Source organism: Macrosteles quadrilineatus, unplaced genomic scaffold (genome assembly GCF_028750875.1).
Source record: "Macrosteles quadrilineatus isolate MER2022 unplaced genomic scaffold, UCM_ALF_1.0 Scaffold_3__2_contigs__length_128488019, whole genome shotgun sequence".
Lineage (NCBI taxonomy): Eukaryota > Metazoa > Arthropoda > Insecta > Hemiptera > Cicadellidae > Macrosteles > Macrosteles quadrilineatus.
Genome location: NW_026542596.1, coordinates 46,607,982 through 46,839,410, shown reverse-complemented (window position 1 = coordinate 46,839,410; position 231,429 = coordinate 46,607,982). Strand labels below are relative to the sequence as shown.

The window sequence follows — 231,429 nt, the reverse complement described above, 5'->3', positions numbered from 1 at the left end:
ACCCGCCAATCTTTTACAGACCATTGCGGCGTTTAGGTTATGTTAGCTTATAGGCCTACCACATAGAAAAAAACCACGCACCTGTTTGAGTCGTGCATGCAGGACAGCAGGAGAGTCAGAGTCGTGGGGAAAGACACCTCGACCAACGACTTATCCCCACCACTGCTCCAGGCCCTTCCCCACCATCACCCTTCACCCCTACGTGCGCAAGACAGCCATGGTTCTGCGCAGGTTCTTTTGAAAGTGGTAGGCCTATAGTTTATAAACAAACAAGGTATCATTAACAAAACGTTAAGCTTTTTTCTATAAGCTAAGTTACCCATGAAAAGACACAACTAGGTATAATTTGGCGCTTTTGACAATCGGTTTTGATAGAAAACTGTACAACACTAACCCAACCCAATGATGATGCTAATGGAACAATTTGTATTTATTTAGGTGTTACCTGGTTTTTATTAACATAAACTAAACCAAACTGAACTAACCTTGTTCTTGTTTAACCACCACAGCACAGTGTGAAAGTCTATTTGAAAAGAATCTATGGCTTTAAATATTCATATCACGATACAGCACCTTTAATACTCAAAACAAAAATCGGAATTTATATCACAGGGAATAATATACTATTTGTACTATTTGTATAACGAACTGATATTTCACCCAATATATATTGAAGGTATTGAAGGTAGGCCTACTGATATTGCAGGTTCTCTAAAGGACTTTACTGCAGTTCTTAATAGCCTACATTGTTTACAGTAAAACATTCTAGCATAAAATGAAGACTGTAAATGTATTGTTATTTGTTTCTTCAAAATTACCCCAACTAAAGAATAAATTGTAGGCCTAGTTATTTTGATCTTTATAATAATATGACCATAACAACCTGTACCTATAATGATTTTTACATCACTAAGTAGAGAACAGATTGTTTATTCCTAAAAGTAGGTAACGGGACAACAGTTTTTGGCCGCTACAAATAACTAGCCTACAATTTAATCGTTTATAAAACTTAACGTATATTTTCCTGTCGTTGGAGTTTCAAATAGCATGTTTCTCATGGCCATGTTACTCTAAATAATTTCAAACAAACCGATTAAAATTAAACAAACGATGTTTTAATAGCCTATTCTGACTATTACAACAGCGCGAGGAAATGCCTCTTTCAAAAGGTTACAGCATTCTTATTAAGTTAGACACTATATGTGTGTATGAGTAGCAAGTATAATCATAGACAAAAAGAATTATATATAGACTACCAGCCGTGCTGCGGTTGCCATGGTTAACAGGTTCCGGCGCACCCAGCTGTAGTTTACGTAGCGCTTACGCCGTAACCACCGTGGCGCTCCAAGCAGTGTGCGCCAGAACCTATGGTAACCGCAGCACAGCTGATGGTCTATATTTAATTCTTTTTGTCTATGGTATAATGTAAAGAATGGGTACTTTCCTGTTAAAGGGAACATTTATCATACATAATTTCTTTTCGAATATCAAAATTTTATTTTTCTGTCCGTTAAACAGCGTTAAACAGCCATTCCCCATTCCTTTTCTGTTAGGTATTAAACGGAATTTTGAAACGGTAACATAGCCTATACAGCAAGTTTGGTTAGTTATGTTATAACTTAGGTTAGATTAGCTTAGTTTGATTTTATAATCCAATAAAATAGGCTATTAAATGTTTGCCTAAACAAGGTTCGGCCTACTTCTAAATTAGTAGATAATTTAAATGTGTTTGAAGATAACAGAAGGAATAAGTTATGAATCGTGAAGTAAAACAAAAATATTGATAAGCTTATATCGAAAAGAAATCATCGATAATAATGAATGTCCCCTTTAACAGGAAACTGCCAAAGAGTGAGAGACCCAATATAATATAGTAACCTAATAGGGTACTATAGTGTAGGGCCTAGGCCTGTCTATCGATAGCGGAACCTAGCCTTGCCCTACGCCAGGGTAATGCAAAGCCTAGCCAAGGCCTAAGTTATTTAAATGTTAGTTAGTTAGCCTACACATTTAATTGGCTTAAGGACCATATTTAGTTTACGGCATAGACTTTTTTCCAGACAGTTAATGGTTTACAAGCTATAGGTTTAAATGTGTCAACCTAAAGATTAGGCCTTTATACAACTCACCCAAGGGTTTCTAACTTAATATGAAAGTTACACCGCTTGGTAACTTATTTTGTAAGTGCCTTTTACCACACAGCCTAGACAGCTCTTATATAATTATAAGATTCGTCCTTTTGCAATGTTTATGGGAAATGTCGGTAGTCCTAACCATGTCCTAACTGTGTGACCCTACAGGGGTACAACAGTTTCTTAACTGGGCTACGCTAACATCGATTGGAACTATCGAATTGAAATATTGATTAATAATCGATATTTTAAAATAGGATGTCTATAGTAAAATTAATCCATAACCTAACTAACCAAACTTGTTGATGGTGAAAAAATCGAAGTTTACTAATCGAATCGATAGTTTCAATCGATATTAGTGTAGCCCAGTTAAGAAACTGTATCCTTGTTTTATTTGGACAACACTTGGAACAAAACACAACAAACACTTTTAAAGACTAGGCCACAGGCCTACAGTATAAAAACTAACTTTAACTTACAAGGGTGCACGGGGATGGCACCGTAGGTAGAACGCATAACAATAAACACTCTTTTATACACTTAAATCCGACTTCAAAACATACGATACTTCAATAAAACCTCAAATTATTAAAAAAAAAAAAAAAAACAAAAAAAACACAGCTTAAAGACTTTGAAAACTACAATCGCTGGGGCACGGCAGGGGCACTGGGCAGACAGATGACAGAACGAGAACAGTAAACAACTCTTTTGCTTCAATTGTGTGAGAGTCGTTCATTTCAGATCAGCTCAATTTTACGGTTTGCGCATGCGCAGTAGACTAGTCCAATTCCTGCCCTGAAACGCTCGCCTAGTAACCAGTAAGTTCCCTCCTTTTCCTATTTCAGTTTCGTTTTCGTTCTGTTCTGTCCTTATGTCTGACTGAGTTCTATTTCTATTCTAGTCTAGTCCTTCTGAGTGCTGCTGAGCTGATTGCTGAATGTATAGATAGAATGGTAATGGTGTGGTGAATTCAAATTGTTGAGTTTGGCGTCTCTGTCTTGATGTTTTGAACGGGTGAGATTCTAACGATAAATTAATTTTAATCTCTCCTCAAACCCACCAAATCGATCTCCGCTTTTGTTGGACAGGTAAGAAAATATCTCACGTTTGACATTGATTGCAATATCATAGAAAATTACTATAGGGATAACATCAAGAAAATTACCTAATCTTTGATCAGGGAGGATATTAAGTTGTAATAGGCCTACTGTACTAAGAGACAATCATAGAATACCGTTTATCTAAATCCACCCCCAAGAGCCTTCATTGTCTGCCTAAGTTACACTAGGGTAGGCCTAGTCTTAAAGATACCTGGCTAGCCTGTCCTATCAGTGTTTTCAGATTTGCCAGAGTAAATTGAGTTAACGCACAAACAGTCCAAAATGATTGTAGGCCTATCTGGGTCAAAATTATGGTAAACTTAGGCCTAACATATTTTATATTACTTATCGTGTGTCATTATTGATGTAGGCCTTTAAAACAAGTGATGCAGAGAATAAACCGGTAATTATTTGATATTTCTACAATGCGATATCGTGTAGTTTTTACTTAAAATGGCTTACAATACCTGCATATAGTAATCCTTTGTTGCTGATTTTGGCAACTAGTTTCGGTTCATTAGTGAACCATCTTCAGGCCTCAAGGTGTCAAATAATCACTTCATTCGAAGGTCGTAAATAACAGATTTCAATAAATAAGACATATACAAAACACGATACACAGAACGGACACACATTACAAAAAACATAAAAAACACGAAGGGACATTGACAATCGATCGTGACCGGGCTGAGGTAAAGTCTAGACTAGCGGTCAAAGTGGTCTATGACGTTTGTCTCTGTCTTCTTATCACCAGTGCGTGTTCATTCATTCATTGTTCCCCTCCAGTATTCTAATAGCTGTATTGTAAATATAAGTAGTTGGATTGAAAGGAGAGTTTATCGTTCAAAACGTTTTGATGGTCAGCTTTAACCCTCCGAGTGTTATGTGTCGTAAAAGCGACTCATAACACACTTTGTGTAGTGTTTTGTGTTGCTTTTGCGACTCACAAACACTGTTTACGGCGAAGGCTCTATGACTGACTAAATCGGATTGAACTGGATCGAGTTAGGTATCTTTTTTTTGGCAGATTCTAAGCTTTCTCCCGAGGTCTGTCTCTTAAGCGCTTTTTTTTTCTCGAGCCGATCATAATTGTAGCAAACAGCTGACGTGCGTATTTGTAAACAGCTTGGTTAACCTCGCACCGATGACTGATGTGTTTTATTACGTTTATCATTGTTTTAGTGTTAAAAATCAAAAGTATTGATATATGTGGTGCATTATAAGAAGATTTAAGTGATTTTGAAGGGCTGGTTGATGATCCTGAAGAAGTAGGTAGTGATATTGATGTAAATTATCAGCCAGATTCCTAGCTATGGTTAGGCTATGCATTCTTAGCTAAACGCTTTGTACCGAAATCTGTTTTTTGCCCATAACTTATTTATTTACAAATCTACTTCCTTATATTATTATATTTTTGGAATCCTCATAAAATTCTGAACAAAGTGGCTATTTTAAAATATTTGTAGACCTAGGCCTATAAATTATAACAATTTATTGAGCGCAAACATAAATCTTTTTCATTTATTTTATAATTTTTGAGAAACGTTAATCCCACAAAAATTGTTGGACATTTTTTTTGTAATGTTTTATATGTTACATTGAAGCCCATAATTTTCCAAACAAAATGATATATAAAACAGTATAGCCTACTTTACTTTGTTTTTAAGTTTCTAAGTTTAATAAAACCCTGCAATTGCGCAATAAATGGGCGAACATTAAGACCAAAACTAGAGACACTTAGAGGGTTAACTGCTCTGTATATTTCAAACTCCTCCAATGTGTGGCTGCACTTTACTTTAGGTCCTGCACTCATTCGAATGAAAATATCGATTATTCGTATTCGATTGGTTCATTCGATATATCGTTTGGTTAGTTAGGTTACGTTAACCTTACCTAACTAACCAAACGATATATCGAATAATCGATATATCGATCGATATTTTCATTCGATATTTTCATTCGAATGAGTGTAGGACCTAAAGTAAAGTGCAGCCCAATGTGTTTCTGTTTAAACGGTCCTGCGAAAAATGTAACTTTCATATTACTGGTACTATTGATGTTTGAATGATTGTGGTTGTGTAATAGCAGATGTTCTGTGTAATTTGATGTTTGGGGAGCTGTTGTCTTTCTGGACATTTGTTCCTTAAACCTCTTCTTAAACGAGCGTGAAGTCTGGCCAATGTAGTATTTCGTGCAGTCATTACAATTTATTTTGTAGACTCCAGACTTATCCTATACTAATCTAATACGAGCAATGTTTGCTTGTATGCTTGCTTGCTTGCTTGAACAAAGATCTCGAAAACGGCTCCGACGATTTTCTTCAAATGTTGTAAATAGTTCATTTCTGGCCTAAAAACGAGTTTCATGCAGTTAGAAATGCCGACAAAAATCTAATTACCTAGAAAAATGAAACTGAAAATCACATTTTTTTAACATTAGTCTTATATGGGTTGAAGTTGTAGCATGTGTTCATAATAAGCCAACTACCCACAGTATACTAGCAAATTACAAATACAGTACAAAAGGAAAAACATCACTTGTTAATATTGAGCAAAGATTATACTTAAGATTACTCGATACATTGTAGTCAAGGGTAGCAGTGCGAAGTCTAGGATCTGTTTATGACGATTAGATTAAGGTAGGTATCTGCAATCCTAAAATGCTATGGGAAGGGAAGGAAACAGGCCCGTGACGTAGGAAGTGGTGAAGGAAGTAGTAAAGGCATCCATAAAATGCTATGGGAATAGAGGGAAACAGGTCCGTGACACTGGAAGTGATGAAGGAAGTAGTAAAGGCGAGCAGTCCGGAGTATGGGGACTGTTTATGACGATAAGATTAGGGTATCTGCAATCCTAAAATGCTATGGGAAGGGAGGGAAACAGGTCCGCGACGTAGGAAGTGGTGAAGGAAGTAGTCAAGGCGAGTAGTCCGGAGTGTGGGAACTGTTTATGACGATTAGATTAAGGTATATGCAATCCTCTATCCAAAATGCTATGGGAAGGAAGGAAAACAGGTCCGCGACGTAGGAATGTTGTGAAGGAAGTAGTCAAGGCGAGCTGTCCGGAGTGTTGGAACTGTTTATGACGATTAGATAAGGGTATGGTATGGGCAATCCTAAAATGCTATGGGAAGGGAGGAAAACAGGCCCGTGACGTAGGAAGTGGTGAAGGAAGTAGTCAAAGCGAGCTGTCCGGAGTGTGGGAACTGTTTATGTCGATTAGATAAGGGTATGGGCAATCCTAAAATGCTATGGGAAGGGAGGGAAACAGGTCCGTGACGTAGAAAGTGGTGAAGGAAGTAGTAAAGGCGAGCTGTCTGAAGCGTGGGAACTGTTTATGACGATTAGATAAGGGTATGGGTAATCTTTAAATGCAATGGGAAGAGAGGGAAATAGGTCCGCGACTAGGAAGTGGTGAAGGAAGTAGTCAAGGCGAGCTGTCCTGAGTGTGGAAACTGTTTATGACGATTAGATAAGGGTATGGGCTATCCTAAAATGCTATTAAAAGGGAGGGAAACAGGTCCGCGACGTAGGAAGTGGTGAAGGAAGTAGTCAAGGCGAGCTGTCCGGAGTGTTGGAACTGTTTATGACGATTAGATTAAGGTATCAACAATCTTTAAATGCAATGGGAAGGGAGGGAAACAGGTTTGCGACGTAGGAAGTGGTGAAGGAAGTAGTACCCTAAAGGCGATTAGTATGGAGCGTGGGAACTGTTTATGGCGATTAGATTAACGTATCTGCAATTCTGAAATGCTATGGGAAGGGAGAAAAACAGGTCCGTTACGTTGGAATTGGTGAAGGAAGTAGTCAAGGCGAGCTGTCCGGAGTTTGGGAACTGTTAATAACGATTAGATTAAGGTATCTACAATCCTAAAGTGCTATGGTAATGGAGGGAAACAGGTCCATGACGTAGGAAATGGTGTAGGACGTAGCAAAGGCGAGTCGTGTGGAGTTTGGGAACAGATTTATGTATCTCCGATACTAAGACTGCTTTCAGAGTGAACTAATGATTTCCTCCGAGCAAAGCTCGGTCCCCTGGTACTCGTACATGGTTGAATTAATTTCTGTTTTTTCTTTCAATAGAGATCCAAGTTTATTGTTAGTCTTGAACGATACGGTGAATTTATTGTCCATCATATTTTTAAATGTGCTACTGATATGTGAACCATAAATTGCTGAAATATACGTTTTCTTTTCTGTTGATTTAGTTTGAGGTTTATTTAAATGTTTAAAAATCAGTTTGTCTACTAGACTGGAGTGAAAGCCATTTGCGACTGCTGTATTTTATCGTGTTTATTTCTTCATTATAATCAGTCTGATTCATCGGTATTGATAACAATCTATGGATAAAACTGTTGTAGGCGGCGATTTTTTGAGAGTGTGGGTGGTGTGAATCAGCATTTATTGGCTGGTCGGTGCAAGTAGGTTTCCTGTAAATTTTAAATTCGAAATGATCGTTTTGTTTCTTAATTGTAAGGTCCAGAAAATTTAATACTTGGTTTTTTCCTCCTCTAACGTGAACTCAATAGGCTATTCCTGTGCATTTTGCACAAATAACTGTTTAATAAAGAAAGTTGTCTGCTATTACCATTAAATAGCATAATCGTGTCATCAACATATCTGTACAGAACAAAATCTTATCTCTGTAACGGTTAGCGTCTGTAAAGAGATTGTTGTTCTCTATATGGTTCAAGAATATTTCAGCTAAGATACTGGAGAGTGGGGACCCTATTGCCAAGCCTTCGTTTTGTATGTAAAAATTACATAAACAAGATATCGTCAAATGCAATCATGTTTTTTACAATTGAGTTATCAACAACATAAAAATTGAATTCACTGATGAAGAAATTAATCTTCACTATTACATTATCACTACCTATTGAGTTGCCCTTATCTGCTTTCGTTATCAGCGAGTTGTGTTCTGCAAGTTTACTCCTGACACTTTTCAATGCATGTCTCAAGGAGCTAAATTTTCCGTTGTTTCTGTTAGTTCCTTAAAAGTTTTTCCATGCTTTATTTGCTTTATTCCCTATCAAAACTCTGACATTTTCACGTATTTCGTCTGGTTTTATACATTTTATTGACACCTCTCTGTTTAAAAGCTCTGTAAAAATACTTGATTTTTTGTTGTTTGGGAAGTTAAAATTTAAACCTTTGTTCATCAGATTTCTTTTTTTTTTTTACCTTTGACATTAGTTCCTCAACGTCTGTTAATGAACGTGCCATAGTGCATAATCCCTTAGTACATAATCCCATTGTGTCTAAAAGTGAAAACGTGCCACAGTGCATAATTTAATGTATCAGAAACTAATAAATGACGTTACATAATTTAATCTAATCTAACCTAACCCAACCCAACCTTAATATTAATGTTTAAATCACATTTTATGTCAGAAAAGGCATGTGAGGAAGATAGGTCGGACTTTATGTGGATTCGTGACTGTATTAAGTCCTTTGAAGTGAGGTTAGATTAGGTAAGTTAAAGGTTAGGTTATAATGAACCGACTCATTAATTTAAAGCAAAGACTCTTGGCGTCGTGATTGACAGTCATCTGAATTTCTCCGATCATGTCACCTTTGTTTCCCAGCGAGCCTTAGGGAGACTAAGAGGTTTGTACAGGTTCAGAGGCCTGTTGCCAGAGGCTGCAAAACTTCAGCTCGTGCAGTCACTAATACTGTCAGTATTTTACTACTGCTTCCCTTCATATGGCAACAGCATTTCTCGGGAAGACATGCATCGCTTGCAACGTCTCCAATACTCCACAATCCGTTTCATTTTCTGTTTGAAAAATTTGATCATGTCTCTCCTTTTCGAGAAGTAGCTAGTCTGCTTCCCGTTGAAGCCATGTGCAGGTTGTTGACGTGCTGCATGACCCACAGAGTGTTGTCTCTTTGTAAGCCAGACTATTTACGCGAGAGGCTTTCTCTTCGGGACGAGGTTTCCCAGCGCAGGACACGTCAGGGTGGGAGGCTTCACCTCCCAAGAGTTTCTCTAGAGCTTGGGAGGAAGAGATTCTCATATTTTGGTCCCTGGTTGTACAATGGTCTACCCGACGGCCTGAAGGTTGTTGCATCTAACAAAACATTTAAAGAAAAACTTAAGGATATGTTTTTAAAAAATGTGTAATTATTGTATAGGTGTATAATGGCTAAATAGTAGAATAAGATATGTAGCATAGTGACAAAAGTTGTTCTGAAAAGCTGGTGTACCAGAGAAACGCTTAATAAAGACATTTTTATTTATTTATTTTATTTATTTATGCAACTTCCAGACTGTTTTTGCACAATTGAAATAGTGGGTGAAACACAATGGAATAACAATATCAAAAATGCTAACCTTTACCTTCCTAATCTAACCTCACTTCAAAACACTTAATACAGTCACGATTCCGCATAAAACCCGACCTACCTTCCTCTGATTATTTGGTTTCAAAACGAATTGATTTCATTCCGCATTAAGCCTAGCATAAACAGCTGTTTGCTCTCCTGCTCACTCAGTCCACAGTCCACATACCGACCCATCCAGACCACGCCATATTACCATCAGTATAGCTCAATGAACCATAGATTCGTAATTTTAACCTTCGTTTTACGGCCACTTATGAATCTCTCCGACAAAAACTGATTGCATTTTTGGATTCAGCGTGAAAAATACTGTAAGTAGACATCTAAAAATTACACGATATCGCATTGTAGATATATAAAATATTTGCCAATAAACCTTAAACTATCAAACAATTTAAGTTAAACTTTTTGGCGGCACTTAAGTATTTGTCCTACACTCATTTGAATGAAATATATTGATGTACAGATTATTCGATATATCGATTATTTCATTTGGTTAGTTGACTTAGGTTAGATTAACCTTACTACCAAACTTAATATATCGAATGAAATAATCAATATTCATTTGAATGAGTGTAGGACAGATAAGCTTACTAAAGTGCAGCCAATTCAGGTGAGTTAATTTTTATTGAGCTGCTAGGGAAGGGAAGGAACCTTTAAAATGACTTAGTTATCGTTGTAAAGTTGTGTTTGCCGTTCAATCACACTTATAACTGGTGTTAGGTTGCTAGAAACAACACACATTCACGTTATCGTAAAATCCCCGAAAGCTGCAGGTTCTGTTGGTAACCGCAGTTAAGAGCAGTGGATTTGGATATTTAATTTAGGTGGTTTGTAACTTATGCAAGATTAATTTGTTGGTTATAAAATAATCAATAACATGATCTGAATTCATAAACTGACTGTATGGGCTACAGGCCTACCTATAGGGCCTAAGTTAATGTTGAACAAAAAGGGCACTTAGTTTTTAGCAAATTTCCCGGTAATTATTGTGATGAGGGTGACCAAGAGTTCTATAGTAATTTATATATTATTAGAAACTAGATTTTTACCTGAAAATAATGGTGCAAAAACTTTATCTTTTTTGCTCCAGACCTTTTTAAAGAGCACAAAAAAATAATTTAGTAGGTTATATCAAAGTGTTTTTAAATACGGTTATTGGCTACAGAAAAAATTATTTTAAAATTCCTATGTTATTCTTATGGTGACTATTGTAAAATGTTGTAGGCCTAGATTTGTCTTGTTTATGGATATATTTTTATCAAATGTCGAAGCCATAATTTAAGTTTAGGGCTTCAGTTTTTTAGAAATTAAGTTTTAAATTTTAAAAAGTCTAGCAGCCGACGCTAACATTCTACTCTAGCTTTTGGTATAATAATAACATTTGCTTAACGTAACAGCTGTAAACATTCAGCGTTTTCGACACAAATTCAGCATTTGAATGAAAATGAAACGACATACGTAGTATAATTGACTTATTTAGCCTATACTAGGCTATGTGTAAAGCTATAATCATTGATACTTTCATTTATTTGGTAAGAAGAGGTTATGAGAGTTTATTTAAATATAAATAGTAAAATAGTAGACGTTCTAATTTAAGTTTTTTGAGCAATCTTTAAAATATTTTTTTGTTTTAGTGCAATATAATTTGTTATACCTAACAGCTGGTTGAATAAACAAATATTCTATAGAACTGAGGTTAGTTTATTTACTCTGTGATTTAGTCATTGATTAGGCCTATAGGAAATATGTAAGATTCTATAACCATTGCTGTATACGAATCGAAGCTCACAAATCTTTAAAAAGAAGCTTATGAAAATTATTTTACTGCTCGACTTTTTGAGGAAAGGCCGGGAAAATGACAATGAAAACATGTTTTAATTCATCTTGGCAGCTTTTTCTTTATTATAAATTTGGAATTGCTTAAACTATGCTTAAATTAGTAATAGACACGCTATATACAGTTTTAATAGACTACTCTATTCCCGTACTTAGGACGGGCCAACAGCTCGTTATTTATTAAAATAAAAACATAAACATAACTGTAAACAATCCTACTTTGACTGTTTAATTTTGTACCTATCACAGCTGCTTGGTTGAAATTAGCAACTTTTGTCATAAATTTAGACAATTAATAGTGCTGCACCCTGTTGGTACATTTTGTAACCTTTTGATGCTTTTGGTCATCACAGAATCAAATTGTTTGGTTGAAACAGCTGTTTAGATTCTTTAATTCCATTTAAATATGAGTACTCATAAGGTTAACATGGGAAACTCCAGAGCCACTGGGGCAGAGCCCTTTTGACGGATCTGCACCAAACTTCACACAAACAATCCTTGAATAATGCTTAATAATGCCTGACATTACAATCTGTCGAGCGGTTTTAGAGTCCATAACGTTCAAATATATATATAAAAACTTCCTCTTTTATAAATATAGATATGGATGCACTTTAGTTTACGTCCTACACACATTCGAATGAATATATCGATCTATATATCGATTATTTTATTCGATATATCAAGTTTGGTTAGTTAGGTTAAAACCTTAGAACCTAACTAACCGAATAAAATAATTGATGAATCGAATAATTTCGAATAATTTTGTGACGATTTGAGAAAAAATTATACGATTTTGATGAAATTTGGTAGGTACAACATGTGAACCTATGTTTATTCTCAGAACGAATTCGTGAACCAGCATAATCGGACTAGTGTAAGCCTATTTAGTTTAAACTATCATCAACTTGTGTTTATTTATTTTCAGAAAATGGATTCTGACTACTTTACACAGACCCAGGCTGGGACATCAGCGTCACAAAACGGACCTTCCAAATCAGTAAGTGAACTAATTATTCTCTTGTCTGTGGCATATTCATGATTATGTAACAACACTTTCAGAACTATATGACTTGATGTTGTTAACTTAGTAGCAAATGCCAATACTTTTTGCATACCCATAATCCTTATTTTATTTTCATTGACCTTATTTATCTTCTGCTCAGAATAAATAAGCTACTTCCACAGAAAATATCTGCATTAATGTATTAGATTAGGTAGGCACAGGCACACTGATCACACTGATGCTTCCTTTCATCAGGCTGTTATATTTTGTAGTTTGACTGATCACTGACGACACACATCTCAAAGCCCCATTGAGAGTAGCATGCTAAAAAGTTGATTATTATTCTAGGGAGTAGCTGGTACCATCCATAAAGTCCAAATGAAGAATTTTATGTGTCATGATAATTTGGAAGTACAATTGAATCCCCGCATAAACTTTGTGATTGGTAAGAATGGAAGTGGGAAATCTGCAATTCAAACTGCAGTAGCTGTTGGTCTTGGCGGCTCGGCACTAGCTACTAACAGAGGGTCTTCAATCAAAGGTACCTAGGTTTATATCTATAGAATTTGTAACAAGGAAATAAACTTGACCTTCTTGGCTTGTTATTAAAATAATTCGCTTGTTATTAAAATAATTCCAATCTTATTACCTCAAATAGTTTCAAAGTACAATCCTCCACTATGTCGCCTGTAAAATCCAACTGTTGTACATTTAAAATGTAAAATGACTCATTGACTCATTGAAAGTATTATGAAACCTCAGTTACTGGCTGGATTCAGTTAAAGATTTGTGACATTAAACCACTATTTGATATTCAACCCAATAAATTACAGCATAAACTGTCCAAACAGGAACAACTAAATCGCACGAAAAGAGTTTAAGCCTGGTTTGTTGCCTTAGTCACTAACAAGACTACAAGATCGCGCCACTCATCCTACACTCATCACCATTCATACTTGGCTTAAAATACCTACTTTGTTTGGTCGCCATTTCAATGAAATGTGTTTAAAGTTGTTCAGTTGGTTGAGGCAGGTTCAGGGTAAACAGCTGATTCTGATTGCAGCTGAGTGCGGTTATGAGTGACATAAATGTGACAGGCACGAGTGTACAACTTAAAGCCTTGAAATCACTTAACAATTATGTGGACCAATAGTTGTTAAAGGCTTGTTATGTAAGCTGTTAAAAACCTGAAGTTGTAATATTTCTAAATATTTTTCTAGATTTGATCAAACATGGGAAGAAGTCTTGCACAATAACAATCACAATCAACAACGAAGGAGGGACAGCTTATAACCCAAGTGTCTATGGACATTTTATCAAAGTGGAACGAATGTTTTCGGAATCTTCCAGCTGCTATAAAATCAAAGATGTTCATGGCAAGTAATATTTTTAGTAACTACACATATTGTGTTGAACTTAGCCTAGTGAAGCTTAGTGAATGGATATAATATAGTTAGAAGTTGGCCTAGGACTAGTTATTATTTAAAATGAATACTGTACACAATAAACTAAAAAATTCATTATTAACTTATCACGTGCTTAAAAGGGTAATGTACATAGATAGGAGTTTTGTCAAGATAGATTATAACTAGCAGCGTCACTTTGTGACTTCAAAATCCAAAAATATATTTGATATATAGTTGATAAAGGTGAAAAAGATTATTTCTCATCATATCCATATTATTTTCATTGTCTGCACGATCTTTTTTAGGCATCTTGGTAAAACTACAAATGCTTATAAAACATACTATGAAAACACAAAATCTCTTCTTTGAATTTTAAACAAATAACATTACAATATTTTACTTAAATTCCCTAAAACATCAATAAAACATAGGCTGCTATGAAAACACAAAATCCTATCACAACACAAAATTCAACGCAAGTCATTTTCTTCCTTACATTTTATACAAATAGCATTGCAATATTTTACATTTTGATTTAAACAAAAACTTGAAACAGTTCAGATAATTGACAACAGAATTCAGCACTGACTTTGAAATTTTAAAAGCCTGTAGGACGAAGGGCTTTTACGATATATAATCCAAACCCGCAAAAGGCACATCTAGAGGATAAGAGCTTTAAGTTGATACCCAATATGCATATACAAATAACAATTTTGGGGTCGATTTGCTGCACACAAAAATCCAACAAATTCTTTTAATCCTATACTCTAATACGAGCAATGTTTGCTTGTATGTATGTATGTATGTATGTATGCTTGCTTGCACAAAGATCTCGAAAACGGTTCCGACGATTTTCTTCAAATGTTGTAAATAGTTTAATTTTGGCCTAAAAACGAGTTTACTGCAGTTAGAACTGCCAACAAAAATCTAATTACGTAGAAAAATGAAACTGAAAATCACATTTTTTTAACATTAGTCTTATGGGTTGCTAGGTAACCTTGTTGGCTGAATTAAATAACAAGGAAAAAGTAAACAAATGACTTGAAGTTGTAGCATGTGTTCATAATAAGCCAACTACCCACAGTATACTAGCAAATTACAAATACAGTACAAAAGGAAAAACATCATTTAGCAAAGATTATACTGGAGATTACTCGATACATTGTAGTCAAGGGTAGCAGTGAGAAGTCTGGGATCTGTTTATGACGATTAGATAAGGGTATGGGCAATCCTAAAATGCTATGGGAAGGGAGGAAAACAGGTCCGTGACGTAGGAAGTGGTGAAGGAAGTAGTCAAGGCGAGCTGTCCGGAGTGTGGGAACTGTTTATGACGATTAGATAAGGGTATGGGCAATCCTAAAATGCTATGGGAAGGGAGGGAAACAGGTCCGTGACGTAGGAAGTGGTGAAGGAAGTAGTCAAGGCGAGTAGTCCGGAGCGTGGGAACTGTTCATGACGATTAGATAAGGGTATGGGCAATCCTAAAATGCTATGGGAAGGGAGGGAAACAGGTCCGTGACGAAGGAAGGTGTTAAGGGAGTAGTCAAGGCGAACTGTCCGGAGTGTGGGAACTGTTTATGATGATTGGATAGGGGAATGGGCAATCCTAAAATGCTATGGGAAGGGAGGGAAACAGGTCCGCGACGTAGGAAGTGATGAAGGAAGTAGTTAAGGCGAGCAGTCCGGAGTGTGGGGACTGTTTATTACGATAAGATCAGGGTATCTGCAATCCTAAAATGCTATGGGAAGGGAGGGAAACAGGTCCGCGACGTAGGAAGTGGTGAAGGAAGTAGTCAAGGCGAGTAGTCCGGAGTGTGGGGACTGTTTATGACGATTAGATTAAGGTATCTGCAATCCTAAAATGCTATGGGAAGGAAGGAAAACAGGTCCGCGACGTAGGAAGGTGTTAAGGAAGTAGTCAAGGCAAGCTGTCCGGAGTGTGGGAACTGTTTATGACGATTAGATAAAGGTATGGGCAATCCTAAAATGATATGGGAAGGGAGGGAAACAGGTCCGTGACGAAGGAAGTGGTGAAGGAAGTGGTGAAGGAAGTAGTCAAGGTGAGCTGTCTGGAGCATGGGAACTGTTTATGATGATTGGATAGGGGAATGGGCAATCCTAAAATGCTATGGGAAGGGAGGGAAACAGGTCCGCGACGTAGGAAGTGATGAGCGAAGTAGTTAAGGCGAGCATTCCGGAGTGTGGGGACTGTTTATTACGATTAGATCAGGGTATCTGCAATCCTAAAATGCTATGGGAAGGGAGGGAAACAGGTCCGCGACATAGGAAGTGGTGAAGGAAGTAGTCAAGGCGAGTAGTCCGGAGTGTGGGGACTGTTTATGACGATTAGATTAAGGTATCTGCAATCCTAAAATGCTATGGGAAGGAAGGAAAACAGGTCCGCGACGTAGGAAGGTGTTAAGGAAGTAGTCAAGGCGAGCTGTCCGGAGTGTGGGAACTGTTTATGACGATTAGATAAAGGTATGGGCAATCCTAAAATGATATGGGAAGGGAGGGAAACAGGTCCGTGACGAAGGAAGTGGTGAAGGAAGTGGTGAAGGAAGTAGTCAAGGTGAGCTGTCTGGAGCATGGGAACTGTTTATGATGATTGGATTAAGGTATTTGCAATCCAAAAATGCTATGGAAAGGGAGGAAAACTGGTCCGCGACGTAGGAAGTGGTGAAGGAAGTAGTCAAGGCGAGTAGCCGGAGTGTTGGAACTGTTTATGATGATTAGATTAAAGTATTTGCAATCCAAAAATGCTATGGAAAGGGAGGAAAACAGGTCCGCGACGTAGGAAGTGGTGAAGGAAGTAGTCATGGCGAGTAGTCCGGAGTGTGGGAACTGTTTATGACGATTAGATTAAGGTTTCTACAATCCTAAAATGCTATGGGAAGGGAGGAAAACAGGTCCGCGACGTAGGAAGTGGTGAAGGATGTAGTCAAAGGCGAGCTGTCCGGAGTGTGGGAACTGTTTATGACGATTAGATTAAGGTATCTATAATCCTAAAATGCTATGGGAAGGGAGGAAAACAGGTCCGCGACGTAGGAAGTGGCGAAGGAAGTAGCCTAGTCAAGGCGAGCTGTCCGTAGTGTGGGAACTGTTTATGACGATTAGATTAAGGTATCTGCAATTCTGATTATGCTATGGGAAGGGAGGGAAACAGGTCAATGACGTAGGAAATGGTGTAGGACGTAGTAAAGACGAGCTGTCCGGAGTGTGGGAACTGTTAATAACGATTAGATTAAGGTATCTACAATCCTAAAGTGCTATGGAAATGGAGGGAAACAGGTCCATGACGTAGGAAATGGTGTAGGACGTAGTAAAGGCGAGCCGTGTGGAGTTTGGGAATGGATCTATGTGTCTCCAATACAGTACTAAGACTGCTTTCAGAGTGGACTAATGATTTTCCCTGAGCAAAGCTCGGTCCCCAGGTACTAACATAGATAAATAGTAGATAGCTCATGTTTCCATTATTTTCAATTTTAGTATAACCAGCTGTTTCAAATTAGCCTAGTCTAAATTTCAAAGAATTCATCTGTTCAAATGTAAACTAAAATTTTCTCCCTAAGATAACATGGGAACTTTGAAGGCCACTGGGGCAGAGCCCTGATGGAATTTCAAATTTTTTTTATTTGATTGCAAATCTACATGCCACGACATATCCAATGACACATTAAACCTGGTCATTGGATGCATGGTAGCTTCAAAAAACTTATCACCAAATTCATGTTGGCCTACTATCTTATTATATATTAAAAAAATTTGGTTTTTCTTTTCCGAGTTCGTTTGGCTCTTCTACTCGACGGATTTTCATGATTGAGGTCTCAAATTGAAGGTATGGACGCACAGATTTGCCATCAAGCATCGGCATTTATTTATCTATAATCCCACTCGGTGTATACACAAACAAAATTTGCTCCCCATGTATTACTTATGGGAGTTAAATTCGGTTTCTCTTTATCGAGTTCCTTTGGCTCTTCTACCCGACCGATTTTCACGATTGAGGTCTCAAATTGAAGGTATGCACGCACAGATTTCACATCAAGCATTGGCATATATTTATTGATCATCCTACTTGGCTTACACGTTAACAAAATTTGCTCCCATGTATTTCTTATGGAAGTTAAATTTGGGTTTTCTTTTCCGAGTTCATTTGGCTGTTCTACCAGTTCTACCCGAACAATTTTCATGGATGAGGTCTCAAATTGAAGGCATGCGCGCCAAGTTTTCACATAAAGCATCGGCAATTATTTACCTATTGTATTACTCGACCAAAACACATAATTTGATTTATTTTCAATTTAAGATGTACCTTCACCAGTTATAATTTTATAGTCCTATATATTTTAGTCTAAGAACCTTCAGTGAAATACTGGTTTTCATCATTGACTATATATGCTTTCATTTAAGCTACTAGTTATTCAATTCGGACAAGTTTCAAGTAAACGCAAGGTGAACAACCAACATAAAAATTATTTTTTGTAAGGTTTTAATATTATTACAAATCAACAGCTCCAGTATTCATAATGTTTTTCTATATGTTTTAGACTCAAAATAATCAGTAAATTATAGGTGTCAATTTGAGCAATTAATCGTTTGGATCAGTTAAGCTCAAGATACCATATTACTCAATCAAAAATCATAAATTAGATTATTTCTCGGATATTATATTTATTTTAACGCTGCAGAGCAGCATGGGTCCTCTAGTATAGATTAAGCTACTTACTGTAAAATAAAGTTACAAAAATAAGGGAAACAAAAAGTAAAATAAATTTATCGATTTATCCATTATAGCATTATACGGTTTATATCCGCTTTAATTTTCAAAGAGTTGTTTGGCCTCTGGATACCGGTACCTGTATTATATTTAAAATGGTATAAGTACCTACTAAAGATTGCTATAAGCAGGTATCATAAACCACTTTAAATCTTTGATGGTGTTGTGGAAACTAGTTTCTGTTCTTTATTATATAGAACCATCAACAGCCCCACAAGGAGTCAACCATATTTTCTATTTGAAGGTAATCAGTAGATTTTGATTAAATAAACACATGAAAAAAACATCACATTCGAATAAATGAGATGCATACATTTGTTCATGTGTGTTTTTTTGTTTTTCTTGTGTTCATGTCATTAAAATCTACTACAATCTTCAAATGAAGCAATTCAATTGGTAGGCCTAATGATGGTTCTGCATATTAAGAACAGAAAATAGTTGCCACAACAGCAACAAAACTTGGATTAATGCAGGTATTTAAACCATTTTATATTTAACAAAATATTCTGGAGGATACAACACTTTTTTGTAAAACCATCCTTTTGACAATTCTTTAAAAATGAGCTTAAAAACTCAAGAAGAAATACTATTCTGGCCTGTATCAGGAAAATATAGGCCTACCATGAATGGTTTTGAACAACAATAAAAACCTTAATACAAAAATTAACAAAAGGCTCTTTTTGCATAATTTATCTTTTAAAATCACAGAGAAAAAATTATCAATTCCACCATAAGATTTCTTCTATAATAATTTATGTAAATATTTAACAATATTTTGGAAGACCTTTGCTCATGTTTTTTGTTAGCTTGTTTGAAAAATAATAAAAGTGTCAATGTATGAAGTGAAAAAAAGAAAGTAATAATGCCTTAGATAAATACTGCCTGTTTTTCATCTAACTAAATTTTGTTGAATTGAGGGACCAGCTACGATTAATTTAATCATAAACAACTATTGAATTGACAGATATGTGTGGGATCAAAGGCAAAGGTTACTAATTTATAAAGGTAAATGTTATTTATAAATAAACATTACATTAGGATAGAAATAATAAAAAAAAAATATAAAAAAATACAGTCCAACCTCAGTATAACGAATCTGAAGGGACCGAACTGAATATTCGATATATCAAGGATTTCGTTAAAATGAGGTTCGTTATATAGAGGTTAGGTTTGCAGGAATTTCGCTAAGTCGAGGTTCAGAACCAGCGTCCGTCAATATAGGCCGGGATTTGACCTCATTAAAACATAATTAAAGTAGCATAGGCTACAATACTTTACAGTACAGTGTTCATTGTACAGTAGAATCTTCTGTATCCAATAGTCAATGGTAGAAACTAAATTATCCGACATAATATTATAATAAAGGTGAAGGATCTTGAATAGGCCTATTGCGCAATCATGACAATGGCATTGACCTTGGTACAGGTTAAAAACTGTAAGTTTAAAATGACAGCTTGTTCTAACCCTCCTAAAACCTAGCTAAACACTACATTGCGTAGTCATAAACCATGTAAAAAACAAAACAAAACAGTAGAAAGTTTTGTAAGCTACTGACTGCTCCGTGATAGGCCGGTAGGCTACTTACAGTACAGTACTGATTTATCACAACAGAGGAATGCCAATAATAATCATTAACTATAGCATTGGTGTTGCTAGTTGAAACAAATCGTATTGAAAACAATAAATTATTAGATAAGTCATTATAAAAGTGCATATTCATAGCCAACTTAAAGATAATAAAACACTCGTAAATTAAGGAATGTTAAAATAACGATGTTGCTATTCTTTCTCTTTGCTTTTATTTTTATATTCTTTCTTAGATTTCTCTTTGTCCAAAAATTGTACAATTCACCATATTTACTTATCACCCAATCACAGCTTACTACAGATTACGTCACGTCGTCATCAATCGTCAGTGAATGAAATCAGTTCTCAGTTGCAACATTGCGTGCGCAGCGACAGCAGACAGAGAGATGTGTAAAACGGAGCAGACGAATGTTAGCGCAAGCGATGACGTCACCTTTCCATTTCATTTGATAAAGAAACAGATTTTCCAAAAACAATACTGGGGTGGGGGATTTGTTATATCAAGGGAAAGACGTAGACAATTCGTTATGCAGAGGTTAAATTCGCAATGTAGAGGTTCTGACAATGATGAATTTGTTATATTGAGGTGTCTTATTTTAGCCGAAATCACGAAAAATTCGTTAAATCAAGGTCGTTGTTATGGTTTGTTCGTTATGTAGAGGTAAAATATACATAGGCTCTTATGGAGAGTTCTAGGGGATTAAAAAAAATTCGTTATATCAAGGAATTCGTTATATTGAGGTTCGTTATATAAAGGTTAGACTGTACAAAAACAAAAAATACACTTAAATTAGTGATCTAGATTTAGTTTTGTTATTCACTTGTTTCTTAATACTCATTGTCAATGTTTTATATTTTTTTTAGACAAAGTCGTTTCCCATGAAAAAAGAGAGTTGGAGAGAATATGTGACCACTTTAACATCCAACCAGAAAATCCTCTGTGTATATTACAGCAAGACATGGCAAGAAGTTTTTTGAACTCGTCAGATCCTAAGAAAAAATATACATTCTTTTTGAAAGCGTCCAGACTTGGTGATATATCTAACATTATTGAAGAAAGTACTTTTAAAGCAGAAAAAATCAAAGACAATATCAAAAGGAAATTTCAGGTTGGTTATTAGGGTTATTAGGTCAATGATTTGATTTATCCTTAGAGAAGAATTGTTTGTAATAGTTACCTTACCGGGGTCTCCTGGGACTCTGGGAGGCATAGACGCCAGCTATAGAGGCAAGATGAGGCAATCAGCCCCATTATAGATGTAACTGATGCCTTAGTGTGGCGTGAGCCATGCAAAGTGTGGCAGGCACCACTGGCACTCCCCGTAGGATGACAAGTGAATTTGACCATGCCCAATTCAACACCCCATGATGACGTACCCTATGGTATCGCACATGCTCTCTTCCAGGCGGCCTATCTTCTCGTGGAAGTCACGGATAGTCTCGTTGGGGGTGAGCAAGGCCACACCAAAAAAAAACAGGCCGTAATGCTTGTCAAGCATGACGTCACGATAGAAGACGGCAATGATGTAATGTTTGCCGTTTGTGATCAGCTGCTTGTTTTAATCTTTCCTTGAAAAAAAAAAAAATACCTACGTCATTGCCATCTTCTATTGTGACGTCATGCTTGACGAGCATTACGGCCTGTTTTTTTAGTGTGGCCTTGGGGTGAGGTAGACACTATAGTAGGTCATATGACTCCATCAAACCCAAACGAATGATCTGCACTTGCACTTGAGCTGTATTATTCACCCAGAATGCAGCAATAGCAAGGCTCAGTGAACCAAGAAAATGGGCCTCTATCCTGGTACTTGTACTGTTTGATGACTAAGTGCGCCTCTACACCGTGTGCGAGGGCAAGCTGAGTGAGAAGCACGTCAGCTGTCCTGGATCGCTCAAGATTGCAATGGAGTATTCTTATCTTTGTGTGTGGGCTTTTGCTTTGCTGGAATGCAGTTTGAATTGCACTGCCCAGACCCAGCTATATGATAAATGTTTTTTTCAGCTAGCCCCTTTTCTTGACAAAACAAGGCTCAGCTTAGTAGTCTTTACCCCTCCCCCCCCACACACACACAGTGACGGCCTGGCATATTTGCCTCATTTTGTTGTAATTTGTTAACTTTGAGCTTAAGCTGATTGGGCTTACTCCCTAAACCTGTCCCGTTGGCTATAACCAAATATTTTCTAGGTTGATGTGTCAACCGTATTTAGCAATATTGAATTTTATTTAACTTCAAATCAGTCTCCAAGTAAACCTTATAACTCATACTCCAATTCATGTCATTACTTTGTAGCCCTACAATAATCCTAACCAGACGTCGTGGCTTGGCCGGATACACCTTGGAATGTGCTGACTTTGCAGTGCACGTGGATCGCGATAAACAATGTGACAATTCTAGCTTCATTCTCGCTTCAGTTAGTTTCATTAATGTCTGCTGTGATTGTTTGGGTGCAGCACCTGTCAAACAACTGTCCTTGCATTGAATTATGGGCTGAGCGACAGCGTGCACTGATTGGTTAACGATGGTCATGTGACCAAGCTGATGCTTCCGCTCGAACGATGCTGAAGTCTCAGATCGTGCCGGGATGTAGCGAACGACGGTAGGGTCCGCGCGGGCGGTCTCCCCTTTCATTTGATCTTACTCCTTTCTTCTATAAGTCCGTGTACGTTTTAAAATTCGTTACTCTAATTCGTAGTTTATTCGGTCAGTCGCGGTTTGATTTGTAAATTGTAATGTGTTATTTTTAATCGATGAAATTGTTGTGTTAGTTGATCCCTATTCGCTTGTTTTAATATTCGTTCTTCCTGCTCCCAACCGCTACGAAGACTACAAGAGAGGCCGCTGTGACAACACAACGAAGGCAATTCTTGCCTCAGTCGGGCACTTTTAAGTTTTGGCAGTAATCACCGAAACCGAGGCATCCAAAAAACCTTGTTAATTCCACTCAGCCGACTCTAAATGTTGGAGTGCCAAAACCTTACTGCCGTGTGCATCTTCCCTTTTAGTGACGACTATCTGCTGCTGGCTCGTATTTGGTTTGGTGAATCACAGCTTTCTTAAGAGCCCCAATTACGTCATCCAATTGATAATTTATAATTGATCCTCTGTCAACGCACAGTTTATGTACCTTCAGTTCAGCAGCAAAAGTGGCTATGTCTTCGGACCTACCCAGTTCCTGGGTCTGTCTAATTGACCACAAAACCATAGCTGTCTGCTCCGGCTTAGCCTTGGCCTTAAGGGTACCTCCATCCTGGGCTTCTTTGGCCACGACTTTTTGGGAGTGGTGGTCAATACGAGCTAAGACACAGGTCATCTGCACCTTCACTGGCATTCTTAAAGCCGACCTCTGCCCGCCTCAATTGCCACACAGCCCTAGATAATGTCTCTGCGACTGACCCCTTTCGGGAACGATGATGTGTATACATAGTATATATATAAAACACCAATACACACAGGCCCGGTTTAACCCTTACGCGAACTACGTGGTCGCATATGGCACCAACCATTTTTTTTCAGGAGACAAAATTGGAAACAAGTTTACTGAGACAAGTGAACAACTTAATTTTGTTTTTTCGCTCAGAGTTCATGTATTCAAAGCACCCCACCAAAGGCATTTATTCTGTTTGTACCAACAGCACTTGAAAAATGCGTATACTTATACAGCACTTCAACTCAAGGACTCAAGGCATTGATTTGCACTATTTGCAGTTTCGATTTGTAGTGAGCTGACGCTCGGCAGCATACAGCGCAGCGCCTTTGGGTTTCATTTCATGACTCATGCTAGAGATAAGCGTGAAACGCCACTTATCACAACAAGAAACTTCCCCCTCCCTTCTTCCCCTGATCACTCTCCCCTGTTTTTCATTGTAATAGTCTTTATAAAAACCTATATTGTATCCAAGTTATCCTGTGAAAATTGATTTCACATTTAGAAATAAATTGTTAACTTTGGGTTTTGCTAAAGTGTAAATGATGAGTTAAAGTGTAAATATGCTAAATTTCTGAGCATAATAAACAATAGTCGAAAAAGTCTTTAATTGCAAGTATTCTTCTAACCTAAACTCATACTGTTAATACTGTTCAATGAATTGGCGACCATACATAGTAGGTATTTTAAGCCAAGTATGAATGGAGATGAGTGTAGGATGAGTGGCGCGATCTTGTAGTCTTGTCATAAAAAAGTTCTTCCCCAAATTTTTGGGGAAAAAAAATTCACAAATAGGGTTAAGTTATGTTCATTGTGGGTGGGGGGGTGATTCTAGGTGGCGCCGATTCGGGTGTTCGCTTAACTCTGAAAATTCCTAGAACCGGCCCTGAATACGCTAGTTTTTAAAAACTAGTAAACAAAAATAGGCTTACTTACTGTAAAATCGTAAGGACACAAACCTATAATACTATTAACTGTGTTTAAAATTTAATCCAGGTCGTGGAGGAAGCATTCCATGATGTACTTGAAATCAAAGAAAAACTTAAAATATTTGAGGATGCCAGAGAGAACAGAGAAAAGTGTGCACAGCTGGAAAAAGAAGTATTGTGGGCAGAGGCAAGTATAACCTAGTAGTTTGGCTGAAGTCCTTTGAAATACATTTTATTTTGTTGAGAAATAATTAACTTCAGTTAAAACCTAATTTTACTCGTGTATTTTATGCATTGTATTTGCACTAACCAAAGACATTTCATGCATTAAAAAAAATTAAAATTTTTAATTTTTTTCTGCAAGAAAATGGTACTGGTAACTCAGGTATTGTTAAAATCTAACTTTGACCTCTTGCCAAAATAGGATAGGATAATTTATATTGTTAGCCCAATGACAAATGCCATTTGTGTATTCTGTATGTTCACTCTCACTTATGGATAAATCAACAAAAGTCTTATTCTTAAAACTGAAACGAATCAATAAATACCATCCTTGAAGTCTGGAAGATTGTTGTGTAACTAATCATCCTCAATTCTTTGAGGCTCTATTGGAAACTGATTGTAATGAACAAAGTCAACAATCATAAATCAATAAATTTTATAATTTTGGTACTTAAATCTTGTTTATTATCACTTTTTTGTTTCCAAATTATGGATAATTTCATAGAAAACTACAATTTTATAGGTAGTGTGTCTGTTTTAAAGCAGCCCAGACATGGAAAACCTGAGTTTTTGGATCTTATACCCAAAAACTGCCATTTAAGGATTTCATAATAATATTGAAAAATGTTATTTGGAAACCAAGAATATTAATATATCTTTATGGTAAAATTTGAACTGCAAATCATAGAAACCCGTTATTTTTTACAGGTTTATGAACACAATCTGGAGCTGAAAAAGTTACAAAGGTATTTAAGTAAAGAAACGCAGGATTTGAAAAATCTAGAGGACGAGTTAAAATACCTTCAGGACGACAGTACTAATGACAAAATGAGGTAGTTATTTTTACTTGTTTAAAAAACTGAACTATCTTTGGTAGCTAGGGGAATCAGCCAATTAAGCATTGACACACGTTATAGGATTTGTGCCTGTGACAAACCTTACAACTCTATTGTTGCATTAGAGGCAAGTGTCAAACTATTTCTATTAAAAAACTCCTGATATACAAAAAACTTTACTTCTAAGAACCATAAAACCTTAATTTTTCCACTTACAGCTATGAAATAACAATCAAAGTCTAGGAAATAATATCAAGTTTTTGTACATAATGAGGAGTTTATCTAACTTCAATGTCTTTGAATTTATTTGCACGCAAATAGTCAAGTCTAAATACCAGTTCGGACCAAACACTACCTAAAATGAAACAATTTATTTCAGCAAATTCTCTCCTGATTCTCAGAGTTTTTGTTTGGTGCTCACTTTACTGGCATATACGTGATCCTGCCCCACGGGGTAATATCTGGTGACCTAGTAGGCCAATTAATATGATATTAATACGAGCATCCATTACAATTCTAACTAGACTCATAAATTATTTGTTATTGTTTACAAAGCAACAATATAAACCAATCAGCTGATAAAACTGTTTCTGATTAAAACTTTTTCAGCCCCTCTTTCAAGTGGTGTTTTTAGAAAACTTTTATGTTATATGAAAAGGGGATAGGAGGATTGTTAAGTTGTAAAGTTTTTTTTTATAAACACCCAGTATATCCCTGAATTTAATTTTACAAGGGGTTTGTCTAAGTATTTAAACTAACAAAACAAGAATGTTTACTTTGTTAATAGGTAGCGTTAATTCAAAATGAAGTAGTAATACAATGTGACTCTTTTTTCAATAAGATATTGAGGTTTGTAAGTGATTTTTAGACTAGTGATTTTTAACCCTCGTGGCTCATAAATCTACATATTTTTATTGTAAACATTTAGATTTACTAGATGACTAGCTGTGATTGGTAGGCCGTAAGATATCCTATGCCTGATGATTAATACACAATAAAAAAAAAAATTGAAATGCACAATGTAAAATGGTTTTTAGCGTTAAATAAATAAATTAATCCATTTATGTATTATGTTAATTTAAGTGAAATGTATTCTTCGTAATGAGCTGTTTAAACAATCTTTTTCAGGGAGTTGGAATCAAAACTAAAGGAAATAGATAAGACAGTTGAAGATGCTCGTACAAGTGTGGAATCTGCTAGATCAAAGTATATGAAAGAAAAAGATTCATATAACGAATTAGCAAGAAAGTTTCAGGGTGCAAAAGAGAATATGAAATCCATGAAACACAAATATGATAGTTGTATGACTGAAATTGAAAAGCTTGTTAAGTAAGTTCATTAGTGCTTAAGGGTTTAATTTACACAAAAAATATCAATTAAGTTTGTAAAGGATTTTTAGTTTTAAGACTTTGACCCCGCATTGTTAACACAATAGCCTTTCTTTTACTTAACTACCTTTCAAGTGTACCTCGCTGTGATTGGTCGTTGTTTTCTAAATATTCTTGACAGCTTTTAAGCCATGTTTTACTCAATATCGTTTTAACTGGTTTTGGTTGACGGGAAATGAAAGTCTAAGACGGTTCTCTAAAATTTAACCTTTTAAATTCCTTATGCTTATTTCTACGGGTAACAACAATTAAATCTCCCATGATGGTTGAGACATCACCATTGTCACACGCGATTGTGGCTAAATCGCTGACAGTTAAAACAAATCCGGTTCCGAAAATAATCCCAAAGTCAAATGTGATTGCTTCAAGAAATCGGAAATATATTTTTCTCCAAAATATCCAAGTGTTGGGACCTGGCCATCCTTAGCTGAAAGCGAACTGATACATGCTGCAATATGCGTTTTAAGTTTAGAACTATGTTTGGGTTTTTTGTTGATTAGCGTTTTTAGTGTTGTACCCTACTGGTAGTTCTAATCACTGGCAAAGCAGTCTAAAGCATTTTCTCACTGGCTTAGAGGCAGCAACCTGACTGATAGGATACTGTCACGGCCAGGTTTCGTATTAACTCATGATGAGCTCGTATGAGCCTGTGTAAAAGAAAGTAGTTTTATCCAGGATTTTTAATCATTAAAAAAGTTGTTATGGTTGAAGTGTTACAGTTTATTTTGATTTCTAATCATGAGTTTTAATGTTTATTCATAAAGATCATATTGCATTTTTTGTTTGCAACAATTACAGAAGTGCACCCGAAATTCAGCAAAGACAAGAGAGTCTTAAAGAGGAGTTGAACATGAAAGAGAAGGAGTTGGATGCTCTTGGAGCTGCTGACGCCACTGCAGAACATGACAAAACACAACTCAACGATACAATTGATGCGTCTAGAAGAGAGTTGCAGACATGTGAACAGAACCTCATGAACCTGAAAAGGAAAAAAGGTGAGTAAATGAGATTTTCAAAGGTTTTCACATGGTTAACTGATCATTTTGAGGTTGGTTTTCTCTTTTTATGATGTTAACAAATCATACTGCCTCCTCATCTTTTGTTTTCCAAACCTGTGGCTGAGATTTGCCAAATTAATTAGATTTCATGTTTCTTAATGTCATCAGTTCATCGGCTTAGTTTTCTACGCAAGAGATACATCTGTTAAAAAATTACAATCAACAATTAATTCTTTTGCTGTGATAGTACATAAGAACGTCTTGTATCTGTTACTTTGGTACCGAACCGAGCCAAGACTAGATAATGATTTGATTTTTAAACCAACTAACCTCAAACCAATCCATCGAATGAGATAGGAGAAGACAATTGTTATTTTGGTATTCTTTTATTTCATAGCTTTTGTATTTGTTTGACTATAGTAGGCCTACACGTCTCTGTGTGATTTTAAATGTAAAAATTTTGAAATTGCTTGGATTGTGTATTAATCAAGTTATGATCTAGGTAATTAAACTACTCAACTGAGTTTGTGATGAGATTCTATATCCTGAATCGTTCTAAATTATTTTTTTAACTAATCGTTATGAATAATGTCTGTTACAATCTCCTAAATAACATTGAATAATTGTTCATTAAGACAAAATAAAAGTTGAATTGGAGCTCTTCTCAATACAGTAGAACTCCAATTAACCGAATCGCCGATTATCCGCATTACTTATTTCAACAATTTTAAAACGTAATGCTACAGTAATAATAAGTTTCGCAAAATATCAAAGAATTGTTACTAGAAAGATTTAGCCATTATATGTGTAATTTTGGACTTTGATGGAACACTATTAACTTAAGAACATGTATAGAACACTTGTGCTCCAAAATTGCATTGTAAACTGCAAAAATGTTCTGATTTCATTTCTTATTAATTAAAAGTTCATTTAGTACCGAAAATGAGGATTTTTCTTGGAAATTCCCGGAATTCACATTAAACTCTGACTATCCGAATTTTTTATTATCCGAATGTGGTCTGGTCCCACTGATTCGGATAATCGGAGTTCTACTGTACCTATTGACAAAATGAGTAAAATTGTATTAAATGGTTTCTGGGTTTTAACTCCAAATAAATAAATCTATTGGAAAATTAAACTAGGATACTGTAGCTGTTTATAAAAGCCATAAATGCTAGTTGTACATGCAGTAATACAGTAATGATCTATTCATCTCTAAATTTTCTAATCACTTAGAGAAGAACAACATTTAATAAATACGGCCAGGAAAATTAAGTAAATTGCCGATTTTTAGTCTGGTAATCAATTGCATATTTTTATGGATGTTGATTGTAGCTGTCATATAGAGAGTTATAGCTGTCATTGTTGTGCTGTATCAATCGACAGGCAAAGAGTTATCTGCTTATTCAAGCTTATACCTTTTGCTTTAAAAATCCAACAATCCGTAGTTTTGATTATCTGAATTGGGTCCAGTCCCGATAAATCTGCTGACAGTTCTACTGTGCTACATCAAATGCTGGTTAGAAAGTTGCACACTGAAAACATTGTTTTTTTTTGCATTTTCAGCCAAGGTATCTGATCAGCTAAAAGAGCTCAGTAAAAGTTCCAATGATCTGATTTTCTATGGGGAAGCAATCGTAAAAATTGTAGCAGAGATTGAGAGGGCAGCAAGATCAAATAAGTTCAGCAAGAAGCCGATCGGACCTATTGGTGAGTTTCATGCTGATTTAGAGAAATTGAGTTGTAAGAAGAATTGAATTGTTTGTAAGAAGTAAACTTAATAATTTTTTCAGGATTAATATTTCCAGCGTTCACTTATATCAGTTGTCATGTTAAGGTATAGAATTGGAACAGTTGTCATTTTAGCTGAAACTCTAGCTAAGCTAGAACCTATATGATGTTTAATTTGTACAGCATTATAAATCAAAGCATATTCAGGGTCACTACTCAACTGGGAAACCTTAAATAAAACGGCGAATTTCATCAACTGTGAAAAACCTAAACTTGATGTTGAGACGACGGATCAATTCTGTTTCTAAATTCCTGAAAACTGTCAATACCCATTGCAATCCCTATGGATTCAAAAGGCTAACTCTAGTACCATCTGCCATCAGAGCTACATTGAATTCCCTATCAAGCAAACTTAGAAACAAACTTAGTTGACGGCTTTTGCTTACACATTCAGATAACATGGCTTTATATGATATGTAAAGATTTTCCTCCTGAAAGAAATCAAAATTGTTAAATACATGCTAGAATAACAAAAATAAAATATTTGTTGAATGTTTGGGTCTCTAATCAACATCACTTTTAGTTTAATTTGGAAGCATAGCATTGTTGAAAATAATAAATACCAATAAATCAATAAACATTGGCTATTACTACTTATTCTGTGAATAGTGAAATAAACCTTCCTATTGTTCGTCTGTAATTTGTTTTTATTGTTTGTGTATCCTAACTTGCTCAAGAATCAGAATTTTTCTGATGGAGCTGGCGTGTTGACTGCATCCTGTACCATTGCTGCGGTGTTGATACGGGCACACACCATGTGCTATACTTTACTTGTCTCTTGGTGTCTTCTACAGCTTTATGCAATGCTGCTGCAATCCTGTCCCTGGAAAACGTTCCCTGACCCTTATTAATGTCACTAAAAATATGCAAATATGACTGTGAAAACCAAGAATAAACAGTGAAAATCCAATATTTAAGTTTGAGTGGGAAGCCTGGATTATGCACAAATTCAAAACTAAAAATACAAACTTAAACTTAAACCTTTATTTTCAGGCAGGCACATAAAAGTGCACGATCCCAAATGGGCACCTGCTGTTGAGAATTTTATGTCCAAAGGGTTCTTGTCATCCTTCTGTGTGGATAATGCCAGTGACTCTGCTACTCTTGCGAAAATAATCAAACCTATATGTGCTTCCTACAGAATAGCTCCTCCCCCTATTGTTTGCAGCAAGTTCCTATCTCGTGTAAGTAATTTTGGTTAAAACTTAGAGTATTGTTTTAATTTTTACTATTTTTGTGACCTTAGCAGGCTAATATTCATGGGACAGTCCAATCTGTCCCAAGAAACACAAAAACTTACACTGTACACAAAAATTGGAATATTTTCCTGTTACTGCCAATAATTATTTAAGAATTATTATTTAAGGAGTTTTTTGTGCCAGATTGCCCCTTTTTCCCATTCAGGTAAATCTGCTATTCTCACAAAAAATCCTATTAAGTTAGGCCCTTTTGCCTTAACCTCAATATTGTTACAGTGTGAAACAAGACGGTTTCATGTCCATTGTAATGATAGGGTGATCAAATTGCTGTTAGGTAAAAAAGTGGTTGCTCACTGCTATCATTGCTCAGGTGTAATAAATTTACACTTACTGTTCTCTACTGTAAAAATGTACAATACGGTAAATATACAGGGTGAGTTTTAAATGAGTTACCCCCCTACTTTTTTCTACATTTCTTAAGATATCAACTCCGTACTACGTCAGATCATTGTAGAGTAGTAAGTACTTCATTTTGACTGGGTATACATTTTTGGCCGCCGGATTGCGGCATTGAGTTCAGCATAAAACAGTTGTTCAAAATGATGCGTCACAACACTACCTTCATATTTAAAATAATTTATCACATTTCAAAATGGCCGATCCAAGATGGCGGCCGAAAAAAATACACCCGTCTTAACCAAATAAAAATAGGTCGACAATAAATGGTGGTGTATACTTATCTTTATCTAGCACTATTTTGAGATAATGGTCTCAGTTTGTAAATGCACAATGTTAAAATGGGATAAAAATTAAGTTATAAAAAGTTCTCATAACTTTAGAATGGATCAAGATTTTTAAAAACGAATTGTGGCATTGTAATCAGTGTAAAATTCTAGTTTGAAATAATGGGTCACAACCCTACCTTAACCCTCCAACTGCTAGTTATATTTGCCCTTGGTGCTAAGCATTTTTTAGGCAATTTGCGGCAATCAAAAAAAATTAATAATCAAGTTTAAAAATTAAACAAACCATAACATATTATATATTTTCTTGTTCAGTATAAAATTATCTACAAAAACATACCATATTATTGCATGGTTATGTTTCTATAAAAATATTTTTAAAGATGTAAACAAACAAAATATATAAATTTGTTTTCATTTTGTAACTTTGCACATCATAAAAATAAAATTATTTTGCTCTGAACTAAAATTGAAAATAGCCATTTTGTAGCGAATTTAATAAAGAACAAGAAAATATATACTTTTATGCACATAAAATAAAAATAAAATATTATATCTCACTTATATACAGAAACCCTCACCCAAGGATCAAGAGTAGGCATAGGCCTAGGCCTAGTATGCGTACGTTTTCATTACCAACACCAAACAAATCTTCGTCAGGATCACTAAGATCCTCACTAAAACACACATGTATACGGATGTCACTACTATCCATTATTTACGTAAAAACACTAAATAATTACATTATAAACCGCTTTGGATGACATAAACAAACAGACTTGGTAACTACGCAGGTTAGCACTGTTTGTAGACAGCAGACAGCTGGCACAAAATCGGTACGGTATGCGGCTACCCGTATTTTTGCGGTTTTCTTCTCAGAACTGTATTTAAACCATTATTTTTAATTTTATGACATTACTATGAAAATGGATAGTATCCTAAATTCATGATTTTCTAACAAAAATTACTGTACCACACATTATTAAAACCTTTTACTCCTACTAGGATTGTGTCAAGAAAAATCACAGTTAAGATAAAGGTTTTACCTATTTTACTCTGAGATACTTTGAATAGCCATTATTAAGTGATTTTTAAATCAGGATAAGAATGTTTAGGAATAAACATGTTTGAAGCAATAATTGACAAGATAATTTCACACAACTGGTAAATTATTTCCAACCAACACAATGTCTAGTTGTTTTTTAAACTTTTAAAAACATATAAAAGCATTCAGTACGAAAACAGTGTAGTTGCCAGCTGTTCACATTCAACAGTTGACAATGAAAAACAGGATGTTATGATGAAGTAATGGCAAAGAGCATCTTTTTTATCAGCTTAAAAACTAATTATAAGATGGATACATCTCTAGCAAAGTTTTTTTCTGAAACTAAAATTTGGATTACCACAGAGTAGGCCTAGCCTAATATTATTGTCCATTCATTTTCAAAGTTAGCATCCACACATATCAATCAATAGTTTATCTCAGACACAATCCAATTTTCTTAGTATATTTTAAAGCTCTTCCAAAGAGTCAAAAGACCCAGGCCTAGACCTAATTATTTAGGATGGCCTAAATAAATTGAGTAGGTTACAATGAGGGTAGCAAAATCACTACCATAATTCTAGTTCATAAGATTTAGATTGCATAAAGTACCTTCAACACAATAAAAAAATATAGGAAACAAAAAACACTACTACTACGGCTTGTGGTTTCATCAATATAAATAAAACATATCCATAACAAATATCTTAACTTATTAAATAAGAATGTACATTAGTTGTTACAAGTTTAATATGAAGCCATAGACAGTTTTATTGCATTAGGCAATGGCCAGCGGCAAATTGAATATTCACGAATATACTGACAGAGTTAAAGATAAAATTTACAGTCATCATAAAACCATTATTTTTATGATAAAATAGAATTGGGGAAAGTCGTAAAGGAATAAAAGTGATAAAACTCAACAATTCTTGGAAGTACTTGAATACAACAATTATTGTCGTGATAAAATGTTAATGGATTTGGGACTGCTAATGGTTTTTTATTGCATCATCGCCCTAGTAATAAATTATGTAAACAAACATCTGATAAGACTTTTATGTGCTCAGAACCAACTACCATTGACTAAGATAGTACATGATAAGTAATTTATTATTATAATAGGCTGTACCGAGCCGAATTTGTACCACGTAAATGATGTACTGAACCAATGACGGTAATTAAGCTTGTACCCACTTTTTCGGTGCACCGCAGACCCCTACATATTTTACATACATTTCAACTCTTGTAAACGTTTACAGTTAAAGTGAATATTCTAAACATATTGGAAGATCTGTTTAATAGTTTCTCCGCTAATCAATAAATTATCTTTGTTGTTTCTGAATCCCATATCACGTATTGTAGGCACACAACATCAGTGCCAATGAGACTGGCACAAGGGAACTGGTCAGTCTGGTCGGTGCTCTGGACATTGACACTCCAGTGGTGGCCAACTGTATCATTGACCAACTAGAGGCAGAGTCAGTGCTTCTCATACCTACCAACGCTATGGCTTACGACCTGCTGGATGAGGAACACAAGGTAATGATTATAGTCCATTCACAACATTTAGCAGGTTTAAGTGGAAGGTTTCCTGTGTTTCCACGCCACATTTTTGCTTGATCTACATTTCAGCTGATTCTGATCTGGCTGTTCTGATTCTGACCCGTTCTGATTGTGACCAAAATTGTAACTGCTAGTGCTATTATTGTAGTCAACCTTGTTGATTATCACAAAATGTTAGTCATTCACTGCTTATGTAGGCCTACAAGTAAATTAATTATTTCAACAGGTACCAGCTCACTGCAAGAAGGCTCTAACTATGACTGGCGACCAGTTCATCCCAGCTCCCAATTACAAATCTTATTCTGCCTCAAGTGCCAATCTGAGAGCCACACTACTACATGCCAAGCAGGAGGATCTAATCAAGTAATTATATTAATTCATGGGCATATTTTTATCTTTCAGTGTAATACTGTATCATAACTATTTAGACTAGTTTACACGTTGCTCGAAATCGAGCAATTGCAAAGAAGTAAAGTAGTTATTTAAAAACAAATAAAAGTCATCATAATTTCCGATGAGTTTAAAAGACTCAACTCATAGATTACGTACCTAACAGTTCCATATAATCAACATTTCTTGTAAATCTTTTATCATTTTTCAGGAGTTGATCTGGTTTTTTAAATGTTTCCCACTTATAGCCGTATTAGGTTGTCCGTGTTGATCTTCGTCAATAATAATGTAGTCTGCATGGTACCACCCATTTTTGCCAGTACGTTTGCAAATTTCAGTAAATTTTTTATAGCGATAACATTTTGTTTACATGACTAAGAACTATGTGATTTTCTGCATAACCTCTCTGTCGCAATTTTATTTGCATCAATTGGCATTCATTTGGCTAGTTACTGTTATATCGTAAATTATATTTACCTGAAAAAATGCAGAATTGAAAGGCCTAATGTCGTTCAGATGGGTTTTTGTTTCCCTTAATTGTGAATAATTTGAATCTTTCAATGAAAGATTTATCGAGGTTTCTTAGATGTAGTTACATTCTTTTAAAATCACTTGACTTTTATGAAAACATATATTTAATGATTAATGTTCTTGCCATACCAGTTTAATTCAGACTTAGAGGGGTTTCCTTTGCCAATCATCATAAAGTTAAGTCTATGTTTCCTACAAAATAGTAGCACTTCAACTTCAGCTAACATCCTTGTTCATTGTTTGTGGGAATATTCATATTGTAGCTATAGGTGTTCTTCATTATATAGGTTGATAACGATGGTAAATCTTTTTTAATCTCTATTTTTTCTACTTGGCCATTCTGCCATTCTATGACTTTGATATTTTTCCATGGTTAACAAATCGTTTCTTTCAATGATTTCTCAAAAAATACAGTACTATATCAATTCATTTTTCTTATTTGCTAAAACATATCAAATTGTCCAGGCTTACTCAATTTTTTACAATGAAATGTGTACGAATTTAAATTAAATTAAAATGGTTAATATTTAATTTCAACAAAATCAGTAAATGTAACCACAGCAAATTGATTTATATTTGATACTAGCAGAGTACCCGTCCTTCGTACGGGGTTGGAATATAAGTATAAAATGCATATTGCAGTTATACTCAAGCTTTGCGATTGCAATGGGTGGAGGACACAGTTTGATAAAATTTGCTTTTTTAAATTTACAGTATTCTATAGTATTACACATCTACCATAGCCATAATGTTCTACCATTTTACCTAAACAATAGAGAAAAATAAATTATCAATTCGCAAAATATCACAAATTATTCATGAAATGAAAAACATATACATACCTGTAAACAATCCTACTTTGACAGTTCTCATTGCGAATCACAGTTTTTTGTTGCTGCTTAGTTCAAATTAGCTGTTTTCATAAATGCAAAAAAAATATAGTGCTGCACCCTGTTGGTAAATCTTATAACTTTTTAATGCTTTTCCATATCATAGAACCAACTTTTTTAGTTGAAACAGCTGACTAAATTCTTTAATTCCCTTTAAATATGAATACTCATAAGGTTAACATGGGGAATTACAGAGCCACTGGGGCGGAGCCCGAAAGGATTTTTGAGATAAGAATATGCCTATATGTTAATCGGGAATGTAAGCTATCATCATGCCAAATTTCAGCCCAATCCGTCCAGTGGTTTATGCGTGATTGAACTTCAAACAAACAAACAAACAAACAAACAAACACACAAACTTTCACATTTATAATATTAGTAAGATAAATCACAGCAATTAAATTATACAGCTGATCAAAATGTAAACAATTATGTTCTTCATAAAGATAACATGGGAAATTTAAAAGCCACTGGGGCAGAGCCCAACGGCTTTTTTCAAAAATGTAAGGTCAGTTTGCAAATCTACGCGACACACTCTTTCCAATGAGACGTCAATGGAAAAAATCGGTTAAGAAATGGTGGAGGGGTTCAACCGACAAAGTTTCATGTAGCGTACTAATTATATAGATTAGTCGTTTTATTGTTTATAATTAAATTACCAATACATATTATATGGACTTTGTTAACAACATATTTTTAAAATTACCATTTTGGATAATGAAGTAGACATATCTATGTGAACTAGCTGTAACCAGTTTCTTACGGCTTATATAGCAAAGGCAACAAAAATAGAGCGGTTTAAAAATTTGTTGAAACTATGCATTATTGCACAACTCTGAAAATTTTTCAGTGGATGTTTAGGTTACTATTTTTAGGTGACAAGAAATTCCCTGGGGTTATGACATCTGTCGTAGGGGACAGACATTAGACTTATCCTTAGTTTACCTCAGGGGAACTTATTAATGTAAGAACTTTGAAAATTAAGAGGGCAAAAAAATGAGGTTGGGGGTTTTCCAATCCAAAGGAGATTCACTTAATATCAAATATATAAAGGTAATAATAATACTTTAATCGGTGTTTATAAGACTCAATCTCATAATCAAGCAATTTTTGTAGCAATAACTTTTTAATGCTTTTCCATATCATAGAACCAACTTTCATTTTAAATTTCTTACTTTATTTTCAATTATAAAAAAATTCAAATTGAATACAAAAACTGTATCACACAGTCAAATGTATTCCTTCAATTGTACATTATTCAGTTTTGTACATTTTCCAGTGAATGCTCCTTGAAATTAAATGATCTTACTCAAAATATCAACCTAGCTGAGAAAGAAAAACAAAAAATACAACACCACCTTGGGGAATTGAGTTCTTCAATGAGGAGGAGTGATCAAGAATTGAGGAATATCAAAAAGAAGATGTTTGACACTGAACAGCGGATTATGGGAATCAAAAATGAGTTGCAAGATTCAGGCGGCCAAACTAATGTTGCGTTTTTGGAAGAGGAATCCAGAGAGTTGAAAAGCAAGTATGAAGCTCAACATCAAAAGTGTGAGGTAACAGGAAAAAGAATTCTAAATATCTTACACATATTTATATACTAAATAAAATGTTGGAAATAATTCTAAAGTGGTATTGCTGATGAGACGGTGAAGCATTTACTACCTCTTAAGAATTTTCTATGTTAAAACTGAGTGTATCGTATTTAAAACTGAGTGTGTATGTTCGGATTTGTATCCTAGGATGGTTTTAGTTTCCGACTTACTCTTTTTCATGTTAAGATAAGGTGTAATATAAATGGGGACCGAAAAGACTAGACGTTTAAAAAATAAATATTACACATTTGTTTGTGTGTCAATTATAATGTCAGCCAGGTGGAGTCCACTTATATGCAGCTTTCAATCATCTTTAAATCTCCCATTACATGTACATGTACATGAAGGACATGGCATCATTAGACATTAATAGCGTTTAATTAAGCTACTTCCTTGTTTCTTTCTCTAGATCCATTGTGGTTGGGGGATTATATCCCAATTGATAATTGTATGGAATGGGGAACAAGTAGAAAGTGAACTGGAAAAAGGCCCTGCTCTGCCGTGATAGACTTGCCATTTCGCACATACGCACCAAAGGCAAACATATGCCGTTGTGCCTTCCACTGCTCCATGGCTTCTAAAATGGAATCATTAATCATATATACAAATTAGTGACCCCACTCCCCCTCGCAGAACTTGTAGCCACAGGTATACTAGCCATTTAAAAACATCCGGTTCATGTCAGTCACCCTTTTTGAATAATATGAGGTTATTTATAACAACTAAAACATATTTGGAAATCAAATTTTTACTAGTTTTGATTAGATGAATCTCAGATAATATTCAACTTAAGTAATGTGTTTGCATTTTTTAGGAGTTGAAAAATGAATGCGAGAGTGTAAAAGAGGTTTACGAAGAAAGTAAATCTCTTTACGAAAACTTAAAAAGCACAATTGATGAGTCAAACAGGCAGAAGGTTCCACTTCAGGTAAGCTAAGTATATTAAATAAGAGACATTTAATTTGTTTTGTGTACCTGTTGGTTTTGTTTGTGACACGCACACCTGTCAGTGATCAACCAAGCGCACGCCTAGGATATACCAACCATGCTTTAGATAATTTTAGGATTTTTTGGGAGCGGGTATCTCTTAATATTATTGTTGAGAGAGAAGAAGATACTTATGTCGGCTTTTCCATTAAATATTTTGATTTTCGTGCATATTAGGTTACATTTGGTACAGTAACAAATTATATTAATTAAAAAATTAATAACCCTTAAGGGTTGAAATAGCTTGTAGGGACAGTTCAAAAAACAAATTGTATACATAGTTGTGTTATATTTAGATTATTTCTGTCATTCAATGGAAAGACTATTTGGCAAAAGTACTGTGTTTGACGTTGTTAGTGAATTTTGCTAGGTAAATTAAACTGCAGTTTAATGCCACTAATGTTGTTTCAAATATGGTTCAAGTTCAAGAATAATTTAAAATATAAGACAATTTCAAAACCGACACAATTGCTGTATTGGGAGTTTTGTTTGTTATAGATTGAGATCCAGAAATTAACATCATTAATGCAAGAAACAGCATCAAAGGAAAGATCAATTAAGGACCAGATAAAAAGGTCAACAAACAGAATAGAGACGATGGAATCTAAAATAAAAGAAATTGAAGAGGTTTTGGCATCCACTAAGGAAAATGCTAGCCAAGCTTGTGGCGAAGAGATCAAAACCAGAAGGTAAACAATATTGCAGCAGTAATAGTATTAAACAATCTGTGAAGGAAACACATCTAGAATATGCTGTACTCTAAAATTTGCTTTTGCCGAATGATAATACTAGTAACTTCATATAGTTAATGAATACCCTATCTTAAATAAAACTATGTATATTATATTTATTTTATGATTCTTATTTATTTGTGATATTTCATAACTGAGTGTAACGATTAGTTTTGTTGCCGCTGAGGCAACCTGGGTGCGTTTTGTTTTGTGTGTTGTTTAACGTTGATATTATTAACTATTAAATCGTTACATTCCAGTATCGTTTTGTTTTGTGTTGTTCAACGTCTATAATTTAATTTTAATAACTCGTTTCCTCCCAGTATCATTTTGTTGCTGCTGAAGCAACCTGGGAGTATTTTGTTTTGTGTGTTGTTTAACGTTGATATTATTAACTATTAACTCGTTTCCAACCTGGGTGTATTTTATTGTGTGTTGTTTAACGTTGATTTTATTTATTAACTCGCTCAATCCCAGTATCGTTTTGTTGCTGGAAAAGTGGAAATTTGTATTTTCAAAAATTAAATTTCAAATCTAAACTAAGAATTATCTTTTTTTTCATTCGTGTGTTCTTTGTCAAGTGGTTTATGATATGATATCTTAATTGCTGACTTAGTTGACAATTAGTAGAATGCAAATTACAATTGTCTAAAGTTGATATACACAAAATTTTGAAAACAGTTGGGGACGTTTTTGCATCTAAAAACTAATACCAACTAATAAATGTTGTGTTTACAAAAAAAAAAAAAAAAAAAAAAACTAACTCTTATATACACTTACATGGAATGTGGAATGGTTATTGAATGGTGTGTGTAATGTCACTGCGTCACTGTGGTGTGTGTGTGTACGTTGAAATATGATGGTATATTCAGGATATGATTTATACAGTAGACCCCCTCTTAACCGACCCTAATGGGACCGGACCTAGGTCGGATGATTCAAAAGGTCGGATAAAACGGGCAATCCTTAAAATCATAACATAATAAAGTGCTATTCATTTGGAATTATATAATCATTATTTTGAAGTCATACTTGCATTATTTATAAAATAAACTACTCTTCTCCTTTTTCATATTGATAGAAATGTCACGAATAAACACAAAACACGGTTAAGTCAAATAGGCCTACTTTCAGTGAATATATTATAATACTAGGCAAGAGTCAATAAAATTCCTATTTTAATAACTTTACTACTGTAATGTATTAATTAATGCTTTCCAAATACATCGTAATACAGTAAAGAACCTTTTGTCGTCATTAAAGATACAAGCGACCATTTTGTTGTAAGACAGGACGTTTATTTATAGCCTCTCACTGGAGGCTCGAGGCACAAAAACTATCTTGACCTTGGAGTTGTTAACACCCCTTCCCTGCCCTCCCTACAAGTTGCGTTGTTTGTTTACTCCAGCGATAAGATAATCAGATCTCAAAATCGTAACGCACTTTATGATGTTATAAATTTGCCGCACAGATAACAAATCAGATCAGATGTGCTCGAGCTACGAACGATGATGACAAACTGACAATAGGCTATGCTATATTTTTTGTGATCATCACAAAATAACTTATTGTTAGTCATATCCTGTGGAGATAAGCGTATGGTTCAGTTCTCATCGCCCAGCGTGGGAGCGGAAATGCCGAGATTCCTAGAAAGCGGCGGTTAAACCGAGCTGCTCAAAGCAAGGTCGGTTAAAACAAACTATATTATTTTACGATCAAAGGCGGATAATCCGATTATCGGTTAATACGAGGTCGGTTAAGAGGGGGTCTACTGTAGTGTAATTTATATGGTTTTGCACCATGTTCATATTTTATATTTTTTTAAAGGTCTAAGGAAGAAGTTAAAACAGAGCTCAAAACAGTTAAAAGATTTTTAACCAGTCTTGAAAACCAGTTGGGTGGATCTGAAGAAGAGCTTCAAAACACTTTGAGGGAAAGACAAGCTTCGTTTGATTCCGTCACCAACCATTTGAATGAAGTTCGCAAGTTTGTTAAGGTATTCAAATAGATAAAATCTAGTTTTAACATTAAAAAGCTATTTAATTATTTCAGTGTTTATTCTAAAGTATATTTAAACTTTCAAGTGGGGGATGAAATATTGAAAATTCAGGCTACAAAATGGTAATATAAAATCAATTTGAAAAAAATATCTTTTTCATGGACTAAAAATATACAAAAGTCAAAGTGTCCTCTGCCCCAGCTGGAAAACAGCTGAAATACTCTTAAAAAATAATTTTGTATAATATTTAGGGTCAATAACTTACTTACTGTTGTATATCGTTGGAAACTCGAAATTTCAGGCTACAAAATGGCAGTATAAAATCATTTTAGGAAAACAATTTTTTTTTTCACACCAACCTCCTTAAATTATTATAGTCTGTATGATGAGACCTTTTTCCTAACCCTCCGTCTACTCGGGAATGGCCTGGGCCTTGAACCATTGGACATTTCTCAGGTTCAGAGGGTCAGGAGACAGGTTCCACCATACATACTATAACTTTTTAAAAGTTTAATTTCTATTTGAATCTAAACTACCATTTAAATCTATTCAAGACAACTTCCAATTATCATCCACAGACTTTAGACTTACTTCATTTTGAATTCTGCTGCAGAAATAGACAAACCCACAAGTAAATTCCGAAAAGTAAATTCCAACTAAATCAATGAATACTAACAGGTTAGTGTAGGAAATGATTGTTGTGTTCGGTCAACTATTATTTAATTGTTTCAGAAACAACTTGATACCTTACTTATGAGGAAACAGAGGCAATTAAAACTACAAAAGATAATGATGAGTACAGCCAAACATCATTTCCAAATGGCCCTGAAGGAACGGAACTTGGAGGTAGGTTCAGAAACTGTCTCTTCTTTTTAAATCATTTATTAATTTGGGTTGATGGAGTGTGGAACAGTCTGGATGGATTAAAAATAAAGTTTTTAAGTGCAAGGAGTTGCTTGTTAGTTACTGCACTCTTCTCTTAATGTTCAGATGTATACTTACAGTACTAGGATTGCTTTCACAGCAGTAAAAGCCGGTTGAGCGAAGTGATCAGGTTTCATAGTTTTTAATAAAGCTATAAATTGAAACAATGTTTAGATATAATACAAATTTCATCAATTTAACTTATCAGTTTGTCTCAGAACTATCAACATCTATAAAAGTTTTATCCTGTGTATCGGTATTTTTTCTATGTTTGCTTGCTAATGTCATTGGTGAACCCACAGTTCTGGTTGAACCTGAACAATTGAAATTTTCTCAATCTTGGCCAGATTTGGTAATTAGCTTGGCCATATGGGCAAGCTAAGGTCTGTTTTCTTAATTTTTTTACATTTTTTTTAACTTATTAAAAGCATTGCTTTCAAGCAAGTTTTCTACATTAAATGATCTTAAAACAATGCCAGAAGTATTTGTTTGTGCGTTTTGGGCGTCTATTGCTTGTCATCATTTTCTAGAAATATCAGGCAGTTTTTGAGAATGCATTCTGAAATTTTCCTTAATATGACACTCTTATGCGAATTAGGTATTTTCCCGTAAAACGAAAAATGGAGAACATAATACACACTGCAGCAAAAACAGTCGTTTTTAATGCATGCATTGCGGGTCTAAAGGAGTATAATTACTCTCTAGGCAGTAAAAATCAGCTGTTGTTAACAGTTGTAAATTTCGATTGAGACAATAGTATTGATCAAAATTATTTATCGATTGATTTATTAGGTAAGGTGGTTTTAGTCTATTAATGTCGATTGCTCGACATATTGATGGTATAATAACACAACCTTAACAGACGAAATAATTGAATCACTGACCAGCTGCTTATTTTCATTAGCAGAATTGAAAAGAAGCTGGAAGTTGTTTTGAGAGGTTTTCTTTACATAACAATTTTGTTGTTTTCTAGTTTTGTTTTTGTTCATTAATGATGCAATATGACAAAAAATATAGTTCACCACACGGGCAAAAAGTGACTTTTTATACCTCGCTCATTATCCAACCTCAGCTTCGCCTCGATCGTAAAACTTGACCTCTTGGTCAAAAAGAGTCACTTTAGGCCCTCTGATGAAATATACTATTCCGACTCATTTGCAAGAAGTTATGGAACTGTCTTTAAAAGGGCCTATTGGGGTATTGTAATGTACTTTTACTGGTTCCTTGGTATTATAATTAGTCTCACTGTACTTTTCAGCTCACACTGTCATATTCCACCTTCATTGCTCATCTTAACAAACTACATTTCTTTAGGGCAAGTTGCAGTTTGATGTTCCGAATAAAAGTTTGGAGATCAAAATATCTCGTCCGGAAAATGAAGAACAAGGAGGGAAAAATCGGGACACATTTTCTCTTTCTGGTGGAGAGAAGAGTTTTGCAACTGTGTGTTTCATCATGGCACTGTGGTTGGAGATAGAGTTGCCATTCCACTTCATGGACGAGTTTGACGTGTTCATGGTAAGTTGCGACAACACCAGTTTGAATGAATTTGTTGTCGTTTATGTTGATTTGATTTAGTTAATAGATTAACATTCAATGCCAAACCCTTCAACAGTAAACAGTGCAGTCTCACAAACTCGGCGTGATGTGAACTGTATGGATTATGAATTTAAAAAAGCCTCGTTATCTGGAAAATACCCCCGCCGCAGCAAACCTGCCGTCTAAGCGAATTTCCATTTGGCCGAATTGATTTTCAATTGATCTATTTAAATAACATTAGGTTTAACGAGTACCTAGGTTTGCTGCTACAAGGAAACTAATAAAGTAGTGTGTTTTTAGTAAAATATTGATAGCTTACTATAAAATAAATAAATTTGCCAAGTTTGATCAAAATATATCCATAAACAAGCAAACCACAACATTTTACAATATTCTCCATAAGAATAACATGGGAATTTTAAATTTACCATTTTTTTAGTTTTCTCCGTAACCAATAACCGTACAAAAACACTTTGATATACTGAATTGTTTGTTTTTTTAAGCTCTTTAAGAAGGTTTAGAGAAAAATTGGGAAATTTTGTGTTTTGAGGGTAAAAAGTGAGAAAAACCAATTTTTACCCCATAAAACCCCCCATAAAACCCTGTTCCCATGGTCCGATCATGCTGGATCGCGAACTCGTTCAAGTTTATCCCGCCTTACACCTTCAAACCAAATTTCATCAAAATCGGATAAAAATTACTCAAGTTATCGTGTTCACGGACACACATATATATATATATATAAATCTATATATATATATATACATATATAAAAATTTGAACGAATGGTGTTTTTGGCCTCTGGGGACATTAAAATGAAAAAGTAAATCGGTCCCGGGCCTAAGTCTTACCATGAGACCTACGGTAATAGCTACTTCCCTATAGGGAAATTCGCTAAAAGAGCCATAATATCAATTATCCTCTATTTATTTATTATGAATAGGCTAGACCTCTAAGAGAGGCTATGTTTTTGTTTATAACCACTCATTGCCACCCAAATACAGTATAATCAGCTAATTGGTGTCCGGTAAAACTCATTATAGTACAGTAGTCGCAATGAAACCCCCATTTGATTAAGCTGGCGGCAAACAGCTGTTTTATGGACTAAATCCTTGTATGGAAAATTTGTCAATATAGTGTAGTGTGGCATAAACATTATTTTGATGTATTGAGTTGGTTTTTCTGTGTCTCCAGGATGGTATCAATCGGAAAGTGGTGATCGACATGTTGCTTGATCACGCGAACAACAGTAACCAACAGTTTATCTTTTTAACTCCGCTTGATGCCAGTAGCATACCAACGTCGGACAACATAACCATACACAGGTGAGTCGGACCTTCTGAGAAGGACTAAACAGCACTGATTTGTGGAAATCACAGTTTATTCTGGTAATTCCATGCTTCACTAAATGATACAGCTCAGTGGCTGAAATGTACGTAAAACCAAAATATGAGTATTAAACAATGCAGTAGAGTCCCGATAGTCCGAAATGGTTGGGACCAGACCCTTTTCGGGTTAAAAGTTTTTTTGTTTTTTCTTATTTTTGAAAATTTTTTAAATTATTAAAAAAAATTTTAGTACTAGGCCGCTAGGCACGAGCCCGGGATTGTTTTTCACATTACTTTATGCTAGACCTAGGGGCTGCAGCATAACTTAAATAAAATCCATTGGTGATTTGGCGGGATTGGAACCCGGGATGAAAATGAAAAATGTTAATTTTAAAAATGGCGAAATATTTACTAAAATACCATAAAACAAGTCTATCTCGCCCGGCCGCTACATAATACTTTGATGAGGTACAGCCACCTGTGTTAAAAGTTAAATAACAGAAATAAAAAAAAATTTTATTTAATTTTTTTTTAATTCCAAAAAATAAAAAAATAAAAATTGTTTCGGATTAAGCAGTCTTTTGGATTACCGAAGTTCGGATTATCGGGACTCCAATGTATAATGTCTGTGGATTTAAGTCTCTCAAGAGCTCCCGTCACCACTGACTGATAAGTTGATAATTTTAATCTGAGGGGAGATATTCTTAAACTACTAGTACTAGTAGTTTCAAATATGCTGATCCGTAAGCAAAATTTCCTCTTCATTCCCCATTGATTCACCCGACATAATGCACTGCTGAGATTTAGCCACACATACATATTAAACTGGCAAGGGTTTCAATAGGAGGTCCCTTAAATTACAGAGGTGTAACAAGAAAAAGAAAATACAATTTTAAACATGGATGATGTGGTTTCCTTCCTGTCTTATACAGCTACCACAGCAAGATTGGAGGCGGGGACTAGCCTAGAACAGTTTTCAGACTTCAGCTCTGTCTTGACAGTAGCTTGGGAACCTAAATTTATAGACAACCTTTGTAAATAGTTATTGGTATTAAAGGACAATACAGTATATGTATACTGGTGATCTATTTTGTTGAGATTGTAAAAAAATAATATTCTATAATAATTTTTCAGAAACAAATTTGTTTAATGATTGAATTTTGTTATCGATAAGAACTCTTTTTTTTCTCACAAAAATTTACAAATTTTACCAAATATCTCAAAAAACATTGAAAAAGCTAGTGAACTGATAGTTATTTGCCACTACAGGAGTTCATGCATAACTTATTTCTTATTTTCTATGTATTTCTTGTGTTCCAAGCATGAATTATGTCATCCCAGGACATAAATTGCTAATTAACTATAAATTTAATATCCAACATAGATAAAACTACTTTGCAAATTAATTTTAATGTTTTGTTGTTTTTTCAGACTCAAACCACCAAGACAGTAACCCAGTATTCGGCAGTCTCTCTACCAATAAGAAAAGATGTGGTTCCTCTATTCTATATAGTTTTTTTTAAATATTCCTTCTTGTTATTTACCTTACGTTGGCTTGTAATCATGAGCAATTCAGGCTAAACCTAAAAGTTTCCATTTTAAAGCTGCTCATTAGATAAGTTATTTGTTATTGAAGTAAACAGATATTTTACTTTACCATTTGTATTTTGTTGTTTTTGTACACTTGTGATCAAACAGATTCTATGATGTTAATAAATGTGTCATTTGTCATTATTTCCATGGAGTACTCACTCTTTTGTTATAATATTAGTGTTAGTGACACAGAACTCCTTATATCCGGCCACCATAGGACTATGCTTCTGGCCCAATAATGATTTGGCTCCATCTATTATAAAAACAGTACTTTCAACTAATATAATGTGAACTCAATAAATACAGTAGAATCTCTACTAAGAGTCAGCAGGAGTCGATCATTTTATCTCCGTTGATTGCAGCGTCTTTAGTAACTCGGGGAAACACCAGTAGCCAGGCGAAACAGTGGTTGTCTGAGCGCCGATCAGCACTTGTACAGAAAGTTGATTTAAACGGAAGATATTAAACCCTGTACAAGTGAATAATGCTAATATGCTTATATTTAAATTACTAAAGCCTACATTCTAGAGTAATATAGCACTGTTATTTGGTTCGTACTTGTTTAATGTTCGTATAGCAAAAATAAAATTCCATCGAATATAATCTAAGTACTGTAGTAGGGTGACAGATAACAGAGTTATAAGGTGACAGGTTAATCAAAGACTTGAGGTTCTACAGCATAGCCAAAAGTAGTGTTTAGTATGTTTGTAAAGCCAATGGAGTATTTCTCTATTGGAAAAAGCGGTTAGGTAATGAACAAAAATAAATACTATACATTCAGATAAAAAAAAAAATTAGGTAATAGTATATTAAAATAAACGAGTGTACATGTTGCTCGAATTCGAGCAATTGCAAAGTATTACAGGAGTTATTTCAAAATGAATAACAGTCATATTTACAATGAGTTTAAAAGAGTCAACTCAAATATTACCGCGGTGTGTAACTCAGACCATGTTTATCTTCGTTATTGAAAAACCTAAAGCATTCCGTCCGGTTTTCTCCTTCTCAAAATGCCTCGCTGTACAGGCAACACAGGTCAATTGAGAACGAATAGTGGGCCAATTGAGAACGCAAAGTCGTTTTGGGGTAGTGTTAGGGCGCATTTGTAACCTAATAGTTGAGATTGTCCAGGGTCAGGTGCTGACTGTGATAAGTTAAGCCTATTTTACGCGCCACTATGTGTAGCTGCGGTCGTTATCACGATTACACCTCCTGTCAGTCCTGGCTATGTTTCGTTGTCGTCGCGTCGGAGGCATTTAAAAGAAAAAAACAACAAATAAACAAATTATAACTACACAAAACAACGATAAATGCACAAATTTAAGTTACAATCATGCCAACACGATCCGTCATAGCGACACAAAACAACGATAACTACACAAATTTAAGGTACAACCATACTAACGCGATCCGTCTTTAAGGTTATGTTTACACAAACTCAAATAGTAAATAAATATACTTAATGCGTTTCATTGAATTGAAAAATAAATAACAGCTATTAAATTATACAGCTGATCAAAATGTAAACAATTATGTTCTTCATAAGGATAACATGGGAACTTTCAAAGCCACTGGGGCAGAGCCCAAGGGACTTTTTCAAAAATGTAAGGCCAGTTTGCAAATCTACGCAACACGCTCTTTCCAATGAGAAGTCAATGGTTAAAATCGGTTAAGAAATGGCGGAGGAGTTCAACCGACAAAGTTTCATGTAGCGTATTAATTATATAGATTGACATGTACAATTATTAGGCCATAGTCTGTTGTAAGATCTGTAAGCACTAAATACTTGTTGATATTGGTTTCCTAGAAGTTTCCAGATAAACCAAGGCTGGATAGCAGGGGTTCTACTGTTGTCAAATACTCAAATTTAATGATTTTGAATCTTTAAAAATTTGTTGATCTCTTAATGATTTGAGATTTGGTTTTTGAATCCAGCTCATCAAATCTTGAATCCGATTTTATTCTTGGGATTCAAAATTAAGTGATTGACTGACACATCACTAATTATTGTATGAAACTTGAGCTTGTATAAAAAATGTGATTACTCTAATGTTTTTAACTTCATTATTACCCTTGTACTCTATTTCGTACAGCTTGTTGTTTTGTTTACACAGAATTTCCCTGCAAAGTACCCTGATAGTTACAAGTGTGTGATGACAAAAAGGTAAAGTAATAAAACAATAGGATAAATTTAATTTGAGGAAATTTAACAAACAAATTAATGCTTGGTAATCATCCCAGGCATCCTTGTTAATTTGTCAATCACTGAATAAACATTTACTTTAGTAAAATGTTGTAATAGGATTTTAAAGACTTTACTTAACGATGAGTTTCTTGACCAAACCTATTTGGTTCCATGTGAGAATTTCCAATCATTAGTAGCAAGACAAAGTTTTGTCAAACCATATCCACTCTCAAGGAATAAGGTTATAAAAAAAGACAAACTTACAAAGAGCAACAATTTATAATTAACAGATAACATCCTAATAGAAAAAGCCAATTCCGAAAAGAAGAATAACAATATTAATGGTCTGATATGGTACAAACTATTTACATTTACAAATATTGCTGTGATATGATGTTTATACAATAAATAAACTTTGTAAAATTATAAACAAAACAAAATGCCATTGAAGTGAAGGACAATCAACTAAGTTAACAGTGTATTTTCCTTTTGAAATGACACAACTAAAAAGGTAATGCAATTTGAGTTCCAAACAGTATTGGAAAAGTTATTGACAATTTAAATTCATTTTGTGATGTTGACTGATATAGTGGAATCACAATTTTAATCACAAAGATTATAAAACATACGTTATCAACATAATAGATAATAACACAGTATACATGTACAGAAATAAAGGAACATTTGTTTGTGTATTAAATGCAAAACCTTAAGTACTGTGAATTTGTGACAATATTTAACACAAGATTAAACTAGAGAGAAAAATAGGTATCTTAATTCAACATTTTAGAAGAGAAAAATGTTGATTGAAAATGAGTTTGCAAATTCAAGGGTGGTTGTAATTTCACTTTGCAGGATCAATAAAAACTTGTATTAACAGGACAAGTTAGGTCATTTTAATGAATGTTTGAATTGGATTTAAGGACAGAGGAGCAGCGGGAATTTGGAATAAACCAATGTTTTTAATAATGAAGGATTGCCGTCTATCTGCGATTGGCAAAACATGTTGTCCGCAATCAAAAGAGATGGTGACGATGTTGCAGGATGATTAAGGCCATGCCACAATCACAGGATACAATGACAATGTGGTTGTGTCATTTTAGTGTTTGTTCACGAGACATAACTAATTTTGCTAACGTTCGCGATTATGTTTCTACCTTTGCCGTTTTTGGTGGTATCGCTGAATTTGCCACCAGCTATGTAGATATCACTAGTTTTGTTGTTGTTTGGGACATCATCAAATTTCAAATTTTGTTGTTTGATTCTAGGAAACTTCAGGCAACATCGACAACATTCTTAGCAACAACATGGACTTTTTGACGTTTGCAAAATCATCGCTTAAATCTTCAACGTTCTTGGCATATTACTAACTTCAGCAACAGCACATCAATAACACTAATTTCAGCTAATTTGATAACTTTGTGGCGATATTGGCAGCTTCTTTTACATGAGCGGTGACATTGTGATAACATTGCTAACTTCAACAAGAATATTAAAGAATTTCCGAACTTAGGTTTACAATTGGTGGACATTGAAAATAGCAGGACTCTATAGTATTAATTTATATGCCACATAATATATTAAATATATGCTCTAATGGACTAACAGAACACAGTCTAGTGGTGTATGTAACTGAATTCTCGTATTTTTAAATCAGTAAAAAATTAACAAACCTAAAATAACCATCGGTTAGAGATAAGTTTATACATGTACAAAAGGTTGTTGCAAGAGTTATAAATTATATAGTAACGTTTATTTGTCTATACATCACATCTTCACAGATGATAAGTTAGTTTTGTTCATTTGTTGACTCTTGTCAGAATGTTATGATCCAAAATTGATGTAAACAATAAGGTTTTTGAGTCTACACATGTACAAGTTACTAGTAGGTCTTAGTTGTTAAAATAGAATAAAATAAATTGCACAATAAAAATACTAGTTTTACCGGTACTGAGCAAAGAGCAATAGCCATAATACTGATAAATACAATCAATCCTAGTAATTAAAGAAACGATTAAGCTTAAACTCATACAAAAAGAGAATATAAATTGAAAGACGGAAAGAAATGCTTGCATAAATGCAGAAGTTTGTAATCATTAGCACACTGTTGGAAGTTACAAAAACAAAACTTGTTACAAGGAAAAACTAAAAGGTTTTCTAAACATTGCTCTTAATATTGAAATGTTATTTGTTGTAATTATTGAAGGTTTAATTTCTGAGAGACTTTTCTACCCATGATAAAAAAAACATCTAACGAGGTTATACCTGCTCGTTAAGTGCCCAAATCGGAAAAGTAGAGTGTGACTTGTGAGTTATTATATTTTTAGGATACATTTTAATTTTGGAGCGTTGACAATCAAGAATATTTTGAAAGTCGTTCATGTTTCACTGTTATGAGCAATTGCAAATGTTAAGGGTACAAGTCAAAGTCAGTAAAAAATAGTCTATTTAAATCTGAACTATCTGAATGTTCACTTGCAACTCCCAACAATATAAACAATAACAATATAATGCACCATACTTATATATTATTGTAGTGTACATCTTCCTTCGTATTTACAAACTTGTTCCTAAATTTTATACAGCTATGTGTTACAAATAAATACAACAACCAAGACATGTTTTGTCACTAAAAATGAGTTAATAATACATCAAAATTATTATCATACACAAGCTACACTGGTAGTAACCGTCCAGTGTGAAATACTGTAGAAAAAACAACAACTTATTTGTATAGTTGTAGTAAAAAAAACCTATACACTTTCTAAACTACAAATAATATCAATAATATTCTGTTCTTATACACTACATTATGAGCACAATATGGCAAGCATATAGCAATTATGTCAACAGTTGTTTTTTTTACTTTACAGAAACCACTTATTTATCACTTTGAGGTGATGTTATTTAAAAATATAAATTTAAGCTATCAGGGTAAATGTTTAAAAAATAACGTATATGTCTTAACTTAACACTGTAATTCTAAACAATTACGACCAATTTTATATCAAGGTGTTGGCAGGGGCGGACTGGGTACTCTATTAGGGCGTAAACCTTGACCAGCCCGAAGGCGCCAACCGGGGGGTCTGGGGGGTATGGAACGGGACATTTTTTAAAAATTATACCTGTAAACTCACATTTTTACGCAATCTAGAGGCATTAACAGTGGAAAATCAGAAATCTGATAACTGACACTATTGATTAATGTTTGGTTTACCAAATTTAGACTATTTACCCACACGACTTGGTGCTATTCTGACAGTAAATATCCTAACAAAAATAAAAATACAAATGATTTTCTTAGGTTCTTTTGTATTATATTTGTGTATTTTCTTTGTTTTCCCTTGCATGGCTTGGCTGCATGCATACAATATAAATAATCATTTGCTTCCTGTTTACAGCCTGAACTTGCAACTGTTGTATTTTTTGGCACTGTAAATAGCAGAAGTTATATATTTTAGATTTCTATGAAATTATTGTAACACAAACAATACGCTTTCACTGTGAACAAAACCAACTTTTTAGCATTACATTAAGTCAAAACTGTAACCCTAAAGTAGGCCTACCTAACCTATTTCTACAAACGAAATAGCCTAGAGAGAACTACGAAGGTATTTTAGTCTGGGTAGAAGGTAAAATTAGTGCCATAGTGCATATTGAAATAATTAATTAATAGGCTGTAGCCACATATTAAAATACTGTTTACTGTTTAACCTTTACTGTGTAATGGTTAAGTTAACAAATACACTGTCACTAAATCTATTTAAATTTTCTAAAAGTAGTGATTCTACAATACTGCTTTCGTTCATGTTTCCTGTGTAGGTAAAGAATATAAAAATAAATTGAAGCTTTCGACACAGAGACACAAATTAGACACTCACTAAAGAGAGTCACATTTTAATTGGCACTGGCAGCTCATACTATTTATTTATTTATTACATGCACGGCAAACGCCATTTTACAAGAGAGTTGAGTTGATATTGATAAAAATTAAATGTGACTTAAAGTGAAATAGTTATAGTGTGAGCAATAATTAAATATTATAACAAATATGAATAATATTAAATTATCTTCACTAGTTGTTTACCACAGACCAGACGACATCGTGACACCGACCGATGTCTGATGCAGTCGCAGTCACGAATACTAGAAAAATACCGGTATGGATCACAAACATAAACAAATGATGTCGTTGGCCCGAATCCTATACTGAGCATTGAACATATGATTTGGCAGTTCCATTTAAGCAATGTTAAATAATGTTTATTTTCGGACCAAAAACGTCATTCGTTTATGTTTATGATCCATACCGGTATTTTTCTAGTACTCGTGGTCGCAGTGCAGTTTTTTCGGGTTGGGCGTAAAATAACGCGGGAAGAGGACAGCTGTTTTTAAGTAGCTCAGACCACAGAGTAAAGTAAGTGCCTTCCACTCGGAGTAGGCCTACACGTACGAGAGAGAAGAGCTGCTTTGCTCTTGCTTGTCGACAGTGTCTATTCAGGTCTCACACCCGACTTTATGTTTTGCTATTCACTGCTGAAACTTTTACTCTAAGTTTTTCCTCTTGCTTTCTAAAAAATACATCTCGTCTCATTTTTTTAAATTTTTTTATGAATTTTTCCTTTAACGAGGGCGCAAATATTGGAATGTTGAGAAGGCGCATCGGCCCACTGGCCGGTGGGCCGGCGGGCCAGTCCGCCCCTGGGTGTTGGACTAAGCTTTGTTATTCTTCAACAAGCATTAAAAATGTATAAAATATACTTAACAGAACAAATAATATAATATCAATATTTACCATTAGAATAACAAAATGATGTTTGGAAATTGGAAAATTATTCATTTCAGTATCAATGATTTGAAAAAAATATAGGTTATTTTAGGGGAACGGTTTTTGACATATTTTAAGGACATTTTAAAACAAACTTTACTGCATATAATAAATGTTTAAATTAGATTTCTTCCATCTTCATTAAATGTTAGTTGTGTTCCTTAACACCTGTCGAAAAAACTAACTAAAGTTACACAAAATGTCACAGTTTATGGCAAGTATTTTCTGATTATTGTTTTTCTCGAAGCACACAACAGACAAACAATATACAGGGTGATCCTACGTCATGGGAGGTGATGTACAAGGAACTATGTGAGAGTTGACTTTTGGCACATGAACATATGATTAGGCCAGGAACTGATGTAAGTTCTAATCTACTTCAATATTCACATCTGAAATAATCTCAAACTATATGGAAATTATTTTTATAATAAAGGGATATCAGATATCATACCATAAAGTGTATAGAACACACAGAAAACGTACAATATTTTATTATTGGGGAACTTTGTAGGACTGAGTTGTATATTGACATGTAGAAATGGAGAGATGGACAAAATGGTGGCTGGCTGTAAACTCGCAACAGCTAATTTTATGTCTTTGTCTACATTTGACAACGTCCTACAGAGGACATAAGGTACAATTGTATAATTTTGTGTTTTCAAAATTCTATGGCAAACCTAGATTACAAATATGTCTAAGGTAATCTAAGGAAATCTAAGGTAAGCTAGCTGAAATTCCTTTGTTCTAAAAATCACAATCCTGGCGTAGAGCTTTTCCTTGAACAAATTCAACTTCAGAGAGTTCACACTTTTTTTAACTTTATTGCCTAGCACCATAAGGGGTTAAATTAGAATATCAGCTCAGTGTGACGTTAATGTTAAGTTCTCCAAATAGCAATGCATATACTTGTTAAGGTGTGTTTGAAGTTTACAGTTTTACATAGATGGTGTCTGTTCCTGGCCTAATCACACAAACTACTTAGGCTTGGGCTGAGGACGAGTAGTATTGTTTCTCGCCTTGATCCTAGCCTGCAGTGTGAGAAGCAGTCCTGCCAACACGTCGTGGTTGTGCAGCTTCTTGCCGAACAACAGCCTCTTGACAGAGTCATCATAAGTCAACAGTGCAACCATATTCTGCAGCAAGAACCCCTGGCAGTATTCCATCAGCTGGGATGCGTTGTACACCTGAAGAAAATCACTTTTATGACATTTGTCAAATTTTCTCTTTTTATAAATACCATTAAGATTTTTAACACTTTTAAAGGAACAATACAACAATCCAAACCCGGTCATGTTACTACCTAATGTATACCTTCTAGCATCATTATTTGATAGCCCAACAACAGACGGCATCTAGGTCCAAAATCGATCTCACTTGCTTAGAACCAGCTACCTTCAGATTTGAAGACAAAGCACTAAAACCTCTCAGTGACACAGGAAACATAATAATAATACTAATAATAATAATAACTAGTGTACATGTTGCTCGAATTCGAGCAATTGCAAAGTATTACAGGAGTTATTTCAAAACGAATAACTGTCATATTTATAATGAATTTAAAAGAGTCAACTCAAAGATTACCGGTGTGTAACTCAGAATATGTTTATCTTCGTTATTGATAAACCTAAAGCACTCCGGCCGGTTTTTCCTTCTCAGAATGCCTCGCTGTACAGGCAACACAGGTTATTGATTGAGGGCCAATTGAAAACGAAAAGTCGTTTTGGGGTAGTGTTAGGGCATTTGTAACCTAATAGTTGAGATTGTCCAGGGTCAGGTGCTGACTGTGATGAGTTAAGCCTTTTACGCGCCACTGTTCTGTAGCTGCGGTCGTTATCACGATTACGCCTCCTGTCTTATGTTATGTTATCGTCGCGTCGGAGGCATAAAAAAAAAAAAAACAACAAATAAACAAATTATAGCTACATAAAACAACGATAAATGCACAAATTTAAGTTACCATCATGCTAACACGACCCGTCATAGCGACACAAAACAAGGATAAATACACAAATTTAAGATAAAACCATACTAACACGATCCGTCTTGGGGGTTATGTTTACACAAACTCAAATAGTAAATAAAGTACTCACAGGGTTGCCACCAAAGTGAGATAAAAAAATTCATGCATAATTCAAGGTTTTCATTGGTAGTTTTGAAAAATTCATGGGGTATATGCTCGCACAATTTCACCATAAAAGAGTGTTGCCTAGTTCAGAATTGTACATTAATTTATCGACAATATATAGTTTTATGTGCTACTATCAAATAAAACACATTTCATGCGTTTATTTTAGAGTTAAAATAAGAATTTAATATAATTTATCCAGTCTAAAAAAGTAAAATCACAGATGAAAAAGGATATTAATAAAAATCTTGTGTGTGATAATACGATGTAATTATTAAAAAAAATTGAAACATCTGATTTAACAACATCATAGGCCTAATGATAAATTCAAACGTTAGAAGAAATAATAAATAAAAAAATAAGTCGGATTGGTAGTTAGGTCTAGGCCTAACCTAAAAAACATTGCATCCAAACATAAAAGGTTTAACTTAGTTAATCCAGCAATGGCCTAGAACTTTACTGTCTAAACATCAAATTAAGATAGGCTACTTTAAAAACAAATGTTAAGAACATGATCAAGAAACGGTTAACTTAGTAATGGGCCATATCTAGGCCTACTAAAACGCACATGCACTTTATTACTTTATACTGTAACACAGTAGGCTAGCCTACATTGTAATCCAAAGCTGAATCTAGGCTAAGTTAGGCCTGAACCAACTTTTATTTATTGAAAGATTAAAGGTTACCGACCGACTGATAAAAACACTCTAAAAAGGTAAGATTATGTAAATAAATATTTAGTTAAAGCTAAGAACGAAACAAAAGTTATGGAATGTATGTAAGTTTAGACATAGGCTAACTTACATTAAGTAATAAAAAAATAATTAATTACATTACAGAAAAGGTTAAAATAAACTTAGTTAGGAGGATGTTTCTTCAGATTGGATCAGTTTATATATTATTATTTGCCTACACAGGTTTAAATCACAGTTAAAACAATTATTTAATTAAATTTACATCTCATTAGTTAGATTCGTATTGACTGAAAACACCTAGTTATATGCTTCAAAAAAACATTTACCACATTTAGGCTACCTTCCTCAGAACGAAATCACCATTTTTCAGCACAACATTGACTTCTTGCAACTTAGGCCTAAATAAATAAACTTAATCTCACGTTGTAACACATTTACTCAACACTGACAGTAGTTTGAAATGACGACATATTTGACCAAAAAAAACACAGAAGACGATTAAGTTCCAGCCGGCGCAAGCCATTTTGACCTTTATGGCAAGGCAAGGTACTTCTTATTTTAACGTTGTAAAGTATCGGAAGTATAATATATCAGTAATAAAAAAAATTAAACTGAACACTTGTTCCACTGTGTTGGGTAATCAATTATAAGAAGCACAAAACTGAATTGAATCACGAGTGCAACAAGTGATCTTAGTGTCCACCACTACTTCAAACGATTGACTCGTTTCTAAGTTTCAGATTCAGATCAGTTTAAAGTTTAAAACTTTTAGGTTATGGTTACTCTGTATTTCCTTCCACACGAACACTAGAGTAGAGACTAGAGAGTAGAGATTAGAGAATGAGAGCGAGCATCAATTCCGATTGTCGATGTTTTCGAAACATCGATGTCTTTTCTATGGATGTTCGAAGTTATTTGTTTACATCGATGGTAGATTACCGAACCGATGATTTGGTTTGTTACATCGGTCTTTTAGGCCAACAAAAGTAATGAAATATTGATGTTTTCCGTAACTGAATTGTATTGGTTTTAGGTTAATTGGCTGTGTTGGTTTATTTAGACCAGACGAGAAACACGGAACAAACATCGATGTGATCGATGTTTTAGCTCCGAAAGCATCGATTTTATCAGTAGATCGGTACTCGGTAGAGATGGGCGTTATAACATAACAGGATGAATAACAGTGTTGCGGCCACGGCAACGTTATCGCGGCAACACGTTGCGGAGAACTCCCTGTTATTATAATAACGTATCTATCTACACACTGAGCTATAATTCTAACTGGAGGTAGCACTGAATGTCAAAGATGCGTGTCGCCAGCCGCCATGTTTGCGTGAGGTGTGAGTTATAAAGAAGCCATGTTATTGGATGAAAAAACTCACTGCTATACCAACCTAACAAAATCAGCGACACGCTTTTGACAGACTTCTGCCATGGCAGTGCTACATCCAGTTATAATTTTAGCTCAGTGTATCTACACAATGTTGCAGGAAAGCCGCGCGACAACGAAAACGAAAACATGCATTGCCATTAGTGCCGTTGCCGCAACGCTACCAGAGCAACGCGCCGCAACACCGACCGACCGGCGGACAACGGTTTATAGCGGCAACGAGTTGGCAATCGTTATTGAAATAACAGGTTGCCGCAACACGTTATTGGGCAGCTGCATTATCGTTATAACCGTTGCCGGAAAACAACGATAATTCCCATCTCTAGACTACTCGGCTGACGTCGGTTACGATCGGATTTGACCTTGAATAAACTACGCAATCGTTTCTGTTCGTGGCATGGCAACAAAACTTTTTATCTCGACACTCCCACTTTGACGTTTTATCTCGGTGTTCATTTCGAGAATGGTTTTAATACGGAGTATTTGATTCAGCACATTTAGGGGTTTTGGCTGAATTGTTAATAATGATTTTGAGAATTCATGGTCCAATGACGAAATTCACGCATAATTCACGCACTTTTTCATGGTCACCTAAATTCACGCATAATTCACGCTTTTCAAGGTTTTCATGGCTGGTGGCAACCCTGACTCAAGACGTTTCATTGAATTGAAAAATAAATAACAGCAATTAAATTATACAGCTGATCAAAATGTAAACAATTATGTTCTTCATAAGGATAACATGGGAACTTTCAAAGCCACTGGGGCAGAGCCCAAGGGACTTTTTCAAAAATGTAATACCAGTTTGCAAATCTACGCGACACGCTCTTTCCAATGAGACGTCAATGGACAAAATCGGTTAAGAAATGGCGGAGGAGTTCAACCGACAAAGTTTCATGTAGCGTATTAATTATATAGATAATAAGAGTAATAATACATTTAGCTAGGGTAATAATTATGTTCTCATTTGATAAAAAAATTGGCTAAATCTGGTTATTGGATGTATACTTGTATAGAAAGTATTTGTTTAATCTACTCGGACACGCACCTTGGCATGAATGTACATGGAGACGATGTTGTCCAAATCGACCATGTCGGAGCATTGAGCCTCACAGAAGCGCAGCAGACCGTCCAGCTGGAAGAAGTTGGCCGCAGCCATCAGCTCCAACACATCGTTGTGATCAACCTCAAGAGTGTCACAGCCACCATTGTACAGATACTGCATCACCAGCTGTCAAACATACAGAATGATTGATATAAAAGCCAATGAGGGGAGTAAAATTTCTATCCAGAATACTAATCTGAGCTGTATAATTTTGTCAGCAGCTTCCATCAGTATTACTTATGATATACAATTTTTGCTCATTATTCAAACAACTGCCAGATGCTTTTCTCTGTCAGAAAGTTTTTATTGATTTAGTAGAAACACTTGTCACAATTATGATTACACAAGAAGGCCTAAAGGTAGATGAGACAAGGGAATAGGAATGTCCTACTCATTAGGCTCTAAAATGTTTTTCCCAAAAAGATTTGGGAGGATTACAAAACTACACAATCCTTACCTGAAATATATGGTAGCGTATGTCATTGATTTGGACAATAGGTGGGTTGCCTTCGCACAGTTTGGAGCTTAACATTCCTCGGAACCTCGGTGATGAAGTGACTAAAACAATCTTGTGTCCGTAGAACACTCGACCTGTAATCATTGGTTCAATTTCTGGATTAGAATAGTTTAAATTCATAGGGATGTTTTTATTAAAATTATTGACAAATATTGCACAGCAACTGCAAGATGTTGCCTACCCACTACCACTTATAAAAAATGTAACCCATTTATTTCTTTGCAAAATTCTTAAGAATAATTTTTTAAACTAAGCAAATTTGTGATAATACTGACCTTCGACCCTGAACTGGACGTCACTGAGTTCAGCATTGTTGACAAACTTGGGGTCGATGCGAGCGCCTCCACTCAGTGTAGAGTCTCGGATACGTTTGATCGGTTCCCAACCAAAGCAAGTGGAGAATATGTCTGCCAGTAGAAGCGTGGTACCCTCGTTCTACCAAGATAAAAGAAATTTATAAATTAATGTGAAAGATTATACCACTTTAGCATCTATATTTTAATTTTATGTCACGTTGAGCACATTAAGAATACATTTTACAGTACAAGTTTTTACAAATTAATTCAAAACAAATATGGCATTGTTACCTAATAGCGGACTATTTATATCTGACGTGACATACATATATGGCTAGCAAAATATTTAACAACATCAAAAGTTACTATGTGACTAGAGGTGTGCGGATAGTGAAATTTCATTTCGGATCGGATAGTTGAGGCTCGGTTCGGATCGGATCGGATATTGGGAGGTTCAGATTCGGATAGTTCGGCGCGGTTAATAATAAGCTGCATATGCATTTTTAACCTATAAAACACTGTAAAGCTGTGTAAATAAACTTAAATGACGATTTTGAATCATATAGAATTTCAAATTAGCCACGTCCACAGTTTTTTCTCTCTTAAAAAGCACAATTCACAACATCTATTTTCAAAAGTTGGTTGCTTGAATTAAGTACACTAGAAGCCAAAATCTCCACACAACACTTTAGCTCAGAGAACTGATGTCAAAACGTTTGGGCTTGTTTACTTGAGGTTATGTTTTATGTTGTTTCCTGGTTCTCACAAGACAAGGAGTTCTATCTCAAGTTTATTTTCACATTGTATTTCCTGACGTTTTTGGAACGGGTTATTGGCCTTATGTTGCATTCTGCGGTATTGCCAAGTTTAGAAAACATCACGCAACAAGCTGGGCTCTAGATTTGATGTTGGGGCAAGTTAATTAGGGCAATTAGGCTTTATAACTCTGTAAAAGGTGTGTATCCCAGAATTTATAAATTTCATTCTACACTTATTCACTGCCAAACATAATTCAGTAGAACCTTGATGAACCGAGAATTCACTAGTCTACATAACTTAATTACCCCAAGTAAAATAAAAATACCAAGATAATTTTAAAAATTGTATTCAAATAGTATAATCTTAGTTTGTTAAAAATGGATTGTATATTCAACAATTATCGCAGTCCATTATATTGTTATGCAGTATGGTCCCAAATTATTGTTTTTGATTTTGAAACATCACAGTTCATTTGAAAAAATCAAATTTGAAGCAGCCCAATGTCAAGTCACACTTGTGCAATAGTTAATTTACAAGCTTTCTCCAGACCACTGGGGAGGCTCGGGTCTGATAAGCCGTCTATTGTTCACCCCAAGGCGATTCAACCCTCATTAGTGCCGCTCGGCTGCACTCAGTGGGAAACCCAATACCAAAAATCAATCTTTTAAATGAATAAAAATATTTGGTTATAATTGTTTTATTGATATTCACCTTGAAATTTCAATAAATTTGGTGTAAAATTTGACAAAAATCGGCAAATTTATTAATACAGTACCAATAAAGTACATTGGTAATTAAATAATAGGTTAAAATTAACCGATTTTTGGCAAGTTTTACCCCCTGCTGTGCCCTATGTCACAAAAGCTGATGACGACATGGGTGATTAGTAACCATGGCAACTAGGCAACTTGCTGAATGCGTGATGAAGGGAAACCCAAGAAATAGAAGAACAAAGAGAAAGTATAATGACGTTGTTAGCTTTATACCCTTTTTACAATTGCTGTTATTGTTATTATCTTATGTAAGATTTTATGATTTTGTTTTATAGGTTTATAAAATAATTCTTTTTAACCACGGGAATATCAATTTATAATTTATCAACGTGCTTCTCTTCTGAAACAGCAATACCGGATGCATAATAAAGGTCAATGACCTAAAATATCATGATTGTGCAATATTGTATTTTGATGTTGAAATTCAAATCATGACAAAAGTTTGTATATTTCCCCTGGTCCCTATAATTTAATATACACAATCAATGCTAAATAATCGTGGTTAGTTCTAATTTAATTTTTGATTGTTCAAAGTTTCTACACAATAAGACAATCCAAAGTCAAACCGGGCAATGAATACCCCAAAAACAACGTATCTTGTCCTGTGATTGGAATACCACTCGCCAGTCCTTTAGATTTAGGGAAGTAGTGCAAGTCCATTTATAGCTTCAAGGTCGTACCCACCCCTTCCCCCCTCAAGGCCTACTCGACTCACTGTTGCTATTCGTTACCCGGGCTCCTTTCGAGGTCATTGCCCAACCCCTCACACCCTTCTCTTGTGTTGCCTTTCTATTGTTTCTATTCTGAATTTTTTCGGGAAACATTAAATCTATTGTTAACGTAACTGCACAGAAGTAGGCTAGATTTTTTACTTTAAAACAGTACTGTAAAAAAAAAAACTATTACGCAATGCGCCCCTAGTATCAGGAGACAAGCACGAGTTGACCATAATAACTTTTCTGCTTTTTGTCTGTTCGTTCCAGCACATCTAATCGTAAAGCAAAACAGCCGATAACGACTATAAACTAGACATCGGTATTGCATCATACGGCTTCTTTGTCCTTTGCTGTTATGTTGTCGTTGGAAACGTATTGCTGTAATTTTGTCCTGGGAAACTAATGATGGTTATGAAGATTTAGTTTTCTGTCCAAAACTTCAAATATGTTGTCTATCCGAAAAAGTTGGATATATAACTGATAGTGTCGGATATCAAATTTAGGCTCGGTTCAGATACGGATATCCGAACAGAACCGAATCCGACCCGATGTTTCGGATATCCGCACACCTCTATATGTGACTGCATAAAAAAGTAGTAATGATACTTATTTATTATCATTTTAAAAAGGGATAGAGTTCCTCAAGCTTACCTGAGAAAATTGTTGTCCAGGGTAACAGTACACAACAAAAAACAACAGTGAAATTTTTTTACTAATATAGATAGGACCTTTTCAGAGAGTAGATTGAATAATTATAGGCAGAAAATACCATCCATGTCAATTTTAAAATTTCCAATTGAAAAGGTGGAAATAAATTCTGAAATCCTCCCCCAGCCTTGTTGTAATCCCGATCCCGAATTTCCCTTTCAGCTAGCTTCCAAAATTATTTCCCATAAATCTTTTTGTGCTCCATAGTTGGCAACACTGAGGATTAGATTACTCCAGTTATGAATTTTAATTGCCATTTCTGTTTAATCTACTCTGTGAAGAAGCTCTCCATTTTGAATCAACTCAGTGTTTGTGATCTTTTATTTGGGAATCTTATAGCCTCTGGACTCAACTTTTTTTAAGATACGTTAGCTGAACGCTGTCCATTTCCAAAACAATCTTTAACCAGCTGCTATTCTTTAATTTAATTTGTAATATAATAGTTCACAAGTGTTGCAGTAAACTCTAACCTTGCTGTAACGGAAGATGTTGAACAGCAGAGGCAGACACTCGTCTACAAACTGTGTGGAACAGTCGTCCGGCCACACCTGCAGGAAGTCTTGTAGCAGCTGATCTATCATGTTCTCCAGATGATGGTCATGAGCCGTCTGCAAGGTGTACATCCAGCAGTGCAACGTCCACGCGATGCCCAGGTTACGTATGTACAATGTGATTTCTGTAACAAACCAAAAAAACATTGCTGACAGTCAAATCTAGAAACATTAAATTCTGCATCTATTACATTCTAAATAAACACACATGGCCTTGGTTTATCAGGGTTGGTACTTAATTTGGAAAATAAACCAATTCCTTCATTGACTTTTCCAGGTTTTCCAGACTAATATTATACTTTTCCCAGGTATACCATAAGTCGATATCGACAAATCAAAATCAAGAAATATTAGAAAAATGTAAATATTTAACTTATTTGATAACTACCAAATACAAAACTTTTGTATCAAAATATTAACTCTTGAGACTAATAAATCATTGAATGTCGGCCATTGATAGTTACCGACTGAAACGAGATTTGGAATTATTCATATTTCTTTGAGTTTTAGCTAAATTTACAGTTGAATCAAGTCTTCTCGGTTGCATCTTGAGCTATTTTCTTCCGGCAAACCCAATGAGTTAAAATTAATTAACTAAACTAGACTAGGGGTGTGCGAAGCAGCAAAAAATTTTCGATTCGAAGCAACGATTCGATTCAAAATATTTTCGATTCGATTCGATGCAACTCGATTCGAAGCAATACGGTATTTTTCTATTCATAATTGTCAATTGAGTGGATTAACAATAATTAAAATGTATCACATTTGTGTAATACAAATTTTTGTTGATGTGGTATTAGGCCTATTTCATACTTTACATATGAATTTTAGGTGAAAAAATATTTATTTTCAATCATATGTATTAGAATAACTGCTGGAAATACCAGTGAGCTGCTTTACTTGCCTATTTCATAATTTTTACTTGAATTGGCTCAACTGCAAGAAAGAAGAAAATATTTTTTTTATCAAGACATTCATTCTCATTTTAATAACTGTTTAAATAACTAAATAGGTGCCGGTAGCTAAATTACAACAAATTTGAATGGAACTTAATATAAAAAGACCATTAAGAAATAAATTTACATATCACAAGTTTAGGGCCTGTGGACCGGCTTCAGGACTGCAAGCAAGAAGAAAATAAAAATAATATGTTTCCACCATGCAATATGTATCATTCATTCCCTGCCTCCTAACCTCCTTAGTATAATAACCTCACACTTACATTATTTGTTACATCATCATAAATAAAGAATTATTATTGGCATCAGTAGGCCTACAGCTTTTTTTTTTTTTTTTTTTTTTTAACAGAGGGCCAGGCTTACAAGTTACCATGGGATTGCATCGCAGCTAGAACAGCTTATTGTGCACCCTCGTTCACAGGTCCTCATTCTCTGTCAAATCCCAGGTCCTTGGTGAACCGTGAGAGCCTCTTGACTATGGTGACCTGTTCTTCCCTTTGATCTCCCATCAATAGGCCAAGGGATCTCATACGCAGACCTTGTAGGGCTGGGCATCTAAATATACCTTCACAGCTTTCACAAGGTCTCTGGCTGGGGCAAGCCGTAGCGAGATTTCCCTGAAAGGACTCAGCTCCTGAACTTGCTTGACCAGCCAATCCTTTGTGGCTGCATCAGCACAGCCTCCACCTTTCTTCCTGGAGGCTTCATTAGAGTCAGCTTTGGGGGTACCACCCTTGCCCTGCTTTTTCCCAGCATCCTAGTTCCCGGAAGAACTGGCTTTGCAGGCAGCAGAGTTAGGGTGCTTGGCAGCCCACACCAGCCTCCTCTCACTTCTGGATAGCACCTTTTCGCCTTTGGCTAAAGCATCCGCTATCCTCCGTCTTTGCAACTCACCCCTGGAAAGTCGTTTTTCGTACGAGGGATCTCATACGCAGACCTTGTAGGGCTGGGCACCTAAATATACCTTCACAGCTTTCACAAGGTCTCTGGCTGGGGCAAGCCGTAGCGAGATTTCCCTGAAAGGTCTCAGCTCCTGAACTTGCTTGACCAGCTAATCCTTTGTGGCTGTGTCAGCACAGCCTCCACCTTTCTTCCTGGAGGCTTCATTAGAGTCAGCTTTGGGGGTACCACCCTTGCTCTGCTTTTTCCCACCATCCTAGTTCCTGGAGGAACTGGCTTTGCAGGCAGCAGAGTTAGGGTGCTTGGCAGCCCACACCAGCCTCCTCTCACTTCTGGATAGCACCTTTTCGCCTTTGGCTAAAGCATCCGCTATCCTCCATCTTTGCAACTCGCCCCTGGAAAGTCGTTTTTCGTTCCTTTCCGGTTTCTGCGAGCTTGTCGTCATCGTCAGATTTCAGTAGACCTTCCTCCTCCATTTTGGTCAGACTGTCTACATTGTTCTCACGAATACCGGGTATTTAAGTCCACCTCCCCAGTGACCCGATTAGAGAGGTAAGGGGTGTGTACGACTGGGTTACCCCTGGTTCCCAGAAGGCTCCGTTAAGACACTGAATATTAGGCCCCCAGTGCCACAAGACTCTTGGCACGGATCACATTACACCTTAGTCTAGGGCCCCCCTCACTTGGTTCTGTAGGTGGACCAACACCCAGTGGCAGAAGGTAGCTCTCCGCAGCTAACAAGTGAGAGTTGGGGTTTAGGTTGTGGCCAATCTGCCGAACCAACCCCGCATGTGAGGTTTGGCCGGAACGGCGCGAAATTTTCTCCCACTCACTAAACCCCCATACCTTCCGGCCTACAGCTTTACCTAGGCATTATTTTTATAGGGCCTAAAATAGTAATAGGCTAGAAGCAACATGTCAAGTGGAGAACTCATTGAAGAAAAGATATTGTGTAAACTAATTTCCTATAAAACTCAAAAACAGTAAATAACATACAAACATTGTTTATGGTATAATTAATAAGGACTAAAAAATGCATATCATGTCATACAGTAGTATAGACCTACTGCAAGAGATTAAAATCCTAAAACAACTGATTTTGATAGCTAATGAATGAAAAGAATTAAAAATCCATAAAATAAAGCCAAACAATATCACAACTAATTAGGTACCCGAAAAGTAACTCTTAAATAATATATAGAAGATTAAAATAATATTAAATCAAGAGACAAGAAAGTTAAATGCTATCCTCTAGCCTAGTGCCCTTGGCAACACAGGTCAATGTTTTTAAACTACCCTCAATGTTTTTGGAACAGCAGGGCCTTTTTCTCTTAAGGAAGGGTAGTAGTATGTCAACAAAAACAATGAATCAGTCTCACCAGCCAGGCCCGGGCAACGATGTGTGAATTCAAGGTCATAGACCCTCCCCCTCCCCTCTTACACCACCCGGTTGCTACCCAGTTGCTTCAATTGCTGACAAAATGCAAGTGATGAAACAAGGGAGTAGAGACAAAGAAATATATTTCTTTATTCAAAAACACAAAACTGTTAGAGATTATTTTCAAAGAAATTAATTCAATGTAATTTGTGAGTTGTAAATATTGTATTGGATCTTAGAAATATATTTTTTTAACCCCATCTAACCAAGATACAGATCTGTTCACTATATCAGATATTTCTTTTGTTTATAATTTATTATGTAAAATAATAAAATATATTTTTAATTAGGTATTGAATAAACAATAAATGATTATACTAGTATGTCTGGATAAATAGTCTTTCTATTCTTTTGACTTTGTTTTCTTTGCACTGTTAGTGTTGCGTCACGGCTTTTGTCTTGTTACTCTTATCAGTAGACGACTAGACCTGGCTCTGGCTAGTGGCAGTGCGGCAATTGCTCTGTTGTGTCTTTATTCTTAAAGGTCGTGAGCCAACTTAATTTTTAATTCTCATTTGAACATTTTAATTCCTCTGTAATAATAGATATAATAATATAAGAGTGTTTCTTTGGAAATAAATTATTCTTTTTTTTTTCTTTTGCCCCAACAAAAATTCGGGGACGGGGACCGGCAGACACCTAACAAAAATACCAAATGAATCAGTCTATAACATTAATTTTACTAGTTAAGTATTAAGTAACAATTTTTCAGACTTATTTTTAAAATGATTTTGGAGTAACCTACCTTGTTTTGGCTAGGTTCACAGTAGTAAAATATTTCACACACTGCTTACATCAAGACAAAAAACAAACCTCTAATCATTTGCAATGTCAAAACAAAAAAATATAAAACAATTAAAGCTATATTTAATGCAAAGAATGTATTAAATAAGAACGCCTTCGTAAAGGAAACGCAACAGCAACGCGCTCCTGTATTGCGGGTATTGCATTGACTTTCTGCAGGCGTTTTTCGTATATGGATACTGACTCCCTCGTGAATCGAATCGTTTTTTGACCACCACTGAATCGAATCGCGATTCGATGCATCGAATCGAATCGAATCGAAATTTCGATGCATTTTCGATGCATCGCACACCCCTAAACTAGACTAATACCATAACTGGTAACATTCTTTTAAGGTTTTTAAAAGCCCACTCAACAATTCTATTGATCAGATTATCAAACTGATTAGGAAGGTATACTTATCATTAAAACTTATGTTAACTTTTTTATGTTGACAAATTAGTCCTCTGGTACACATTTCTAAAACTGGACCACATCACGCTGAGTCTGAGTTTGACTACACTATACAGAGTGATATACTGACCTAGATGGTTGTTTTCTGTGCTGTGGTACATTGCCTCTTGTAAACATTTGATCTGTGGTTTGGACAACTTGAGCAATTGCTGTTGTGCCTGGCCTTCACTGCCCGACTGTTAAACAACAATCACACATTCATACAAGCTAAGCAGTAAACACAATGTATAGAATATACTAGGGATGGACGGGTCCCGAAATTTCGGGAATTTTTCGGGAAAAAAATATTCCCGATTATCGGGACGGGATTACATTTGACTCGGGAATTTTTCGGGACGGGATTTGGTTTGATCGTCGGCAATTTTTCAGCTTCGCGAGTGCCGATAACGCCGTTATTGCGAGCGATAGGTCCGCGAACGCAGGAGACGAAGTCATTTCGATGATTACGACGTGACCGCGGAGTCATAACGACGATCGCGCCGTGGCCGCGATTATTGGACCGACGATCGCACCATGACCACGAGTCATACCGACGATCACGCCGTAACCGCGAGTCATACCGACGATCGCCCTGTGACCGCGGAGTCCTACCGACGATCGCGCCGTTACCGCGGAGTTCTACCGACGTTTGCGCCGTTACCGCGGAGTCATACCGACGATCGCGCCGTGACCGTGGAGTCCTACCGACGATCGCGCCGTGACCGCGAGTCATACCGCCGATCGTGCCGTGACCGCGAGTCATACTGACAATCGCGCCGTGACCGCGAGTCATACCGACGATCGCGCCGTGACCGTGGAGTCATGCTGACGATCGAGCCGTGATCGCGAGTCACGACGATCATGCCGTGACCTCGAGTCATACCGACAATAATCCCGTGACCGCGGAGTCCTACCGACGATCGCGCCGTGACCGTGGAGTCATGCTGACGATCGAGCCGTGATCGCGAGTCACGACGATCATGCCGTGACCTCGAGTCATACCGACAATAATCCCGTGACCGCGGAGTCCTACCGACGATCGCGCCGTGACCGTGGAGTCATGCTGACGATCGAGCCGTGATCGCGAGTCACGACGATCATGCCGTGACCTCGAGTCATACCGACAATAATCCCGTGACCGCGGAGTCATACCGACGATCGCGCCGTGACCGCGAGTCATACCGACGATAACCCCGTGACCGCGAGTCATGACGACGATCGCGCCGTGACCGCGGAGTCATTCTGACGATCGAGCCGTGATCGCGAGTCATACCGACGATAACCCTGTGACCGCGGAGTCATACCGACGATCGCGCCGTGACCGCGAGTCATACCGACGATCGCGCCGTGACCGCGAGTCATACCGACGATCGCGCCGTGACCGCGAGTCATGACGACGATCGCGCCGTGACCGTGAGTCATACAGATGATCACCTCGTGACCCGCTAGTCACAAGTTTCTATAGGTACCTGTAAATTGTTACCCATTTTTTGGTTTTTATAGATCAGTGCCACAAATGGTAAAAATTGATTTTGTATGTCTTTTTTGGTAACTGCAATACAGTACTTTCTTTTTATGCACAGAAAAAAATCCCGTCCCGTCCCGAAAATTGGGAAGGAAATAAAAATCCCGTCCCGTCCCGAACTAAAAATTCAATCCCGTCCATCCCTAGAATATACTCATAAATACCTCATAACAATCAAGGCTCATTACTTCTCTTTTACTAAAACAACTCAAACACCCTTGGCTGAAAATGCTGCCAGTGACAGTGAAATATTCCAACTTTTGTGCATGGTCTCTTGTTAATTGTGCCAGTGCTCTGTCCTGTTCAGAAAAGCCTGCTTTCCTCACAAAAATCCTCTAATATTTGGATAACATATTAGGAATTTAAGATCAAACTTTAAGATCTTAATATAATAGTTGAAACTAAAATATCCGTAGCCACTTTTAAATAAAAACTTCACAACACTTCTAATTTCAAGTGGTTTATCTGTGACAACAAAAGAATAGCCTATATTGCAAAAACCTTTAATAAGCTTATTTTAATGATTCATGGTCTATCCCATAGTGAAATAAAATAATGACTGGTGGATTGGATTTTGAACGTATACGCTTCTACCAGTATCCAATGAAATTTATCAAACTATTAGGATTGTAGTGGGTACCTCTCTGAGGCGGTTGCCGGGGCGACGGTCAGCAGTCAGCTGGTTAGCTCCCTCTGCCAGTATCTCCTCCAGTGACAGCACTTCCTTGGTGTTGGGAGACAGAGGGTGAGACAGCAGCTTGTGTAGTACAGCTCTCTGTCCATGGGCTGCAGCCACGGCTATGGCACTGACACACAACACTATACGTCAATACTTAGCTCTCAACTGATAACGATTGTAAAAGATTGTATTCGATTCTTTAACACAGCGACACAAACTTTGGTGGTATTTCAAGCTGAATAAGAATGAACGGTGAGTGTAGAAAGGAGTGAGATGTCCTGTATCACGGTGTTGTAAGACCAGCTGGTTCTTAGCCAGGACCATTTGAAATAAGCCCAATGATCAAGGACAGCTGAGTACACTTGTACGAGGGATAAAGTAAAATAATTTTCATATTGCTGTTGTGAAGGGTCATCAAAACGCATATATAGACACAAAAATACAAGAAAAATTGGCCCAAAAAAATGTAGACACGTTGGGTGGTACAGAATCTGGACTGTAGCGTAGAAGAGGGGTTTTCTTGTGTTCAGATTAACAGTAAAATAATTTTAGGTAAAGGCACTGATCTTGCTTTAGAAAGACATGTCAGTACTATCACTGATGCCATTGACAAACGTAAATATACATTGTCTTTGTATTTAGATTTTCAAAAGCTTTCGATGTTTTGGATCACAATGTGCTGTTTTCAAAATTTAGAAAATATGGCAAAGGTGGTAGAGCTTGAGAGTGGTTGCAATCTTTTTGTAAAGGAAGAAAGCAGGCTCAGGGTTGCCACCAAAGTGAGATAAAAAAATTCATGCATAATTCAAGGTTTTCATTGGTAGTTTTGAAAAATTCATGGGGTATATGCTCGCACAATTTCACCATAAAAGAGTATTGCCTAGTTCAGAATTGTACATTAATTTATCGACAATATATAGTTTTGTGTGCTACTATAAAATAAAACACATTTCATGCGTTTATTTTAGAGTGAAAAATAAGAATTTAATAAAATTTATCCAGTCTAAAAAAAGTAAAATCACAGATGAAAAAGGATATTTAATAAAAATCTTGTGTGTGATAATACAACGTAATTCTAAAAAAAAAATGAAACATCTGATTTAACAACATCATAACTTAGGCCTAATGATAAATTCAAACGTTAGAAGAAATAATAAATAAATAATAAGTCGGATTGGTAGTTAGGTATAGGCCTAACCTAAAAATCATTGCATCCAAACATAAAAGGTTTAACTTAGTTAATCCAGCAATGGCCTAGAACTTTACTGTCTAAACATCAAATTAAGATAATAGGCATAACGCATAATTAAGATAATAGGCATAATAAAAACAAATGTTAAGAACATGATCAAGAAACGGTTAACTTAGTAATGGGCCATATCTAGGCCTACTAAAACGCACATGCAATCTATTACTTTATACTGTAACACAGTAGGCTAGCCTACATTGTAATCCAAAGCTGAATCTAGGCTAAGTTAGGCCTGAACCAACTTTTATTTATTGAGAAGGTTAAAGGTTACCGACTGACTGATAAAAACACTCTAAAAAGGTAATATTATGTAAATAAATATTTAGTTAAATAGTTAAATATTAGTGGATTAGTTAAATGTAAGTTTAAACATAGGCTAACTTTTAAGTAATAAAAAAATAATTAATTACATTACAGAAAAGGTTAAAATAAACTTAGTTTAGAAGGATGTTTCTTCCGATTGGATCAGTTTATATATTATCATTTGCCTACACAGGTTTAAATCACAGTTAAAACAATTATTTAATTAAATTTACATCTCATTAGTTAGATTCGTATTGACTGAAAACACCTATGCTTCTAACAAAACATTTACATTTACCTTCCTCAGAACGAAATCACCATTTTTCAGCACAACATTGACTTCTTGCAACTTAGGCCTAAATAAATAAACTCAAACTCACGTTGTAATAGCTATTTACCTTACAAGTGTAGTAAGAGCGTTTTTACATCACGCAGGTGAATGTTGACCCGACAATATACAGGAGGTTACGAACAATATTTTTCACTATCCATTTCACTCATCTTCTAACAGTAACGTTCATGTACAAACAAAAGCTAGGTTAGGAAAATTCTTCAAAACAAAACAATAAAATTCAAGAGCACAGCTGATTACTAGCGTTGAACGTCGTTGGCTCCATAGAAGTATATTTTTTAAGTTAAGCACTCAATGTTAATTAAATGGGTTTCATTACATCACCGAGTGAGTTTTTTTCAACTTTACATCACTCGAGAAGTAAGGAAGTTGTATACATCACACTTGGGATAGGGAAGTTTAACATGGCGGGTTAGGTAAACACATGTACTCAACACTGACAGTAGTTTGAAATACGACATATTTGACCAAACAAACACAGAAGACGATTAAGTTCCAGCCGGAGCAAGCCATTTTGACCTTTATGGCAAGGCAAGGTACTTAATAATAGGCATAACTATCGTAAGTATGATATATCAGTAATAAAAAATATTTAATCTAAACACTTGTTCCACTGAGTGTTGGGTAATCAATTATAAGAAGCACAAAACGGAATCACGAGTGCAAAAAGTGATCTTACTGTCCAGTGTCCACCACTACTTCAAACGTTTGACAAGTTTCAGATCAGTTTAAAACTTTTAGGTTATGGTTATTCTGTATTTCCTTCCACACGAACACTAGAGTAGAGAGTGGAGAATGAGTGAGAGCGAGCAGCGAGCATCAATTCCGATTGTCGATGTTTTCGAAACATCGATGTCTTTTCTATCGATGTTCGAAGTTGTTTGTTTACATCGATGGTAGATTACCGAACTGATGATTTGGTTTGTTACATCGGTCTTTTAGGCCAAAAAAAGTAATGAAATACAGTATTGATGTTTTCCGTAACTGAATTGTATTGGTTTTAGGTTAATTGGCTGTTACAGTGCAGAGAACAGACGAGAAACTCGGAACAAACATCGATGTGATCGATGTTTTGGCTCCGAAAGCATCGATTTTATCGGTAGATCGGTACTCGGTAGAGATGGGCGTTATAACATAACAGGATGAATAACAGTGTTGTGGCCACGGCAACGTTATCGCAGCAACACGTTGCGGAGAACTCCCTGTTATTATAATAACGTATCTATCTACACAATGTTGCAGAAAAGCCGCGCGGACAACGAAAACATGCATTGCCATTAGTGCCGTTGCCGTAACGCTACCAGAGCAACGATAACTTCTGAAACGAACTAGAATAACCAATGAGCTATAATTCTAACTGGAGGTAGCACTGAATGTCAAAGATGCGTGTCGCCAGCCGCCATGTTTGCGTGAGGTGTGAGTTATAAAGAAGCCATGTTATTGGATGAAAAAACTCACTGCCATACAAACCTAGTTATAGAAGCCATGTCATTGGATGAAAAAACTCACTGCTATACCAACCTAACAAAATTAGCGACACGCTTTTGACAGACTTCTGCCATGGCAGTGCTACCTCCAGTTATAATTTTAGCTCAGTGAGAATAACGCATCCTGTCTGGGCCACGCCCGATTCCCGACTACAACTGAAAACTGAACTGATCAACCGACAACGATAACTGAACGCCGCAACACCGACCGGCAGACAACGGTTTATAGCGGCAACGAGTTGGCAATCGTTATTGAAATAACAGGTTGCCGCAACACGTTATTGGGCAGCTGCGTTATCGTTATAACCGTTGCCGGAAAACAACGATAATTCTCATCTCTAGACTACTCGGCTGACGTCGGTTACGATCGGATTTGACCTTGAATAAACTACGCAATCGTTTCTGTTCGTGGCATGGCAACAAAACTTTTTATCTTGACACTCCCACTTTGACGTTTTATCTCGGTGTTCATTTCGAGAATGGTTTTAATACGGAGTATTTGATTCAGAACATTTAGGGGTTTTGGCTGAATTATTAATAATGATTTTGAGAATTCATGGTCCAATGGCGAAATTCACGCATAATTCACGCACTTTTTCATGGTCACCTAAATTCATGCATAATTCACGCTTTTCAAGGTTTTCATGGCTGGTGGCAACCCTGAGGCTGTTAAAGTTAATAATGTTTTGAGTGAAGTGCTTGATTTGCAATTTGGCACCCCTCAAGGAGGGGTTTTGGGCCCCATTATTTTTTGTATATATATATAAACGACTTGCTGGAGCTTGATTTATATTCAAAAATATTTGCCTATGCTGATGACACAGCTCTTGTGTGCTCAGCTTTCAATAAAGAGTCGCTGAAACTAAAAATAAGAAAAGATTTACACAAGATATCAAATTGGCTAGTTGAAAACAGATTGTTAATAAACTCCTTAAAGTCTAAATGTTTATTTTTCTTTGATTATAATCAATCACGAGAAAATTTACAAAATGAATTTAATTTATTGTGCCATAAACACTCTTGTTTGTATAATTGTTCTTGCAGTTGTATTGAAGTAGTAGAATATGTTAAATATCTAGGATTGTTTGTTGATCATCATTTAAAGTGGGAGCAGCATGTAAAACAACTTTCAATTAAATTAAGGAAAATAAATTATGCTTTATATCACTTAAGAGACAACATTAGGAGTGAGCATTTAAAAAAGGTATACATCTCCTGGTTTGAAAGTGTAATGAGATATGGAATAGTACATTATGGGGGTACTTATCCTACCATATTACAACCTGTCATCACAAACCAAAGACATGCACTCAGGACAGTTTTTGGATTAAAAAAATATGATAGAGTAAGTTATCTTTTTGAACAAGAAAAACTTTTAACCTTCAATCAATTGCACGTATACTGTTTGATTATGTTTGTTTTTAAATATCCGTACATGTTTAATATGAAACCTGTCAATAGAATATCTCGATCAGCACAATATTACTTGTTAGCAGAAAGCTTTTTGAAAAAGGAAACTAGTAGGCATCAGTTTTGTTGTCTTGGTCCAAAATTTTTTAATGCGTTTGTAAAAATGTTCGGTAATGAAGTTTATAATGATAATAGGTCTGTGATAAAGTCAAAAGCTTTGTTGTTTTCTATCAATCATAATATAGCATAAATAATCTGTAACTTATGTTTAGCTTTGTTTTAGATAAATAACTATTTATATTTGCATGTAGAATTTATTGTCTTTCTAAAAACCGTGTTCTTATTAAATTATTCTAATTTGTTTATTTATAACATAAGTGTTATTTATATGATTAAAACTGTTGCAATAGGAAATGTCTACTCACTGTTCTGTTAAAGTGACAAAGAAGGAAAAATGAACTGTTTGCTGCCAGAAACAAGAAAATGAAATGTATTAATAAAAATGTGTTTTTCATCCCGCGTGTGCTTTGCATGGCACATGGGATTATGTATTTGATTTAAAAATTGCATGAATAAAATTGTTTGAATTGAATTGAATAGTAAAACTAGTGGTCCCTTATTATAAAAACCCAATCATTTTTTTTACAAAAAGGAGGATAGCAGCTAGCTTACCTTGAAAGTGTGGGTAGGCCATAGAACAAGTAGAAAAACACTATGCACACTTCTTTTTCTACACTAATTTTTCTACTTGTTCTATGGCCTACCCACACTTTCAAGGTAAGCTAGCTGCTAACCTCCTTTTTCTACAATTTAAAATCCTAGCCTAGAGCCTTTCCTTAAACAAAACCAATCATTTTACAGTAGAGCAAATATTTTCTACATTTTTATTACTAAATATGATACAGAAACTGATTTACACATATAAATGAGCACCTATCTGTATTTCAAAGTCAATCGAAACAAAACTCAACATACCTATAACAGCCTCTCTGTGCTGAGCCGGAGTAGCAAAGAGAGTCTTTGAGCAGAGTAGAGAGGAAGGGATGGGCCCCATGAGACAACAATAGTGATACCATCTCTAGGTTGTCATAACTAGACGCCACCTGCAAACAACAAACAACATACAACATCAACGTACTGTACTCTCACTCTGTTTAGTATTTAATATTAATCCTATAGAATAACACACATGATTTTTGCTCCAAATACTATTAATTAAGGTTAAAGACTGCAAAAAAATCAATTTGTGAAGATCCTGGTTACGATTACTCAAGATTCTGGTCCACAGTCCATGCAATTGCAATCTTCATCAATAAACTGTAAACTTGTTGCAAGTGACAAACTGTTACACTCAACATTTCTGTTCTTGGACTTACTAAACCGCTACATCCCTCCATGTCATTGTCTCCCCCTCTGGCTCTGAGGATCCTGAATGTCCTCAGTTGTCAGTACCTAATTACCTGTTATTACTCTCCCTTACGTTTATCGTACGTATATATCAGCTAAGTTATATACACAGCGCAAAAGGCAAAGGATTTTTTTGGGTCAGTGACCACAATGTATATTATTATGTGCCCATTTAAGAACAGTTTAACCTACGACAATTAATTTTTCATATAGGCCTAAATTAATGTCAAACCAAAAACATAAAATATCCACTCTTGTCATAACAGTTGTGGTTGATCATAAAGAGGTTGGACAATTTCTACCACATTCCATAACTCTTGATTCTACAATGTCAACTCCTGATTACCCACAATAGATTGAAGGCTTCCATTACCTGCAAGGGTGTGATCGTGCACCGTTCCTCGCTCAGTCTTGCGCCACCCTCTACGTGAGCCCCGCGGTCTAGCAGCAGCTTAGCGATGGTCACGTTGCCTACCAGCGCCGCGTAAGTCAGCGCCGTCCAGTGTTGTGTCTCCGCCTGTACTGTGGGGCAACCCTACGAGAAAACACATCAGTAGAAATTATATTGAGATATGTCTTTAATCTGGCAAAAGTTAACTGTACTATCAAACACAAATACAGTGAACTCTCTTTAATCCGGCTGGTCCTTCATCATAACTAGGTGGTTCCCGGACAGGTGTAGGAGTCGATCAAGAGGATGGACAATAAGGGAAATGGAAAAATTAAATATACAAAGAGCATAAGACAGTATACAAATTTAATTCTCATTACATTATATTTTTGTCACTAAGAGATTATTTTAATTAGACAAAAAATAAAGATACTGGACTAAATAGTCGGAACTAGAGCATAACCGAAGTATGAAGATTAAACTTAACAAAAGGCTGGAGAAACAATTATATTTCATAAAAAAATACAACAAAGTTTTAGGGATGGACGAGATTGGATTTTAAGTTCGAGACGAGACGAGACAAGATTTTTTATTTCTCATAAAATTTCGAGACGAGATCGAGACGGGATTTCCCTTCTCATACACAACGGGAAATGCACGTTCGGAATTTTTACCTGATTTTGTAACATTGTTAGATGACTAATTAAACACAAAAATAATGATAATAGGCAAGAATATTTACAATCTTTTGTTAAAAAACATCAGCATAACATTTTTTTATTAATCACGCCTAAATTATTAAAAATGCCTACGATTAGGAAACATAGTGATATCAGTTAGGATAGAGTTCAACTTATCCTAAAATAAAATAAATCATAAAATAAAATATTAATTTTTATAAAATAGTTACTTGTTTTGACTTTTTTTATAGTAATAAAACATTCCTCACACTGCTAACACTTATAAAAACTTCTCAAATGTTATTAAAATAATTAAAGTAATTTTACATTATTTGAAGAATTAATTAAATAAGAACGCCTTCGCAAAGGAAACGCAACTACAACACGCTCCTGTATTGCGGGTATTGCATTGACTTTCTGCAGGCGTTTTTAATTTTTTTTAATTTTTTATTTTTTTTTATTTTCGTCTTGATAAAAATCTCTGCCAAAAAGAAATCTCGTCTCGTGTAACGAGATTTAAAATTTCCCGAAAATTTCCCGAAATTTCGAGACTTGACCATCCCTACAAAGTTTTAATTACTTGAAAGAGAACAACTAAACAATTTTCCATATAAATAGTTTCATGATTTTGTTCAGTAGTGGACTGTTAAATTATTTTGTATCATAACTGAAAATATATACATTTGTGGAAAAAATAAGCTACCACAAACAACGGAAAAATACCAAATGCATTAAACAAATAACAACATGACAATTAAAAATATTGAAAACTAATAAAACAAAAGATACAGAGTTTTCAGTCGATATTTCCGCTCAAGAACTATCAAGGTTTCTTAGAAAGTATTATCATAGATAAAATGTACTCCCTTAGTAGATTTCTTATCCTTATGGAACTTCTGAAGCCACTGTAGAGTGAGACCATGTTTTGTTTACAATTTGTTTCTTGTTATTTCAGTAATTTAAAACCTCATTTAACATAATTATACGATCTAATCATAAACAACAACTCGTCCCCTAGTTATATAACCAAACATTAAAGTTCAATTCATGAGATTAACCTTAAAATAATCCAAACGAAATTTCGTCTACACTAGCGCCCAGTGTCACCGTACCATGAACTAGACAGAAAAAACGAGCTTCAAAATTTACAATGGGATGAGAAGCCTACTTGTGTTGGTTAGTCTCAGGTTACTTACCGGAGAGCCCTGGGGTGGAGTCTCCACGTCCGGGTCACAGCCAAACTCCAGCAGACATCTGACTGTGGTCTCATCGTTAGACAACACTGCCAACATCAGTGGTGTCAGCCCACTGTCACACAGCGTGTTCAACTGTAACAAACTCTGCCTGGTGAGGATACAAACTATTAAAACATTCTTGGATACAACTAAAAGATAAAATCTTTTTTGGTCAAATCTCATGAACATCTTGGTGTTAGACAAAAATCTTATAATTTTACGCAAAGGAAAGCCAAAAGGCTAGCAAGGAGATGAGTTCAGCTAGCTAAACTGAGAAAACTAGAGTCTAAGGGCTAATAAATACACAATAAAAGATTTTTTTTTCAAAAGAGGTTGGCGGCCTCTTACTTTTAACCTTTGCATTTGCCCGTCCACATAAACCAAGCGCCCGTGCGTGGAACGTTTACAGCAAAGCAAGGAGTTAGCCGGTACAGTACAAAGGTGAACTGCACTGATAAATCTTTTAGTGGCAGTGACCAGGATCCGACTCCACGACATCGCTGCCTTGGGCCCGAAGTCCGCGACGCTACCGACTGAGCCACAGGCTCACAAAACATAACTGTGACGCAAAATTCTAGGGGGGGAATAAACTAGTATTCACCTAAGTCAGGCTAGGCCTACCCTTAGAACCGGCCACAATCAAATTTCTTCCCCGGAGTGCTCAGAAGGAGCCGAGAAAAATCCAGGGGTCGATACGAAGTTGTCACAGCTTCTGACTGATCAATTTATTAAAATTTAATCAAAGGCTCAGAGCTCTAGAAGCGCTCAGGAAATCCAGCGCCCAGTTGGAGCTATATCATCCCAGCCTTCGCTAACGTGTTGTAGAGAAATTTGCCTAACTTTTAGAATGACTCTGTAGGGCCGACGAGTATTCAATCTGGGCCAATGCAGTAAAATACTCATGTTGAACTTTAAAATAAATGGTTAAGGACGTTGGTAATTGATATAATATCGAATGTAAGGTAAAACAATTCCTACAGAGTCGTCGGGGCCTAATTAATACGATTGAATGTAGAATTTATCGTGATAAAGTTTAAAATGGATTTTATACTAATATTCGTAGCTGATTGTTTAACTCAGACAACTCCCAGACTTGATTATTTCACCCGCCACAGACGGGGTTTAGAACTCAATCTACAAGTCTCTGGGTATCAAAACGTCAAATTAACTCAAATAATCCAAGTAACAATTACTCGTTAAGCGAACGAAGAAATCGTAATTTCGAAACTAATTAACTAAAATAAAATAGACGATCGCCACCGCTAGTCACTGGCAGGTGGCAGGCAGGAACTGGCGGGTCAAAACTCGAGTTAAGATATTAAATTTAGATAATTCGAAACAGAATTTTAAGAAGACGAAAAGGTATAATAAGTTAAGTTTGCGTAAGATAAAACAGAAATAACGTAAAACGTAAAAAGGAGCCTAACTAGTATGGTAGCTAACCTTCGTAATAATATCGTAGCTTGTCGTTGTTGTATTCGTAACTCCTGTGAGCTGGTCGGTGGTCAAACAGCGAATAAATCTTGTCCGGCTCAAATCCCGATTTCCTCGGCCGCGGCTTAAGCGCTCCGGTGGTGATTTTGGAAACTAGCCAACAGCTGATCGGGGATTCGGTCTAGTTATCGTCTGTCATCGTCAATCAACAAACACCAGTTTGAGGTTATGTCGTCATCGTCAGTGATAAATACGGGTAAGTCGGTCGGTTATCTTTATTATGGGAAACGAAGTGCTATTATGAATAAATATGTAGTTGTGTGGGTGTGTTTGTGTACTTCACTGTTATTAAAAGTAGGCTTACGTTCTTTGGCCCATAGCCCAAGCTATGGCCAACACATAGGCCTAGGAGTAGGCTATTGTGGATGAAAACTGGTAAGTTATGGTGTTTGTTGATTAGCAGTACGTTTTTTTACCCCCCTTAAAATTTGGTACCTCACATAACACTGGTATTTTGTCCTGATTAGGACTTCCTCTGAGAGTAGGTGGAAGAGAAAATGTCAGTTTAAATTTAACCTGGAGTGATCATAAAAGTTGGCCACTGTGGTCATGAAAAACAAGCACACCATAGCAAATTACTTTTTCAAAATCTTCAAATTCCTACTGTTATTAACGTTTATTTTATTACTTAGTTTACATCTTGAACAATCAACATCTTATTTAGAAACAACATTTTTAATCATAATATCAGAAATAAGAACCATACCTCAATAGAATTCCATCGTTTAAGTAAAACTCTAAATAGGCACATAGTTTTGTCACTTAAAATGTATAACTTTCTTGAATCCATAGTTAAATCACACACTATAACGGATTTCAAGAATAATTTTTTTTGTTGGCTGACCAATAACCCGTTTTATAGTTTAGACAATTTTTATAACAATTAAGATTCTTCAGTTGTAATATTTAAAATAAGTATTGTAATATGTCTCATTTTGTTTAGTTAGCTTAAGTATTGTATTCATTAATTGACAAAGCTATAATTTTAGCTATATCACATTGTCGATAATTTGTAAAAATTAAAAAGACAATAAAGAATATTTAATTAAAAAAAAAATTTGTATAGGCTAGTATTATGGTGTCTAGCTTTTTTTTGTTTGTTGTTTAGGGAAAACAAACATTTATTTTGGTATACATCTATATGAAGTAACAAGAACAAGTCAAATCAATTTGGATAAAATTTAAATTTAAATATATATAAAAAAAAAGCTATAGCAATGATACAATACAAGTAGAATGATTTTGTAAAATAAGACTTCAAAAATGGTATAAAACTAAACAATTTACCCTGTGGTGGTTCAGTTGCAAAATAATTTTACATGGCAAATAAATAACCAGCCTATTTAACGTCCTTAAAAATTCAACATTTGGAAATGAAAATGGGAATGAAAATGACCATAATTTGTATCCTATAGAAACCTTTGTAGCTACTTTCATAAGCCTACCTTAGTGCTGGGTAGGAGCTGAAGAGCGTGCGGCACTATGTCTCGGTTTCCAGAGCTCAACATGCGGAACGCTACGGACACTTTCAGTCTCCGTACAGAATCTGCCTCCTCGCCTGGCCTCCGACTACACACACTTTCATCACACCTGCAAACAGACAGTTATAGCATTTCATCCTAGGACGCTAGGTTCTAGCCCTAATTTATTTTACACATAACTTCACGCTAGTCCTAGAGGGTTGCAGGTTGCGGCATTATCACTTAGATTAAATCCATTGGTGATTGGCAGGATTTGAACCAGGGATCTCGGGCTTTGAAGCCTAGAACTAGACCAGCTCGATCCCATTATTGTAGTAGACACTCCATAAATGGACCAGCAATAACCCAAGAATCAAGAATCAAGAATCAAGAATTTATTACAACAAATTACAAAAAAAAAACATTTTGTATAGTTGAGGTCAATATGAAATGTCCAGTGGTTAGCATTAGGGCCTATAACATTCAATAACTAGGCTACTTTAAATAATTTAAACAACAAAGTAAGTTACACAGATTTAAGGCCTACATCAGTCAGAAACTAAAAACTAATATCAATGTCAGACATGAAAAATTCACTTAAACTATAAAAAGGGTGATTTAATAACCAGCAAAAAAGTTTACTTTTAAATAACTTAAGATCAACACAGTGTGCCTCAGCTGGCAAACGATTAAACATCTTTAACCCTATATAAGAAAAAGATTCTTGTGACTTTGTTAGCCTGACTAAAGGTAACTCTAAATTATTCCTATGTCTAGTAAAATAACTATGTGAATGTGATCTCAAGGCTACAGCATTAATATTAACTTTTATATAAACAAGACACACATAAATAAATAAATTAAAAACAGTGAGTATTTTTTCCTGAATAAACAAGGGTTTGCAATGGGCTCTGTACTTTGATGAAATGCAAGTCACCCATTTTGATGAAATGCAACATATTTGGATGAGCCAATCATATATTGTTATAATGTTAAATTAATATACAGTAGACTGTATATTTCATGAATTAACATGAAAGCTGCCAGCCCAGCTGACAGTCCTTTGGGTTAATGCTGATATAGTGCAGTAAACAAAACAAAATGATAATAAGGTAAAAAACGCTAGAATAAATGTGATTCAAGGTTGTATGTAGATATTTTATTTGTATATGGAAGAGTTATTTATGAAAAAATCTTATTCTTTTGTAATGTATTTTTTAAATGAAAATAAAGCACTGGTTTCATTCATTCACAGTAGACTCCCTCTTATCCGGACTCCTCGGGACCGAAGCCAGTCCGGATAACGGGTTTTCCGGTCAAACCGACGTCCCCAAAAACTCATTAAAACGGACTGTTTACTGTGATATTCGACTTAAATTTAGGAGAGCATTGTATTTAGACACGTGGTCACTGGTCTCAAATCTTTCCCACGAGAACAGTCGTTTCAGTACTGCCCACTTCCTGCCGATCTAGTCCGGTTAAACCAATGTGCTGATAAAAATTGTCCGGTTAAACAAATGTCATTTCCGCCGAGTTTAGTACGGTTAATCCGATGTCCGGTTAAAAGGTATCCGGATAAGAGGGAGTCTACTGTGCTGTCAAACTCAAAATACTTTTTTTTATACTTTGATTGTTGTATACAACATGCTGGTGTTAACAATATGTTTTTAAAACAGGTTGTTCTTTTAGTTTTGCTTGGTTTAAAAGTTTGCTTATTCATTAGAAATTGGGAATTGATATCAGTGTACTCTGTTGGTGGCACATTTCAATTACGGTATAAACTTACTAAAACAAGGTCAGTTAGAATTTTTTATAGAGATGGACGGGTCCCAAAATTTTGGGAAAAAAATATTCTTGATTTTTGGGACGGGATTACATTTGATTCGGGAATTTTACGGGACGGGGTTTGATCCGATCGTTGCTGATATTGCCGCGAGTGAGAGAGATGATCACAATAGTTCCGCAAACGCAGGAGGCAAAGTCATTTCGATGATCGCGCCGTGACCGCGGAGTCATACCGACAATCACAACGTGACCGCAAGTTGTTTTGATGATCGCACCGTGACTGCGAGTCATTTTGACCGCGAGTCACAAGTTTCTTTATCTGTAAATATTTACCCATTTGGTTTTTATTGTGATTTTTATTGTGTTGATTTTAGTGCCACAAATGGTAAAAATTGATTTTGTTTGTCTCTTTTGGTAACTGCAATACTCAAGACTTTCTTTTTATGCACAGAAAAAATCCCGTCCCGAACTAAAAATTCAATCCCGTCCATCCCAAATTTTTTGCAAATAAAATACTGCATCGACCACCAAAGCGACTAAGCAACATGTGGCACAGCTTTAACCACCTTGTCTGAATGTGTGATTTACTTTGGTATTGTACTTTTACTGTTGCCGTCTTACATATTACAATAATTGAGTACTTCAATGTCAAAACTCAATATTTCAAGATAATGTAAACTATTCTAAAAAACATAAAATAAAATTCAATTTCATTTGTAAAACAATTGAAACATCTGTGAATTTAAATTAACTATTAATAAAATGTCTTTTGGCAAAACTTATTGAAACCTTAGAGACATTAAGGTTTTTAATTACACATTTTAAAATTACGACACCTGGGAGTAGATCTGATGATGAAATCTGAGTTTATAGTTGATCCTTGTCTAGTCTTGAACATGAATCTTGGTATGATAAGTGTGGCACAAGCTATCTAATATATTTACCCAGGCTGTCTTATCGGACAGTCCACACCGGGCAGCAGTAGCCGCGCTGCTTGCATCACATCGTCCTGGTCTATGACAGTGGCGTGCCTGTACTCGGTGTGAGCCGTCGTAGTACGTATCCACTCCACCAGAGGCGGCAACACCACGTAGGCTCTCTCATACACCAGTTCTTGTACAGGGCCAGAGTGTTCCAACTGAACAAAGCAACGAGGCAATTAGATATCACATGTCCAGCGGAAATATCAGTCAACAGCCTATGACGTTCTTTTGGGTTTTTTTTATAACACATTATTATATTGTGGAGAGTTACTAGAACATTAGTGCGGGGAGACATATCATATTATTTTGTTTGTAAGGACTACAGTTTTTATTTATAAATTAAGTAAAAATTTTAGTGACGCCAGCTGATTGATAAACTGAGAAAACTTCAGATGAACTGAGTTCAATGTGATGTTTGATGAGTTGAAAATTCTGTAAACTGTGTTAACTGTAAATTTTGTATAACTTCAGGAAATTTTAATTTTTGAACAATCTATGGCCAAGCCAGCATTTATTACTGGTGCATTTCAGTTATATTTTCCGACTACCCACATTTTAATGACAGTTCTCAATACTTGTGCTTTTTTAACAACCAGTGGTACCAAAAATAACTGTCTTCAGGCAACGCCACATCACTATTAAACAGTGTTAGGGAAATAAGTAAAAACAAGTCATTAGCCCACTAGAGAAATGAATATTTGGATGAGATCTATATTGTTGGGGATATGACTGGAATCAAAAATCCATCTTGGTACCAAAATCTGAAACACTAACTACACCGCGGGGTATCCACACCACACACTCCCAAATTTGTTCTTCTACGCTATACATTTTCAGATAATGTACTTAATATAAATATGTCATCACATCTGTAAATATTTTGCAGCAATAAATCATTTTCTTGTCACTGACCTGGGAGCAGCGCATAAAGTAGAAGAGCGCCTGGATGGCCTGGTTAGACCACGTCATGTGTCGAGTGTTGAGAGGTAGCGAGCTGGTGGTGCGAGCGAGCAGCTCGCTCAGCTCAGTGACTGAGCCGACACATGTAGTGAGCAGTGACTGGTCCTGGGTCTGACTGCTCTGCACTGTGGAGTCAGTCATCACACTGGACACAGAGGCCCACCGGGGCAATGCCAACGTACCTGCAGTCAGGACACACTGATGTAGGTTATATTTTAAAGTCTTTTGAGTCACTAAACCTTGCTTTGGCACACAGATTTTTAAACACAGCCAGGCAAATGCGGAGGTTACTTCTGTGTTAGGTAAAATAACACAAAACTTTTTAAAATGTGGGATATTGCAATACAAATTTAACAAGAGATGAAGAATTGGTCTAGCTGTTGTCATGCTGTAAAACAAAGAACAAATTAAAATTTTTTTTTTAGTTTTGAATTGTTTAAATTATGTAAACTTAGCATAAAAAAACATTAAATGGAAAATATAAATGCTGGATCATTTTAATTAGCTACGTTCTAGATGATTAATTGTGTAAAGCCTAGCATATGAATAGTAGTTTGTAAGCAAAAATAAAACCATTTCAATCAATCAATTGATTTATTTATTGAACATTTGAACAATAATAATGAATACATGTGTAGTAGAAGTCATTATAGTTTCATATATGAACAGTCATAATTATTAGTAACGGAAGAGTTATTATGTTTTGCGGGGTGGCTGCACTGTGCACTGAGCCCTGAAGTGGGATGATTCGTCACGGCTCCTTCTTCTATGTCCACCAACGAACGTAAGTGGTTCTCTTGCTGTTTTGTCCACTTTTCTAGCGTAACGTTAGGTTACGACATTTTGGCGCAGTCGGTAATAAACCTTTTTATCATAGTTAGGGTAGTACGCGATAACAGTTGTTGTTTTAGTGCGTATTATAGTTGAGATGATTAAAAATGGCGAGTATTAGTGTTGGCAGGATTTCTGAATTTAATCCAAGTGAGGAGGACATTGTGCCCTATTTGTTGCGCCTGAAACATTTTTTCAAAGCGAACAATGTCAAGAAGGAGAACGAGGTGTCGGTTTTAATTACAGTTATTGGTCCCAGGGTTTTATCGGTCCTATCCGATTTATTATCACCGGTAGAGGTAGATTCTAAGACCTATGATGAACTTGCAGCGTTGTTGAAATTACATTATGCGCCCAAGAAGTTGGTTGTGGCGGAGCGATATGTATTCTACTCTCGTGTGCAAAAGCCGGGCGAAAGCATAGCGGAGTTTGTGGTTTCAATAAAACATTTGGCTAGTTCGTGCAAATTTGGTACCTTTTTGAAAGACGCTTTGAGGGACAAAGTGATTTCCGGCATTTCTAATGAAACTATCCGGCAGAAATTGTTGTCGGAGGAATTGGACTTTGACGAAGCTTATGCGTCAGCGCTCAGGCTGGAACAGGCCGAATCGCAGTCAAGCCTATTTGTGCAACCTCGTGGGGACATTGCGAAAATCAATGTGAAAAGTCAAAATAGGCCTAAAACTTTCGTGAATAGGAGTAGTGAAAATCAAAATTCTAGAAACTCTTGCTGGAGGTGTGGTTCTGCGGGTCATTGGCCTAGTGCGTGTGCGTTCGCCAGTTACAAGTGTCACGGTTGTCAGAGAATAGGTCATCTCAAGAAAGTGTGTAAAGCCAAGAAATCTTCTAGTTTCCATGGTAAAAAGTCGACACCTAGGATGGGGGTCCATCAAGTGGAGGAAGAGGTAGGCCTAGGCCTAGAAGTTCCAATGGCAGAGATAGGTCTGTACAACCTTAAATCAGGATCAGACAACGGCTATAAGGTAGGCCTAGTGGCTAATGATGTATATTTAGAAATGATTCTAGATACAGGCAGTGCCTTGACTATATGTCCTTCTGAGATATTTTATGAAAAATTTTCTAACCTCAAACTTAGGCCAGCAAATGTGAAACTTACTACTTATTCAGGTCATGATGTACCTGTTCTGGGACAAGTGAATGTCAATGTTAAATATAATAATCAGCAGGCGAGTTTGCCTTTGACAGTAGTTAGTTTAGAAAGTAAGAGTCAGCCGATTCTGTTGGGGCGAAACTGGTTAGGCCAGTTGAGGTTAGATTGGCAAAATGTGTTTTCATGTAAAGCCACTGTGGATCACAGTTCTGATTTGGACATTGCTAAATTGAAGAGTAAATTTAAGTCAGTTTTTCAGCCTGGAACGGGCGAAATTAAGGGTGTTAAGGCTCATATTGTCTTAAAGGAGGGGACAGTCCCTAAGTTTTGTAAGGCGAGACCAGTGCCTTTTGCGTTAAGGGAGAAAGTTGAGAGTGAGTTGGACCGCATGGTTCAAGAGGATGTTGCGTACAGAGTTACTAATTCACAGTGGAGCACTCCACTTGTGGTTGTCCCTAAGCCTAATGGTGTTAGGCTTTGTGCCGATTATAAGATTACTCTTAATCAGTGTATTGAAATGGAACATTATCCGCTTCCACAGGCTCAAGATATTTTTGCAACTCTAGGCGGTTGCTCAGTTTTTAGCTGCCTTGATCTTTCAAATGCGTATCAGCAATTGGCGGTAGCGGATGAATCGCAACATCTGTTGACCCTAGCTACCCATAAGGGTCTGTATCGTTTAAAAAGGCTACCATATGGTTTGTCTTCAGCTCCTGCAATTTTTCAGTCAGCCATCGACCAAATTTTAACAGGTCTTCCAGGAACGGTGGCGTACTTAGATGACGTCTTAGTGGCGGCTCGCTCTAAGGAAGAGGGGCTTGCCCGTCTGGCGCAGGTGCTGCAACGCCTTGATGAGTTTGGTGTTCGAGTAAACCAACAAAAGTGTAAGTTTTTGCAATCTTCAATCGAGTATTTAGGACATGTGATTACTCAAGATGGTCTCCGTCCACAAGAAAGTTTGTTAACTGCGCTGCGTAAAGCGCCTGAGCCTAGTACTAAGGAAGAGTTACGAGCCTATATTGGTCTAATAAATTATTATCATGCATTTATACCTAACCTGTCTGCTAGAATAAGCTGTTTTTATGACTTATTACATAAGGATCATCCATGGGTGTGGTCGGAGGTGTGTTCTAAGACTTTTCAGGAGAGTAAATCATGGGTGTTGGACTCAAGTTTGTTAGTTCACTATGATGTGAAAAAGCCCATAGTTCTGACGTGTGATGCGAGTCCCAGAGGGGTGGCTGCTGTTCTATCTCATCTTATCAATGGTCAGGAAAGGCCAATTGCCTTCGCATCGAAAACGCTAAGTTCCAGTGAACGGAATTATTCTCAGTTACATCGGGAGGCTCTGGCTTTGATCTTTGGAGTCAAAAAGTTTCATAAGTATATATATGGAAGACACTGTATTCTACAGACTGATCATCAGCCGTTGACGGCTATTTTTGGCTCTAAAAAGGGCGTTCCTAGTATGGCGGCAGCTAGGCTGCAGAGATGGGCCTTGATTCTATCAGCATATGATTTGGAGGTTAGGTACCGGAAGGGAGTGGATGTCCCTCACGCTGATGCGTTGTCTAGGTTACCCTTAGCAGAAGCGGAACCTATAGAGCTGGATGCTAATTTTGTTTCACATGTAGATATGTGTACAGAAGTGATGAACAATTTCTGTGTTGTCAAGGACATTGCACCTATTACTGCCTTGCATATAGGTAAAATGACGGATAAGGATCCGATTCTTTCGAAGGTCCGAGATTTTGTGATGTACGGCTGGACGAGCTCGGTTGAGCCGGAACTAGCTATTTTTCTAAGGAAGAAGGACGAGTTGTCCGTGGAACAAGGTTGTTTGCTGTGGGGTTCTCGTGTAGTGATTCCAAAGAAACTGTATTCATCTGTGCTTCAAATGTTGCATGATCAACACCCGGGAGTTACACGCATGAAGATGCTGGCGAGAAGTTATGTCTGGTGGCCAGGCATGGAGAAGTCGATTGAAGACGTGGTGGCCTCTTGTTCTGCGTGTCAGTTAACTAGGAATTCGATACCTAAAGTACCGTTGCAGCAATGGCCTACAACATCAACCCGATGGCAGAGGATACACATTGACTTTGCGGAGGATCCAGAGTCGAGACAGCAACTTTTAGTTTTGATTGACACATACTCTAAATGGATAGAGGTATTTATCATGAGTTCCATGAATTCTTCCAAGGTTATTGAGAAACTCCGTACCTTGTTTTCATCGTATGGATTGCCTGTCGAACTGGTGTCGGACAACGGAAGATCTTTTACTAGTCAAGAGTTCAAAACCTTTTTGCATAACAACAATGTGAAGTTCATATTAACTCCCCCGTATCATGCGGCTTCAAATGGATCTGCGGAGAGAAGTGTTCAGGAGGTCAAGAAAAACCTTTTGCGTCAAGTGATTGAGGAACATCAGCGTTCTCAGCGTACCACTCTTCAAATGAAATTAGATAATTTCTTGTTTGCGTACCGCAACACTCCAAATACAGTTACTGGCTTAACCCCTGCAGAAATGTTCCTGTCTTGGAAGCCTCGTACTCAGTTGGTTATGTTAAAACCCAATCTCCAGTCATCCATTGATCAAAAACACAGGGAACAAAAAGAGGCAGCTGATAGGCTTAGGGGAAGAAGCAGATTTTTCTCAGAAGGTCAGGCAGTCTATGTCAAAACTGTCCGAAATGAAAAGATATCTTGGGTTCCTGGCAAAATAATTCTAAAGAGAAGTCCGGTCACCTATCTGGTGAGTGTTATTGGTGGAAAACCCCGATTTTGTCATGCGGATCACTTGAGAGCTCGGTATGCAGAAGAGGAGGAGATTTTTGTATCACCCAAGGATCCCGTTGTATCACCCCAAGTACCCAAGAATTCACCCCCGCCGGAGGATCGACCAACTAGTCCCATGATGATGTCACCTGTACCTAGGCCTACTACCAGTCCCAGGGAGAGCCTAGGGCAAGCCCAGCCTCAGCCAACGCCTGCGTTGCCGCTAGCACAGTGCAGCCCACCACCCTCGCTGAGGAAGTCTGCACGGACTGTGCGAAAGCCTCACAGGCTGGACTTGTAAAATTATTAATGAATAATGGGAAGAAGAAGTTTTGGTTGCATTTTATTGAAAGTGAATTTATTTTATTTTGAAAGTTGAATTAATTTTGAATTTATGATATTGACTTTTTTTTATGGGGAAGACGAGTGTAGTAGAAGTCATTATAGTTTCATATATGAACAGTCATAATTATTAGTAACGGAAGAGTTATTATGTTTTGCGGGGTGGCTGCACTGTGCACTGAGCCCTGAAGTGGGATGATTCGTCACGGCTCCTTCTTCTATGTCCACCAACGAACGTAAGTGGTTCTCTTGCTGTTTTGTCCACTTTTCTAGCGTAACGTTAGGTTACGACAACATGCATATTATACAATAGGTGCAAAAACCATACAAGGCTTGTCTGCACCAACATATTATGAAAAAAAAAAATTTAGTTGAAATCAAAAGCAATGCAGATCCTCAAACAGGTTGGATTACAGAACAAACACTTTACATTTCAATAAAACTTTGAAAGTGTGGAAGTAACCTCTACTATCCAGATGGACGCTATGGAGTCTTTTTGGAAACAGATACAGTTAAGCTATGTTAGAATAAGAGTTCATTAGCTAACTGTCACAAAGGTCACATTTGTCATTTGGTCTACACAGCTTGATAAATGTGTTAAATGAATACTCGGGGATAGTTTTCAGAATCACTATTATGAGTCATCATCAATGAATATTGAGGCCTAAGGACTTGAGCTGGAATCATTCTCTGATCTATCACAATGAATCAGCAGTGCAGGTGTTGACTACTGACAAGTAGAAAACTCGAGTCAAAAGAAGAATCTAGTAAATTTTACCTAAGTAGACTAAATACTCGATTTGTCACATCACTGTACCAAAATGACTTTTTAGAAGACTAAAAACTGTCTCATTGAAGTTTCAACAATGTGAATTACAAAGATAAATAAGTTCTATCACAGAGAAGTTAGGTACAGAAACACGATTCTGGGACAACCGTGCGCTTTCAGTTCTGGTTTGTCGTGTCGGAAATATACTTTTAACGAGCAAGGAAGAGCCCGAAGGGTGAGTACTGGGCAAAAATTCCTATCACACAAAGCACAAGGTCTTCCTCCACCGTGGATGGTGGTTGAACATAGTTTTAGTAATAAAAAGGTTAAATACCTGTAGTACTGTCAGTGATCCTGGAATTTAGGTCAGCGACCCAGGTTTCGAACCTAAAGGTTCATTTTCAAGCAGGTACCAGTTAAAAAAACATAATCCTCTTCATAATTGTGGAGAGTCGTTATAACTGTTTTTAACTGGTACCTGCTTGAAAATGAACCTTTAGGTTCAAAACCTGGGTCGCTGACCTAAATTCCAGGATCACTGACAGTACTACAGGTATTTAACCTTTTTATTAGTAAATTACGTGATCCAGAGGCTAAACATGCTAAAAATAGTTTTAGTGTTAGTCCATTTAAGTGTCCCATTGAATGTTTCCTCTGTACCTTGTCTGTTTGTGACAGTGAGATTACTACTCACCAGCTGCGGTGCGGCCGGTGTTGAGGTGAGCGTAGGGTTGCAACAGTCCCCACAGGTCTCCGTTGTTGGCTATGGAGTGTTCAAACATGCTGGCTGTCAACACAGTGTCAGGCTTGGATGGTAGGCACTGCAGAATGATCTCTTCCAACAAGTTCTCCAAACCTGCAGCTAGATATACTGCTGCGTACCTAGCAAAAAATCATACATATATAATGTGTACCATGCATGTATACCAGGGGTCTGTGGGAATTCCAAAAATCAAGACGAGACGGAGCAAAAATCACTCCTTTACTAATTTCAAGGTGGAAATCAGGAAATGACAGGATAAGAGGGTAGGCTATTTGTTGTAGTGGGATAAACACCAAGACATAATGATAAATGTTGGAATTTATTTATAATCTTGTTCCTCATTGCCTTCTTGGTACTAAGTTAGAAGCAGCTGTCATGTGTTAATTATATGCCATGTGATTGCTATGTTTATTAATTTGTTGTAAATAAACATCACTTCCACTATGGACTTTAGAAACCATACTGTGTAGTCATTTTACTCCTATTATTATAAAGGAAAATCAATTATAAACAAGTGGTTATGGGCCCAGTTTCACTTTTACTGTAACATGTTCTCTGTGGCCTATTTTGAACAGTTTAATTTTTGAAGAGAAGTGTTTAAGAAATATTATAGTAAATTTCATTGGATGAACACTTATTAATTACTATGATGGGAGACAAAGTTATATACTCCACATCAGCCCCTGGAATTTCTAAGTTGAAAGGGTCAGCCAACTATGCCAGTTGGAAATTTGACATGAAGATGGCTCTAAAGTATGAGGGATTGTGGAATTGCATTGAACCACGAATGACTACTACTGAGACGACACCGCTAACTGTGGATCCAGACAAAGATGAGAGGACACTCGCCAAGATTGCCATGCACCTGGAGGCAGCTCCAAAACTACATATCAGGACGGCCACATCAGCGAAGGAGGCTTGGGACATTTTAGCAAAGCAGTATGAAGTCAAGAGCACAAACAGGAGAATATTCCTGCTGGACCAGCTTTTAGATTTGAAGTTGGAAGTATGCAACAGCATGAGTGAGTATATTTCTAAATTTCTTGACCTCAATGCTCAACTCGCTGACATAGAGAAACCCGTGGATGATGAAATGAAGGCGTGTTTACTTCTAAGAGGTTTGCCTGAGTCTTACAGGGCATTTAGGATGGCAGTCGAGAGTACAGATAAAGTAGAATATAGTAAAGTACTAGAAAAATTAAATAGCATGGCTGAAAAAGATACCACTGAGTCCTCTGTAGTATTTTCAACTTTTAAAAGCAGTACTGGGAAGCCTTTTTTATCAAAATCAAATACTAATCAAGCTAATTCTAATAAAAGCTCAAAGATGAGGAAGCCTTTTATTCCTACTTGTTACAAATGTAGAAAGGCAGGCCATATGATAAGGGATTGTCCTGAAAATAATCAAGCTAACATTAGTAATAGCTCAAAGATAGGGTCAATTTCCAAAATTGGTAAGTCAGATGGTGAAAACCAAAATAAAAATGTGAGTTGGATAACTGCTCTGACTGTAAAGGTAGAACCTGAAAGCTGGTACTTAGACTCGTGTTGTTCTGACAATCTTTCTAAAAGTAAAGAAAGTTTTCAAACGTTTAACTCGAATGAGGGAGTTGAAGAGGTCACTGTCGCTAATAATACCAAAATTTACTCTGCGGGTTCTGGGAAAGTTTCTGTCAACCTTAAAAACTTTGGTGAGAGAGTGATATCGAATGTGACGTATGTACCAGATTTGTCTACAAATTTGCTATCTGTGAGCAAAATAGCTAGTAAAGGGCAAGTTTTAGTTTTTGATGACAAAGGGTGTAATATTTACATAAAAGATGGGTTTTCAGTAAGAGGTGAAATTTGTGGAACTGGAACAAATGTAAATGGACTGTATCGGTTGGATACAGAGAGTAAATGCAACATTGATCCAAATGATGGAAATTTAGCTATGTCTACTCAAGTTGACCAGTCAGTTAGTGTAAACCTTCACAATTTATGGCACAGAAGGTTGGGTCACTTGAATCATGTTAGCATGGGTATTTTGAAAAAGGAAGTGGCTTTGGGTGTTGATTTTCCTAGTCAAAGGCCAGAACCATGCATTCCCTGTGTGGAGGGGAAACACTCCAGAGAATATTTTCCAACCACTCCAAGTAAGAGAGCTGAGGCAAAACTAGAGTTAATCCATACGAATGTCTGTGGGCCTATGAATGTTCAGTCTCTTCAAGGTAATCGCTTAATGCTAATATTTATTGATGACTTCACTAGAATGACCTTTGGTTATTTCTTGAAATCAAAGGATGAAGTAGTTGATTGTTTTCTTAAGTTTAAGACTTTAGTTGAAAATCAGACCAACCAGACTATAAAAACTATTAGGTCAGATGAAGGCGGGGAGTACATGAATGCGAGACTAGAAGGAGTGTGTAATAGATTTGGAATAAGGCATCAGGTCACTACTCGATACAGTCCTGAGCAGAATGGGGTAGCAGAGCGTGCAAATAGAACTATTATTGAAAAGGCTAGAAGCATGCTAAGTGACTCAAATTTGAGCAAGGGTTACTGGCAGTATGCTGTGGAGGCAGCTATTTATCTTAAGAACCGAAGTCCTACAAAAGCTGTTTTTGGAGTCACGCCACAGGAGAAATGGACTGGATCGAAAGTGGACCTCAGTCACCTTAGAGTTTTCGGGTGCATAGGCTATGTGCATGTGCCTAAGGAGAGAAGGACCAAATTGGACTATAAGAGTGTTCCTCACATTTTTGTAGGCTACAGCGAGGATGTCAAAGGTTACAAATTGGTCGATCCTAAGTCTCCCCATAGATTGATTTATTCTAGAGATGTCAAGTTTTTTGAAAACTTATTTTATAATGGGCGTGAAGAAAATAATGGTGATGAAACTATACAACCAGTCGAGACCATAGTAAGCATCCAGACCGCCAAACTCGATGAACCTTGCAGGAATCCTGAGGCAGAAGAGGAGAGCTTCATTCTTGATAATATCAACATTGAGCAAGATGATGACGATGTTGGAACTGGAGGATCCACTGAAGGGGATTCGGGAAATGATGAGGAAGGTATTGAAATTAATGTTGGGAGTAGGTACCCTCTAAGAGTAAGAAAACCTAAAATGTTTCCTGATTTTGTTACCTACATGGTTACCTGTGAGGATCTAGAGCCAAGTAGTTATCAAGAAGCAATAGAAGATCCGAATAAGAATTTGTGGATGCATGCTGTGGAGGAGCAAACTGATGAAGAACCTCTACATGGTTTTGTTGATGCCAGTCATAGAAACTACTTTGATGGGAAAAGTTGTACGGGATATGTTTTTAAACTGAGTGAAGGACCTGTGTCTTGGGGAAGTAAGAAACAGAGATGTATGCCTGATTCCTCAACAGAGTCAGAGTTTGTAGCAATGGTTCAGGCATGCAAGCAAGCAATGTTTCTGAAAAACTTGTTGGAAGAGCTGGGAATATTTCTTGAGCATGTAAATTTGCATTGTGACAACATGCCAGCAATGAAGATTTTGCAGAAGAGAACCGTGAATGACAAGACTAAACATATAATTCGTAAACAGTTATTTGTCAGAGACATAATCAAGAGAAAAACTAGTTGTGCTGATTTACGTTCCAACTTCCTGGATGGTAGCGGACATTTTGACAAAATCACTTGGCAAAATCAAGCATGATGGTTTCATGACCGACCTTGGTCTTACCCCAATGAAGGATCAAGATTAAGGAGGGGTGTTGGAATTTATTTATAATCTTGTTCCTCATTGCCTTCTTGGTACTAAGTTAGAAGCAGCTGTCATGTGTTAATTATATGCCATGTGATTGCTATGTTTATTAATTTGTTGTAAATAAACATCACTTCCACTATGGACTTTAGAAACCATACTGTGTAGTCATTTTACTCCTATTATTATAAAGGAAAATCAATTATAAACAAGTATAAATACAATCAAATTTGTACAACAATAATTACTTTTATTAATCTGGACAGTTTTCTTCCCAAAAATTAGAAGACAAGTCTTAAAATGAGAAAAATATAGCCTAAAGCTGATGTCCTTGACTTTAAAGTTCCTGACTGTTTTGTCCTAGGAATGAAAAGAGTTATTTCAGCCCTGCAACACAAGTAGGACTATTAAAAACAGATTTTGGGTGCAGTTTAGCAAACATTTATTGTTTATGTGTGAAAATTACAGTATTAATGATAAAAATAGCAAGAAATATATTGAATGAAGTAATTAAGATATTTAAAACTAAAACAAGTGATTCAGGCCAAATCTTATACAGCTGGAAAGTTAGTGGAAACTCTTAGCGGATACTTTGAGTCAATTATCAGTTGGGTTCTAATAGTGCCAGTTGGACATTTTAATCTCAAGAGATGTAGTATTTTGATAATATAAAAACTCCATCAACTTACTCATGCACAAATTTACCCAGCCTGACATCAATCATCCAGCGATGAAAGCGGCCGACGGAGAGTTGTAGTCCTGCACGCGCAGACTTGCTCTGGCGCAACTGATCACCTGACACAGCAAACATGGCTGCCGACCTCAGACATGCCTATAATACAAGACTAAGTTGTAACTGCCGTACAAAAGGAACTCAATCCAACATAAATTAAAGTTGAATTCACTAATAATGATTGTGTCCCTCCCTCTAATCACAACACCAACAGACAAAACTCTGGTCTGAACAAAAAAATGTTGGGAAATCCGGTGTTTTAAGTACATATAACCTGTAAAAGTGTTTCTATAGTTATAAATCACCTTTAGAAGTGTTTTACCATCAAATGTTAGCTGTACTTTTACCTACAACATCAAACTCTCTTAAAATTGAATTCACCCCACCCTTACCTAAAGAGTATAAAATATTGAGTTTGTCTTGAATTTCACGATGCTGTGCTCCTGTTTTCCACTCTATCAAAATTGCAGTAACTAAAATTTTGTTTAACAGATAAACTCGCAAAAAAGATATAGATTACACTTTAAAATAACAAATACATGCAAGAATAAGACCAGTAGAAAACAGTTACACAGTACAAATAGCTCCAAAGCATAGGAAATCATGGAATGAATTGAGGTTATTTGTTTCAATTATCTACATAGCTCTCCAAACTCTCTTAAAGCACGGATCTTAATCCCATCAACAGACGTTATTCACTCTTGAACTATCCCAGCACTAGGTGTTAAAATTGACGGAAAAGAATAAATACTTGGATTAAAATACATTTTGTTGTAGTTCCCATCATATAATAACTTGTATACCTTGATACAAGAATCGGTGAGGACGGGACACAGTATGATCCGGAGAGCACTGGCTACTTGTTGTTTGCCGCACATCCCCACACACTTGCTGAGCCGCTGGGCCTCTCGCGCGATACGGACCAATGCTCGCTGCAGCAGGTATGACAACCGCGGCACCGTTTCCATTGCTACTCGCTCCATCGCCTCCTTCACCCGGCCGTTCTGTATCACCTTCAGCACGTCGTGGTTGGACCAGGGGAGGTGCTGCAGCTCCACCAGCCTGGACATGACAGTGTCTCATTTGTTAAGATGAGGTATAATTTGTTACAACCGTGTCTTGTTTATTATAAAAGGGTTTCATTTGTTACAAGAAGGTCTCATTTGTTGCGTTTTTCTACGCCAGTGCGATTTTTACCTTTTTACGGTCCAAACCCTGATCTTTTTACTATCTAACGTCAAACTTTTTGTTAGGTGGCATCATTAATTCATAGCCCAATAAAAAAAGCCATATCTGGGTCTGGAAATGATCTCGCATGGATTTGAACCAGCGACCTTCAGATTTGAAGGCGAACACTATGTGACACTATCTTCCAAGAACATTGAAATGAGAGAGAGAATAAAATCATTTAATCAGCATACTACTCCATTCAATAACTTTGTATGTGAAAATCACATTACAAAAACATGTACCTCCATCAACCATGCTATGGTTATATTTTACATTATTTAATTATAATTTTTTTTTAATTTTATTACAATTTTTATGATTAATTTTACATTATGCAATGTTTAACTAATTGAATAATTCCCTGACAAAAAATCAATTTCAATAAAAGTCATATTGTACTATTTTTTTTTATATTCAAGTGGACTTAATAGATTACTTCATAACTTTGTTTTACCACATTTAAAAATGTTTATTTTTTTCAGACCAATTAGGCTTCAGTGACTCTACTTGATGTACCAAACTGTACACTTAAAATAAATGTGATTTTAGTGAACGTACCTGTTGTGAGAGTCGACCCAGACAAACTCGTCTGCGCTAGTGACGTTGGTGTTAATTGTCTCCAGACTGGAGTGACGCATGAGTCTTCTCACCACGGGCTCCCCACTCTCACTGCCGCTGAGACTGCTGTACGTGGAGGTGGAAGTGTGTGAACGCATTGTCAGCTGTTGTATGGCCAACTTGATGTCTTCTATGCCCGACCCACATGGCACCAGCTGTTGGCAACAGGTTGGGATTGTTAAAGGAAAAATATAATATTTTTGGTTTTATCAATAGTAGTTTACGCAACGATTGCGTTAAGTGAGTCTTTACGACACGAGTAGAAAATTTAAGGCACGAGCCTTGGCGAGTGCCTTAAAAACTTCTACGAGTGTCGTAAAGACTATTAACGCGAGTTGCGTACACTACTTTACCTACGACCGTTTTTTAATTACTATCAATCTGGATTTAATTACTAACAATCACTAATGATAACTTTTTAGAGAGGTTATGTTTTTGTGTATTGTCATTGCCACTGAAAGAGATGCAACGACTTGTTGTATAATCAGCTGATTTCCTGTAATTACGTGTTTGTTAAACTTCGTTAAATATTACATTGCTAGCAGCATTCTTACCATAAATAATATTGTATCAGGTACAATTCGGCAAATATTTCATTTATTTTTGGACTTCCACCAACTTAATTAAGAATACGCGAGTATCAACATGAACAAGTCGGATCAACAATTAAATTGGTCAACTGATCAGCTGATCAGCTGATTAGTTGACGTTCGAAGCATTACAATTTTAATTCTTTTCTCTCAATACTTGAACCTCATTGGTCCGTTACCTGTGTGGATATGAGAAAACTATGTGGATATGAAATGAAACTATGCGGATATGAAAGTAAACAGCTGTAAAGTGAAACTTTTCAATTCTAGGAACTGGACTGATATGGCTACTTTAAAAAACGGTCGTAGGTAAAATAGTTTTTGCCACACTACAGAGTAAGCAGCTGGTTTCTGTACTCTTTTCAGACCGGAAAGACATTGTTTACAGAAACGGTTCGGTAATCAATGTCGTAAATTTACTGTTTACTTTAAAAAAAGATATGCCTAATATGGATTTTGTCAGTAGTTAAGTTAGTTTGTTAAGTTGCTCTTAACGAAGCCATACAATAAATATATGACAGGTTAGGACAGGACATACAAATTGCACTTCCACATTAAATATTGCAGTGTTATGATTGTGTGCAAGTTATTTGTTGTGTTAAACTTACCAAGTATATTTCTTGTAGTTTGAGTGGCTAAAAGTATTGTACATGACCCACCCAGGAAGGGTGACCCATCCTGTGCAAGCCTCGCACGAGAACTATCATGCTTAAACTGTAAACACCCACTTCCTGGCCAAATACTACTGTATTTTATGTAAAGAAGTGTTTTTTACCCCTGAGAGAATTTTTGAGGTTAAAGATACAAAGGTACTCGGAGACATCGAAATGACTCCAATGGAGGGGAGAGATGCTCCGATGGGGGTGGTAAGGTACTCACCCCCACCTCTTGGGTACCATTCGGCGGGTACTTAACCAGGGTGTTTGGCACCGAGAAGTCAGTTGGGCCTTCGGGCCCGACCCCGCCGGATGGGCGTGCTGAGCCACCGGTGTGGGGCCTGATGGGCGTGTTGAGCCCCGGGCACCGTCGGACGGGCGTGTTGAGCCCCCGACACCCTCGCATGGGCGTGTTGAGCCCGCGAGACACCTGATGGGCGTGCTGAGCCCCGGGTACGCTGGACGGGCGTGTTGAGCCCCCGGCACCGTCGGACGGGCGTGTTGAGCCCCCGACACCCTCGCATGGGCGTGTTGAGCCCCGGCACCGTCGGACGGGCGTGTTGAGCCCCCGACACCCTCGCATGGGCGTGTTGAGCCCGCGAGTTACCTGACGGGCGTGTTGAGCCACAGGTACGCTGGACGGGCGTGTTGAGCCCCCGACACACTCGCATGGGCGTGTTGAGCCCGCGAGTCACCTGACGGGCGTGTTGAGCCACAGGTACGCTGGACGGGCGTGTTGAGCCACCGGCACCGTCGGACGGGCGTGTTGAGCCCCCGGCACCCTCGCATGGGCGTGTTGAGCCCGCGAGGTTCCTGATGGGCGTGTTGAGCCACGGGTACGGCTGGATGGGCGTGTTGAGCCACCAGCCTCGCTGGACGGGCGTGTTGAGCCACCAGCACCGTCGGATGGGCGTGCTGAGCCCCCGACACCCCCGCATGGGCGTGTTGAGCCCGCGGGTCCGTAGTCGTAGGTGGAGGGGAGGACTCATGTAGTCCCCCACCACTTTATGATAGTATATGTATAGGTATACGTCGAGTATTGACGACAGTTTACGTCGGACTGCAGACCGAGTAGATTGTCTAGAGAGAGTGCTTACTTCTGAGCAAGTGACGCCAGAATCGTCTCCCGAGGAGAGCATTAGCACATTGAACCGGCCCAGCTTGACTTCTGTGCAGGAAAGCCAGAACCGTCTCCAGTGGAGAGCAGCAGCTAGGGGACCGAGGATTCCGGGGTGAAGGTGCCAAAGGATCTAGACCGCGGACCCACACGGATATCTGTTAGGAGTGTCATAGACCACCGGGCCAGTAAGGGAATAAGCAAGACCTGATCCAACCTCTGCCCAACCCCCGAATACGAGCCCGGAGACACTGCCTGGTAGTAGGACTACGGACCCAGGATCAGAGTGTATATAATATTGTACATAGAAACAAATGTGTTAGGATAAGGATATCAGGAAATAAAACAGAAGTTTGAGATACTCAGTCTGTTCACTTATCGACCCTTACCACCCTTGAGAAGGCCTAGGGTTCTGGAGGAAACTTCCTCACAAGATTTTGGCGCCCGAACAGGGACTAAAGTGAAGACTTTAGTGGAACTTTTGGAAAAGGGTAAAGGAGACCCGGAAACTGTAAATATTGTAAATAATACTCCGTTATTGAAGAATAGAAAAATGCCGTCTGACAGTGAATCGGACAACGGAAGCATAGTCGAGGAAGAAAAGAGGAACCCGAGGACAGGTTGGATATATACCCTTAAGAAGGCGGAATTAGTCGAGGAGTTGAGGAAATTTGGACTTCAGTCTTCAGGAACAGTGAGAGCTGATCGTCGTATGTTTAGCAGTTTCATCAGAGGAGAATACAGACCTGCGTTAGCCACCCCACCACCAGGATCGTCTGGAGAGACTACAGAAATGAAATCACCAACCAAAGATGATTCCAAGATGGTGAGTCACAAATATTTAGAAAATATTAATGTGTGCAATACAGTCCGAAAGTGGAACCTTTTCTTCGATGGGGATAAGGATGTAGTTCTCTTTTTGGAACGAGTTAACGAAATGAGGGAAGCCTACAATATCGAGGAAGACGAATTGTTACCTGCTCTCCCTGAGTTACTCAAAGGAAAAGCGCTTCTCTGGTACCGGAACTACAAAACATATTGGAAAACGTGGGGTGAATTTTTAGTCCATCTAGAAAATCAATTCCTGCCAAAGCGCTATAGGGAAAAATTGGATTCCGAAATAAGAGCTCGTACACAAGGTCAAAACGAACTATTTAATGACTACGCAATCAGTGTACAGACCCTGATGCGGCGACATGGAAAGTATTCTTCTGAACAACAATTTAATCAGATTTACGAAAACATGCTCCCGGAGTATAAATTATATGGTCTCAGAGGGAATATAAAATCAATCAATGAGCTAATGGTCGCTGCAAAAGAGTATGAATCCATTAAACAATCGGCAAATAACTTCCGCCCTCCCGTGAATGCTGCACAATCCATGTATCCGGACATTGCGTATAAAGGTAGAGACGACCTCCCGAGGCCTCAACAACGTCCTGTAAGACAGAGTAATCAGTATCGTCCTCAAAATTTTGATCGGAGAAATAATAACTATGGTCAAAGGGATTCAAGGCCCAAATGTTGGAACTGCGATCAACCAGGCCACATATTTAGAGATTGCCGTCTGCCAAAGAAACCTTCCCCGTGTAGGTTCTGTGGAGCAGAAGGAAAGTCAGGAAACTGTACCTGTCCAAGAGCGGTAAACTACAGAGGGGGCCGGGAGAGAAGGGGTCCACCCAGTCCTCGACAATAAACCAAATGAGACCCGTTACGGAAAGTAAGGTCAGTGAAACGGCAGAACAAAATAATATGGATAATAGAATGTATATAGTTGTAAATATTTTAGAGAATAAGATAAACGCTCTAGTAGACACGGGGGCAAGTAAGAGTTATATCAGCCAGAAGATAGCTGATGTTCTGGAGAAAAGGGGAATTAAGGCAAAAAGCGTTGAGTCCCAATTTGCAAGAGTTGCTAATGGAACCAGAGTAGTAATTGAAAAATGTTATACTTTCCGAGTTGTTTCAAACGAACAAAAGTATTCGGCAAAAATGTATTTGTTGCCAGGACTTGTAGCAGACATTATACTAGGTATGGAAACTCTACAGGAGTGGGGAATAATTATTAACGTCCCTAAAAAGGAGTTATACTGGAACAACAAGGACGCTAGCGTCCCGGCTCTATTTCTGGATCAGGAATCCATTTATGACATTAAAAGTCTAACAACGGAAGAGGAAATGAAAGTGAAAGAGTTTTTGGATTTTGAACTTAGGAAGTTCGAAGGGATATGTGGCCCTACCCATCTTGTGGAACACAAGCTACGATTAAAACCGGGAGTACAACCGATAAAACATCGGTACCAACCTAGAAACCCAGCAATGCAGCAGGTTATCAATGAAGAGGTTGATAAGATGTTGAAAGAAGGTGTAATAGAACCATCAGTAAGCCCGTGGAGCTCGGCAGTAGTCCTTGTGAAAAAGCCCTCCGGGAAATATCGGTTTTGTGTTAATTTAAAATCGGTGAATGATGCCACGGTAAAGGATGCATATCCATTGCCACAAGTACAGGCTATCCTGGATCGGCTAAAAGAGGCTAAATACATATCGACCATAGATTTAAAAGATGGCTATTGGCAAATTCCCCTGGAAGAAAAGAGCCGACCACTGACAGCTTTTACGGCCCCGTCGAGAGGACTTTACCAATTTAAGGTAATGCCATTTGGATTGCATTCGGCACCCGCTACTTTCCAACGACTATTGGATACAGTCTTAGGCCCGGACCTCGAGCAAATTGCCTTCGCCTACTTAGACGACATAATAGTGCTGGGCAAAACACTGTCGGAACATCTTCAGAATTTGTCAAAAATATTCAACAGACTAAGAGACGCAAAGCTACAGTTAAACCTCGACAAATGTAAATTTTGCCAAACAGAATTAAGATATCTTGGCCATATGGTTAACGCCGAGGGAATTGCAACTGACCCGGATAAAATCGAAGCAGTGGTACGCTATCCAGCACCTCGGACGGTCAGAGAGCTTCGCAGCTTCTTAGGGATGGCAGGATGGTATAAGCGATTCATCCCCGAATATTCTAAAGTAACAGCACCGATGAATAAACTTCTGAGGAAAACGGTTAAGTGGAATTGGACCGAGAAGGAAAATCTAGCCTTCGAAAAAGTTAAATCACTACTAACCCAGGCACCAATTTTAGCCTGTCCGGATTTTTCGGAACAATTCTACATACAGACAGATGCATCGGACTTAGGCTTAGGAGCTACCTTGTTCCAAAAGTTAGACGGACAAGAAAGAGTAATAGCATTTTTGAGTAGAAGCTTGCATGACAACGAGAAACGGTATTCGACCACAGAGAAAGAATGTTTAGCCGTTCTACACGCATTCAGAAAATTTCGTCCATATATTGAAGGATACCACGTTATCGTCTACACCGACCATCAAGCATTAAAATGGCTCAGCACTCTACAAAGTCCCTCAGGGCGGCTTGCCCGATGGTACTCAGAACTGCAACAATACGACTTCCGGATAGAGTATCGAAAAGGGGCGATGAACAAAGTCGCGGACGCTCTTTCAAGAATGTATCAGACTACAGAAACAGCCGAGAGCCTAATGGTATGTGACACTGAGTCCACACCTTTACCCGAGCCCACATATAGTAAAAAGACTCAATGGTACGATAAAATGGTTACGAGGGTCAAGTCTCAACCTGGAAAATATACCACATTTAAAATAGTCGATGATAGTTTGTATAAACACATATGGAACAATGTAGGGAGAGGTGATAGGAGTACTACATCACCTTGGAAGTTATGTGTTCCTCATGAAAAGAGAAACGAAATACTCCAAGCCAACCACGATGATCCGCAAGCAGGACACTTGGGAATAGCAAAAACATATGACCGGGTAGTTCGGTCATATTATTGGCCTGGTATGTTTCGGGACGTCTCCAGATACGTCCGTAACTGCGAGAACTGCGAAAGATTTAAGCACACAAGTCAATTGAAACAAGGAGAACTACAATTTAGGTGTCCAAAGGGTCCTTGGAACACTGTCAGTACCGACCTAGTGGGTCCATTTCCTCGGTCAACGAAAGGCAACTGCTATTTAGTAATGTTTCAAGACACGTTTACCAAATGGATAGAATGTTCAGCTATCAGAGCAGCTACCGCACGAGCCGTCAGTCAGGTTTTTAAGGAAAAAATAATTTTGAGACACGGAACACCATACACGCTAATCTCAGATAATGGTACACAGTACACGAGTACTCTCTTTGACCAGATAGCCAAGGAATACGGTATTATACACCGATTCACTCCTCCATATACACCACAGGCAAACCCCGTTGAAAGGACAAATAAAGTAATTGAAACAATGATAGCGCAATACATAAACGAGACCCAAAGGAAATGGGACCTATTGTTGCCCGAGTTTATGTTTGCATTTAATACGGCAACACATAACTCGACTGGATTCTCACCCGCTTACCTTAATTTTGGGCGGGAACTACGCACCCCTCAACTGTTAAATTTACCAACAGATGAATTAATTGACATAGACCCGAGATTGAAAGCACAAGAAATGCAGGCCATTTTTAAACTAGTGAAAAGTAATTTAGAGAAAGCTCATGGAGTTCAAAGACACTATTACAATCTCAGAAGGAGACCCTATAAACCAAAGGTAGGAGACAAAGTATTCTGCAGGGAAAGACACCTGTCACAGGCCCATAAAGCCATAAATGCAAAACTATTACCCAAGTACTCGGGACCTCACATAATTACCAAAGTTCACTCTCCAGTAGTAATCGAAATTTACCGTAATGGAAAACCCACAAGAGTGCACGTAAAAGATGTCAAAACAACAATAGAGAATTAAAAACAATAATTAGACCGAGTTATGAATCGAAACAATAAGGCTCAGAGAAGAAACCCAACGGAATATTGGGATTTCCCAATATTGTAGTTACGGAATACACTTAGCCGGACAACCCTAAGATAAGGAGGCGAAGTAGGGTAAAGGTCAAAGGAGGCTCCTTTGTTCTTCACACAAGGAAAATAAACAACCTAAAGGAGGTCTGGGTGAGCAGGAAATTGGTCATTAATGGTTGGACAGTCACACTATCAACACCATGGAACTCCACGAGGACGACTTGACTGCGTTAAGGGATAACCTATGTATAAACGACAGAGTGATTGCAGAGTACCTCAATATTCTACAAACAAGAGGCACCCGGGGTGGATGGCCGAGAGTATTCGTCTTTAATACCCATTTTATGGAGAAGTTACTAAAACATCGATATGAAGGAGTTGAGTCTTGGACCAAGAAAGTAGACATATTTCGGTTCGACATTTTGCTGATCCCATATTTTATCCAGAAAATCGAACACTGGGTCCTACTTATTGCGGATCTCAGAACAAAAGAGTTAATCGTCTTTGATAGTCTGCACAAAGAACACAGTGAAGCCACAAACGTGTTTCTAGAATATTTAAGAGCTGAAGCATTACACAAGCGAAGAGAGGTGTTCTTAGCCAGAAAATGGAAGGTGATACCAAGAGGAGGACCCAAACAATACTCAAAAGTGGACTGCGGCGTATTTCTGTGCCTCACAGCCGAAGCTTACACAGCTGATCGCACGATATCGTATAGTCAACGCATCATTCCCTGGTTGCGAAAAGTCATGGTTGATGAATTGAAGCAGAAACGAATCAAATCACATCAGCAGCCCCAACCGGAGATTCCCGGAGTTAAAATCTTACCCGCAAAAAGGGGGAGGAAGAAGATAAAACGTAGTGAATCACCAATGTTCACGGAACTGAAAAATGACATGAGAGAGGGGACCACGTCAACGGGACCAGAGGAAGAAAATTATAAAAAACGGCAATCACATCACTCTCGAGTCACAGGGGAAACTAAATCAATCAGAAAGAAACAGGAGGGCCGAAGTCCCTCGTCATCCTCATCTTCATCAAGTTCGTCTAGCAGCAGTTCTTCGAGTTCCGACGAAGAAAAGAGTACTATTGTATCACCGAGCAAGAAGAAAGTCCTACCTAAAACATCAGAGGAGGATGTCCTAGACGCAGACATAACAGCAGAAGAGCAACAACAATTAACGGAGGAAATCACAGATGAATTAACAGCAGAGTCAAGATCAATCATACAAAAAGTCCCGGAAGAATTTGGTAACGATTGGGAGCTGGTACCAATCACATTTGATCAAGAAGTCTCTTCGTCGGGTCCATCTCTTCAGTCCCTGCATGAAGCTAAAGCCACGGTAGCACCCATAGACAATAACAGGATCGTGACAGTGCAGCAAGAGGTAGTCCAAGTAGAGATACTAAATACACCCCAACCATTGATGGATCCACTAGCTACGCCAACCAGTCGAAGGCAAGGGAAGAAGAAGCAACACAAGTCTCCTTTAATGAGAAATAAAGCGAGGAAACAGAAGAAAAGAAAATACAGGGACCGCTCCGACAAGACCCGCTACTGGAAGCCCTCCGCATAAGAAGACCGGACATTTTTATAATTAGGAGTACATTTAAGTTATGATTTGTTAACAGAAGATAGAAAATTTTATGTTTTGTTTTAAAAGTTTATTGATTTAAGTTACGACAAGAGAAATTTTTATTTTTTATTTAATAAAGTACAAATTTTGGTTCTGACTTTGGAATTAAATTTTTAAACCCTGGCAGTGTCTCATAGAGAAAAGAATTGGTTTAGATATTAGAAGGTTGATAGTAGATATTTAGAATAAATAGTAAGTAAGGCCAAAAGGGAAGATGAAATTATTATTTTTTTGCCTCATTGGGAAGAAAAGGGGGAGTGTAAAGAAGTGTTTTTTACCCCTGAGAGAATTTTTGAGGTTAAAGATACAAAGGTACTCGGAGACATCGAAATGACTCCAATGGAGGGGAGAGATGCTCCGATGGGGGTGGTAAGGTACTCACCCCCACCTCTTGGGTACCATTCGGCGGGTACTTAACCAGGGTGTTTGGCACCGAGAAGTCAGTTGGGCCTTCGGGCCCGACCCCGCCGGATGGGCGTGCTGAGCCACCGGTGTGGGGCCTGATGGGCGTGTTGAGCCCCGGGCACCGTCGGACGGGCGTGTTGAGCCCCCGACACCCTCGCATGGGCGTGTTGAGCCCGCGAGACACCTGATGGGCGTGCTGAGCCCCGGGTACGCTGGACGGGCGTGTTGAGCCCCCGGCACCGTCGGACGGGCGTGTTGAGCCCCCGACACCCTCGCATGGGCGTGTTGAGCCCCGGCACCGTCGGACGGGCGTGTTGAGCCCCCGACACCCTCGCATGGGCGTGTTGAGCCCGCGAGTTACCTGACGGGCGTGTTGAGCCACAGGTACGCTGGACGGGCGTGTTGAGCCCCCGACACACTCGCATGGGCGTGTTGAGCCCGCGAGTCACCTGACGGGCGTGTTGAGCCACAGGTACGCTGGACGGGCGTGTTGAGCCACCGGCACCGTCGGACGGGCGTGTTGAGCCCCCGGCACCCTCGCATGGGCGTGTTGAGCCCGCGAGGTTCCTGATGGGCGTGTTGAGCCACGGGTACGGCTGGATGGGCGTGTTGAGCCACCAGCCTCGCTGGACGGGCGTGTTGAGCCACCAGCACCGTCGGATGGGCGTGCTGAGCCCCCGACACCCCCGCATGGGCGTGTTGAGCCCGCGGGTCCGTAGTCGTAGGTGGAGGGGAGGACTCATGTAGTCCCCCACCACTTTATGATAGTATATGTATAGGTATACGTCGAGTATTGACGACAGTTTACGTCGGACTGCAGACCGAGTAGATTGTCTAGAGAGAGTGCTTACTTCTGAGCAAGTGACGCCAGAATCGTCTCCCGAGGAGAGCATTAGCACATTGAACCGGCCCAGCTTGACTTCTGTGCAGGAAAGCCAGAACCGTCTCCAGTGGAGAGCAGCAGCTAGGGGACCGAGGATTCCGGGGTGAAGGTGCCAAAGGATCTAGACCGCGGACCCACACGGATATCTGTTAGGAGTGTCATAGACCACCGGGCCAGTAAGGGAATAAGCAAGACCTGATCCAACCTCTGCCCAACCCCCGAATACGAGCCCGGAGACACTGCCTGGTAGTAGGACTACGGACCCAGGATCAGAGTGTATATAATATTGTACATAGAAACAAATGTGTTAGGATAAGGATATCAGGAAATAAAACAGAAGTTTGAGATACTCAGTCTGTTCACTTATCGACCCTTACCACCCTTGAGAAGGCCTAGGGTTCTGGAGGAAACTTCCTCACATTTAAAAATCCCTAATTGTATCAAAAGGTCTTACAAGGACTTTTTGTTTTTGTAAAAGGATAAAAGTACACCTATAGATTTGTTTAATTTCATAAAGGCAAAGAAGAAAACTTGTTTACGATTGTTCTGTTTAATAAAACTGGTAAAACTGGTGAACAGTCTCAACTCATGCAGGTTAAAGTACAACTAGCTAATTATACAATTTGGTAAATAACATCATATAAATGTCACAACATACAGTAAAAGCAAAACTCACTTTGGCTGGAGTGGCCCTGTGTCGGCTGCGGCTTTGCAAGTTCTTGCGTGTCGGCCGACTCTGGTTGGGCATCACACTTGCAGACAACCTTAACAAGGACAAGTTTAACATCTGCCAAACAAGCTTGAAAATTGAAGTTCAAACAAACAATATAGGCCTACTATATAAGTTTTATATATTTGAACAGTTTTTAAAGTAAAAAAAATTAAATAGCAACAAATTTGGTATTCCAAAAACAAAAGTATAACCGACTGCTTTAAAAAGTGCCCAATGATAGAGTTGTGTTTTTAGAAAAAATGGTTTGAATTTAATTGCCGTTATGAAGTAACAGTGGTTTAGACCTAGAATATCAAGAGGCTGGATGGGAGTTGTTATATCTTTCTCAAGGTTTAAAAACTAACAGTGCTAAAACTTCCTCAGCACTTGTTGGTGATAATACAGCAGGCCTATTTCTTTTTCTATTTCTGCATTTTGCCCCTACAACCCTGTCCAATGATTGATACGGATTCCTTAGATCCCTATTGTGTTTGGTTCAACATTCATAATTTCATTTTGTCAGGCAAATGATTTTCCTGAGTAAATGAGTTTATGAATGAATAAAATTGATATTAAACTAGATAAAACACAAATTAAGGAATAACATGGATAGAGAGAACCCCATGAACACCCAAAGAGGAGGTGGAAAAATGAAGCAACAAAAGACAAGGATTGTTGAGAGCCAATAAAAGAGCGAAGGAGATGGAAGCAGTTGATTGGTGACGGGAAAATACCTTCTTGAGTAAAATAGCCAAGTAAGATTTTTTTATGATTGCATGACTCCATACTCATAGCTAAATAACAAATTACAAGGATAATAATTACCTCTCATCTTCAGGTACCGAGTTGAGCGGAGACCTGTAGTGGTGATGTCTGTCCACAGGTGGTGAGCTGCTAGTGTGGCCGTCAGACATACTGGCATGACCTGACGACCTGTTGTCATCCGACGAACTGCCGTTGTAGTCATGTCTCTGTAAAAACCAAACTGATGGTCAGATGATGAACGCAATGATGATGGTATGTTATTGTATTTATAGACTAGAAGAGAGCTGGTCTAGTAGTTGCCTCCGTCCCTGAGGTCTTGAGTCCAGACCATGAGTATAGGTGATCCAGTCAATCACCTATAGCTATGCAATAACTTTGGGACATTCTATGCCTAGCCTTAAGTAATGTGTAAAACATTTTCGGCTCAAGATTAGCGTTTCAGAACAAGAACGTGGGGCATACAAAAAAATATGTTTCTGTAGAGTAGACCTGGTTAGTGAATACATTTCAATTTTGAAACACATTTTTTCAATGAAATTTTAAAATTAAATGATAAATTAAAAGGAGTGACCTTAACATAAATTAATTTATTAGGTTCCTCCAAACAACTAATTTAAATATATTTGTTCTTAGAAGAAATATGTAATGATATTTAAAAGTAATAGGTGGAGAGTGAATTTTAATACAGTTTTTTTACCAGTGGAGTTTGGATGTTAATTGTTTTGTGACAGCTCTTTAAAAAAATTTTTGGAGAGCAAGGCATTTTTCACCAAACTTAAGTGAGGCACAGTTAAAAGACTAGATGTTTTGGATCCAATCGATGGTTATGTGGTATAAAGTGTGAGTCTATTTTTGGCCAAATTGCATTTTTTTGTATGGTTAAACAGACGTCCCCTAAAACTTGTTAAATTAGGAACATTAAATTAAGTATCACTCAAAAATTAACCCAAATAATTTACTTAAATGAGGGAAGGCATTGTATTTAGACAAGTGATCACTGGTCTCAAATCTTTCCCAAGAGAAAAGAAGTTTCAGTACCGCCCACTTCCTACCAATCCAGTCCGGTTAAGCTGATGTGCTGATAAACATTGTTCTGCCGAGTGTAATCCAGTTTAACCTATGTTTAATTAAAAGATGTCAGGGTAATAGAGAGTGTACTGTAAGTGACTAACTCTTGATGGTATTTTTTTTTCTGAAAGTTGGATTTTTATGTTGTTTTTTAAAGAACAGATTATCAAAAATGATGCAGCCATGTGCAGAATTAACAACACCAACCACAAATTTTATCATTCTGCTTATCGATCACTGTATATTTTCTATGAATGTCTAACCTGCAGTAGTCGTAGCTCGTCCACACTGAGGTGGTGGTGTGGTAATGTTCCCAGCACATTCTTGCCTGAGCAGCCACCTAGCTGTCTGGGGGGAGGATGCTTGTCCTGCACAGGTGGTGGGGGGTCGGGTGAGGGTGCGGGTGGTTTGGGTGGTGTGGCCCTTGGAGCGGGTGTAGACTGGGCAGCTACAGGGGTTGGCTGTTCCTTGGGGGACACTTGCTGAGGCAGGGAATGACTGCTTCCACTCAACTGCAAACAGATATTCCGATTTTTAATATATGTAAGCATTATAGTTTCAAGATTTTTAAAGTTTTTCTGCCACACTAATCTAATATCAATGACTTCCCAAACATAGATTTAGTTAGGAAAAATCTGTTTGATTTTTACAGATTTGTTAATGCTTTACAGGAATTTGCCGATTGCTTAATCAAATGGGATTTTGTTACGTACTACAGTAGGCCTACAGAAATAAAATTTTTGCCATACAACTCTGTATTAATGAAGTTTTAATAAAATAATTTAGTCTAGAAAACAGCTGTTTGCCGCCTGCATACTCGATCAAATGGGATTAAATACGTACTAAACTGTACAGTAAAGAATTTTGCCAGTTACCAGCTGATTATAATTAGCCTACTTTTGTTATTAAAGACCTCAGGTGTTTATTACCCATAAATAATTATCAACGTAAAAAATCACAAACCAAATAAATACCCCCGCCGCAGCAAACCTGCCGACTAAGCGAATTTCCATTTGTCTGAATTGATTTTCAGTTAAATATATTTTATAACATTAGGTTTAACGAGTACCTAGGTTTGCTGCTACAAGGAAACTAATAAAGTGTGTTTTTGAGTAAAATATTGATAGCTTAGTACAAAATAAATAAATTTGCCAAGTTTGATCAAAATATATCCATAAACAAGCAAACTACAACATTTGACAATATTCTCCATAAGAATAACATGGGAATTTTAAATTTACAATTTTTTAAATTTTCTCCGTTACTAATAATCGAACAAAAATACTTTTATATACTAAATTATTTGTTTTTTTAAGCTCTTTAAAAAGGTCCAAAGAGAAATCGGGAAATTTTGTGTTTTGAGGGTCAAAAGTGAGAAAAACCAATTTTTACCCCATAAAACCCCCCGTAAAGCCCCGTTCCCATGGTCCGATCATGCTGGTTCGCGAACTCATTCAAGTTTATCCCGCTTTACACCTTTAAACCAAATTTCATCAAAATCGGACAAAAATTACTCAAGTTATCGCGTTCACGGACGTATATATATATATATATATATATATATATATATATATAAGTCTATATATATATACATATATAAAAATTTGAACGAATGGTGTTTTTGGCCTCTGGGGACATCAAAATGAAAAAGTAAATCGGTCCCGGGTCTAGGTCTTACCGTGCCACCTACAGTAATAGCTACTTCCCTATAGGGAAATTCGCTAAAACCAATGGAACTTTACACATGCATTTAAATAACTTTTTAATAGTGACCAAATTCCGAACCTTAAAAACAAAAAATTATTCTGTAAAATAAAAATACACACTTGGTTACATAAATGTTACTAAACTTAACCATGTTTACTACAATTTTTCACAATATTTCTTATTTTTCACACAAAACTTAGTTCTAAAAATATCACATACAGAGTTTGATATTGAAAGTAGTCTAATATTCTTATGCCAAATAGTGGTTACTAATGAAAACATATCATCTCAGAGAAGCAGTAAGGAATGATAGTTAAGTCCTCAAGACGGGAACAACGGATGCTGAGTTTTTCTATTGTTAAGCTATTTTAGGGTGGCACGTCACTCGTTCAAAATGTGGTTACCGTATTCCTATGGTAATCACGCACTCAACTTTGTCTCATGTGATAACAACCATCCTCGTACGGTAAACATCTATTTTCCGGACAAGTAACAAAATAGACAATTTTAAAAGTTATCTATTTTGGCTGATTTTGGGATTAAAAATATTGTAAATGTATTGACATACACATGAGAAACTATTCAACTACATCTCCTACTACCGTGTCCTCCCAACTGATTGTAAGGCAAGTCTATGTTACTCACCCTGGGAGGAGTTTCTGAGGTCTTGTAGGCGACCAACTCCCGGGATCCTCCTCCCGCACCACCAGGTCTGAAACACAACAAATAGTCAAAACTTTATATTGACTTTTAAACACATGGGTTTCAATCCTCTACACCATTCAGTGATATAACTAAAAATATATATACAGTAGAACCTCTTTAATCCGAACTAATTGGGACCGGGGGTAGTTCGGACTATTGAATAGTTCGGATTACAGAACATATTGTTGTTTTTACATAACAATTTCTAGAGGAAAAGTGAAAAATACTTTATAAAGTAAAATACAGTGTTTATTTAATACAGTAGTAAACATAGGGAATAAACATTGTGGTACATTACAATAGAAACAATTACGGTGCGTATACCAATAAATACAGTATCTGTTGTGACCGTACTATTGAAATACACGCACATTGTAAATTATATCTCTTTATTTTAACAACATAGATGTTTGTAGTGTAATGTTTTCAAAAGTAACAATAAGAAGTGTTTACTATTTAATATTTACCAACAACTGACTATTTAGAATAGAGTAAAAGAACAAGATTATGACACTCTCCCTCACTTATTGAGAAGAACATAAACTATTTTTGAATGATAAAGTCTCGAACCAAGGTGGCTGTCGTCGTTGTCTTATTGGTCGTGGAGAGCGAACTGGAATGTTAACTTCTGTAGGTTTGTCTGGTTCTGGTTCAATATGGTCGGGTCTTTGATCAGGATAAGATGGAGTTTGGTTTGGAAGTCTTGGTACATCGAATGATTGCTTAGGTCCAAATGTTACCATCTTTTCTTTAATTACTAGAGTTGGTCTAAGCTGGTTAATGTGTCTCTTGATATTTCTTCCACTATCGAGTGTTACTATGTAATGTCTTTTTCCTAGCTTCTTCTTTATTACTCCAAACTGCCAAACTTGTCTGTTGTTACTGAATATTTGAACTTGCACTCTCTCCCCCTCTTGAATCGATCTGACAGGTTTTAAAACAGGCTGGATATTTGATTTAGGGTGTTGATAAGGAAATATGGCATCAAGTCGAATCCTTAGTTTTCTATTGAGGTAGAGTTCAGCAGGGGTTTGGTTGCTAGCTAATGGAGTAGCTCTATAACGGAATAAGATTCTTCTTACTTTGTCTGTCAGGGTTCCGGGTTCTTCAGAAGCTGACTTTAATTTGTTCTTCAGAGTTTGTACGTTGCGTTCTGCAAGGCCATTTGTGGCTGGATGCCCAGGGGCGATGAACTTTTGAAATATGCCGTTGATCTTGCTGTAAGCTCTGAATTCTTCACTTGTAAATATTGTAGCATTATCAGAAACGCATTCTTTTGGATACCCATGGGTAGCAAATATCTTGTTTAACAGATTGATTGTGTTTGAAGATGTAGGTACTTCCTTCAACACTTCGATTTCAGCCCATTTAGATCTTGCGTCAATACAAACAAGAAAATAGTGATTTTCATAAGGGCCGGCATAATCTATATGTATTCGGTCCCAGTTATTTTCAGGTAGGTTCCACGGATGTACTGACACTTTAGGTGGACTTGCTTTCACTAGGGCGCAACTTTTGCATCCTTTAACTAGTTTTTCGATTTCACCGTCAATTCCTGGCCAGTAAACATAGCGTCGAGCGAGTTGCTTCATTTTGGTTATTCCCAGATGAGTTTCATGAAGTTCACTGAGTATTTTGGAGCGTAAAGATGTTGGAATTACAATTCTGTCTTTTCGAAACAATATACCGTCAAGTAGGGTGTATTCTGAGTCAGTAGAATTGTTTTTCAGGGTTCGAACTATTCCATTCATTTCATGGTCTTTTGCGGTTTCTTCTTTGATTGTCTTTGAAGTTATTTCACAGTTGGATACTTGAAAAAGTGATTGAGAAAAAAAGCTGGTTCACTTCTTCCCCGATTTGTTGATCTGTTGAACTACTGCATGTTTTGAGTTTGGTTGAAAAAGCGTTTATCGAGTTTACTTTGTGTATTGAAACATGGTGTGAAGGTTTCTGAAACATTTAGTCGTACACTTGACGAAGCTCGATTTCTAACACTCTAATCCACTGTCTACCTAGCAAAGCGTCATGTCCTGCAGGTACGATGTGTAATTCATCATCTATCTGTTTACCATTGTACGTTACAGTAACAAATACCTTTCCAACAGGCTTAATGATGTTACCTGTGTATGACCGAAAGCAAACATTAGAATTCTGTAGGGAAATGCCAAGCTTGAGTTTCTTGAAATCACTTTCTGAAAGTAGGGAAAATTTTGCACCGGAATCGACTTCAAAACTTTGACGTTTGCCGTTTAATTCTACATCAATGAGGTATTTGTCGAGACCGGGAGTCATTTCAAAAAGGTCTACTACGGTACAATTCATGCTATGAATGCCGTATGTTGGGTCATGAAAAGGTTGATTGTACTGTTCACTATTAATAGCTGAATTTAAGTACGGTTCAACTAAATCTACTTTTGAATTTTTGAGTAGTGATTGAATGCAAACTTTTGATACATGTCCTTTTCTTTTGCAGTTATTACACGAGAGCTTCTTATAGTCTACTCTACAGTTACTTGCCTTGTGACTATTTTTACCACATCGCAAAAATACGTTTTCAATTCCCAAGGCCTTGAAGTCGATGTACCTTTTTCGGGAGACAGATCTGGACGATCTAGACTTGTTATAAAATGTAATATTGGTATATAATTCAATATTATCCTCTTTGCAAAGATATGACTTGTATTTCAGATATATTAACAGATGTTTAACTATGATAATTTAAAAGAAACATGAATGTAAACATTGTGTGTTGAAAAAGAAATAGTAAATTTGTTCCAACTAACTTGAGACTGATTTTATTTAACTTTTTAGAAAATTGGTTCATATTTGAAGTTAGTTTACATTTTTGGCGACCCTGCCAGGATTATTAGAAGAATAAATTATTTTGAAGTATTAATTATTGTATAAAACCTGAAGGTCAATTAACAAAAAATGGCAGATGACCTAATACGTTTAAACAGGAAGAGAAGACAGCTTCGACGACAATTTTTGAAAACACATAATAATTTTGAAAATGTTTTAAAAGAAGATTTGCCAAAAGAAGAACTCCTGGTAGCCATTGAAACACAATATTTAAGTATGGAGGCGACATGTGACAATCTCTTCACTATGGATGAACAGATACAAGACGTGATGCTAGGCGAGAACACTTCTGACGCTGACCTGGACGCAGAGTACGACGCTTCGTTAGAGTTTCGAGACAAGTGGTTCAACATGGAGGCCCAATACAAAAACCTGGTAAAAAACTTCTCCCTGCAGCGACCGAGGTGAGTTGAACCTCTCTAAACATGAAACCAAAATTCGTTTACCAAAAATTGAACTAAAAAAATTTGACGGGCAGTTCAAAAATTGGATTGGATTTTGGTCACAGTTTTCGAAAATCCATAATGATCAGAGTCTACGTGATGAGGATAAATTTGAATATTTAATTCAATCAATGACACCAGGTTCCGCGGCTCTAAAACTGATCGAGGGTTTTCCTTTGTCTCAGGAAAACTATTATAAAGCAATCGAGCTCTTGAAATCTCGATTTGGCAAAGACGAATTACTAATCGAGTATTATGTAAGGGAGCTGTTGACCTTAGTGTTAAGTAAAAGTAGCCAGGTGTCTGTCACTAACCTCTATGATAGACTTGAAGTGCAGCTGCGGGCTCTTGAAACTTTGGGCGTCACTAAGGAAAAATATTCCGCTATGTTATTCCCTCTTGTCGAAACTTCAATACCAGAGAATATTTTTAAAGTTTAGGAAAGGTATCGAGTAGGCAAAAATGTGACCACAATGGAGCCTGGTAATTGCTTACGAGAGCTATTGTTGTTCCTAAAGACGGAAGTCGAGGCAGAGGAGAGATTTAAGTTGAGAGAAGGATGTTTTGGGGTAGTTAGTAGTGAAAATAACAAGGTAAATGAAGATTTACAGAAACAACAACGAACTGGTAAGCCTAAGACACCTTCAGCAGCAGTTCTGGTATCCTCTGATGGGCATCAGGATCCTAAAATGAGCACAAGTATGTACCCTAATAAGAATCTTTGCGCATTTTGTGGAAAATCAACTCACAATTCATCTGATTGTTTTTCCATCTTTGATAAGACAACCTCAGAAAGAACCGAGATTGCGAAGAAAAAGGGGTTGTGTCTTAAATGTTTGAAGAAGGGACACTTAGCAAGTAAGTGCAGGATTCAGGTAAAATGTCACATCTGTATGGGTAAACATCTGGCAATCTTATGTCAAAAGATCCCTACCACTAATGAATCCAAGCCGAGTGGTGAGGACAAGTCAAAACCAACTCCGGTTCAAAGTACTAGTTCATTTTCGACTTTGAACAACAAAAGTAAAACTACCTATTTACAGACTTTGTATGCCTTTGTTAATGTAAATGGGGAACCGAAAAGGGTTAGAATCTTATGTGACTCAGGTTCACAGAAAAGCTTCATTTCTAGTCTCTGTGTATCTAAATTGAGTCTCTCAAGCAATGGTAAAGTTCTGATCCAGCAAGAAGTCTTTGGAGGTAAACAAACCGGTCCTAAATATCATAACACCTATGAATTAAATTTGAGCTCAATAAATGAGAACTTTCGGACAAGTGTCAACGTTGTAGAACAACATGTTATATGTAATCATGTTCCTAAGTTTTGTGATTACAGCTTGATCACTCTTTTAGAGAAAGAAAACATATTTCTGACTGATGTTTCTTCTTGTGATGGCGATGACTTCACTGGTATTGATGTCTTATTAGGAGCTGACGTTTGGACACAGATCATCACTCCAGAGTTTCATAAGGTAAATGAGCAACTTGTAGCTGTAAAAACTCGATTGGGCTGGACAATTGTTGGCACGTCTGACGAGGATTCTTCTTTTGTCTCCTCCATGTTTGTGGCCTTCCAATCTTCACAAGATATTAGGCAATTTTGGGAACTAGAGACAATGGGTATAATGGATCCGAGTGTCAAGCAACAGAAAGAGGAGAGAGATAGAGATGTTTTAGCGTTCTTCAAAGACACTGTCACCAGAGATGTGGATGGACGCTACGAGGTAAAACTACCTTGGATTGAAGACCACCCCCCTCTGGATACGAACCGTGAAGTAGCCAAAAAACGTCTGTTGTCAACAACACGTAAGTTGAAACAGAGTAATATGTATCTTGATTATGATTTAGTATTGAAGGATTGGTTGACCAAAGGCATAATTGAGCGAGTGACAGATGAAAACATTTCACAGCCATTGAAAAGTCACTATTTACCACACCGGGTTGTTGTCAAGGAGGGAAGCACCACGAGGATCAGACCTGTCTTTGACGCTTCCGCTAAAGACATAAATGGATATTCTGTTAATGGATGTCTTGAGTCTGGACCTAACTTGATAGAGTTAATACCTAAGGTACTGACTAATTTTAGATTACATGCATTTGCTTTAACGGCAGATATTGAAAAGGCTTTTCTACAAATTAGAATTGACCATGATGATCGAGACATGTTAAGATTTTTGTGGTGGGAAGACAGTCACGTGATCGTTTACCGCCATGCTAGAGTTGTCTTCGGTTTGTCGTGTAGTCCTTTTCTTTTGGGAGCAGTATTAAATAATCTTCTGGAAAACGCTCCTACCAATCTTAGACATGTAGCCAAGGCTTTGCTAAAAACTTTTTATGTTGACAATTGCCTTACGGGAGTTAACAGTATTTCTGAGCAAGAGAATTTCATAAATGATGCTCAAACACTTTTAAAGCTAGGAGGCTTTAACCTAAGGGGTTGGGCTGGTAACGGTTACTTTAAAACTCCTGAACAAGTTGAGAACGTCTTGGGACTTAGATGGTTATGCTCTAAAGATGAACTGTACTGTAATGTTCAACCTTTGAATATCAAGGACTCAGTACTTACCAGAAGGACATTGCTATCATGTGCTCAAAAGGTTTTCGATCCTATTGGTTTTACTGCTCCGGTTGGACTGATTCCCAAAATTATTTTGCAAAAGACTTGGGATGAAGAACTACCTCAAAACCTACAGGTACAGTTTCAAAAATGGGTCGAGGAACTTGGCTGTCTGAAAATGTGCGTACTGAGTAGGAGAATATTTTTGAATGCTTCAAGTAGAGTACATGTTTTTTGTGATGCCAGTAAAGCTGCTTTTGGATGTTGTATATTCTTAAGAACCGAAGTAGATGGTATCATTGACATAAATCTTATATTAGCCAAATCACAAGTTGCACCAATCAAACCAATTACTTTACCTCGTCTTGAGTTAATGGGTGCAATTACTGGTGTGAGACTCTCATGTCTAGCTTTACAGTGTCTCAACAACCCCAAAGTCCCAGTTTATTATTGGCTGGACTATATAATAAACTGGGTATGGATATAGTCCATACCCACCGTAGTTCTAGCATGGATTGCAAAGCAAGGGAAGTGGTCTGTTTTTGTTGAAAACCGAGTGAAAGAAATTAACAGATTGACCCATACAACGACTGTACCCACTGGAAGTTACCGGAGAAGGACTGAATGAAGACTTCTTATTTTGCGACCTCGCAAAAAAAGGGGGAGTGTGTTATAAAATGTAATATTGGTATATAATTCAATATTATCCTCTTTGCAAAGATATGACTTGTATTTCAGATATATTAACAGATGTTTAACTATGATAATTTAAAAGAAACATGAATGTAAACATTGTGTGTTGAAAAAGAAATAGTAAATTTGTTCCAACTAACTTGAGACTGATTTTATTTAACTTTTTAGAAAATTGGTTCATATTTGAAGTTAGTTTACAAGACTTTTAGTAGTTTTCAGGTGAAGATCTGTTGTTTGAATTTAATCTTCTGTTTCCTGGATCTTTCGAACGGTCTCTGGAAGTTCTGTAACTACTGGAAATCACATTAGTAGATTCGGTAGAAGTAAAATTGTTAAAACTTGATGTCTGATTAGGTTTAGAAAGTTCTTTGTTGTCAATTTTTGATGCCTCTATAAAGCAATAGCCTTGTTGAGTATTTCGTCAAAACTAGAGAGATTTGATTGTAAAATCTGTTCTTTAAGCCAATCATCTCGAAGGCCACGGATGAACTGGGCTCGTAAAAATACATCAGAGATTGAATTTGTTTTCTCGCATTCACATTTAACAGTAAATTCACAATCGACTAAATTTTGCTGAAGTGAGGCTACGAAATCTGATTTTCTGACATTTTCTCTTTCAGAGCATCACCTTTCACTTTGGTCAATTACATTCACCATTTAAAAGCTATTTGCAATTAAGCTAAGCAAACCACCGAATTTATAGTAATGAGAAAATACTAAGTTAGGGATATTTTTGTTAAACTTTGTACAGCTAAATTTAGACTTCTACTGGATTGATTTTGTTAATTGACTAATCATTAAATATTTGTTAATGTTAAATTAATGTTAAATATGTGTTAATATTTGTTATATTTGTTAACTATTTTAAGGTCATTGGAAAGCCTAATTTATGTAGATTTTCAAATAATTATGAAAGTGTGATTTTATTAAATATTTGTGTTGAAAAAGTAAAAATAACAAAGATACATCAAAAACTGATTTTTTCAAGTTTTTGTTTTTAAGTTTCTATTTGTAGGCCTAGCCAGCTTTTGGCTGCCTTTATTAAGTATTTTCAAGAAATGCATAGTAGTTATTTGTAGTAAATTTTATTCTTTTTTAGAATATCACATCCACTTTGGTCGATTTCCCCTCCATTTAAAAGTTATTGGCAATAAGCTAAGTGACCTCCAAATTTATAGTGGTGAGAAAATACTGAATTAGATATATTTTTGTTAAGAAATGCATAGTAGTTATTTGTAGTAAATTTTATTCTTTTTCAGAATATCACATCCACTTTGGTCGATTTCCCCTCCATTTAAAAGTTATTGGCAATAAGCTAAGTGACCTCCAAATTTATAGTGGTGAGAAAATACTGAATTAGATATATTTTTGTTAAACTTGTACAACTAAATCTAGACTTCTACCGGACCAATTTAGTTACTTAATCGTTGGAAAGCCTAATTCGTGTAAATTTGCAAATAATTATGAACGTTTGATTTAATTACATATTTGAGGTGAAAAAAATAATACAGTTAAAATACCTTTTTTCTAAGTTTATATTTCCAAGTTTATATTTGTAGCCAACTGCTACCTTAAATGAGTATTTTCAAGAAATACATAATAGTAATTTGTAGGAAATTTTATTCTCTATCAGAATATCACCTTCCACTTAAGTCGATTTCCTCACCATTTCAAAGTTATTTGCAAAAATGAAGCAACCTCCCAATTTATAGTGGTAAGAAAAAACTGAGTTAAAGATGTTGTTGTTAAACTTTGTACAATTAAATCTACAGTTCTACTGAACCGATTTTATTAATTAATAGGTCATTGGAAAGCCTAATTTGTGTAGATTTGCAAATAATTATGAAATTTAGATTTTTTCAGATTTACTAGGTGAAGTCAAAGTCACTGCCAAAGGTCACAAATCACAGGTCAAAGTCACTGTTGAGGTTGCAAGCAAGATCGTTTGACTATAAATCGATGATAAATTAGCTCAATTTTTTGAACAATTCGGGTTGTTCGTGATTTAGCAGTGTGCTTTAGGTACGTCCGATCTTAATAATCAATAGTTTAAATGGAAGCTGGTATTTCACTGAAGGTTTTAAGGTAAAAAAATAGGATAACGTAATTAGAATTTAGTAAATATATCTAAAGCTAAATTCCATATCCAAGATATTATCAAATTTATGTTTTCTGATTGAGCGATACAGTATCTTGAACTTAACTGATTAAAACTATCAATATCTCAAATGAAAGCCTTTATTTCTAGAAGTATTTAAGACCGATACATATAAAATAACATAAATAAAAATAGAGTTACTTATTATTGATTGCAGATAAGTACTAAAACGATTATAATTATTGTTGATTAGTCATTCAGCAGTGTGCTTTAGGTAGTCCAATCTTAATAATCAATAACTCATGAAAGCTGGTATTTCACTTAAGGTTTGTAGACCAAAACATATAGGGTAATGTAATTAGAACTGTTGGAGTACATCTTTAATTGAAGTAAAAAATAAAAAAAATCAAATTTATATTTTTTTGTCGAGTACCGGTAATATATTAGATAAATTAATGTTGATGCTTGGTGACAAATGGCATAGCTTTATTTTAAGACCAAAATTATGAAAATCGGTCGGGTAGAAGAGCCAAACGAACTTGAAAAAAAAACCAAATTTAACTCCCATAAGAATTATACAGGGAGGCAGTTTGTGCATAACTTGAAATATACGTCAAAATGAATGCCCATGCTTGATGGCAAATCTGTGGTGCGCCCATACCTTTATTTAAGGGCAACATTATGAAAATCGGTCGGGTAAAGGAGCTAACCCGACTCGGAAAAGAAAAACAATAATTTTTATAGATAGCAAATAATTGGTTTGCTATTATGCATAATCTAATCATACAAAACACGTGTTAATAATTTAACAGCTTACTAGTGTACATGTTGCTCGAAATCGAGCAATTGCAAAGAAGTACAGGAGTTATTTATAAACAAATAACTTGTTTAAAAACTAATAAACAGTCATAATTTCCGATGATTTTAAAGGAGTCCACCTAAAGATTATTAACTAATGGAAATACTCACAATTTATATAACACTCCTATTCCAGTTTAAAGGGTTAATTATTAACAATCAAACTGCCCATGGACGGGAAAAGGTAAGCTTACAATTTAAGTCAACGTAAAAAAGGCTGCCAGCTTTTATAAAGTACCATACCTAAGTTATTTAGCCAATTTGTAGACACTAAGGTGTAGGCTACTTTAAACTCTACAGGACAGAGTTAGGCAAAAACTGGCAGTACTCTGAAATGGTGTTATTTATCATAAGCTTACTCATATGCCAAATCCTTAAAATGCAAATTCAATAACTAATAGCTTATATCATTAAACACAAACCAACATCCAAAACTATACACATTTTTAATACAACATAGATAATTTACACATTGACGGTTTACAATTAACATAATATGTTCTTCTCCTTGCTATTAATTTTTGCTTCGCAACGGGAAAAATCTGTTTCATAATCATTGAAATAGATTTATAATAAACGAGGTGTTAGCCCGTCCTACGTACGGGAATAGTCAGTTAAAACTGTGTAGGCCTATAATTCAGAACAGCTAGTTTACACGTATAAAGACAAATTTTATTGCAGCCTAAAGTAGAAAGAGTAATTATCAATTGAGAAGTGTATAGGCCTAGTCAATGATATCACCTTCCATCGCATACCTGCCTCTTCCATAATCAATAACACCACAATACACTTACTCATACTATACACAATTTCCAGTAGGTCTGAATAGAAACTCCCTAAAATAAAACGAAAACATCCAATAAAATTCACAGTACACATAATTATAAATTTGGTGTCCTGACATCAAACAAATCGTCTAAACATATAATTTATATCAATTTCACTCCATCAAATAAATAAGTAATAAATAACTTGCTAAATAAATAAGTGAAAACAAAGAAAAGTAAAAACAACAACATATAGTTTGTTTTGTAAACAGCTGAAACGAAAATAAAATAATATTAATTTGAAAAAAAAGAACTGGTCACTTGTTGAAGGAATTTAACACGTAAACACGCTAGTAAAGCTAGTGACGTAATTAATTGTCTATGTTTATTATCCATTCCGTTGTCAGTTCTAATATCCTGATAATTAAACCACCCTCATTGAATCAATGTACATCGTAATTCCCCATATTCATTTATTTAAACTATAAAATATTCAGCACCTCCAAACGTAACCACAATTAAACACACACCAAACAACTTTTTAGATTTCATAAAAGGATGGTAAGTCTAATAATTGCAGTATCCTAGGTCAATGATGACGTTGTGTTCAATCTATGTCATTCATCTGTATATCTTTGGATAAAACCCGTCTGAGGTTGTGGTGGTAATTTAAAATCGTATTCCTGATGATTCTTGATCTCGATCTCCTTCTTTATGACATCAATATTCCCGGGCCTAATCCAAACAAAGAAGCATTCAAAAACATTGATTGTAAACAAAAATCCACCAAGATGAATTAAAATATGTAAAAATTGAGATTTTTCTACCCTTTCCTAAAAAAGTTGAGCAGTAAAATAATTTGCATATCATTTTTTAAGACTCGTGTACAGAGCCTCGACTTGTATACTTCGATGGTGTTACTTATCTCGGTGGTCTACTAATCTTACTTATTTCCTATAATCAATTACAAAATCTGAGTAAATAAAATAACCTCATAGTTCTATAGAGCATTTTTATATTTAACCAGCTGTTAGTTAAAACAAATTATATTGCGCTAAAACAAACCAAAGATTAAAAAGAATACTTAAAATAATAATTTGAACATCCTAGTATTTAACTATGTATATTTAAATAATCTGTCATCCTCTTATCGAAGGATTGAACGTATCAATGATTAGCATTACACATAGTATAAATAAGTCAACCCTAAGTATGTCTTTACATTTTTATCCAAATGCTGAATTTGTGACACAAAAGCTGAATGTTTACAGCTGTTATGTTAAGCAAATTATTTTATGCCAAGAGCTAGTTTAGAATCTTAGCGTCGGCTGCTAGACTTTTTAAAAATTAAAACTTAATTTCTAAAAAACTGGGACCCTAAACTAAAATTATGGCTTCGACATTCCCTAGTTCTTAAAATTATCTTACTTTCAACACAAAAATCATGAAAATCCGTCGAGTGGTTGATTCAGAATCGTGAAATAAAAAAACACTGTTTCGTTTTAATATTATAGATAATCTATCATAAAGTGTAAGATTAAATAAACCTACCACATATAGTTGTTTATTTTTTTTTTTTGGATCAGCTGTCTGAAATTGTGAAATAGGCATTTGACAGTTCTGGTTGTTTACATTTAAATGTCAAAGCAAATGTAAACATTGTGAATTTTCTCATGCTTCCATGGAGACAAATTATTAATATTTAATTTCTGACAACAGCTGGAGTTTCAAAACAATGTTTATTTTCCATGCTAATCTTATGGAGAAATACGAATCTTTAAAGGGCCCCAGGGCCTCACTCTCTAATTATTTCCCTAAAAAGAAAGTTTCCTGCACAACTTCACGTTATGCTCTTTCCAATGACACCAAAAACTTGTCAATCGGTTCAGTAGTTTCGGGGGAGTAATTGTCACAAAAATCCTGCTTGCGTATTAAATAAGTATAGATTGTTACCGTTTGATTTTTCTTTGATTAAACGTTGTTGTTAACAATTTGCATTTGTGTTTAAAGTATGTTCCTTATATTAAGTGTGTGATTCTAATGTAATGTGCTTAATCTTTACAATTAATATTAGTGTGTAAAGTGGTGTATGGATTTCATAAACATTATTTTACTTTACTAGAGACCGTTGTATTTAACCACAACGAGCTTGCTAGTCTAAGGCAGGGTGCACACTGGAGAAACGCGTTTCAGGAAACTGGTTTCGTCAAATTGGTTTCAAGGAAACCAGTTCTTTAACAAATGCACACAGAAGAAACGGGATACAATCAGTTTCTTGATATGAACTCGGATGATGATGATGGTGGTGGCTAAATAAAACTAAAAGAAGGAAGTATTGGGTTCACCGCTGTTGATTAGGGATGGTCAACACAATACTTACATTTTAGCTAGTTAATTATGCAGCGATCCTGTAAATTTTTTAGATTTTTTAGTATGCCAAAGCCTCTTTTTGAACGTTTGGTGGAATTACTTAGCCCACTAATAACAAAGAAGGGCACCAACCAGAGGTTAGATCCGAGTGCTGAGGAAAAAAACAATACACTGAGGTAAGTTAATAAAACTAATAGAAACGTGAAACTGAAGCCTATACGAAATCTGTTTTTTGGATTTCATGTAAACCAGTTGCAAGAAACAAATGAAATTACAGTTTCATGCAACGCAGTGTGCCCTGCCCTGTGTTAAACTAATCCATGTGTTGCAAGCAACTAAAGTTTCTCGTTTCATGAAATCGGTTTCCTGAAACGGATTTCTCCAGTGTGCACCCTGCCTAAGTATGAAATGAGTTACATTATTGCCAAATCTGATCGAAATATAACCATAAACAGGCAAACTACAACAGTTGGTTTACTTATTCTCCATAAAAAATCAGAGTTTTTAATTTTATAGTTTTTGTTAATTTTCTCTGCAATTATTTGGCATACAACAGGCTTCAATATATGTTATCTATTGTATTATTAAAGTGACACAATCAAATTTTATGTTAACGGTTAAGGCCATTTACCAAATAAAAATATAGGCACATGGCAGATCAAAATGAAGCTTAGAGTATGTAGATTTGCCGGAAATTATTGGTATGAACAAATTTCTTATGCACTCAGCCCCGCAGGCCGATTTCCAATGGGCTGGTCAATGCAATAAACTTGTGTTGGTTTATTTACTCGAAATAGATGTTTGTGATGCTTTATTTATGTAGATTTTGGAAATATAATAGATGTTGTCATATATTTGGATCTATTAACATCATACACAAGTACGGATTTCATGCTATTTACACAGTAACAATTAAAAACCAGATGTTATTTGTTATCGGGCTTTCAATTTAATGGTGCATCTGATGAAAGATTGACGTTGTAACATAGATAAGATGTTTGGACAATTACCATTAAAAAACTTAAAAATCGTCAATGGTGTACATTAAAAAATACCCCCGCCGCAGCAAACCTGCAGACTAAGCGAATTTCCATTTGACTGATTGGATTTACACTGAAATGTCTACTTAAAAATATAACATTTATTCCCGATTTAAATAGAATTAGTTTAACAAGTACTTAGGTTTGCTGCATCAGGGAGGGTAAAACAGTTTTTTTTTGTAAAATGTTAATAGTTAGTAAGAAATAAAAACATTTTCCAAATTTGATCAAAATATGTTTATAAACAAGCAAACTACAACAGTTTACTATTTACTTATTCTCCATAAGAATAACATGGGAATTTTAAATTTACAATTTTTTGGAATTTTCTCCGTAACCATTAGGCGCATAATAACGCTTCAATATACTAAATTATTTGTTTTTTTAAGCTCTACAAAATTGGTTTGAAAGAAATTGCTAAATTTTACGTTTTTTGGGTCAAAAATGGGAAAAACCTATTTTTACCCCATAAAACCCCGTTCCCATGGTCCTATCATGCTGGATTGCGAACTCGTTCGAATTAACGTAGGTTTGCACGTTTGTACCAAATTTCATCAAAATCGGATAAATTTTGCTCGAGTTATTGTGCTGACGGACACATATATATATAAATATATAAATATATATATTACTAGCTGTGTACCCGTTCTACGCACGGGGATCTTATAATATTCAGTTGAAACCTTCTTATATAAAGAACAGCAGTTGGTTTGCATATTTTAAGATATGCTGGCCAAACTATTATACATAGCTTCATTTTATGTTGTTTTTTGTTGTTCCGGATCGGTATGACAATCAATAAAAGGTTAAATTACCTCTGTGTCTGCCGGTCGATCCTATAACGGTAGGCTTACTTTTATTTTTACTATCTGATCTCGTTTGCATGGCTCAATCACGTCCTGGTTGAAGTTCGTTCGCTACGCTCACTCACCTGTATGTTGGAGCTCGTTCGCTGCGCTCACTTTCCTTCAGGTTAGCTCGTTCGCTACGCTCACTTGCCTTCAGGTTAGCTCGTTCGCTACGCTCACTCGCCTCCAGGTTGCAAATTAGCTGTTGTCATAAATGTAAAAGAAATAATAGTGCTAGTGCTGCACCCTGTTGGTAATCCTTGTAACTTTAATGCTATTGAACATCACAGAACAGAACCAACTTGTTTAATTGAAACAGCTGTTAAGATTCAATAATTTCATTTCTCATAAGGTTAACATGGGCTTCCAGAAATTCCACGTCAAAAATCGACAAAAACTTGATTTTCAAGGGTTTACTGTTAAATATCTAACTGTCTCATATTCGATGAAATACGTCTAAAACCATCTCATATATGTATAGTATTTGGAAAATAAGTTTCAGGCGGGACAGTGCTATAGTTATTGAGGAGTAGTTGTAATAAAGTGCGTATTTTAGCGTTACCAAGAGAATGACAGATAGACAGACAGACAGACAGACAGACAGACAGACAGAAATTGAGATAAGGTTTGATTCGGTTTCTCTGACCTATGAAATGTAAAAATAACCAAAAAGTTCATTATTCTAAGCAATGTACAGACAAAACTCTAATTTTATTTATATAGATTTTCTTGCATTGTTAAATATGTTTTTGATTTTTAAATATATATATATATTTAAAAATCTATATATGATTTAAAATATATATATGAATTTGAACGGATGGTGTTTTTGGCCTCTAGGGACCTCAAAACGAAAAAAAATCGGTCCCGCGTCCAGGTCTTACCATGAGTACTACGGTAATAGCTTATTCCCTATGGGAAATTCGCTAATACAAATAAATAATAAATGAAAACCATTTGTTCCAGAAAATTAAAAGTAGGCTACCTGTTCTTTTTGAAATCCACATCCAGCGTGGAAGACGACGAAGGTCCCGGAACTTTCACGACACATTTGTACTTCTCCGGTCTCTCCCTAAGGATGAAGTTACTTTCAATCGCTTCACAAGACTTACTGCGGCCTGACTTGTTGCCACCCAAACCGTTGGCCAGTTCCCGGCAGAGGTGGCATTTACAATTTTTTGAACATCGCATCTTTTTTACACTGATCACATAGTAAACAACAATAAACTCAAACAAACGTTTGTTTTACAATAACACACCGATTTAAAATTTAATCTAAAAATTTTATAAATAAAAAATTTTAAATAAAAAAATTAAAGAGCTATAAAACTAACACAATCTAGTAGTATATTATGCACACGTTAAGGCCGCTCCAGTAACTATAACAGCCCCAGTGAAACTGCAAGGCCCGGCCAATGTCTGCGGTGGGACGCTCGTTACTAATTAACAATGAATAATCACTCCCACGATCCCACCACTTCCCATCATTTCATTGTTGGAAAAGTGAGCATCCTTGGAAAACATTCCCGGTGGACATTTTTCTTTACATCTAATTTGTCAATAAAACCCGTTGTCCAAACTCTTCTCCCACACGGTCACCAAACTCTTTCCGAGATTTATTTTACTACCTTAAATTGACCATTTCTATGGAAATTTATTCTGGTTAAATCTATGCAGGTTGAATGTGTTTTCACAAGGGTAAATTAACATTGGTTGATTTTTTTAGCTTTTCAAAAGGCAATTTTAGTCATGAGTAATGTAGTAGGCCTAATACCCTTATTTACAACTAACTACTTATCTGAGAAACACAACTAATGGTACGTCCAGAGTGCATGCCGATTGATTCAGATTCAGATTTTCGCCACGTGGTTAATCTGAGTCAGATATTTTGTTGGTGGTCACAGTGGAAGCAGGAAATACGCCGCCGGTTCTGACTCTGTTAGCAAAGAAGCAAGTCAGTCAAAAATTATTAAGTTGTTATGAAATTGTCTGAGGAGGAATTAAGGTATACAATTATAACGTCTGAATCTGTTGTGAAGTTACAGCCAGTGAAATGGTGTTCATGATATTACAGAGCTTCTTTCTATATTGCGTTGAATGGAGCCCGAAACCACCTAAACTAATTATTAAAATTGGACATCGTATTGTAAGAAACTTGTGTAACCTACACAGACAAAACAATTTGCCTGGAGCGTTTAGTGCTAACCCTAAAAGTAAGGATGAAAAAAATTTGAATACAAGTGCCATTCCTGACACCAAAAATCTGAATCTGAATCGCCGTGCACTCTGGACGTACAGTGAAACAGTGAAACCCACTGAAAACTGGGCCTAGTATGTGCTACAGTATGTGCTATTTTTTATTCTATTTTATAGATTCATTGTTTACATTAGTTTTACATGGTTGTTCATAATTCACAATAATTAATTTTGTAATCACCATTATACAGATTTGGAAGTAACTTAATGTATCACAGAATACATAGATCTTCTTACTGATGGAAAAAAACAAGTACACACTTTTAACAAAAAAATTGTATTTAAAAAGTTAAATTAATTTAAATGTGTTCCAATATACTCAATAAAATGCATGCTATTTTATGTACATAGTGGTACATCACAACAATATGTGCCAAGGATATAGAAAGTCGTAATGCATAACTAGCAGGAACTGAGCTACACTTACTTACAAATCAATTAAACCAGAACCTGATGCAATGATTATGCAGTATGTAGTTAGTAATGCATCAATAAACACGTTTGTGTCAGGACACAATAATCAATTGATAATATGAGTATCAGGTAATTTTTAAATGTTGTCAAACTGACGGTTTGTGAGTTACAGTATATCATTGAGAGGATTTGAACGAGTTAGCTACATTTAAAATTTGTCATTAGCATATTCAACAAACCATTTAAGATTAACCAAATTAATCCTAATTTATAGATAGCAAGAAAATTTTGTAAATATTAGATCCAGAATGACTTCTTGGTTTTTTGTCCAAAGATACTGTATTAAATTATACCTATGTTTAGATTAGATTAGATTTCTACCCCTAGACACAACAGTGTGTGTAGTGTAAGGTAAAGGATGAGACTTGAAAGGATAAGATGACAGCTTTGTTATTGACTATGATCAGCTGGCTTCTTAGCCAGGATCATTTATTAAAATGACCAATGGGCAGGGACAACTGGATCCAGTTTCAAACAATCAAAAAACTTAGAAGAAACAGTAGGACAATTTCTTCAAAACATTCAAATACAACAGAATGAGGGTAAATTTACTCTAAAAATTAAGTGATGCAGAATGTGTGTACCTACGCATTGACGATTTATCCCATTTCGTAGCAATAGTTAGAGGTAACAATCACACTATATTTTATCTCTCTTGGTTTTCAATGTGAAATCTCAATATGATTTCCTGATTGGACACTGATAGGTATTGAGCTCACTCTATTCCATTACTTCTGATTACAATATTTATCTCAACAGAAGTGGATGATGCAGAAACAATAATTTTGCATGTCTCTAATTGCCTCATGTATGAAGGGTTGCTTTGGTAATCACATATTAATTTAATGTGAGAAAAACAGGTTTGAGCCCTGACAAGTCCACAAAATTTGGAAGGGTTTAGACCAGATTAACTTTTTCAATATTTGATTTTGTCAACAAAATAGAACTGAAATTGAAACTTCCTTACAGAATTATTTTTACTCTGGTTACTAATACTAATATATACACTTTTCAATTAACTTCAGAAACTTTCATGCAAACAAAGTTAGCATCTAAATATTCAATATTCATTATTACAGTAATGTGATGAAGAAAAACATATTTAATAATACATAAGTAAGTCTTTTGCTATAAGATAGACCTACCAATGAGTTGGAGTTGTTATCAAACAACATTTTTCATTTAATTTTGACAAATACAATTTTAAGTCTGAGCACATAAAAAATTGGCATGAGTCAAGAAATATTTTAAAATTTAATAGGCGGAAGAGGAAAAGTCCCATAACTCTTCCAGTTGAATCAACCATTGAAAAAAAGGATATTTGAACCTGCTGTTGTTAACTCAAAATATTGCAGGTAGGTACAACAATTTTGAAAGGACATATACAAAAACGTCTAAAAACTCAAAATATTACTGGTACCGCAATTGTGTAACACCAACAAATTAAAAAATGTCCATCAACTCAAAACAAAACTAGTACAGCAAATCTGAACGGACACCAACAAATTGAAATGTGTAAATAATTTTGCTGAGATAAAAACCACAATTTGAAGCAATAACCGTTCAAAGTGGTCCAGAGAAGGGAGCGAATGTAATTGAAGGAAGAAATGGTACAAGTGAAGAAGAAAGTGATGGGATCTTCACATGAATAATAAACACAATGAATGCCATTGCCAAGGAAAGTGTGAGAAGCTGGTAGTGTTACCACAACAGGTTAATTATCTGATCACATCTGCGACAGTCGGCAGGAGGAGAGACTACAGCAAATGACTCAGGATGCCCTAGATCTGTGTTACTGACAAATTACCAAGTGTATTATGAAATTGTTTAATTAGAGAGTGAGCATTTCAACAATCACTGGTTTCACTTTTTGTTAGTCGTGAACCAACTGAAAATATTTTTATTTAATCATTTTTGAATTATTCTAACCCTAGAGAATATTTAGGTATTAATCTCTAAAGGACGTCAAAGAGTGAAAGACGTGAATGATATTTAAAGCCGAAGGATATGCAAATGTAAGACTGAGACAGATGGCGGAGAGCTGTAGACGAAGCTTTAAACCTTCTTAAGTTTGATTGACCGAATAAGCATAGGAACAACAATGTTAGAATTTTAATAAAATTTTGCAAATAAAAAAAAAGGTTATTAATCCTACGTTATTTTTAGGTGAAGCGTTATCAGCACAAAAGAGTGAACCTGTGATTTAAAGGTAATTCTTAAATTATTCCATTCATAAACAGAATTATTTGTAAATAAATTATTGAGTAGGTCTAACTTACTAGAAATTATAAAGTAAGGCACTTCTAAATATCACTTTCATCACATGAAACCTGAAGATGAGTCAAATTGTCAGCTCCTTTACTAAATATGGATCCAAAGAAATTCACATTAAAAATAAATTAAGATCCACAAAATTTACCTTTTCTTTAGATTATACACAAATTAGGCTACATAAAAAAAGTCGCTGAATAAAAACTTACCTTTGCTGCTTCGGGAAAGAAATAAAATTCCTGACTAGATTAAATCGAATACAAATCATATTCTTAATACAGTAACTAAAATATCTTATAACTGCTGGATTTATATAGCTTTTGGTACTAAGAGTTTGGTACAACCTGCAGTCAACTCTAATAAACAAGCTAATTAAAAACACAAATCTACGTAATTAGTCAGGATTTAAACATTATTTCTATTTCTACATGTTATTGAATCTTCCTACCTTCTAGGTTTTGGTCTGACGATCTCATGACTGCCTTCTACAAGGCCTGCAGGGCTACGGTAGTGGTCAGGATCACGGAACTCCGGCATGGGGTGCACTTGGGCCGGACTAGCAGTCATCATACGATCACCTGCACAACAACAATGATTTTGAAAATAAAGCCCTAAAAATATTTACACAAAGCTATGGTTTATCCTGTCTGAAAAGTCAGAAGATTGTCCATGGTTCTAGGCTGGACCCAGCCGTCCTTGATGATTTGAGAGTGTGGGCAAGTTGATATGGACTCAGGAGGTTACAATACAACCCCTTAATTGCATAGGCTACCTATGTCAATTAGTAAACCCGCCTCAACAAACCTGCCGACTAGGGGAATTTCCATTTGTCTGAATTTATTTTCAACTAAATCTAATTAAATAACACTAGTGTACATGTTGCTCGAATTCGAGCAATTACAAAATATTACAGGAGTTATTTCAGATTGAATGACAGTCATATTTACAATGAGTTTAAAAGATTCAACTCAAATATTACCGTTGTGTAACTCAGACCATGTTTATCTTCTTTATTGATAAACCTAAAGCATTCCGGACGGTTCTCTCCTTCTCAAAATGCCTCGCTGTACAGGCAACACAGGTCATTAATAGAGGGCCAATTGAGAACGAAAAGTCGTTTTGGGGTAGTGTTAGGGCGCATTTTGTAACCCAATAGTTGAAGTTGTCCAGGTTCAGGTTCAGACTGTGATGAGTTAAGCCTATTACGCGCCACTGTTCTGTAGCTGCTGCGGTCGTTATCACGATTGCGCCTCCTGTCTATATTTCGCTGTCGTTGCGTCGGAGACATTTAAAAGAAATAAACAGGGACGTATTTAAGTATCTGCCGCCTCTAGGCAACAAAGTTTGCCGCCGCCCCTCCCGCTCCCACTTTTCAACGCACTCCCCGACCTCACTAATATCACCCTAATGGCCAATACATGCCCTGTCAGCTGGTTTTGTGGAAAAATAATTGGTAATATTGCATGCTGCATCAACAAATTTAATAACTTTTCACCACACTATGATGTTTTTACCTGTTTTACATGCGTTAATTGGTGGCTGAAAGTTACGATTTAAAGCCCAAATGACGATTTAAAGTCATCGTCTTTTGGGGACCGAGCAGGTTCTTACATCCCTAGGGCCGCAAAATCAGCTGATCGCTTACTTTTTAAAACATGAATGCATATTAAATACACAATAAGTATCCATAGCATTGCAATAGAATTGTTTTATTGTCACCGCTGCCTAGCAACTATTTATTTTAACTTTTGCTGATTCCTCAAATTATTTCTTCACATAACCTTAAAGTTCTAGTTGTGTTGACTATCAGTGTGCATCATTATTGTGGTGAATTAAGGTGCTATTTAGGTATAGTGTGGTGGAAAATAGCGTTCGTACCACGGACCGAAATGGTTTTGCAGCTCTCGATCGTTTTAAGTTGACTACGTCTCGAACCTCAAAACTATCTCGAGCCGGCGAAACCTCATTTTCGGCTCTAGGTACGAAATATACTATTTCGACCCCTTTTAACGGACTTTTTAGTGCCGTTTTTTTTTTGTAAAACATTCTGACTTGGATAGGCCTACACGGAATGCAACTTTTTTTTATCTAATCAGTATTTTTACAATCCCATTTTGCGGCTTGAAACGGCCCACAAAATCGTCTATATACAATGGTTCTTATAACGCTTTTCATTGAACACTATTAGTCAGATCCACTTGAGAGACGTGCTATTGGCTTTGATTTGAAATGAAAGAAATATGTTTTCTTATACTTTTTATTTCTCCCAAAAGCACATGAATCGCAAAGAAAAATTACGTACTACTGTAATACTGAAAGAATATACAATTTTAAATTGGTTAAGTTTGGTACAGTGGTAAGTATTTAGTTCACACTTTTCTTCTTGATTTTAACCTAGCAAAAGAATCTTTCAGCTATAGAGCTGCCGCTGCGTAGTGGTGTATGAAGTAAACAGAAGGGAGTGTTTTCTACGTTTGTCACTAGACATAGCGGCCGGCACGGCGACCCGCTCCCGCGGCGAGCGTGTCCGCCAGACCAATAGGGCAGCACGGACAACTCTACACAGCTGTGTAATAAACTATTGACGTTTGTTTGACTTGGATGCGTTCTGAAATAGTTGTATACTTAATCAAAATATTTGAAATGGCTATTTTGCCGTTCCCAAAATTATTTGCTAATTTTTTTTAGATTAAAACTTTGTTTTTTTATTTTTTTACCCTCAAAATTTTGCCGCCCCTAAAATTTGCCGCCCTAGGCGGGCGCCTAGTCCGCCTATTCGGAAATATGTCCCTGGAAATAAACAACAAATAGTAAACAAATTATAGCTACACTAAACAACGATAAATGCACAAACTTAAGTTACAATCATGCTAACACAATCCATCATAGCGACACAAAACAACGATAAATACACAAATTTAAGATACAACCATACTAACACGATCCGTCTTGGGGGTTATGTTTACACAAACTCAAATAGTAAATAAATGTACTCAATGTGTTTCATTGAATTGAAAAGTAAATAACAGCAATAAAATTATACAGCTGATCAAAATGTAAACAATTATGTTCTCATAAGGTTAACATGGGAACTTTCAAAGCCACTGGGGCAGAGCCCAAGGGACTTTTTCAAAAATGTAAGGTCAGTTTGCAAAACTACGCGACACGCTCTTTCCAATGAGACGTAAATGGATAAAATCGGTTAGGAAATGGCGGAGGAGTTCAACCGACAAACTTTCGTGTAGCGTATTAATTATATAGATTAGGTTTAACGAGTACCTAGGTTTGCTGCTACAAGGAAACTAATAAAGTGTGTTTTCAGTAAAATATTAATAGCTTAGTATAAAATAAATATAATTGCCAAGTTTGATGAAAATATTTTCATAAACAAGCAAACTAAAAAATTTTACAATATTCTCTATAAAAATAACATGGGCATTTTAAATTTAAAATTTTTTAAATTTTCCCTGTTACCAATAACCGTACAGAAACACTTTGGTATACATACTAATTTTTTTAAAGTTCTTTAAACAGATCTAGAGAGATATTAAGATTTTTTTTGTTTTGAGGGTCAAAAATGAGATAAACCTATTTTTACCCCATAAAAACACCATTCCCATAGTATTTAAAAATCGTTAGTGTGTTTTATAAGGGAAGATCATTTGTTAGAAGATAGTTGCGTGTATTTGACGTCAGAGAGCGGAGGGATGCATAGAGTGACGTCACGTATGTTCAGCGTAGTTTTACAACCCCCTGACTGGAGACGGAGAGTAAACAAACCTTTGCCCCGGGGTCAAGGTCATCAGCCTCATCACGTGACCTTGACTGGGCAAGCGACGCATTCCGTGGCTCACGCCTCACGTCACCTGCACCCGAGGGAATTGGAACAAATTCACCCGCGTTTTTCGTGGACCGTCGGAGAATGCAGGGGCGACGCTCGTCGAAAAGAAAAGAATTCCGGACACGCGGTTTCTAAACAATCAAACTTGGTGAAAAAGGTAGGGACGAAATTTAATGACGTTGCTAAAATTGTCAGAACACACTTTGATGGAGATGTGTTGTGCTTACCGATGGTTTACTTAATGAAACAGCTCGTTAAAATGTCCAAAAACAGAAATTAAAAAAATAAATATTAAAATGAACTCTAAAATTAAGTGTTTGTGGTAATACAGATAAATTCTTTTATTTTTATATTAAATGAACATGCAATTTTTCATTGTAATATAAAAAATCTTATATAGCCTCCGGATTGCAAAATAATACAAAAAAGGTTTAAATACCTGCTATTAGGCATTCCATTCAATTGTACGGTTACTGTAATACGGTAATTTTCGTAATCATCGTTTGGAACCTTTTGTCAATGTCCCTTTTCAAAAAAGTATATAATCAAAATGTCGATAACACATTAAATGTTTTTCTATTACACCAATATGTATGTTTATAGGTGAACGTTTAAACACGTTAAAACAACGTACCGGTACAAATTGTGGCCATTTGAGAAACTGACGTTATTGACGTTTAGGCTAAACATGGTGTGGTGAGGCGTACAATGCTTGTTTGGCTTGTTTGTACTCTTGTTTTGTTTTACTCTAGTTGGTTAAGGTTGTATTTGGAATGAGAGTCAAAGGCTCAACAATTACGGAGTATTTTAATAATTACTGTAATAAGGTATTGAGAAAATAAAATAATACATACAGTACAAGGAAAACTGACCAGTCTTACTTTAGCTAAAGAGAACAAAAAACATTTAATTCTTAAACACATTAATTTACACTTTATTTATATATGCATTTGCAGTATATTATTTACTCAAGAATGTGCTGTACATTGCATTTCAGCCGTAAACTACTGTCGTTGGAATTGCAGAAATCTCGATGTAGTGCGGTCTCATATCTAGTGGTGTGCAGATTATGAGTAATGTTAGCAATTTAGTGAACGTCCTTGCGAGATTACGTGCCGGAAGCGACCGTGCCAGAAGCGACCCAGCAAAAATCGTGCCAGAAGCGACCCTGGTAATAGTGTGAGTGCCACTAGCGACCCATTGTTTGATAATGGATTTTACAATGTTTTGTTCAAATCTATGTTAATGGCTTATAAACAAATCCTATTCTTGTTATAGTAATATGTACCACCTGGAAGAGCCCAATATTCGACTAAAGAGCTATTTAAGCATATCTAGTTTCCAGCTGCTAGCATAGACTCAAGTTATGTGTGGTTACTTAATCAAAAAAATTCTTGAATTTGTATCTATAAAATTAAAATTACAGTTTTGTTTGTACATTGCTTAGAATCATGAAGTTTTTGGTTATTTTTACATTTCATAACCTAAGAAAGCCGAAACGAGTCCTATCTCAATTTCTGTCTGTCCGTCTGTTTGTCTATTCTGTCATTCCGTCTGTGACGCCAAAATGTCATTTTACGCGGCCTACTCCTAGAACACTTGAGTACCGATCAAGGTTCTAATCTTTTTTTCTGTATTTACTGGATTGGTGAGAGTGTCTTTGACTCTAAAAACATGGCCCCGCTTCTTTGAAAACAAAATAACGAACCATCAAAAACCCAATTTTGTTCGATTTTGTCAAATTTTCTCCCAATGTTTACTATTACATTTTAAGAAATAACAATCACCTGTTTGGATTAGTTCTTACCTCTGTCTGTCACTGATATGTTTACATTAAAAGTTGTTTACAAATACCGCAACCATTGCCGGCACGATTTTTATTTCAGCTGCAGTTTTTTAATACGGACAAAATGAGAGTTTTAAAATTATAAATTAAAAAAATATATATCATTGCGCTAATGGTGTTCCCTCAGCCAATAGAATGCTCTCATTTATTGTTATTAAAATAACTGCAGCTGAAATAAAAATTGTGCTGCCGATCAAGTTTTGTTAGCACATCCGGCACATCCAAACCAAGTGAGATTAAAAACGTTGTGCCTTAACCGGTTTAATTAATCGCAAGTGCAACGACTGTTCTTGAGTTTTGATAATCGGGGAGAATACGGTGAATCAGTGTTGTTTAGTGCTGGGAAACTTACATTTTTTTAATCATCGTCACCAATAGCTCACAAAAAAGGATTCCACTCATTGACGGTGCTTCAAGGACAGGAAATAACATTGATTTTCGAAAACTTAAAAAAAATTAAAACCAAGGGAGAATAGCTTCGGTACTGCACCAAATCAAGTGAAAGTTTTTTTGAGCAAACCATAGTGAGTTTTTAAAGCTGTACGTTGTTAACGTTACATGTTTCATGTTTTGTGACCTGTGTATTTATTTATTTATATATTTGCCAACGGATTGGATTGCCACCTATAATACAGTTTGATTAGAAGGGCAGTTTGAATTGGTCGTAAGTACTATAGTTCTTTTCTTAAATGTAAACGTTGGTTTTTGGTCCTGCTACTTTTACTAGAACCGGTGGTAGCAGTAAGAATAATTTTTACGTACAAACACATCACTATTTACAACTATAGTTATCGTTTGTGCTGCACCTTATTTCTTATTAAATTTAATTGATGTCTTACTGTATATTTTTTTGCGTTTTCTGTATGGACTCCAAAATGTTAGTTTATGCTATGACAATTATAAAACATCAGTGAAAGAGGCTTTAGCAAACCACCACGAATTTTTAAAAGCTCGGAGTTGTTAACGTATAAATGTTTTGTGTACTGTGTATTAATTTATTTATTTATATATTTGCCAACGGATTCACACCAATTTTACAGTTTGATTAGTTCTAAAAACGATTATCATAACATTTGATGACACTTTCTAAACTTTCAAATAATTATTTTGTTTGTAATTTGCTTTGGTTAAAGCGTAGTAAATCCCCTAATCCAATTCTGTATTTGGGTGTGTATGTCTGTTTGTAACGCATTAATGTCCTTATTTCTAAGTGTTTCGTGGAAAAGACAAGAGCACCTTTGTTAATAACTTTCTACCCGAATAAAGTGTGCAGTAGTGGGGTTGAGGAAGTATTTTAACTACTTTTAACAAGTGTGAAAAGTAACTTTCAATTACAGGCCTACTTTAGGGCTATGCCTCATAGATCTATAAAGCAATTCCTTTTATTTTTATCATTAGATATCAAATATGGAGTAACACAATCGGGTGACATTTAATTGCGAAGAATTCGTTTTGGCTTTGAAACTGTCAGATATTGTATTTGCGAAGGTTTGTATGTATTCCTATACAGTAATAGTTTTGCCAGCATATCTGAAAAATTGCACACTAAGTATGCAAACCAACTCCTGTTCTGAATATAAGGTTTCAACTTACTACAATATTCCCATACGTAGAACGGGCAAACAGCTAGTATTTTTTTAAGAGCAAATATAATCAATTAACTTATCTTTTCTTTATTTTTCAATTTATTATCTAAATATGTAAATATGAGATGGTGGATGTGTGTTTGTATACAACTTAATCGCACGGGAACCACTCAAAAGATCTAAATACAACTTCACATGGAGGTAGTTTATCAAATAAAATCAAAATAATGTTTTTTTCAGTAAGTAAAATACTATGTTACAATACTTTGTCAGTACAAATTTTAAAGTTATGCCATAGTTATGTAAATAATATACTGACATAGTCAATAAGTATGAAATCCCTCTCACATAGGCCCGTGCGTGAGAAATTTCCTTTATCAGTAAATAAATATTATAAATTGAAAAAATTGATATTAAAAAAAAAACCCTAAAACAAACTTATTACTGATGTTGAGCTACTGAATGTCACAAGAGAAGTGATGAACTTGAGATCTCATTCGAGTAAGGGTTGTCCGTCAAACAATGGAAACGTTATTTAAAATACATAGCATAGCAGAACAACTGAAATTACGGCATCTTGGAACTTGAAATGACTTCCCGGTATTCCAACCCCCCTTGTGTCAGTAGAGACGTCTTAGTCATTTTTCGTGATAGCAGCTCAACAACATCAGGGATTGTAAGCTGCCGTACTATGACTAGAAACCTCAAAATCTTCTTTATTTGGTTTTGTTAGAATACTCTTTTCCATATAGGGAATAATATATTAAGGTAGGTCTCATTGAAAGACCTAGACCCGGTACCTATTTAATTTTACGTTTTGATGCCCCGAGAGAGCAAAAACACCATTCGTAAAAAATGTATGTAATTTGGTTATAATTCGTTTCCATTCTTAGGCCAGTCAAATTAGAACTTTTCGAAGAATTAATTCCCAGCAAGGTGGAAATCGTTTTAATACCTTCATTTGGTCCCAAATAAGTGTAATCTGAGTTTGCACCGTCCTATGAGGTGAGCTTACATTATGGCAGCCTAAAATAAATTAAATTTAAGCACTTTTTTCAGTTTTTTCCAAGTTGCTTAAAAACAGTGTGTCGGACGCAAACAACGTCCTAATAATATCAAAGAGGATTAAATTCTGCATAAAATGAGTATATAAATATCCAAATTCGGTTAAGTAGTATAGCCAAAATATTAAGTTTTAAATATATAACTTTTTTGTTTCATTGCATTTTACATTTTGCGACTTTCCAGAACCCCATACTATCTTTGAAAGAAACACACCCATGACAATTTCCTTCTTCATACGAAGTAAGAGTGGGGAAAACAGCTGATCAAGTATTCCCAGCTGTTTGCAGATGTATAGTACAGCAATTTCATTGCTAAGTGGCTGTCATCAGTTACTTTGGAAGTAAAGTTATTATAAGTATTTTAAAAATAATTAAGGGCGTTTACCAATATTTGTATTCGTTCAAGAAAGTGTTATAACTTAGTGATCTGTTATCTTCATGATATTAAGTGTCGTGTTTAACATGTTCGGACATGCAATCCTGAGTATAGACTTTTACATGTTGAGGCCTCAACTTCTGTGAAACAACAAGGAATAATGATAATAATAATCAAGCAATCCTTAGCAAACGTAATTTTTACTAAAATGTTGACTGCAACAATGCTGAAAGAACAATTTCTCTCTAACTACAACAACAAAGGACGGCTTATCTCCATGCTGAGTGAGCAAGTGCTCCAAGGGTTTGAAGTCGGACAAGCTCTTGAGGATGCTGATACCCTCATTGTCAACACTGCCATTCAAATGGCTGAGAACTTTGCGAAAGTCATAATAATTGAATAGGACACAGATCTATTGGTCCTATTAACTGCCAAAGCACCAAATTCCTCAAATCTTTACCTCAGGAAATCTGGAATGTGGACCTCTTAGAACATACTCTGAGGCATTTCAACTTCTATCTCCTGTCAAAGAGAACCTTCTGTTCCTATATGCAATCAGTGGGTGAAATACTATCTGTATTCTATCGCCAAGTGAAGTTGAAGATTATAAAACTCCTTGAGAAGAACACGTTGCTGGGGGCTGTAAAGCTTTTCCACCATACATATGCTCATCCTGAGGGCCTAATTTTAGCAGGTCAACTGTTGTGACAATCATCTAAAGCCAATAATACCTCACTGGACAAAATTCCTTATGGGATGTTCTCAAAATCCATTTCAAAGTTAACTTTCTATATATAGCTTCCCTACCACTAACAAATACAGTCGCCGCCCAACACTTTCTACGAGTCTAACACTAAATACAGAGCTGGTATGATAGACCAGTGGATCCGCTCAACTGGGGTTGGAGGATGGCGGAACATGGTTTACTCCCAACCATAAACACAAAGAATCCAGCTCCAACTTAAATCCTCAACATAGTGTCATGCGTGTACAGGAAAGTGCAGCTGCCGAAAAGTAGATGGAATGCTTAACAATTTGCCTTAGCTACCATGGTCAGTCATGCTTAAATTCAGCAGTTTCAAGTTGAGGGTGTGTCCCACATACCAAACACCGTAGAAGCAGAAACATGTGAGGACAGCCTCTTTGACAGTCCACTGCAGCTTGAGATAAATCCTAACATGTAGGATGTGCAGCCAAGAGGACAGTTTATGGAACCCGATTTTAAGGTTTATGCAAAATTAAGTCTTTAAAAATGAGTGAAAATTTCAATTGAAATACCTTTTTAACGTGTTATATTATACTATACAACTTTAATTCTATCGATTTTTTCTTATGGTGGTCAGTGGTATGATGGGATGTCGACTTTCCAGGGCTAAATATAGTTTGCAATAAGATGAAAAAGTTATCTATTTCTTAACAAAGATATTGGCTGTGCTACTGTACCAAATTTGAATATTTATGTATTTGTCTGGTGCACTATTTTTTAGCTACAAGCAAAAGATAAAATAAAATTCTGAAATTTAATTTATTTTAGGCTGCGATAGTGGTATGAGTTTAACTCCTAGGATGGTTAAAATTAAACAGATTAAATACTCAGGATTGCATGTCCGAACATGTTAAACACAAAACTTAGATAACAGATCACTACGTTATAACACTTTCTTGAACGAATACAAATATTAGTAAATGTCCTAAATTATTTTTAAAATACTTATAATAACTTTACTTCCAAAGTAACTGATGACAGCCACTTAGCAATGAAATTGCTGTACTATACAACTGCAAACAGCTGGGAATACTTGATCAGCTGTTTTCCCCACTCTTACTTCGAATGAAGAAGGAAATGGTCATGGGTGTGTTTCTTTCAAAGATAGTATGGGGTTCTGGAAAGTCGCAAAATGTAAAATGCAATGAAAAAAAAAATATATATATATATTTAAAACTTAATATTTTGGCTATACTACTTAACCGAATTTGGATATTTATATACTCATTTTATGCAGAATTTAATCCTCTTTGATATTATTAGGACGTTGTTTGTGTCCGACACACTGTTTTTGAGCAACTTGGAAAAAACTGAAAAAGTGCTTAAATTTAATTTATTTTAGGCTGCCATAATGTAAGCTCACCTCATAGGACGGTGCAAACTCAGATTACACTTATTTGGGACCAAATGGAGGTATTAAAACGATTTCCAGCTTGCTGGGAATTAATTCCTCAAAATGTATTATTTTTATCTAATTTTACTGGCCTATCTAGCTCCTGAGCTGTTATATTCAATGTGATAAATAGGTTTACATACCTTATAATTCGACAAACAGCTCAAATTGTAGGTTGTTTACGTGTTTCGGCTTGTATCCGCCATTGTCAAAACATTTCAGTTGGAAAAAAATGTTTATCATTGTTAACTAATGTTCATAAACTTTCACACACATTACACGAACGAATAAAGATAAATAGTTCCATTACAATAAATGCACCTGGAGTCTACAAACTGTTATAGTTTGTTTATATTATTTATGGATATGTGTTGGTAAATGTATAATCGTATGAATTATACGATACAACTGACATAAAAAACTATTTTTCTTCCCCAAATGGGAATAAGTTTAGTCTGCAGGACTGCTGTGGCGGAAGTATTTTGTTATGTATTTAATGTAACAGCAAATCGCTTTAATGGTTTAATAGTGAAATTCTGTTTAGTTTTTATTAAGAATATAAGTTGAATGTGCGTTAATTCATTACTCGCCTCCCACTCCAAATTCGTGGGTCGCTAGCGGCACGGTAGAAAATTTGTGGGTCGCTAGCGGCACGGGTCGCTTCTGGCACGGTCGCTTCTGGCACGACACCCCTTGCGACTAGATGCTTCGCGGTTGCGGCCAATCCGTTCCATTTCACAGTCTGCTAAAGTCGACAACAGTCCTCGGGCAAAACAGAAACCTACCACAACTGCAAAGAATAATCCTGTAGTAATGGTAATAATTATTTATAATATTCCTGTTGGTAAATAACAATTATGATTTCCATAGAAAGTTCTAAACTAGTGGTTTTAGTTAATCTTACTCAAACTGCCATGGCGACTATTTCGGTTGAGTACATTTGAGCCGAGTGGTACCAGTGCCGCGCCAGCTAAGTAAATGAGAGTTAGCTGTTTTGACAGGTAAACAATCAACTGCATTCAATCAATAGGATTATTGAGGACTTATGTCCAAACCATTCCTGTATTAAAGTTTTAGCTTCGAGTTAGCAGGTTTATAGTGATAATAAAAGTAGTTCACCCGAAACAGTGTTAATCATTGATATCTTCAGAAAACACCAACTTCTGAACCAGGCCAAACTGTTAAGTACGACTTATTATATAATTGCATATTCCATGCTGTCATACACAAAGTATCGAAATGGTCGAAAGAAGGAGAGAAAATATACTTTCGACTCTACGGAAACACTTGTTTTGCTTAGCGGTTCATTTAACTATTCTGTATTCATATTCATTGGAGATGGGGGACGCCACCTATGTTCGTATTTTAACCCAAATAATATGAGTGTAGATTAAGTGTGATGATCTGTGTGTAGCTTGGTTACTGACTATGCCGAGCTGTTTCATCAGTCAGGACCATTTATTGAACGTTCAATGATCAAGAACAGCTGGGTCCTGCTACACACTTTCCTACGATCGAACCAGCGGCCTTTTGAACAACCCGGTATGGATCATAAACATAAACAAAATGACGTTGTTGGCCCGAATCCTATACTAATAGCATTGAACATATGTTTTAGCAGTTCCATTTAACCAATGTTAAATCATGTTTATTTTCGGGCCAAAAACGTCATTTGTTGATGTTTATGATCCATACCGGGTTTTTTTCTAGTAATCGTGCTCTGAACTGCCACCGAGCTACTCGGCTGGGTGTCCTATTACAAAAAAAAAAGGCTACAGCAAGTCAATAGGCCTATAGTCGGTATTTATAAAATCAGTAGACCTACCCAAATATGTTCTGCTGAAAGAATATTTTACATGAACATGTCACAACCTCTACATCCCAAACACAAACCTACCGATCGTGGCTTGTAATGTTCACTTTGTTCAATCTCTCAAAAGTTTCAAACTCACGTTCAGACTGAGTTGCAAAAGGCAGATGACTGTATTTTTCCGCAATGGCAGCTGACTAATTCGTCTTAGTAATAGCCTGTAATCAGTGTAACGGTAAGCAATAGTTTATTTCCTTACGACTTGGCTGTGACGTAGCAATCTCTGGCAGCTGCTTGCACACTCTTGCTACAGGAGCAAGAACTATTGGTATCGTTTACAAATAAGCAAGAAACGTATTATTGATAACTTAGTTGATGTTGAATCGAGCACGCCGAAACTCCCGGGGTTTTTATAGCTTTGGTATACGGTAGCGAATTTGCAAGTAAATAATGTTTTAATGCACGCAATTTATGTGTATTTATTATAATTCCTAAGCGATGGGCATTATAGTCACTGACAATAGGATTGATTAATTATTTTGCTTTGTATTGGTTAAAGAATGAATCCAACCGTCACCCAATGAGTTTCTAAAGTCACTACACGTTATTCGCTACGAATAACTTGAATTACTGATCAGTTTATGAAGAAACAATTTGAAAATATCAATTAAACCTTTACAGATTAAAAAAAGGTTAATTTTGAATATCGTCCAATTATGCGCTACGACAGTGCGGACGATGCGGTCGGCGCAAAACAGTAGCCTACTACAGTATATTGTATTCAATTAGCAAACGTATGGCTGGGTAGCTGAAAAAAACCGATGATGGCAAAGTAATCAAAAGTTCACCGATTTAATCCGGAGATTGCTTTCTGATGGTTCAAAACTGGGCCCAGCTCTCCTTGTTTAGACTTTAAGTTTAAATAATGATTCACGATTCTGGCTATAGAAACAGTTGGCATTAGTCAGTAAACCCCCTACATTGATCATCCACTCCTTTCTACAATCACCTTGAAATATTCATTCATTATTTTTGTAATTTATGAATAACAGCTGGTTAAGTCCAGTCTTGAGCCTCAACAAAGTTTCCGTCTTGTCTCAGGATAGAACCGGCAACCTTATGTTTAGAAGGCAAGTACTACACTCAGCCCAGCCATATCGTGATCATCGTGGAAAGATGAAGACTACTGTGGTGGACAGTTCCGTGGTTTACTGATGGTACTGAGGAATGCGACTGGACATTATTGTCAAGGTCACTGGAGTGCCTTTCTCCAACAATGACTCCGCCACAACGGTGTCCGCCTCCGCGGCCTCGGCGTCGTGGGCGAAGCCGCCTCGGCGCTGCAAACTGCTATAATGCTATCTACGCGGATTTAAACAGACTGTTCGACAAACTGAAGTGAATTTGGCTGACCTAACATGTGTTGTGGGGCTAAAGTAGTTATTTTAATCTTAAAGGGAGAAATTAACTGGCATCGAGGACACATAAATTTTCTCAGTCTTTAAATGTGTCCGCTGATTTTGTCAAAAAATAAGTCACGATAAGTCCAACACATTACTATTTCGTTTTTAAATTATTGTCTTTATCACCTCGTGAAACACATTGTATGTTTCATTGCACTACGACAATGCGTGTGCTCCCACTATCTCCGCGTTCCGCCATCTCCGAACCCAAATCTGTCCCGCCACCTCCGAATTCTTGAGTGACCCTTATAATCCCGTCACTGCCTGCGTTGGTAGCTGTCATTGCAGATTAAATTTTGTTAGTGAGTTAATAATTTTACCAAGATTAATAAATTTTTGATCTTATTCCAAATATTTTTTTATTAAAGCCCCGTGGATGATTTAATGAAAATTTAACCCATGGGTTAGGTTAGTTTTGGTTAGGACAGAAATTATTAACGCAGGTAGTAACCGAGGATTATAGGGGTCACTCTGAAATTCGCAGGTGGCGGGACACGGAGGTGGCGGGACGCGGAGATAGCGGAAGGTAACCCGACAATGTACTCTTTTATCTACTCGGTCGATAGCTACTCTTTTATCGACCTTTAGACAATCTGAACATTGTAATTTAAATTTGTTTTTGTGTTGACGTAATATACTGTAACACCTAATACACTACTGTCAAGGAGAACAGCTCATCGTATCGCACAGAGACTCAAACAGAACTTTACAGTACATAAACAATCCTTAGAGTTGAAATTATTTGCAGATGATCCGGGATGATAAATCTATAAAGAGATAATCCTTCGGTAGCGCCTTTGACAGTCGATAGAATCCCATTACCACGTTAAAGTTGTAAACAGCTTTAGAATAAAACTGATCGTAGTTGAATTGTGCCGACAGAGTGCGCTAGTCTCAACTACTAATAGATTTCTAGTGTAAAATAAAATAAATTTGGGAGCAAGCAAAACAGAAAGGTTATCGTCAACAATATCACATTTCTAACACATAGATTATCACAGGATAGGAAATTCGATAAAATTGGAAATTAAAATAGTATTTTAACAGAATCTCAACCAGTGATATGCTGTATTAGAAGCAAAACAAAGCAACAACAGCTGGTTCATTGACGAGATGTCTACCCTGGTGGAGGTGAAGAGTTGTGCCAGTGTCAGTATGTGGGGCGGGTGGGTCCGGTGTGTAAATGTGTGCCATATACCGGGGCGACATTCCGTACAGCGCGCAGCGTCAGTCTCAACCAACACAACAAATAACGTAGGAGCTCGCTTGAAGGCTGTTGGTTTCTATGTTTTAGCACACTATATTTTATAGGATAGGGTGAAAACTGTAATGTTGTGTTGATAAAAGCAGACAAGAGAAAAATCAACCCCAGTTACATGCGCACAATCATCATAACTATGAACTAAAAAACGACGAACTACATAATTACAAACTAATTTGCGTTACTCATACAACTATTGCATGCATAATTTATGGGTTTCCCAATTTCAAGAACGATTCTTGATTAAGCATGATTCATTAGATATTAATACCTAAACTGGGCAAGAGTACTGATGTTTTAATAAACAAGCAGAACTGGATAATGCATCAGCAAGCCAGGTTATATGTGCTAGGGAGCGTAAATCGATGGGTTTCAACGAATGAAGTAGATGGTCAAAATATAAATCTTGAATAAGAACCTTTAAAAATAGGGAGTTGCCAATCTTAAATCCAAGTAGTGTATAAACTTAATAAAACTATAGAACGATATAAATTACTGTAAAATCTATTCTACATATTATTTACTTTATTTAAAATAAATTTAAAAAATCGGGTTTAAAAGCTTGCGATTTTAAACACCAAGTTGCGATCACGACAACGTCGATGAAATTTCTCGATTCCAATCGCCAATGAAATCACGATTTTAAACGCTCTGGTACAACGGAATTAGAAATTTTGAAATTGAACATCACTATTCACATTCCATTAGGTTTGCCTAAAACGGCCAAACCGTGGATGCAATTAAACCTTTGCGATACATAAATTAATTTCTGGAATCCAACCGATGAATCTAGAACTTAATTTTCCCCTAAGATTCGATAGATTTGGGATTCGAATAAAAAAAACACATTACTAGATATATTTAACAGGCGTTCCTACTACACTATGTGCACCCAGGAATAAGTACATCTCAAGCCATTGTAAAATATTAGCGAAATGAAGAACAGCAACAAGAACAAACTGGTAGTGCAAACCAGGTAAACCATCCCTAATTAGTGCTGTTGAATGCTCAGTAGTAGTGACAGATCTTACAAGACGAAGTCACAAGACACCCATGAACCCTTCTATACACCTTGGCTGCTTCGCACGATCTGCATATCACAGAAGACGGATGAGGTCACTTCTACATAGCAGTCAACATGGTGTTGGTGTTGAGCACAAACGAGCCACAATTGTGCAAGATCACAGTGAAAGTCCGAGGTTAGAGTGCACGTTACACGCCAAGGGCGAGTTGTACCTGTGCCTACCACTAGACTAGGGGCGATGTTGCTAACGTTTGTATGTATGTACCAAAAGCTCTGCCGACCAACTCAACATACAAGGGCCCCATACCTAGAGACTCAACTCAGCAAGGAAAACTCGCATTCACAATCCTAAAGCTAGGATTTTGAAGTTAGGGAATCCCGCTTAACTTGGTGGTCGTACAGTCTAGGATACTGTCGTACTAATGATCTATGTTGTTGCCACACAAAATCCGAATGCCCTTAACGAACAAACGAGGAATTATGGGTTTGCATAAATATTTTCAGTTTCAGTCAGTGCACATGCGTAAGATTTTAATCCCCAAAAGGGTTCACCTATCCACACACTGCAGTACACGGGAACAGGACGATTGGTACACATTTTTGGATCTTCTGCCCATGGCAGTATTGGCACAATCATTTGAGCGGAATAAGTAGGGTCAACTCGCCTGCTTGGAAAAGGCACGATTGGCACAACCGCTCGACCAGGTAGACGCCATCGAACGAGGGAAAACGGGAAGTTATAAATTCCCCGTCAACTTGCTACGACAGTCATTTGCCGGTAATATCACGTTTTTTTAAAGATTAAGTTAGGTTATGTTAAGCTGGATTAGGTTAGGTTAAGTTAGGTTAGTGTAGTTTTATTAGTAATAATAGAGATCGATGGGATACAACTAGCGCAGTGACCGTAGCTGCAGATTTGTCGCGCAAACTTACACCTTGCTTACCCCAATAAGCACCACAGGAGTGAATTTGTGGGGACAAAACAATTTCCATTTTCCCGCATTCTGGATACCTGGCTTCGACTTCCTTACCGGCCTGTTGTGCCAATCGTGCCATTCCGAACCTTACAGGTTGACCCTTCTTAATCCCCTCTAATGATTGTGCCAGTCGTGCTATTCCAAATCGGCTAAAAATGTGTGCCAATCGTTCTACGGCTGCAGTACACACCCGACCCCGAAAATACGTCCCGTAAATATTAGCGTCCACCTTGAAGGCCATCTTGAATAAACGCGGTTGAATGCTCAGTAGCAGTGACAGATAGTACACGACAAACTCGCAAGACACCCATGAACCCTTCTATAAATCTTGGCTTCTTTGCACGATCTGCATTACACAGGAGACGGATGAGGGACGCCACTTAATTTGCCATTCTATTCAATAATGCACCAGGAATTGCGTGTGCTCCCACTATCTCCGCGTTCCGCCATCTCCGAACCCAAATCTGTCCCGCCATCTCCGAAGTCTTGAGTGACCCTTATAATCCCGTCAATGCCTGCGTTGTTAGCTGTCATTGCATCCATGGCTGTGAAGCCCCGTGGATGGAAGATTTAATGAAAATTTAACCCTCGGGTTAGGTTAGGTTAGGTCAGGTTAGGTTAGGTTAGGTTAGGTTAGGTTAGGTTTGGACGGAAAGTCTTAACGCAGGAAGTAACCGAGGATTATAGGGGTCACTCTGAAATTCGGAGGTAGCGGTACACGGAGATGGCGGGACGCGGAGATAGCGGGAGGTAACCAGGAATTGCAGCATTCGTACTTTGCACTCGTCTCTTTAGACCAAAGGCCGAATGGTTTCGAATTTCTCTGGAAAATTTATTATCAGTTACTGGGAAATAACTACCAGCCATCGTTATCAATGCTGAATGTTGGCATCTTGCAATGCTGTCTAGGCAAAAATCTCATATTGTAAAATCCCCCTACAAGACAACAGAAGAACACTTTAGCCGCGCACAAGCACACAAACGTCACCTACATGAATTACAAATAAATGCAGTCTTCATTTTTACAGTGGGATGCCTATTACGTCTAGGTAGGCAGCGTAGGTAGGTGGCAGCAGGCAGAAGGCAGCACGGTAGCTAGCCTATAATGGTGTTACAATTAGGCTGAACATTCCAACCAGGGTCAGGGTCGGTCAGGCGCCGGACACTGGAGCCTGTTCATCACTCATTTACATTGTTGTTGTGAGCTTCTTGATAATATACAGATAATACAATGTTGGCATCACTGTTGATCGTAGTGGTAAAGCCTACTCCGAGAGGGGACCACAGATACAGCGACGTAAGCTAGTGTACGTATTTTAAGTTAAACCATCATCTACGGTTAAACACGAATTCCAGGAGAGTGGAGTAAAATGAATATGCGCAACTTTGTTGTCGACTACTGTAAGATTAGCTGATAAGCAGATAGGTGGCTTCTTTAGCCAGGATTATCCATAAAAATCCCAATTACACAGCTGGGTCCAAGGTCGGATCATCAAAAGCAAAGCCTAACCGTCTAATTGTAGGTAAGGCAAGTACTCTGTACCAGCGCGGCAACAGTACCTTAAGGGGTCTCCTAAAAGACTAAACCTCCTGGAGATTCCGCTCATTTGGCACATGAAAGACAGGATAATTATTGTCTAATGTTAACATTGCAAGATGGCTTGAAATAAATATTTAAGTATTGCCAGCAGCTAAAATAAACAGATTGCAACTTAAATGGACATGCCAACGATAATTCAATTTCAATTACTTCACTCTTATTGTATTTTTAACATACAGTTATTTTTGTAAACCTTTATAAATATGTACACTTTGATAGAGTTGTTAAGTCGGGTTTATTAGGCTGCACCTCCCATACTGTGTCAACTCGGTTTGTATACTATTTTTGTCAACTCGGTCAATACTATGTTTGACCAATTTCTTTATACTGAGTTAATTTTATTAGCTTAACGTGATTTGTTGTTTGCCCCGAAGATGCAACGCCAGTTCGACGGTTTCATCTCCCGAAGACCAAAATTTGACAGTGTTATTTTATATTTTTATTGTAGCCTCTACATTTTGTTGTAAGTGTGAAGTAGATTCTACAATAACTTCAAAATTAATGACAGAAAACTAAATCATTTAAAATCATGAACTGAAATAGCAACCAGTCCGATCGAACAGGGATGGCAACAAAGACGACCAGATACTCGCGATTTGACTGTCAACTCATATGGCACGTTGGCGTCGCAAATCAACAATTGGTGAAGGTTGTTTGACGATGCACGTGCACGTCGTATCACGTCCTCGGTGTAATCGTTGTCACTGGACACAGAGGCGTGGCTGCAAGGACGGTCGTGACTGAGAGACCGTCACGACGACGACCACCCGAGCCGGACTCTGGGTACACCCATGGGACACGAGCAACCAACTGTCGACCTGGAGTATTAAGTCCTGGAGCTGAGGGGGTTTGAGCATGCATGAAAGTAGTACGCAATGTTATTGCTGATTATTGTAATAATATGGACTGTGGTGATCAAAATTACGTATGTCGCCTATTTCAAAAGTGGTCGATAAGGTGGGGGGGAGGGGGCAAACATGGCGGGTTGCGCTATGCGTTAAAACGCTGATATTTCGAAAACGGTAAAAGATAGAACATCGGTTAAAACGTCGTTTTAATCCTAAAAATATTGACTACAATAGTGATTATCAGGTCCGTTGTTACTTATATTGTTTACTTGTACAGTATTTTGTATTTCATTATACACTTGCTATATAAATATAAATAAAAATAAATAATGGAACAAATAAGATAATAATTAAATGTGAAATATAATAGATCGTAGTTAATTTCAATTTTAATGAGAAACACTATGCACTTTACATTTCTTATGTTATGTTATGTATTTTATTTCATATAGCTGTATTTAATAAGAACTTGTTACTTAATCATATTATAATAACCTATAACATTATAATTAAAATTGCATTTGTAGAGCTGGTCCGTACTATTATTTTACTGAGTTTGTAGGCCATGTTTTTCCATTTTTAACCATAAGTTCGTAATAATAGATTTTTCCTGACAATAAAATGCATCTAAATAATATTTAGTCGAGTAATTTACTAATTACACTATTATTTATCAACAATTCCTAAGATTTTGTGAAACATATTTTTGTTATAACTTTTTTATTACTTAAGATACAACTTTGTACATCATAACCTTTCCTGTTGGTCATATTGTTTTGGTTAAAACGACGTTTTCACCGATGTCCCATCTCGGACCGTTCCCGAGATAGAGTTGTTTCAATAAATAGCACGATTCGCCATCTTTGCCCCCCTCCCCCCAAGTTCTCGACCACCTGAAAAGTAGGCGACATGTGTAGTTTTTTATCACCCCAGTCCGTATTACAACTATCAGCAAAGATATTTGATATGAACTTAGACCTTTAAAAGTACGAGTGCAATATATGGGAGATGAACCTACGAGTCACGTAAGAAATTACGATAACCATCGACATGTTGTCAATTGATCCACAGCCTGACTGTGTAGACAAACGAAAGAACACGGGGAATATATAAATAGGCAAGCATGTTTCTACAGCTCGTGTCCCAGAAAACGTACTAACTATAACCTTATAGTAGTACGTTTTCTGTGCTCAGTGTGCGTCGGGAAAATCTACGCATACTGTTAGAAAGGTGTTTGCCTGTAGATGTGCAGAATACCTTAATAAATTAAAATAGTCTAAAAATAAGCAGAACAATTTTAAATAAAAAAAAATAACATTGGCCTTAAATGAGTTGCTATTCTGGTGACGAAATAACAACGAAACATAAACAGAAAATGAAAACAAATTAAAGAAATTCCAATCACATGTTTTATTTACAGCGTGGGGGAAAATAGAGAAATCGGTATTAGTATTACCAAAGATTACATATGGTATTACATATTTTTGGTAGAATTTTCGACCACTGGACAACCTCTAGTATTAGTAATTGAATCATCCGGATGACCGAGTGGTTAGTGATTGCTTGCCTTCAAATCTGAAGGTTGCCGGGTTCGATCCAAGCGGGGTTAATTACGGAAGAAAATGTCATTCTTTGGCACTGGACTTACAATTAACGGTGGCATAGGTCAAGTGTGAAGAAAACAAAGTCATAAAACAGCCCCACTAAAACCTCACGACAACTAGAAACAAACCCCAAGCGTTTAAAAACTGCCTCCTTACAAAAACCCCGTTAAAAAAGTGCCAATGACGTAGGAAATCCCCCAACAAAAGAAATCAATATGGACGTGTGCCGGCGCTCTGTCGCGACCTATGTCATGTAAAGTCAAGAGGAGTCTACTACGTATAGCTTAGACGTCTTGGAAACAAAATCCACATGTGGATACTACCTTCACCTATACGAATGACGAATTCAAGGAAACGGCAAAGCACAACTTGTAATGGTCTCCTGCCCTTTAGAAACGGAACGCACGTTACGCCAGGCTATAAACCAGACTACCTATAGTTATTATGTCCAGTTGTCCAGTTCCCTTTGAACCTATTACAAACAATGCGTTGTGACTACTCTGACGGTCTTATCTGATCTGTAGGCTAAACATAACGGTGCCTCCGACACTAAGTAGCCTGTGTCTGTATCGCAAATGAAATACGAGGCCTGCAGCAGCTACCGTCATACGAGCTTTTGTCTCTTGTTAGAGATTAGATTGGTTAAAATATATAGGCACCAGTCTCTTATCTCTGTTATCATTATTTTAACTGAGTCACGATTACCTAAAAAGTTGGCCTTAAACATAATTTTACCCAGTAATAAGATATTAATATCAAAAAATAGTTTTTAAGTAGGACTAGGACTCTTACTGAAGGAAAGAAAGTATACTTAAGCATACAATACAAGTAAACGGTATCAGCAATCTGACAACTGATGTTTTATATGGAAAATCACAAAAGTTGCAGTAAAATTTGAACCACAATTTTTACAGCAATGGGGGGGTTGCACTTTTTTGTTTAGAATTATTATATAAGGACCATAACATACTAATTTGAATCAAAACCGGCTTGTTTTTAAAGAATCTGATTTCCCGTTATTATTATTTTCTGGCTTTTGTTCAAAAAAACCAAAAACACAAGTTACAATAGGTAAGTTTGAACTGTAATTTATACCATTATGTTATTTATATATTATGGGTCATTTTGTTCGGAATTTAAAGGACACATACCATTTGTTATCAAAATCGTTCTGGTTATTTCAAGAAAATTATATTTTCCATTATTTTATGGGGTTTATTGAAAAATCCCCATTTAAAATAAAAATTTCAAAACAATGAAAAAAAATACCTTAGAGATACCATGGATTAGTAACTTAATACCGGTACTAAATTTCATCAAAATCAGACTAAAGGTGTGGTATGTAGCTACATACATATTATGTACATGTCTGTAGCTATTATAGTATACATCCACAACTCACACACACACACACACACATAGGGGGAGAAAGTAAAGGACTTACGCTAATTATTATATTTAAGTGGCTATTGCTTTAGCCTAACGTGTTTTGTCAAGAAGAAAATTAGTAAGGCTGCTTTTGAAATACTTCACCTCAGAAAATTTAGTAAACATTTTCCCATGTCTAGCCTATTCTGACAACTTCAAATATATTGATATTGTCTTTGATATTGCAAACTGTATTATGTGCATGCTCAACGATTTTGCTACACTATTGTTCACATAGAGTCTTAAAATATGAAAGCTATTCCAAAAGTGTTAAATTTGTATTTAATATGTTCCCTAGAGTTGTAATTTTGAATATTGCCACAATTTGGCTTCAAATAGTGATCGGTGCAATATTTTAGACCTCTTCCCAACTGTAATTTTGTTTACGACCACAATTTGTTGGCTTTTCAATCTGGCAACACTGGTGCAAGTAGGCCAGAGAGGAATGCTGGCCCGAGGCTTCACTCACTCAAGGACATCTTTCATCTCACAAGGACTTCGGTTCCTTCACACCTTCATTACCCCTGTATTTGAGATTGTTCAGTTCAACAATATCCGCTAGGATGAATGGCATTTAGCGAATTTCTCTGTGGAAGAAGCTATTACCACAGACAATGGAATATTGTCTGTGCTATTACCGTAGTTGGCATGGTAAGACCTAGACTCGGGACCGATTTTTTTCATTTTGATGTCCCCAGAGACCATGTCCGTGAACGCGACAACTCAAGTAAATTTGTTAAGATTTTGATGAATTTGGCTTGAAGGTTAAGGGCGGGATAAACTATAGTGAGTTTGAAAACTAGCAATATCGAGGCATAAACAATATAATGTTACCTAAATGAATTTAAACATTTTTTAAAATTGTTTTATTTTTATTTAAAACTCTTAAAAAAACATGGAAACTCTTAATTTCATAAGTCATTATTTAGCCTATCTAATCAGATGTACATAAGTTACATGCATTGGTTACGCCAATTTACAGTAATACGGTATATCCTACTTATAATATTACTAGCAGAGTACCCGTCCTTCGTACGGGGTTGGCATATAAGTATAAAATGCTTATTGCAGAGTTATACTCAAGCTTTGCGTTTGCAATGGGGGAGGACACAGTTTGGTAAAATTTGGTTCTTTAAATTGACGGTATGATATACAGTAGTATAACACATCTACCACAGCCATAATGTGATAACACTGCACCTAAACAATATAAAAAAATAAATTATCAAACATTCGCACAATATCACAAATTATTCATTAAATTAAAAACATAATCATGACTGGAAACAATCTTCTTTGACAGTTCTCATTGTGTATCACAGCTTTTCGTTGCTGCTTAGTTCAAATTAGCCCTTGCTATATTATATTAAGATACCCCCGCCGCAGCAAACCTGCCGACTAAGCGAATTTCCATTTGTCAAAATTGATTTTCATTAAATATATTTAAATAACATAAAGTTTAATGAGTACCTAGGTTTGCTGCTACAAGGAAACTAATAAAGTGTGTTTTTTAGTAAAATATTAACAGCTTAGTATAAAAAAAAATAAATTTGCCAAGTTTGATCAAAATATATCCATGAACAAGCAAACTACAACATATGCTCCATAAGAATAACATGGGAATTTTAAATTTACAATTTTTTTAATTTTCTCCGTTACCAATAACCGAACAAAAATACTTTTTTTACTAAATTATTTGTTTTTTTAAGCTCTTTAAAAAGGTCTAAAGAGAAATTGGGAAATTTTGTTTTGAGGGTCAAAAGTTAGAAAAACCAATTTTTACCCCATAAAACCCCCCGTAAAACCCTGTTCCCATGGTCCGATCATGCTGGTTCGCAAACTCATTCAAGTTTATCCCGCTTTACACCTTTAAACCAAATTTCATCAAAATCGGACAAAAATTACTCAAGTTATCGCGTTCACGGACACATATATATATAAATCTCTATATATATATATATATACATATACATATATGTATATATACATATATAAAAATTTGAACGAATGGTGTTTTTGGCCTCTGGGGACATCAAAATGAAAAAGTAAATCGGTCCCGGGCCTACATCTTACCATGCCACCTACGGTAATAGCTACTTCCCTATAGGGAAATTCGCTAAAACAAAATGATAATAGTGCTGCACCCTACTGGGAAAGCTTATAACTTTTTAATGCTATATTATTTTTATAGAACCAAACTCGTATTATACTGTAGAACCAACTTGTTAGGTTGAAACAGCTGACTAAATTTTAATTCCTTTAAAATATAAATACTCATAAGGTTAACATGGAGAACTGCAGAGCCACTGGGCGGAGCCCGAAAGGAGTTTTGAGATAAGAATAGGCCTATATGTTAATCGGGAATGTTAGCTATCATCATGCCAAATTTCAGCCCAATCCGTCCAGTATTTTTCGCGTTTACTCGTCACAAATATACATCCATACATCCAAACTTTCTCATTTATAATATCCTACTACTAATATTACAAATGAGAAAGTTTGGATGTATGGATGGATGTATGGATGTATGTTTGTGACAAGTGAACGCGAAAAATACTGGTCGGATTGGGCTGAAATTTGGCATGATGATAGCTCACATTCCCGATTAACATATAGGCATATTCTTATTTCAAAAATCCTTTCGGGCTCCGCCCCAGTGGCTCAGGAGTTTCCCATGTTAACCTTATGAGAAATGGAATTATTGAATCTTAACAGCTGTTTCAATTAAACAAGTTGGTTCTGTTCTATGATGTTCAATAGCGTTAAAGTTACAAGGATTACCAACAGGGTCACAGAAAACGTACTACTATAACCCAGAATGCTAACCGCATGGTAAAAAGCATTAAGCGTTTTGAGAGAGCTTTGCCTGTCAATCCACAATAGCAATAGCATAGCAACGCTGGTGGAGCTGCCTACGGATTGACAGGCAAAGCTCTCTCAAAACGCTTAATGCTTTTTACCATTCGGTTAGCATTCTGGGTTATAGTAGTATGTTCTCTGTGACAGGGTGCAGCACTATTATTTCTTTTACATTTATGACAACAGCTAATTTGCAACCAAAAGGAACTTCAACCTGGAGGCGAGTTAGCGTAGCGAACGAGCTAACCTGAAGGCAAGTGAGCGCAGCAAACGCGAACGAGCTCCAACCTAATGGTGAGTGAGCGTAGCGAACTAGCTCCAACCTATAGGTGAGTGAGCGTGGCGAACAAACTTCAACCAGGACGTGATTGAGCCATGCGAACGAGATAATCTTGAAAATTAAGAAGTTAAACGGGGCAAAGCCCGCGGGTTACAGCACAGCTAGTTAGTAGGATAAATGAGAAAGTTTGGATGTATGGATGTATGTATGTTTGTGACAAGTAAACGCGAAAAATACTGGTCGGATTGGGCTGAAATTTGGTATGATGATAGCTCACATTCCCTATTAACATATAGACACATTCTTATCTCAAAAGTCCTATCGGGCTCCGCCCCAGTGGCTCTAAAATAATCATATTTAAAAGGAATAAAAGATTTTTTTCAGATGTTTCAAACTACATAAGTTGGTTCTATGATATTGAATAGCATTAAAAAGTTACAAAGTTTACCAACAGGGTGCAGTACTATTATTTTTTTACATTTATGACAACATCTATCCAATAAAGGCCATAAAGGTTAAAATAGGTTTTTAAAAGGCTTATGTGTAACTATTTTATCAACAGATGTAAAGATCAAAATGTTATTTCGTGTTCTCTTCCCGTTGCAAAGCACGGGTACAACAGCTAGTAAAATATATACAAAGTTCCTTATCGTACATGCCTACATTTGGTTTACATTTTACATTTTGGTTGGAAATGCACTCATTATGCCCATGACTGCCCATCAAAATTAACTCATGGACACGGTAGTAGCATTTAGACATTAGTAATTTCCAGAGATTTTTTAAAAAAAAAAGTAGGCCTACAGGGTCTGACTTAATGTATAGATGATTCGTCAAAGCATTGAAGAGCAGGATTTTGTTATAACTTAGAAGTTTTTTAAAAAAAGTGGCAGAATGCTTAGGTATCTGAAGATTGGGGCTGTTTTCAGCTTTAAAAATAGCTGCGACATTAATTTAAGTAGCATCATTGTAGAGAGGAAATCCACTTATTTTGTCTCTTACTATGCACATAAATCTCACTTGACTCCTCTGACCTCTCGTCCCTACACATTTCTGCCACAATTTTAAAAGATTGGGCAAATGGGTTGGCATTGTGACCCTATTTCTTCCATATTTTTTCATCACATTTTTTGTTTGAATTGTTAATATGCACTGTTGGGTTCCAGTGCCAACGTCGTACTCAACTATACATCTGTGCGTGTTGGTCTTCTAAGGGAATTGGATTAATTACCTACTTGGAGGTAAAACGTGCCATGGATCTTTAAATTGTAGATCCCCTGTGTGATCCTCTCATCTAAATGAGCTTCAGAGCTGACCATGGCAAAGGCGAAATTGAATTGACGAATTTTATCCAAATAATTTCTAGATCTTTTATGCCTCACAGCCCTGTTTTCAGATTGGAAGTTTCCAATAAGTTCCTGGAAGTATGGTGAATTCCGCAGATGAGGTAAACGGTCCTTTCATAAAGAGTAGAAATTAAACTGTTTCGGCCAGTTTTTTCTATGTTTAAAATGTAAGCCACCACAATGTTAACATTTAACGTTCATTTGTCTAAGGAGATGTATATCCATGATGTATCACCACGGTGGTACTGCCACTCTGTATCGTTCAAATGTTCCATTGGTAGGTTGATGCAAGTGGTCATGTCCCCATTCCCTCCAGCCACTCACAGTTCTTTGTCTTACTGGTGGCTTAATTTTAAATGTAGATAAAATACGGAAGTTAACCAAACAACAGAAAACACTACAACAGAATTTTGATATAGGCCTACATTGTAAATTACGTGACATGGTAATGCAATGGGTGGGTAACTGCACTGTGAATAATCAGTTTCAAACATTCACTTCATCACACCGAACTGTAACCAAAACTACATGATAATTCAGTAAAATACGGTTTAAGGTAAATGAATTCAAATATTAGCCTAGGCCTACGAACAATTTGTTATCAAGTCTTGCTAGAAAACTATTTTATGACCCAGTAAATTACGGCTTTGCTCTGGAAGTAATAAGTCCTGCAGTCTGTGGTTAACTTTAAAAACTATTTCCAACTACGCCCATATGTTTAGTTGTAAACAAAAGGAATTGAGTTTGATCTAATGAGTCAACAGATAGCACCGCTGTTCCCAAACTACCCTCCCCCCTAGCCCTTAACTGTACTTAAGTGATGCCTTTTCTTCACTAAAACGCATTGCACATCTACGTGAAAATACCTTTAATTTGACACCTCAAACGTTAAAATCCGTCAAGCTGTTATAGAATTATGACTGTGAAAAGAAAACTGCTTGCGTATTAATATCAGATGATGTGAGTTACTATATCAACAAACTGTGGTCTATTTGATAAGTATGATTTAAACCAATTAAGAGAGTTCTTCCTGATTCCAATTTTTTTCTTATTTAAAAAGTAATAGTTCAATCATTAACACTATCAAACGCCTGTGATAAATCCATGAACACTCCTAACCCTTTTCAATTGACTCAATGACTGATTCGACGAAGCTAACAATCACTGTAATAGTGGACTTTATCTTTCCTAAATCCGTGTTGAATGTCTTCTAGGATTGAACTTTCTTCTAAGAAGGTACTACCTAGTTAATTGATTAGAACAAATTTCCTCGTAGTAGGCTAATAGCAAAGATCTTAGTAACGGAACCTCATCGATGTTTCTTTTATTTGTAGGCTATATTTCGATTTTAAAACATTTGTTTGAAAACATACTTATTTCAATTTTAAAACATGTATTAGCCTATAACAATAATTAAATTGTGAAATTATTTATTTTTAAATAACGAAGGTGTAAGTTTTAGTTTTAGTTAAAGTTATTTTGTGATAGTTTTATTTTCTATGATGAATTTTGATTTTCGACAGTTGAATGAATTAGCCCTAAAAGACAATCAGAGTTGTTTTAAATATCTGCAGGAAACTGAAATGGTACAGTACGGGTACGATACCTAAAACTCCCAAATGTCCCACATGCGATGGTCTACTAAAGTGTTTACTTTGTGAAAGGAACATTTGTAAAGATTAAATTTTACTTTTTTACCTACTGTATTTATTAATTTTCAATAAAACTTATAAAACTGTATTTGATATTTAATAACTAATTTATAATAGGCCTAATATTAGTACCGTACACGATAGTACGGTATTCAGTTCGATATCCATGTCTCAATAGTGTACGATAGGCCTATTACGATATTTTCATTCGGTTTTTTGGAGTCGTCCTGCTTATGAAAGTCTAGGCTACCCATTTAAATAGCAAAATAAAATATAGGTATGCAAATAACTTAAATTTAACATACATTTAAGAGATACAAATTTTAACAAGGGAGATTATGTTTGTTGTTCAGTTTCTGTGCTTGAGTTAAGTTAATCACATAATGCAGGGTGTATCAAATGTAAATCATCCTGTAAAAAATTAGGCTATAGGTAGCCTTTAGTTGTAGTCTACAAATAAATAGTTTTTTGAGTACCGGTAAGTTACTAATGACCAAAAGTGGCACTTTGCTGCAAATGAGAGAAATGTTTACGCACAAGCCGCAGGCGAGTGTGGAAAGTTTGGCGAGTCACACAGCAAAGGCAATTTATTTATTTATTTATTTGTTAACGGATACACCATTTTTACATGAAAAATACAATAATCTTACATAAAGAAGCAGAAAAAAAAATCACAGGCCAGTACAAAAGTAGTGAAAAAAACTGGGAAACAAGACTTCAATAACAAGACATAAAAAGATAAATAACAACTATAAATAACAAACTATAAATAACTAATTATGAATAACAAACTATCTGAACAAGTTGACAAAACGAGAGATACGAAAAACAAAACCAGTATAGGAACAATACAATGATGCAATGCAGTAACCGAGTGAAACTTCAGTAAAGAGGCAGAACAAACTTCATAAAAAACAGATAAAACTTGCAGAAAAATAACAATATGATAAACTCTGTACAAGAACAAGATATAACAATAACAACAGGATAGACTATATTAAAAAAAAATAAATAACAATGCAATAAATAGAACGTTTGGAAACATGCAAAGATTGATGCAGGAGTTCAGGATAGAGTAGGAGTTCAGGATGGAGTAGTACAAAGGTCGGAGGTAAGCATTACCCTCAGCAAACCGATGCCAACACACGCACAACCCCCGGATCCCCCCACTGACCCCACACTATTGACATAGACTCACTGAACCACCGTGAACACATCCCCACAGATGATTTCTAGTGCGTTGAGGCTAATTGGATTGAAGAATGGAAGTCGCTCTCCGTTTGAAGGCAGCTGGGCTCAGGCCATCGAAGAAATCCAGATGAGAAGCTACCATGTTGCCAAGACGCATCAATCTGGGAAGAGGAGAGTGTTGTAGATAGTTGTAGGGATAAGATATCTTGTAGAATAATTCACGTGATCTGGTTCGATTAGGAATGCGGAATTCAATTTGTTCTAGGAGCTCTTCACAGTTGATAGCACCCGTTAATAGTTTGTGGAGAAAACTGATATCCGCCACTTCCCGTCGAAGCTTTAGTGGGGTGAGGCCTAGATCAGTTAGGATGTCAGGAACAGGAGACTCCAAGTATCCGAATCCGAGCTTTGTTCCCACCAACCGAGCAAATCTTCTCTGGATGGATTTAAGCCTATCGCATTGGCCCAGGAGGTAAGGTGACCAGATAACGGAACAATATTCCAATTGCTGGCATATATAGGAACAATATAAGCTGAGCAATGTTTTTGTACTAAAGGGATCCCTAGATATTCTGCAAAGGAGACCCATAGTTTTGTGGCCTCGACGACAAATCTCATAGGTCAGGTGAAAGGTCAGATGAGAGAACCACCCCTAAGTCACGAATGCTTGTGACACGCTCCAAGTAAGTAGTGTCAACCATATACTGAAATTCGATTGGTTGAATGTTTCTATGAAATGAAATGATTTTGCATTTAGTTGGGTTCAGCGACATTAAGTTCTTTGTTGACCACTCGAGGACAGAGTCAAGGGCTCTCTGCAGGTGGAGACAGTCTCGCACGGTGTTGATTTCCAGGATGGCCCCATCAAAGATCCCTGTGGCACTCCTGGAGAAGCAGGAATTGGAGTTGATACTGCGGAAGCGAATTTTACACAGAGACTCCTTCCAGACAAGTAGCTGCCAAACCAGCTCAAGAGATGACAAATGACAATTCTTTATTGCACATAACATCTGTTAAAGTTATTACAAATGTAATACACAGACAGGTACATTGTCAAGGTTTCTAATAAATAAGGAAATCTAAATAGGTATATAAAAAACCTAGGATTTAGCCAGTAAGTTACCCCTACAAAGCTACAGCATGGTGGAACTGTTAATGTTAGGAGAGGTTGATGAGAGATTGGGTGTCTGTTACCAGGAGTCGTTGAAAAATTCCTCAAGAGTGTAATATGCTTTTTCTACTAAAACTGTTTTGATTTTGTCTGTAAATTTTGCTAAGTTTAATTGCTTTAAGGAGTTTGGAATTTTATTGTAAATTTTTAACCCCATATAGAGAGGACTTGTTTCATATTTTTTTAAATTATGAGTGGGGTATTGAAAAATGTCTTGTCTTCGGGTATTATATGAGTGATTACTAAGATAATTTTGAAACATACCAGGATTTCCATGAACCATTTTTTAAATTTCAAAAACGTATATTGAAGTTAGAGTTAAAATTTTAAAATTTCGAAACAATTGTCTCCACATGATGTTTTTTTGGGGCAATTTGCAAGAGTTCTGATTATTGACTTTTGTTTTTTAAAAACTTTTTGGACATCTGTGGCTGTCCCCCATAAAGTAATACCATAGCTTAAAATAGAGTACACATAAGCATAATAAACATTTTTACATACTTCCAAGGAGGTAACCTGAATTAAAACACTTAAAGCATATCTTGTTGGACTGAGTTTTTTGTTTAGAAAATTAATATGTTCTGTCCATTGTAGTTTACTATCCAAATATATCCCTAAAAACTTTACTACATTTGTGGGCGAGGCAGTAGTTTCTGTTCCAGTGGTTGAATTTCTCAATTTGAAAATTAAAACACTAGTTTTATCTTCATTCAAAAGTAAGCCATTTTTTAAAAACCAATTTGCTATTTCTCCAATTGTTTCTTTGACATCATCATGTAACATTTTAACAGTACTTCGTTTGATGAGAGCTGTTGTATCATCTGCATAAAGGGTAAAGTTACAGATTTGACTTGAAAAATGAAAAGGTAAATCATTAATATATGTGAGGAATAAGAGAGGACCTAGGATTGAACCTTGCGGAACTCCATAGTTATTATTTGCCCAAGAAGAGTATTTGTTCCCAGAGGCGGTTTTAATTACTGTTCTTTGTTTTCTATCGCTTAAGTAAGACTTCAAAAGTTCAATTATTTGTCCATGAAAACCAATTGCTGTAAGTTTTTTTATAAGAATTTTGTGATTAACACAATCAAAAGCCTTGGATAAGTCGCAGAACACACCAGCTGTGCACCGCGACTCATCCAAGGCTTTCAAAGCGCAATTTACAAAGTTGTTTAAAGCTGATTGGGTATTTAGATTTTTACGGAAACCAAATTGTTCCTTGCAAAACTTGTAGTTATTTTCCAAAAAGCTAGATAATCTAGTGTGAAGAATTTTTTCATAAACCTTTGAAACATTACTTAATAAAGAGATCGGTCTGTAGTTCTGTACTTCATTTAAACAACCTTTTTTGTGAATGGGTACTATTTCTGAGAGTTTTAGTAGTTGGGGAAAAACACCTTCTGCAAAAGATTGATTAATTAGTGTAGCCAAGATGTTTGATATTTCATTTGCTGACCATTTCAATAATTTAATGGGTATACCGTCCCAGCCACAGGCATTACTGTTCTTTAAACTTAGAATAGTTTTTTTTACTTCAATTTCATTTGTTTGACGAAGATTACCTAATTTTGTCACCTGAACTGTAGGATTGTTAGCATACGGATTGATATTAGCACTGTGTGGCATGTTTGGCAGCTTAAGTATATTGACAATGTTGGAGTACTGATAATTAAACAGTTCCGCCATGACTACAGCATCATCAATAATTTCATTGTTGACCTTAAGTTTAATGTGAGGCTTAACAATTTCACTTTTAACACCTACACCTAATTCTTCCTTTACAACATTCCACATGGCTTTGGACTTATTTTTTGCTTGCATTATATACCTATCATTTGCAGATTTCTTAGCTTTTTTAACAATCTTTTGAAATATCTTTTTGTAATTTTTTACATAGCTTAGAAAATTAGGATCATTACTAAATTTTGCTTCATAATGTAATTTTCTTTTGTTTATTGATGACACTGTTATCCCTAAAGTAACCCAAGTTTTTGATTTACTTTTATTTTTTGCTTTAAAAGGTTTAACTGGAAAGATTTCATCCATACTTAATTTAATCTTAGCCAAAAAATTTTTGTAATTGTTATCCACTGAACCATCTAAAGATAAAGACATCAAATTACATCTCAAGCTATTAATAAATGGGGCGATGGATCCTTCAGGAAAACGTCTTCGATAGGATTTTACAGAGTTTGTTGATTTTAATTTAAATTTACTACTAATAGGTAACTGAAGGAATAGAGCATTGTGGTCAGACATAGATAAATCGAGATTCTCAAAAGGAGCTTTACCATAATTTATAGAAGTTAGAAAGTTATCAATGCAGGTTTTTGTTGTTTTTGTTATTCTTGTTGGCTCTTTGATGTTTATCAAGAAACCATGACTACTAATTATATTTTTAAATTCTTCTACTAAATTACTAAGTTATTCTTTTCTAAAAGGTTAATATTAAAATCAGCTGCTATAACAATTTGTTTATTTTTTGCCTCAATTTTCAAAACAGTTAGGAAGCTTTGAAATTTTTTAAGAAACAAATTACTAATGCAATTTCCTGGTATTCTATAGACTGATACAATTAACAAATTAAGATCTTCAATTTCTACAAATGACCCTTCAAAGATAAACTCCTCATTGAAAGTTTTACTTAGATCTTGTCGTGAAATGGTAGAAAGGGAATCATGGACTAGTATACAAGATCCACCTCTAGAGTAATTCCTGAAAAATCCATCCCTCAAACTGAAATTGTGTATTCTATTTAACAACAGTTTATTTGATTCTTTTATATTACCTATGTTCATTAAAGCAAATTATTTTAACATTTTTTGTGCTTTCTAATAAAATATTTATCTCTTCAAATTTTTGCTTAATTCCTTGAATGTTGTAGTGCATTATACAATTACTTAGATTTTTTGACAACACAATTTCATTCAAGTCCCCATTAATGTTAAGTGAACAGACAGATTTCCCAGGATTCCATAGCTCTTCAATTTAGTGAGAAGCGTTGAGTGGTTTAGTTTGTCGAATGCTTTAGCATAGTCCAGATATATGACGTCGACCTGATTGCCCCTCTCAAAAGCATGCAATATTCTGGTTTGAAGAGTCAGCAGATTGGTCATAGTTGAATGGCCTGCCCTGAAGCCATGTTGTTCGGAGGCGAAAATGTGTTTAGTTGCAGGAACAAGTTGAAGGAGAACAAGCTTTTCGAATAGGTACCTTAGAGAGGTATGACAATATTACCACTGGACGTAGGTTAGTCGCTACACTAGGATCATTTGACTTTGGAATTGGAACTATGAAGCCGCGCTTAAATATTTCCGGGAAGATACCAACTTGCAGGGATTTGTTGAAAAGTAGGCCTACAGTTAATATTGGTGCTAAGATATCAGCACAATGCTTCAGTACTTGTTTGTAATTGTTTGTAAGTGCAATTTGCACTCGAATTACACATTATATTTTTCCTACAGTTATTACAGAGTACAGTAAAGAAATAAATAGTTTACCAAACACTAACTTAAACAACACGTATTAGGTTAGATTAAATCCGTTGAACAAAATGGGAAACTGCAACAGCTTATTGTAGTCCTATAAGTATCTTAACTTAAGTGTTGCCAACTTATTTTGAAGCGTAGGCCTACACGGATTACGTGCCTAATAAAAGCACGCTGTTTTGTGGTGTTTGGTTGGAATACTCGAGTCCGGCAAAAGTAAAGTAAATGCAGTAATTAGCAACTTTCTCCAGACTTTCTTTTTTTTAAGGAAGTCCACTTTGTCAGACGTGACTGTAAGTTAAAACTTAGGATAAAGTTTATTTAACGGCCAAAATTAATTCCTAAAGTACCGTACCGTACCATTAACTTGTTAATTTGAGGTGCTTACTGCTTAGTAAGTTATAAAATGTTCCTCTTAAAAAACATGTGCCTCTCTAAACTACCTACATTGAACTTACTTAAATTTTGAGTTTTTAAAAGTTATTGCCCAGGTAAGTACATGATAACAGCGTTAAATACTTAGTGTTAATGATTCTCATCAAACTAAAATACACTCGTTTATTGTTTATAAAATGAGAAGCAAGTTATAAGATTGGACCTAAGAAGATAAAAGACGAGATAATTATTGAAGATCACACATTGACAGCCTCTGGAAGGTGGGTTGGCACTTGGCAGTACCATTGCCCCAGGCTACGCATTCCGATGGGCAATAGAAATACATTCCTCAGGATCCAAGCCTACAGATACGGATTCCTGATATCAAGCAACATTCCTTTACCTAAGCGAAACAGGAATGTTTATATAGTTGTGAAAAAATTAACTTTGATCACAATTTACAACACGAAAATACATTGGGAATCTTAATAAAATGCAAAATACCAAACTGCTCTCATCCTTGTTTATATGCGTCAATACGAAACAATTTTGAACTATACCTACAAATGGTATTGATGAACGCTTGTGTTAAGAAAAGACGATAACACTGAATAATTAGAGCTGAATTTAAAAAAAACAAACTAAACTTAGTATCATCTCACCTTAGATTCTACCATCCAATCCAGGCCATTTTTGAGCATCGTCGAAATTCCGCAACACACACGATAGCACAAACTAAACATTAAATACATGTTTGGAACTTATTTAAACAGCATAATAACACTAAAAACATAAAAAGAACACATGAACTCACTCCGGCACAACAGCAAACACGATTAAGATAAAACTTTTGCTTTGACTTTTTCACTCGGAAGTTTACAAGTTCGGGGCAAAGTTTTTGACTGCTCGTATGTTTTGAGAAATAGTTCGAGTCGTAGCCGCTGGGAGCGCCAGACACTGGACACCTGTTGGATGTGTTGGCGCTCTTTTCATCATTAAACCAGTTTTCCTAATTGTTGGTTTCTCATCAGTCACAGAGGAACCAGGAACAACTCTTTGTTTTATTTTTAAGTAAATCGTGTAGGCCTACGTTTTTCAGCGATTTACTGGATACATGCACTCAAACTTAATGATTTTTTTTTGTCATTCCAGTACCTACAATAATAATTTATTTGTACTGGAATCACAAAAAATCATTGAGTGCTAGCATAGATAAAAGGAGTATAGACATGTCTACTTCTAATCTATGGTGCTAGTACTTTGTTGATTGCACATTGGTCATTGACTACTAATTTAGTAGCTAATTTAGTACGGTAGTCAATGTGCTATCAACCATCAACAACAACAACAACAAAAAAACATAAATGATATAACAGGGTAGGTATAGTTATCATGTTATTTTTAGCGAATTTCCCATATAGGGAATAAGCTACTACCGTAGGTCTCATGGTAAGACCTAGACCCGGGACCGATTTACTTTTTCGTTTTGAGGTCCCTAGAGACCAAAAACACCATCCTTCAAATTCATATATATTTATATATGTGTCCGTTAGCGCGATAACTCGAGCAAAAATGATCCGATTTTGATGAAATTTGGTACAAACGTGTAAACCTACGTTTATTCGAACGAGTTCGCGAACCAGCATAATCTGACCATGGGAACAGGGGTTTATGGGGGGTTTTATGGGGTAAAAATGGGTTTTTCCCCTTTTTAACCCTAAAAACAAAAAATTTTGCAATTTCTTTCTCAATGATTTTGTAGAGCTTAAAAAAAGAAATAATTTAGTATATTGAAGCGCAGTTGTATGCCTAACGGTCACGGAGAAAATTTAAAAAAAGTGTAATTTAAAATTTCCATGTTATTCTTATGGAGAAAATGAAAACTGTTGTAGTTTACTTGTTTATGGATGTATGTTGATTAAGTTTGGCAAATTTATTTATTTCATACTATACTATTGACTTATGGTCAAAAAACACTTTTTACCTTCCCCGTAGCAGCAAACCTAAGCACTCGTTAAATCTAATGTTATTTAAATTGGGAATAAATATGTCTTATTTATGGAAATATTTTAGTAAAAATGTAATCAGACAAGTTGAAATTCGCTTAGTCTGCAGGTTTGCTGCGGCGGGGGTATTTTAGATTATTATATACTTCTTTTAAACCCAATTATTTTTCTACATGGTTTGGTTTTGGTATGAAACGAATTTATGAAATCCTATTTATTTATTGAAATACCAATACCCTACCCCAAAATCTATGCAGAATAAGTGAATTTCCATTTACCTGATTGGATTTACACTAAAAAATATCTCCTTAAAAATATAATATTTAGGTTTACTGCAATTTAGGCACATACTTCAATATACAACATAATTTGTTTTTTTTTTAGCTCTACAAAGCAGTTTGGAAATAAATTACAAAATTTTATGTTTATAGGATTAAAATGGGAGAACTGAATAGGTAGGCCTACCCCATTAACCCTCACATTCCCATAGTCTGATCATGCTGGTTTGCAAAATTGTTCAAATAAATGTAGGTTTACACGTTTATGCCAAATTTGATCAAAATCAATCATATTTGCTCTATTTATCGTGCTAACGGACACATATATATAGAAATTAATTTTAACGGATAATGTTTTTTTCCTCTGGGGACATCAAAACGAAAAAGTAAATCGGTAATGCGTCCAAGTCTTACCATGAGACCTCTACGGCCATAACTTAAATTCCCTATATGGGAAATTCGCTAACACTAAGTTTAGGATCTCAGGTTCCATATAATGATGAATAATTCTTACCTTATTTTGTTCATGTACAGGTCGAGGCAATGAGAACGCCGGCCCAAGTATTTCTTTTCGCTATCAAATAAAAAATATTGCAGCTATGACAGGCACTGTGTTTAAAACATCTTGTAAACTTGCCATTAAAAAAAATTGCTGTTTGGGAGTCATAAACTCAGTGCTTTTAATGTAAAAACTTTGCTTTATTATTTCATCTCAAAGGTTGTTTTAGAACACTGTTCAACAAGGTCATGTTCCAAATCACAAAACAATAGGTAACTGGGCAAAACCATTTTAGAAATACAGCTTGAAACTACACACTGCATAAGGTTTTTCAGGACAGTTATGACCTTGAGATTTTGAGTCATACTCTCTGGCCAGCTAAATCTGCAAATTTACTTGGTGTTTAGGATTTTGCCGCATGGTGCTGTTTTAAGTTGAAGGTTTTTAAAGTCGCTCCTGTCCTGAGGGATTTTCTTGAATAGAAGCAAAAAATTAAAGCCATTAAAGAATTTCTGCAAACCTACGATGAACTTATCAAGCGACTTGAGAAATTTCAAGTAATTATATAGTTCTATGAAGTCACTTGAAGGCCGTTGTTTTCAAGAAATGAAAATGACCGAAGACGGAATCAAGTTCAAACAACATAAAAGCTTTTTCCTACAGTTACCTAACAATGTACATGTTCTCTCACTGATTTGGGAAAGCAAAGTGGCCAATTCGCTCATCAGTGAGACAATGTTAACATTGTCTCACTCCAGATTTGCAGCGTGAAGGCACGAAATAGTGAGCGCGTAACATGCAGGCAACGTCGTATGCGCGCAAAATACGTTGGCAGCACTGGCTGTAAATCAGCTGGTCAGCTGTTGTACTGTTGTATTTGTCACTTCACATTAAATGTTATATTAAAAGTTCACTTCTGTGTAAAATAGGTTATGTTTCTTCACAAATTTATTTGTTTTATGGTAACTGTAGGAAAAATATAATGTGCAACTCGAGTTCAAAGTACAATTGCCTCACTCGAGAAACCATTCCTCACTCGCCTACGGCTCGTGAGTAAGCATTTCTCTCGAGTGAGTCAATTGCTCACTTTTCTCACTAGTTGCACAAATAACTATTGTTTTGATGTAATATGTACTGGGCGAATAGTGTTCAATTTGTAGGCCTACTGTTAATAAATTGGGGCGTTCTCGTTGCCTCACCCTGTTTAAGTCACATATTTAACCATGACAAATCTTATCAAACTTTTCTATTTGCACTTTTGTTTTTGAACTTGAGTAAAAATATTATAATATTCTTTCTGTTAGAATTCATCCATTTCATCACCTTGGCTGTCGACCGTCCACCGTTTATTTTGGAAGCTTCCATTGGACAGGGAACTCCTTCACAGCTGCTGATGACCTGCCTGGAAAAAGATCCGAGCCCTTCAAACTATGGAGCTATTTCCAAATGGAGAGACAACACTGGGCTTTCAACATTGAACCTTTCATCAGAGCTTAAATCTACAACACTAACACTGGTAAATCCAACAACCTAGCCTAGTAATTCTAAGCTTGTCTCCTACAGGTCGCAGCACATGTCATGTCAGATTCGGTTTGTAGCCTCTCAAGCTTACATAAATACTCAAAAGTGAAGGTTTTCTTATGTTTCTCATAATTGCCAATCTCATTGGTAAGGAGTGAATATTACTGTGCAGAAACACTTGTCATTGTCTCAGAAAAACACAACTCGCCTATTAAAATATAGGATTTTTTGGAAACGCAGAGTGGGAATGCAATTATTTGAGGCTCAAAAGGCTTTTGAGCCTCAAGAATAATGAGATTTTTTAAAGAAGTTGGCGGCGTCTTTTATCTCACATTTGGACCACATAGGCCTGTGCGTGGAACGTATCGAGCGAAGGAAGGGGTGAGCCAGTACAGTACATGCGTGCACTGTACTGATAAAAAGTAGTGAGAGGTACAAGGATCCAAAGTCCAAACCCACGACATCGCTACCTTGGGCCCAAAGTCGCTACCGACTAACGTAGTTAATTGCTTTGACGAATCTCCTTATTAGCATATATTACACAAGGGAATAAAAATAACTCAATAACTTAACTATTAACACATTTAATTATATTTTCACATTATTTACACAAAAATGTCCTAATTCAAAAGAGACAATTTCGCGACGTTATGTTACTAGGAATAAAATCATCTTTGGTTTGTGATTCAAACATCCATAAATTGGAAATGTGTTAAAAAACTAAGTTTTAGTAGTGTTTGTCACAATATTGTCTTTTAAAAGTACATTCAGGAGACATCAAACTATGTTATACAATCCATTGGTGATGACATATTTATTAATTATAACTTATACTTACAGAAACAGGACTTTGACAAAGGAAATTATAAATTGCTTTTTGTCTTGTTCACAGTTACTAAAGAATAGGAACTCCTTTATCAGGCAAGTCAATGGTTAGGGGTAAAAACAATATCTTTTCAAAGGATGAAATGGAAATAGATTTCAAGGGTGATATTATGGAAAATTGCCAAGAAAGAAATAGTTTGAGTATGCTAGAAACATGGTATTTAGCTTTTTTTACAAATGAATAATCACAGATTGAGATCTTTTAACTAAATATCAGTAAAAAATTATTTTATTTTTTAGTTTTTTTTTTAAATTATTTAAAAGCATATAAGTAGACATTGTGTAGTCATAGTGGGTGAAATATACAACTTTTTAAAATCTGTATATTTGATATAGAACTTAACAAAACCTAACATATAAATCAAATTAAAATTGCACCTCAATTTAGTTGTGTTTTTATTTTGGAGTAATCGCATGACAATACTGGAAATTAGGACTTTTTATAAGATACTTGCAGATATGATCTTATACTGTTCTCACCTAATTTTTTACTGAATGTTGATCAATGTGTGTGGATGACAAATAACATGGGATTTAGGACAATTTATAAAGGTATTATGTATGATACATTGTATTATTCGTCAGTGAATTAATTAAAAATACAAAGTGAAATTTTTTTTTGGGAGGGGAGATTTTGGTTAAAGGTATGATGATCTGGAATCACTTGTATATAAACCTTTTTTGTTCTTCAAACCACCTCTAAGAGGTAGAAACAATTTAAATAAATCGTTTAACATGTGGGGCAGTTAACAAAGCAATCTTTTATTGGAACCGAGATCAATTTGGTAGTGACTGTGGTCGAATAATACATGTTTGTACTAGTATTCCCTATGTAACTCTACAATAAATATGCAATATTAATTAATCACAAACTTTAAAAAAATACTCAAAATAATAAGATTGACTAAAAATAAACACGGGTAAATAGGGTAAGAAACAAGGAAATCATATCAGTACAGGCAACTGATTCTTGATGATTTAAACAAATAAATAGGTTTAAATCAAGAATTTATCCATACCTCTTTTTGTTACTCGGTGTTAAAGAAAACTATGTAGGCAGTATCATTTTTCAACCAAGACAGTTTTGTAAAACTATTACACTGCAGAAAACAAGTTTTAGGTTTCTAATTATATATAGTCTTCAGTGTCAATAAAACGTACCAATAGTCTGCTGTTTACAAACCATTTAAAAATGTAAATACACATTGCTAGAGAAGTAATAAATCAATTAGGCCTAATTTAGGTTTATAAACTTAAACTTAAACTATATACTAAAAGTCCAGGGGAAAAACTGGGTTATATAAAACTTATTAGTTTAGAGATTTACCAAATAAAAACAGAAAATTAATAAACTAAAACTACCCAGAGGAACTCAATGAGTCATACACAATCCCCTGAACAATGGTAACTACTCATGTAGAAAAATAACTGCTTAAATCCAACTGCATGATTAAACTTGTACAACAAACTTTACAAAATAAGTAAAAAGAAGATGAGTATTTATAACTATCACAAACATATTCTACCATGGCACAATTACTATACCTAAATAAAAAAAAAAACAGAGACCATAACAAAAAAGTACAAACTAATAAATAGTAGAAATACTAGAGCTGCCAAAATAAATATTAGAACGTAGAATGAGCGTACATTAGTGTGTAAAGAAAAAATACTGACAACAGTACATTATTTTCGTGATGTTTCAACTGAGTTCACTTTAAAATAAGAAATGAAATTTCATATTGATGGGATGTCTACAATGGTATTTACGGGGTGTAATAGTATATGATCATCATTAGTATTAGTATTCTCATTAATTAGTCAAAACATACTTATAGCATACAAAAGAGGTAGATGTAATGTAAGACCTACCTTAGAGAGGAATTTATTTTAATGAATACAATACAATAAAAACAAGATCAAGGTTCGGACATGTTTATAGACGCTCTTTGAAATGAAATGAAAAATGTCTTTATTTAAGTGGCGAAGTTAGGACTTGCAAGTCCTCTCTACCACTTAACCTCTGCTCTTTTATAGAGGAACCACAGAAGAAATTGCCTTTGCATTGATACTCACAAATTAAGAGAAACAATTAAAGACATGCAAGGAAATTTACCAGCTTCCATACTAAAGCCTTCGCTAACCAACTACAGACCCAAAGAATGGACAGACATTCCAAAAATACTTTAAAAATTATATATTTGTCAATATTTACAAGACATATTACAAAGCTAAACTAACATATAACCACTTTGGTTTGTCATAGAGAACGGGTCTTACTAATATATCACATGGAAAGTAAAGCTATCATTAAGACTAAAATATTAAAAAATTCAGTCAAAACGAGAACATATTATCGGAATAGTTAAAAATAATTGACCATTAAAATAATACCTAGGGATGGTAGACACAGACAATTTTGTTGCCATTCAATATTTTAGGGATATTTTAAAGAAAGGAATATTGTGATATCATTAAAATCACAGAGGATTAAATTTGTTTTTTTTCTGGCCAAATAAAGCTAAATACAAAATCAGTTTAACAGTGGTTTAGATCTTTTTCCAATCTTTTGAATTTCTTGGAGAGTAAAGCATAAAGCTAAATCTTATATTCATAAAAAAATATATATATTTGACTGGCTATTGACTACTTGATTTGCTTTAGATCATCTAACATTTACAATTATTTCAAAAAAACTTCCAAGCTAGTTAACATTACTTGCTCGTTTTAAAATAGTTAGCTCGATAATAAATTCATAGACAAATGTTTTACAAGTAAAAAATAACAACATTCCCAAAACGTTCCTGCATTTTAGGAATAAACATGAGAACTCCTTTCCAATCATATCCAGTTCTACTCATCCCTAAATTTAAATGGGTCTAGAAAGACAACTAAAAGTAAAGTTTCTGACTTTCCCAAAAGTACAACTAATTTAATATTTATAGAACATCAAACCATGCACTTTTACAGCTAATAGCATAAGCAAATAAAGAGAACATTATACTTAACTGATATAAAATGTATCAACATCCTTATATATTTTACATTTAACAATCTTAAAAATACTACTTTATTTTTGTTGTATTATTTGACATTTGAGTTGAAACCAACTTCACCAACTGTAAATCTTAAAACAGGAGAACACATTTGACAGATCTAAAAAAAGAGATTTATCATTTGATATATCCCTATTAATATCATCTAATATATCTCAATATGATATAGACATAAAGTATTTACTTACGTAGGCATATTTAAAAAATAATGTAAAGGAAAATGTATTGGTGAAAGGAACTGGCAGCTTCAATTTAGTTCCAATAAACTCTTTTTGAGCTTGGTTTGAGAATTTTAAATCCAACTTCAACTTCAAACAATTTTGGAATTTTACCAAACATTTTTACCCAAAATCTCAACCATCTTACAACAATAATAAAATGTTACACGTAGGTATTATGAAAAGACACGTCATAATGTGAAAGAGAGATCCAAAAGAAAGACTATCAACTCCTTAATGAGATATTAGTATAAATCTGAGTTAGAAAATCTCACTAAACACTATGTAAATCGATTAAGAACGGAAACAATTTTTGTTAGAGTCTTCATCATACTTCAAGCCATGTTCCCAATTAGTAGGCCTGTGTTTAAAACTTTTTAAATGCAAAATTTTTGTGAAATATACAGCACCAAAAATAATGATAGTACAAAACATTAGAAAAGGGGTGTTAAAGCCAAAGTGCCTACAATCCATTTAGTACCAAAATTACCCTTAAAAAAGTAAATGGCTGGAATTTGAGATCCAGAATATATCTTTCTTATTGATAAGATAATATTTTTAGAGAGCTGCCACTACTTATTGAATTCAGATTTAACTTGCAATAGAGAATTTAACCCCAATAGCCTTTTCTAAGCCAAGATCTTTTTATTAAAAACCCAATAATCATAGACAGCTGAGTCTTCAAACAAAAACATGTTTCTGACTTCAATCAGGATTGAACGGGCAATCCTTTGAGTATCAGGCGAGCACTCTAACTACTCAGCCACTTACCCATGGATATATTCTGGTGATGAAGACTCTAATGTAGGTTTCTATTTTCTGAAGGGAGAGGGAATATGTACAGGGTGCGTAGTTTAGCTGATTCCCTGCGTCAAGGAGTTCTCCAAGACAATGTCAAACTGATTGAGGCTCTCCAGTATCTGGCCTATGTAGAGCAGTAGACTCGGGTCTCGTAGGAACGACTGGTCCTCGTACATGTCCAGCGCACAGCGCGACGCAGCCATCACGCTGAGCAACACGTCCGCCAACATCCCATCTCTAACACAGAAGATGATACAAATGAAATACAGTGGCCCTTAATTGCCACATAATTTTATCAATTAAAGTGTATAATTCAGTAAAAAATAATATAAATTTTCATTCAATTAACAAGTTTAAGGCTATGTTTTATAATTATCTACTTCAGAACCCTTTTTATAGTCTGGATGATTATTTTAAACTGGGAGAAATTGTCCTTTAGTTTGGTTTTAACTTCAGTTAAGAATGTGAATGGAGTTGAATGTTAATTGTAATATTTGGCCTGTTAGAGTATTTTGTTGTTTAGTTAAGACTTGGTTTGAAAACTGCAAATAGACTTTGTCAATGATATGTAAATGTATCCTTATGGCAAATAAAGATTGATTGATTGAGTAGAACTCCGGTTATCCGAATCAATTGGGACCAGACCCCATTCGGATAATCAAAAATTCGGATAGTCGGAGTTTTACAGGAATTCCGGGAATTTCCAAGAAAAATCCTCATTTTCGGTACTAAATGAACTTTTAAATAATAATAATTGAAATAATAACATTTTTTCAGTTTACAATGCTCATAGCTCAAGTGTTCTAACAAATCTTAAAATGTTTTAACGCAATTTGTTATTCTTAAAAAATGTTTCTAATGATATTGGTGATTTTATATAATGACACTATTGCTGGTCACCATTTCAGTGATATATTAGCGTAAAAGATGTTGTAATCATGTTGGTCTTGAAAAACACAAAATATAATTTGTTTACAATTTGTGTTAGGAATAATGTTTATGTTATGTGCAATTAAATTCGACAAGTTGTTAACATCAATTGATTTTTCATCCTAATTATAAAATTGCATGTAAAACAAAAAGTGGCTAAAATAAAGAAGAAACCGTTATTATCACTACCTAATACAAGACTATGGGTGTAAAATAGAGCATTAGGACGCAAGTTTTAAAGACTTTTGTGTGGACTGCAAATTCCCAAAATTAGATAGACTCCACTCTGGCACAAGTAACAAAACTTTACATGATGCACAGGAATTAGAAACATCTCACTGCCAATGACAGAATTTTTACCAAAGAAATTTGGAGTTGGGGGGGGGGGGGATTTACATTCAGATTTTAACGTGAGACCATTTCTCAACCCTAGTTCTTGTGAATCGTGAACAGATTTGTGTTTCTAGTTCCAGAGTTCACTCTATCCAATTTAGGTAAGCCTGTTATCCTCATTAAATCCTAATGCAAAAATAAGTAACTTGAATTTGGGACCAGTGACATCTCACTGGCAGCAGTTTTTACGATCAAGAGAAACAGCTTTTTTTGTCCACTGCCTTGAATTTTTACCACCTTCAATCTATCAATCTTACGATCATCAACTTTTTTCATTGGAGTTATTCTTTTAGCTTTAACCGATTCAAAATCCACTAGGGGTCTGCGGTACAGAAAATTTAAGGTCGGTACGGTTCGGTACGGTACAATATTTTGTACCTCGGTTCTCGGTACAAAATCGGTATGGTACGCGGCTACCCGTATTTTTGCGGTTTTCTTCTCAGAACTGTATCCAAACCATTATTTTTAACTTTAATACATAGACATTACTATGAAAATGGATAGTATCCTACATTCATGGTTTTCTAACAACAATTACTGTACCACATATTATTAAAACAAAACCTTTTACTACTACGAGGATTGTGTCAAGAAAAATCACAGTTGAGATAAAGGCTTTACCTATTTTACTCTGAGATACTTTGAATAGCCATGATAAAGTAGTTTAAAAATAGGATGAGAGTTTTTATGAATAAACATGTTTGAAACATTTATTGGCAAGATAATTTCACAAAACTGATAAATTATTTCCAACCAACACAATGTCTAGTTGTTTTTTTTCTATTTTAAAAACATATAAAAGCATTCAGTAGAAGACAGTGTAGTTTTGCCAGCTGTTCACAGCAGATGACAATGAAAAACTGGAGGTTATGATGAAGTAATGGCAAAGACCATTTTTTTTATCAGCTTCAAAACTAGTTAAGTTATAAGATGGATACAATTCTTGCAAAGTTTTTTTCTGAAACTAAAATTTGGATTATCACAGAGTAAGATTTGATGTTGGGCAATTAGACTTTATAACTGTGTAAAAGGTGTGTATCCCTGAATTTATAAATTGCATTCTACACTTATTCACTGCCAAACATAATTCAGTAGAACCTTGATGAACCGAGAATTACACTAGCCTACATAACTTCATTACCCCAAGTAAAATACCAAGATAATTTTTATAATTGTATTTGAATCGTATAATCTTAGTTTGTTAAAAATGGATTGTATGTTCAACAATAATTGCAGTCCATTATTGTTAAGCAGTATGGTCCCAAATTATTGTTTTTGATTTTGAAACATCACAGTTCATTTGACAAAATTATAGTTGAAGCAGCTCAATGTCAAGTCACGCACGCTTGTGCAATAGTTTGTTTACATGCTTTCTCCAGACCACGGGGAGGGGAGGGTCTGATAAGCCGTCTATTGTTCACCCCCAAGAAGGTCCGACCCTCATTAGTGCCGCTCGGCTGCACTCAGTGGGGAACCCAATACCACAAATCAATCTTTTAAATGAATACAAATATTTGGTAATAATTGTTTTATTAATATTCACCTTGAAATTTCAATAAATTTGGTGTAAAATTTGACACAAATCTGCCATTTGGACCGATTATTAATACAATACCAAATACCAATAAAGTAGTACCCTACATTCATTGGTAATTAAATAATAGGTAAAAATTTACCGATTTTCGTCAAGTTTTACCCCCTGCTGTGCGCTATGTCACAAAAGCTGATAACGACATGGGTGATTAGTAACCATGGCAACTTGTTGAATGCGTGATGAAGGGAAACCCAAGAAATAGAAGAACAAAGAGAAAGAATGACTGTTATCTTTATACCCTTTTTACAATTTCCGTTATTGTTATCTTTATGTAAGATTTTATGATTTTGTTTTATAGGTTTATAAAATAATTCTTTTTAACTACGGGAATATCAATTTATAATTTATCAACGTGCTTCTCTTCTGAAACAGCAATACCGGATGCATAATAAAGGTCAATGGCCTAAAATATCACGATTGTGCAATATTGTATTTTGATGTTGAAATTAAAATTACGACAAAAGTTTGTATATATCCATGGTCGTCAATAGAAAGATAAAATATCCATAACAAATATTTAATTTATAAAATAAGATTGTAGATTTGTTACAAGTTTAATATGTAGCCATAAACAGTTTTATGGCAGTAGGCAATGGCCAGCGGCAAATTCAATATTCACGAAAATACTGATTAAGTTAGAGATAACATTTAACAGTCATCATAAAACTATTATTTTTATGATAAAACAAATTGGGGAAAGTCGTAAAGAAATAAAAGTGATAAAACTCAACAGTTCTTGGAAGTACTTCAATACAACAATTATTGTCGTGATAAAATGTTAATGGATTTGGGACTGCTAATGGGTTTTTTATTGCATCATCACGCTAGTAATAAATTATGAAGATCGTAATCTGATAAGACTTTTATGTGCTCGGAACCAACTGCCGTTGACTACGATAGTAAACTGAAAGTAATTTATTATTATAATAGGCTGTACCGAACCGAATTTGTACCGTGTAAAATGCTGTACCGAACCGATGACGGTAATTAAGCTTGTACCGTACCGTACCGACTTTTTCGGTGCACCGCAGACCCCTAAAATCCACCAATAGAATCCAACAGGCCCTACAGTTTCCTACATCAGTTTTACCTTGCTCCAAGACAGACGAACAGCTGAAACCGACCGTCCTTGCCCAGTGAGTGACCAGCCATCAGTATCTTGTCTACCAAGTCACAGTAGTATCTGGTCACGTCGTCACATTCACCAGCGGACTCCTTCTCCTCCTTCACTTTGGCTGAACAAAAACAAAGACTTATGTGAATTCTACACTCTATAAAACCTATAAAACTTATCACTACGCCACAGATGATGCTAATAAGCCCACGCCCATTTACTAGATAACAAGTTTACCAACTTACCAATAAAGTCCCATATGTAGAGATTGCGGCCAAACAATCTGACAGACTTGAAGCCGAAGAGGAAGACCTGTTCTAGACAAGCCACCAGTCCCGTCTCTCCACACAGCAGTAGTGTCCAGGAGCTCACCTGGTCCTGACTGCCAGGGTGATGATAGAACTTGACAATGCTGTTGAGACAGTCACCTGTGGATCACAAACACATGTTATGCTGTTGTCTCATTCATTCGTTTGAAACATTCCCACACCATATTAATGGATATACTGAATGAACAACTTTAAGCTACTAGCACTCGAGGCAACTCACAGAAGCGAAAAGAGTGCGCAATGAGCGGCTGTCCGGGAGCCTCACTGGACTGCCTACTCAACCGTACTCCAATTGATCTGCATGTCAAGGTCACTGCAAGGAAGACTGCCTAAAGACTCCAGTGTGAAAACCTTTGGTTGGATGTTGGAAGGATCCCGAGGTCACTCTAGGATTACTCAGATGGTAAGAGGGGAGGTACCGATTTGATTCTTCCTCGCCAGGCCATTCACCATCCTTCTATCATCCAGGGGTGAGTAGATGTCGGGAGGGAATCCTCTTCCACAGGGCAACCTTGAATGGTATACCGATGGTTCAAAGAAGTGGGACAGGGGCTGGAATTGACGGGGTGCAAAATGGGGTGGACTTATGTCTTCCCATGGGTACACATCCAACTGTGTTCTAGGCCGAAATAACTGTGATAATGGAGTGTACCAGTGGGAACCTGGGGCTGGGCTTCAGGGACATAAACATTTCCATTTTCACAGACAGCCTGACAGCCATCACAGCCATTTTCACTCCACGCTAAAAAACGCTTGACTCCTGTGAGTTCAAGTCTCTGAGTCTGTGAGTTAAAGTACTCTGGGAGGACCTCACTGCAGTATGTGCCCTAGGCAGGTGCAACACAGTAACACTCTGTTGGGTTCCTGGAGACTCAGGGATAGAAGAGAACGAGGTGACTGGCAAGTTAGCAAATGTTGCGTCAGCTTCAGACTTTGTGGGATCACAGTCTTTCTGTGGAATTTCTCATGGGTATACATGTCACTCAGTCATATCATGGGCTCAGGAGGAACACATGAAAAGATGGGTTAGGCTTCAACACCAAGTAAGCTCACTCTCTTCTCCCCTTCCCAGATGGTCGCCTCCAAAGCTCTACAATTATACAGGAGGCAACTCAGACAGATCACAGGAATGGTCACAGGCCATGGCTTCCTGAAACTGCACCTACATCGCTTGAGATCCATAATGGAGATACTGCATGTAGGATATGTGGGCAGTTCGAGAAGACTGCAGATCATCTACTCTATAACTGTACAGCTCTGAACGAGGAAAGGGAAAGAAAGTACTCTTGGAACAATGATAAGGGGTAGACACCTTCCGCAGGAGGAGCTTATAGATAGGATGCTGTAGTATATTTTTCCATAAATTCAAAGAGAAAATCATAGAGTACATGGTTTTGTAAAATGAAAACTGTCTAAGGACAAGATTGTTTTAAGTAAGTGAAATATTAAAAAAGGTTTATAATTTTAAATGGTAAATGCTCAATTTATAAACATATTTTTTTTATACTGGGTTTTTGTTGTAATCTATTGGGTACAAATACTGAAAGTCACCACCAAGTAAGAGACAAAACATTTAGTCTTCATCAACCCACCAGGCCTCACCAGTTGTCAAACACACATACAGTACATTTTTTTTAGATTTTACTAATACTATCACAACTATACTTGCAGCATTCAAAGTCTAGGGTTACACTGACCTAGCATTGTCTGTATATCAGCTACAGGCATTGCTCGTTTGGGCGGAGGTACGCTCGGACTGCGTACACGAGGAGAGTTGCTACCTCTACCTCGTTCACTGTGCTCGCTGACTCGCTCACCCACCAACAGACGCTCAGTCGAGTCATCATCAATCCCTCGACCCAACCAGCGACCGCAGGGGAAACTGTAACATCACTTGTGTTAATGTAAAGTTTGTGCACGATATTTCAGTATTCACAGGACCTGAAAGGTGTTGGATTAACTTAAGTAACAATACAAAAGTGTTTAAGATAAAAGTAAAACGGATAGTATTGGAAGAACTAGGCAGTTGTGCTCTTATTAAACACCCTAATCACTGTAACGGGGAGCGAGTTGGTCTGTGGAATAGCACAGGACTTTGGTCCGTTTTGTCCCAGGTTCAAATTCCGCCAATTACCAATGGATTTTACCTGAGTAGTGACCCTGTAAACCCTAGGTCTAGATCAAAGTAATATGAAAACCCCGGGCTAGAACCTAGGATTCTATTTTCATCAGGATTTTCTCCAAGTGTAACTGCTCTGAATCATCTAAATTTCCCCTATATCAGTCGTGACATGTAGGCTAGCACTTTTGTTCTCTGCAGTAGTAATCATTGCAATACTTAGTTTAATTGCAGTTTTGAAATTCCTGAAATGTATTCTATACAGCTGATCGCTGACCTGTATGTGTGGCCAGTTATCTCGTTCCTGACGATGACGTACTCCACCATCCACTTGGGACTCAAGCCAGTGTTGTCATGAGCAATCCTCAGAGTGGTCAAAATGCCGAGATTCTTATGCTGAAATCAACAACAGTCGACTAACTTCTCGTTCAATTAAAAAGATAAACAAGCACATAAAAACCATGAGTTTTCTTTAACTCTATGAATCATTCTGTGATTTAATTTTGTGTATGTTTATTGATTTAAAATCTTTATCTTGAGGATGAAAATTCCAAATGATAGTTAAAGTCTTTGGTGCACACATGGACTCAATGGAGCTTAACTAGCTTTGTGTACAACACACCAAAAGTAATTTATGTAGGATCTTCTCATTCTATAAAATTAAGTGTTTACTATTTGCAATATTTTAAAAATACAACCTTAAAAACTCTACACTTTCAAATCAATGTTAAAAGAAGCATTACTTTACTTGAGGTATTATTCTGCACATTTTCCATCACCATTAGTAAAAAACAAAGTTTTCAAAACATTTTTGGTTCTGAAATTCAAAGGGATGTGGATCCCGAAACTTTGCGAAAACCTGTTTTATACCAATTGAGGTGAAACATTTATTCAACGATTCCTGCAAAAAAATATAGCACCAAAATTAAACTTTAAATAAAGAAACATTACTTCCTAGTGCTTTTAAAACTGTAATATTAGACAACCGTTGTCACACTCACATGGAAGACAAACTCAAATGAGCCTCGAGGAACAGGAACGCGCTGAGTCTCGCCGAGACTGCCAGACACTACGAGCCAACAGTTGGCCGTTGTCGTGCCTGCGTTGGTCTTCTGTGACGAGAAAATGGCTACTCTGTAGGGTATCCCTGCAACACAATGCAATGCCACTGTATAGAATGGTCTTACAAATGTAAACTGATTGAAAATGTAGTCCTGTTATGTGACTCAATTTTTGCGGGGGATGTTTAGGTATTTGGTATTAAGTAAGACTAGGTGAAACCCGTCGAAATCGACGGTTACTTTCAAGGCTTACGTTAATTTGTCTAACTGCGATAAATTGGGTGAAATATACATATTTTGAACATTTAGCAATAAGTGTAAAAACAATAATGACATTAATTGCGTTAGTTGCCAAATTTGGTTGATCATTCAATGAATAAAATATTCCCCATACCGTACGTCATCGGAGTTATTATTAGTATGTTATATGGTATATCTTCCTTTGGAAGAACGTTTAAATAGTATTAAAATCGTATTGATGGATCTTTTGTAGTTAAACACTTTCGTGATTTCATCAGTGTAATATGGTTTTATTTCAAAAGAAAACTTTTTTTGGGAAGACATATTCTAACTTCAAAGGGAGGTATATCCGTTACAGCGTAAGTTTGATTTTTCCTTCGTCACATCGCGTCAGTTCATATCGTACTTCTGTGCCAATGAATGAACCCTCTAGCATAGTTTTGAGAAATTATTGATTGTGGGGTTACTGTTAAAGATGGAATTCCTTGACATGGGGGATGTCAGTTAGTTGTCTCAGCCTTATAAATAACATAAAGTTGTCAATATAATCTCTCAACGGAATGTTTGATGTAGTGGAATACTTGAAGTGAAGTTGGCTTTTATTCTTGTACTGTTAGGGGCCTCCTCGTTTATATGGTCGTGCGGCTTCATAGGCAACAAATAATGCAAATGACATAGCAATGGGACATTTCCAAAAAGCAAAAATACTGTAAATTGGCTGTTACGTATATATTGACGTTTACATATGGTTAATCAACGTATCTTATAAAGAATTATGTGATCTAGTTCAAAAGGAATATGACCTTTCTGTCATGACAGTAGCTGCTTAAAACGTATTTTCTCTCTGTACCATCTTTTACAGCCAAAATGTCGTGTTATTTTCAATAACGTTACCAAACCGTGCCAAAGTCCGTAATATAGGCAGGTGCAAATAATTTGTCAAGATGGGTACCATTTTAGACAAAGTTTCTATGTTTGGATTTTATTAGACACCATAAGAGCAGATATTTCTTCATAAATATTTCATATGTGTTGAATAATATGATAAAATGTAGGCAAAAGTGGTGAAAAAGGCAGACACCTACCCGTACAATAGATATAAGATAGTTCAATAAGAAATAATTTAAGAATTGCCGTGATAAAAGGATTTTCTACTGCTTACGTAATGGAACGTTATATTGCAAAACATGATATGATAAAGAAGGAAATCAATTTTACAATCAGAAAATAACATTGCAAATACTTATTTGGTAGAATTCAGTAACTCCCAATAAATGTGTGTTGTTTGAAATACTATTTAAAAATGAACAGCTGTTTCATTAAAAAGTATTATTCACATGGCCAAAATGTAAACAACTCTGTAAAGGGATCTTTAAAGGCTTCTGGGGCAGAGTCCTAAGGGATTTTGATTAGTTTTTCTTTTGATAACTCATCTACAGACCAAGACCTTTCTTTGGACACCTCTACCAAGTTTCTACGCCCAGCCGTTCTCTCAAATAAGTGGGGACAATTAAATATTTGGATTCCCCCATGTTAATCTTATGGGAGAAACTCCAACTTTGATGGCCTGTAGGGCAAAGCCCGAGGATTTTTATTACAGGAATTGGTGAAAGGCGGCGTCCACACAAAAAATACCTTATTTTGACACGTCGTTTGTAAAAATCGGTCCATTATTAACGGAGGAGTAGTGTTTTGTAGAAATCGCCTTCACGTATTATATATAAGGATGAGGCATATTTTCAAATAAAAGACTTTGTAAAATAATCACAAAACGGGATTTGATTTACTTAAGTATATTAAGTACACACTTGTTAAATGAAAAAAATTATATCCATTGTGAAGTTTGTAACAACAACTCTTATACTGTATTTAAAAAAATTGATATTTTTCATTTAGTTTTATTTCTTACAGAAAATCAGGTTTAAGAATCAATTTACCCTAAACATTGTGGTGAAAGGTATTGAAGTTATGTTTAGTATAGCATAAGGCATGATAATTGGTACCTATCCATTTTCTGCGTTTTAAAATAACGTGCGTCTTTGTTTTTCTGTAGTCTACATGATTCTCAAAACAACCAAAACTCACTTGTGTTAGTATATGTGTTGGTGAAGCAATGGTAGTCGACAGCGTTCAGAGTGAGCAAATGATACAGGAACTGTTCTTTTTCTTCATCACACCTCAGGAAGGCGTAACGTTTATACTGGCTCCTGCAACACAGGTTGTGAAAACAACGATTTGACTGATGGGAACATTATATGTACAGTAGGGATGGACAGGTCTTATAATTTCGTGAAATTTTAAATCTCATTCTATGAGACGAGATTATAAATATTAATAAAAAGTTAAAAAAGCCTGTAGAAAGTCAATGCAATACCCGCAGTACAGAAGCGTGTTGTTGTTGCGTTTCCTTTGCGAAAGGTGTTCTTATTTAATTCATTCTTTACATGTAAATATTGCTTTAATTGTTTTATGTTTTGTTTTGACATTGCAAATGATGAGAAGTTGTGTTAAGTGTAAGTAGTGTGAGACATGTTTTACTACTGTAAACATAGCCAAAACCAGTAACTTAATAGCACAAGACTGAAAAATTGTTAGGGTACTTCATAATTTAAAAAAAGATTAGAAAGAAAAGATTAGACTGTATTTTACGAGTAAAACATCAGTTCCGGATCAAATTTACAACAATCATTACAGCCTTAATTGTTAGGTTAAAAAATCAATTTACTTGAGCAAAGCCGTGTCGCTGAGCAGTGTTCGGAGGTGTCGGGAAAGCAGCTTCTTCTCCAAAGAAAGCCTCACCCAGGCCCTGGCATATCCGATGTGTGTCTTGATGTCTGTCATGGCTTGGACACATCTAGAACAGGGTGAAGAAAAAAAACTCTTTAAAATTCTAGCAAAAACTACCTGTACTGTGTGTACAATCAATGAAATTAACTAATACTAGTAACAGTAACTGACTAGCTCTCCCAGTTAGTCTTTGACTACAGACCCCTAAAGCAGAACGATTTTACACTTTCTGCAACGGACTTGTAAAAATCAAAAAATTGTCTGCGGGCTTAAATGGTCCAAGTTGCGTGTAAGTGAACTGTGTGTGTGATAGTTTTAATGAATATTTTGAAATACAAGTTTTCAAACGCTCATGTTTTGAATAAGCCTACTGTTGAATCACTTAGTTATTCGGTTGTTCCATGTGTTCTTACTCACGATCGATGCACCGAATATTGACGTCGCACCTTTAGTTTATGTAATGCATGACATTTTGTAGCATTACTGTTTGCAGAAGGGAGAATGTTTCTGCAGAAAATAAAGTTTTAGACTTTCTACAGAAACATTTTCTGCAATAAAAGAATTATATTAAGTTGTTATGTAACTTAGCATTTTCTGCAGAAACTTATACAGGTTAAGTGTAAGAAAGGATCAATATGGCCCTAACTTTGCCTGCAAAAATTAGTAATTTTCTAAAGAAAAAAAAATGTTTTTGCAGGCTGGGCTTTCTATGACAATGTTGCACTGTCGCCCGTAGTTCTGCTTTGGAGCTACAGACAAACAGAACAATTCCTTCTATCCCCATGTCACCAGTTTTATAATCAAAATGGACATAGTTGTATTGAGCCAACAGTGTAATGATGTAAATTGCTGTATTTTATTGAGAATGTTAACTTTTTAACCACTCGTAACCAAAAGAAAATAACTTACTTTAATCCGTGTTTTTGTGTATTAATGAAAAATAAAGAGAGAAAAATGAGTAAGCCATGTTAACGAGAAGAACAGAATGGAAATGATATTTTTTTGTACAATATAACGAATTATTTAACAATGATCTACTAGCATTTGAAAGGCTTACCTCATGTCAAAGGTCAGTGAGCTGGGCAGTGGTCGCAGCGATGGCTGAGCGTGAGACTCCTCACTGAGCCGTCGAGTGTTGCTGGTCCTGGTCTCGGAGCGACTGCGGCCGACGGTGGGTGATGAGGCTGGTGATGTTTCCAGCGCCATGGATGACAGATCTAAACATCAAAAGGACAATGTTTGAGTACACAGCAATATTGGATTACAGTTTTTTTAGTTAAAAAAAGGAAACAATTATTTGTATGAGTACAAAACACTTAAGTGAAACATTTATTAAAGCTCCTCAAGTGCAACAAAGATGCTTTGGGTACAAATCACACAATAAATCTTTCCTAAGGTTTATCATGAAAAATAATATTTCATTTTTGGATTTTTTTAGCAATACTTGCACCAAGAATCAAAACAGTTACATAATGAATGGGGCAAATTGTTCTCTTCTTGTAAGATAAACATTTTATGTTCCATATTACAAATTTAATACAGATCTGCTATCTTTAAATAGTTATTTACAGTGGCTATTTACAATTAGCAAATAAATATATAACAATCTCAAAATTATAAGTTAACAATAGTTTTCAAACAATTTTATTTTAAAATTTAAAAATAAAAACCCCTACGACAAAAATAATTAGAAGATACACAGCTTTACTTGTTGAACATGGTTGAGTTATCTACAAAGAAATCACATATTACAATTCAATCAAGTAAAAAGTACCAATTTCACAAACTGAAACAAACAGATAATGGAAAGCACATGATGTAAATTTACTCATTGCACCAAGCATGCACTCTTCTCCAAGCTTTGAAGCTTTGATATATACACGAGAATCGGGAAATCTTAACTAGGTAAAACCCTTAACTTTGGATCAAACTTAAAACTCCATTTACATAGCTCAATTAAGGGGGATATAAGAATTTATTAGGCTGTTTTACACTCAGTAAACGAGTAAACTAGTCCAGTGTACTCGCCACACTCGCTCACCATAGCTGCTATCATAGCTGCTATCGGGCTAAAAGCTTCAACATGACAATGGTAACTGTACTTTAATCCATTAATAGTCAAAGTAGTATACACAAAAAATAGTTTTTATTTGTGTTATAATTTTTTTACTTTTAAATAAAACAAATTATATAAATTTTCAAGTGAATTAATCATGAAAGTATTCATAATAACTCAAAAGGGGTGTTTTTTCAAAACTACTGCACACAATACAGGAGTATATTGACTTACCAAAGGGGATTAAGTCCATAATGTTAGCAGATCCTGAGCGGATGGAAGAGAATAGCTTCTGTTGGAATGAAGCCTTGGCAGGGGTGGAATCTTACCAGACACCAACAAGCAAAGTGCAGTTAATACAAGCAGTGCCAAGAGAGAGAGAGAAAGTAAAAGCGTACCATTGCCGAAAATGAGACATAATCTGTTCAGTTATATAATAAATGATAACAGCAAGGTCTGTCTGTACATTAAGGTATCCATCAAGATTCCCCAAGGTATTGGCCAAGCAAGCTAATTCGATCAGCCCAATTATTTTTACTTCATCCACTACTCTTCTAGTAGGATCCCACCTATTAATCTCGTCATAGTAGCAAAAAACAATGTGACAAAAAAAAAAAAAACAATCCTCCACTCCAAGCAAATAAGAATAACCTTCTGTGGTCTAAGTCATCAATCACTACTGAAGTCCATTGCCAATTGACGGATATGTTAGAAAATGTGTGTAAGGGATGGAAGGAGCTCAGAGGTAAGCATTTTCACAATGTTTATGATTTTTTGTGTGCCAAAGACTGCATGTGGTTGCTCATTATTCTTGTTTAAGGCAGTGACCAAAGATGGGGGATTTTACATGCGAATCACAGGTGACTGAACGAGATATTGTCAAACTGATAGGGACTATGTGATATTGTCCCTACAAGACTATGTGGAACAATAGTAACTTTTTGTGATCTTAAACAAGCTGATCACCTAAGCTGGTAACTTTAGTCACTCTCTCAATGAAACCTAAAGAAACCCCACTGTCAGTATCATTGACTAAATGTGTATGGTCTTCTTTAAACTACTTCTGCAAACTTCCTAAAGCCTCTTATACACTCATCATTTTAAACATCTGTCAACTGGCAACGAATTTCAATAGAGATTTACCTTTTTTTACAAAACTAATCATAGAAGGCAGTTCTTACTGCAAGGGGGTGGGAAGTGCAGCCTCTATACCGTTTTTGGCTACCCATAATATAACTGGCTATAATGACTAGGACTGGAGATGAAGTAGAAAACACAGCGTTTGTCTCAGAGTTGGACTAGCTCGCTTGGCTGCGTGTCCAGCTCAAAGGAGACCTTAATTCACAGACAGCTCTTGTATAAGAATAAAACAGGTTGTCGTTTTTGTGGAAAACAGAGAAAATATTGTAAAAATATTTTTAATTTGTTTTTAATTTTAACCCTCCATCAAAAAGTTTTTTAAAAGTACAAAATGAATGAATGAATGAATTATCTCTTTATTCCAACAATGTATTTACAGAATATGTACACAAATAATATAATAGAGCGCAATAGACAGTAAACTATTTGATGGTAAGTTGGTTGAATAGTTATTGTGTTAATTTTGTAATAGAAAATTCATCAGATCGATTTAAATAACAGCATTTGTTTATTGAACCGGGTGAAAACTGCAGCATTAGCTGCTACTTCCTCATTGGGACATTTTTTAACATGTCACATTCATTGAAACGTTGCATAATATTATAAGTTGTTTAAAGGGACGCTCATCTATAGAAAGTAAATTTTAATTTTACTTCCATATCAAAAAGAAACCACACCACAGGTCATGTTATTGCTCTCCTACAACATAAAACTGTAAAATAAAAGTATAAGTGCGCATGCACAATGACAATATTTACTTTTTTTATCGTTTACATCACAGCACAAGCTGAATTACAAAACGATATTCAAACAATACAAAATAACTTTATGTACAAAAGACAGCAATTCCATCCACAAAAGCTACGACGATAAAAACAAACAAAATTGAAAACAAAACCACCGGTCGGCTGAAACACTTATTATACGTACAATCAAGTCGTTTCCGTAGAACAACCCAAGCCAATGCTGCAGAACAATAATAATCATTAGGGGTTGAACAAGGTGAAAAGGGGTTGAAGAGGTGTCAACTTTGGAACGCCCATCGTAATTCAAATTTATATTCTCTCCTTTGCATTAATATTTGGTGCTAATCAACAAGCAAATATATTCCATCACCATAGATTTTAATGTCAGCATTGAGCATAGTACTTAAATATTGACAATTAGTAGGTAGTAAATCCAAATCCAAACTAATTTATTGTTAAAAACTGTTGACTAGTCAATATTATGCATGCTAAAATTACTAGGAGTTTCTAAAAGTGAGAATGATTTACGTTAATTTACTCCAACCATGGTCAATTTTTAAAATACTATTTCTAGAGCCATACTTTAAAGGAATGCAAATTAAACACTCATTATTACATTTTTCAAATTTTAGCAAATAATTTATGTCTAAAGTATATTTATTACTCTTAACTTTTTAGAAAAAATACTGTTGGTTATTGGAATGATTTTTCAAAAGAAATTAAGTTAAGTAGGGATGGACGGGTCCCGAAATTTCGGGAATTTTTCGGGAAAAAAATATTCCCGATTATCGGGACGAGATTACATTTGACTCGGGAATTTTTCGGGACGGGATTTGGTCCGATCGTCGGCGATTTTTCCGCTTTTTCCGATAACGCCGTTATTGCGAGCGATAGGTCCGCGAACGCAGGAGACGAAGTCATACCGACGATCGCGCCGTGACCGCGAGTCATGACGACGATCGCGCCATGACCGCGGAGTCATGCTGACGATAACCCCGTGACCGCGGAGTCATACCGACGATCGCGCCGTGACCGCGAGTCATACCGACGATCGCGCCGTGACCGCGAGTCATACCGACGAGCGCGCCGTGACCGCGAGTCATACCGACGATCATGCCGTGACCGCGAGTCATACCGACGATAACCCCGTGACCGCGGAGTCATACCGACGATCGCGCCGTGACCGCGAGTCATACCGACGATCGCGCCGTGATCGCGAGTCATGACGACGATCGCGCCGTGACCGCGAGTCATGACGACGATCGCGCCGTGACCGCGAGTCATTACGACGATCGCGCCGTGACCGCGAGTCATGACGACGATCGCGCCGTGACCGCGAGTCATGACGACGATCGCGCCGTGACCGCGAGTCATACCGACGATCGTGCCGTGACCGCGAGTCATGACGACGATCGCGATGTGACCGCGAGTCATGACGACGATCGCACTGTGACCGCGGAGTCATGCTGACGATCGAGCCGTGATCGCGAGTCATACCGACGATCATGCCGTGACCGCGAGTCATACCGACGATAACCCCGTGACCGCGGAGTCATACCGACGATCGCGCCGTGACCGCGAGTCATACCGACGATCGCGCCGTGACCGTGAGTCATACAGACGATCACCCCGTGACCCGCGAGTCACAAGTTACTATAGGTACCTGTAAATTGTTACCCATTTTTTGGTTTTTATAGATCAGTGCCACAAATGGTGAAAATTGATTTCATATGTCTTTTTTTGGTAACTGCAATACAGTACTTTCTTTTTATGCACAGAAAAAAATCCCGTCCCGTCCCGTCCCGAAAATCGGGAAGGAAATAAAAATCCCGTCCCGTCCCGTCCCGAACTAAAAATTCAATCCCGTCCATCCCTAAAGTTAAGCAAGCTAAGAACATTGGAATACAGTTATAGATAGGTACACAAGAAAAGGTCACAAAGCATAACATTGATATTTTGTCCTAATATCAGACTTTTTCAGAGAAAAGATCTATTTCTCTCTTTATTCAACACTCTGAACAAGTCTTATATTAGGACAAAATATCATAGTTATGTTTTGAGAACTATCAATGTGTATCTACAATACTAGTCCCAGGAATCAAATCTTCACAGGATTTCTAACCAGTTGCCTTTCCTTTGAAATATAACCTCATAAAGTTATTGAGAATAAGGATGTAACAAAACACAAGTGCCTATATTTTAAGATTTGTGTGAGGATAGCAGGCTTATATAATTGAAGGGAATTGTAGATAGCCTTAAACTCATACCTTCCTTAGTTTAGTTGAAAATGCTCAGTGGCAATGAAATATTCAAATTGTTTGTATATAGTGTACAGTTTTGCATTCCTTGTGCCAGATTGGTCTCTTTCCATTTTTAAAAGGCAATTCTGCTATTCTCACAAAAATACAAATTATACGTTTGTTATTTCAATGGCTGTAAAACTTTAACAAGTTTCTTTTCCAGCAAAAAAAGTTGCTGCCAACAAAGTATCTAGCCATATGCTTTAGTGTAAATGATCTAATGAGGACTCTTAGCTCTTTGACTTCTCAAGATATGTTTTGTCAGCTGACACCATGTTAGTAGATTCGTAATGTGTATTGTCTACCTGGTGTGAGGAAGTTTGGGTCGATGGGTTTGCTGGTGTCATTACACTCCTCCAGCTCCTGATAGTTGAGTAGATGTGACCACAGCGCTGACTTGCCCTGTAACACATTGTTGGATCGGATTAGAGATGTACAACACTGATACACCCGTGCAAAGATGAGAGTTGTATGGCTGATTTGTTACTGACTACGGCTAGTTTTTTTAGCCAGGACCATTAATAGAAAATTTTAAATCCCATCCCCAGTGGTCAAGGATGGGTCCAATTTTGAAACATCAAAAAGCTACTGACATTTCTCAGGGATAAACAAGGAACCTTCTGTGATTAGTAGGCGAGCACTATAACCACTCAGCTACCCATGGGTTTTTGACAGTCAGACGACATATGGTTCTTGACTGACGAGTGGCCAAAGATTTCTATGTGAAATAATACGAGGGTTGTTTTTTAAGTAAGGGCTGTTTTTGCGTATAGCTCTGTAGATCACCTGTACACCGCAACAGGGCTCATCCCACTTACTGGCATCATTTGTGAACAGAATGGTGCCATTTGAAGCTCTGTAACTGACACATTTTGCTGGGTGTAAAAAAAATTCAAAATTATTGAATATCCCGCTGCTTGTATTATACAGTAGTATATATATGGTATGTATTGGTGTACCTGTTTATTGTGTAGACCGTGAGCCCAAATCCTCTCCAGCAGATCACACAGACTGGCTATCAAAGTGTTCTCTTCAACAAGAGACGTTTGTGTCGAGTGGCCCAACTGGACAGCTTCAGTTCCCATTTTCTCCACCAGCATACGCTTTGTCTTTGCTTTGCAGTCCTTAAGGATAAAGTTGAACATTAGGCTGTTGGTCAAATATGTTCCTCAAAATATTGGAGGAGAAAAATAATAGATTTTTTGTAGTTAGGAAAAAAATTAATAGGTATTACAAGTTTTGTAGCTGCAGTATAATATATGCTACTGTAGAACCAATTTCAACCAAAACACTTTTAACGGCCTAAGAAGAAAAATCATCTTAGACTAAGGTAGAGAAAGGGAAGTGACCAAACAAAGAGGAGTGGCACAGGGTTCGTGACTGCAAACACACTACAACTACAAACACGTTACTCGCCTATACTATTATTAACAACATCTGTTAAATGGAAGTTGGAATCAGTCGATAATCTGTCCTTGCTACTCAAAGTGATCGTGTCAAAAACATTGTGAGAAGAAAAAAGCAAATGGAAAATCATTTGAAACATAGTAGTACTGCAGTAGTTGAACAATTTCATAATGCTTTTACATGTACATAATAAGGCTTAAAGTTCATTAAAAGTTTTATATAACCTTAACATGTACTTTAGTATTACATTTGCTACATATATTAGTATTACATTTGTATTAGTATTACTATTGCCTCTTATCACTTTAAATACTGAAAAAATTCCTTTTAACAAAATTATTGATCCAAGAATCCTTTGCAGATCCGAAAGAAAGCACCCTACTATTCCCTATGTAAATGTTAGGTTGTCCATTAGGTAATGAGGGAAATTCTAAGGTAACCTGTCATTTGGAGACAATGTCAATGTTTATAAAACAGCATTATTTTCTGCCACAATAGAGCTTTCCACAAACCCCACAGGGTACAAGAGCCTTCTTAGGCTGGGTTGACTGTAGCTGATAATACATAATGTTAGCCAACCTTTAGCAGTTTTTCCACAAAGTTCCAGTTGGTCTGGGCTATGAGGGCAGGACTCATGGCGGGGGGAGGTTTGTTGGGGGTGGGCTTCAATGTGTTAGCACCGAGGGGATGAGCTTCACTAGGGGTACGGCGGGGCGCCGGGGCATCCAACTCATCCAGGGACACACTGGACAGTGAGTGTGTCAATCCTGAGCGGGGGGCTCGCCATTGTACACTGCTGCTGCGCTTACGACTCCTACAACCAGATAACAACTTATCAGCAAACAAAGTGATATTATGTAATTTAAAAAAATACCTACTACACTTGGAAATTTAATAGTTACGGTAACCATTTGGCTTGAGAACAATTTTACAATTCCTTTAATAATTTCTCGTTTTTGTAAAAAAAAGAGATTTTATTTGTTTTAAGCACACTATGTCCATATTTAACAACAAAAACCCCTAATTACTGTGTCCTCCATTGGATACTTTTGGAAAGTGTGATCCCTATTAAACTCACTAATACCATCAAACTTCCATACAAGCCAGAAATCACTAATTTAAGGTGGGACCTCCCTACAGCTTAGCCAAACATTAGTAAGCCTAATATGGATTGTACTTGTACAGGAATTGAACCTGCGCACAAAGAATGACTTGAGGGCTACTACAGTCATCATGTTACCATCGGCTGGATGAGACGAGTGTTGCTTAGTTCAGTGACTCTAGCTTTGAAAGGTGAAATTCAACAAATTACTAAAGCTCCAGTAAGCTAGTGATGGAGCTACAGCAAAATGTCGAGACTTTCTGGGTAAGTCAAAATAGGTTGACGAAGAATAACACACATTCACGGTTGGATTCATACCTAAGTGATGGTTCCTGGTTCAGCAGTACGTTGTCCAGGAGGGGGAAGCCGGCACGAGTGTTCCGAGAGGCGTGGTTGGTCAACATCTCACGAGGTGGGGCGACTTGTACATCAACAGAGGCCAGTCGCTTGTCCAGTAGCCGCTGTGAGTCATTGATACTGCTACATCTCTCGTAACATGGTGACCTCACTACGTCTCCTCCACCGTACCTTTTCCTGAACAAATTACACACTCACCATTACATCCACTGAGGACACTCGGTTATCAAACAGATGTTGCAAACTATTGATGATGCGACACCTTGCATATATTAAAAAAATTGAGAAAAGTTTTCAGCTACGTAAAGTCTCCAACGAGCTCCAATCGCAAGCTAGACAGCTAGACCAAATCTGACACCAGTGCCGTAATCTTGACTTCATCCACTACAATTCCACCCAGTTCAGTTCCCACTAACAATGTGACCATTAGTCTTGTCAAATTAAAAATAGTTGAACATGATGTGAAGGAAAATTGATCCTTGGCGAAACTGTGGATTTCTGTCACATAATTTTTGGTTATCTAACACTGACTAATCGACGCAATGAGGTTTGAAGTGGCTAGAATAGTGGATGAAGTAAGAACATAGGAACACAGGATGAAGGAGCAGAGGAGGAGGAGGAGGAGGAGACGGAGGAGGAGGAAGAGGAGGAGGAGGAAGAGGAGGAGGAGGAGGAAGAGAAAGAGGAAGAGAAAGAGGAAGAGGAGGAGGAGGAGTAGGAGGAGATGGAGGAGGAAGAAGAGGAGGAGGAGGAAGAGGAAGAAGAAGAGAAGGAGTAGGAGGTAGAGGAGATGGAGGAGGAAGAAGAGGAGGAGGAGGAAGGGGAAGAGGAAGAGGAGGAGGAGGAGTAGGAGGAGATGGAGGAGGATGAAGAGATAGAGGAGGTGGAGGAAAAGGAAGAGGATGATGAGACTGTTGTCATATTTTAGTTTTTTTAGTCTTGACAGGAACTCGATGGAGATCTTTGCTAAACAGACAGCTCAAATAAAAGGAATGATATTATTAAAATATAATTCATTAATAATATTAATACTAGGGTTGCTTTCAGAGAGGTGAAAGCCAGTTGAGCGGAACAAAAGGGATTTGATATTTGTATAAGTAACTAAATGTAAAAAAGTCAATAGATGTACTAATGCTGGTTTTATTGATTAAAATTATAATAATTCAGATTTGTTTTTACTACATATTGTTATTCAGATACCTCTTCCAAAAGTGCATTATAGTAGTTTTGACCAGAAAAATATTACAGTAGTTGGAATCTAGTATTAACATCCAAAAAGGGCATTAAAGTATAAAAAAGAGAAAGGAAATTTAACATTCAAATTCAACTGTAGCCTACAACAAAAACATTGGACTTCATTTTTCACCCTTACAATCGGTTAAAGTAGGATATATTAAAGTATAAAATAAACGGTATCAGCATTCTGACACATACTTTCTCCCATAAGTTTGTCAACAACCATTATCATGTGTATGCGGTGAGAGTAAATATACGGAAATGGGATTTGTACAATTTTGTTCAGAATTTAAAGGACTATAACATACTAAATTTTTATCAAAATCGTACGGGCCATTTTTGGGAAAGTCCGATTTTTCTGTTATTTCATGGGGGTTTTATGGGAAAATGACATAATTTACAATAACTTTTTAACCGTAATTTTTACAGAAATGCTAAATTTTGTTCAGAATATAAAGGAATATAACATAAAAATTGTTTATCAAAATCGTTCGAGCCATTTTTGGGAAAATCCTTTTTTCCGTTATTTTATGGAGTTTTATGGGAAAATCCCCATTAAAAATAAACATTTCTAAAAAATTTAAAAAAACTATCAAAATTGTAAGGACCATAACATACTACGTTAAATCAAAACCGGACTTTTTTTCTAAAATCCTATTTTTTGTTATTTTATGGGGTTTTTATGGGAAAATAACATATTTGACCATAACTTTTGAACCGTAATTTTTACAAAAATGGGATTTGTACCATTTTATTTAGAATTTAAAGGGCTACAACATACTAAATTTTTATCAAAATCGTTCGGGCCATTTTTGAGAAAATCCAATTTTTCCGGTTTTTTTATGGGTTTTTATGGGAAAATCCCCATAAAAAATAAAAATTTCAAAAAAATGAAAAAAACGCCTGGAGATACCATGGATTAGAACCTACATACCAAATTTCATCGAAATCGGACCTCAGGTGTAGTCTCTAGCTCTGTACACATCCAGACACACAGACACACACACACACACACACACACACACACACACACACACAGACATCACTTCGAAAACCACTTTTTTGGGTCCAGGGGGACCCAAAACGAATATATCCACTCAAAACCCAAACTCAAAAATTTTGACGAAAACAATACTTTCTCCATATACTATGGTATAGGGGGAGAAAGTAAAAACAGTAACTATTAAAAAAACGAGTACCGGTATTAAAAGTATTACAACAGGAGGGGAAATTTGACATTTAAATTCAACTGTGCAACATAATCATTGGTCTTCATTTCAACCCCTGCAATTGGTTAAACTCAGCTTTCTTTGCTGGAAATAATTTATGATTGTTAATACCAAGTATTCTTCATGGAGGATATGATTGTAATGTAACTGGAATGTAGGTCTTCTACCATTATTAGGCCGATTTAGAGACGGCATTTTAATACTGTCCTTAATAATACCATTGGCCATTTCACAAAACGCAGATTCCATTTTCAGCCGAGCCATTAAAATGAGGATTTGCCGAACAATTATTAATATTACAGAATAGTATTTAATGATATACAACTTTTCACATTTCATAAATTATATGTTAGTTTTGCTATGGTCAAAGGTCCGAATCCAAATGTTCTTTTCATTTGGTTTTTATGTAGTAGTAATTTGCTAGAATACAGTAAATGGTTTGTTAAGACCATATACAAACATTTTTGAAATCGTTTCCCCGTTTAACCAACTATTTCAAAAGATAAAAATTATATGGTGCAACACAAATAAACAACTCGTTCACCTACCCATAACCAACACTTTACCTCCCTAATCTAACCTTACTTCAAAACACTTAATGTAGTCAAGAATACTCATAAACCCCGACCTACCTTCCCCACATGCCTAAATTAGATCAGTGTTCAATCTGCGTTTTATTAATAAGTGTAATAACTTACTGCACCGTTGATGTAATTCAACATAATACAGGGTGTCTCAGACCACCCGGCCGGCTTGTATAGCTCCAATATGAAAGCAAATGGAAACCTAATTGCAACTGGAACCCCCTATTTTGACCCCAAGGAATTCAGCTAAATTATTTTCAACCCCAAAAAAGCAACCCAAAGGGCAGATTTTGGGGGGTGGGGGTGGTTTTTGGGAAATTTTCAAATGTAAAGGGGGGTCGTGTTATACCTCTTGTTAAAGGTCGTTTAGTCCTGAGTATTTTAGTGGAAAAAGATTTAAATTATCTTCATCCCTATTTACAGGGTGTTCAAAAACGTACAAAAAATAGACCTTTGAACTACTTTTCACTGTAAAGAGGTGGAATTTCGTGGGGGGTTCAAATTTTGATAACACTTTAATTGCTAAATGAGCTTTCAAAAAACTCTGGTTTCAACCCTTTTGCTATCTTTTTACTTATGTTACGCATTTTCAAACTTTTTGAAGTTTCAAAAGCTGTTATCTCAAAAATTTCAAATGGCAACATGGGTTTCATTACAAACCACATTGTAGCCCTTGAAATTTGCTATAATTTTTGTATTTAATGCTTTTTGGTATCTTCATTGGTTAAAACGAAATTAGTGTATTTTAATGTTTTATTAAATGGTATTCAAAGTGTTTGCTGTTCCAAATGTACACCTAGGTCTCAATTAAAACAAATCTTGTCTAAAAAAATTAAATAGTACTCAGATTGTTGATCTTGGAAGATTGATAAAGGTAAAAACACAACTGCAAATATTCTTAGTTATTTTACAATTACATAGCTCTAATAGTGCTTTAAATGAATAATTTGTTTGAATCAGCATTAATAGCCTACATACTGATTGACTTCTACAAATGCTTAAATTGCCTTCCATTTTGTTCCATGCAAACCCCAACTCTATTTATGCACGTAGTACTTCTTCTCCACTATTATGGTACTGTATTGCTATTTTACTACCGCAGGTGCATTCACCTCTCGTACAGATCCAGTAAGTTCCTTATAATTTGTTTTATCTGATCAAACGTGACCAGTTTCACGCACACGCTCATTGATTTCATGATGATTTTTTTTTTATTTACCAGTAGCATTTATAGACAGTATTTATTCAAAGCACTATTAGAATTTTGTAAATTGTAAAATAACTAAGAATATTTGCAGTTGTGTTTTTTCCTTTAATAATCCTCCACAGTTTAACAATCTGGGTAGTATTTTAATTTTTTTAACATAATTAGTTTTAATTGAGACCTAGATGTGTACATTTACAACAGCAAACACTTTGAATACCATTTAATAAAACATTAAAATACACTAATTTCGCTATATCTCTCTAACCAATGAAGATACCAAAAAGCATTAAATACAAAAATTATAGCAAATTTCAAGGGCTACATTGTGGTTTGTAATGAAACCCATGTTGCCATTTGAAATTTTTGAGATAACAGCTTTTGAAACTTCAAAAAGTTTGAAAATGCGTAACATAAGTAAAAAGATAGCAAAAGGGTTAAAACCAGAGTTTTTTGAAAGCTCATTTATTAATTAAAGTGTTGTCAAAATTTGAACCCCCCACGAAATTCCACCTCTTTACAGTGAAAAGTAGTTCAAAGGTCTATTTTTTGTACGTTTTTGAACACCCTGTAAATAGGGATGAAGATAATTTAAATCTTTTTCCACTAAAATACTCATGACTGAAGGACCTTTAACAAGAGGTATAACACGAACCCCCTTTACATTTGAAAATTTCCCAAAAACCACCCCCACCCTCCAAAATCTGCCCTTTGGGGTGCTTTTTTGGGGTTGAAAATAATTTAGCTGAATTCCTTGGGGTCAAAATAGGGGGTTCCAGTTGCAATTAGGTTTCCATTTGCTTTCATATTGGAGCTATACAAGCCGGCCGGGTGGTCTGAGACACCCTGTATAACCTGTGATGTATTATCGGAATAAATATCGATTTCGATGCGGTTCGATATATCGCTTATTAAATCCTGATTTCTAACATTGGCTGTTTCTAATCAGCTGGCAACACAAATAGGTTCCCAAGATCCTCCTCCAAATAGGTTCCTCCTTGTTTATGCTCCGCGCATTGAGAAAGTAGTTCCGTATATTTTCTCGATTTTCAGTGAATTCTGTGCCTTAAAAAATGTTTTAACGGCATTTTCTTGTTTATTAAAATCATAGGAATGGTTTAAAAACGTTTAAAAGAAAAGTCTAGAAACTTCAGACATACCTTATGATTTTCTTGTTTACATTTTTCTTGTAAACAAAAAACTGTCATATGGCTACTTTAGTCCCATAAGCCTAATGTCAAAATTTGGAAATTTTAAGTTCGTTTTAAATTGCATTAGCATTATCTAATTGAAATTTGTTTGTTTATTAACCATCTCACTATTAGTCTAAGTAATCTTGTTAAGTTTAGCTGAAATGTGTTCTGCCGTTATTGAGTGATGTTGCTTTATTTGTTGCATTGAAGTTGATCCCAAAGAGCTACGCTCGCTTCCCTCGCTCCGCTCAATAATATAATTTTTTAATCTCATAAAAATATTATCACACTACAAAACTAAGCACACAGTACCTGAGCAGTTTAATACGCCTCTCAAAGACCCTCAGGTTTGGTTCAGTCTTGCTCCAAGTCGCAAGTATCTTGTTGTCCACCAATGTAGCAAACATCTGCGTCTCGATGAAGCGAGACAGGAACGGCAGGTGATGCTGCGGCTGATCTGACAGGAATGTGGCCTTGTCAAAGTTCTGCATGGACTCTCTGTTGCTCAGCCATTGTTCCTTGTCCTGGATAATATTTTGGTGTCAAAATTAATTAGGAATGCAATTCAAAGATATAGTTAACAACAACAACAATTATAAACTAATATATAGGTTTTGAATATTTCCCGATGACAATATTTACACTACATGAGTCCATAGTTTACACTACTTTACTGCAATCGTCAACTATTATCCTTTTATCCTGAACTAAGAAATTATTTTGATCTGTTAAGTTTTTAGCTATTGATATGAGATATTCCATGGGTAAGCTATAACAAGATTTGGAATACTAATGGGAAAATTGGATTGACTCACCTACAAAGATCGGTGATGACAATTACTGATTGCTGTTGAATTTACTAATTTTTTTCCTCGCCAAACTGAAAGAGCATACTATTGCAAACTAAAGCATCTACTGTTTTGTCACATCAACTATCCTAGTGACAACTAATCAAAGAAGAAAATAGAAGTTAACTGCAGCACACTCTGTAAAATGCAATCAACTGTTTGTATTTGAATAACTGATTGTCTACAGCTGTTCCATATAGATGAAGTGAAGTGTCTACTTCAGTGTAGCCTATAAAAGTCATTGGTTGTCATTGCTAGTAAAAAAATAAATCTAGCCTAAATATAATTTAGTTTTGTCAAATAGCCTACGAGAGTAAACTGTGGGTTCAAACAAATATTGATAAATTCACTGACTATACTATGATAATAGCATCACATAGATTTTTTATACCTGATTTGGTTGGATGACGAAATGCTCGTACGAGGCGAAAATATGTACGAATCTGTTAAGGAAGATTTCTCTGATGGAGTTATTAAAGCGTAATTCCCTCTCGTATGACTCCTCGTCAATAACTTGGTTCTCGTCCAACTCTTCATCGGAGTCTTGAAGTGAATCGTTTAGATTTATGTCCCAGTCCGGTCCGTCAATGCCGTCCAAGCTAACACCTGCAGAAACTTGATCTTTAAGCTGGTGGCTTGAGTACTATAACTAACTTTTGAAAATGTACTAAAATTAAAAAATCAGTCCATAATGCATTTTGAGAGGACTCGCTATAAGGAAAAGAAAAACTTTTAACTCCTTCTTTATTGAAAGTGAAAACAATTATGAACTTTGAAAACACAGGCTATTTTTGTTCCTAAATAAATAGGATAGGTTAATCATTTATAGGAAAGATATACAATCGACAAAATATTGTTAATTAGTAGTTTTAAATAATTGTCTTAGATCGACAATAATTTTTCCTACTGTGGACATACAAAGTGTTTGATGGTAGTAGATATTGAGAGTTGTTGTGTATGTACCTGTTCTCCTGGCCAGTTTGACCAATCGCTTGAGTGTGTCAGGACAAGACAGCAAGGGAGGCCTCGAGGTGTCGTCCAGCTCGTTAGCCCACGAGTGTTTACGAGGCAACGTACAACTGGTCGTCATCAGGCTGTTCTCACTCATGTCCGTCTGTGTGTTGATTATCCTGTGCAAAATTGATAAGTGCGTAACTAAAAGTAATCCACATTCCAGGAAATTCAAATCCAGATTTAGCCAATTTTACTCTATTTCCAACTAAAAATATTTTTGAAAACATATTATAACAAATTATTTTGCTGGTTACTACTGTAAAAAAAGTTTCACTTTAACCATTTAGCTCATATTTTACAACAAATAATCTAAATAAAGAAAATCCTAAACATAAAGAATATTTATGCAGCAAATATCTACTCTGATTATTGTTTAGCATTGTTCCCGAGTTTTTTACCACAGGAATAAACAAGACATTACAATTAGTTACCTACCTATCATGATTGCTAGGGACTTTGTATCGGTCCAGAATTTCGGAGATCTCGCAGATGAATTCAGACTTGTGTGGAAACGAGGGTAGTTCCTCAGGTAACTGGACAGTCCGGGAGTCTAGGTCAATGTAGCACAGGTTGGCCTGCAAACACCACAAAATTACCAATTGAGATGGAGACACAACTGGGTATTTCATCACATATATGAATGAAGGATGAGTGTAGAATAGAGTGAGATGAATAATTACTGCCTAAGACCACCTGTTTCTTTTCACAGCACCAACTAAGTACTCGTTTTGATACTTGCCTTGGTTTAGCTGATATTTTAACATGATACCATTGCATCATTATTTGTAACTCATCAGGAGTATAACTGATACATTTTTAGTTTGCAAATGTTTTTTGATTATCTCCGAGACAAGATCAGTAGTTAATAGATTATTTAATAGAGACTTTTGTGTGTGTAGTTTATGAGACAAAGACAAACTTTAACCATTAGGTTTGTACTGTATATTAAAAAGGTACCTAACCTACAAAACTTTTACTTTTCCCACAAGCAATTTTTTGAATAATTTTAGTTAAAAATGTTCAAAGATCTGTCCTTTTTGTAACGGTAAAACGTAAAAGCAAGTAACAAGAAATTAAACACAAACTATTTCTTTGTCACTATTTCTTGTTGATGCCAGTTGCTTTGAATGATGCCAAGTTTCACATTATTTTGTCTTCTGGGGAACTTAACTGGTAAACAAAGAAAATCCTACAAAATTTGAAAAGTTCTTTAGGGACAAAATATTGTGTATTCCATGTTAACTATAGCCCTAGATTTTTCAAAGGACAGCTAGATATTATTTTATACTATGAATCACAATCTAGTCTACAGCCTTTAAAACGAATGATCCGACAAGTCCTACCTCGCTTGGTATGTTGATCCTGTTCTCGCGGCTGTGCAGTCCCATGATGAAGGGTACAGGAGCGTCCAGGAAGTGTTGCAGGGACGAGGGCAGGATCGGCACATAGACGTGAGGCCAGGTGAAGGGGAACAGCAGAGCCGTCATACACTCAGCCACTAGCATCAGCCTCTGGTACTCTACGGCAAAAACACTTGATTAACACATTTGCATAATGGCTAGGTCGGTAGAAGGAACAATCCTTGCCCTGTGTGGGTGAGTGTGTGAACAGGTTTAAACTCTGTTTCATCTGATAGAAGAGCCACATTATAACATGTACTGCGTTCCAGTGTTTCTGGATGCAGTTCTACAAGAAACCAACAGATAGCAGCACTGTACGATTAATTGCTAATTGGCTCTCAGTACATCTAAATGTAAGGAAAGAAACCTAGGTGAAAGGCCGGTGGGGCACACGGGAGGGACAATGGCTAACATAGTGTCAGCGTTCCCCGCTAGAACCGCTAAGTTGAAAAATTTAAATTAGGCTAATTTTATAATTTTTAGTTACAAAATTTACTTTTTAATTATACAATTTACTTTTTAATTATACAATTTACTTTTTAATTATAAAATTAAACTGTCATAACCTAACCTAACCAACCAAACTTGCTAATAATATAAAAAATACATAGGATAAAAATGAAATTTTTAATTATAAAATTTCATTTTAAAATTTAGTATTAGGCCTATAGGCTAAAATTAAACTGTCATAACCTAACCTAACCAACCAAACTTGCTGATAATATAAAAAAGATATAAGATAAAAATCAAATAAAGAAAAATCAGTGACAAAAAGTTAATGTCCCCGACGGGTTTCGAACTCGAGACCTCCTGACAACTAGTCCATGCGCAATCAACTCTGCCACGAACGCCGCTGGAAACACATCGTCTCGTTACGGTAATCGTGTTACCTCAATAGAAGACAGTAGCCACTAGAGGTATGACGTCACCACACCTTTAGCCATCGTCCCTCCCATATGCCCATCCGGGTGAAAGGCTATACGATGCAAACATACTGCAAAGTACAAACACCATACACTAGTACAATGTTTAACCTAAAAATGCAAGCAAACCCCAACATCTAAAATGGATAGCTAAACCAAACTGATTGTGGATGTTGGCATTGCTCTGTCCATATCTGGTGAGTACCGTGATGAAACAAAACTGAGTCAAAAATTGTTGTCACCTCTTTTCATTTTCCTAAATTTCTTATTAAAATACAAATTACATTTTTAGTAGTAAAAACAAAACACAATGTTGTTACTAAATAATAAAATAGAAAACAAGAATATAAAATAGCAACAGATTTTTTTTTTTTTAAATTCAATTATTACCTGCTTGGGGTTTGATAAACCAAGCAGAATTATTCCAAGTCCTGTCTTCCATTCTGCCTGGCGGGGTACGGCCCTTGAGGGAACCATTCCGGCATTCGCCTAAGCGAGGAAAGAAACCGTACAAACTCTCCTCAGAATGGCCGGTCTGATAGTCAGACCTCCCGAATGTGAAGTTGCAAGATGCTACCTCACTCGGTATAGTTGATATTTTTACAAAGGTACTTAATTCTATATGTAAACCAGATACTTAAATACTAGATACCTAATACTAAATACATAAGATGCTTAATATTTAAAAAATCTATCCTAAAAGAATTATTTTTTCTTCCACATCTCTTCAGGCCTTGATGTTATCTCCTGATTCCTGCTAAAAATCATCAGTTTTCTTTTTTGTTCTCTTCACTTTCTCTTTCTTGAAATTCTAGATTTTCCGTCACCATATCTGTGGTTTATGAATCCATCTTTTTCTACATGTCCCTCCATTTAAAGTTAGCCACATGAACTACATTTGGAGTTCCTTTGATTAATCCTCTTAACAATGATTTTGTTGAAGCTTATGACACAAGATCTCTACAAGGTTCCATTAATTCCAATTTCTCTTGCCATTAGGTTTCTTACTATTCCTCTGCATTTCTTCGACACTGGAGCGATGGGGCAGCCAATGGTTGAACTCTGCCAAGTTCTCTTGATTTTTTTTTAATTTTGACTAGACAAAATTTTGTCAGCAACCATTGCACAACTGTAATTTAAACAGAATGTAATTTGCAGTCTGTCAGCAAATTAATAAGTTGAAGTGTTTCCATAGAAACATAAATATTCACTGATTCATATGAAGTGTTTACTTTAACATCTTCCTTGACCAATGTTGCCTCACTACTGTTTATCTCAGGTAGAGGTGTGTATACCTGAATTTTTCATAGAGTTCTATTATTTACATAACTTCTGGCATTCATTATTATTTTACATTATTTGAATCACCTCTAAAAATTGTAATTTCAAGACTGTTTACAGCGGAAACATTGAAATTTCATAATAATCTCCTACAATCCTCACTTCCAGAAAGTTACTCCCCTTTTCCGGATTATTTTAGGAGGATTATTCGATAATACACTAGAATGTGTATTTTACGTTCGATACTGAACGTTCATGCGGTTTCAATCCAAGATTATCTCCTGCCATCATTGTGATCATCTCCTGCTATAGACACAGTCTTTTGCTCAACATCTCTGTCTACCGGACATTTGGACACCTTGAAACCACATTTATAAGCCCTAAAAGTTATGACAACCTGATTGCAAAGAGTGCTTACCAGATGAGCACAGAAGCACCTGGTTCTCGAGCAGCACACAGGTGAAGAGTTGCAGCACACAGTCGACACCGAGCAGTGTGAACATCTCACGCATCGAGTAGTCAAACAGCGGCAGCTCCTCTATGTTGGAGGGTCGCTGGATCACAGTGACACAGTCCGGATAGCAGAGGAAGCTAAGGGATCTGCCCGGACCCGGGACTACCACCTCGTACACCAGGTTGTATATGTAGCTCTCTAGACTGACAGGGCCTTGCTCCTTCCAGCACCTGTCCAAATAGGGCTATTGTTACGCAACATCAACAGTTAATTACAATTGTCACTATTTTCTACTATACCGTTGCCTAGGACATTTTAATAGCTGTCCGCAGCTGCTTTGACTATTGATAAAAGAAGACATTCCATTCCCTAAGCTGTAGTTAGTTCAAGAATGAATATGAACTATAACAAATATAGCCTAACTACAGTGCATAGTTGTATTGAGCCAATAATAGTGTCTTAGTCTTCTACCTGTCTATTACCTACTTCGTTTGAATAGACCATCCTTTCCAGTTTCCCCACTTTCAGAAAGTTACTCTCATTTTCATGATTGTTTCAGGAAATTTATACGATAATACACTAGGATGTGTGTTTTAACATGTTCAATGCTAAAAGAGAAGGACATGCAGTTTCAAATGGCTAAGCCTTTTGGTGTTTCTCCTAAACTTAACCTATACTAAACTCATATGCTGATACAAACATGAAAAAAGATAAGAGGTGTTAACAGTAACAACTACCTTCAATGGCCAAGATTACAATGAACCAATGTATTTAAGATCGTTAGTACACCACCTATTGTCGGTGCGCACCACACGGCAGCATCGGTGGTACAAAGTCGGCATGCACGGTGATAGTGTTAATCCGAAGATGAATAAACAAGTATGGATGAAATATCTACGTTACTGGGTACTGATCAACTTGTTTTTCAGCCAGGACCACAGCCAGCCGTCCATGATCAAAATACAGCACCGTTTTAAACAAAAATCTACATATCTTTTTAGGAATAAGCCATTATACTATTATAATTCTGAATTATACAACAGTAGTTCAGGACTCACCTGTACAAGCCAATGAGGAAGGCCTCAGCAGCATGTATGAAGGGCAGCTGCAGTATGAGTGCAATGCTCTTGGTGACGTGAAGTGTATCCTTGGTGTGGTCGTAGTAGTTCTGCGCTATCCGAGTGTGGTGGGAGGCCAGCTTGAAGTGACGAGGCAGAGAGCGAGTGTTGTGGTCCAGTACGTGCTTCCTGGACGGCTGCTGCCCACTGGACAGCTCCGTCAGGTGCATGGCCTGAAGATGAAATAACGGGACAATTGTAAGACAAATATCTTTATGAAGCACAAAAATGGGTTCCTTGTTAACACCACTGTTATGTAAAGCTATAGATTTTCATCATAAAGAACATCAACTAAGACAGATTACAAGATGGACCATTGGTCATGGATTTCTGAGATTACATCGCTTGTGGATACCAACAAAATTTTTATTTATTAATTATTTTAAAGAAGTTGGCGGCTTCTTTTAACCTTGCATTTATTTGCCAGCCCATATAGGCTAACTGCCTGTGCGTAGAACGTATCGAGCTAAGCAAGGGGTGAGCCGGTACAGTAGGCCTACAAAGGTGAACTGTACTGATAAAATGTTTGTGGCAGTGACCAGGATCTGAGCCCACGACATCGCTGCCTTGGTTCCGAAGCCCGCGACGCTACCAATTGAGCCCCCGACTCACAAATTTTATTTCCCACCTTCACACACAAGACCACTAGGTCCTAAATTTCTTCAACACATTACGTAAGACTAGTCCTAGAGAGCCGTGGCATTATCACATCTGATAAATTCCATTGGTGATTGGTGGGATTTGAACCAGGAACATCAGGATCCCCATACTACTATTGTAAAAGCTACAACTGTCCAGGATCTAAAATGTTTGTAAATAACTTTCATAAAGTTAAATACTACTAGTGAACCTGTGCGGCTCAATGCCCCGCAAAATAACATAGGAATTTAGAAAACAAATTCATCGTGTTATATATTGACTCGACGTCGAACATTAAATACAGTTAATAAAGCTTTAGAAGGGAAGCAGTCCAGCCATTTTCTAGCTGTATGTGTATTATATTTAGTAAATTAATAAGTGTTTATGTTCAAGTATGTTATAGGCAGCGAGCAAGGTTATAGGGTAGTTATTTTTTAAAGATTTGTAAAACACATTTAACAAAACATTTCATCATATCAAACCAATAGGCCTATATGTAGCATATTTTGGGGGTCATGAAAAAGCTGTTTGAAAAACACTAAAACAAACAATATTTTTATCACAAAAGCACTTCTATAAATACTACGATTTTAGTCTTAAGGTTACCTTCAGAAAGATTACCCTGGTCAGAGTTTTCCGTAACGAATATGCGTATCCTATTAAAAGATGTAGCCTTACTTAAAACAACATATAATATAGTTGCTCATGACTGAAATTGGTCTGGGTAGAACCATGCTGCTCTAAAGTGCTTGTGCTGCAAATGCCAAAGATAACAGAAATTAGCATCTTTCCATTTTAAAAGGTAAGTTTGTTTCAGACGGGCACATTTTTATCCTCGAAATCAAAATATGACCCCACTCACTTGTTCCAGTTAAGACTTTACATTCTATTAAGTTGTTAACCGTTCTGATCGCATGTAGCCTTGTGCCATTAATGAGGCCCTTTTTGATATATTAATATTCCTCTTCAATAAAACCACTGCCCCCTTTTATTAGTCTAATCTGTGTCTTGGCAATCCACTGACCTCTATATTAAAAAAAACTCAGTTGGATTTGCGAGATGGGTGTCTCCGCCTTCGCTGTTTTCGAGGACCCACTCTTCTTCCCCTTGGCACACTAACAATTAATTACCTACCTGACTTGTCAAGTTCATGTAGTAATTCATTAATACTGTTAGTTTATAAAAAAAAATATAAAAGTCATTTGGCTTGGTGTTTAATAACTGCAAACTCAAAATACACCCACGAGTAAAAAAGGATCAAGTTATTGGTAAAAGAAAACTATTTTTGTGTAATAACAATATTCACATGAAGAATATAATTTGTTGTTTTGGCGATCAGCTGTTTAGTTTCAAATGAATTAATAATGTCAAAGATTTGTGATTTTTAATACATAAATTATTATAATAAAGTTTTCTAAATCATGGTAACTTATTCTCAACACAATTTTACTATTCCCAGCATTAAAATAAAGTAGTAAGATCCATTATGGGTAAACTTTAAGGTACACAATCCTTGATTGAAAAGTAGTATACATTAAGAGTTATAATACACAGCAATTATTATGTAGTAGACTTTGACTATTTTCAAGTAACAAACATATGTTTCTGTAAATAACAATTATCTCCCATGTTATCCTTATGGAGAAATACGAAACTTTAAAGGGCCCCAGGGCCTCACTCTCTAATTATTTATCTAAAAAGAAAGTTTCCTGCACAACTTCACGTTACGCTCTTTTCAATGACACCAAAAACGTGTCAATCGGTTCAGTAGTTTCAGAGGAGTAATTGTCACAAAAATCCTGCTTGCGTATTAAATAAGTATATAGAATATAGATATATAGATTTAATGACTACATAATATGGTACATCTTTTGGATGAACACTTGCAATGTATGCTAATTCTTATTATCTAGGCTAGCTTAATGTAAATATCCAATTTAGCTGCATCATCCTAGTAAAACACGCATAAACATTTTGTTCAATCTAATGATGAGAAAAATTCTGATTATAAATTTACCTGTAACGTTTGCATTGCAGTGGATATTTTCCTATTGCGGACTTCCTCAAAGAAGACATAAGAAGCACCATAGTATCGTTTGCCATCTTGTCGGGTGATGACAAAACTGTGAAACCTCGGGTCAAGAGGGTGTTTTTGTGTGCGAAACTGCAGGCCGTGCGGTAGACATAGCTGAAACAGATATCACTTTAAACTGCTTATTCAACATTTTATTTTTGTTGTATAAAGGGAAAAAACCAAGTCTAAGACCAAATCTGACCCAAAGGAATAAAAAAAAAACAAACATTTTAAAGCCTATTGTAATATTTACTTACTCATTTAGGCTACTCTTACTCCCATGGTTATGGATACCATAGGTGGTATTTGGCCTCATCAATAAATTGCATTCACAATAGGGGAAAACAGAGTTTATCATTTTTAAGGGACATTGTTTACTCTATAATTAATTAACGATTTTTCATGAGATCTTTGTCTCACCTAAATAGGAAATTGTGCATCCTGATACTAAAAACACGTACCGGTATCGCTGACATCATTTTCAACACCAACCATAATTTCATTGCTTTAAAATTATGTCAGTGACAGTGGAATGTTATGAATGTGACAATGGAGTCACATGACAACAAGACATTTAAATTTCTTTGTGTATACCGGTAGTGTAAATTTGTGTTCTTGTGTCTAGGTGAACTATTCTCTATTCCAGGCAAGGCAGCTATCCTAATAGAAATCCCTAAAACCTTGGCTGTTGTGCCTCATTTAACGTCCTTAACTTACATAAACAATAAGTACCGGTACTTACCATGCCCACGGCATCTTTGTCGAAAGGATTCCAAGTGACGTTCTCAGGATAGTGTCCAAGCACCTTGCATTTGTAGGGTCTTTCTAGAGGACTTGAATGCAGATTGTCTCCTGCAAAGATATTATAATAAAACTCTCACTTATAGACTACTCCCAACTGTAGTACTATAGTAGTACCGATATGAAAGACCCACTAAGGCTGGGCGCACACTGATCCAGCATTTTACTTGAAGCAAAATGTTGCAAAACGATTTGCTTGGAGCGTTTTGTTTATTTGCTTCTCCAGTGTGCAGGAGGTTCAAGCATGATTCAGCATTTGGTTTCAAGCAAAATTAAGAAAAATAAATATTAGGATAAATGTTGTGTTTAGTGGTCCTATACTACAGTATTGTTTTAACATAAATGTGACGAGGAAATCAGCGTAGCTATTACTGTATATGTCAGTTTTTTGCTAATTTCTGGACTAAATAGAAAGACAAAATTGGGTTCACCCATCAATCTGTTGATAGACAGCTTTCCTCTCAGAAATTAAATCAGATCCAGGGAAACGTTACATTTATTGTCGAATAATTGCTAGACTATTTTATACAAAGGGTTTTGAATACCGTAAAAAATTATTATAAGATAATGTTGTGATGGTTATATAAATAATGATTAATGAACTGAGTAACCATTCTAATTTCTTAATTGTTTTACTACTTTGCATGGACTGTATGACTACCATTATATAGTGGTAGCAAGAAAAATAAAACAACAATATTGTGCAATGGAAATTTAAAATATAATTGTTAAGTTTTAACGAAACTTCAAAATTCATTTTTTAAAGAAGAGTTATTTTTTAAAGAACAACCGGTTAATTGAATTTTGAAAGCCACTAAGCTTTATTAGCTAGAAGGGATTTGGGGCATGCGCAGAACGTTTTGCTCCTTGAAACATCAAACATCGTGCTGTGTGGGATCCATTCGTCGAGCAACTGCTCAAATGTTTCAAGGCGTTTGCTTGATCAGTGTGCGGCGTCCCATTGAAATACATGGGGTGCTCGTACCCAGCGAAACATTTTGCCTCGCAACACTTGCTTCAGGTGAAATGCTGGATCAGTGTGCGGCCGGCCTCACATAAATTATTTTTAATTGTATTACAGTAGTTATTTACCAGGGTTTAGCATTGCTTGAGAACTGTTCTTGCACATTACTTCAGGCTAGACCTATAGGGTAGCAGCATTATTACAAAGATAAAATCCATTGTTGATTGGTGGGATTTGAACCTGGGACCTCTGGGAGTGAAGCTCTACCACTAGACCAGCCCCCTCCCCTGTATTACAGTATAACTTAAATACTAATACTGAAGCTGATTTTTTTGTCCAGTTTGCTGAGTAGAAATACAACGGTATAGGTTCCTGAATAATTAAAATAGACTATATGGAGTTTCAAGCTAAAACTAAGTGATCGCTATACTGTTATTGTAAGCGTCACACAATTCATTAGGCCTATTCTCAATTATATGTGTGACCAATATGATTTGTATTAAATCAAAAAAATAGAAATTAGCTAAGTCTGCTGGTTTGCTGCAGCAAAGGTAACTAAGTAGACTGATACTCCACAATGAACGATTTATATCATTTGCAGACTTTTAGCTGGAATAAGGATGTACAGGTTTTGGATCAATAATCATCCAAGCGACTATGAGGACTGACAAAGAGTATCTTGTGACAAAGTGGCCACATCAGCAAACATAAGCAGGGTCTGAATAAAACATACTCTGTGACCGGTCACAAAGACGTCGTCAATCTCCATATTCAGTGGCTACGAGGGTCACGAGTTCAGAAAACGCTTTCACATTGCTTTAAGTTGGCCTGATTGTAAAGCTAATAAATATTAAGATTTGTTGCGATCTGGTTTAGGTAGCAGAGTGAATACTGCTCATCTCACGTGATGAGAGGGTTATCAGTTCAACCCTGGATTCGAAATCAGTTTCAGGTCTCTTTGGTTAATGGGTTTTTGACAATGGTCCTGAATAAAGAACGGTTTGAATAATGTCGGTTTTTAAAAAGCATGTCTAATTGTAGCATTTAACAAACCTATGATGTAGAAAAATATTGTGTTGTAAGAGTCATACGGATGTGATATTGGTAAATTGGTCAAAAATGAACGTTACACTTATTATTCATAATGTATAGGCCTACCGTATGTGAATTAGTTTGCTAAAACTATATTAGGGCTACTTGTTCTAATTATCATTGATTGCCTTACACTTTATTGTAATTTTAGTGAAATACTAAGGAAAAAATAGAACAAAAAAGTATTTTAAATAGGCTACTGGTATTTTTAACAGTAGCTGTCAATTATTTACTCCCAATTTAGGCTTTCTTTACAACTAAATATTTATCAGGTTGAAACCAGTTCAAATACAAGAAAATCCCTGCATACAACCTTTTCAAGTGTCCAGTGTTGTAACTGTGGCAAGGTGCCTTAATAATAATAGGCTAAAATTTAAAGACTAGAAACATTTATATTTTTGTTACAATAGCCTATAATATTAAATCCTTTAAATTCCTTAATCTACCTTAATAGTAGATTTAGAGTTTTACTCATAATTAAATAGAAGTGGGCCAACCCTCTATATATAATTTTTTTTTTTAAATCAACACATTTAAAATAGATTTTAACATTTTAAAAACCCCTAAGAGATATTATTTGTGAAAACCAATGAAAATAACAAGATCGTAAACTTCAGAGTACAATTACAGTATGGTATGTAAACTATTAGATCATGTGGTGAAAACATTGGCCAGATTGATATCAACAAGCTATCGGCAGCTGCTAAGGTCATCTGATTGTTGATAAGCAGTTACTAGCTGGAATGTGTAAATGATAGCATCAACAGAACTGATTGTGCCAACTGAAATGTGATAACACAATCTCGCAGCCAGATAATATTTATATCTGGTAGCATATCACGCATCTAATTATTACTGTAATATCCTTTTAATTATAAGATAAAGAAGGTCAGACAAAATAAAATACTAAGGAAGCTATGCCTATTATAATTTTTAATCAAGTGATATGAATTAAAACTTCAGGGGTCAACTAAGATTGAAAATTAACTTATGTAAATAGCCCCTACAATACCAGAGCTAATTTTATCTTTGATATTTGATATCCAAAATATGTTTTTTATAGTGAGTGGCTCATTTTGTAAATTCTTAAATGACACTTTAATCTGACAAACTATAGACCTTAGTAGGCCTAATACATTTTCAGTACCGGTAACAACACAATTGCAAATAAAATTTCTTATTCCAAAATTAAAGATGGGATTTTTTCCATAAATTGGTATCATATGCTACTATTTTACAAAAAAAACTCAACCTCAAACACTTGTTTAAATACCAACTCTACAATATTATCCATTTATTTCATAATAAGTTTGTAGCTTAGGTAAGTTAACTGTTATGAGGATTGCAAGAAATATGAGGTAGTTTTGACATTATACCTAGAATTTAATTTAGGTACTGTAACTTACAATGAATGAATGAATTATATTTATTGGCATATATTTGCACATAGTTTACAAGATGTAGGTAGGTCTAGCCTAAAGGTGATTGTCAATTAATAAAATCGTCCATAGATCAGTTTCCCCCCCCCCCTCTTAGGTTTTAAATTCATAACAAAAAAGACCCACTTTACACTAATAAAATTCAACATAAAAATATAGGCTAACAGAGAAAAAATATGGTCTTCTTTAAAATCATGTACCTAGCCTAATCCAAATTGGTGGTAAATTTTTACTTTACCTGTTACAACATTAACATCGTCAGAATAACTAAAACATACTTTTGTATTAAGTATTAATAGATGTAAGGTCACACAAAAAACAAAAAAAGTGATAATTAAAATCACAAACATTAACTTAACTTAAATATTTATAGGTAACAAATAAACTAGGCTATCATACAACAGGGACAGCCCCAATGAAAGATAAACGATAACAGCATTTAAGACGATTCCTTACTTAAGTTTGCCTAAGTTAGTTGATATTAACAGGTCTAATGTAGGTTAACAACTTACATAGGCTACCGCTAAGGCCAATCACAAAACCTAAAATGTTTTGAGAAATTGTATCGCTCAAAGATTTTTAACTTACAACCTGGTTGGTGCATTGTATCTAATGTAAACCCCCCAGCCTTGACCCCTAAGTTTAAACTCTTTTCACTCGTAAAAGTAAAATGCAAACTCACCTAAAACGATCTAAAAGACGTTTTGAAACTGTTCTTTGACACTAATACTACTACTTTCTTAAATTAATTTTTTGTCATCGAGGATTCCTTTGATTACTACAATCGAATATATATCAGCAATAACCCCTAAACTTACCATCTAGGGAACTGGTGGGGGGAAAAACTCGCTTAACACGTTCGCTACTGAGCGTCGCATATATGCGATGCCGCGGTCATCGCCACAAACCGAGGTATACATTTGAATCTTACACATAGACCGGTTGTCACTTGGATAACAGTACATACACAGACCACGGGCGAAAACCCGTAAAACAGTGATCATTTACACCGTAATACGCTACAATCGTTTTTGTAAATAATTTCCTCTATTCTTGTTTTTTTTTTATGGGTAACCTTTTGTAATGTCGCATATTTGCGACGCCCGGTCTACAGCGAAGACAAAAGTGAAAACTATCATAGTTTTCTTGAAATAAACCAAACGTCGCTACCTATATGCGACGGTTAATTTTTGTGTGTTTTGAGGTGAAAGTAAGTAAATAAAACAGATTATTCAAGAACAGTTTATAAAAGCTACATAGGATAATGCAGCATAAATACTGCATACAAACATACAGTAATGCAGAAAAGTAAAGACCAGTTTTTCTAACTATCATATGACGTCACCAATCATCATATCCACAGACCAAGCGTCGCAGTTGTGCGTCAGACATCTCTGTAGACCACTGCAGGGAATTCAGTGCCTTCAAATAGACCGTTACAAAGATATAAGCATTTTAATAACATTAGAACCCTGGCGCAAATACGTGACGGCAGTTTATTTTAATGTGACTAGCCGTAGTATATATGCGACGGCAGTCTATGGGTGGAAACCGGCCGTCGCATATGTGCGTCGCTGGTCCATGTGAATGAAAAATTTCGTACTATTGCAGTAGCAAACGTGTTAAACATCATAACAAGGCTGGTTCCTTTACTAGACACCACACCAAGATTACTAGACACCACCTATGCCTACATTAGGCCTACCGGTCAACACACTGATTTTAAGTTAATTGTGTTAACAAATGTTATTTTGGGGTTTTGTAGACTCCAGTCACTTTTAAGGATTTAATGGCTTTTCCGCCCCTAAGTTTATTACAAAACCTGTTTTTATACACTTTTAACACAATTCTTACACACTTCAGGAAGTGCGTAGGCCTGTAGAGTGAGTTGGTAAGTTAGTCGGAAATGTTTACTGAGGGTTATAATATCTCAAATTGGAACCAATTTTTATGTTTGGAATATTCCAAAGAGCAATTGGATGTTAGCTTCAGTGACAACCTAAAGTAGGACTAACTTAATCCATGAGTTAGGGCCTAGTTTGGTTTGGTAGGGATTTAAGTAGCCTGAAGAACCAAGGAGGTATGAATTATGAATAAGATTAATAATACCGTTTAGTGTTAGAACTGTGATAAATAAATACTACACACCATCTGTAATTCTGGCATTACCTGCAAAAGTATCTGGTTCGAGACCAGAACTGTAGTCAAGACCACATATTACAAAGTAATCTGCAAATCTGTTTTTAGAGTTACAATTGGAAACTTTGTTGGATTCCATGCTCGGTAAGATCACACGAAAAATATCACGCACCACTAACACCTGCCATTTTGAACTGCTTCCACAAACAAAACGCAATCAAAATCCTCACTCAACTCTCGTATTTCTACACTTTTTGACAGGACAGCGAAAGCTGAGGATCAGCTAGAAACTTCAATGAAAAAACTTCCTTTTTGACATTTCACTTCTTCTTGTTCTCACTCCATCCTGCTAAACTAAACAGCTGATCAATAATAAACGCAGAAAGAATTTGTCACTGCCTTGGAAATACACAAATTATTCTATCTACTCTAAAAACCTCCATAGCAGTACAAGTTGGTACAAGACAAAGCCGTTTTCAAACTAATACTTTCAGCATAGATTAAACTTACAAAATCCCATACAAAATTGCATAAAAATAAACAATGGAACCTATTGTAACTACAATCATCGATTGAACTATGATTAAACCAACAGAGTATAGTCTGTGCTCTAATATAAACATAAAAATTAATGAAGCTGGACGAAGTTAGGAATGCGACATAGTGTGGGAAAATGGGATAAGAGACTCCGTACTTCGTAGCAGCCACAATGCGTTTTCATCCGATCGGCCAGTCGGCGCTGCATGCACTGCTGCAGTGCTGCACTTCTTGCAATGAAGCGCAAAGTAATAAGACGAGCAGAGAGGAGGAGAGAGCTCATCTAGTGGCTAGTGGTAGAGCATGGGGCTTCGGATTCCGAGGTCCTAGGTTCAAATCTCCAATCACCAATGGATTTTATTTTTTTATCTGGGCTAGAGCCTAGCCTCCTTGGATGTGAAAGGTGGGACATAAAAAAAGGCAAGGAGGGAACAGGCGTTCTATTATCGTAACTACTGTATATAATATGAAAACATGCTTAAAACCATTATACAGTACTCCATTCATTACTTTACAAAATACTCTTCAGAAATACAATTAATTTACCCTTTATATGTTCAAGCTAAATTTTATTTTTGGTTTTAGTGAATTTCTCGTACTGAGAATAAGCTACTAGCGTAGGTCTCATCGTAAGACCTGGACCTAAGACAGGTTTTCTTATTTCTTTTTCGTTTTGAGGTCCCCATGCTAATATATAAGTAAAGTAAACCAAACTCTCACAACCCATTCATCCATTCATGAATGGGAATGGGACCGAACCTTCTTGGGGTCGTATCAGGGACATATTTAACTATCTGCCACATCCAGGCAGGTAATATAACCATAGACTAACCAACACAAGTAGACTTCTCATCCCATTGTAAATTTTGAAGCACGTTTTTCGTGTCTAGTTCATGTACGTGACACAAAGGCGCTAGTGTTGATGAAACTTTGTTTCAACTATTTTAGGGTCAATTTCTTGATTTCTGCTTTACTGTTTGGTTATATAACTAGGGGACAAGTTATTGTTTATGATTAGATCGTATTATTTGGTTAAACGATGTTTTAAATGGCTGAATAACGGGAAACAAATTGTAAACAAAACACGACCTCTACATAAACCTTACATGAACTAACAATAAAATTGTCTTCAGCTGTTCCATAAGGATGAGAAATCTACCAAGGGAGTATGTTTTATCTATGATATAACTTAGCCACCCCCTCGGGCACCTTCGTCAGTGTGCTCACTGACCAAAATAAAATTACCCCAATACATGCTCTGCCAGCTGTTTTTGTTGAAAAGTAATCGGCAATTGAGTGAAAATTTAAAAACGTACGTTTTCAGGAAAAGCACTTTGCAAATTGTTTCCCCTTTTTTCAAAACTTATATTATTATTTTTATTTCATTAACATTTGAAGTTTCATAAAATGTCCATGGTAACGCAATATCTTTGGTATTTTTTTTAAAAAAAGAGCATCTTTAGTGGAAAAACACAAAATCCTGTCATGACCATAACAGACGTTTAAATGAATATTAAAAATAGTTAATATTATTTTTATAACTATGTTTTGTTATAAACTAATTTACTTTAATGACCATTATACAATAAAAAGGTCACTGAGCTTTTGGTATATTTGGTCTTTCTAAAAAAAAATAAAATACCCCCGCCGCAGCAAACCTGCCGTCTAAGCGAATTTCCATTTGGCCGAATTGATTTTCAATTGATCTATTGATATGGATACAGTACAGCTGATGTGGCTAACTTAAAAGTTGTTTTGAGATTTTGTTCCTACATTTTTAATGAATTTGAGATATTTTCAGAGAGTTTTGGTGATTTTGAGTGTAATTTCAGTTAAATTAGTGAGTTTGTGACGTCCGGATGTATAAATCTTTTTAAGTGAATTCAAACCAAGTTCATAGTTTTAAGTTGAAGTTTGTGTTTAATTTGGGGTTAGGAAATCAAAATTAAAATATCTGTAATCTTTTGGTTACTAGGCAACATGAAAATAATGCATTCAAAAATTTCTTTTGGTTCTCTCATAAGAACAATACTGATTATAGTGCTGGTAAAAATATTGGTTTCAATCTGTAGACAAGAAACCATACATATTTCTCTTAAAAATATTCATCCTGAAATTAACATGAGATGTATATACTTCCAAATTTCAAATGATTTTTCATTTAAAAACAAAATGTTAGATAGAACAAAGAACAGAAAAAATAAATCTAAATGGAAAGTTATTTGGCGATCACTTAACCTAAAGCTGTATGTATCTTACTTCTTTTTGATTAATTTGATTCTTTTATGTGGAGACATAGAAGAAAACCCTGGGCCTGAAAATAGCAATGATGTATCAAAAGAAGAGTGTCCGTTTTGTAAAAAACATTTTTACAGACTTAAGTCTCATATCAAGGCAACTCACGACAATTATTATATAACAGAATCAGATAATTTAAGAAAAAGTAGAACCAGAACCTGTAGTTATAGTTCCACAAAATTGTGGTATGAACTTAGAGACTTAGAACGAGATAGACCTTTGGGCATCAAATTGTTTGCAGCTACCCCTAAATTGTGTATTTATTCCTCCAGCTGTAGTACATTTGCTGCGTGTGGGAAGCGAAAGTTTTGTCCTTAAAACAATCAAAGATGAAATGAAATTGTCAAAAAGTGAATTTATTTTCTTAATAATAAATAATAAAACTAATGAGGAAAAGGAGAATGCTTGTCATTGGTCTCTGTTGATCTGTGACGTATATAAAAACAAAACATATCATTTTGACTCAAAATCTCCATCCAACAGTCAGATTGCCAAGAAAATGACCGAAAGACTGAGTAAATGCAGCTTGGGAACTGATGAGATTAATATGTTAGAAGTAGATTGTCTTCAACAACGTGGAAGAGTTGAGTGTGGTGTGTACTGCCTACATTTTGCAAAAATTGTTTGTAACAGAATAATAAACAATAACTTAACCATATCGGACAAGATGTATAAACAGGATTTTCTTGTAGGTAATATCTATAATGAAATTGAATGTCTAAAAAAACAGAGTTTAAATGTCCCTAATAATAAATGTCAAGCAACTAAGATTAGAAATAAATCGTTGGAAGGCATAAAGCAAACCTCAGCTGAAGATCATAAATTTCAAAAAAGTGAGGAATGTAACAGTAAAGTAGATCAATCAAATGATCAAACTTGTGGCGAATGCGGAAAACTCTTTAAAAGCAAAAAAGGATTATCTCTCCATATTTCAAAGAGCCACCACAATAAACATCGTGATATAATTCTAAACAAGTATTGTCCAGAAAGCTCAAAAACACAGTCTCCAGACAAATTGGATGATAAAACAAACAATATGTCAAGCAAAGTAAATAGCGAAAGTGATCGCATAAACAAGGATCTCGATTCTTGGTTAACAGTCTTCAATGAAGAACAAACACACTTTGAGTTATTCTCTGAAAATTTTGATAAGTTTTCCAAGTTTTTATCTCACGCTTTACACAATCTTCCTGGGCCTAAACATCCTTCTTACAGGTTTTATAAATTAAGGAAAAAGAAACAAGACTATCCTCAAAATAGTAATTATAAGAAATCATCCAACCCAGAAAGGAAAACTAAAAACGAAAGGAAAAAGAGAAAAGAAAAGTATGAATATGATCTGATCCAATTTGAATACTATAATAGGCGTAGGAAAGCTGTGAGAAGGATAATCGGAGACGGTAATAAAGGATGTGAAATTGATCTAAACACATTACACGAAGGTTTTACCACACGTTTCTCCAATCCAAATGAAAATATGAAAATGTCATATAACAATGTGGAAGACACAATAGTGAAAGACTTAGATTCGCATTATAATCAAAAAATTACTGTAGAAGAAGTCGTGAAAGCAATAAATGCAATAAAAATTGACACTTCTCCGGGACCTGACAATATATTAATGAGAATTGTAAAACTTAAGAAAGTAGCAAAGATCCTCTGTTCAATTTATAACACAATACACCTTACAAACCAGATACCTTCATCATTTCAAAGAGCACGAACTATTTTAATTGATAAAGGTGGAGACAAAAAAGAGGTTAATAACTGGAGACCAATCACAATATGTTCTGTTTTAAGGAGGATATTAGAAGAAATATTGGACAAAAGACTAAAAGAATATATCAAATTTAACCAGTTTCAAGGAGGTTTTTCTAATACCCCTGGTTCCCATCTTAATACAAGTATTCTAAATGAGGTATTGAGATCAGCAAAATCAAAGAAAACCGACTGCTGTATTATGTTTCTGGATATTGAGAAAGCGTACGACAATATCGGCCATAACCACTTATCCTCAGTCTTGCAGGAGCTACCTATTCCTAGGAAACTGATTGAAATAATAATTAAACTCCAAATAGGCAATGTTACAAAAGTTGAAACTCATAGAGGGAAAACAAAGGACATCAAAATACAAAGGGGTGTAATGCAGGGATCTCCATTGTCACCCACTTTGTATAACCTATGTATTGACCATATCCTCTCTGAAATGTCACAACATGCCGTAAGTGAGGAGCTAGGGTATAAGCTATGCAAGGACATGCCTTCTCTAAGTATTCTAGGATTCGCTGACAATACCATTTTAATTGGTAAGAATAGAGAAAGTGCTCTTGTATTATTCGATTCGATTTGTGACTTCTTCAGAGAAATTGGATTAACTATAAATATATCAAAAACTAAAATTATTAACATTGAAAAAGGTAGATTACAAGAGGAAAACTTCCAAATATGTTCAAAAGAAATAAAATCTATAACATTTAATGAAAAAATTAAATACTTAGGAGTAAATTTTTCTGAAAGCATAGTATTTGACTCTGAAAAAACAATTAGTTCATTGATAAACAAAATTGAAAAATTAACATGTTCTCCTTTTTTAAGGTCTGAACAAAAAATGTATGTATTGAATCATAATATTTGGCCATCTTTAATATATCCTTTTCAAACCGCACCAATTAAGAAAATTACAATAAAATTCTTTGACGATGTTGATAAAGTGATAAGATCAACAACAAAGGAAATCTTAGATCTTCCAAATGATATGCCAAATTCTATGTTTTATACAAGTACTAAAAACAAAGGGATTGGGTTATGTAAATCAATGTGGGAATCATCAATCCAACATATAAACATATGTCGCATATTAAAACAAACGGGAAACCCCTACTTACTTAATATTCGTCAATTTGACGAAGAAATTAGGTTTTGTCTGGAAAAATTGAATTTAAGTATTGAATTTTTCGAATCAAAACCCAAGATACTGCGAGAAACCTTACGAGACTTAGAGTATCAAAATTGGTGTAAACTTCCATACAAAGGGAATGGGGTGGTTCTTTTCAAAGAATGTAACAAGATCAATAAAAATTTGGCTAGAGGTTGTGGCCTCACAGAAGCTGAGTTCAAACAATACTTGAAAATGGTCGGAGACGTTATTCCTCTTAGAAGTCTTCATGGGAGATCCAGGGACGGGAACCAGTGCAGGCATTGTCCTGTATCTGAGAAATTTACTCTTGAAACTCTTGCCCACGTCCTTGGAAAGTGCCCATTTAGTAGTCTTCTACGAAATACCCGCCACCATACCATCAGAAAAATCATTGCTGATCAATTCAGAAAGAAAAGTTACGAGGTCTATGAAGAGGTCACGGCTATAGAAGAAGAGGGCTCTGTGAGGCGGAGTGACATCATTGTTATAGACAAGGAGAAAGATTTCGGTCTCATTATAGACCCAACAGTTCGTCTTGAGACAAATGAAAATCAGCCACAGGAAGTCCATGAAGAAAAAGTAAATATTTACAAGAAAACTATCCCATATTATTCAGAGAAATATAAAATATCAAAATTCGAAGTATATGGACTACTCATTGGATCAAGAGGAACAATTCCTCAACAAGTTGAGAAATTTTGGAAGAAATTCAAGTTGGAAAATCAAGTGTTATATTTAATATCTTTAACAGCCATAAAATTTTCTATTAATATTATAAGAAACCACCTATATAACAACTATCATAATTAGGTTTAATCAAACTTGCAAAATTTAATGTAATATTATTCTTTGTTCTACAGCAGACTACAATGTGTAGTAAGATTTCAATTTTTAAAATAAATTTGAATTTATATTATATATATATATATAACACTAGCTGACCCGGCGAACTTCGTATCGCCTAAGTTATAGGTTTCCCCTAAGACAGACCGATGGAAAGAAAGTACCGTTACGTTTAATTTTCAAGATGATCTCGTTCGCATCGCTCAATCACGTCCTGGTTGAAGTTCGTTCGCTACGCTCACTCACCTTTGGGTTGGAGCTCGTTCGCTACGCTCACTCACCTTTAGGTTGGAGCTCGTTCGCTGCGCTCACTTGCCTTCAGGTTAGCTCGTTCGCTACGCTAACTCGCCTCCAGGTTGAAGTTCGTTCGCTACGCTCACTCACCTTTTGGTTGCAAATTAGCTGTTGTCATAAATGTAAAAGAAATAATAGTGCTGCACCCTGTACGTTTAATCTTCAAGATGATCTCGTTCGCATCGCTCAATCACGTCCTGGTTGAAGTTCGTTCGCTACGCTCACTCACCTTTGGGTTGGAGCTCGTTCGCTACGCTCACTCACCTTTAGGTTGGAGCTCGTTCGCTGCGCTCACTTGCCTTCAGGTTAGCTCGTTCGCTACGCTAACTCGCCTGCAGGTTGAAGTTCGTTCGCTACGCTCACTCACCTTTTGGCTGCAAATTAGCTGTTGTCATAAATGTAAAAGAAATAATAGTGCTGCACCCTGTTGGTAATCCTTGTAACTTTAATGCTATTGAACATCATAGAACAGAACCAACATGTTTAATTGAAACAGCTGTTAAGATTCATTAATTCCATTTCTCATAAGGTTAACATGGGAAACTCCAGAGCCACTGGGGCGGGAGCCCTTTTAAGAATTTCGAAACGGGAAATAGTTTACTTCCTATTCGCATACCTACAGAATTTACACACCAAATTTCATAACGATCGGTGAAGTCGTTCCGGAGGAGTTTGCAGACAAACACTGTGACACGAGAATTTTATATATTAGATTAGGTTTAACGAGTACCTAGGTTTGCTGCTACAAGGAAACTAATAAAGTAGTGTGTTTTAGTAAAATATTGATAGCTTACTATAAAATAAATAAATTTGCCAAGTTTGATCAAAATATATCCATAAACAAGCAAACTACAACATTTTACAATATTCTCCATAAGAATAACATGGGAATTTTAAATTTACCATTTTTTAAGTTTTCTCCGTAACCAATAACCGTACAAAAACACTTTGATATACTGAATTGTTTGTTTTTTTAAGCTCTTTAAGAAGGTTTGGAGAACAATTGGGAAATTTTGTGTTTTGAGGGTAAAAAGTGAGAAAAACCAATTTTTACCCCATAAAACCCCCCATAAAACCCTGTTCCCATGGTCCGATCATGCTGGATCGCGAACTCATTCAAGTTTATCCCGCCTTACACCTTCAAACCAAATTTCATCAAAATCGGATAAAAATTACTCAAGTTATCGTGTTCACGGACACATATATATATATATAAATCTATATATATATATATATATATATATATATATATATATATACATATATAAAAATTTGAACGAATGGTGTTTTTGGCCTCTGGGGACATTAAAATGAAAAAGTAAATCGGTCTCGGGCCTAAGTCTTACCATGAGACCTACGGTAATAGCTACTTCCCTATAGGGAAATTCGCTAAAAACTAAAAAAATTGAAAAAAAGCCAATAAAGTCTTTTTAAGTTTGTATATCTCCGAAAAAACTTACCTGAGACCCGAAAAATCGTTATGTTTGTGTAGAGGTGTGCTTCTTTTGTGTATAAAACATTGAAATATGACGATATTTTAATTTTTGAAATTTTTATGATAGAAATCATAAACGTGATGGTCAGGGACAAGCGGTACGGTCGTGAATTGTCTGAAATAATCTAAATCTTTCTAAACAATCCTTCAATTATACTGTTAGTTATAGTAAAAATAAGTGTTTCAATTGAACTAAACTGTTCAAATTACAATTATATTAAAGTTATTGTCACGACCAAACACACTATAATCCATAAGGCTGGATTGGTCGTGAAAAAACCCGCGATGGTCGTGAAATTACGTGTTATTTGGCTCTGTTCTGGCGGTAGCCCTGCACCTCATGTTCGAGGATACAAAGTGAACTTCTAGGTTAATCTAGCAATTGAAATATCTTATAAACAAAAATTAACACCATGTCTACTTCATCGAATGACTACGTACGGTCATGGACACACCAAAATTACAAAAAACACAATCTTTCCTTTATTAATCTTGTAATTCCTCCTTTCAACTCGAAAAGACCGGCACTACAATCCTGACGTACACCCCGAACTAGTCTCTAAAACCAACTGACTCAATCGACGCCAGGCTTGCCACTGTCGTGCTCCAAAGTTGAAAATTTTTCCCAAATGGTCGTGACGCCAAATCGAGGGACAGACTTATTTTGTCATGGTAGTCAGTTTTCAATGACAATAAAATTATAATATGCTCCTTTTCTGTCAATTCAATTCAATTCAATTCAATTTGTAAGTTTAATAACCATTGATGAAATAAAAATATGGCTTTATATATTTCGGCATGAATAATAATTAGTCTAAAAACAGCGTGAAAGTTGGAAAATGTACCCTAGGGACACGTCATGGTCGTGAATTTCGAGACTTTAAAAATACGAAAAAAATACCTAGAACCTATTTAAAACCAAATAAATGTGGGTAACATGTTGCCCCCGTCCCAAAAAATATTAAAACACATATTAATATACTACAAATCCAGTATCTACGAAGTAAAAGGCCAGGACATGAAAACGTACGCTTTTAAATTTTCACTCAATTGCAATTGCATGCTGCATAAAAAAATCTAATAAAATGTTGAACACGAATATCTGTTTTGCATACAATGAATGCAATGTTGTTGTATCCAATCAGGAAAGTCCTAATTGCTACACCTACATTTGGACAAACTGATCATTGATGATCTTCTTCTCTAATTTCTTTCAAAAGCCTTAGCGGAGGGATTTTATTACTTTTTACTTTCTCCCCCTATACCATAGTATATGGAGAAAGTATTGTTTTCGTCAAAATTTTCGAGTTTGAGTTTTGAGTGGATATATTCGTTTTGGGTCCCCCTGGACCCAAAAAAGTGGTTTTCGAAGTGATGTCTGTGTGTGTGTGTGTGTGTGTGTGTGTGTGTGTGTGTGTGTGTGTGTGTGTGTGTGTGTCTGTGTGTCTGTGTGTCTGTGTGTCTGGATGTGTACAGAGCTAGGGACTACACCTGTGGTCCGATTTCGATGAAATTTGGTATGTAGGTTCTAATCCATGGTATCTCCAGGCGTTTTTTTCATTTTTTTGAAATTTTGATTTTTAATGGGGATTTTCCCATAAAAACCCATAAAAAACCGGAAAAATCAAATTTTCTCAAAAATGGCCCGAACGATTTTGATAAAAATTTAGTATGTTGTAGCCCTTTAAATTCTGAACAAAATGTTACAAATCCCATTTCTGTAAAAATTACGGTTCAAAAGTTATTGTAAATTATGTTATTTTCCCATAAAACCCCCATAAAATAACAAAAAATAGGATTTTAGACAAAAATCTGGTTTTGATTTAACAGAGTATGTTATGATCCTTACAATTTTGATAGTTTTTGTAATTTTTTAGAAAATTTTATTTTTAATGGGGATTTTCCCTTAAAACCCCATAAAAAACTGGAAAAATAGGATTTTCTCAAAAATGGCCCGAACGATTTTGATAAAAATTTAGTATGTTATAGTCCTTTATATTCTAAACAAAATGATACAAATCCCATTTCTGTACAAATTACGGTTCAAAAGTTATGGTAAATTATGTTATTTTCCCATAAAAAACGGAAAATCGGATTTTCCCAAAATTGGCTAGAACGATTTTGATAAAAATTTAGTATGTTATAGCTAGTCCTTTAAATTCTGAAGAAAATTGTACAAATCCTATTTCCGTATATTTACTCTCACCGCTTACTCATGAGAAAGGTTGTTGACAATCTTATGGGAGAAAGTATGTGTCAGAATGCTGGTACCGTTTATTTACTTAGGGAGTATGTTTTATCTATGGCCTTAGTCCATCCCGTGTGCCGTGTGCCCCACCGCTAATCACTATCCCTATCCCAGTCCCAGTCCAGTCCAGTCAAGTCAAGTCGACCTGTCTGCTGTGCTGAGTGCTGACTGCTCCTGCTGGCTCGCTGGCTAAACTGGCTGAGATTGCTGAGAAACAGAAAACTAGGAAAAATGTTTTTGTGATAATTTATACCATTTTAGGATAAATAGTAAATACTACCAAGTTATAATGGCAGTATCGATAGCTCGTACAAGGTTTTGTCTTTCTTCCTTGAGCTCCCTGAAAAACAAAATCGGAAACGTAATGCCTTCCCTGGCTTACCCTCAATGTACAGGTTAGTTTTATTTATTTATATTTAGTCTTTAAGGTACAGTTCCGCAAAGAACCAACGATCAACGATATACTATCGCATGAATAATGATATTATTATAGGGCTTAAAACTTAGCCTAAGGGGTACAGTTTCTTAACTGGGCTATGCTAATATCAATTGAAACTATCGAATTGAAAATATTGATTAATAATCGATATTTTAAAATATATCTATTAGGCTATATAATTAAACTTTCATAACCTAACCTAACCAACCAAATTTGCTGATGGTGAAAAAAATCACATGAAGGTTTACTATTCGAATCGATAGTTTCAATCGATATTAGCGTAGCCCAGTTAAGAAACTGTACCCGGGCCGAACTTAACGGGACCTAGATTAGCCTACTCTTTGACAGAGTCTTCTTTCTATTTTTGAATTACAGAGGAAGACTCTGCGTTCTTGTTCTTGATTAAATTTGATTTGTATAAGCTAAGTCAACGAAATGTAAATCAAACAAATATAAATCAAAATTCAAATCAAACAAATAATATGGCCAGAGTATAAGTGTACTCTAGGCCTATTCCCTACAGCCTCCAAGTTACAACACTGCAATTTAATTTACAACTTAGGTACGGTACCGGTACTGGTCAGCCTTAGTCACTAACAAGACTACAAGATCGCGCCACTCATTCTACACTCATTCTCCATTCATACTTTGCTTAAAATACCTACCGTAGGCCTACTTTGTATGGTCCCCGTCTCATTGAAATGTATTAAGTATTACCTTTGACAATAGGCCTACAACTAGACATTCCATCCCCATGTATTAAATTTGTTGCCAGCTTTTTTACCAAAATCGTCGTAGGTAGTTGATGTGAGTCACCGACAGATTGTCCTGATCGAAATTACTGATTTCTGTTTAACACACAATCTTTTTTACCAATTCAAACTAATGGAATTACTTACTGTGAATACTGTGAGCTATAGCAACTGTTATGACCCTTGGCCGGCAACATGAAATAATGTAAAAAACAGAGTTTTAGTCACTAAGTAGCACATTCTTTGACTGGCTCACACAACTACGTTCGGTTATTATTGCGATAAGGGTGACCAAGAGTAGGTAGGTACTATAGTAATTTATATATCATTAGAAACTAGATTTATACCTGGAAATAATGGTGCAAAATTTTTTTTGCTGTCATAAAAACTGAATTAGGCCTACCCTAACTACAATTTTCGAATTTTATTTTAATGTTGTATAAGGAAGGTTGAATCTGCACTTCAATGTTTCCACTGTAAAATCAAAGTTAATAGCCACAAGTGCGCGCCACAAGTTCACTTCTCGGCCACAAGTGCGCACAGTCCATGCGCGGGACTGCACTGTCCTGCCATGTGCTGCTCCACAATATGCGCGAGCCCTAACGAAAACGTGGTTTACAAAAAACTTCACTGCCCTGTGCTGCGCTAGGCTGCTCCGACTGCGTCTCAATATGCGTCGGGCCAAAAAGTCTGTCACACAGTTAGCACAGCACAGGGCAGCATTGGGTAAAATGTCTGTGTTGCACAGTTGACATCGCATATTGGGAAGCAGTGTCGTACAGTTCTCGTATATGAGTGATAAGTTTCTTGTTT

General features: G+C 36.2%; 4 protein-coding genes across 9 annotated transcripts in view; 2 read left to right on the top strand and 2 right to left on the bottom strand.

Moving 5' to 3' along the window:
- The first annotated feature begins 3,076 nt into the window (after nucleotides 1–3,076).
- On the top strand, nucleotides 3,077–46,975 carry LOC128990480 (structural maintenance of chromosomes protein 6). Of its 2 annotated transcripts, none has more exons than XM_054412850.1 (21): nucleotides 3,077–3,220; nucleotides 12,343–12,414; nucleotides 12,769–12,961; nucleotides 13,641–13,796; nucleotides 21,058–21,302; nucleotides 24,616–24,735; nucleotides 25,479–25,603; nucleotides 26,735–26,935; nucleotides 27,793–27,989; nucleotides 29,559–29,702; nucleotides 30,777–30,967; nucleotides 34,130–34,306; nucleotides 34,557–34,693; nucleotides 37,421–37,700; nucleotides 38,554–38,667; nucleotides 39,225–39,415; nucleotides 41,285–41,453; nucleotides 42,189–42,302; nucleotides 43,695–43,898; nucleotides 45,114–45,244; nucleotides 46,679–46,975. In XM_054412850.1, the coding sequence occupies exons 2-21, from the start codon at nucleotides 12,346–12,348 to the stop codon at nucleotides 46,698–46,700; spliced, it is 3,180 nt and encodes a 1,059-aa protein (XP_054268825.1). In that variant the 5' UTR covers nucleotides 3,077–3,220; nucleotides 12,343–12,345; the 3' UTR covers nucleotides 46,701–46,975. The 2 variants fall into 2 exon arrangements, with proteins under 2 accessions (XP_054268825.1, XP_054268826.1); XM_054412851.1 differs by having other exon boundaries at nucleotides 3,128–3,146.
- Nucleotides 46,976–49,293: 2,318 nt separating this feature from the next.
- LOC128990300 (ankyrin repeat and BTB/POZ domain-containing protein 2) lies at nucleotides 49,294–169,076 on the bottom strand. Its single transcript, XM_054412629.1, has 23 exons — nucleotides 168,885–169,076; nucleotides 133,422–133,551; nucleotides 113,377–113,443; nucleotides 111,288–111,536; nucleotides 110,017–110,162; nucleotides 109,156–109,243; nucleotides 98,252–98,466; nucleotides 97,267–97,525; nucleotides 96,420–96,562; nucleotides 91,947–92,134; nucleotides 85,377–85,606; nucleotides 84,426–84,619; nucleotides 81,682–81,826; nucleotides 78,704–78,835; nucleotides 76,810–76,971; nucleotides 76,005–76,132; nucleotides 70,190–70,355; nucleotides 68,116–68,221; nucleotides 63,411–63,616; nucleotides 59,964–60,123; nucleotides 59,629–59,762; nucleotides 59,115–59,297; nucleotides 49,294–55,040 (listed from the first exon to the last, which is right to left on the bottom strand). Exons 2-23 carry the CDS (start codon nucleotides 133,541–133,543, stop codon nucleotides 54,831–54,833), a joined length of 3,633 nt encoding a protein of 1,210 aa, XP_054268604.1. The 5' UTR covers nucleotides 133,544–133,551; nucleotides 168,885–169,076; the 3' UTR covers nucleotides 49,294–54,830.
- A 4,601-nt stretch (nucleotides 169,077–173,677) lies between these two features.
- On the bottom strand, nucleotides 173,678–219,116 carry LOC128988684 (DENN domain-containing protein 5B). 4 transcript variants are annotated; one of them, XM_054410217.1, is made up of 25 exons: nucleotides 218,824–219,116; nucleotides 213,101–213,210; nucleotides 212,302–212,472; nucleotides 209,586–209,818; nucleotides 208,492–208,757; nucleotides 205,813–205,988; nucleotides 204,905–205,044; nucleotides 204,419–204,585; nucleotides 203,847–204,061; nucleotides 202,920–203,131; nucleotides 197,123–197,338; nucleotides 196,282–196,516; nucleotides 195,255–195,419; nucleotides 194,601–194,697; nucleotides 192,180–192,215; nucleotides 190,344–190,433; nucleotides 189,111–189,270; nucleotides 187,992–188,120; nucleotides 187,352–187,473; nucleotides 184,967–185,112; nucleotides 184,243–184,361; nucleotides 183,544–183,728; nucleotides 181,763–181,945; nucleotides 181,494–181,638; nucleotides 173,678–177,723 (listed from the first exon to the last, which is right to left on the bottom strand). In XM_054410217.1, exons 1-25 carry the CDS (start codon nucleotides 218,930–218,932, stop codon nucleotides 177,540–177,542), a joined length of 4,011 nt encoding a protein of 1,336 aa, XP_054266192.1. In that variant the 5' UTR covers nucleotides 218,933–219,116; the 3' UTR covers nucleotides 173,678–177,539. The 4 variants fall into 4 exon arrangements, with proteins under 4 accessions (XP_054266192.1, XP_054266194.1, XP_054266193.1 ...); XM_054410219.1 differs by lacking the exon at nucleotides 190,344–190,433; XM_054410218.1 differs by lacking the exon at nucleotides 192,180–192,215.
- A 10,481-nt stretch (nucleotides 219,117–229,597) lies between these two features.
- LOC128989825 (39S ribosomal protein L21, mitochondrial) overlaps nucleotides 229,598–231,429 on the top strand; it is a 14,054-nt gene continuing 12,222 nt past the window's right edge. For both annotated transcript variants that reach the window (XM_054411893.1, XM_054411892.1), the window contains exon 1: nucleotides 229,598–229,820. In XM_054411893.1, coding sequence (XP_054267868.1) covers nucleotides 229,715–229,820 — 106 coding nt within the window. In that variant the 5' untranslated portion in view covers nucleotides 229,598–229,714. The remainder of the gene's footprint in view (nucleotides 229,821–231,429) is intronic.

Excerpts from the sequence above, each read along its gene's own strand:
- LOC128990480 (XM_054412850.1), top strand. The coding sequence starts at position 12,346 with ATGGATTCTGACTACTTTACACAGACCCAGGCTGGGACATCAGCGTCA. Across the intron at positions 12,962-13,640 it reads CAGAGGGTCTTCAATCAAAG|ATTTGATCAAACATGGGAAG; the intron begins GTACCTAGGTTT and ends ATATTTTTCTAG. Across the intron at positions 29,703-30,776 it reads GAAGCCGATCGGACCTATTG|GCAGGCACATAAAAGTGCAC; the intron begins GTGAGTTTCATG and ends CTTTATTTTCAG.
- LOC128990300 (XM_054412629.1), bottom strand. The coding sequence starts at position 133,543 with ATGATGACTGCTAGTCCGGCCCAAGTGCACCCCATGCCGGAGTTCCGT. Across the intron at positions 110,163-111,287 it reads ACGAGCTACGACTACTGCAG|AGACATGACTACAACGGCAG; the intron begins GTTAGACATTCA and ends TGGTTTTTACAG. Across the intron at positions 59,298-59,628 it reads TACGCTACCATATATTTCAG|CTGGTGATGCAGTATCTGTA; the intron begins GTAAGGATTGTG and ends TATGTTTGACAG.
- LOC128988684 (XM_054410217.1), bottom strand. The coding sequence starts at position 218,932 with ATGGAATCCAACAAAGTTTCCAATTGTAACTCTAAAAACAGATTTGCA. Across the intron at positions 208,758-209,585 it reads TTCCTCATTGGCTTGTACAG|GTGCTGGAAGGAGCAAGGCC; the intron begins GTGAGTCCTGAA and ends CTATTTGGACAG. Across the intron at positions 192,216-194,600 it reads CCCAAACTTCCTCACACCAG|CATTGGCTTGGGTTGTTCTA; the intron begins GTAGACAATACA and ends ATTGTTCTGCAG.